Source organism: Aquarana catesbeiana, linkage group LG06 (genome assembly GCF_042186555.1).
Source record: "Aquarana catesbeiana isolate 2022-GZ linkage group LG06, ASM4218655v1, whole genome shotgun sequence".
NCBI classification, from domain to species: Eukaryota; Metazoa; Chordata; class Amphibia; order Anura; family Ranidae; genus Aquarana; species Aquarana catesbeiana.
In genome coordinates, this window is record NC_133329.1 from 37437088 (window position 1) to 37701651 (window position 264564).

Genomic DNA, 264564 nt, shown 5'->3' on the forward strand with positions numbered 1-264564 from the left:
ACGGTCACACAAAGTTGTCGGAAAATCCGATCATTCTGAACGCGGTGATGTAAAACACGTACATCGGGACTATAAACAGGGTAGTAGCCAATAGCTTTCATCTCTTTATTTATTCTGAGCATGGGTGGCACTTTGTCCGTCGGATTTGTGTACACACGATCGGAAATTCCGACAACGGATTTTGTTGTCGGAAAATTTTATATCCTGCTCTCAAACTTTGTGTGTCGGAAAATGTGTGATGGAGCCTACACACGGTCGGAATTTCCGACAACAAGGTCCTATCACACATTTTCCGAAAATCCGACTGTGTGTACAGGGCATTAGAGATACAATAAAACAAATATAAAGGCAGCGCTACATAGCAAAAACAAAGTCCAATTAATCCAGGCGTGCTGTCATACATTAGTGCATGCATATATAAAGTCAAAAATAAGTTGCAATCATATGCTATATCAGCTCCACAATATTTGTGTAGACAAGTCTGAACGGTGTTTGATTCACACACTGAGATGAAATAGCTTTCATCAACACCTCCACACGTGAAAAAAATTGGGGATAAGCCAGACCCCCTTTGAATCAGACTCTTACCAGTTCTAACTGGATAACAAGCAAAAAGAGAAGAACTCTACTTGAACGCTCTCTCTGGAGGATTTTCTTTCCAGATCCTGTTGCAGCCTGAAGGGTGGACTACACACAAAGCAGGGAGTGGTTGCATAAAAGACTATGCAAGAAGAGCATTCAACTGGTTTCGTTTTGAGAAGGCACCTCACGTATATGCAGCAGCACTGTGCAGGTATTATTCTTTTGCTATTTTTGTATCTTTTAGAAGAATCTGAGTAGTGTAATGTACCTTTTACTAATTCTGTCTCTGATAGGCATATTACACTCGCAAAGGTGATTACAGATCATGCATTCTATACTGAGGGTGATTCAGTGATGTGTATGAAAAGCTTGACTCTCCAGGGTAATGGTGGTCCGTACATTAGGGGCGCCTGGGCGCCGCTCCCTCAATCCACCCCGCCCCCTCTACCCCTATCGCAGCCACACTCTATTTATGCGTCCGCCCCTTTTCAGGACCCCGTGTGGCTAAATTACAGTGGCGGGGGTGTTTTTTTTTTAAAGCAACTGATTAGAGCCATAGGCTCTAATAATCTTCAAAATAGGGTGGGCTCAGAGCGCAGAGAATTGCACCATGAGCCCACCCAGGTGTTACAACAGCAAATGAATAATCGCTGTTGTAATACTGATCCTCAATCAGTCCAATCAGAAGCAGGTCTGAGACCAGTTTCCCGATTGTCCGAAAAGAGAAGACTCCTGATTGGTCGCAGATGAGGAGGGAGGAAACTGAAGCCGCCGATGTATGTGGAGAGCAGAGGAAGAGAAAGCTGTCGCCACCACCACTGAGCAAGGGAAGCCGCCGGTGAGGCACTGCATAGATGGGGTAAGTGCACCAGACCCATGATGGGACTTGTAGTTCCACAACAGCTGGAGGGCCGCCAGTTTGAGACCCCTGCCCTAGATATCCCTTCAGCACTCTGACCCCTCTACACCCCAGATATCCCCCCAGAACTCTGACCCCTCTATATCCCAGATATCCTCCCAGCACTTTGACCCCTCTACACCCCAGATATCCCCCCAGCACACTGACCCCTCTAAACCCCAGATATCCCCCCGGCACTCTGACCCCTCTACACCCCAGATATCCCCCCAGAACTCTGACCCCTCTATATCCCAGATATTCTCCAAGCACTTTGACCCCTCTACACCCCAGATATCCCCCCAGCACACTGACTCCTCTACACCCCAGATATCCCCCCAGCACTCTGACCCCTCATCACCCCAGATATCCCCCCAGCACTCTGTCCCCTCTACACCCCAGATATCCCCCCAGCACTCTGACCCCTCTACATCCCAGATATCCCCCCAGCACTCTGACCCCTCATCACCCCAGATATCCCCCCAGCACTCTGTCCCCTCTACACTCCAGATATCCCCCCAGCACTCTGACCCCTCATCACACCAGATATCCCTCCAGCACTCTGACCCCTCATCACACCAGATATCCCTCCAGCACTCTGACCCCTCATCACCCCAGATATCCCCCCAGCACTCTGTCCCCTCTACACCCCAGATATCCCCCCAGCACTCTGACCCCTCTACACCCCAGATATCCCCCCAGCACTCTGACCCCTCTACATCCCAGATATCCCCCCAGCACTCTGACCCCTCTACACCCTAGATATTCCCCCCAGCACTGTTACCATATACCATAAGATACCCCTTGTATTGTGACCCCACTACATTCCTGATACCCCCTACACTGTGGCCTCTCTACAACCCTGATACCTCTAGCACTATAGCCACCCAAGCTACCCGAAGCACTGCTACCCCCTATACACCCCAGATCCCCCTCAGCATTGTTTTCCCCCATACACCCTTGATATCCTCCAGCACCATTATTCCATCCATGTAGTAAGTACCCCCTTTTTCAGTGGAGATACAGTGCATGTAAACTTTTGGCTCTGTGCCCACCTCCAGCACTGCACTCACCTCTATATCAATCAAGCATGCAGAAGGAACTGTGGAGTAGGGAGCATCCCTCTGGGCATTCCAAGCCTTTGTGTGCAAACAGTGCTGGACAGCTGGGCTCACTATGACACCATCCACAATGCTACTTCCTCAGGTGGGCTCTTAGTGCTGCCGACTCAGCAGCTCCCACTCCAGCTCCTACACCACAACCTTCGAGTCCCAAGCATTCTAGCTGCATGGGGTGGGGTCAGAGCATCACTGGTGCTCTGGCCCCGCCCCTCCCTGCTGGCTGTGAAATAATAGGTATTGTTCTGCATGGCGCACCGCTGCCAGCCTGCCTCCCCTGTGTATCCATCACTCTCAGTGCCATCATTCGGGGCAGCGTGGGCTCAAGGACCAGCTGCTTTGGGGAAAGTGCAGGGGCCCCACATGCAGCTGGGGCCCCTGGTCATTGCCCAGGTGTGCCCGCTTATTAAGACAGCCCTGGCCTTTAATATCACTTTAAACCCACTAAACGTGCTACTAGATGTACAAGTACTACTGGAAATTGTGTTTTCAGTGGTACACAGAGCATGTTTTTAAAGTGGTGTTCCACCCAAAAAAAAAAAACTACATGAAAAATCCTAAAATGAAATACAAAAAAACATATTTTTTTTTTTTTTACTCACCTCTAATTGCCTGTTGCTAGGGGGTCCCTCGTAGTCTGCCTCTTTCAGTGCCTGGGCTGGTGACATCACTTCCGCCAAATGGAGGAGGAGATGAGCGGGGCTTCCATCCCCCGCATCGCTGGACCCTGGGACAGGTAAGTGTCCAATTAAAAGTCAGCAGCTGCAGTATTTGTACTTTTTTTTTTTTTTTTTTGATGGGCCCTCCTCTTTAAGGCATTTTATCTACCAAATGTTATACAAATATTGTTCAAATGGTTTTCAAATATCATGAAAAGTAGGTAAATGGGTACATTCATAAATAACAATAAATGAATCTACATTGTGGCACCTCATAGATCTGAGGATGGTATGAAATAAATACATCTTAAGCCTCGTACACACGATGAGATTTTCCACAGACAAAGCGTCTGACTTTTGTCCGAAGGGCGTGGGCCAGGAACTTGTCTTGCATACAAACGGCACACAATTGTCGGCCAACAAACACAAACGTAGTGACGTACTACGTGGTTTTTCAGCTCTTTAGCACCACCCTTTGGGCACCTTCTGCTAATGTTGTGTTTGGTGAGCATTGCTTCCAAGCATGCGTGTTTGGACTTTTGTCTGACGAACCTGTGTACTCACGGTTGGAAAATCTGACAACAGACCGTTGTCCACAGAAAATTGTAAAGCCTGCCACCTAACATTTGTCCGCGGAAAATCCGACAACAATTGTCCAATGGAGCGTACAAACGGTCAGATTTTAGGCCAACAGTCTGTCAACACAGAATTCCCGTCGGAAAATCCGATCATGTGTACAAGGCTTTACTTAAAAGAGATAGTGTAACGATCACAAAGAATGGTGAAGGGAATTAGCACATTAGTGTAACCATTTTACAAATGTACATGTAATTTTGTATGGAAGAATAGCTATGCACATTTTTATGACTACTAGACCCATGTATCTTTATTTCTGTACCCTATATGAAGTATCATTATTGTCATTATTGTGAAAGGGATATATGTTGCACACGAGTTTATGATTTGTTTATTGATACATTTTTAAAATTTTGTTTGTACATTAAAACAAAGGATATACAGGCATACCCCACTTTTTAGTACACAATGGGACCAAAACATTAAAATGAAAAATTTAAAGTGAAGCAATACCTTTTTTCACTTCTCAATGCATGCATTGCATTGTACTTATCATTTACAGGCATAACTGATTTTATTTTATTTTATTAAAAAGCTAGTGGCGTGCAAACACACCTCAAAAACTTCCACCCGGTGCCAAAAAAAAGTGCCCACACATAGAGAGTGAAACAAAAAAACGTGCAACGGGTGTTCAGAGTCCTCCACTAGGGAAAGACCTTACTCTGATCCCCGGGGCGTTAGGCTCCAGACAGGGACTGAGGTACTCAGACAATGGGTCCATCTGGCCGAAACCAGGCAGACCCCCGTTTACTGGAAGGTCTGCCGAAACAAACCAACCCAAGTAAAGGTGGGGCTCCCCTGAAGGGAGACCCCCAAAGGAGATGGCAAACCAAGCCAAAAGGCCTATGTCCACCCCTTCCCAGACTTTTAGAGTAGGCCCGAGGACCCACACCCTACTCGCCACACAGTGACAAAACGTGTATACATTACAAACAAAAAAAATACAAAAAAGTGACAAACACAGGTAAATAAAATAGTGAGGGAGATAGTAAGATGGGAGAGTGAAAGTGACCATTGTGCAATACAATGGCCGGCCCTCCGGCCAGGCATAAAAATTTCCCCTGGTCCTAGCCAAAAGACTCGGCCCAAGAGGCAGGTGTGAAAAACGTGTGTAGTGGTGAAGTGACCATGGTGCCATAAAATCAAGTGCGTAAACACAGTGACTATACGGCACCCCTTAACTGCCACTTCAGGGGCACATTCACCACTGGCTTTTCAAAGCAACCCTGACCCACAGCCCAGACCACAGCAGCCCCCACCCCAACCAGGAAGGCCTTGAGTTCAGGAAACTTGGTGAGAGCCCTTTGCCATCAAGCTCCACCGTCGTTCCGTTCCTCCTGCCTAATTGTATTTGGGAGATACTGACCACTCCCCCCCCCGAAGGAGGAGTAAGCGTTCTCTCCCAGAAAAACTGGCTCGAGCTAGAGCTACCCCAATCTAGGCCAGAAGGCCAGGGGCCCGACCCTCCGGATCAGACCCCGTGGTTCTCCATCCCCATCAGAAGGCTTCCCTTTCGGCTACAAACCGCTCCAGGTCACCTTTACTCCAGCAGGCTTTGAATAGCAACCTCCATCCCTTCACTATTTTGCCATAGATCAGGGACGGAAGCAAGCGCCACCTCCTGGAAACTGCTAAGAACATATACTACACTTGATCTTAGCCAAAGGGCCGAGAAGCATAACTGATTACCTAGGCAAGCTGGACAACCCCAAAATTGGATATGTTGTAGTCCTGGGTTCTCTCTCAGTGCTCCCCGAGTTTCCTGTCCCTGTCACTTATGGTTTGGGAGCAGTGTCTCGTCAAGCTAAGCAAGATTTTCCATAGACGCCAAAGTTAAATGTTAAAAACCGGGAGCAGTGCTATGTCAAGCTGGCCAAGATTTCCTATTGACGTCAATGTGTCCGTACTCGCAAGTGTAAAGTGAGGGTACGTAAAGCGGGGTATGCCTGTATATGTTTTCTGGTATTAACAGTGCAACTAGTGATCATTTTTATGTGTCTAAATGCTTCCATTTATTTTCCCATGATTCGGGAATCAATCTGAAAAATGGAAAAAAAGGGAGAAGCACTCAGATTTCCACATCCGTAAACATGAGAAAAAAGGGGGATACAAAATAGTAACCAAAAAAATCGGACTTCATAGGCATGGAAACAATGGGGAAAGTAACACAACTAATATTGAATCAAAATATTTATAGAAAAAAGTACATCAATTCATAGATAGTGTTCAAAAGAAAAGATAAAAACATGAATGAAATGATACAATTTGTACATTGAGCCCTTATACGTTATGCGCCTACGCATTTCGCTGTGAGGCTTCTTCAGGACACAAAAGATTTGATTTTAATTGGAATATATCTCATTTGCATTCGCTATTGTCCCTTCTCTGGTACAATTTTGAACCTTGTTTGTGTCCTGAAGAAGCCTCACGGCGAAACGCGTAGACACATAACGTATAAGGGCTCAATGTACAAATTGTATAATTTGATTCATGTTTTTATCTTTTCTTTTGAACATCTATGAATTGATGTACTTTTTTCAATAAATACTTTGATTCAATATTAGTTATATTACTTTCCCCATTGTTTCCATTCCTATAAAGTCCGATTTTTTTGGTTACTATTTAGTATCCCCCTTTTTTCTCAGCCATCAATCTGTCTGAGTAATGGTATACTCCTGTGCAGGTCTATAATGCGGGGGGAGTAATGTAAAGTCATGTGTTTGACAAACAGCAGGACAGATCTCACAGTACTGCTACCAACATGTGACGCACATGGTGCCAAACCCACCATGCCGCCACCAATACATGATGATAGCGCTCTCAGCCTAGCCCTGCACAGAGATTTCCTGGCTCACAGGACCCCAATCTACCTGCCACCAGACTAATGGCGCGTACACACAGTTGGAATTTCCGTCAACAAATGTTCGATGGGAGCTTGCTATCGGAAATTCCGACCATGTGTAGGCTCCATCAGACATTTTCCGTCGGAATTTCCGACAAACAAAATTTGAGATCTCAAATTTTCCGACAACAAACTTTGTTGTTGGAAGTTCTGATCGGGTGTACAGAAGTCCGACGCACAAAGTTCCACGCATGCTCGGAATCATGCAGAAGAGCCTCACCGGCTATTGAAATTAATTTTTCTCGGCTCGTCGTACGTGTTGTACGTCACCGCGTTCTTGGTGTTCGGAATTTCCGACAAGATTTGTGTGACCGTGTGTATGCAAGACAAGTTTGAGCCAACATCCGTTGGAAAAAAAACATGGATTTTGTTGTCGGAATGTGCGATCGTGTGTACACGACATAAGGGTGATTGAGACTGGATTTGGTTAAAAGAGATGTAGGGCTTTTTTTTTTATTGCAGAATCATACTTACCTAGGTAGATGCAGCGTTGGTCTGATGCTGCATCTGTCCCCCGCTGGCTCTAACACTCAGGACCGAGCGATCAAACACTGCTGATCGCTTGGTTCTCAGGGCTCCCTGAGCAGAGAGCTGGTGACCGTCAGTCACTGTCGACTCCCTGCTCTGCCCCCCCACCCCCATGCTCACTGGTGTTCTGAGCTGTGGAGGGGGGCGGGAGCGACTGGCTCAGGTTCTCAGCGACATCTTGTCCGAGACTGGACCAGCTCTGTGATGTCAACCAACAGTGGGCTTCAGCCATCTATTAAATCTTCTGCCCTTGTTGTTTTAACTTTGGATAGTAAAACATTTTTTTTTCTGCCAGTAAATCCCTTATACAGCCCACTTCCTGTTTATTCTCTGGTCATTAGCCTAGGCTTATGACATCATGCACAACTCTCTCTCTAACTCTGGTGAGAGTTTTCCAGGACGGGAGGGGAGATGAGTCATAAGAGGGCCAATGAGAGCTGCAGGGCTGCAGAGCTGGAGGTGTGCCTCTGTAAATCCAGGAAGTGTACAAACAGCAGCTTCAGCTACCCACAGTTAAAATGGCCACAGCCAGACTCAGTGGAGGGAGATTTCTGCAGCATATTTGGCAAGTACAGAATCACAGTATGTAGAAAATAAAATGTAAAGTGGTTGGAGGGAAGCTTCAGAATGGCAATGATGTTTTTATTACAAATTATGTGAGCAGACTGCAGCTCCTCTTTAAGATAATAAACCTTCTGTGTGCAGCATTGTCACCCCAGCCCTCCAGTACTTACCTGAGCCCATCTAGATCCAGCGATGTTGCAGGAATGTCTCATCTGCCCGGGACTCCCTTCCACCATTGGCTCCCGCTGCTGTCAATCAAAGTCATTCAGTCAATAAGGAGAGAAAGGGGGCAGGCCTAGGCTCCTTGTCTGAATGGACACACAGAACAGCGGCTCAGCTCAGGTGCCCCCAAACAAGCTGCTTGCTGTGAGGGCACTCGTCAGGAGGGAGGGTCCAGGAGCCAAAGAGGGACGTGAGAAGCGGAGGATCTGGGCTGCTCTGTACAAATCCACTACACAGAGGAGGTAAGTATAACATGTTTAACTGGTTCACGCAGATATACTGCGGCAGAATGGCTCTCCTGGGTGAAATCCCGTACATACAGGGCTTTGTCCAGGAGAGCCACCAGAGGGCGCGCGAGCGCCGCCGAAGGCAAACGCGCATGCCCGCTGCACAGCAGGGGACCTGATGTGTGTGGCTGAGGGACGTGATCGGCGCCAGCCACGCGCGATCGCATGCACAAGAGGCAGCACTGGGATTTGTGTGTGTAAATACACAAATCCATGTGCTGTCAGAGGAGAGAAGACAGAGCGTGTGTTTCTACAAAGTAGAAATAGCAATCTGTTATCTCTCCTAGTTAGTCCCATCCCCCCACAGTTAGGACACACACATAGGGAACACAGATAACCCCTTGATCGCCCCCTAGTGTTAACCCCTTCCCTGCCAGTGCCATTTACATAGTAATCAGTGAATATTTATAGCACTGATCACTCTGCAAATGTCAATGGTCCAAAAAATGTGTCAAGAGTGTCCAACCTGTCCGCCGCAATGTCGCAACACCGCTAAAAAACCCAGATCACCCCGCCATTACTAGTAAAAAAATATATAAAAACACCATATAAATGCCATAAATCTTTCCCATAGTTTGTAGACGCTGTAACTTTTGCGCAAACCAATCAATATGCGCTTATTGCGATTTTTTTTTTTTTTTTTACCAAAAATATGTAGAAGAATACACATCGGCCTAAACTGAGGAAATTCTTTTTTTATTTTTTTTTTTATGGGATATTTGGGATTGGGTTATTTACTATAGCAAAAAGTAAAAGATATTGTGTTTTTATTTCAAAATTGTCGCTCTTCTTTTGTTTATAGTGCAAAAAATAAAAAACCGCAGAAGTGATCAAATACCACCAAAAGAAAACTCCATTTGTGGGAAAAAACTGACGTCAATTTTGTTTGAGTGCAGCGTCACACGACTGCGCAATTGTCAGTTAAAGCGACACAGTGCCGTATTACAAAAAATGGCCTGGTCATTGAGCAGCCAGATCTTCCGGGGCTGAAGTAGTTAAAGAGGAAGTAAACCCTCTCTTTAAAAAAAAAAAAGAAAAAAAAACACCCTGGGTAGCATACTAGCTCATTATGTATTACTTACCTGAGATCGAAGCCCCCGAAGCGACCCTCGTTCACCTCCTCCGTCGCTGACATGTTCACTCGGTGTGTCTTCCAGGTATTGCTGCTCCGGCGCTGTGACTGGCCGGAGCAGCGATCACGTCACTAACGCGCATGCGTGCTGGTGCCGCCACTAACGGAACGCTCAGTGCGCCTGTGCCCGATGTCTACGGCGCATGCGCCATAGACATCGGTGCCGATATTTTTGCAAATATCTCCTAAACCTTTTAGGTTTGGGAGATATTTCTTGCACCTACAGGTAAGCCTTAATCCAGGCTTACCTGTAGGTTAAAGTGGTTGTGGTTGTAATGGGTTTGATTGTGAATAGGCTTTAGCTCTGAATTCAGAGATATTCAGCTTAGAAATGTTGGTTCTGCATTCTGCTGCTTGTTAAAACACATACTATATGTTGAAAAACCTACTAATGAGTCTTGTTTGATTAAAAGATTTAATCACTTAGGCCTGGAAAATTGAATGCTTTACGATAATTATTAAAAGGAAATCTGTTCCTACATGTTATGCCCTAAAGTGATAATAAACCCACAGTTTTTAGCTACTTTCAGCAGTCAATTTAATCACTTCCCGAGAATGCAGCCTCTTTTATCTTTTAGCCCGGGTTCACACCTATGCGCATTAGATGTGCGTTTCCGCACATCTAATTTGCATAGCAGGAGAATGTGACTGGCTCCCTATGGAGCCGGTTCACATATCCCTGGGGCGGCTGCGGTGCACACTGCACAAAAACACCGTGCGTCTTTGGCTGAGTTTCAGGGACGAATTCAGGCATAGAATCAGCCCTGATTCGTCCCTGAAACGGAGAACAGGGACGCACAGCGCTCCTGTGCGGTCCGCAGCGATTTATAGTGTGAACCTGGGCTAAATGTTTGCCTATGTTCCAGCTTAAGCTGCTGCTACTTGTATGACCACTACCTCCACTTTTTTTTACCTTAGACCCCTTTCACACTGGGGCGGTTTGCAGGCGTTATTGCGCTAAAAATACCGCCTGCAAACCGCCCCTAAACAGCCTCCGCTGTTTGTTCAGTGTGAAAGCCCGAGGGCTTTCACACTGAAGCAGTGCGCTGGCAGGACGGTAAAAAAAGTCCTGCGAGCCGCATCTTTGGAGCGGTGAAGGAGCGGTGTATTCACCGCTCCTTCACCGCTCCTGCCCATTGAAATCAATGGGACAGCGCGGCTATACCGCGATAATACCGCGGCTATAGCCACGCTATACGAGGGGTTTTAGCCCTTTTTCGGCCGCCAGCGGGGGGTTAAAACCACACCGCTAGCGGCCGAATACCGCGGTAAAACAGCGCTAAAAATAGCGCTGTTTTACCGCCGACGCCCCCTACCACCCCAGTGTGAAAGGGGCCTTACTGTATTTATTGCAAATTGTTTCTATTTTGAATTTGAATTCATTTTTTAAATTTAAATTCAGATCATTTGTTTTTGTTAAAAATTTTTTGGGATTAATTGAAATTCGTTACTGTCGTGATTTCGAAATTCAGATACATCCAAATCTCTGAATAACAAAAATGTTGTTTGAATTTCAATTTACAAAACGAATCACACATCTCTAAATGTATCTAATAAAGCTTAGTCACGCCAACGTCTGTCTTCCTCAGGGCTTTTTTTCTCAGAGAATAGGTGCAGGACCTCCCCTCTTCTGAGCCCCCCCCTTGTCTCCGCCCCCTACCCACCTCCAAGCACCATCCCTTGATTCCACCCCCTACCCACCTCCCTGTACTGCCCCAAGTATCATTTGCTAAATAATTTGTATGGAATTTGTTCTTGTCTAATAACAAGAAAAGCAGTAAAAATAGATGCACTGGAGCCAGCAACAATAGACCCCAACCCAGTAATAATAGATCCTCCCAAGCAACAATAGATTCCCCTCCCACCAATAATAGACCCCACCCCAACAACAATAGGTCCTCCCAAGCAACAAAAATCCCCCTCCCAGCAACAACAGACCAACAATAGTCTCCCCTAGCAACAATGGTCCCCATCCTAGTAACAATAGTTCCCCCCAGCAACAATAGACCCCACCCCAGCAACAATAGTTCTTCACACAACAATAGACCCCCCCACACAGAAACAATGGACCATCCACAACAAAATACCACCCTCAGCAACAAAAGTTCCACCCCAGCACCATAAGACACCCCCCCCCCAACAACAACATATCCCACAGCAATAATAGACCCTCACACAAAAACAGATCCCCACCAGTAACCATAAATCCCCCAGCAGACAGCATTAATAGACCCTCCAGCACATCCCTTGCTATTACATATGTTTGGTGCTGGAGGTGCCGGAACTTCGTTCCCCCCCACTAAAAAAAAGCCCTGGTCTTTCTTAATCCTCTCCTTAACCTCTCCAGTGTGTACCAAAAAAGAAAAGTTCATATACCGTAGTACAGTACCTTCCAGATTCTAATACACTCTCAACTATTGTGCTCACCAGTGATCTGTGACTTCTTCTTCTCCCCTTATGTCTAATTCCTTTCCAAATAATACATTTAATCACACCCATTAATCCAACTTCTTTCTTCCTCCAGTAAACCACCAACTGTATTTAAATCCTTTTCCTCTTAACCACTTAAGAACCGATCCTCTTTCTGAGATTTTGTGTTTACACGTTCAAAACTGTTTTTTTTTTCCTAGAAAATTATGTACAGTTATATATTTTTTTTCTAACACCCTAGAGAATAAAATGGCGGTCGTCGCAATACTATGTCTGCTCCATTATTGGATCAGGTTAGTCCACATATGTTTCTATACAAATAACTGTACAACTTTTGTCCACTCTGCTTTTTTAGTAAAGCTTGACACATATACTTATGCTAGAGTATACATGCTCTCATACAAAAATATTATTACATTGATGTTCATCTTACTAATTTTGGCAAATCATTGAGACATATACATCAATGTTTACAGCTGATATCTATCAAGCTACATACTGAGACAATAGGACCATTCACCTTCACTTATGCCATGTCTGCCGCCTGGCATCCCCCTTGGGGGTACCTGTGTCCATCTTCTCCCCCTCAGCTCCCGTGCCATACTCTGGCTGCTGCCGTCCATTTGGGGGTTCAGCGATGGACACTCTGGTTTCGTTCATTGGTAAGTATTGGGCCGTTTTGCTCTGGCCCATTCTGCCATTGTTCTTTCATTTACCACTGTGACACATCTTTTTGTCTATTTAGATACATCTCAACCGCATCCACCCCTGATGAGCGAGCAATGATCTCGCGAAACACGCGTGTCGGGTTTTCTGATGCGTGCATTTGTAAATACTGCATTGTATAACGTTTGTATCAACTTTATTTATTCCTTTTATTATGTGCAAATCCATTGGCTGAGCTAATATGCTATATTATCCATGTATGTACATGAATTTTAATAAATATTTATACTGCTATTACTCTTGTTACTCAGTGGCTAACTGTGACCACCTCATTTAAAGTCCCAGGGCGACTCTCTCTTTTTTTGCTAATGTATATAGGGATGGAGGTGTATCACTGGTGACTGCAGACCTTTTATTTTTTGTTGCAATACTTTTTGTCACACCGTATTTGCGCAGCGGTCTTACAAGCGCACTTTTGTTGGGAAAAAAATAACTTTTTTTAAATTTAAAAAATAGGAAACCAGTAAAGTTAGCCCAATTCTTTTTAATATATTGTGAAAAATGATGTTACGCCGATTAAATTGATACCCAACATTCAACGCTTCAAAGTTGCGTCCGCTCTTAGAATGGCGACAAACTTTTACCCTTAAAAATCTCCATAGGCGACGTTTAAAACATGCTACAGGTTGCATGTTTTGAGTTACAGAGGAGGTCCAGGGCTAGAATTATTGCTCTCGCTCTAACTATCGCGGTGATACCTCATATGTGTGGTTTGAACACCATTTTCATATGCGGGAGCTACTCACCTATGTGTTCGCTTCTGCACGCGAGCTCGGCGGGACGGGGCGAATTTAAAACTTTTTTTTTTTCTTATTTATTTTACCTTTTACAGTCCTGTATGTTAGAGAACTAAACAGGTGCTCCTGGATCAGAGGATAACCCTATGAGGATATTCTAACAGGTAAAGTGACTTCAGTGATTTCCATCAGAGATCTCAAGAGACAGTAAGGTAAGTTTGAGTCAGTAGATCTGTATGTACTGTACAGAGTTATCTGAGGGAGCCCACCTGTGTGGGAGGATAGGCAGAAAAAGGGATTCGCTCCCGGGGGATAGACGCCGGATGACCCAGGGAACCCTCACACACCCCCCCAGTGGGATCTTCCTGTAGGTGTGTTTAGGCTCTACCCCGAATCAGCCGACCCCCCAGGAGCATTATGAACTGGTTGGAGGGGCTATCAAAGCGGAGCCCTCCATTTCCAGTTCGTCACTGCGGTAACTAGTGAACCTTTAGTGAGGGGAAGAAGGGGTCCCTCGGATACTCCCACTAACATTCTCTTAAGAAATCCCCTCAGGGTGCGTATATGTCATGTTGTACCTGAGAAGTAGCAGGATCTGAGCAATCCCGTAAAGAGAAGATAGGAAACGTGTGAAAAGGGGTGGGAAAGGAGGGGGAAGGAAGGGTGAGGTTCAGGTAATAACATAAACTAAACTTGCGTCAGGTTCAATACCTGGTATAAGAGATATGTTGCAGAACGTGGCCCAAGGTTCCCAGACAGTATTAAATTTCTCAATTTTGTCATTTAGCTTCGCTACTATTTGTTCCTGGGACATAATCCAGGACACCTTTCTCCTGCAAACCTGAAAGGAAACCGTGGGTCTCTTCCATGCTTTTGCTATGGTGATTTTTGCACCCAATAAAATTAAGTAGGATAGTACCTGTAGATTCTTAGGTGTATTGGGTATATCGTGGTTGAATAAGGCAATATGTGGATTGGGGGCTACCGAGACCTTTATTATTTTACCAATTGTATGGAAGGTTATCTTCCAGAAGGTTCTGATGTGGAGACAAGTCCACCATATATGTAGCATTGTACCCTCTAGACCGCAACCCCTAAAGCAGAGAGGTGAGGTCCCAGGGTATTTCAATGCCAATCTGGATGGAACATAATACCACCTGGTCAGGACCTTTAGACTGGCCTCTATAAGGGAGATGTTACAAATACCTCTATAGGAGCATGTCCAGGATTTGAACCAAGCTGTCGTCGGCCACACTTTGCCCGTGTCCTCCTCCCAGGTCTCTGCGTAGGACGGCTTATCCAGATTTGACTGTAGTGCAGTGTAAATCAAGGAGATTCCTCCCTTTTGTTCCGAAAGGTTTGAGCACCAATGTTCATAAGGGGTTATTGAGGGAGGTTCCGGTTTGTTGATCCAAATAGAGTGTAAGAAGTGGGAGATTTGTGTAAATCTGAACTGTTCCGTGTCAGGCATTTCTAGTTTACGCTTACAATAAGACACGGTAAGAGGGCCAGCTGGGGAAAGGAAATGTCCTATCCGGTAAAGGCCTTCATCAGTCCACCATCGGAATGCTTGGATGTTTACTCCCGATGGAAATTTAGTGTTGTGAAATATGTGGGATAAAGGTTTGAGCTGTGAAATAAGGGAGGGGTGTTTAAATAATTTAGTGCATGTTGCAATAATGTAGCTGAATATTAGGTAGTATATCGGTGAATGACAGTTGGACAAAGAACTCTGGTATGGGAGATTTATTCCATCTTTCTGACCAGAAAAGAATGGACACTCCTGACCCGACTAATGTCTACATGTCAAGAGTTCCAGATACAGTGAATACAGCGTAGATATAATTTTCAGCATATTACGTCACAAGCGAACAGGCGGTACACTTCTTTATACCAGACATTCTAACCTTTTAAAAATCAACCTATGCATCCTAACCCAGACAAGTTCTGCAAAATATATATATTTTTAGCTTTTTTACTAAGCTTTCGTTTCTCTGCGGTATGCTTTTGCAGTTCCTTCATCTGTCTTAAATGATGTCAGCAAGCAAGCTTTTTGCACAGAAAGAGGAATGTAGCAAATTCCTGTAATGGGGAAGTCACAAACAGCTTCAACATGAAATACAAGAAATATGATTCTTAGCCAAAATTCTAAATCAGTTTTACTACACACATAACTATGGCCATATAAACTGACCCCCGTTCCCACTTCATTCCCCCCTTTGATCATAATCATAGCGATTAATATGAGCGAGATTAAGCATCACTAAATAGCATACAGTTCTTCTTTCTAAAGGATCAGAGCCTAATGTGACTGAGATTTTTATTTAGTCCTGGGGGGTTAATGGCTGGTATTTCCACATAGCCATAATATGGGTCGCAGCCTTTCTTTCTACGGTGGCTTCAATGAAACTCTGGATCATTCTAGTCCTAAGGGGAATCAGACAGGGCAGCAGCAGACATGCTACAAGTATTACTACAACGATCCCCAATATAGCCTTTACCCCATATACACTGGGGAAACCCCAATCTCCAAACCAACTACCAGCATTGAGACCATCTCATGTCTGGACTGGCACATGAGCTAACTTTTTCATTCTACCAGTGATTTCTTCAACTACTTTTCCTGTGTTGTCCACTTCTAAGCAACAATTACTCAGATTAAATTTTCCACAGACACCACCCTCAGTAGCTAACAGATAGTCTAAGGCAAGTCTATTCTGATAAACGTGAGCACGTAAATTAGTTCCTTGTTTAGCAAGCAAATTTAAGGCGGCAGCAGTTTCGTTCGTAATTATTTCTAATGCAGCCTGTAACCTTATAATTCGATTAAGCATATAAATTGGTGTTCTATAACCGTAGCTTCCATCTTCGGCCCATGTAGCTGGATCATAATACTGGACGATACGTTCTGGGGGCCACTCATTATCTTTCCAGTTTCCTATCTTCAGACTAGATGACCTCCGCTTCCTCTTTGAACCTATGTACACAGGGACTCCCAGCTCTTCTCTATTCCCCAGTGGAAGGAGGAAAAATTTGGGTTTTAATGTGCCTAAGACACAGGCTCCTGACCAATCTTGGGGGAGCTCTGAATAGGCTTTATTCCCACAAATCCAGTACAAGTTTTCTGGGGCCTTCCAGTTAGATTCTTTGGTGAGATTTTCCCATAGCCCTTTTAGATGAGTAAAATTGGTAAAAGCGTGTGGGTCAGGCACGGGTACGTTTGTATCACTCCACCAGGATGTATTTTTAGAAGTGTTGTTATAAAACTGTTGTCCTAAACAGGCCATTTCTCCTACATGTGTTCTATACTGGGGACCCGACCTGGCTATACAATATTTCCCAATTATTGATGTTTTCAGGTGCCATTCTTACCTTATTCGCTCAGGGGGCTGCTCAGAGGTGGCACTGAATGGCACATCATAATCTTTTTCCCTAGCTTCCTAAGGCCATTGGTCTCCCATGTTAGTTCCTCCACACACATAGCAATCTGTTACTTGTAAATTGTCAGCCACACTTTCTGCCAGTTCAATGAACAGGTTTTTTGTGCTAGGGGGTATTTCCATACCAGTGGCTAGCTCTTCATATAGGGAATGAAATAGCTGATGATTAGCACTCCTTGTATGTTCAGTCTCCAGTGAGACATACACAACTGTACCGGGGTCTGATCCTTTACCATAAATATCAACTCCAAATTTATTTCCCCATTGTGTTAAAAACCGGGCAGGGTTATGTATGGTGAAATTCACAGGGGTGCAACTCCCCACTGTGCAGCTGGATGAACCAGCTAAAGATTGTAGAATGGCATCCTGATTTTTCATTCCCCATGTTCCCCAAGCAGCACACCTCCAATAGGGGCAGTAGTTCCATTCCTCATTTGCACAGCTAGGTCCTAGTTTTCCTAAACAGATGTACCTATCATTTTTCAAATACTCTCTTTCCCATCCCAATCCTCCACACCCTCCCCTTGGGAAGTGGCTGAGGTTGATGGCAGAACACACATCAAAAATCAGGCTTGCTGCAGTGCTGGGGTTAGTGATCAGTGTACGGTTTATCAGCTTACCGGTGGAACTAAAGCTCCGAACGGTTAGCCAGGTTTTATAGGGTGCATAAGTGGGATCATAACAGGTTATCTGATTTTCAACGGAGCACATTGAATAGGTAGTCCCATTATGTATGCAAGTACCAGTTTCTGTGCCCTTGCATTGATAATGGGAGTACCACAGTAACATCTTGGTGGTTATGGATCCTATTCTGGTGGTCTTTATACAAGGGTCACATGAGTTACTCTCCCCCTCTTTTAGCCCAGTCAGTATCACTATTATGACTATCAACAGTCTCATTATAAAGATTTAATAAACATTACACTGATGAATATCCTCAGGCTTCAGCTTGTGCGTAGACCAACCAGCGTCCGGGGTGTGGTTGGAGCAGAGCTTAGTAGATATCCTTTATCTTCCGCCGTGCCTTGAGCCAGCAGCTTCCAGGAGTGTGTTGGCTGCAGAGCTGCAGTCTGTCTATCTTCTGTCGTGCGTAAATTCAGCAGCATCCAGGGGTGTGCTGAACACAGGGCTTGAGTTCTTCCTTCTGATTTCTCTGGTCAATCTCAGTCTCAAAGGATCTTGGGGATCTACTGTACTGTGCCAGGAGTCTGTGAGGTCAGCAGCTCGTTTTACCCCCGAGTGGTGTATCCAGGATGTCACCTCAGCTACCTTAATGGCTGTTGGGGTAGATAGCAGAACAGTGTAAGGACCTCTCCATTTTGGCCCTAGTGGGGTTAAGTTCCACTCCTTTACCCACACTGTGTCTCCTGGTTTAAAGGGGTGTACTGGGTTCGACAAGCTTACGGGAAGTTTCTCTTGAACCCATTTCCCTATGTCTTGCTTACTCTCCCCAAGTCTCTGTATCAGTTCACGGTTAACAACCCCTCCTATCTGATGCAAGTCTCCTCTTATCCCTCTAATGATGGGTGGGGGCCTACCATACAGTACCTCAAAAGGGGACAGATTTGTCCTCTTTGTTGGGGTACTCCGAATTCTTAGTAAAGCAATGGGCAATATCAAGGTCCACTTCATTTGGGTTTCCTGACAGAGCTTGGCCATTTGTGACTTGAGCGTGTGGTTCATTCGTTCAACTTTTCCAGAGCTTTGGGGCCTATATGCAGTGTGTAGTTTCCAAGTAATCTTAAGTGCTGTTGCTAATTCCTGGAGGCACTTGTGGACAAAGGCAGGGCCATTGTCTGAGCCTATATCTGGGGATAAACATCTTTTACAAAACTGCTTCCGTCAGTAAAGTACTCAAAGTTTGGATTTTCCAAGGGGCTGTCTTTCAAGTCTGGTCGGCTTGCATATCCATTACCTGGAGACTGTCATGAGTTAGGGGTTCCTGTGATGTGGGGAGCAGAGTGGCTGGGTTTAAAGTGTTTACAGTCTCTAAGTGGATACGAGGATTTTCACACAGCATAGCTTGATATTTAACCATTCGACTGTTAGTAAACCAGTGATTTCCCTTGTAATCCATTAATGCCTGTACTTGGTGTGGGACTCAGACATAAGTCTCCTGACCTAATGACAACTTGTCAGCTTCGGCCACAAGGAGGGCTGTTGCTGTGATGGCCCGCAGGCAGAATAGCCATCCCTGAGCTACAGTGTCCAGTTGATTTGAGAGGTATGCTACAGGGCGCTGCCAAGACCCAGAGTATTGTGGCAGGACTCCTACTGCTATTCCTTGTTTTTCACTGACATATAAATAGAGGACTTTTTGGCTATCTGGCAAGCCTAGCGCAGGAGCCTGCATTAGGGAGACCTTAATGTCTTAATGCTGTTTTGTTGTCCCCATTGAAAGGGTTCCTTTTCTCCCCCCTTTGTGCATTCATAGAGGGGTCTGGCTTTTGTGGAAAAGTCCGGCATCCAGATTCAGCAGAATCCTGCCACCCCCAGGAATTCCCATACTTGCCGTCTGGTAGTCGGGGTGGAAATCTGACAAACAGCTTTTTTCCTGCTTTCTCGCAATTGTCTCTGTCCTTGTGATACTCTGAATCCCAGGTACTTTACAGTCTCTTGTCAAAATTGCACCTTTCTCCGGGACACCTTATAACCTGCCTCCCACAGTAATTGTAACAGTTCATTAGTGACCGCTGGGTGCATGGTCATTACAGCCTGATTGACCGCTCTGAGGTCTTGAACAGGACGACAGTGAGCTGTTTCGGGTTTCTGTACTGGGAGTAGAGGTGTATTCCAGGGAGACTGACAGGGTTTTAGAATGCCATAGTGTAGGAATTTGTTTAAGTACTTTTGTATTCCTATTAGGGCTTTTAGAGGGACTGAGTACTGTTTCAGGCTGACTGGAGTGGCTCCTGATTTTAATTCAATAAGGATTGGGGAAATGTGTCTGGCTAATCCTTGTGGGTTGTCTTCTGCCCATAGTCCCGGGATGTCTTGCAGTATGCAGGCTTCAAAAGGATGGGGCAATTTTAGGATAGCCTGTCCGTCAGATTGGAAGTATATGTATGCTCTGAGTTTAGCAAGTAAGTCTCTGCCCAGCAAGGAAATAGGGGAATCTGGCATGTACAGGAACTAATGTTGGACTTGATGCCCCCCCCAAAACTACAAAGTCTTTCTAATAGGAAGGGTCTTTTACCTTTATACTTCTGCATTGCTTGGTTAATTCTGTGTCTCTCCTCAGTATTAAAAAGGGTCAATAAAAGTTGCTGGCAGTCCGACCAAGTGGGGTTATGGGTCTGAGTTATTGACCGGAGCAAATCTGTGATGGCTTGGGGCTTCTCAGAGTAGGTAGGGATATGAATCTTCCAGTTCAGTAAATCTGTTGTGGTAAAAAGCAGTATAAACTAGAGTCCGATGTTCCTCCACTGGCTGTTTTCCTAGGGGCATTTGCAGAGGTATGTTGAAAGACGGAGTGGAAGTGGACACTTGATTGGGGAGCCCATTGACTACTACTGAGTTCCCTATTTCTGTCCTGCCTATACCCAGAGTGTTACGGTTCGGAGTATATTTACTGAGATTTGGCATTGACAAACTTGCTGAATCTGATGTAGGTGGACAACAACTTAAGTCCTCGGGTCTACTGGGTGGGGCATTCGGACATGGTTCTGACCTGTCACTATCTGAGGTCCGTTCCTCTACATATGGGGGAGGTTGATCTGTCTCTTCGGGTTGAGAATATATGTGTTTTGTTTGTTTTGTCAGTGGCACTACTCTTGTCATAACCATAATTCTGCACTGTTCCTCTTTTTGTGGCTTCTATCCACTGCAGGTCTTTATCTCCCATTTGTCCAAAGGATGCACAATCATCCAGACGGACGTTTTCTCCTAGCTCACTGACTGACTGACTGAGGATTTGTCCGAAAGATGCACAATCATCTGGACGGATATTCCTCCTGACTGGCTGGCTGAGGATTTATCCGAGAGATGCACAATCATCTGGATGGATATTCCTCCTGACTGGCTGGCTGAGGATTTATCCGAGAGATGCACAATCATCTGGACGGAAATTCCTCCTGACTGGCTGAGGATTTATTCGAGGGATGCACAATCATCTGAACAAACAGTCCTCCTGACTGGCTGAGGATTTATTCGAGGGATGCACAATCATCTGAACGAACAGTCCTCCTGGAAGGTGCGTCTTGGTCATGTTTCTGTGAGTCTGACATAATATTCTCAAATAATCGGTCAATGGTCTCTAAGTCAAAGGTTCCCTGTGGGGGCCACCGCGTTCCATAGCGGGGCCAATCTTTCTCACACAATGTTATCAATTTCTCAGGGCTAAGTTTTAAATTGCAGTTCTTAGCAAATCCCTTCCTAAAGTTGGAGATCATGGTTTGTAGGGGAGATTCAACACTATGTTTCCCACCCATTCTTATAACCTAAAAGACACCAAGACAGACACAGAGGGTAGGGTAGATGATGAGAATTCAGTAAGGGGTCTGAATCCTCGACACAAATAGGAACAATAGACAACGCTTCCCTCAGTCAGTGGCCTGGGCGCGGTCTCCCGGCCAGGAAACGCACTTAGAAGAGGACCACGGTCACTTCACCACAAAGTGATGTCTCATACACACATCAATCATACCAGACACTCCCACCCAAAAATTACTGACTGACTGAGGATTCGTCCGAAAGATGCACAATCATCTGAACGGATGTCTCTCTCGGAAGGTGATCAGGCTTCCCTTCTCTCGATCCGTCGAGAGGCTGGCTGTCTGACTGTTATCCAAAAACAGAAGTAAAAAGACTCTCACCTGTTCCCGTTGGAGCTCCAGCTATATATTTCTCAGATTCCCAGGTCCTTTTGAGGCTACCAAGGTTGTCCACAGTAGGCCACCAAATGGGACACAGCGCAGTCTCCTAGATAACAGTTCTAGAAGGCGCCTTTTGAGACTACGATATAGCCCGCAGGGCAGGCCTCTCGGACCACTCCTTGTAGGTCTGGTGGAAAACAGTGCCACCTGCCTCAACAGGTCACACCGATATTCCCCCCTCACGGCCAAATGCACCAAATAATGTAGCTGAATATTAGGTAGTATATCGGTGAATGACAGTTGGACAAAGAACTCTGGTATGGGAGATTTATTCCATCTTTCTGGCCAGAAAAGAATGGACGCTCCTGACCCGACTAATGTCTACATGTCAAGAGTTCCAGATACAGTGAATACAGCATAGATATAATTTTCAGCATATTACGTCACAAGCGAACAGGTGGTACACTTCTTTATACCAGACATTCTAACCTTTTAAAAATCAACCTATGCATCCTAACCCAGACAAGTTCCGCAAAATATATATATATTTAGCTTTTTTATTAAGCTTTTGTTTCTCTGCAGTATGCTTTTGCGGTTCCTTCATCTGTCTTAAATGATGTCAGCAAGCAAGCTTTTTGCACAGAAAGAGGAATGTAGCAAATTCCTGTAATGGGGAAGTCACAAACAGCTTCAACGTGAAATACAAGAAATATGATTCTTAGCTAAAATTCTAAATCAGTCTTACTACACACATAACTATGGCCATATAAACTGACCCCCGTTCCCACTTCATTCCCCCCTTTGATCATAATCATAGCGATTAATATGAGCAAGATTAAGCATCACTAAATAGCATACAGTTCTTCTTTCTAATGGATCAGAGCCTAATGTGACTGAGATTTTTATTTAGTCCTGGGGGGTTAATGGCTGGTATTTATACATAGCCATAATATGGGTCGCAGCCTTTCTTTCTACGGTGGCTTCACTGAAACTCTGGATCATTCTAGTCCCAAGGGGAATCAGACAGGGCAGCAGCAGACATGCTACGAGTATTACTACAACGATCCCCAATATAGCCTTTACCTCATATACACTGGGGAAACCCCAATCTCCAAACCAACTACCAGCATTGAGACCATTCCATGTCTGGACTGGCACATGAGCTAACTTTTTCATTCTACCAGTGATTTCTTCAACTACTTTTCCTGTGTTGTCCACTTCTAAGCAACAATTACTCAAATTAAATTTTCCACAGACACCACCCTCAGTAGCTAACAGATAGTCTAAGGCAAGTCTATTCTGATAAACGTGAGCACGTAAATTAGTTCTTTGTTTAGCAAGCAAATTTAAGGCAGCAGCAGTTTCCTTCGTAATTATTTCTAATACAGCCTGTAACCTTATAATTCGATTAAGCATATAAATTGGTGTTCTATAACCGTAGCTACCATCTGTTCCATCTGACCCCCGTTCCCACTTCAGCAATAGAGTGAGAAAGTGTGGGGGCCATTATGGCAGGTCTTTGTTTAGAGTCACACCACAGGAGGAAATCAATGGTGTTGAGGGGAGTAGCTCACCTTTCCATTGAAAGCTTCGGGCCCTTAGAGAAAATGATAGAAATTTGCGATAATTGCGCGGCCTGAAAATAGCTCCAGAGGCCCGGAAGGCCTAAGCCTCCCTGTGACTTAAGGCGATAAAGTATTTTGGATGGGCATCTATAACCCTTATTACCCCAGACAAAGCGAGTAATCTCTGATTGAAATTTGTGAATAAAGCTCCTCGGAAGCGGGATTGGCAGAGAACGGAACAGATATAAGAGACGGGGAAGGAGAGTCATCTTTACAGCGTGTATTTTTCCCAGCCAGGACAGACCACATCTCGACCACTGTTGGAGATCCCCCCTGCATCTGTTGATCATGGGGGGTAGTTAGCTTTAAAGAGGTTATTTATTTCTGGGGTTAAATTAATCCCCAGATAAGGGATAGTCATGGGGGCCCAGGAGAACTCAAAATTGTTAGTTAGTTGCGTAACTATGTCGGGAGCAAAGCTATGGATTTAGACATGTTGACCTTTAAGCCAGAGATTTTGCTAAATTAGTTCAGAACCTCGTAAATATTCAGAGTGGTTATTAGAGGTGAGGTTATATATAGCAAGAGATCATCCGCGTAAAGTGCGCATTTGTGCTCCTGCTCACCGCATGCCACACCCTTGATATCGGGGAATTGCTATGGCCAAAGTTTCTATGGCCATCGCAAAGAGAAGGGGCGAGAGGCGAGAGGGGACAGCCCTGCCTTGTGCCCCTCCCAATTTGAAAGGAGGTTGAATATCTTCCCATTAACCGCACTTGGGCAGATGGATTAGAGTACATAGAGTTGATTAAATTTAGGAAATGGGGGCCAAAGTTCCATCTTCTAAGGGTCTCGGAAAGGTAGTTCCATTCAATTGAATCGAATGTCTTGTGTAGGTCGATAGAAAGAATAAAACCCAATTGGGGGGAGCCTCTGTCCCAACTAGATTTAAGGAGGGAGATAACATCTATTGTCCTTCTAATCTGGTCTGGGCCTTGCCTCCCCAGTATGAACCCTACCTGGTCTCTATGTATATATGAGGGGATAAAACTTGCTAATCTATTGGGTAGAATCTTGGTCATAATCTTGATGTCGTTGTTAATTAAGGAGATAGGCCTTCGCTTGGGTGTTTCCCTGGTTTGGGAATCACCGAAATATATGCTGCATTTAGGTCAGCCCCCAAAGGAGATCCTTCCCTAAGAAAATTGAAAAACTTTGCGAGATGTAGGGCCAATGTTTCCCCAAATTTTTTATAATACCCGGTGGAAAACCCATCAGGTCCAGGAGAGGAGCTGACTTTCAAGGAAGTAATAGTATCCAGAACCTCCGTGACCAAAAAGGGGATTTCAAGTAGGTCCCTATGTTCTGAGGATAAGGAAGGTAAAGGCAAGGATTCAAGGAAGCCTCCTTGTGATTGACCTGAATGGTGGTGTTACGATCTGTAAAGTTCCGAATAGAACTGTCGGAATGCTTCCATAATTTTGGTAGGATTCTGGGTCAGGTTACCTGAGTTTAACTTAATTTTGGGGAATGCCAGTTGGCAAGGTTTGGGACTAAGTTTTACCACCAATTTCGATCCTATCCTATCCCTCTGGGAATAGAAACGCGCCCCTGTCCACCTGAGGTGCTTTTCAGCCGCTGTCGTTAGGTTCAGATTGAGGAAGGCCCGAGCCTTATCCAGGTGAGTCAGAGAATCCGAAGTGGGATTTAGTTTGTGGGCTTTTGCGAGAGATCGAAAGTTTGCAGTTAATTTGATCGTATCGCTTTTGTGTTCCGCTTTTAGTGTAGCTGATAATTGTATTAATTTCCCCCTGATCACCGCTTTATGAGCAGCCCAAACTGTTGACGGAGAGATGTCCGTCGTGGTATTTAGGCTAAAGTATTCCTTAATAAATTTTTCTATGATAGTGGCCTGTATGGGGTTGTTAAGGATGGATTCCTGCAGGCGCCAACGGTTGTACTCCCTATGTCCTGATGTTCTGTGGATGGTTAGAGTAACCATTGAGTGGTCCGATAGAGGAGAGTCTGTAATCCGTGACCGTATGATCAAAGGGATCATAGTGGCATGTGTAAAGATGTGGTCTATCCTGGCATATGAGTTATGGGGTGCTGAGAAATGTGTATAATCCTTAGAGTGAGGGTTAGTTTCCCTCCAAGCGTCTACCAATCCCGCCTCATGTAATAGCTTAGCTACTTTAACGCTCTGTCTAGTAGGGCATTTGGGTTTCATTATCCCATCTCCAGACTTGTCCAAGGAGAAGTCAAAGGCTAAATTGGTGTCCCCACCGATAATAGTTGTGCCCTTAAGGTGAGGGCGGAGTTTGTGTAGTATGGATTCAAAAAATGCCCTTTGACCTCTATTAGGAGAGTAATAGTTCCCCGATACTAGTATAAAGCGTCCCAGAGGGTCTATAATCGTGTGAGGTTGAGAGAGATTGATATGTTTGGCAAAACATATAGCCACCCCTTTTGTTTTGTTGGGTGCGGATGATATGAAGAATTGGGGAAAGTTGCGATGGAGAAATGTGGGTTGGTATGATATGGGGAAATGGGTCTCTTGCAAAAAGAGAATGTCCTTGTGCATGGAATGATAGAGTTGAAACAGTTTCCTCCTTTTGACAGGGGAGTTCATTCCCTGAGTTTTATGTGATAACATTTTTAGTGTGGGAGGGACTTTAGGGAGATCAGTCATAAATTGAGTGTTGTAAGGTCTTGCTTATGAGAAAGGTCTTAGCTGTACGTGTGGATGAAAGTGTCTCAAGGATCACTCGGAGTATGCTTGCCGGGAACGAAAGACCTGGCAGGAGAGGCCATAAGCGAGTGCAGAACCTGGGAGCGCTCAAGTGATAAGAAGGAGAGAAAGAAAGGAGAGGGGTGAGAGATAGTATTAGAGAGAGTAGACAAGTTACTAAAATCTGATCCATAAAACTGTCATACATGTAACAAGAACAGAAAGTAATAATGCAGGGGTCCCCAGACCCCTCCCTTACCCCCGGGTAGGATGGACTGGCCATGCCTTACCCTTTTAACCTGAGAGGGCCGGTGTCCAATCAGAGGGACTACCGGACAAGAAACCAAATGCATGATCAGTGCCTCTGGTTTCAACTGGAGGTGCACTAGGTCCACCACGGCCCCGCCACCTATAAAACCATATAACTAGCAAGCTTAAAACATTATAACATTGCTTCAAATAAAATAAAATAAAAATAAAACAGAGCAACCCTAGCATCTAATGATTGTGTGTGAAATAGGATTGCACTGCACCAACCGGGCCAAAAGGCTCCAGTAGCAGAGCAGTGGAATCTAATCAGGAGGGTCAGCAGACCCATTCGGTCCCTAGAAAGTGATCAAGGATATTGAAAAAAAAAAAAAAAAAAACTAGAGTAAGTACCACTTCAGGATCCACCAGTGGGAGGGGGGACCAACAAGTAATAGAACCTGGAAATACCTATCTTTTCTAAGTACTGTCCAGCTTAAGATATATATAAAATAAGAGACCCCTCCCGTCCCTTTCCCATCCCTGTAATTTCACAGGGTCGGCTGTTGCTAAGCCTGTGATATCCGAGATGGGAATAATGGAAACTGCTGCAAAGGAATAAGGCCCGACTGTCATATGGCATCTTTGCAGAGGGCGTAAAAGAAATCCCGGAGGGGTCACCGTTGAACCGAAAATGTCCATGGGGGAGTTCTGTATCAGGTCCCTGATCCAAATGGAGGACAGCACATCACGGAGGAATATTTTCCTTAGAGCGTTTGAAGCTCTGTTTAAGCCAGGTGGGTTGCAGCGGGCTTGCTGGTGGAGGTCTTTTTGTGGATGAGGAGGAGCTCCTGCTGGTCTGTGATGAAGAAGTGTCCTGGGATATCAAACCCAGTTGAAGGAGCAGCCGTTCCCCCTCGGCGAATGAAGAAAAGCCATCATTTTTGTTCCTGTAAGAAAAGTTTAACAAAGGGGGAAGGACCAACGATATGTGATCTCTTTTTCAAGCAGTAGTTGAAGTAGCGGTTTGAGAGAGCGCCTTTTTTGCACAGTGTATGGCGACAAGTCTGCAAAAATCTGGATCCTATGTCCCATCAATTTGAGATTTTCTGAGCCCCTAGATCTTCTCATCACCTCCTCCTTTATGGAGAAGAAACGGGGTTTCACAATGATGTCTCTGGGGAGGCCATCTGATCGGGGGGGTTGAAGGGCTCTGTGAGCTCTGTCCAGCACCTGTTGTTGCTCAGTGATGTCTGGTATGAGGTTCCGCAAAAGGGTCTTCACTGCAGCATGAACTTTTTTTTCTGATTCAGGGAGTCCTTGAACGCGAAAGTTATAGCGTCTCGATCTATTTTTGAGGTCATCGATTTTGGCAAATGCTGTTTCCAGCTGGTCTTGCAAGTCTTGAATCCTTGCTGAATTTTGATTAATGCGAGATACAGCTTGGTAAGCTTTCTTTTCTATTATGTCCATCCTCATCCCTATTTGCTGCAGGTCAGCATGGATGGATGAGGTAATTTGTGCTGCATTTTGGGCCAGGCTCTTGGAGAGGAGCTGGGAGAAGGCCTCCATCATCGAGGGGAAATCGGATGGCACAGGAATGTCAGAGTGGGCTTCTGATACTTACAATAACAGTCCTGTATGAGGGTCTATCATAGGTGTGGAGGGAAGACCCAATCCCATCCTGCCCAAGAGGGACTCCGTGGATGAGGGAGAAGCAGCCAGGGGCAGGGGTGGAAAGTCTGTACCTGGGAACTGTGGTGGCTGTGGAAGCTGTGTGTCCTGGACCGCCATCGAGTGCTCCATCTCCTCCGTGTTGCGCGGGCCTCTTGGAGCCACCGCCATCTTGGCATTGCTGAGCTGAGTGCCTGCCGCGGTCATCTGGCTCGCCAGATTCCTACGGACGTTTGCCGTTTTCAATGCAGTGTTCCTGGGGATTTCCTCCATTCGTGTGGCCCGGTAAGGTGCTCGGTGGGTTGCTCCGATTGCTCCGGTGGCTGTCCCAGGGCCGTGGTGGAGCGGAGCTCTAACAGCCTGTGGCCATCTTAGGAGCTGCCGCGCATGCGCCTTTGTTTTATTTTTTAAACAAACTCAATAAAAAGAATAAAAAAAAAAAAAAAAAATGAGATCTGGGGTCAAAAAGACCTCAAATCTCATATTTACACTAAAATGCAATAAGAGCCCTTTAAGAACTATGGGCGGAAGTGACGTTTTGACGTCGCTTCCACGCTGTAATAATATGGAGACGGGTGGGGGCCATCTTCCCCTCCGCCGCTTACCAGAACAGTCGGCAGCGACGGAGGTGGAGAGCGGCGGGAAGGTGGGGGCCCTCTCCCGCCACCGATAAAAGTTATCTTGCGGTGAATCTGCCGCAGAGACCATTTTTATCTTGAAGCAAACTGCCCGCTGAAGTCGAGGATACCGGGGTTATGGTAGCTAGCTGCTGCCATAATCAACGGTATTCCTCTTCAAAGTAGCGACATGAAATGGCAGCGGGCGGTCCAGAAGTGGTTAAAATCTCTCATAAAAGAAAAAATTCTACTATGTGTGCAATATGTACATAGTGTTAGGTCGTGTCAGGGAATGCCCGAACAATTAATTATTTTGAGTTCACTTTTAGCCAATGCAAAACTCTTTAAAATAACACAAGAGATCGATGTGAATATGGACAGGAAATTATGGTGGTGGGCACTAACATTTGGAAGGCACCCCACATTGGACCTGGACACTCAGAGGAGACATCCACTTTGGGACCGTTTGGATATTGATCCACCTGTCATGCAGCCTCTATTACACAGGCTCTAATGACCGACTGTCCCAATTAGATTTGCTCAATACATTCTGATATTGGAAACATAATATACATTTAGCTTCTCCATTATCTGGGTCTGGCGTCCATGAAATATTTTATTTGACCTTGGGGCTCTAAGTGCTGCCTGAGCATAGAGTCATTCCACTTGAACTTATACATTTGTAAAATATTTGCAAATCTCAAACCCCTGATGAAGGTATCAGAATACTGGAAACGCTTCAGGGATCGGGGTACATCACCCCATAGGGGGGTACATCTAACATTATCATTTTCATCTGTATACCTCTAGTTCTGATTCTGTATAGAATGCATTTTTGTATTTTTGTATGTTATAGACGTCTTTAAGTCTTTTTATAGTATACCATTAAAAATGTATATTTTTTTTATCATAAGAGTTGGTGGTCCATTAAAGTCCCACTAAGGGGGGCTTTCTTCTTTGGCCTTGCACGTGAGGGATGGGACCACCACACTCTACATTTGACATGATGGAAGCCTCTTTCTTTCTTCTTTGTTATATTAAATGTGGTAATATAGTATGATGCCAGAAAAAATTGTGTCTATATATATATATATATATATATATATATATACATATATTTATATATATATATATATATATATATATATATATATATATATATATATATATATATATATATATATTTATATATATATATATATATTTATATATATATATTTATATATATATATATATATATATATATATATATATATATATATATATACAAAAAACAATAAAGTACAAAAAATCAAACAAGAAACAAAAAAATCAAAAAACAAATCGCACCAGTTGCACCGAAAAACAAAATTGCATCAGTTGCAAAAACCCAAACGTGCAACCTTCCCAAAGTGAATAATTGTTCGTGCTTAAACAGATATTTGCAGGTGACTTTAGTGTTCACAAATCTTGGCAGGTGACTTTCATGCTCCCCCTCCTGGGTCCCCACTCACCAGCTCCTGGAACCCCCACAGGGGTAATGCGGATATAGAACCACAGTTTAGGACAAAATTCCCAGGTCCCCACAGCTGCAGTCTCTCAGGCGTCCCTTGGATCTCCAGGCATAGCAGGTGCAGGCCTGTACTGGCCATCGGGGCTACAGGGAGTTTCCCGGTGGGCCGATGGCTCAGTGGGCTGGTTTCAGTGACAGCCTGTCAAAGTAATGGCTTTTTTGGTTCCCCTTCAATTTCACACAGCGATGTGAGAAAGATGAGAAAAAAACAGGAGAATAAGTGAAATATTAAAAGAGGTTAGTGAGGACTCCTTATGTTATGCTACTTATGTTTTTTTGCACAATTGCATATAGTTTATATACTATTTTTGTGCTTGTTTGCACAATTAAAGTGGGCCGGTCTGGATGAAGTCCAGGGCCAAATTTTTATCCCAGTCCAGCCCTGAGCAGGTGTGTGCAATGAAATACCTCATAAAAAGAAGAGATTGGCTCCCATAGCGTAGTATCCAAACAAGTCAGTTTATTAAAAAATGTTAAAAACACTCAAAAATGTAAATAAAAATAAATAAAACCAAAATCCATACAGCGCAAGATTAACTTGCACAGAAGCAGCTTGGCTTGTAACCAGCAGGGGTAAACAGAGCTGTGGGTTCGCAGCGTGTGCTCCAACTGCGTTCCACCCACTAGCTCTGGTAATCGGAAGTGACGTAGTAAGCTTGGCGACGCTTGTTAGGGGGAGCACGAAAGTCACCTGTCTAGATTTGTGAACACCAAAGTTACCTGTCTAGATTTGTGAACACCAAAGTCACCTGTCTAGATTTGTGAACACCAAAGTCACCTGTCTAGATTTGTGAACACCAAAGTCACCTGCAAATACCTGATTAAGCACGAACAATTATTCACACTTTGGGAAGGTTGCACGTCTGGGTTTTTGCTTTTTTGATTTTTTTTTGCACACACACATACATATATATATATATATATACAGTATATACACACAAATTTTATATATATATATATACACATATTTTATTTATATATATATATATATATATATATATATATATATATATACACACAAATTTTTCTGGCATCATACTATATTACCACATTTAATATAACAGTTTGGAGTACTGTACAGTTGACAATATTTTGCAGTGTTTGGACAATTTGTAGCACTATAGTCACTGGATGTATATATGTCAGAGTTATGGTATATAGAAAATCCGCCCCCTCCTTTAAAACTTTATTACGCTATGTGAGTTTTGTTTGCTCCTTGCATGGCATATGAAACTACACGTTTGGCTTATGCTGGATTACCTATGGGAGAGGAAGCCGTGCGGACCCCCCTCTTTTTCTTTCCACCATCTGTTGATGACATCTGACAAGACGCATTTCCCAGAACCAGTGGTTATTATGCTTTTTTGACTTGTCTGGCGTACGCCATTTCAGGTCAATTTTCTCCGGTAAGCCTCCTCTACTCCTGGTGTTGGCCCTGGCACTGATGTACAATCTATGCACACTTGTGGTTTCCCTTTTGCCCACTCACCAGTTTTGGTGTGACTTTGGTGCGACTTCTGCCCACTCGCCAGATTTGGTGCGACTAAAATTCTGTGAATACCGTCTAGCCATGCATCACCCCCTTTGAACTCTGTTGATGTTTTCTTCACTATTTTTCTACACATTTTTTATGGACTTTTAAAGTTTTATGTTTTTGATGTTTGGTGTCTGGCTCATGGAACCAGCACGGGTTTCTACTAATCACTGGCACATCTGATGATTAAGCATTATTGTGTATTTACTTTATATGTGATCAACACTGATTAATTATTTGACACTATTCATTTTATGATCATACATTTTTTGGTAGTATTCACTATTTTTATATGTCTTTATTGTAATACACACGGCTGTGGATGTAATATATAGCGCCATACTTTTGTTTCTTTAATTTGCATGGTATTGTCCTAAAAAGGGTTTGGGGACCCGGGTCCTGCCCCAGGGGACATATATCAATGCAAAAAAAGTTTTAAAAACGGACGTTTTTTCAGGAGCAGTGATTTTAATGATGCTTAAAGTGAAAAAAAGTGAAATATTCCTTTAACTATCGTACCTGGGGGGTGTCTATAGTATGCTTATAAAGTGGCGCGTGTTTCCCGTGCTTAGAACAGTCCCTGCACAAAATGACATTTTTAAAGGAATAAAAGTCATTTAAAACTGCTTGCGGCTTTAATGTAATGTCGGGTCCTGGCAATATGGATGAAAATCAGTGAGACAAATGGCATGGGTACCCCCCAGTCCATTACCAGGCCCTTTGGGTCTTGTATGGATATTAAGATGAACCCCGCACCCAAATTAAAAAAAGGAAAGGCGTGGGGCCCCCAGGCCCTATATACTCTGAACAGCAGTATACAGGTGGTGCAAACAAGACAGGGATTGTAGGTTTGTTGTTAAGTGGAATCTGTTTGTAATTTGAACTGGTACATTTTTAAAGTGTAGCTCCAGCCAAAAAATCTATTTTTAAGCTTTTTGGAAAACATAGGGAAGGGTTATCACCCCTGTAACATTTGTTTTGCTGTCTGTGCACCTCTTCAGAAGATTTCACCTCACTTTCTGTCCCAGTGACAAATATTTTTGAAAATTTGGGGGTTTTAGTGAAACAAGGATTGGTGATAAAGCATCAGTGAAGAGGAGACATATTTTTCCCATATTAACTCTTACAGGAGAGAATTTCCCTTCCTAGGGGTAGATTTCATTTCACTTCCTGTTGTCTCCCTCCGTTTGCAAGTAGGAGTCATTTGTAAGTTGGATGTTTGAAAGTAGGGGCCTGCCCTATATACTCTGCAGAAATTGGGGCCTTAGGTGTTGGTGTTGCCACAACAACACTGTACTCTTGGTGGGCGCAGGAACGGGCCCTGCTGTAAAATATTAGATCAAGAATTGTAATTACATGCCATTGTTGAACGGTGGTAGAAAAATTGGGCCTTTGGTGGTGGTGGTGCCACAACACTGTAAGCCCTCACAGTTACTCTTGGTGGGCGCTGGAACAGGCCCTGCTGTGAAATATTATATCAAGAATTGTAATTACATGAACCTGTTGAACAGGGGCAGAAAAATTGGGCCTTTGGTGGTGGTGGTGGTGTTGCCACAACACTGTAAGCCCTCACAGTTACTCTTGATGGGCGCAGGAATGGGCCCTGCTGTGAAATATTAGATCAAGAATTGTAATTACATGTCTCTGTCGAACAGGGACAGAAAAATTGGGCCTTAGGCACTGGTGCTGGTGCCACAACACTGCAACCCCTCACAGATACTCTAGTTGGAGCACAGGCACGAGCCCTGCTGCAAAGAATTGCATCAAAAATTGTAATTACACACCCCTGTTAAACAGGGGCTGAAAAATTGGGCCTTAGCCACTGGTGGCGGCGCCCAGAAACAAAAATATTCTTACAAGCTATCAGCATGATCATTGAGGAGGAAGATAGTCACTCAGCATAACAGGATAGTCACTCAGCATTAGCATAGGCAGTCTTGAAGGGATCTGACATTTCAAAAAAATATATTCGGTTATATCAGCATCAGGTGCTTGGTATCTGGTGGTGATCCAAGACTGATTCATTTTTATGAAGGTCAGTCGATCGACCAAGTCGGTGGACAGGCGCACCCTGTGATCGGTTACAAAGCCTCCAGCAGCACTGAATGTGCGTTCCGAAAGAACGCTGGATGCAGGACAGACCAGTAGCTCAATTGCATACTGTGGAAGCTCTGGCCAGTGATCCATCCTCAAGACCAAGTAACCCAGAAGATTTTCGGTGGGAAAGGTGTCCAAGTCAGATCTTGCCCCTAGGTATTCCTGCACTATGTAAAACAGACGCTGGCGATGGTTGCTGGAACCGATCATACCTTGGGGCTGCGGACTAAAAAATTGTCTGAACGCATCGCTCAGATGGCCACCTTCTCCACCGCTCCATCTTTGACTGACCGAAGCCTCGGTAACACGTTGTCCAGGAACAGGAGATTGTAACCTTCCAGTATCTGGGAACGCGTTGCACAGACCTTTCTGCAAGGCCTCCCGAAGATGTTTCATCCTCTGCTCCCTCTGCGACGGCAAGATAAGGTCTGCAACCTTACTCTTGTAACGTGGATCAAGGAGGGTCGCAAGCCAGTAACGATCCCTCTCCTTGATACCACATATATGAGGATCCTTCCGCAGGCTTTGCAGGATCAGGGAGGCCATGCAGCGTAGGTTTGCTGAGGCATTCGGTCCAGATTCGGTCCCCAAGCACACCAGCTCAAGCACCGCATGGCATCTTTTGGCCTGCGTACTTGTGTAGCCCCTTGAACGCCAACAGAGCACCGCTGGTTCCGAGGACAAAGCACAGGAAGTGGCCAAGGAGGAAGAAGAAGAGGAGGGGGTTCAGGAGAGAGGTGTGTCAGAATCACCAGTAGTGGCATTTTGGTGCGGCATCCAGATTCTCCTCTCTAAAACCAGTGGCATTTTGGAGGCGTGGTGGCGGAACAACCTCCAATACTACTGCACCTTGTCCTGCATCTTTCCCAGCTGCCAGCATAGTCACCCAACGCGCTGTGAAACTTAGGTAACGTCCCTGTCCATGCCTGCTTGATCATGAGTCAGCAGTAATATGCACCTTACCGCTGACTGCCCTGTCCAGCAAGGCCAAGACATTGCCTTCCACATGCCGGTAGAGAGCTGGAATCGCCTACCGTGAGAAAAAGTGGCGTTTGGGAACCTGCCACTGAGGAACCGCACATTCCACAAACTCACGGAAGGGGGCAGAGTCTACAAACTGAAAAGGTAGCAGTTGAAGTGCTAGCAATTTAGCCAAGCTAGCATTCAAATGCTGGGCATGTGGATGGATGGGAGCGAACTTATTTCTGCGGTGCAGCAGCTGGGGCAGGGAAATTTGCCTGGTACAATCTGACGTCGGTGTACCGATAGCAGATTGCCCGCAATTACTTGGCTGTGACACACCTAATTCTACACCTTCATTCCTCTCAGTGCAGGTCTCAGAGAGGACTGAAGGTATAGTGGGGTTGGAGATCCCAGCTTATGAGGAGCAAGGAGACGTCTTTATTCTTTGGTGTGGGTCTTTTAGGTACGCTTGCCAATGAACTGCATGGCAGGTCAACATATGTCTGGTCAAGCATGTGGTGCCCAAGCGGGAGATATTTTGGCCACGCGAGATACGCTTGAGACATATGTTGCAAATAGCAGCAGTGCGATCTGATGCACTAGTCTCAAAAAAGGCCCACACCAAAGAACTTTTGGAATAGCACGCAGAGACAGCAGCGCCCTGCACATGCTGAGCTCTGTGGTGTGATGCATTCAGTGTGCAGCCCTTAAGCTGGCCCCTGGAGGGCATCCTGCCTCGTTGGTGATGTGCCTCCTCCTCCTCCTCCTCTCTCCTATCAGGCACCCACGTGGAGTCAGTGACCTCATCATCCCCTCCCTCCTCATCCCTGGAGCAAACCTGGCAGTATGCTGCAGCAGGGGAAACATGACTGCCAGATTGCTGTCCTTCTTGGGCAACCCCTCTGTCTGGGCTCACGTTACTGCCTTCCTCTAGCTGAGTACCATCATCGGAACCTTCAAAACGCTGGGCATCCTCCTGGAGCATGTACCCAACACTGTGGTCAAACAGTTTGAGGAACTCCTCAGGAGGACATGGTGGGGCTAGGGAAGGAGTTATGCCATTGAGCCGAGGTAAGAGGCCGCGTTGGCAGCTGCTTTGCCAGACAAAGTACCCTGAGCCTGGGTGAGAGAGGATGAGGAGGATGAGGACGGCTTGGTCATTCACTCAACCAAGTCTTCCGCATGTTGCGTCTCAACACGGCCAGCTGCCGAAAAAAAGGCCAAGCGTGTCCCACGGCCACGTGCTGATGAGGATGCACCGTGTCCACGACCAGCACTGTTTCCTCTAGACACAGAGTCTGCTTGCCCTCTTTTATTGGCTTGTGACTGTCTACCTCTCCTTGCTGGCCTTCCAGACATAGTATTGGCCTGCAGTGAGATGTAGCTGCACAAAACTGGGATGTATATATATATAATGATTATACTGCAGCTAACAGAATCAACTGCCTGCCTGTAGTATTATTAGTATGAGAACACCTGCACTTGTCTTCAGGTAGCTATACTGTAGGTGCAACTGTGCAGGGTACACAGTATAGTAACTGGAATTACTGTAAAACACCTGCCTGTCAGTATATTAGGAAGAGAAGAACAGAATCTAGCTAAACTGAATACAGTGTGTATATATATATATATATATATATATATATATATATATATATATATATATATATATATATACATATATATACACAACATGTGGGATGCATATATATACACAATACACTGTAAGTGCAGCTAACTGACTCAACCTGCCTACTCTATCTAACTTAAATCAGATGACACTGTCTCTCTCTCTCTCTCTGTCTATCTCTCTCTCAAGCCGGAACACAGTACACAGGGCCGATGTGCAGGCGGCCTTATATAGTGTGGGGCGTGTACGAAACCCCCTGAGCCATAATTGGCCAAAGCCTCCTTGGCTTTGGCCAATTATGGCTCTCTGTACACACAGCACTGTGATTGGCCAAGCATGCGGGTCATAGTGCATGCTTGGCCAATCATCAGCCAGCAATGCACTGCGATGCTGCAGTGAATTATGGGCCATGACACGCCACTCGAATTTGGCGCGAACGGCCCATATCGTTCGTAATTCGGCGAACGACCGAACACACGATGTTCGAGTCGAAAACAAGGCTCATCCCTAGTGCTAACGTGTTCATAAATGTGACAAATATGTGATAATTAGGGATGAGCCGAACACCCCCCGGTTCGGTTCGCACCAGAACCCGCGAACGGACCGAAAGTTCGCACGAACGTTAGAACCCCATTGACGTCTATGGGACTCGAACGTTCGAAATCAAAAGTGCTCATTTTAAAGGCTAATTTGCATGGTATTGTCCTAAAAAGGGTTTGGGGACCCGGGTCCTACCCCAGGGGACATGTATCAATGCAAAAAAAACTTTTAAAAATGGCCGTTTTTTCGGGAGCAGTGATTTTAATGATGCTTAAAGTAAAAAAAAAAAGTGAAATATTCCTTTAAATATCGTACCTGGGGGGTGTCTATAGTATGCCTGTAAAGTGACGCGTGTTTCCCATGTTTAGAACAGTCCCTGCACCAAATGTCATTTTTAAAGGAAAAAATCTCATTTAAAACTGCTTGCGGGTTTAATGTCATGTCGGGTCATGGCAATATGGATGAAAATCAGTGAGACAAACGGCATGGGTACCCCCCAGTCCATTACCAGGCCCTTTGGGTCTTGTATGGATATTAAGGGGAACCCCGCACCCAAATTAAAATAAGGAAAGGTGTGGGGCCACCAGGCCCTATATACTCTGAACAGCAGTGCAAACAAGACAGGGACTGTAGGTTTGTTGTTAAGTAGAATCTGTTTGTAATTTTGAACATTTTTAACGTGTTTAGCTCCAGCCAAAAAATCTTTTCTAAGCTTTTTGGAAAACATAGGGAAGGGTTATCACCCCTGTGACATTTGTTTTGCTGTCTTTCCTCCTCTTCAGAAGATTTCACCTCACTTTTTTGTCCCAATGAAAAATGTTTTTTGAAAATGTGGGTTTTTTTGTGGAACAAGGATTGGAAAGCATCAGTGGAAAGGAGAAATTGTTTACCCATATTAACTCTTACAGGAGAGAATTTCCCTTCCTAGGGGTAGATTTCATCTCACTTCCTGTTGTCTCCTTCCGTTTGCAAGTAGGAGTCATTTGTAAGTTAGATGTTTGAAAGTAGGGTCCTGCCCTATATACTCAGCAGAAATTTGGGCCTTAGGTATTGCTGTGGCCACAACACTGTAAGCCCTCACAGGGCCCTGCTGTGAAATATTAGATCAAGAATTGTAATTACATGCCCCTGTTGAACAGGAGCTGAAAAATTAGGCCTTAGGCACTGGTGCTGGTGCCACAACACTGCAACCCCTCACAGACACTCTAGTTGGAACGCAGGAATGAGCCCTGCTGCAAAGTATTGCTTCAAAAATTGTAATTACACGCCCCTGTTAGACAGGGGCAGAAAAATTGGGCCTTAGGCACTGGTGCTGGTGCCACAACACTGCAACCCCTCACAGACACTCTAGTTGGAACGCAGGAACGAGCCCTGCTGCAAAGTATTGCTTCAAAAATTGTAATTACACGCCCCTGTTAGACAGGGGCAGAAAAATTGGGCCTTAGGCACTGGTGCTGGTGCCACAACACTGCAACCCCTCACAGACACTCTAGTTGGAACGCAGGAACGAGCCCTGCTGCAAAGTATTGCATCAAAAATTGTAATTACACGCCCCTGTTAGACAGGGGCAGAAAAATTGGGCCTTAGGCACTGGTGCTGGTGCCACAACACTGCAACCCCTCACAGACACTCTAGTTGGAATGCAGGAACGAGCCCTGCTGCAAAGTATTACATCAAAAATTGTAATTACACGCCCCTGTTAAACAGGGGCTGAAAAATTGGGCCTTAGGCACTGGTGGTGGCGCCCAGAACCAAAAATGTTCTTACAAGCTATCAGCGTGATGATTGAGGAGGAAGAGGATAATTACTCAGGGATAGTCACTCAGCATCAGCATAGGCAGTCTTTGAAGGGATCTGAGATTTCAAAAAAAATTATTCGGTTACATCAGCATCAGGTGCTTGGTAGCTGGTGGTGATCCAAGACTCATTCATTTTTATGAAGGTCAGCCGATCGACCGAGTCGGTGGACAGACGCACCCTGTGATCGGTTACCACGCCTCCAGCAGCACTGAATGTGCGTTCCGAAAGAACGCTGGATGCAGGACAGGCCAGTAGCTCAATTGCATACTGTGCAAGCTCTGGCCAGTGATCCATCCTCAAGACCCAGTAACCCAGAGGATTTTCGGTGGGAAAGGTGTCCAAGTCTGATCTTGCCCCTAGGTATTCCTGCACCATATAAAACAGACGCTGGCGATGGTTGCTGGAACCGATCATACCTTGGGGCTGCGGACCAAAAAATTGTCTGAACGCATCGGTCAGACGGCCACCTTCTCCACCGCTCCTTCTTTGACTGACCGAAGCCTCAGCAACACGTTGTCCAGAAACAGGAGTTTGTAACCTCCCAGTCTCTGGGAACGCGTTGCACAGACCTTTCTGCAAGGCCTCCCGAAGATGTTTCATCCTCTGCTCCCTCTGCGATGGCAAGATAAGGTCCGCAACCTTACCCTTGTAACGTGGATCAAGGAGGGTTGCCAGCCAGTGTTGGTCCTTCTCCTTGATACCACGAATACGAGGATCCTTACGCAGGCTTTGCAGGATCAGGGAGGCCATGCAGCGTAGGTTTGCTGAGGCATTCGGTCCGGAGTCCTCTGGGTCACTAAGAACGACATGGTCCGCAGCCACCTCCTCCCAGCCACGTACAAGTCCATGTGTTTCTTGGGACTGATCCCTTAAAGACTGCTGCTGATGCTGAGTGCCAGGCTCCACCTCCATACTGACACAATCTTCCTCCTCCTCCTCTTCCTCCTCGTCCTCTTCCTGTGTGATCGGCGGGCACGCAGGAACACTGTCTGGATAAAGGGGGCCTTGAGAGCTAAGGAAGTCCTCCTCTTCCTGCCTCTGTTCTGCCTCAAGTGCCCTGTCCATTATTCCACGCAGCGTGTGCTCCAACAGGTGGACAAGGGGGACAGTGTCACTGATGCATGCACTGTCACTGCTCACCATCCTCGTGGCCTCCTCGAATGGTGACAGGACAGTGCATGCATCCCTGATCATGGTCCACTGGCGTGGGGAAAAAAAACCAAGCTCCCCTGACCCTGTCCTGGTGCCATAGTCGCACAGGTACTCATTGATGGCCCTCTGCTGCGTGTGCAGCCGCTGCAGCATGGCCAACGTTGAGTTCCACCTGGTGGGCATGTCACAGATTAGGCGGTTCTTGGGCAGGTTAAACTCCTTTTGGAGGTCCGTCAGCCGAGCACTGGCATTATATGACCGGCGGAAATGCACACAGACTTTCCTGGCCTGCCTCAGGACATCCTGTAAGCCCGGGTACCTGCCCAAGAACCGCTGCACCACCAAGTTAAGGACGTGAGCCAAACAGGGCACATGGGTCATTTGTCCCTGTCGGAGGGCAGAGAGGAGGTTGGTGCCATTGTCGCAAACCACCATTCCTGCCTTAAGTTGGCGTGGCGTCAACCACCTCTGAACCTGCCCCTGCAGAGCTGACAAAACCTCTGCCCCAGTGTGGCTCCTGTCCCCCAAGCACACCAGCTCAAGCACCGCATGGCATCTTTTGGCCTGCGTACTTGCGTAGCCCCTTGAACGCCTACGGAGCACCGCTGGTTCCGAGGAAGAGGCCATAGAGGAAGAAGAAGAGGAGGGGGTGGAGGAGAGAGGTGTGTCACAATCAGCATTTTGGAGGCGTGGTGGCGGAACAACCTCCAACACTACTGCACCTTGTCCTGCATCCTTCCCAGCTGCCAGCAGAGTCACCCAATGCGCCGTGAAACTTAGGTAACGTCCCTGTCCATGCCTGCTGGACCATGAGTCAGCGGTAATATGCACCTTACCGCTGACCGCCCTGTCCAGCGAGGCATGGACATTGCCTTCCACATGCCGGTAGAGAGCCGGAATCGACTTCCGTGAGAAAAAGTGGCGTTTGGGTACCTGCCACTGAGGAACCGCACATTCCACAAACTCACGGAAGGGGGCAGAGTCTACCAACTGAAAAGGCAGCAGTTGAAGTGCTAGCAATTTTGCCAAGCTAGCATTCAACCGCTGGGCATGTGGATGGCTGGGAGCAAACTTCTTTCGGCGGTGCAGCAGCTGGGGCAGGGAAATTTGCCTGGTACAATCTGACGTCGGTGTACCAAAAGCAGATTGCCCACAAGTACTTGGCTGTGACACACCTAATTCTACACCTTCATTCCTCTCACTGCAGGTCTCAGAGAGGACTGAAGGTCTAGTGGGGTTGGAAATCTCAGCTGATGAGGAGCAAGGAGAGATCCTCTTTGTTCTTTGGTGTGGGTCTTTTAGATACGCTTGCCAACGAACTGCATGGCAGGTCAACATATGTCTGGTCAAGCATGTGGTACCCAAGCGGGAGATGTTTTGGCCACGCGAGATACGCTTGAGACATATGTTGCAAATAGCAGCGGTGCGATCTGATGCACTCGTCTCAAAAAAGGCCCACACCAAAGAACTTTTTGAATAACGCGCAGAGACTGCAGCGCCCTGCACATGTGGAGCTTTGGGGTGTGATGCAGTCAATGTGCTGCCCTTAGGCTGGCCCCTGGAGGGCATCCTGCCTCGTTGGTGATGTGCCGCCGCCTCCTCCTCCTCCTCCTCCTCCTCCTCCTCTCTCCTATCAGGCACCCACGTTGAGTCAGTGACCTCATCATCCCCTCCCTCCTCATCACTGGAGCAAACCTGGCAGTATGCTGCAGCAGGGGGAGCATGACTGCCAGATTGCTGTCCTTCTTGGGCACCCCCTCTGTCCGTGCTCATGTTACTGCCTTCATCGAGCTCAGTATCGTCATCAGAGCCTTCCAAACGCTGGGCATCCTCCTGGAGCATGTACCCAACACTGTGGTCAAACAGTTCGAGGGAATCCTCATGAGGACATGGTGGAGCTAGGGAAGGAGTCACTGATGACATTGAGCTGAGGGAAGAGGCCGCTGCTTTGCCAGACAAAGCACCCTGGGCATGGGTGAGAGAGGATGAGGAGGATGAGGACGGCTTGGTCATCCACTCGACCAAGTCTTCCGCATGTTGCGGCTCAACACGGCCAGCTGCCGAAAAAAAGGCCAAGCGTGTCCCATGGCCACGTGCTGATGAGGATGCACCGTCTCCACGACCAGCACTAGACACAGAGCCTGCTTGCCCTCTCTTATTGGCTTGTGACTGTCTGCCTCTCCTTCTTGGCCTTCCAGACATACTAATGGCCTGTAGCTGCACTAAGCTGGGATAGAACACCTGTAATTTTCTTCAAGTAGCTTTATATACTGTAACCAGACAAGCCTGCCTGTCAGTAGGAAGATAACAGGAACGGATCTAGCTGAACACTGTGAGCAGGACGCACTGTACTAAATGTAAATAGTCTAGCTGCCTGACCGTGGTACTAATAGGATCAAATAGAACACCTGTAATTTTCTTCAGGTAGCTTTATATACTGTAACCAGACAAGCCTGCCTGTCAGTAGGAAGATAACAGGAACGGATCTAGCTGTACACTGTGAGCAGGACGCACTGTACTAAATGTAAATAGTCTAGCTGCCTGACCGTGGTACTAATAGGATCAAATAGAACACCTGTAATTTTCTTCAGGTAGCTTTATATACTGTAACCAGACAAGCCTGCCTGTCAGTAGGAAGATAACAGGAACGGATCTAGCTGAACACTGTGAGCAGGACGCACTGTACTAAATGTAAATAGTCTAGCTGCCTGACCGTGGTACTAATAGGATCAAATAGAACACCTGTAATTTTCTTCAGGTAGCTTTATATACTGTAACCAGACAAGCCTGCCTGTCAGTAGGAAGATAACAGGAACGGATCTAGCTGAACACTGTGAGCAGGACGCACTGCACTAAATGTAAATAGCAGGAACGGATCTAGCTGAACACTGTGAGCAGGACGCACTGCACTAAATGTAAATAGCAGGAACGGATCTAGCTGAACACTGTGAGCAGGACGCACTGCACTAAATGTAAATAGCAGGAACGGATCTAGCTGAACACTGTGAGCAGGACGCACTGCACTAAATGTAAATAACAGGAACGGATCTAGCTGAACACTGTGAGCAGGACGCACTGCACTAAATGTAAATAGCAGGAACGGATCTAGCTGAACACTGTGAGCAGGACGCACTGCACTAAATGTAAATAGCAGGAACGGATCTAGCTGAACACTGTGAGCAGGACGCACTGCACTAAATGTAAATTGCAGGAACGGATCTAGCTGAACACTGTGAGCAGGACGCACTGCACTAAATGTAAATAGTCTAGAAGATAACAGGAATGGATCTAGCTGAACACTGTGAGCAGGACGCACTGCACTAAATGTAAATAGCAGGAACGGATCTAGCTGAACACTGTGAGCAGGACGCACTGCACTAAATGTAAATAGCAGGAACGGATCTAGCTGAACACTGTGAGCAGGACGCACTGCACTAAATGTAAATAGCAGGAACGGATCTAGCTGAACACTGTGAGCAGGACGCACTGCACTAAATGTAAATTGCAGGAACGGATCTAGCTGAACACTGTGAGCAGGACGCACTGCACTAAATGTAAATAGTCTAGAAGATAACAGGAACGGATCTAGCTGAACACTGTGAGCAGGACGCACTGCACTAAATGTAAATAGCAGGAACGGATCTAGCTGAACACTGTGAGCAGGACGCACTGCACTAAATGTAAATAGCAGGAACGGATCTAGCTGAACACTGTGAGCAGGACGCACTGCACTAAATGTAAATAGCAGGAACGGATCTAGCTGAACACTGTGAGCAGGACGCACTGCACTAAATGTAAATAACAGGAACGGATCTAGCTGAACACTGTGAGCAGGACGCACTGCACTAAATGTAAATAGCAGGAACGGATCTAGCTGAACACTGTGAGCAGGACGCACTGCACTAAATGTAAATAGCAGGAACGGATCTAGCTGAACACTGTGAGCAGGACGCACTGCACTAAATGTAAATTGCAGGAACGGATCTAGCTGAACACTGTGAGCAGGACGCACTGCACTAAATGTAAATAGTCTAGAAGATAACAGGAACGGATCTAGCTGAACACTGTGAGCAGGACGCACTGCACTAAATGTAAATAGCAGGAACGGATCTAGCTGAACACTGTGAGCAGGACGCACTGCATTAAATGTAAATAGTCTAGATAGAAGATAACAGGAACGGATCTAGCTAAACTGAATACAGTGTATATATATATATGCAACACCTGGGATGCATATATATACACAATACACTGTAAGTGCAGCTAACTGACTGACTGTTCTGCCTAATCTATCTAACTCAAATCAAATGACACTGTCTCTCTCTCTCTCTATCTCTCAGCACACCGGAACACACACTACACAGGGCCGCCGTGCAGGCGGCCTTATATAGTGTGGGGTGTGTACTAAATCCCCTGAGCCATAATTGGCCAAAGCCACCCTGGCTTTGGCCAATTACAGCTCTCTCTACTGACGGCGCTGTGATTGGCCAAGCATGCGGGTCATAGTGCATGCTTGGCCAATCATCAGCCAGCAATGCACTGCGATGCCGCAGTGAATTATGGGCCGTGACGCGCCACACGAATTTAGCGCGAACGGCCCATAACGTTCGCAATTCGGCGAACGATCGAACAGCCGATGTTCGAGTCGAACATGGGTTCGACTCGAACACGAAGCTCATCCCTAGTGATAATACTCCCACCATCCACAGTGCTCCATGCCCCATGCAAAGGTACTGTACTATATGATCTTTTCTTTTTTGGGTACACACTGGAGAGGTTAAGAAGAGGATTAAGGGAGATATGGAGGTGGTGGATTGAATAATTTTATTGGACCGATTTAATAATGTGTGGGTCGACAAATCCAGTGTCTTGGAGATTGGATTTACTGCATATACTTACCTGCTGATAAATTAAAGAGACTGTTGCATGTATTTAAGTGCTGGATTTTTTTTTATTTTATCAGTAGGAAAAAAAAAATGTTTGCTTTATTAAGGGAACAGAGCTGTTTGATATATGTTTTTCTCTATCCTGGAGCTCAGTTTTAATTTGCTTTTGTTATTTCTTTTTTTTTTTTTTTATCAAGAAGTAACAGTGAAACTTCTGCCTGTTCGATGCCATGGCTGGAGAAATTAAAAGTATTTTGGACAGAGCGCTACAAAATATTGAAGAAAAATCATTAAAATCCTTCAAGAGAAAGCTTAATGAGACTGAGTTGGAAGGATTTATCAAAATTCCTCTGATTAATATAACAGACAAAAATGCAGAAGAATTGGTGGATGGTATATGTCGCCATTACACTTTTCAGCATGCTCCTGGGTTAATTGTGAATCTCCTGCACGAAATAAATGAATGCCAAGCTAGTCTGGACCTTAAAGAAGAACTTAAGAGAGGTAAGGAATAGTATTATTACTTTAAAAAAAAGTGGAAAATACCTCTTCACAATTAGCCAGTTTTTTTTTTTTTTTTTACTAAATTGTCCACGGATGGGTTCTCCTAATCTTTAAATACTCATGTCTAAGGTTAAAGAGTATCTAAACCCAAAAACAAAAATGTAATATATTGCAGCTTACCAATTTGGTGGCTGCATTATTTTCTTTTTTATCCTTTATTCTCATTTGTTGATTCTTTTAGCAAAATACTTCCTGTCTTAGTGTGACAATGGTAAGTCACTTTACTCCATCTATCGAGGAGCAACATTGTAACCGTAGGCTTCTCTCCTAATTTGGACTTGGAAGAAAGATAAGATTGTTTGCGCTTTCAGTTCAACCCACATGAGGTTACAAGAGTACCACGTTTCTGGCAGAATCAAGAGGTATTTTCTGCTTGCTGAAAATGTTCTTAGTATATAAAAAGAAAACAAATGCAGCTATAACATCTAAGAACTGGAGAATTGCAAATATATTTTTGTTCTTGGGTTTAGATATCCTTTAACCTCCCTGGCCATATGATTATTTCAGATTTTTGATGCTAAAAGCGGTACAATTATTTTGCATGGAAATTTGGCGTTTTATAATGTAGACCTGTAATTCTTAGGAATAACTCAAATAAATCTGTCCAAACAAGAGTCCAGTAGACATCCCGGGTATGATAAAGTTTGAAAAACAAAATCATAAATTATAATATAATAAATAACTATAAGTAATTATACCAAATAATAATATAACAATAAAAATTATTCAATAATGTAATCAAATCAAAAACACTGAAATTTGCTCAGTTGCAGAATAGTCGCTGTCATTACTTTCAGTGTTTGATGACGGATTTCCCCATAAATTGTTATTGCTCAATTCTGTGAGTGATTCTAATTTATTATCGCTGTTTTCTAGCTGGTCTAAAACCACTTTTGATATAGAGGGACGGTTTTGGTTGCTATGGACAATCTCCAGTTTCCAGGCAGAAAGAACAGTATTTATAATATAAAACTGCATGCAGGGCACTGGAGAAACCACTAGGGACAAAAGGAAGGTGAAATAATTTCATACAGTAATGTAATCTGTACGATTACAGTATACTGTATGTATTGTATGTGTTTCAGTTTTTGAATTTGGTGCCGTTCTCCGTACCCATGCGTCGCAGCACTCGCAGGGAATGGAGCCCGGCTCCATGATGAATCGAGCGGAAGACAAGCCGCTCACACTGCGGGGAGACATCGCAGGATCCTGGGGACAGGGTAAGTAAGCCCTTCCTGGATCCTGCGATGAGATCCCGAGTCTGGCTCGGGGTTACCGCTTTTGGTTCTGAAATTCCACCCCGAGCCAGACTCGGGAATACCGCCAGGGAGGTTAAGAGCCTCTGAATAAAAATCTGACATTGAGATTTGCTTTGGTGATGAAAATGGAATTTTGGTAGATTCACTCCTGTTTCTATGCTGTATATTTTTTGTCGTTGCATTCATTGAACAGAACTAATATAGCTCTTGATAAGGGACCCCTGTGAGGATAAAAATGTTTGAGGAACCCCAAAGTTGAGTAATGCTGTGTACACATGACCGGACTTTCGACTGAATCACGTCAGACTTTTCAACGGACTTTCGACAGGCTTTTCGACGGACTTCCGTAGAATCAGACTTGTCTACACACAATCACACCAAAGTCCGACGGATTCAACCATGATGACATACGACCGGACTAGAATAAGGAAGTTCATAGCCAGTAGCCAATAGCTGCCCTAGCGTCGTAGCACCCTACTGATGCTAACAATAAACCTGTGGTAGTAATTAACTCTCTAATAGTTGACAAGCCCCTACCATTATCTGTGACATTATCACTTAGCCTTTTTCATTCTGTCTCCCCAATGTAGGCACGCACGCTGCAGTACCATACGAGCATTGAACTTATTCTCTCTGGAGAAGAGACGCTTGAGAGGGGATATGAATTCAATTTACAAATGCCATACTGGTGACCCCACAATAGGGATAAAACATTTCCACAGAAGGAGTTTATTAACACACGTGGCCATTTATTAAAATCAGAAGAAAAGAGGTTTAACCTTAAACTACATAGAGAGTTCTTTACTGTAAGAACGGCAAGGATGTGGTATTCCCTTCCACAGGCGGTGGTTTTAGTGGGGAGCATCAATAGTTTCAAGAAACTATTAGATAAGCACCTGAATGACCACAACATACAGGGATATACACAGGGCCGTCTTAATAGCATCATGGGCCCCTGGGCAAAGTAATGCTCTGGGGCCCCTACAATGGAGACAGCGAAGGTAAACAGACATCAAGTAGGTAGGAGCCAGCACTCTGACCCCTCTACATCCCAGATATCCCCCCAGCACTCTGACCCCTCTACATCCCAGATATCCCCCCAGGACCCTGACCCCTCTACACCCTAGATATCCCCCCAGCACTCTGACCCCTCTACATCCCAGATATCTCCCCAGCACTCTGACCTCTCTACATCCTAGATATCCCCCCAGCACTCTGACCCCTCTACACCCCAGATATCCCCCTAGCACTCTGTCCCCTTTACACCCCAGATACCCCCCCCCCAGCACTATGTCCCCTCTACACCCTACATTTCCCCCCAGCACTATGAACCCTTTTCCCCCAAGGTATCCCCCTAGCACTCTGACCCCTCTACACCTTATATATTCTCCCCAGCACTCTGACCCCTCTACACCCCAGATATCCTCCCAGCACTCTGACCCCTCTACACCCCAGATATCCCCCCAGCACTATGACCCCTCTACACCCTAGGTATCCCCCCAGCACTCTGACCCTTCTACACCCTAGATATCCCCCAGCATTGTAACCATATACCATAAGATACCCCTTGTATTGTGACCTCACTACATCCCTGATACCCCCTACACTGTGCCCTCTCTGTTTCCCTGATACCTCTAGCATTCGAGCAACCCAAGCTACCCCAAGCATTGCTACCCCCTATACACCCCAGATCATTGTTTTCCCCCATACACCCTTGATATTCCCCAGCATCATTATTCCAGCCATGTGGTACCCCCTTTTCCAGTGGAGATACATTGCATGTAAACTTTTGGCTCTGTACCCACCTCCAGCACTGGACTCACCTATACCAATCAAAATCAAGCAGGCAGAAGGAGGGGTGGAGGAGAGAGCATTCCTCTGGGCATTCCAAGCCTTTTGGTGCAAACAGTGCTGGACAGCTGGGCTCACCATGACACCATCCACAATGTCACTTCCTCAGGTGGGCTCTCAGTGCTGCCGACTCAGCAGCTCAGCATTACTGGCACTCTGGCCCTGCCCCTCCTTGCTGGCTGTGAAATAATAGGTATTGTTCTGCACGGCGCACCGCTGCCAGCCTGCCTCCCCTGTGTATCCATCACTCTCAGTGCCATCATGGGACCCCCAATTTGGGGGCAGTGTGGGCTCAAGGACCAGCTGCTTTGGGGAAAGTGCAGGGGCAGTGCCCAGGTGTGCCCCCTCATTAAGACAGCCCTGGATATACAATGTAATACTGACATAAAATCACACACATAGGTTGGACTTGATGGATTGTGTCTTTTTTTCAACCTCACCTACTATGTAACCATACATTACATCTCCCTTTCTCTGCTTGGCTTGCATCAAACTACATATCCCATCATTCTTTGGGATGTTAGTTCCTTATTGGCCATTACATAGGTGGTGACTGGGTGGACCTGTGGGCAGAGTCTTGGCATGTCTGTACGTACTGTCTCTGGGGACTAATTCTGCACTCTGTCATCTCCCACAATACCTACATGACATGATCTTTGGCACCCAGCACAATCCACAAGGAAGAGATGATGTCATACGTGCCCTGGCACTAGAAGGGGGTGATGAGAGGACCAGTCACCCTGACATGAGAGAGGAGCATCTACTGTCTGATCCCTTGGACAGGCAATTAGTGACCCTGAGCAGTGACTTTCAACCTTGATCTTACAAGAAGGATTCTTCTATAAATAAATCAAATATGTACAAATGTGCCTACCACAATTGAGAAGTTAGATGTTGACCGGTATGGTCCTTTAAGTCTCCTAACAGTGCCATTAGGACTTTTGTTGTTGTTGTTGCTCAGTCGTTTAGTCGTGTCTGACTCTTCCTGACCTCATGGACCATAGCGTGCCATGCTTTTCTGTCCTCCACTGCCTCCCGGAGCTTGCTTAACTTCATGTTCAATGTTTTTATGATGCTATCTATCCATCTTGTTTTCTGTCATCCTCTTCTCCTTTTTCCTTCCATGTTTCCCAGCATCAGGGTCTTTTTCAATGAGTCCTCTCTTTGCAATAGGTGGCCAAAGTATTTGAGTTTCAGCTTCAGGATCTGTCCTTCCAGTGAATATTCAGGGTTGATTTTCTTCAGGATTGACTTGTTTGATCTTCTTGCCATCCAAGGGATTTTCAAGAGTCTTCTCCAACAACATAGTTCAAAAGCATACATTCTTTGGCGTTCAGCCTTCCTTACGGTCCAACTTTCTATAACCATAGGTTACTACCGGGAATACCATAGCTTTGCCTATACGGCACTATGTCGGTAGGGTATCTGCTTTTTATAATGTTGCTAAGGTTTGCCATTGCTTTCCTCCCAAGAAGCAAGCATCTCTTAATTTCATGGCTACAGTCACCGTCTGCCATGATCTTGGAGTCTAGGAAGATAAAATCTGTCACTGTTTCCATTTCTTCTCTTTCTATTTGCCAAGGAGTGATGGGACCAGTTGCCATGACCTTAGTTTTCTTAAAGTGTTTGTTAATCTAATTTTTTTTAATAGATCCTGGTCCCTTAAAGCAGATTACACAGCACAATGATTGTGCTGTGTAATCTGCCTGTCTCTAAACTGTAAAAAAAACCTGCCTGAACATGCCACTTCCTGTATCCCCCTCTCTGTACTGACCACAATAACCAGGGCTGATGAGCCCTGACCACCGTGGTCAGTTTGCATCTCTCCTTCATCCACAGCCCTGCTCTCTCCCCCTTACCCCCTCCTTCGTGCCTGTCAGCTCCGTGTCTATGTCTCTGTCTCCGCCCCTCCACCCCGCCGCTATTAGTACAAATAAAAGTTTATAAAATGTCGCTGTCAGCCCCTCTAATATAGTTAGGCATAGCACACTGTATAAGTATTTTATAAAAAGAGTGTTGTAAATACAGTTTTATCGCAATCTTCATGCCGGTCACCTGACTCTCAGTCGGTTTCCAGGGCTACTGCAGGAGGGGCTGAGCGGCCATGTGATCTCCCTGGCTGATGTCAGAGGAAGATCTCAGCCCCTCATGCAGAAGCCATATATCGAATGTATACAGCGGCCTGAAGATCGTCCTAAATAGATATTTACAATGCTTGTTTTTATAAAAGACAGTGGGGCTGGCAGTGATTTGGTTAACAAACCCTTTAATGTTCAATTTAATTCTTTGGCGCTGGCTCTGCACCCGTCCCAGACTGCACACTCCCAGTCCTCTAAGGCTTGCCTCCCCAGTCCTCCTGACTGTGCATGTCACTCACCAGCCCTCCCTTCTTTGGTATCGGAATATAAACGGACCACTTCCAGTCCTGTGGCCAATGTTGAGTTTTCCAAATTCGTTGGCATATTGAGTGCAGCACTTTAACAGCATCATTTTATTTTTAATAACTCAGCTGTGGCATCACTTCTGCTAGCTTTGTGTAGCGGTACCCCCATAGAGGCTGCTAAGTGTTGTTGCACACCTGTCACCCTGCCCAACCCAGCATTCAATTCCAAGTCACTTTTGAGGCAATGAACAGTCCATATGTTTGTTTTCTTTTTATTGAGGGGATAAGCTTGGATGGGTAAAGGAATATATGGGATGCCCAGTGGAACAAACAATTGGGACAACTATGTACACTCCTTGTACATGACACTTCTCCAGACTCCTCCTGCACAACTCTTGCTTGCAGACTATCACTCTCTCGCTCTCTCCTGCACAACTTTTTGCTCCAGGAGCAGCTAGCACATGGTTAGGCCTGACAGTGGCTCAGCTAGGCCTCAGCAACCGCCCTTTGCAGGCAGGGACCGTGGGCCCCTATAGTGTAGCAAAATAATAGAAAAGTCTCTTGTTGTAATGTCCTTATCCCTCCACTGGAGGCTCTGACATCTCTCCTGTAATGTCTTTATCCCTGCACTGGAGGCTCCAACATTTCTCCTGCAATATTCTTATCTTTCCATTGGGAGCTCTGATATCCCCACAAACTCCGTCGCAGATTGATGACGTCACAACAACATTACCCGGCTCCTCCTCTTGTCCCTATTTAAACAGCAGACGCCATTTGCTTGACGTCCGTGCTAAGAACCTGATGCCAGATAAAGATCTCCAACAAAAGACTGCTGTCATCTCTCTCTAATGTGCAGGTCAGAGTCCCGACTATCATCTCTCTTTTGGTGCCAGACAGAGCCCCACCTACCATCTATCTTTTGGGCTGGTCAGAGCCCCAACTATCATCTCACTTTTGGGCCGGATAGAGCCCCGTCTTCCACCTCACTTTTGGGCCGGACAGAGCCCCTCCAACTTTCACTTGTTGGGCCGGACAGACCTCCTTCCTCTCTAGTAGTCAGAGACTCTCCTCTGCCCTATCCATAGTCTACTTACTTTGCCCGAAGAAAACCTTACCTGTTCCTTTCCAAATAAGAGACCAGTACATCTCTCAAGAAGCCACTGGGTGACCCCATCTCCAGGTATCCACTCACTGCAAGTATCTTTACGTTTCCTATAAACTTTATTCCTGTGTAGTGCTACTAAGCTTAAGTTGCCTCTGAAGCTCCCCGTCGTGGCTGTGTATTACCACTCTAAATAAAACCAATTGTATTTCCAAACTTATCTGAGTCTTCCTACCTGATAGCTGTTAAGGTTAAAGTTAACCGTTAATAATATAGTATTCATAGACTTCCGAAGCTGTAATCCACACAATCCAACATAGTTCACTGCCTGAAGCATTACACTTGTGCTACCTGTCCCACAGATTACTTCTCCCAGTCAGCCCTCTTCAGGCCCTGTCAGCCCTCCTGACTGCAGCTGCCCAACTCCACTGCCTGTGACATCACAGTCCTTACTGTTGGCTCTGCACCCGTCCCAAACTGCACAATCCCAGTCCTCTCAGGCGTGCCTCCCCAGTCCTCCTGACTGTGCATGTCACTCACCAGCCCTCTCCTGGTTGCAACCAGTGGTGCCCTCCTGAAGACTTGCCCGGCAGTACTAGCTCCTGCTGTCAACTCTTGCTCCTCCTGTCCAGAACCTTCACGCTTTCCTGAGGGGCTCCATTCTTCACCTGAGCCCCAGGCCCAAGGTCACCTCCCCCCTCAGATTGGGGAGCTCCCTCAAAGGCCCCGACAGCCTAGTACTCCATCTTCATTTTTTCCACCCGACAAACTCCTTCCCAGCTAGGTATTTAAAGAGGCCTGCCCCCTGCCAATCCAGGTTGAGGATTGGTCAGGGCTCCTAAGAACACCCCAGGCAGCTCCACCTCTCCTCTCCTTCTAGAATCCTCTAGAAGAAAAAGGGAGGTCTCAGTGAAACTGCCTGTGAGTCACCAGCTACTTCTCTGAGCCACTCCCATCCCACACAAATCAAAACAAACAGGCCTAGCTTCCAGCCAGGCCTGTTTAAATTTGCCTACATTCACAAAAATCCTAAACTAGCACATAGCACATACCTATGTAGAGAGTGCTAAATTTGTTATTAGCTATGCTTTCTAAGGCTCGCTTGACTTCACTCTCCAGGATATCCTGTTCAAGGTCAGTGATTGCATCATTGTGGTTAATTGGGACATTCAGATCATTATTGTAAAGTTCTTCTGTGTATCCTTGCCATCTCTTCTTTATCTCTTCTGCTTTGGCAGGTCCTTGCCATGTTTGTCTATTGCCGTGCCCATCTTTGCACAAAACTTTCCCTTGATATCTCCAATTTTCTTGAAAAACTCTCTAGTCTTTCCTATTCTGTTGTTTTCCTCCAATTCTTTGCATTGATTGTTTAAGAAGGTCTTTTTGTCGCTTCTTGCTATCTTCTGGAAGTCTGCATTCAGTTGGGTATATTTTCCCTTTTTTTGCATTGCTTTTTGCCATCCTTCTTTGTTCAGCTATTAGTATGGCCTCATCAGATAGCCACTTTGCTTTCTTGCATTTCTTCTTCTTTGGGATAGTTTTCATTTCTGTGTCTCGTACCATGTTACACTCTTGCTTCCATAGTTCTTCAGGCACTCTGTCAATCAGATTTAATCCTCTAAATCTGTTTGTCACCTCCACTGAGCATTCACAAGGGATCCAATTTAGATCATATCTGATTTTATCTGATCTGGTGTTTCCCACTTTCTTTAATTTAAGCCTGAATTTAGCCATAAGAAGCTCATGGTCTGAGCCACAGTCAGCTCCAGGTCATTTTTTGACTGAGCTTCTCCATCTTTGGTTGCAGACAATATAACCACTTCACCCCCCGGAAGGTTTTACCCCCTTCCTGACCAGAGCACTTTTTACAATTCGGCACTGCGTCACTTTAACTGCTAATTGCGCGGTCATGCAATGCTGTACCCAAACGAAATTTGCGTCCTTTTCTTCCCACAAATAGAGCTTTCTTTTGATGGTATTTGATCACCTCTGCCATTTTTATTTTTTGCGCTATACACGGAAAAAGACCGAAAATTTTGAAAAAAAATGATATTTTCTACTTTTTTGTTCTAAAAAAATCCAATAAACTCAATTTTAGTCATACATTTAGGCCAAAATGTATTCGGCCACATGTCTTTGGTAGAAAAAATGTCAATAAGTGTATATTTATTGGTTTGCGCAAAAGTTATAGCGCCTACAAACTAGGGTACATTTTCTGGAATTTACACAGCCTTTAATTTATGACTGCCTATGTCGTTTCTTGAGGTGCTAAAATGGCAGGGCAGTACAAAACCCCCACAAATGACCCCATTTTGGAAAGTAGACACCCCAAGGAATTTGCTGAGAGGCATGTTGAGCCCATTGAATATTCATTTTTTTTGTCCCAAGTGATTGAATAATGACAAAAAAAAAAAAAAAATTACAAAAAGTTGTCACTAAATGATATATTGCTCACACAGGCCATGGGCATATGTGGAATTGCACCCCAAAATACATTTAGCTGCTTCTCCTGAGTACGGGGATACCACATGTGTGGGACTTTTTGGGAGCCTAGCCGCGTACGGGGCCCCGAAAACCAATCACTGCCTTCAGGATTTCTAAGGGCGTACATTTTTGATTTTACTCCTCACTACCTATCACAGTTTTGAAGGCCATAAAATGCCCAGATGGCATAAAACCCCCCCAAATGACCCCATTTTGGAAAGTAGACACCCCAAGCTATTTGCTTTGAGGCATGTTGAGTCCATGGAATGTTTTATATTTTGACACAAGTTGCGGGAAAGTGACAAATTTTTTTTTTTTTTTGCACAAAGTTGTCACTAAATGATATATTGCTCACACAGGCCATGGGCATATGTGGAATTGCACCCCAAAATACATTTAGCTGCTTCTCCTGAGTATGGGGATACCACATGTGTGGGACTTTTTTGGAGCCTAGCCGCGTACGGGGCCCCGAAAACCAATCACTGCCTTCAGGATTTCTAAGGGCGTACATTTTTGATTTTACTCCTCACTACCTATCACAGTTTCGGAGGCCATGGAATGCCCAGGTGGCACAAACCCCCCCCAAATGACCCCATTTTGGAAAGTAGACACCCCAAGCTATTTGCTGAGAGGCATGGTGAGTATTTTGCAGCTCTCATTTGTTTTTGAAAATAAAGAAAGACGAGAAAAAAAATTTTTTTTTTCTTTTTTCAATTTTCAAAACTTTGTGACAAAAAGTGAGGTCTGCAAAATACTCACTATACCTCTCATCAAATAGCTTGGGGTGTCTACTTTCCAAAATGGGGTCATTTGGGGGGTTTTTTTGCCACCTGGGCATTCCATGGCCTCCGAGACTGTGATAGGCAGTGAAGAGTGAAATCAAAAATTTACGGCCTTAGAAAGCCTGAAGGCGGTGCTTGGTTTTCGGGGTCCCGTACGCGGCTAGGCTCCCAAAAAGTCTCACACATGTGGTATCCCCATACTCAGGAGAAGCAACAGAATGTATTTTGGGGTGTAATTTCACATATTCCCATGGCATGTTTGAGCAATATATCATATATATCATTTTTTTTTTTTTTTTTTGCGCAAAAAAAAATTAAAAAAATAAAAAATTGTCTCTTTCCCGCAACTTGTGTCACAATATAGAATATTCCATGGACTCCACATGCCTCTCAGCAAATAGCTTGGGGTGTCTACTTTCCAAAATGGGGTCATTTGGGGGGGATTTGAACTGTCCTGGCATTTTATGCACAACATCTAGAAGCTTATGTCACACATCACCCACTCTTCTAACCACTTGAAGACAAAGCCCTTTCTGACACTTTTTGATTACATAAAAAAATAATTTTTTTTTGCAAGAAAATTACTTTGAACCCCCAAACATTATATATTTTTTTAAAGCAAATGCCCTACAGATTAAAATGGTGGGTGCTTCATTTTTTTTTTTCACACAGTATTTGCGCAGCGATTTTTCAAACGCATTTTTTGGGGAAAAAACACACCTTTTTAAATTTTAATGCACTAAAACACACTATATTGCCCAAATGTTTGATGAAATAAAAAAGATGATCTTAGGCCGAGTGCATGGATACCAAACATGACATGCTTTAAAATTGCGCACAAACGTGCAGTGGCGACAAACTAAATACATTTTTAAAAGCCTTTAAAAGCCTTTACAGGTTACCACTTTAGATTTACAGAGGAGGTCTACTGCTAAAATTACTGCCCTCGATCTGACGTTCGCGGTGATACCTCACATGCATGGTGCAATTGCTGTTTACATTTGACGCCAGACCGACGCTTGCGTTCGCCTTAGCGCGAGAGCAGGGGGGACAGGGGTGCTTTTTTTTTTTTTTTTTTTTTTTTATTTATTATTATTATTTTTTTATCTTATTTTTAAACTGTTCCTTTCATTTTTTTTTTTTTTAATCATTTTTATTGTTATCTCAGGGAATGTAAATATCCCCTATCATAGCAATAGGTAGTGACAGGTACTCTTTTTTGCAAAAATTGGGGTCTATTAGACCCTAGATTTCTCCTCTGCCCTCAAAGCATCTGACCACACCAAGATCGGTGTGATAAAATGCTTTCCCAATTTCCCAATGGCGCTGTTTACATCCGGCGAAATCTAAGTCATAAAATGCTCGTAGCTTCAGGTTTCTTAGGCCATAGAGATGTTTGGAGCCACTCTGGTCTCTGATCAGCTCTATGGTCAGCTGGCTGAATCACCGGCTGCATTCTCAGGTTCCCTGTTGAGACAGGAGAGCCAGAGAAAAACATGGAAGACGTTGGGGGGGGGGAATTCCCTCCCACTGCTTGTAAAAGCAGTCTAGAGGCTAATTAGCTGCTAGGATTGCTTTTACATGAAAGCCAATCGCTGGCTGAAAAGAATGATACCAAGATGATACCTAAACCTGCAGGCATCATTCTGGTATAACCACTCAAAGTCGTGAATGGCGTACCTGAAGACAAAAAAATGGTTAACAATAAAGCACAGTAAACGGTAAGGTATAAAAAATTGCATATCTGAAAAGCAAACATGATAAAACATAACAACAATAAAACATTGCAGAATAGAATACAGTAAAAAAGAGCAGAACAATAGAGAGAGAATAGAGAGAGAGAACAATAAAACGACAACTATTTTTTTTTTATTTTATATTTTTGTTTGTGTTTTTTTTTTTTTTTTACACTTTTTTTGTAACTAACTTTTATAACTGTAACCGGTTCCAGGTTCGGGTCTCTCAAAATGCGATGGCATCTTGGGAGACCCTGTGAAAGTGTGCCTAGTCTGTGCAATGCTGTACCCTACGCTAATACTCAACTAGTGAATGGTAGCGTTCAAAACATTCACCAATGCAAAGACCAGGATTGTCAGGACAGGAGGGACAATAATAGCGGGTGTCACGCCTATATTCGCGCTTGCTGCAGACACAACATCTTTTTTGGGGGGGTTCGCTGGGTAGGGGTACTCGGGAGGACATAAAGAAAATGCCTCTCATGCAGCCGACTGCATTTGGTTGGGGATGTGAATGGGGGAAGTACGGGCGCTGCAGAAGCGGTGGGTTCCCAATTAGGATTGGCGAATGCAGCAGGAAGGGCACTATGGGCACGATGGGCCTGTGTTTGTCTTCTTGGTGGCAGCGGGACACTACTTGTGCTTGCCACCTCACCAGCTTGAACTGCACTTATGGGACTCGCCACGTCACCAAGTGTTACTGCAGTGCTGGTTTGACTACGACCGGGGTGTACTAGGCCACTGGTGCTTGCCAGTTCACCAAAACGCTACCAAAAAAACTTTTAGCGATCGCAGGGATCAGGCCTGACTCTTCGAACGCTGCAGTTATGCGTTTAGTGTTTTGTAAGTGTCAGTGATCGATCGATACTGCACTTGGGTGGGCTGGGCTGGGCCGGGCGGAGGGGCAAAACGCAGGTGCTAGCAGGTATCTGGGCTGATCCCGCTAACACTGCGTTTGTGGGAACCCTAAACTGCTGGGGACGCTAGTATAGATCTGATCAGATCAGATATTGATCCGATCAGATACTATACCACTAAGGGAGGTGTACGGTGCGTGCGTGGGTGTTAGCGGTACTGGCGCTAACCTGACGCTGCCTGGGGCTGGTGCTTGCCAGTTCACCAAAACGCTACCAAGAAAACTGTTAGCGATCGCAGGGATCAGGCCTGACTCTGTGAACGCTGCAGTTATGCGTTTAGTGTTTTGTAAGTGACAGTGATCGATCGATACTGCACTTGGGTGGGCCGGGCGGAGGGACAAAACGCAGGTGCTAGCGGGTATCTGGGTTGATCCCGCTAACACTGCGTTTTTGGGAACCCTAAACTGCTGGGGACACTAGTATAGATCTGATCGGATCAGATATTGATCCGTACAGATACTATACCACTAAGGGAGGCGTATGCTGCGTGCGTGGGTGTTAGCGGTACTGGCGCTAATCTGACGCTGCCTGGGGCGACGCATATCACCGCCGGGCGATCAGGGGGCTAAACCTTTATTAGGTAATAAACGGCGGGTCCCCTGACACTATAAAAAATAAACGAACTAACCAGCGTCACCCGTAACGGTTATACGGTGATCAGTGGTGAAAGGGTTAACTAGGGGGCAATCAAGGGGTTAAAACATTTATTAGATAGTATATGGGGGTCCCTGTCACTATAAAACGCTGACGGCGAACCTAAATATTTACGTTCCTAACTAGCGTCACCAGCGACACTAATACAGCGATCAGAAAAATGATCGCTTAGTGACACTGGTGACAGGGGGTGATCAAGGGGTTAAAATTTTATTAGGGGGGGTTAGGGGGGTATCCTAGACCTAAAGGGGGGTAATATTCACTGCCCTAACACTGTAACTGTCACAAACTGACACCAATGCAGTATTCAGAAAAAAAAAAAAAAAAAACTGCTTGCTGTCAGTTTGTGACGGGGGGGGGGGGTGATTGGGGGGGGATCGGGGGGCGATCGGGGGGGGGATCGGGGGTGTAATGTATGCCTGGCATGTTCTACTGTGTGTGTGTTTGTGTTGTGCACTTACATGTCTTCTCTCCTCGGTGCCGGAACGGAAACTGGCAAGCCGAGGAGAGATGACATCACATCCTCTGCCTGTGTGAAACTACACACAGGCAGGGGAGGATTCCTATTGGCTGGGAGCGATCGCGAGGGGGGGGGACACGATCGGATGGTCTCCCCCTCGCCTCCCGACGCTCCCAGCCAAATGCCGACCGCCGCTGGCACCGGGGGGGGTCCGATCGGACCCCCCGCCCGCGGGAGGCAGATCACGTATATATACGTGATTCTGCCTGCCCGTGCCATTCTGCCGACGTATATCTACGTTAGGCGGTCGGCAAGTGGATAATCAATATGATTTCTGTATTGATCATCCTGTGATGTCCATGTATAGAGTTACCTCTTTGGTTGTTGGAAAAGAGTGTTTATTATTATCATTGTGTTCTCTTGACAAAACTCTATAAGCCTTTGTCCTGCTTCATTTTGTACTCCAAGGCCATATTTACCATATTTGACTTCCTACTTTAGCATTCATTCATTTTTTGGAGTTAATTCTAAAAGGTGTTGTAGATTTTCATAAAAGCAGCTTCTTCAGCATCAGAGATTGGTGTATAAACTTGGATTATTGTGATGTTAAGTTGTTTGCCTTTGGATACGGACTGAGATCATCCTGTCGTTTTTGGGATTGTACCCCAGTACTGCTTTCCTCACTCTTTTGTTGACTATGAGGGCTACACCATTTCTTCTGAGAGATTCTTGTCCACAGTAGTAAATATAGTAGTCATCCGAGTTGAAATTACCCATTCCCAAGTTATCGATGTTCAATCTTGCCATCTCCTGTTTGACCACATCCAGCTTTCCCTGATTCATTGATCTTACATTCCAGGTTCTTATACAGTATTCTTCTTTACAGCATCAGACTTTCCTTTCACTCCTGTGTATCCCACCGAGATACTAATGTGAAATAAATAAATTAACAAACTCAAATATATGCCGTGGCTAATAAGTGATCAGGCTTAATCCATATATAGCATAATGAACAAAGTGAAAAAATATATATGAAGTTACATTCAATGCTTAAGTACCAAATTCACTGTGCTGCCTTAATCGCATGAAGCAGCACAGCCCAAAATCGCATAAAAAGTCCGTCTATGTAGGCAGACCTGCTGCCTACAAAGGAGGAATATCAGATCGCACACACACATCCACAGAGTTTTTTATGCTTCATACAGAGCGGTGCACTGGCACACCTTTATCATGTGCCTTTTTAGGCAATTTTGGGCTGTGCTGCTTCATGCGATTAAGGCAGCACAGTGGATTTGGTACTTAAGCATTGAATGTCACTTCATATATATTTTTTTCACTTTGTTCATTATGCTATATATGGATTAAGCCTGATTACTTATTAGCCACGGCATATATTTAAGTTTGTTAATTTAATTATTTCACATTAGTATCTCGGTGGGATACACAGGTAGTTAGCCCAGCACATATTATATATTTTTTTTTAATATCCCCCGGCTGTATGAGTATGCGATTAGTGTCAGCAGCTGCTCTTACAATTGTTATTAATTAGTTATTAGCACTAGTAGGTAGCTCGCAAGGCCTTGTATACTGTTTCCTTTCACTCCTACCATCCACAGTTGAGAGTCCTTGTGGCTTTGGCCCAGCCATTTCATTAGTTCTGGAGATACTTGAAATTGCCCTCTGCTCTTTCCCAGTAGCACATTGGACACTTTACGGTCCAGGGGACTCATCTTCCGGTGTCATATCTGTTAACCTTTTGTTTCTGTTCATGAGGTTTTCTTGGCAAGGATACTGGAGTGGGTTGCCATTTCCTTCTCAAGTGGATCACATTTTGTCAGAATTCTCCACTGTGACATGTCCGTCTTGGCTGGGCCTACACGGCATAGCTCATAGCTGCACTGAATTACACAAGCCCCTTCACCACGGCAAGGCAGTGATCCATAAAGGGGCTTGTCTTATGCATAAATTTGGACTTTTAGCTCTAGCAGGGCTGGTGCAAGGATTTTTGACACCCCAGGCGAAACCTCATTTTGCCACCCTCCCTCCTGGCTCCACCCCTAACTCCACCCTTTGCCCTGCCCATGTATAGCCCACCTTTTTAATGAAGCGCCCATCAAATGCAGCCTCACCAGGAACCATCAAATGCAGCCTCACCAGCGCCCATCAAATGCAGCCTCACCAGGGCCCATCAAATGCAGCCTCACCAGGGCCCATCAAATGCAGCCTCACCAGGGCCCATCAAATGCAGCCTCACCAGCACCCATCAAATGCAGCCTAACCAGCGCCTATCAAATGCAGCCTCACCCACCCCCCATTGAATGCAGCCTCACCAGCGCCCATCAATAAATGCTTGCTTGCTTCCATTGATTCGGGAGTCGGGACACAGACACAGTCCTCCGTCGCCGCTGCGCCTCTGACACTATGTGCGAACAGAGCGGCGGCTGCCTGCTGATGCTGAGACTTAGCTGCTTAGTTGCTGGAGAGAGAAGAGAGTAGGAACACCAGTGGCCGGGCGCCCTAGGCAGCAGTGCACCATAGGCGGCTGCCTAGTTTGCCTAGTGGTAGCACCGGCCCTGAGCTCTAGCCTATATGAGATTTATCACCACTAACCAGAATCCACAGACTTGTCAATATAGAACTTTAAATGGCTAATTGGGGTTGTTACATCCATTGGGAATCTGGCTGACTGAATTACTGATAAGCAATCTTTAATAATCTGGTGGTGAGAGATTAATGGCATGTGATAACAACAATTACGGAATGATGGGAAAACAGTTGATTTATATATGGCTATAATAAACATTATCCACTGGTACTCTGGCACTCCCTAACCCGGATATGGCCTTGCCATACACACAGCTCTCAAATTTTACATATAATTCAAAACTCCAGACATGAGGGAGCTACATAACAAAAATATTTTCAAATGTATCAGAACATAATAGTCATGCAGGTACCCGGTACCTCTAGATTACAAAGAGCAAGAAGCTGATGGGGAACATTAACCCTTCTAAAGAAGATATACATAAGAGATACCTCATGGTTAGTCTCTATTAAATGGAGACTTTATTCTGTGTAATAATTTATTGAATGCTTAACCATAAACCCCAGTGCCCTTTGGCTTCACCAATGCCCACAGCACTCTTCAAAGGTAAATCTTCTTGCATTAGTGCTAACTGGCAGGTGGCTCACGCCGAAACCTTTTGAGACTCTCAAAGAAAAATTGAAGCTGCTTCCATTCTGGCATTTACTGACTACTGCAAACCCTTCTCTGTATACACTGATGGTAACCTGAAAGTCTTTTTTTTTTTTTTTTTTTGCTTTTTTTGTTTTTTTTCTTTTTTTGTTTTGCTTTTTAAGGGGTGTACTTGCTCAGGAGCAAGATGGGAGTGAAAGAGTAATTGCTTATGCCTGCCAGAGTCTACACCCTGCTGAATGTGATCCAGCTAACTATAGTTTCTTCACACTTGGATTGATAGCTGTAGTCTTACAAACACAAGAAAAAAAGACCTCTCCTGCGCTCAGGTGTCCATGAACTGGATATGTGGTGCAGCCACCTATAGAAGTAATGCCTAGCGTCTTGCAGCCCTCATTTGAACAATGGGTATTCAAGCTAAAAAAAACAGAAAAGAAAGAGGGCGCACCAACCTAGTGCATTACCACTGATAAACTTTAATGCAGCATAAAAACAGTAAAAATTGCAATGCCCGCTTAGGCTCTGAAGAAAGGGGTGCTCCCCCGAAACGCGTAAGCCATCAGCCATTTGCGCTGGTCTGATCCTCTCGGCAACAGGTCCTGGAGTGTCGATCCACACAAACAGCGCTTTTGCGCCCTTTTGAAAGCTATCTTTACTAGCTCGTTTGTGAGTATAATTTTTACTGTTTTTATGCTGCATTAAAGTTTATCAGTGGTAATGCACTAGGTTGGTGCGCCCTCTTTCTTTTCTGTTTTTTGTAGCTGTAGTCTTGCCATTGTTTTGTCAGATTCAGACGGGTCGCCATATCTAACGAAACACCATCACCAAAAGTTTGCAGAGTACCTACTGGACAGGCATGTGGATATCTACATAGACAATAATCTACTTACCTATTTATTAACTGCCAAACTTGGGGCCTTATAACAACGCTGGGTATCCTGGCCAGCGCTATTCAATTATACAATTCACTACAAACATGGACATTCATACAGTAATGGTGATACACTTTCCTGGTCTCTCCATGACCAACCACAGGGGGGCATTGATCAGCTTTTGGAAGAACTCAAGGTTGCCCTCTCCAGGTCAATCATTAGGAATCACACACTTCATCAGCCCCACAAGGTAGCCAGTGGCAGCAATCTGGTTTTGAGTGTGAGCTTGTAACAGTGAGAACCCCTGATGAGTGGATGCAAGAACATTGGTATCACTTGATTCAAGCGAAGCAACTGGTGTTGGAGCAGCATCACAACCTGGCTGAGAAGGGTGGAATCAAGCTTCTTCTGTTGAGATCTGGAAATAGGGTCTTAGAGCACAACCCCGAACACTGCAGAGGTATGAAAATGAAGCCCAAGTCCTGCCTATGTTGGGCTGAGCAGCAACCTTTTCCTGGAAGAGCAATGTATGACATTCTTTCCAAGGAACCAGATGGACCTCACAAATGGCTACAACCTAACCTGCTTCACTCATGTGTTCAGTACAGATCCCTTCTCAGCCACACCTGTGTTTTCCTTTCCACCTTCTGCCAAGATAGACAGTGATGCAGCTGTTTATAAATGTCCTTGCTGCGGTTTATTTTGCTTAATCTATAGCTCAGCTGGTGGTACACCGTTTTTTGCCTTTCTAGACCCTTGATCACAGTTGAAAGGTCAGGCAGGATGGATTCTTTAAAATTTGATATGGTCAATCCCTGTATAAATTCACTAGTTTTGTGAACCTCAAACTCCCTACCCCAAGTTTGCTGTGAACTCACTGTGTGGCAAACCCAAACCTTATACCTAATTAGCATTAAATAGAGCTGATATATGCGGCCCTGCCATGTGAGGAAAGTGTAATGCTATCTTACCCACACAGAAAGTTCTCTATAGGAACTATTTTTATTCCCCATCCTAATCCTTTTTTCTCTCCTGCTATTATATCTGCCACTTGTTTCTTGTTTTATTAACTACAGTAGCTTATCAAAGAAGACAGGAGAGGGGGCGTGGCCTGCAGCGGAGCCGGATGGTCGCATAATCCCGCAGCTCCGTCTACCCAGGGACACAGCGGCACCAAGCAACCTGATCCCAGCATCATTTCACCCCGTTTTCACGGCGGTTCAGACCGGGATACATCCGGGACAATGCCTAATAAACGGCGAAACGATAGCCGACCCCAGCGCTTGACAGACTTTTATTCCATCACAGAAGCTGGAGGTAAGCAAGATGGCGCCGAGGCCTATACACCGCGGTCGGCCTCAAACACTAAAAGCACATCAAAACAGGGCAATCGCCACTCCAAAGCAGCATCCCCTAATAATCCACACTCCTGTCCCTCTACCCCATCATCAAATAGCCCAGCTAAGTCCAAGCCCAGACTGGATGGCACTAGATGGGGTTCGCCGGTGAGCCCTGCAACAGAATCAGGGGAGGACACGAGGGAGATGCCTGACTCCATTGAAACCTTCCCCACACAGAATCTACCAGTGATGGACACAGTACTAAAAGACATGCTAATGTCCCTGAGAAGCACTATCCAGACGGATATGGCTTAATGTATGAGCAGATTCAACAAGGATATCCAAGCAATAGGGGACAGAGTAGATCATGTGGAGGTTAAAATGGGAGAGTATGCTCACACCATAAACAATCTGGTTGATGCATATGAAGTTAAAGAAGGGGAAAATGAATGGATTAAAGCAAAATTGGCCGATTTGGAGGACAGGTCGAGAAGGAATAACTTGAAAATCAGAGGAATACCAGAGTCAGTACTTCCTTCCGACCTGCGTTCATATGCTGCGACTTTATTCAGGCCTTACTGAATTACATGTCACAATAGACAGAATTCATCGTTTACCCAAACCATCCCACCTATCTGAGCATATACCGAGGGATGTGTTATTACGTTTACACTTCTTTCATGTTAAAGAAAATTTAATGCAACATATGAGAAAGCAGGAGCAATTACCACCAACCTACCAGAATCTGCAATTTTTTGCTGATCTATCACAGCACACGCTTCTGAAAAGGAAAAATCTGAACACAGTAACCAAAGTTCTGAGGAACCATAAAATTCCTTACAGATGGGGATACCCAACCAAAATTACTGTGACCAGAGAAAACCGCACTCATGTTATAATGTCCTTAGATAAGGGCCTTGCCTTATTGAGAGAATGGGGCATTCTCCTGGACTCAGATGAAACTTCCCCAACCACCAGCACACCACACCAAATTGAAGGCGAATGGAAAGAAGTTACTGCTAAAAATGCGAAATCCCATGCTTAAACATCAGCGGAAACCTTTTTCAGCTCCCTATTCCCTGGGGGGGCGAAACACGGGATTTATAGGCTGAACTAAAACCCCTAATACCAATTAGCAGCAACAGCTGCCTAAGTGTGCATTGCACTAGTTATCTACGTTGCACCATGTTAAGTGCACTACAGTTTTCTTATCCGTTTCACTTTCTTCTTTGTTTTCTTTTTATATTTTTCTTATTTGTTTTTTGGGATATCGATGACGTCAACCCAAAAGAAGGAACACTACAACAACCCTCAACCTCAACTGTGTTCTCTCATACGAAAACATCTCTTCAACAGCCACACACAGGTATGGTTAATTTCTATTTTGCACATTACAACTACACCACAAAGATGACACGTGATACCAGCAAGGAAAAGAATTGGTTTAAGATCCCTCCAAGATCCTGAAGCGCTTTAAAACCCACCAAAATGTCAATTAATTTTTTATCTATTAACGCAAAGGGACTCAATCACCCGGCAAAACGCAAATCCCTATGGACTGAGGCACTTCTACATGACAGTGATATAGTCTGTGTACAAGAGACCCACTTCAGCGCAACAGCGCCACCTAAATGCACACACAAGAAATATCCTTTCATCTCCACTGCCAACGCGAATTCCAAAACTAAAGGAGTGATGATAGCTATCAGAGACTCAATAGCATTTAAAATACATGAAGAAATTAAAGATCCGAACGGCAGATTCTTAATTCTTACGTGCGATCTAAATTCAACTACTTATACGATAGTCACAGTGTACTCACCTAACAAGCGACAAGTCCATTTCTTCAACAAATTAATGAAAAAAATTATTACCCATCTTCGAGGCCTGCTTATAATTTGTGGTGACTTCAATACTATCTCTGATCCAGAAATAGACTCAACATCTCACCCAAAACGCAAAGTCCCAAAGCTACTCCCAGCAATCCACAACCACAATCTTTATGATGCCTGGAGATGCTTCCACGCTAGTGAAAGGGACTTTACCTACTTCTCTCCACCACATCATACTTATACAAGGATCGACATGTTCCTAATAGACCAACGGGTCCTATTCCAAACCACATCCACTACTATCAACACAATATCATGGTCCGATCACGCCTCTATTGTCCTTTCTATAACCGACCAGATATCCTCCAAGCAGAAACCAATGTGGCGGCTGAACCCCTTTTTACTACAACAGGAGGAATACAAGATGACTATCCAAACCAGTTTAAAAGAATTTTTCACCACTAACGACGGATCAGTCCAGAACCCTTTTATATTATGGAACGCCCATAAGGCGTATATGAGGGGTATATTGATACAGTTGGGGGCTAGGGCAAAGAGGCAGAGACAAAAACGGCTAACAGAAATAACTGAAAACATATCAATTCTAGAGACCCAAAATAAAAATACAATCACCCCAGCACTAACCAAACAAATATCGCAACTTAGACAGGATCTTAGACTATTATTACTAGACAATTTTGAAAAATGCTCCCGTAGATTAAAAATGAAATACTATGTTCAAGGAAACAAAGCAGGGAAACTACTAGCACAAAACTTAAAAGGACTTAGATATAGAACTAAAATACCCTCCATAATACACCCAGAAACTAAACAAAAAGTATTTCATCCTCAGGAAATAGCTGATGCCTTTAGTTTCTACTATGGAACACTATATAATTTAAAAGATGACCCCAACACAATACAACCCAAAACTGAAGATATTAAAGACTTTCTTTCCAAAATAAAAATACCAAAATTGACCGAAACACAAACTCAATCCTTAAATCAACCATTTACACTGCAGGAACTACATAATACGATAAGTTCCCTCCCATCAAACAAATCTCCAGGCCCTGATGGTTTTAGTGGAGAATATTATAGAGAATTCATAAACTACCTATCCCCATTTTTACTCCGAGTTTGTGACTCTGCCGCTGTCTCTGCCTCTTACTCCCTCCCTAAATGTTAGAAGCTCTTGTTGTCACGTTGCCGAAGCCGGGGAAGGATCCTAATTCACCGACAAACTTTAGACCGATTTCACTTTTAAACATCGATTTAAAGATATATGCTAAGCTTATAGCAATGCGTCTAATAGCCATATTGCCTAAACTCATTCATCCTGACCAAACAGGTTTTACTCAAAACAGACAAACCTCCGATGCTACCCGTAGATTGGTGAATATCATTCACATGGCAGAACTACAGAAAAGGCCTTCTCTGCTTCTTACCCTGGATGCAGAGAAGGCCTTCGATCGCATACATTGGCAATATCTGGCCGAAGTTTTAAGATCATTTGGGTTCGATGGAAGGATATTCACGGCTATATTGGCCTTATATTCTAAACCATCAGCTAGAGTTTATATGACTGGTGTCCTGTCTACCCCCTTCACCATATCAAACGGCACCAGGCAGGGGTGCCCACTGTCCCCTCTAATCTTTAACCTTTTGATGGAACCCCTGGCCTTATACATTAGAAGCCACCCTCATATTAAAGGCTTCCCAACTAATGGAGGAGACCATACTATCAGCTTATTTGCTGACGATATAATTTTGATATTAACTGAAGCGGGTCCTTCGCTGGCAGCGGCATATGAAACCTTGACTATGTTTAATAGAATATCTTATTATAAGATTAACGAAAGCAAATCCCATATACTGGGTCTAGGAATAGACAAACACACAGAAAACAGTCTTAAGGCTCAATATCCATTTTCTTGGAATGCAGAAGGTATACAGTATCTTGGCATCACCTTGACGGCAAGGACTAAACAATTGTTTGAAGCAAACTACACCTCTTTTTTAAACCAACTCCCCACCAAGTTAGAAGCCATCTCCAAAACCGAATTGACTTGGTCGGGAAGGTTGGCAGCATTCAAAATGAATATACTACCACAATTTCTTTATTTATTCCGCACCCTCCCCATCCCGGCCCCAAACTCTTTTTTTCTGCAGGGCACAATCACTAGTCAATAAATATCTATGGCAAGGGAAAAGAGCCAGATGTGCCTTTCAGAAATTGATCAAAGCCAGAAATGTGGGAGGAGTGGGACATGTCCTTATAAAAGATTATCACCAAGCAGCTATTCTAGCACAGATTCGCCAATGGTTCTCACAAATCCACATACCCAGATGGTATGAATTAGAAAACCAACAAAGTCCAAACAGTAAAATATCAGACCTACTCATGGCAAGCTCCTTTATGACACAAACAATCAGAGACACCTCACCCACCATCATAGCAGCTCTAGGTGCCTGGAAATCTCTTTTAAATACCCCAATATATGATACCCCTCATAAAACATTACCTTTACCCATATCATCCCTTCAACTTTTAATACCCAACTTAAAGGTTAAACACTGGAAATCTAAAGGTATTATTTACGTCACAGATCTCCAGGTAGGCCCATCTGTCAAAACTTTTAGATCACTCCAAATAGAGTATAACTTAAATGATAAAGATCGATATACATACCTCCAAATTTCACACTTATTAGCAAAAATACCTACGCCATCAATTAAGCTACCTTGGAAAATAGCTTTATACCTATTGAACCCCACCACTGCCATCAAAGGCATCTCATTATTTTACAACACTTTGAATCACAAAACAATCTTTGTTAAATCTACTTCCATGAAAACATGGGAGATGGACATGTCAACCATATACTCGACTGAACAGTGGAACAAGGCGTTGACATCCACCTATAAGTCTACCAAGAGTGCTAACTTATGGGAACTTTATCAAAAAATATTACTGAGATGGTACTTAACACCCTCGAGAATAGCAAGGTTCGACCCACAAACGTCACCATTATGCTGGAGACAATGTGGTCACAGAGGTTCACTGATCCACATATTCTGGAAATGCCCAATAATACAGCCCACTTGGTCAGCCATTTTTAACATAATAGACCAAATTACAGAGACCAAAACCAATAGGAAACCAGAATTAGCAATTTTATCTCTAGGAATTGAAATGATCTCCCCCCCATTGAGAAATATAGTAACACACATATTATTAGCTATGAGATTAGAAATCACTAGACACTGGAAACAAATAGCTATACCAACTTATACTGAAATAATAAGAACCATTAATTTACACATCTCATATGAAATAATGTTTGCCACGTCCCAAAATAATACTAAGTCTTTGCACTCACTCTGGAAGCCATGGTTAGACTGGTATAAACTAAATAAAGTCTAAAACACAACACCCAATACCTACCTAATTGGTAACCTATGTTCCTCTATGTTAAATATATCCCAATGTTGACTCACAAACCATGTTGACTACTAGCTCAAAGTTATGTGAATGAGACACTAAAATCTCTTTAGACAGCAGTTACTGAATATAAACCACAATACCCGAAATGGAGAGGAGGGGGGCACCGGCCTCGTGGGCGTGCAGGACGTTTGTCTGTCCTTCTCTATCACCGCAGTTTGTCCCCAGTTGGGGCGGTGGGGGAGAGGGGGAGATGGGGCACGTGCCGCGGGGTATGGAGCACCACAATGGTATTAGTGGAACCATGGCCGCGTTCCAGGTTGCGGTTAGGGGCCCACACTTAGTTATACAACGTTGTATTTTTTACCCTTCTCTTCGTAGAAGAATGGCATACATATTACAAGTATGGTTATTTCGAAAGATTGTATTGAATCTACATAAGATCTGTCTATTCGAGATGCATAACTATATTTATTTTCCTATCTCTTATTTATTTTCTTTTATGCTTTGTATTGTTCAAGAAAATATTAATAAAAACCTATTGAAATGAAAGAAGACAGGAGAACACAGAATGAGACTAGAAGGAGCCCAAATGTATTGTGCATTGATGGTCTCTGTCCCTTATGCAGTTATAGGAGCATAATGACATACAAGAAGGGAGGTGTGGAATCCCAGGGTTTGCTAATATACCTGCACATCAACTAAGAAACCTTCTGAAAAAGCCTCCAGACATATAATTTTGCAACTGTACATGCACATGTAGCTACTCTTCCTTAAGCAGGAGTGTCTGTTTAAATTTAGAGTTGCTTGGCTGTAGTCAGCCCAAGCTGGATTGATAGTTTAGCTTTCAGCTTATCTCGCTAGGCTCTGGGTGTTGTTTGCTTCTGCCTGCTGTTGTGAAGTGGCTTTGGCAACAGTGTGGTAGGCTACAATGACCTAAGATACTGTATGAATATTTATAGCTCCACTGACTAATCACTAGGAGATGTATTGCCAGTGGTGCAGACTGGGGGAGGGTATAAATATTCAGGGGTGACCTTGGGAAACCAGTATTCCCCCAGGCAGGAAGGACATAGACCATTTCTTTATAGGGAGGTTTGGTACTCAGGCCTAGAGTGTTGAGTAAGGGGATCAAAGCACCATGGAGGAACTTCAGCTGAATTGGGGTACTAGAAAAGCTGTGTAGTAGCTTAGCTCTCATCTGGAGTCTGCTAACCTCTCCCTAAGGAGCCAGTAGCTAGACCGGTAAGTAGCTTAGAGCCAGAAGTTGGATTTGCAGAATGCCAGGTCAGCTTCAAGGTTCTCTTCTTATGAAGGTTGTAAGTATTTTTTGCTCCTTTTTTCTGGAGTTTCACTATGTTCTATAGGTTCCCTGTGCCCTAACCCTCTCCCCCAGAGGTCCGTTCATTAAAGTGACTAGCACCCATCTGTTCACGTTACTCCGTTGCTGCCAAGAAGCTGACCCTAGGGTGAAATGTCAAGGGTGCTATACCCTATATTTCAATTTCAAGGTGTTTAGTTGAAAAATATTATATACTGTATACTGTGTATGTATGTATGAGCCTGATGTAATTTTTGTTATATTTTTGCAGTGAATGAAAGAGTCAACAAAGAGAAGCTGCATTCAGGTAAGAACCACTTATTGGACAGATGACTGAGGGGTACTAAAGTGTTACATAAACAATACATTTGTTGGTGTAGGTCAGGACAAATTAAAAAATATTATGCAGTACATTCCTGCAATAAATGCTCATTTCCCTATGTTTTATCACTTTAATGGTAATGGGGAATCAGCAAGAGCTGCTCCTGATCATGCGATCAATGTGACAGCCAACCACAGAGGTTGGCCAGGTTTTCTTGCCCTTTCTCCCTGGACATAATAGTCCAGTTAAAGGGAGGGAAGGTGGGCAGTAAGGGGTAAGTACAGAACATGACATAAACCAAAGAACGTATGTTGCCATCATACTAAAACTCAACAAAACTTTTGTTAAAACTGGAACTGTACCTGGAAGATTAAAAATGACTGTGTTTATAATTAAATGATTAGAAAAACAAAGAGAAATGAATCAAATGCACAAATCATTTTATTTTTTTTGTCTTTGAAAGTAAGGCCATTAGGAAAGAGAACAAACTATGTATTGCCTATGACTTCTAGCTGTCAAGTTGACCAGATACAAGGAAATGGATATGAACATCAACCAATTTCTAGCACTAATTCGTCTCAGAGTTCAACAACAGAAGAACAGCCAATAAAGCAATTAGAGATAACAGCAAGAAAATCTCTCAAAAGGGGGAGACATGCAACAGAAAGAGGAAGTCCTCTGCCTGACATACCAATGAATCCTCTGACAGTGGCAGATATTACCCACATGAAGGAGGACCACCAAGTCAAGCCACACCTATATGCCCGTCTTTTATTCATGCATTTTGTGCCATTTGAGAGATGTAAAGAATGGGTGGCAGAAAAGGTAAATTTTGATGGGTATGGAGGAAAAAGAGCTATTCCAAAAAACTTGCTTGACGCTATAATGAAAGAAGTCAGAAATGAATTTGGAACCTTGAAACCAGAGGAGAAAAAAGAAATAAAAAATAAAATAAATTGCATCCTGAAAAATCTTCCTAAGACTGGATGGCCACGACAATTTTGATATTTTTAGATGTCAGTGCATATTTTTACTATATCATAGTATCATAGTATCATAGTAGGTAAGGTCGAATAAAGACAATAGTCCATCCAGTTCAACCTGTGTAGGTGTACATGTGTCAGTGTCTTTAATTATTTCCCATATCCCTGGTTGTTGTGTTCCTTAAGATGCACATCTAAGAATCTCTTAAAACTATCAATACTCCCCGCACTCACCACCAATTGTGGAAGAGAGTTCCACATCCTTATTGCCCTGATAGTGAAAAACCCCCTGAGCAGTTTAAGGTTAAACCTCTTCTCCTCCAATCTCAATGTGTGGCCCCTTGTACTCTTGAAACTGAATATTTTTTTTTCCTATGCTGGGATCACCTTTGGGGTATTTGTAAATCACTATCATATCTCCTCTCAAGTGTCTTTTCTCCAGCGAGAATACATTTAGTGTTTACAGTCTTTCCTTGTAATTGAGGTCCTCCAGTTCCCTTATTAGTTTTGTTGCCCTTCTTTGGACTCTCTCCAGTTCCAGCCCATCCCTTCTGAGGACTGGTGACCAGAACTGGACAGAATACTCCAGATGTGGTCTAACCAATGTTCTTTAAAGTGGTAGGATTATAGTTTTATCTCTGAGTATATCCCTTATTTTACGCATGCTAATATTCTGCCAGCTTTGGTAGCTGCAGCTTGACATTGCATGCTATTGCTCAGTCTGTCATCTACTAGGACCCCCAGATCCTTCTCCATCCTTGATTCCCCCACCGGTTCTCCCCTTAGTGAGTAGTTTGCATTTATGTTTTTTGCCCCCAAGTGCATTACCTTACATTTTCCACATTAAACCTCATTTGCCATGTAGTTGCCCACTCCATTATTTTGTTCAGGTCTTGCTGTAAAATTTCTATATCTTTATGTGAAGTTATTGCCCTGCTTAATTTTGTGTTGTCTGAAAAAACTGACATTGAGCTATTTATCCCATCCTTTAATATAATTTATGAATACATTTAATAGAATTGGTCCCAAGACAGAACCCTGGGGCACCCCACTTACCACTCCAGACCATTCTGAGTACACGTTATTTATCACTACACTTTGAACACGCCCCTGTAACCAGTTTTTAACCCAAGAGCAAATCATATGGTCCACACCTGCAGAACTCAGCTTGTAGATTAAGCGCTTATGGGGTACTGTATCGAATGCCTTCGCAAAATCCAGGTAGACTAAATCCATGGGCCTTCCCCTGTCTAGATGGCAGCTCACTTTCTTGTAGAATATTAACAGATTGGTCTAGCAAGAACAACCTTCTGTAAACCCATGCTGATGACTACTTATGATTTTTTTTTTCCTCATTAAATTCTTGGATATAGTCCCTTATCATCACCTCCAATAATTTACAAACGATCGATGTTAGGCTGACTGGCCTGTAGTTCCCAGGGATTTGTCTCTGTCCTTTTTTGAATATTGGTACCACATTGGCTTTTCTCCAATCAGCTGGTACAATTCCTGTCAGTATGCTGTCAACAAAGATCAGGAACAATGGTCTGGCTATAACCTGACTGAGTTCTCTGAGGACTCCCGGGTGTAAGCCATCTGGTCCTGGTGATTTATTTGTATTAAGTTTATCTAGTCTTTCCTTCACTCCGGCCTCTCTTAGCCAAAGGGGTGTGCCCTGTGATGTGTCACTAACAATACTGTCGCGGTCGGTATACCCCTCCCTTTCCTGCGTAAACACTGAGGAGAAGAAGGCAATTAGTACAGTTGCCTTCTCTGTGTCATCTTTAACCATCCTCCCTTCCTCATCTTTTATGTGGGCAATGTGCTTTGATTTTGCCTTTTTTACTGTTTATTTACCAAAAAAAATTATTTGGATTTTTTTTACTCTCCTCCGCTATGTGTCTCTTGTAATCTTTTTTGGCGGCCCTGATTGCATTCTTACACTTCTTATTGCATTCCTTGTAGTGTTTGATTGCTGACTGAGACCCATCCCCTTTATATTGTTTAAAGGCCATTTTTTCTCTTTAATGAGGCTTTTTACATTACGGTTTAGCCACACAGGTTTAACCCTTGCTCTTCTATATTTATTGCCCATTGGAATGCACTGTGTGATACCTTTGTTTAATATGATCCTAAAGCATTCCCATTTTTATTCCATGTTCAATGTTTTAAAGATTTGGTCCCAATTCATGTCATGTAGTAATGATCGCAATTCAGAAAAATTAGCTTGTCTGAAAATTAATGTTCTTGTACTACCCTCGTGCCTCCCTTTTCTATGTTTTATGTTAAATGTGATCATCCTATGATCGCTAGATCCCAAGTTGTCCCGTATTTCCACATCTGAGACTTGGGTCATTCGTAATTAATAAATCTAGCAGGGCATTCTTCCTAGTTGGAGAATCTACCAATTGGGACATTAAGTTGTCCTGTAAGACATTCATGAAACTACGGGCCTTTAATGAGTGAACTGTCCCCTCTGCCCAGTCAATATCGGGATAAATGAAGTCCCACATTATGATGACATTTCCATGTGTCGCTGCCATTTCCAACTGTGATATTAGGCGCAGCTCTTCCTCCTCCTTTAGGTTAGGGGGCCTATAACATACCCCACTATTCATTTACCACTTCTTCTCTGTGAAGTTCTACCCCTATTGATTCCACCCCCCCTCATCCCATTCACAATGTCGCTCCTCTCTGCCACTCTTACATCATTTTTTACATATAGACACATCCCTCCCCCTTTTCTACCTTCCCTGTCTTTCCGATACAAGGAATACCCCTGAATATTTGCCAGCCAATTGTGTGAGCTGTCAAACCAAGTTTCAGTTATTCCCACAAAGTCTAAATCATCCTCATGTAATAGCAGCTCCAGTTCTTCCATTTTGCTAGCTAGGTTCCTAGCATTTGTGTATACTCCTCTCACTGTTGTATGGGTGCATATTAAAGGATCACTAAAGTTTTTTTTTTTTTTTTTTAAATAACAAACTTGTTATACTTACCTCCATTGTGCAGCTCGTTTTGCACAGAGTGGCCCTGAACCTGGTCTTCTGGGGTCCCTCGGCGGCTGTCTCGGCTCCCCCCGCAAGGACTCAACACTTTCATGCGAGCTCCCTACCCTGTTTCCCCGAAAATAAGACCTAGCGTGATTGTCGGTGATGGCTGCAATATAACCCCTACCCCCCAAATAAGCCCTACCCTGTTTCCCCGAAAATAAGCCCTACCCTGAAAATAAGACCTACAAGGACTTTAACTAGGGCTTATTTGGGGGGTAGGGCTTATATTGCAGCCATCACCGACAATCATGCTAGGTCTTATTTTCGGGGAAACAGGGTAGCATGGTGTTGAGTGCTTGCGGGCGCGCTCCCGTGATACAGTTAGCGGTCATAGCCACTCACTGTATCACTCGGCCCCGCCCCCCAGAACGCCGCCTCATTGGATGTGATTGACAGCAGCGCGAGCCAGTGGCTGCACTGCTTTCAATCCATCCACTGTAACCAATCAACGGCCATGCTGAGCGGCAAAGAGGATGTCGGGGGCAAGCACGGGACTTTTGAGGGGTCAGGTAAGTAAAATGGGGGGCTGTGGCGGGCGGTATTGTCAGATGTTTTTTTCACCTTAATGCATAGAATAGCATTAAGGTGAAAAAACTTTTACCTTTACAACCCCTTTAACTTCCCCTTAGTGTTCCTCAGGCTTTGTTTTCAAATTGCCCTTGCATTTACCCCAGGATTAGAAGTTACAGCTGTATTATCCCTGCTAACTCCATTATTGCCCTCAGTCCTACGCCCACTGCCAGCTCTTGCTTCCTCTGCCCCACCCCCTCAATACCTAGTTTAAAAGCCCCTCCAACTTTGTGACCATATATCTTTCCAATAGGGCTGTACCATCCCCATTAGGGTGCAGCCCGTCCTTACTAAAGAGCTAGTAGCCGACTGAGAAGTCAGCCCAGTTCTCCAGGAACGCAAATCCTCCTTTCCTACACAAATTCCTCGGCCACTTGTTAGTTCCCTAAGCTCCTTCTGCCTCTCTGTTGTGGCTCAAGGCACATGTAGTATTTCAAAGAAAACTACCTTGGAGGTCCTTTTTCCTGGAAGAGTCCTATTCTCTAAGTCCCTGATATCATTTTTCAGGACTCCCCACCTTCTTCTCACTTTGTCATTGGTGCCAACATGTATCATTACTGTTAGCCCCGCCAAGCAATCTGTCCACCCAATCCGCGATGTGCCAAACCTGAGCGCCCGGTAAGCAACATACTGTTCGGTGACCACAGTCTTTCTGACAAATTGCCCTCTTTGTCCTCCTAATAATTGAGTCCCCTAGTACCAGCACTTGTCTAACCTTTCCTGTATCTCTGCCCCCTACCTTACTGGAGCCGTCACTCCCCTGGCAGCTAGGGGAGGGCGCCTGCTCCAGCACTGCCACCCTGAGCTTATATCCCCAGCATCATGCAACTTGGCAGATTTGTTGGGGTGTACCAGCTCAGGACTAGCCTCCCTAGTGCTCTTCCCCCTACCCCTCCTTCTAGTTGTCACCCAGCTGCCTACCTCTGGCTCCTGTGCCTCCATGTTTCCAACCTCCTCTTCACTGGCCCCCAGTCAGCACCTGCTGGGTAATGTCCAAGCTCCTTTCCAGGTTGCTGATGCTTCTCAGTGTTGCCAATTAATTATCCAGATCCAGGACCTTGGCTTCCAGAGAAGCAACTCGATCACATCATGCACAGCAGTATTCGCCCTCGATTGGCTCATCAAGGAACGCATACATGGAGAAAGATGTGCACTGAGTGGCATCACAATCCTGTTGGACATTTTTCCCTCTATTCTAGTGGGGATAATAAGCCGACTTGCTATTGATATCATACACTACTCCCAGCTCTCCCTGCAACACACTCTCAGTACTAACGGCACCCCCAGTTTTTCCCAGGTGATAAAGGGGCTCCCAGGTAATACGGTTACGATCAGCACTAAGGGTACTACCAGGTACTAATGATACTACCTGGCACAAAAGGCACCCCCAGTGACTCCCAGGTACTAAAAGGTACTCCCAGGTATTTAATGTACCCCCAGGTATCTAAGGTTACTCCCAGGTATTTAAGGTTACTCCCCAGTACTAAAGGTACTAAAGTTATTCCCAGGTACTAAAGGTACTTCCAGGTATTAAAGGTACTCCCAGGTACTAGTTACTCCCAGGTACTAGTTACTCCCAGGTATTTAAGGTACTCACAGATATTTAAAGTACCCCTGGGTATTTAAGGTTACTCACGCGTATTAAAGGTTATTCCCCGGTACTAAAGTATTTCCCAGGTACTAAAGGTACTCCCAGGTATTAAAGCTACTCCCAGGTACTTAAGGTACCCCTACATATTTAAGGTTATGCCCAGATATTAAGGGTATTCCCTGGTACACCCAGGTACTAAAGGTACTCCCAGGTATTATTGGGAGTTCCTCTTTTTTTCTTTTCCTAAAACCCAGTAAGAGATTGCTATTGTTGGTTTACTTAAAGGAGTTTCCTTTAAGAAGTCTCGTGGTTTTTCACTTTAATCCATTCTTTTATAGGAAAAGGTGGACTTGGTCAGTCCTCAGGCAGGGCACGTTTGTCTTTGTTTAGTGATGTTGCCCGTGCTATCCAGTCACAGCATGCAGAGGAGGTGGTGAACTGGCTTACTAAACCATCCTCATCCTCATCCTCTATGACCCAAGCTAACACTAGTGCGCAGTCCAGAGCGGCTTATTCTGCCTCCTTGTCCACAGATACTCTTGCCATAGCCCCACCATCATGCATCGAGGAATCAGCTGAATTATTTGAACACAGCATTAGCCACTTGCTTCTTGAGGATACACAGACATTACTTGGTTCTGATGTTGGTTCTGAGGTAGAGGAAGGAAGTAACATGAGCCTACAGCAGTGTTTCCCAACAATTTTTTAGCCTAGGTACCCTTTAAAATTATGGACAGACTTGAGGCGTCCCATTCTAAAATGTAAAAAAACTATTTACATAATGCAACAACATCCACACAGGTAGGAAACCCAACATTAGAGGTGATTTATTCTTCCAAAGCAAACATACTTTTGCACACTGGTATTCACTAGTATTCCAATGTTTCTCTTCTCCCTCAGTTTCTCTCCATCAGTCAGCTAATGCTACCCAAGTGCTGAGGGAAAGGGGTACGGGAGGGTCAAACAAGGATACTTTGGAGGCAACAGACATCCTGCTTATTAATCACTTCAGCCCCGGACCATTTGGCTGCCCAAAGACCAGATCACTTTTTGCGATTCTGCACTGCATCATTTTAACTGACAATCGCACGGTCGTGCGACATTGCAAACAAAATTGACGTTGGGTTTTTTCCCACAAATAGAGTGTTCTTTTGGTGGTATTTGATCGCCTCTGCGGTTTTTATTTTTTGTGCTATAAACAAAAAAAGAGCAACAATTTTGAAAAAAAAGCAATATTTTTTACGTTATGCTATGATAAATATCCCCCAAAAATATATTAAAAAAATTTTTTTTTCCTCAGTTTAGGCCGATACGTATTCTTCTACATATTTTTGATTAAAAAAATGGCAATAAGCTTATTTTGATTGGTTTGCGCAAAAGTCATCTACAAAATAGGGGATATTTTTTATGGCATTTTTATTATTTTTTTTTTTAACCAGTAATGGCGGCGATCTGCAATTTTTATCGGAACTGCGACATTATGGCGGACACTTTGGACAATTTTGACACATTTTTGGGACCACTGTCATTTTTACAGTGATCAGTGCTATAAAATTGCATTGATTACTGTAAAAATGTCACTGGCAGTAAAGGGGTTAACCACTAGGGGGCAGTGAAGGAGTTAAGTGTGACCTATTGTGTGTTCTAACTGAAGGGGGAGGGGACTGTGCAGGGGAGATGACAGATCGTCGGTTCATACTCTGTATGAACCGACGATCTGTCTTTTCTCCCCTCAGAGAACCGGAAACTGTGTGTTTACACACACAGATCCCGGTTCTCTGTGTACCCAGAGCGATCGCGGGGGTCCGGCGGGGGTCCGGCAGTGATCACAACTGCCGGGCACTCGCATCAGTTTCGTGGGCACGCCCCCTAGTGGCCGTCTATGGTACCGACGTACCATGACGGTGATTCATGCAGCTGAGCCATACTGCCGCAGTATAACTGTGGCGGATAGTTGGCATGCGGTTAACTGACGACGTCATTGGTTGTTAGGATGCCAGTGTCTAGAAAGTCGTAATGGTGCACAATGAAAACCTGTGGCTTTGTGTAACTAAAAGGCAGACTTGATCCATCTGCTGGCTTGTGTATGATTTTTGATACATTTTTAGGCATTTTGCCAATGCACCCCTGAAGAAACCTCAAGGCACCCTGGGGTGCTTGGGCACCCTGGTTGAAAAAAGGCTGGTCTATAGACTGTTTACTGATATGGAAAGCTCCAAAAATTGTTTCTCCTTTGCTAATTTTGTATGCACCGCATAATAAATTGCAGATCTACAGTATGTACGAGGTCTGACAATTTATTTCCCAGGATGCCCGTGATGTAACACTATGGTGGTGAGTGACACAGCCATTCGCACTTGAGCATGTTCTGATGTGTTCTAACTTGCACTCATCTGGTTTACTGACCAGTTGAGTCTTTACAGAGTGGTAAAAGAAATATCATGTTTGTGTGTTGCACTGTTGGTGGAAAATGAGCAACTAGAATCTGGAGCAATTGACAAATATCAAATTCTGCGTGAAAATTGGTAAAAGTGCGAGTGAAACCATTCTGTTACAACTGGCTTATGGTGAAGGTTCCATCAAGAAACATGTGCAATTCGTTTAGTTCCAAATTAGTTTTTTAACAAATGTGTTAAATCTCAAATATTTCTGAATTTCCGAAAATTCGAATCTCCAAAATTTCTGAATTTCCGAAATTTCGAATTTCCAAAATTAGTAAATCAGAAAATTCGGAAATTCGAAAATCCGAAAATAAGAATGAAAATCTGAAAATTCAAAAGAACGAAAACGTTCGGAAATCAGAAATAATAACTAACTAATAATAGCTTAACTATTACTAACTATTAAATTATAGGTATTGAAATTTCCTTTCAAATCTGGTTGTTAGTGAATGTAACGAATACAAATTTATCCGAAGTTAAGAATTATCCGAAATAACGAATGCTGTATCTAAATGAATGGAACATAACGAATTAATAATAATAAATAACAATAATAATAATAACAATAAAAACTAGTTATTATTATTATTTATTATTAATTTGTTACATTCCATTTGTTTAGATGCAGCATTCGTTATTTCGGACAATTTGTATCTTCAGATAAATTTGTATTTTTTACATTTACTAACAGCCAAATTTGAAAGGAAATTCCAATACCTATAATTTAATAGTTATTATTAGTTAGCTAGGTATTATTTCGAATTTTCGTTCTTTTGAATTTTACGTATTTTCTTTCTTATTTTCGGATTTTCGAATTTCCGAATTTTCAGATTTTCGAATTTTCTATTTCGCCAAAATTCGGAGATTCGAAATTCAAAAATTCGAAATTTGAAAATCCAAACATCCGGAATTTGAAAATCCAGAAATTTGAAAATTCGTAAATTTGAAAATTCAAAATTTTGAAATTTGGGAAATTTGGAAGTTTCGAAAATTCAAAAAATCGAAAAGCCAAAAATTCAAAATTTCAGAACTTTTGAATTTCTGAATTCTAAATTTTAGAATTTAAGTTATTTCGAATTTCCGAAAAAAAAGCGAAAAACAAATTAAACGAAAACAAAAACTAACACATTTTTCGGCAGTGCACATGTCTAAAATCAAGTGTTTTTGAATGGCATAGGTGGTTTAAGGAGGGGCGGAAAGATGTCCACGATGACGCAAGAAGTGGGCAGCAAAAAACGCAAAGGATGGATGCAAATGTTAGACTAATCTGTGTGGAGGAAAAGACCAGAACTCTGGCCTGACAAGTAGATTCTCCACCACGACAATGCTCCTGCACATGATGCTTTAAGTGTTCCAGAGTTCCTGGCCCCAAAATTTATTTAGTAACTAGACCAACCAACTTATTACTCTGACTTTGCACCCTGCGACTTTGGTGACAGATTTGGTGACATTCTGGACATCCAGTGCGCCATGTCAAAGATAGTGCACAGTGTTCTGGAAAAGGAATTCCACAAATGTTTCCGTCAGTGGTACCGTCATCTACAGTGGAGACAGAAAGTATTCAGGCCCCCTTACATTTTTCACTCTTTGTTATATTGCAGCCATTTGCTAAAATCATTTAAGTTCATTTTTTTCCTCATTAATGTACACACATCACCCCATATTGACAGAAAAACACAGAATTGTTTAAATTTTTCCAGATTTATTAAAAAAGAAAAACTGAAATATCACATGGTCCTAAGTATTCAGACCCTTTGCTCAGTATTTAGTAGAAGCACCCTTTTGATCTAATACAGCCATGAGTCTTTTTGGGAAAGATGCAACAAGTTTTTCACACCTGGATTTGGGGATCCTCTGCCATTCCTCCTTGCAGATCCTCTCCAGTTCTGTCAGGTTGGATGGTAAGCGTTGGTAGACAGCCATTTTTAGGTCTCTCCAGAGATGATCAATTGGGTTTAAGTCAGGGCTCTGTCTAGGCTATTCAAGAACAGTCAGGGAGTTGTTGTAAAGCCACTCCTTTGTTATTTTAGCTGTGTGCTTAGGGTCATTGTCTTGTTGGAAGGTAAACATTCGGCCCAGTCTGAGGTCCTGAGCACTCTGGAGGAGGTTTTCATCCAGGATAACCCTGTACTTGGCCGCATTCATCGTTCCCTCGATTGCAACCAGTCGTCCTGTCCCTGCAGCTGAAAAACACCCCCACAGCATGATGCTTCCACCACCATGCTTCACTGTTGGGACTGTATTAGACAGGTGATGAGCAGTGCCTGGTTTTCTCCACACATACTGCTTAGAATTAAGGCCAAAAAGTTCTATCTTGGTCTCATCAGACCAAAGAATCTTATTTCTCACCATCTTGGAGTCCTTCAGGTGTTTTTTAGCAAACTCCATGCAGGCTTTCATGTGTCTTGCATTGAGGAGAGGCTTCTGTCGGGCCACTCTGCCATAAAGCCCCGACTGGTGGAGGGCTGCAGTGATGGTTGACTTTCTACAACTTTCTCCCATCTCCCGACTGCATCTCTTGAGCTCAGCCACAGTGATCTTTGGGTTCTTCTTTACCTCTCTCACGGCCAGCTCTAGGAAGGGTTCTGGTCATCCCAAACGTCTTCCATTTAAGGATTATGGAGGCCACTGTGCTCTTAGAAACCTTAAGTGCAGCAGAATTTTTTTTGTAACCTTGGCCAGATCTGTGCCTTGCCACAATTCTGTCTCTGAGCTCTTCAGGCAGCTCCTTTGACCTCATGATTGTCATTTGCTCTGACATGCACTGCGAGCTGTAAGGTCTTATATAGACAGGTGTGTGGCTTTCCTAATCAAGTCAAATCAGTATAATCAAACACAACTGAACTCAAATGAAGGTGTAAAACAATCTCAAGGATGATCAAAAGAAATGGACAGCACCTGAGTTAAATATATGAGTGTCACAGCAAAGGGTCTGAATACTTAGGATCATGTGATATTTCAGTTTTTCTTTTCTAATAAATCTGCAAAAATGTCAACAATTCTGTGTTTTTCTGTCAATATGGGGTGCTGTGTGTACATTAATGAGGAAAAAATGAACTTAAATGATTTTAGCAAATGGCTGCAATATAACAAAGAGTGAAAAATTTAAGGGGATCTGAATATTTTCCGTCCCCACTGTAGAAAAGTGTGTTGCTTCACAAGGAGGCTGCTTTGAAGGTGACAGCAGATGCTAGCGTATAGGTAAGCAAACATTTTTTTTTTTTTTACAGTCTTTTCCGGGAATGAATATGTCCTCGTATATGCACACATCTCTCAATAAAAACAATTGTGAAATAAATTAAACTATAGCAACACAGTATTACTTTTCTCATGAAAAGGATTTTTGATGTGGCTTGAGCGATGAGCAGTCCTCATGCAGCAAAACTAAGCAGGAAGAATATGTCATGTAAAATAAAACTTGCCATCATAGGCGTGCGCAGAGGGTGTGTCGGGTGTGCCCGGGCACAACCTAATCACCCTGTGCACCAGGCCCAATGATAAGGCAGTACAGACTGCCCTCCTGTACCAGGCCCGTGTTCTATTGATTCAAAGGGGGGCCCGGGCACCTGCTGAGCAGGAGGAACGGCTCTACTGCCTTATTGTAGATACCCATCCTCTTGTTCCTCCCCCTGCAGCACTGCCAGCTTATCCTCCTCACCCTCCATCCTTCTGCATTGCAGGGGGATCAGTTCTAGCATCTGTGCCTCCATCCTGTCCTCAGTCTCTTTCTCAGTTCTTAAATGTAGGCAGGGCCGTCTTTAATATTGATTGGACCCTGGGCAAAACTCCCCCATGCAGTTTCGCTCTCCACCTGCTTTGAGACATTCAATAAATAGCAGCTAGACTCAAAATCAGTTTACTGAATTAGATCAGGAAGCTATTGTGATTGGTTGCCAGAAGTTACAGTGTATCATTACCTCTCACTGACTGGTTGCTAGAGGTTACAGCACACATTACAGCTCACTGATTAGTTTCTAGAGGTTACAGCACATGATTTCTGCTTGTTGATTGGTTGCTAGAGATTACTGTGGATATGATCTGAGGGGGGCATGAAATACATATCAATGCCGCCAGCCGACGCTATTTACATATGAATGCCGGTAATTTATATGTAAACATAGGGTCTACAGGTGAGTCATCTGTACACAACAATAGGGCAGAGCTGGGCAGCATTAGCAGCACTTCACACTGAGATATCGGGACACAGCAAGGGACTAAAGCTTCAAGGGAATTTAAACTGGGATAGTATGAGGCAGCTGCTTTAGGCTCCACAACAATGACAGGGCCCAGGGCAGCTTCCCCTTTTGCCCTGCCTTAAAGACGGCCCTGAATGTAGGACATTAGGGGTCTGTCTAGAACCTTGATATTTCACCAAATCCCCCCAAAAAGGAAGTTAAAAAAATGTAGAGAAAAAAAATGTAAAAAAATAATAATAATAATTTAAAAAAATTAAAGACTTGTGGTAATTTCTGCCATGGTTGCAAAGCATAGCATCACGGCTGAGAAATTTGCACACCCCTAGCCACTGCCTCTTTTGCTCTGTGTTTGAGCTTTGTGGTGCACACCTATGCTTGCCACCTTGTCCTAAACTCATATATTTGGAAAAAAGGTATTTAAACAATGACTCACATTTCAAGGATTTTTACTTTTGAGGGGGTCATTGGGGGTTAGAGCCTCCACCAAGTTTTTATTGTCATCTGTGTTCCTGTTGGTAAGTTTACACCTTGTAGAGTCAGGAAGTGATGGAAATGCCACTAATTAGGACACAGAAAAAAGACAAAAACACTTTTTTTTGTATACTGCTGGATGGTTCTATATTTTTATTTCTCTCTGTGACTTTCTACCCCGGTGACACCTCCACCTCTTATTTCTTGTATTTGTGTCTCCAAGGCAGGAAGTCAATGAAAATTTCCCCGTTGGGGGTCACAGACTGAGATAAAAACTTCACAGAACTTTTAACTATTCCTACAACTACTCCCCCCACCCACCTTCCAAAATGAAAACAAAGAAAAAATATTGTCAGGAGTAGGACTTGAAGCTGTTCCCCTTAACATGTATTGTTAGAAGCGAAATATTTTTGTTGCCCATTTTACGAGATCTGATATCCAGTCAAAGGGAGAGTTGTTCTTTTCTTGTAACCTTCTCTCTAAGTTGGCAATCTGTTCTTTGAACATCTTGGCTTGTGCTTCTTGGGCCTGCTTCATGTATAAGTCATATTCCTGTGAATACATTGACAATCAAGACACACACATATACCATCAGGCATTATATTGTACACTACAGAAGAAGTCTTCAATGGTCAAATCTTTCAATCAGTATCTCTATAGGAACATATACAGTAGTCTGCAAAATTGAAATGTGTCTACCAGTGGCGGCCCTCTCATTAGGGGCGCAGGGGCGCCGCCCCCCAATCCATTCACCCGGCCCCTAATCTTCATGCAGGGTGCCGGACACATGGATTTCGATGTTTTTATTTTTTTTTTCAGAAGCACGTGATTAGGACTGGGGACTCTAATTGTTTTCAAAAAGGGTGGGCTTGGGGTGCCCCCCGATCCCACCCACTTGTGTGACATTAGCGAATCACTATTCGTTAATGTCTTCCTGCTTTTCCTCCTGGCCAATCAAGGAACAGGTTCTGAGTAGGGTTGAGCCGAACACCCCCCTGTTCGGTTCGCACCAGAACATGCGAACAGGAAAAAAGTTTGCTCGAACACGCGAACACCATTAAAGTCTATGGGACACGAACATGAATAATCAAAAGTGCTAATTTTAAAGGCTTATATGCAAGTTATTGTCATAAAAAGTGTTTGGGGACCCGGGTCCTGCCCCAGGGGACATGGATCAATGCAAAAAAAAGTTTTAAAAACAGACGTTTTTTCAGGAGCAGTGATTTTAATAATGCTTAAAGTCAAACAATAAAAGTGTAATATCCCTTTAAATTTCGTACCTGGGGGGTGTCTATAGTATGCCTGTAAAGGGGCGCATGTTTCCCGTGTTTAGAACAGTCTGACAGTAAAATGACATTTCGAGGGAAAAATTCAAGTAAAAACTACCCGCGGCTATTGCATTGCCGACAATACACATAGAAGTTCATTGATAAAAACGGCATGGAAATTAAACACAGGGAAACCCCGAACCAAAATTAAAAAAAAAAAAATGAAGGGGGAGTCCCCCTAAATTCCATACCAGGCCCTTCAGGTCTGGTATGGATATTAAGGGGAACCCCAGCCAAAATTTAAAAAAAAATGACGCAGGGTTCCCCCTAAATTCCATACCAGACCCTTCAGGTCTGGTATGGATTTTAAGGGGAACCCCGCACCAAAAAAAAAAAAAAAACGGCGTGGGGTCCCCCCAAAAATCCATACCAGACCCTTATCCGAGCACGCAACCTGGCAGGCCACAGGAAAAGAGAGGGGGAGGAGAGTGTCACCCCCCCTCCTGAACTGTACCAGGCCACATGCCCTCAACGTTGGGAGGGTGCTTTGGGGTAGCCCCCCAAAACACCTTGTCCCCATGTTGATGAGGACAAGGGCCTCATCCCCACAACCCTGGCCGGTGGTTGTGGGGGTCTGCGGGCGGGGGGCTTATTGGAATCTGGAAGCCCCCTTTAACAAGGGGACCCCCAGATCCCGGCCCCCCCCTGTGTGAAATGGTAAGGGGGTACTTACCCCTACCATTTCACTAAAAAACTGTCAAAAATGTTAAAAATGACAAGAGACAGTTTTTGACAATTCCTTTATTTAAATGCTTCTTCTTTCTTCTATCTTCCTTCATCTTCTTCTTCTTCTGGTTCTTCTGGCTCTTCTGGTTCTTCCTCCGGCGTTCTCGTCCAGCATCTCCTCCGCGGCGTCTTCTATCTTCTTCTCCTCGGGCCGCTCCGCACCCATGGCATGGGGGGAGGCTCCTGCTCTTCTCTTCATCTTCTTCTTCATCCTCTTCTCTTCTTCCTTCTTCTCTTCTCTTCTTCATTTTCTGGACGAGAACGCCGGAGGAAGAACCAGAAGAGCCAGAAGAACCAGAAAAAGATGAAGGAAGATAGAAGAAAGAAGAAGCATTTAAATAAAGGAATTGTCAAAAACTGTCTCTTGTCATTTTTAACATTTTTGACAGTTTTTTAGTGAAATGGTAGGGGTAAGTACCCCCTTACCATTTCACATGGGGGGGCGGGATCTGGGGGTTCCCTTGTTAAAGGGGGCTTCCAGATTCCGATTCCCCCGCCCGCAGACCCCCACAACCACCGGCCAAGGTTGTGGGGATGAGGCCCTTGTCCTCATCAACATGGGGACAAGGTGTTTTGGGGGGCTACGGTTCAGGAGGGGGGGTGCACTGTCGTCCCCCCCTCTTTTCCTGCGGCCTGCCAGGTTGCGTGCTCAGATAAGGGTCTGGTATGGATATTTGGGGGGACCCAACGCCGTTTTTTTTTTTTTTTGGCGCGGGGTTCCCCTTAAAATCCATACCAGACCTGAAGGGTCTGGCATGGAATTTAGGGGGAACCCCACGTCATTTTTTTTTGGCGCGGGGTTCCCCTTAAAATCCATACCAGACCTGAAGGGCCTGGTATGGAATTTAGGGGGACTCCCACGTCATTTTTTTTTTTTTAATTTTGGTTCGGGGTTTCCCTGTGTTGAATTCCCATGCCGTTTTTACCAATGAACTTCAATGTGTATTGTCGGCAATGCAATAGCCGCGGGTAGTTTTAAATGGAATTTTTCCTTCGAAATGTAATTTTGCTGTCAGACTGTTCTAAACATGGGAAACATGTGCCCCTTTACAGGCATACTATAGACACCCCCCAGGTACAAAATTTAAAGGGATATTACACTTTAATTGTTTGACTTTAAGCATTGTTAAAATCACTGCTCCTGAAAAAACGGCCATTGTTAAAACTTTTTTTTGCATTGATCCATGTCCCCTGGGGCAGGACCCGGGTCCCCAAACACTTTTTATGACAATAACTTGCATATAAGCCTTTAAAATTAGCACTTTTGATTTCTCCCATAGACTTTTAAAGGGTGTTCTGCGGCATTCGAATTTGCCGCAAACACCCCAAATTGTTCGCTGTTCATAGAACTTGCGAACAGCCAATGTTCGAGTCGAACATGAGTTCGACTCGAACTCGAAGCTCATCCCTAGTTCTGAGACCCGATTGGCCAGGAAGTCTTAAGGCTCCCGGCCAATCGGGTCTCAGGACTCATTTCCTGTTTGGCGGGGAGGAGAAGCAATGGCCCCAGCTCGGCTCTTCTTCCCTCCACAACCTCCTCCCTGTACCTCCCCGCATAAGGTAAAGCCATAGATCACCGCCTTCCCAATCACTCGATTGAGCACCGGGGGGGGGTTAGTGCAATCGAAGCCAAGCCCCAGAATTTTGAGCACCAGCCACCACTGGTGTCTACTATGAAGACATGGTAGGTAGTCTTTCATATCTCAGTACACATTCGGCTTTGGAAAACATATCAAATGTTACATAGTAGGTGAGGTTGAAAAAAGACACAAGTCCATCAAGTACAACCCATGTGTGTGATTATATGTCAGTATTACATTGTATATCCCTGTATGTTGTGGTCATTCGGGTGCTTATCTAATAGTTTTTTGAAACTATCGATGCCCCCTACTGAGACCACCGCCTGTGGAAGGGAATTACACATCCTTGCCGCTCTTACAGTAAAGAACCCTCTATGTCAGGGGTCTCAAACTGGTGGCCCTCCAGCTGTTGCGAAACTACAAGTCCCATCATGCCTCTGCCTGTGGGAGTCATGCTTGTAACTGTCAGCCTTGCAATGCCTCATGGGAATTGTAGTTTTGCAACAGCTGGAAGGTCGCCAGTTTGAGACCCCTGCTCTACATAGTTTGAAATTAGAAGAATAGAGGTTTAACCTTAAACTACGTAGACTCTACATAGTTTAAGGTTAAACCTCTTTTCTTCTAATTTTAATGAGTGGCCACGAGTCTTGTTAAACTCCCTTCCGCATTTTTCTACAATGAACCTCATTTGACATGTAGTTGCCCACCCCATTCATTTGTTCAGATCTTCTTGCAAGGTTTCCACATCCTGCAGAGAAGTTATTGCCCCGGTTAGCTTAGTATTGTCCGCAAATACAGAGATTGTTTACCCCATCCACTAGGTCGTTTGTTGTTCTTCCTTTGAAGGATGGATAAAGAATATTAGGGATGATTTAAAAATCATTAGTTACATTAACAATAACATATTAGGCTATGTTATTAAAAATCAGGGTGAAGCTGCCTTCTACATTAACCGGTTCAATACAGGGCAATTTCACCCCCTTCCTTCCCAGGCCAAATTTTAGTTTTCAGCGCTGTCGCACTTTGAACGTCAATTGCGCGGTCGTGCGACGTTGTACCCAAAAAAAATTGACGTCCTTTTTTCACCACAAATAGAGCTTTCTTTTGGTGGTATTTGATCGCCTCTGCGGTTTTTATTTTTTGCGCTATAAACAAAAGAAGAGCGACAATTTTGAAAAAAACACAATATTTTTTACTTTTTGCTATAATAAATATCCCAATTTTTTTTTAAAAAAAAACAAATTTTTTCCTCAGTTTCGGCCGATACGTATTCTTCTACATATTTTTGGTAAAAAAAAATCGCAATAAGAGTATAGTGATTGGTTTGCGCAAAAGTTATAGCGTCTACAAAATAGGGGATAGATTTATGGCATTTTTAAAAAAAAAAATTTTATTTATTTTTTTAGCGGCGATCGCGATTTTTTTTCGTGACTGCGACATTATGGCGGACACATCGGACACTTTTGACACATTTTTGGCACCGTTCACATTTATACAGCGATCAATGCTATACAATTGCATTGATTACTGTGTAAATGTGACAGGCAGTGAAGGGGTTAACCACTAGGGGGCGGGGAGGGGTTAATATGTTTCCTAGGGAGTGATTACTAACTGAAGGGGGAGGGGACGCTCAAGGGGAGGAGACTGATCAGTGTTCCTCCGTTCTGGGAACACAGATCGCTCTCCTCAGAGCTGACAGGCTGTGGATCTGTGTGTTTACACACACAGATCCACATGCCGACCCGGTTAACGGGCAATCGCGGGTGCCCGGCGGACATCGCGGCCGCCGGGCACACGCACCGGGTCCCGAGGAATGCGGCGGGCGCGCGCGCGTGCTCCCGGCGGCGCGCGCGTGCCCCCTAGGCGGCCGGGAATCCCAGGACGTCATATGACGTCCACCCAGGATGGGAGATCCCATCCCAGGACGTCATATGACTATGGGCGGGTAGGGAAGTGGTTAAAGTGGATGTAAACCCAATGTCATCCTTCCTAAACTACTGCCATAGGGGTTATCTATAAGGATATACATGCCTCCTGCATGTATCTTTACCTGTCAAATGTCTCCCCTCTGTCTGTTATGAGACCCGAAAAACTGAAGATTCTGTGGGTGGGTCTGTTGTCTGGAGCTCGGTGGGTGGAGTCGTGATGTCAGTAGACTCCCCGCCCACCTCTACACTCCCCTTGTCAATATGCATTTTCTCCTGTGTATTTCTAACACTGAACTTCTGCTGAACTTCTGCTATGATCTCTAACATCCAGTGAAAAGACAGGAAAGTAACCACATGACTTCAGAATGCCAAATAATGGTGAGGTGTGGAACAGCCAATCCTTGCAGAGCTGCTGAAGAAAGGAGTGGGGAAGGGAATTAAAAAATACTGCATGTCTTAGGCTAATGCACGAGATGTAAATCACCTGTCACTCACAGCAAGGGGGAGTATTTGACAAAGTGTTTCTCAGTTTGTCAAGAATTGTCTCACTGAACAATAAAAGAGGATTGCTCAGAGATGGATTAACTCTGTGCGGCAAGACTGGGCTCAAATGATAGCAAATCTTATACTCTACAGTATGATAAAGAATGTGGGTTTACATCCACTTTAAGTGCTGCTGTTTTTTTTTTTTTTTTTTTTTTTTTTTGGGGGGGGGGGGGAGTTGTTATTTACAATAAAAGCTGAGTTAGTGAGTCTCAAAAAAAATAATTAAAGTGGTTCTAAAGGCTCAAGGTTTTCTACCTTATTGCATTGTATGCATTAAAAGAGAGTTTTTGTTTTTTTTGCAGATTCATACTTCCCGAGGTAGATGCAGCATTAATACGATGCTGCATCTGTCCCCCACCTGCTCTAACACTGAAAACCAAACACCGGTTGGTTCTCAGGGTTTCCTGAGCAGAGAGCTGTCAGTCACCAGCTCTCTGCTCTGCCCCCCCGCACTCACCGGAGTGCTGGGCTGTGGAGGGGGCGGGAGCAGCTGCCTCAGCCTCTCAGCTGGTCCAAGCATGTGGGAGGATCCCAACTATATGGTCGTGGTCTTACCCGAGCCTGGACTGGCTCTGTGACATCAGCCGACAGCAGGTTTCAGCCCACTATCTGCTGAAAATGGGTCACAGAACAAGCTTTGGCTGTACTTCTCCTTTAACCACTTGCTGACCGCCCTACATACATATATTGTGGGGTGGCAGCTCCTACTGACAAATTTACGTACCTGTACAGGATTGCCTCTTCCCGGGGTTGCAGCATGCACGCGCGCCATCGGGGACCAGATCCCACTGTCATTGGACACAGCGAGAGCCAACCATCGGGGACGCAATTTCCACCAGGACCCGCAGATTGTTCCAGACAGAGGCAGAGCGGCGGTCTGCCTATGTAAACAAGGCAGATCGCCATTCTGTGACAAGGGAATACAGAGATCCTGTGTTTCTGCTAAGCAGGAATACGGATCTCGGTATTCCCACAATACAAGCCCCACCCCCACACAGTTAGAAAGCACTCCCTAGGGACACATTTAACGCTTTGATCGCCCCTGATGTTAACCTCTTCCCAGCCAGTGTTATTAGTACAGTGACAGTGCATCTTTTTTAGCACTGATCACTGTATTGGTGTAACTGGTCCCCAAAAAGTGTCACTTAGTGTCCGATTTGTCTGCCGCAATTTGAAAAAAGACACAAGTCCATCAAGTCCAACCTATGTGTGTGATTATATGTCAGTATTACATTGTATATCCCTGTATGTTGAGGTTCATTCAGGTGCTTATCTAATAGTTTTTTTACTACTATCGATGCACCCCGCTGAGACCACCACCTGTGGAAGGGAATTCCACATCCTTGCCACTCTTACAGTAAAGAACCCTCTACGTAGTTTAAGGTTAAACCTTTTTTCTTCTAATTTTAATAATTGGCCATGAGTCTTTTTAAACTCTCTTCCACAAAAAAGTTTTATCCCTATTGTGGGGTCACCAGTACGGTATTTGTATATTGAAATCATATCCCCTCTCAACCGTCTCTTCTCCAGAGAGAATAAGTTCAGTGCTCGTAACCTTTCCTCATAACTAGGGATGAGCTTCGAGTTTAACCCATGCTCGACGCGAGCATCGCCTGTTCGAACATTCGTTGAATTGCGAACGTTATGGGCCGTTTGCACCAAATTCGAGTGGCGCATCATAATTCACTGCGGCATTGCAGTGCATTGCTGGCTGATGATTGGCCAAGCATGCACTATGTCCCGCATGCTTGGCCAATCACAGCCTCGTCTGTACAGAGAGCCATAATTGGCCACAGCCAGGGTGGCTTTGGCCAATTATGGCTCAGGGGGTTTAGTACACGCCCCACACTATATAAGGCCGCCTGCGTGGCGGCCTTGTGTACTGTGTTGCGGCAGAGAGAGATAGACAGAGAGACAGTGTAATTTGATTAAGTTAGATAGAGTAGGCAGGCGAGTGAGTTAGCTGCACTTACAGTGTATTGTGTATATATATGCATCCTAGGTGTTGTGTGTCTATATATATATATATATATATATATATATATATATATATATATATACACACTGTATTCAGTTTAGCTAGATCCGTTCCTGTTATTCTCTTCCTACTGACAGGCAGGCAGTTAGTGTACTGTGTCCTTTGCACAGTGTGCACCTATGCACCTAAAGCTACCTGAACAAAATTGCTGGTGTTCTTCTGATCCTATTAGTACCACAGGCAGGCAGTTACAGTATTTACATTTAGTGTACTGTGTCCTCTGCACAGTGTGCACCTAAAGCTACCTGATGAAAATTGGTGGTGTTCTTCTGATCCCATTAATACCACAGGCAGGCAGCTGCAGTATTTACAGTTAGTGTACTGTGTCCTCTGCACGGTGTGCACTTAAAGCTACCTGAAGAAAATTGCTGGTGTTCTTCAGATCCTATTAGTACCACAGGCAGGCAGCTACAGTATTTATAGTTATTGTACTGTGTCCTCTGCACAGTGTGCACCTAAAGCTACCTGAAGAAAATTGGTGGTGTTCTTCTGATCCTATTAGTACCACAGGCAGGCAGCTGCAGTATTTACAGTTAGTGTACTGTGTCCTCTGCACAGTGTGCACCTAAAGCTACCTGAAGACAATTGCTGTTGTTCGGATCCTAATACCACAGGCAGGCAGCTGCAGTATTTACAGTTAGTGTATTGTGTCCTCTGCACAGTGTGCACCTAAAGCTACCTGAAGACAATTGCTGGTGTTCTCATACTAATAATACAACAGGCAGGCAGTTGATTCTCTCTAGCTGCAGTATAATTATATATAAACATCCCAGCTTTGTGCAGCTACATCTCACTGCAGGCCATTAGTATGTCTGGAAGGCCAACAAGGAGAGGCAGACAATCACAAGCCAATAAAAGAGGGCAAGCAGGGTCTGTGTCTAGAGGCAACAGTGCTGGTCGTGGAAATAGTGCATCCTCATCAGCATGTGGCCGTAAGACATGCTTGTCCTTTTTTTCGGCAGCTGGCCGTGTTGAGCCGCAACATGCGGAAGACTTGGTAGAGTGGATGACCAAGCCGTCCTCATCCTCCCCATCCTCTCTCACCCAGGCTCTGGGTACTTTGTCTGTCAAAGCAGCTGCCAACGAGGCCTCTTCCCTCGGCTCAATGGCATCAGTCACTCCTTCCCTAGCCCCACCATGTCCTCCTTAGGAGTTCCCCGAACTGTTTGACCACAGTGTTGGGTACATGCTCCAGGAGGATGCCCAGCGTTATGAAGGCTCCGATGATGGTACCCAGCTAGAGGAAGGCAATAACATGAGCCCAGAGAGAGGGTGTGCCCAAGAAGGACAGCAATCTGGCAGTTATGTTCCACCAGCTGCAGCATACTGCCAGCTTTGCTCCAGTGATGAGGAGGGAGGGGATGATGAGGTCACTGACTCCACGTGGGTGGCTGATAGGAGAGAGGAGGAGGAGGAGGCACATCTCCAATGAGGCAGGATGCCCTCCAGGGGCCAGCTTAAGGGCAGCACACAGACTTCATCACACCGCAGAGCTCCGCATGTGCAGGGCGCTGCTGTCTCTGCGCGTTATTCCAAAAGTTCTTTGGTGTGGGCCTTTTTGAGACGAGTGCATCAGATCCCACCGCTGCTATTTGCAACATATGTCTCAAGCGTATCTTGCGTGTCCAAAACATCGCCCACTTGGGCACCACATGCTTGACCAAACATATGTCGACCTGGCATGCAGTTTGTTGGCAAGCATACCTAAAAGACCCACACCAAAGAACAAAGCGGACTTCTCCTTGCTCCTCATCAGCTGGGATCTCCAACCCCACTATACTTTCACTCACTGAAACCTGCACTGAGAGGAATGAAGGTGTAGAATTAGGTGTGTCACAGCCAAGTACTTGCGAGCAATCTGCTATCGGTACACCGACATCAGATTGTACCAGGCAAATTTCCCTGCCCCAGCTGCTGCACTGCCAAAAGAAGTTTGCTCCTAGCCATCCACATGCCCAGCGGTTGAATGCTAGCTTGGCTAAATTGCTAGCACTTCAACTGCTGCCTATTCAGTTGGTAGACCCTGCCCCCTTCCGTGAGTTTGTGGAATGTGCGGTTCCTCAGTGGCAGGTTCCCAAATGCCACTTTTTCTCATGGAAGGCAATTCCAGCTCTCTACCGGCATGTGGAAGGTAATGTCTTGGCCTCGCTGGACAGGGCGGTCAATGGTAAGGTGCATATTACTGCTGACTCAGCTCTGCAGGGGCAGGTTCAGAGGTGGTTGACGCCACGCCTGCTTAAGCCAGGTTTGGTGGTTTGTGACAATGGCACCAACCTCCTCTCCGCCCTCCGACAGGGACAACTGACCCATGTGCCCTGTTTGGGTCACGTTCTTAACTTAGTGGTGCAGCGGTTCTTGGGCAGGTACCCGGGCTTACATTATATCCTAAGGCAGGCCAGGAAAATCTGTGTGCATTTCCGCAGCAGTCTTCAAGGGATCATTTACAGTCCGAAGAAACCCATGAACTTGTACGTGGCTGGGAGGAGGTGACTGTGGATCATGTTGTCCTTAGTGACCCAGAGGACTCTGGACCGAATGCCTCAGCAAACCTACGCTGCATGGCCTCCCTGAACCTGCAAATCCTGCAAATCCAAAGAAGGATCCTCGTATTTGTGGTTTTAAGGGGAGGGATGATTACTGGCTGGCAACCCTCCTTGATCCACAATACAAGAGTAAGGTTGCGGACCTTATCTTGCCGTCACAGAGGGAGCAGAGGATGAAATATCTTCGGGAGGCCTTGCAGAAAGGTTTGTGCAACGCGTTTCCAGAACCTGGGAGGTTACAATTTCCTGGCCCTCCTGGATAGGGATGAGCTTCGTGTTCGAGTCGAACCCATGTTCGACTCGAACATCGGCTGTTCGGTCGTTCGCTGAATTGCGAACGATATGGGCCGTTCGCGCCAAATTCGTGTGGCGCGTCACGGCCCATTATTCACTGCGGCATCGCAGTGCATTGCTGGCTAATGATTGGCCAAGCATGCACTATGACCCGCATGCTTGGCCAATCACAGCGCCGCCTGAACCGAGAGCCGTAATTGGCCAAAGCCAAGGAGGCTTTGGCCAATTATGGCTCAGGGGATTTAGTACACGCCCCACACTATATAAGGCCGCCTGCACGGCAGCCCTGTGCAGTGTGTTCCGGTGTGCTGAGAGATAGAGAGAGAGAGAGACAGTGTCATTTCATTTGAGTTAGCTAGATTAGGCAGGACAGTCAGTCAGTTAGCTGCACTTACAGTGTATTGTGTATATATATGCATCCCAGGTGTTGCATATATATATATATACACTGTATTCAGTTTAGCTAGATCCGTTACTGTTATCTTCCTACTGACAGGCAGGCTTGTCTTGTTACAGTATTTACAGCTACCTGAAGAAAATTACTGGTGTTCTTTTGATCCTATTAGTACCACAGTCAGGCAGCTAGACTATTTACAGTTAGTGCAGTGCGTCCTGCTCACAGTGTTCAGCTAGATCCGTTACTGTTATCTTCTTACTGACAGGCAGGCTTGTCTTGTTACAGTATATAAAGCTACCTGAAGAAAATTGCTGGTGTTCTTTTGAACCTATTAGTACCACAGTCAGGCAGCTAGACTATTTAGAGTTAGTGCAGTGCGTCCTGCTCAAAGTGTTCAGCTAGATCCGTTCCTGTTATCTTCATACTGACAGGCAGGCTTGTCTTGTTACAGTATATAAAGCTACCTGAAGAAAATTGCTGGTGTTCTTTTGATCCTGTTAGTACCACAGTCAGGCAGCTAGACTATTTAGAGTTAGTGCAGTGCGTCCTGCTCAAAGTGTTCAGCTAGATCCGTTCCTGTTATCTTCGTACTGACAGGCAGGCTTGTCTTGTTACAGTATTTACAGCTACCTGAAGAAAATTACTGGTGTTCTTTTGATCCTACTAGTACCACAGTCAAGCAGCTAGACTATTTAGAGTTAGTGCAGTGCGTCCTGCTCACAGTGTTCAGCTAGATCCGTTCCTGTTATCTTCGTACTGACAGGCAGGCTTGTCTTGTTACAGTATATAAAGCTACCTGAAGAAAATTGCTGGCGTTCTTTTGATCCTATTAGTACCACAGTCAGGCAGCTAGACTATTTACAGTTAGTGCAGTGCGCCCTGCTCACAGTGTTCAGCTAGATCCGTTCCTGTTATCTTCTTACTGACAGGCAGGCTTGTCTTGTTACAGTATATAAAGCTACCTGAAGAAGATTACTGGTGTTCTTTTGATTCTATTAGTACCACAGTCAGGCAGCTAGACTATTTACAGTTAGTGCAGTGTGTCCTGCTCACAGTGTTCTGCTAAACCTACAAGTTAGTGGGGTGCGTCCTGCTCACAGTGTTCAGCTAAACCTACAAGTTAGTAGGGTGCGTCCACCTCACAGTGTTCAGCTAAACCTACAAGCTAGTGGGGTGCGTCCTGCTCACAGTGTTCAGCTAGATCCGTTCCTGTTATCTTCTTACTGACAGGCAGGCTTGTCTTGTTACAGTAAATACAGCTACCTGAAGAAAATTGCTGGTGTTCTTTTGATCCTATTGGTACCACAGTCAGGCAGCTAGACTATTTACAGTTAGTGCAGTGCGTCCTGCTCACAGTGTTCAGCTAAACCTACAAGTTAGTGGGGTACGTCCACCTCACAATGTTCAGCTAAAGCTACCTGTAGAAGGTTGGTGGTGTTCTCATACTACAGGCAGGCAGTTGATTTTGCTAGCTGCAGTATCAGTACATATATATATATATATATATATATATATATATATATATATATATATCCCAGCTTAGTGCAGCTACAGGCCATTAGTATGTCTGGAAGGCCAAGAAGGAGAGGCAGACAGTCACAAGCCAATAAGAGAGGGCAAGCAGGCTCTGTGTCTAGTGCTGGTCATGGAGACGGTGCATCCACATCAGCACGTGGCCGTGGGACACGCTTGGCCTTTTTTTCGGCAGCTGGCCGTGTTGATCCACAACATGCGGAAGACTTGGTCAAGTGGATGACCAAGCCGTCCTCATCCTCCTCATCCTCTCTCACCCATGCCCAGGGTACTTTGTCTGGCAAAGCAGCGGCCTCTTCCCTCGGCTCAATGTCATCAGTGACTCCTTCCCTAGCCCCACCATGTCCTCCTGAGGAGTCCCTCGAACTGTTTGACCACAGTGTTGGGTACATGCTCCAGGAGGATGCCCAGTGTTTGGAAGGCTCTGATGATGATACTGAGCTTGATGAAGGCAGTAACATGAGCACGGACAGAGGGGGTGCCCAAGAAGGACAGCAATCTGGCAGTCATGCTCCCCCTGCTGCAGCATACTGCCAGGTTTGCTCCAGTGATGAGGAGGGAGGGGATGATGAGGTCACTGACTCAACGTGGGTGCCTGATAGGAGAGAGGAGGAGGAGGAGGAGGCGGCACATCACCAACGAGGCAGGATGCCCTCCAGGGGCCAGCCTAAGGGCAGCACATTGACTGCATCACACCCCAAAATTCCACATGTGCAGGGCGCTGCAGTCTCTGCGCGTTATTCAAAAAGTTCTTTGGTGTGGGCCTTTTTTGAGACTAGTGCATCAGATCGCACCGCTGCTATTTGCAACATATGTCTCAAACGTATCTCGCGTGGCCAAAACATCTCCCGCTTGGGTACCACATGCTTGACCAGACATATGTTGACCTGCCATGCAGTTCGTTGGCAAGCGTATCTAAAAGACCCACACCAAAGAACAAAGAGGACCTCTCCTTGCTCCTCATCAGCTGAGATTTCCAACCCCACTAGACCTTCAGTCCTCTCTGAGACCTGCACTGAGAGGAATGAAGGTGTAGAATTAGGTGTGTCACAGCCAAGTACTTGTGGGCAATCTGCTTTTGGTACACCGACGTCAGATTGTACCAGGCAAATTTCCCTGCCCCAGCTGCTGCACCGCCGAAAGTTTGCTCCCAGCCATCCACATGCTCAGCGGTTGAATGCTAGCTTGGCAAAATTGCTAGAATTCAACTGCTGACTTTTCAGTTGGTAGACTCTGCCCCCTTCCGTGAGTTTGTGGAATGTGCGGTTCCTCAGTGGCAGGTACCCAAATGCCACTTTTTCTCACGGAAGGCGATTCCGGCTCTCTACCGGCATGTGGAAGGCAATGTCCATGCCTCGCTGGACAGGGCGGTCAGCGGTAAGGTGCATATTACCGCTGACTCATGGTCCAGCAGGCATGGACAGGGACGTTACCTAAGTTTCACGGCGCATTGGGTGACTCTGCTGGCAGCTGGGAAGGATGCAGGACAAGGTGCAGTAGTGTTGGAGGTTGTTCCACCACCACGCCTCCAAAATGCTAATGATTGTGACACACCTCTCTCCTCCACCCCCTCCTCTTCTTCTTCCTCCATGGCCTCTTCCTGTGCTTTGTCCACGGAACCAGCGGTGCTCCGTAGCCGTTCAAGGGGCTACACAAGTACGCAGGCCAAAAGATGCCATGCGGTGCTTGAGCTGGTGTGCTTGGGGGACAGGAGCCACACTGGGGCAGAGGTTCTGTCAGCTCTGCAGGGGCAGGTTCAGAGGTGGTTGACGCCACGCCAACTTAAGGCAGGAATGGTGGTTTGTGACAATGTCACCAACCTCCTCTCTGCCCTCCAACAGGGACAAATGACCCATGTGCCCTGTTTGGCTCACGTCCTTAACTTGGTGGTGCAGCGGTTCTTGGGCAGGTACCCGGGCTTACAGGATGTCCTGAGGCAGGCCAGGAAAGTCTGTGTGCATTTCCGCCGGTCATATAATGCCAGTGCTCGGCTGACGGACCTCCAAAAGGAGTTTAACCTGCCCAAGAACCGCTTAATCTGTGACATGCCCACCAGGTGGAACTCAATGTTGGCCATGCTGCAGCGGCTGCACACGCAGCAGAGGGCCATCAATGAGTACCTGTGCGACTATGGCACCAGGACAGGGTCAGGGGAGCTTGTTTTTTTTTCCCCACGCCAGTGGGCCATGATCAGGGATGCATGCACTGTCCTGTCACCATTTGAGGAGGCCACGAGGATGGTGAGCAGTGACAGTGCATGCATCAGTGACACTGTCCCCCTTGTCCACCTGTTGGAGCACACACTGCGTGGAATAATGGACAGGGCACTTGAGGCAGAACAGAGGCAGGAAGAGGAGGACTTCCTTAGCTCTCAAGGCCCCCTTTATCCAGACAGTGTTCCTGCGTGCCCGCCGATCACACAGGAAGAGGACGAGGAGGAGGAGGAGGAAGATTGTGTCAGTATGGAGGTGGAGCCTGGCACTCAGCATCAGCAGCAGTCTTTAAGGGATCAGTCCCAAGAAACACATAAACTTGTACGTGGCTGGGAGGAGGTGGCTGCAGACCATGTCGTCCTTAGTGACCCAGAGGACTCCGGACCGAATGCCTCAGCAAACCTACGCTGCATGGCCTCCCTGATCCTGCAAAGCCTGCGTAAGGATCCTCGTATTCGTGGTATCAAGGAGAAGGACCAATACTGGCTGGCAACCCTCCTTGATCCACGTTACAAGGGTAAGGTTGCGGACCTTATCTTGCCATCGCAGAGGGAGCAGAGGATGAAACATCTTCGGGAGGCCTTGCAGAAAGGTCTGTGCAATGCGTTCCCAGAGACTGGGAGGTTACAAACTCCTGTTTCTGGACAACGAGTTGCTGAGGCTTCGGTCAGTCAAAGAAGGAGCGGTGGAGAAGGTGGCCGTCTGACCGATGCGTTCAGACAGTCTTTTGGTCCGCAGCCCCAAGGTATGATCGGTTCCAGCAACCATCGCCAGCGTCTGTTTTACATGGTGCAGGAATACCTAGGGGCAAGATCTGACTTGGACACCTTTCCCACCGAAAATCCTCTGGGTTACTGGGTCTTGAGGATGGATCACTGGCCAGAGCTTGCACAGTATGCAATTGAGCTACTGGCCTGTCCTGCATCCAGCGTTCTTTCGGAACGCACATTCAGTGCTGCTGTAGGCGTGGTAACCGATCACAGGGTGAGTCTGTCCACCGACTCGGTCGATCGACTGACCTTCATAAAAATGAATCAGTCTTGGATCACCACCAGCTACCAAGTACCTGATGCTGATGTAACCGAATAATTTTTTTAAAAATCTCAGATCCCTTCAAAGACTGCCTATGCTGATGCTGAGTGACTATCCCTGAGTAATTATCCTCTTCCTCCTCAATCATCACGCTGATAGCTTGTAAGAACATTTTTGGTTCTGGGCGCCACCACCAGTGCCTAAGGCACAATTTTTCAGCCCCTGTTTAATAGGGGCGTGTAATTACAATTTTTGATGCAATACTTTGCAACAGGGCTCGTTCCTGCGTTCCAACTAGAGTGTCTGTGAGGGGTTGCAGTGTTGTGGCACCAGCACCAGTGCCTAAGGCCCAATTTTTCTGCCCCTGTTTAACAGGGGCGTGTAATTACAATTTTTGATGCAATACTTTGCAGCAGGGCTCGTTCCTGCGTTCCAACTAGAGTGTCTGTGAGGGGTTGCAGTGTTGTGGCACCAGCACCAGTGCCTAAGGCCCGATTTTTCTGTCCCTGTTTAACAGGGGCGTGTAATTACAATTTTTGATGCAATACTTTGCAGCAGGGCTCGTTCCTGTGTTCCAACTAGAGTGTCTGTGAGGGGTTGCAGTGTTTTGGCACCAGCACCAGTGCCTAAGGCCCGATTTTTCTGCCCCTGTTTAACAGGGGCGTGTAATTACAATTTTTGATGCAATACTTTGCAGCAGGGCTCGTTCCTGCGTTCCAACTAGAGTGTCTGTGAGGGGTTGCAGTGTTGTGGCACCAGCCCCAGTGCCTAAGGCCCAATTTTTCTGCCCCTGTTTAACAGGGGCGTGTAATTACAATTTTTGATGCAATACTTTGCAGCAGGGCTCGTTCCTGCATTCCAACTAGAGTGTCTGTGAGGGGTTGCAGTGTTGTGGCACCAGCACCACCACCACCAAAGGCCCAATTTTTCTGCCCCTGTTCAACAGCAGCATGTAATTACAATTCTTGATCTAATATTTCACAGCAGGGCCCATTTCTGCACCCACCAAGAGCGAGTGAGGACTTACAGTGTTGTGGCACCAGCACCACCACCACCAAAGGCACAGTTTTTCTGCCCCTGTTCAACAGGGGCATGTAATTGCAATTCTTGATCTAATATTTCACAGCAGGGCCCTGTGAGGGCTTACAGTGTTGTGGCCACAACAACACCTAAGGCCCAAATTTCTGCTGAGTATATAGGGCAGGCCCCTACTTTCAAACATCTAACTTACAAACGACTCCTACTTGCAAATGGAAGGAGACAACAGGAAGTGAGATGAAATCTACCCCTAGGAAGGGAAATTCTCTCCTGTAAGAGTTAATATGGAAAAAAACATTTCTCCTTTCCACTGATGCTTTCCAATCCTTGTTCCACAAAAAAACCCCAAATTCTCAAAAAGCATTTGTCATTGGGACAAAAAGTGAGGTGAAATCTTCTAAAGAGGAGGAAAGACAGCAAAACAAATGTCACAGGGGTGATAACCCTTCCCTATGTTTTCCAAAAAGCTTAAAAAAGATTTTGTGGATGGAGCTAAACACGTTAAAAATGAACCCATTCAAAATGACAAACAGATTCTACTTAACAACAAACCTACAGTCCCTGTCTTGTTTGCACCGCCTGTATACTGCTGTTCAGAGTATATAGGGCCTGGTGGCCCCACACCTTTCCTTATTTTAATTTGCGTGCGGGGTTCCCCTTAGTATCCATACAAGACCCAAAAGGCCTGGTAATGGACTGGGGGGTACCCATGGTGTTTGTCTCACTGATTTTCATCCATATTGCCAGGACCGGACATTACATTAAACCCGCAAGCAGTTTTAAATGAGATTTTTTCCTTAAAAAAATGACATTTGGTGCAGGGACTGTTCTAAACACGGGAAACACGCGTCACTTTACAGGCATACTATAGACACCCCCCAGGTACGATATTTAAAGGAATATTTCACTTTTTTTTTTTTTTACTTTAAGCATCATTAAAATCACTGCTCCCGAAAAAACGGCCGTTTTTAAAAGTTTTTTTTGCATTGATACATGTCCCCTGGGGTAGGACCCGGGTCCCCAAACCCTTTTTATGACAATACCATGCAAATTAGCCTTTAAAATGATCACTTTTGATTTTGAACGTTCAAGTCCCATAGACGTCAATGGGGTTCTAACGTTCGTGCGAACTTTCGGTCCGTTCGCAGGCTTCGGTCATTCACAGAAGGAGCGGTGGAGAATTTGGCCGCCTGACCGATGTATTCAGACAATTTTTTAGTCTGCAGCCCCAAGGTCTGATCGGTTCCAGCAACCATCGTCAGCGTCTGATTCACATGGTGCAGGATTACCTAGGGGCAAGATCAATCTTGGACACCTTTCCCACTGAAAATCCTCTGGGTTACTGGGTCTTGAGGATGTATCACTGGCCAGAGCTTGCACAGTATGCAATTGAGCTACTGGCCTGTCCTGCATCCAGCGTTCTTTCGGAAAGCACATTCAGTGCTGCTGGAGGCTTTGGAACCGATCACAGGGTGCGCCTGTCCACCGAACTGGTCGATCGGCTGACCTTCATAAAAATGAATCAGTCTTGGATCATCAGCTACCAAGCACCTGATGATGATGTAACCGATTGATTTTTTTTTTTACGTGAGATCCCTTCAAGACTGCCTATACTGATGCTGAGTGACTATCCTGTTATGCTGAGTGACAATCCTCTTCCTCCTCAATTTTCATGCTGATAGCTTGTAAGAACATTTTTGGTTCTGGGCACCGCCACCAGTGGCCAAGGCCCAATTTTTCTGCCCCTATTTAAACAGGGGCATATAATTACAATTTTTGCTGCAAAGGGCTCATTCTTGCGCTCCAACTATAGCATCTGTGAGGGGTTGCAGTGTTGTGGCAGCAGTGGCTAAAGCCCAATTTTTCTGCCCCTTTTTAACAGGGGTGTGTAATTACAATTTTTGATGCAATACTTTGCAGCAGGGATCATTCCTGCACTCCAACTAGAGTATCTGTGAGGGGTTGCAGTGTTGTGGCACCAGCACCAGTGCCCAAGGCTCACATTTTCAGCCCCTGCTTAACAGGGGTGTATAATTACAATTTTGAGGGGTTGCAGTCAGGGGCGTAACTAGAAATAGCAGGGCCCCATAGCAAAATGTTGTAAGGGGCCCCCCTGCAAACAGCCCCCCCCCACAGCTGCCCTAGTGTCAATGCAGCGTGACCTGTGCCACATACAGCGTGACCTGTGCCCAATACAGCGTGGCCTGTGCCCAATACAGCGTGACCTGTGCCCCATACAGCATGACCTGTGCCCAATACAGCCTGGTCTGCCTGTGCCCCATACAGCCCCACCTATGCAGAGGAAGAGGCAAGCCACCCGGATCAGCAGAGAGTGGGATTGCCCGCTGTAATATCTTTCATTTGAATTTCCTGTCTTCCCGGGGCTCATCGTCACATAGCCCCACCTCTTGGCCTGAAGCCTTTGATGACGTCACATGTCCCGCATTGGATCAGTGTTCTGTCTATCAAAGGCACCGGGCCAAAAGGTGGAGCTATGTGACGTGAGCCCCGGGAACACTGGAAGTTCTAATGAAATCTCTTACATTGGGCAATTCAGATCTCTGCTGATACAGACAGCTCGCATCTTCCTTTCCTCTCTCTTCTCCTGGCTGTGAGACTGTGCTGGCGGTGCTCTTATCCTCACTGGGCCCCACTCGGCTGCGGGCCCCATATCACCAGCATGGGTCGCTATGGTGGTAGTTACGCCCCTGGTTGCAGTGTTGTTGCAGCAGTGGCTAAGGCCCAATTTTTCTGCCCCTGTTTAACAGGGGTGTGTAATTACAATTTTTGATGCAATACTTTGCAGCAGGGATCATTCCTGCACTCCAACTAGAGTATCTGTGAGGGGTTGCAGTGTTGTGGCACCAGTGCCCAAGGCCCAAATTTTCAGACCCTGCTTAACAGGGACATGTAATTTCAATTCTTGATCTAATACTTCACAGCAGGGCCCATTCCTGCGCCCACCAAGAGTAACTGTGAGGGCTTACAGTGCTGTGGCAACACCAACACCTAAGGCCCCAATTTCTTCAGAGTATAGAGGGCAGGCCCCTACTTTCAAACATCCAACTTACAAACGACTCCTACTTGCAAATGAAAGGAGACAACAGGAAGTGAGATGAAATCTACCCTTAGGAAGGCAAATTCTCTCCTGTAAGAGTTAATATGGGGAATGCAGCACCCACCATTGCCAGGAATGCAGCACCCAAATTTGCCAGAAATGCAGCACCCAGCATTGCCATGAATGCAGCACCCAGCATTGCCATGAAAGCAGCACCCACCATTGCCAGGAATGCAGCACCCAGTATTGCCAGGAATACAGCACCCACCATTGCCAGGAATGCTGCACCCACCATTGCCAGGAATGCAGCACTCCCCATTGCCAAGAATGCAGCACTCACCATTGCCAGGAATGCAGCACCCACCATTGCCATGAATGCAGCACCCACCATTGCCAGGAATGCAGCACCCAGCATTGCCATGAAAGCAGCACCCACCAATGGCAGGAATGCAGCACCCACCATTGCCATGAATGCAGCACCCACCATTGCCAGGAATGCAGCACCCACCATTACAGGAATGCAGCACCCACCATTGCCAGGAATGCAGCACCCACCTTTGCTATGAATGCAGCACCCATCATTGCTATGAATGCAGCACCCACCATTGCCAGGAAGGCAGCACCCACCATTGCCAGGAATGCAGCACCCACCATTGCCATGAATGCAGCACCCACCAATGCTATGAATGCAGCACCCACCATTGCCATGAATGCAGCACCCACCATTGCCATGAATGCAGCACCCATCATTGCCAGGAATGCAGCACCCACTATTGCTATGAATGCAGCACTCACCATTGCCAGGAATGCAGCACCAACCATTGCCAGGAATGCAGCACCCAGCATTGCCATGAATGCAGCACCCAGTATTGCCAGGAATGCAGCACCCACCATTGCCAGGAATGCAGCACCCACTATTGCCAGGAATGCAGCACTCACCATTGCCAGGAATGCAGCACCCACCATTGCCATGAATGCAGCACCCACCAATGCCAGGAATGCAGCACCCACCATTGCCAGGAATGCAGCACCCACCAATGCCAGGAATGCAGCACCCACCATTGCCAGGAATGCAGACTCACCTTTGCCAGGAATGCAGACTCTCCATTGCCATCAGTGCAGCCTGAAGTTTTGCCCATCCATCTGCAGCCTTGGAGGGGATAGGGAGGGGGCGAGACGAGCATCAAAAGATTTCATACAGGAGAATCTCCTGTTTTCTCAGCGGCCTCTTTAATAGAAAGTCCCACCTTCTTTGATGGACAGAACAGTCGTCTAATGGCAGTGCCGCAGACGGGACTTCCTATTACAGAGGCTGCCATGTAAACAGGAAATACTCCTGTGTGCACGGCTCTTGTCCCGCCTCCTCCCTATCCCCTCCAAAGCAGCCGGTATATATATATCTTTTGTGGCGCCAGTGCTGGGAGATTGTTGGGGGCCACAAAAGTTATATATGTCCAGATAACCAGGCAGGACGTTCAAAACCAGAACACGGGCCGTGATTGGCCTGCAGGCCGGATTTTGGACATGCCTGAGGGATACTGTATTGTGGGAAATATTGGCAAAACCCAAGGCATACTGCAAGTGGGTATAACTAGATAACTGAATAGAGGGAAATTGCCACAGGGATTATTTAATATTGTAATTACCCGGTACCATCATCCTAGATTAATAGATTGAGAGGGAAGGGAGGGGAGGGGAGAAGAGAGCAAGAGCCACTCCAATTAGGCCTTGTCTCCCCATAGGGGGGGTTGGATGGACTATAGCAGTACCTGATTAAACCAACAGAGTATAAAATAATTCAAAATTTATTGAAACACAATAATAAAATGTGTAAACACAGTAAACAACAAGTCGATTGGGAGTTGTTGCAACAAAAAATTGTACAGAACAAACATAGTAAATACAGCCCACATGTGTATTGAAGGCACAATGATGTATTAGCGGACGTTTGTCTCAACAGTTTCTGATATATATATATGTTTCTGATATATATATATATGTTTCTGATATATTATATATATATATATATATATATATATATATATATATATATATATATATATATATATATATATATATATATATATATATATATATACATATATATACAGTGGGAACGGAAAGTATTCAGACCCCCTTAAATTTTTCACTCTTTGTTATATTGCAGCCATTTGCTAAAATCATTTAAGTTATTTTTCCTCATTAATTTACACACAGCACCCCATATTGACAGAAAAACAAACAATTGTTGACATTTTTGCAGATTTATTAAAAAAGAAAAACTGAAATATCACATGGTCCTAAGTATGCAGACCCTTTGCTGTGACACTCATATATTTAACTCAGGTGCTGTCCATTTCTTCTGATCATCCTTGAGATGGTTCTACACCTTAATTTGAGTCCAGCTGTGTTTGATTACACTGATTGGACTTGATTAGGAAAGCTGCACACCTGTCTATATAAGACCTTACAGCTCACAGTGCATGTCAGAGCAAATGAGAATCATGAGGTCAAAGGAGCTGCCTGAAGAGCTCAGAGACAGAATCGTGGCAAGGCACAGATCTGGCCAAGGTTACAAAAAAATTTCTGCTGCACTTAAGGTTCCTAAGAGCACAGTGGCCTCCATAATCCTTAAATGGAAGATGTTTGGGACAACCAGAACCCTTCCTAGAGCTGGCCGTCCGACCAAACTGAGCTATTGGGGGAGAAGAGCCTTGGTGAGAGAGGTAAAGAAGAACCCAAAGATCACTGTGGCTGAGCTCCAGAGATGCAGTCGGGAGATGGGAGAAAGTTGTAGAAAGTCAACCATCACTGTAGCCCTCCACCAGTCGGGGCTTTATGGCAAAGTGGCCCGACGGAAGCCTCTCCTCAGTGCAAGACACATGAAAGCCCGCATGGAGTTTGCTAAAAAAACACCTGAAGGACTTCAAGATGGTGAGAAATAAGATTCTTTGGTCCGATGAGACCAAGATAGAACTTTTTGGCCTTAATTCTAAGCGGTATGTGTGGAGAAAACCAGGCACTGCTCATCACCTGTCCAATACAGTCCCAACAGTGAAGCATGGTGGTGGAAGCATTATGCTGTCGGGGTGTTCTTCAGCTGCAGGGACAGGACGACTGGTTGCAATCGAGGGAAAGATGAATGCGGCAATGTACAGGGTTATCCTGGACGAAAACCTTCCCCAGAGTGCTCAGGACCTCAGACTGGGCCAAAGGTTTACCTTCCAACAAGACAATGACCCTAAGCACACAGCTAAAATAAGGAAGGAGTGGCTTCACAACAACTCCCTGACTGTTCTTGAATAGCCCAGCCAGAGCCCTGACTTAAACCCAATTGATCATCTCTGGAGAGACCTAAAAATGGCTGTCCACCAATGCTTACCATCCAACCTGACAGAACTGGAGAGGATCTGCAAGGAGGAATGGCAGAGGATCCCCAAATCCAGGTGTGAAAAACTTGTTGCATCTTTCCCAAAAAGACTCATGGCTGTATTAGATCAAAAGGGTGCTTCAACTAAATACTGAGCAAAGGGTCTGAATACATAGGACCATGTGATATTTCAGTTTTTCTTTTTTAATAAATATGTCAATAAATGTTAACAATTGTGTGTTTTTCTGTCAATATGGGGTGCTGTGTATACATTAATAAGGAAAAAAAATGAACTTAAATGATTTTGGGCAATGGCTGCAATATAACAAAGAGTGAAAAATGTAAGGGGGTCTGAATACTTTTCGTCCCCACTGTATGTATGTATATATATATATATATTACATTTAAAGTAAAAGTTTACCAGTATTGTGCATTATATTTAAAATGATCATATCCATGAAAAAAAAATTATCAGCTTTTAGTACTACTTTAATATAAAAGGTTTATATTTCCCCCTCCACCCTTCATATAGCTTCATGTCCGACTCCTAGTTATAATACCCATATATCCTACTTCTGGGTGTATTTATTATTATAAATATGAAATAAGTTACAACAAAATTGTAGCTGGTCTTGCCTAGGATGCAAAATAGTCTAGCACCGACCCTGCTCCAGATCTCCTGTGTAACTCTAAACTTGTAATTTGTAAAGGCTTTTAAAATTCATCTTTTATATTTTACCAAAAAAATGTGTTTTGTATATTATTAAAGTGTATTTTTTCCCCAAAAAATTGGATTTGAAAAGCCGCTGTGCAAATAGCATCTGACATAAAAAATATGCAACACCTGCCATTTTATTCTCTATGGCCTCTATTGGGAGTTCTAAGTAGTTTTCTAGTAAAAGAAAAACTGATATTTTACATGTAGAAGGGGGTGTCAGAATTGGCCCAGCCCGGAAGTGGTTAACGCCCTTATCATCAGCTCTATCTAGTGGCCACAATGCGGTATAGTTTTCTCATTGAAGTAATTGAGAAACTAAACTGCAATTTGGCCACTAGAAGGAGTTGAAAATACAGGCATTCATCTCTTACAAAAATGACAGTGACATTTTGTTTAGCTTGCAGGAATGCTTCTGACATTCGTGTAATAAATGCTTATTAAATAGACTCCTAATGCCGCGTACACACGGTCGAAAGCCCGACGGCATCTTTTCATTGGATATTCCAATCGTGTGTGGGCCTCATCGGACTTTTGTTTTTGAAAACTCTGACGGACCTAGAAATAGAACATGTTTTAAATCTTTCCGATGGAATCAATCCCTATCGAGAAAACCGCTCGTCTCTATGCTGTTCCGACGGACCAAAAAGGACGCATGCTCTGAAGCAAGTGCAAGACGTAAGCTAATGGTTACTCGCTATTGAACTTCCTTTTTCTAGTCCCGTCGTACGTGTTGTATGTCACTGCGTTCTATATGGTCGGACTTTGGTGTGATCATGTGTAGGTAAGACAGTTTCAGTGGAACACCGTCGGAACTCCGTCGGAACTCCGTCGGAAAAACCTTCGGAGTTTATTCCGACGAGAAAAACGATCGTGTGTATGCGGCATAAGTGTCTTTTGTCAAACGTCTGCTACTGCAAGTGCACTGCAACGTCATGCTTGGCACATTACAGACATCTGCAAGATGCTAAAAATCAAAAGCTGAGTGCTGAAGCAATGTATGCAGAGGAGTTACACCACTGGTGGCTGCCGAATGGCCAAAGGAAGAAAATGATGGGCCCGGAAGAGGACCAGGAGAAGACAGAAGGGCCAGTGACCAGATTCCAAATGAAGTGCTGCTGTTATTTTTGGGTTGTCTTTTATATTAAAAGCCGTATCACTAGACGCGTCAACAGTGGAAATTGGCAAGCTTTAGTTCTGCTTCATACTTTAGCCAATAACTTTTTGCCTAGTTATCATAGGATAACAGATAACCAAAAATGTATTTTCTACAGAAGCTGCTCTTATGGGATGCCATGGTCCATCTGAACTGTGGTGCTTCCCTTTAGCACAGTGGTTCTCAACCTCAGTCCTCAAGTACCCCCAACGGGCCATGTTTTGAGAACTTCCCTTGAATAAAATAGCTCTTATCAATAGCATGTCATTGATATTGATTTAAAGCAGCTGTGCGAAGTAAGGAAAAACTTAAAATATGGCCTGTTGGGGTACTTGAGGACTGAGGTTGAGGACCACTGCTTTAGTAAAGATCACATGATCACAAGACCAAATGCCTATGCTTTTGGTCATTTGATTGCTCTTGCAGAATCTCAGAGCAGATATAAGTGTTGTGAGGCCTTGTCAGTAAAGTGAGTAAAATGAGCAGTGTATTTTCCTGTGGCTAAAAGGGCAACATTGAAAATAGTAAAATCCTTCAAATACATTCTTAGGGGATGCCTTAAATCTGTACATGCTTTCACAGACACCATATTGTTGCACCACATAAATAACATATGTAATAATATAGTTTAATTTTGGTTTATTCTTTGATTTACATACCGCTACACCCCAACAGGGTTGATTTCCAAAAGAAAGTATCTCTATAATGTAGGTTTTTTTACAAGACAGAAAATAGTGTGGTACAGAAAAGAACATGACAAGCAATGATATTTTACTTGTTTTGACACTGTTTGACAATATGTAAACAGTTGATAGTGATATGGTCTATCACTGCTACACCAAACAATCATTGGGGTTGATTTACTAAAACTAGAGAGTGCAATAATCTGGTGCAGCTGTGCATGGTACCCAATCAGCTTCTAACTTCAGCTTCTTCAATTAGGCTATGACAAAAATCCTGGAAGCTCATTCTATACAGAGCTGCACCAGATTGTGCAGATTGTGCACAGTTTTAGTAAATCAACCCCAATGATTGGAGTAGCAGTGATAAACCATATTGACTGTATATGTATTGTCAAACAATTTCAAGTCACGTATCATTGCTTTTCTGTGCCACACTGTACCACACTATATTGTGTAAAAAAGATTAACAAAATGTCAATCCAGAGCGCACCAAAACACACTCAAACTTCAGACATGAGGCAGTTGTTAAGGCGACCAGAAAAAGTTACAGTGTCATGTTTCAGAGACAACAGCAACCCCATATGGCACAGTGGCTGGAGAATATGTAAGCAGTTTGATTGGGGCCCAGGCCAGCAATATAAGAGGGAGAGATAAGTGTTTTAACTAGGCCATAATGGAAGATGGAGAGACTGGGCTTTTGGTATATGCAACTAAATTAGAGCTAAATTTTACTGAGCCTCAAGCAAGAAAAAACAAACTGATTTGTTGGGCAGTACTCCTTTTTAGCAAAGATCCTATGTGAGAAGGATAGAGCATGCAGATATCATCTTAAAAGAAAAGTATGGGAATCTAAAAAAAAAAAAATCATACTCATCTATGTGAATGCAGCAGTTGTCCCCCACTACTTCTAAGACTGATAAGTCACAGACTTTCTGCTCTCCCCCTCCAGCATTCTAGGGAGTGCCAGGCTGTGGAGGGGATGAGAAAGGCTAGCTCAGGCTCTCAGCACCTCATTGATAGGTTGAGTCAGCTGCTGATCATGCATTTGGGTGGATCCTGACATTAAAGTCAGGATCTTTCCAGAGCCTAGACTAACTCTGGACTTTAGCCCACTGTCGGCTGAAAACGGGTCACAGGAGGGCAGAATGAAGTACACTCCTAAGACTCACAGGAGAAGAAGGGCCAAAGAGCTTTGTACCCTATTTCTCCTTTAATTAAACAAATAAATGTGTAATCTTTTTATGCTGAAAAACAAAAACAAAAAAACTCTACATATTTGCAGTAGATTGCTTATGCTCTTTTGATTGTCTGCAATTTAAAAAGAAAGAGCAGGTATATTTCATGTCTAAATTAATTTTTTTTTTAAATGTCTATTTTCTAGTAGTGAAGACTGTACTGATTTTTAGCACATCTTTTAAAGTATATTTCCACTGTTGGAATTAACATAGCATAAAAAAAAAAAAAAAAGATCACTGGTTACCTATCACGCAATTACTGACTTGCTTAAAAATCCTAATTGGTGTCCTCTGCTTTTGTAAGGTTTAGAGGGAGGTTACTGAGCAATATTTTACAGAAATAACACGGCCTTCCCTGTGCTAGCAGCTCTGCATTATCAGTTGTAAACTAGATTTGAAAACTGTCTGCCCTAACAAAGGGGTTAAACATTTAGAAACTGGCCTCTTGCATTGTACGTTAAGAAGGATAGCTCAGTGAGTCCCCAGTCTGTGTGGAGACAGGGACACCTTGAGACTGTCCAGAAATGATTGCAACATAAACCGCCGCATACCAAAAGTGCTAAATTTGGTCTGGTCACATATGTTTTAATTACATTGGGACTTGTAAAACCACGTACACACGGGCGGACTTTTCGACCGGACTGGTCCGACGGACTTTCAGCGGACTTTCGACAGACTTCCAACAGACTTTTTAACGAACGGACTTGCCTACACACGATCACAACAAAAGTCAGATGGATTTGTATGTGATGACGTACACCGGACTAAAATAAGGAAGTTGATAGCCAGTAGCCAATAGCTGCCCTAGCGTCGGTTTTTGTCCGTCGGACTAGCATACAGACGAGCGGATTTCTGGGTCCGGCAGAGACATAAAGATTTGAAGCATGTTTCAAATCTATAAATGGTATGGTGGTTAATTGCGCTGATATTATCCTCATATACCCATTGTGATTAGTGACGAGTTATAAAAAAATATACAATACTTTCTAAAACACCATCAAGTGCTCTTAATAATCTAAAAACTTCTTGCAATGTTTAAAGTAAAATATAAATCAAACTTATCCCTCTGTTATAAACGTGGTGTGCTCATAAAAATGCGTGTGTGATAAAACTTAATATAATATGCACGTGCTCACAAACATATCTGCTGCTTCTAAAAATTATAAATACATATATATAAGTGTATAACATACCACTTGAAATTTACCAAATATAAATAAATACAAATGTATAAAGATGAATTCCTTTTCCTAAAAAATCCTTCATGTAAAGTGCTCACGGTTCATCAGGTGTTTATAACATGACTAATCAGTGCCAGTTATAATGTGACAAAGTTGAGATAAAATAGTGTCAAAAAAGTTTTTACTTTCATTTCTTTCACTTCTTCTTTAATTTAAATTATGCTCCGCTCCTCCACTCAAATCCCGAACATGCAAAGAAAAATTATATATCCATTGCGCATAGATTAAACAACCATTGGATGCTATGCATCAGATAAAAGACATTTCCCTCACATCCTCTCCTAGGTAAAATCGCGTTTGTATAGATCAGCTGCAACAGAGCTCAGCGGTGAGGCGCTTCATTCACCACCACTAACTCACACACTGCAGATGCTGGGAACGTCACAGGCTCCTCCCAGGAGGAGCCTGTGACGTCCCCAGCATCTGCAGTGTGTGAGTTATAACTCTGTTGCAGCTGATCTATACAAACGCGACTGGAAAAGTCCGCTGAAGGTCCGATGAAGCCCACACACGATCGGATTGTCCACCGGACTCGGTCCGTCAGACCAGTCCAGTCGAAAAGTCCGACCGTGTGTACGCTGCTTAAGGGTTAGACCTGCAGTGTTTACAGTTAAAGGGGAACTTTACTCAAATGAATTCAATGAAAATAGTGTTTAAGGAACATACATTAATAATTATGCTAGTGTGTGTTGTAAATTGCCTCCAACGTGTTTCTTCATGCAAGAGGTTGCCATTTTTCTGAAGCCCAGAGCCCCTGAGCAGCAGTAGATCTTTAGTCCATCAGCAGATTGGCCTCTACATTTTCAGCACAATGACAAACAATATAGAGAAACTGAGCTTGTGCAGAGCAAAGTGAGACAGTGTATTACTGTATTTTAAAGAGTATAGGCACTTGTTTTTAATGTTTTAAATAGCTATACCTGCAAAAGGGGCCAGCATGAAGTGATTTAGCAGGACTTAATAATTCTCTGACTAAATTTCCACTTTAAATAGCTGTTGCAGTAGGAGTTTATGCACTGTGCATATATATTACAGATTATATAGACTAAATTGGCGATTTACACTAGAACAGCCGTTCTCAAGATTTTTATCCCATATGAACCCTTGAAATAATTTTTAGGTCTCACATCTGCTAAAACCAATTTATTGGGGGTAATTTGGGAAATAAATGCCCCTTACACAGCCAAAATGATCATTGATGTCCTGCAGCTTGCTCTGCCCAATGGCACTGGCCCTATAGCATCAAGAAAAGGTCAATCAGCCACAGCTAAAGGGACCCCTAGCAACCTGTGGAGGAACCCTAGCTAAGAATGGTTGTTCTAGAAAAAGAAACTGTGATGTAGACAATCACTTTTCAGGATGCAGGTGGTCTGATAATAATGGCACTCATGGGCAAAAGGATTGCAAGAAATTTGGACATGTGCAGAATTCTCATCACTGAAAAAAAAAAACTGGTGGAAAGTCTTAAAACCAGGAGGATACAGTGGGGACGGAAAGTATTCAGTATTTTCACTCTTTGTTATATTGCAGCCATTTGCTAAAATCATTTAAGTTCATTTTTTTACCTCATTATTGTTCACACCGCACCCCATATTGACAGAAAAACACAGAATTGTTGACATTTTTGCAGATTTATTAAAAAAGAAAAACTGAAATATCACATGGTCCTAAGTATTCAGACCCTTTGCTCAGTATTTAGTAGAAGCACCCTTTTGATCTAATACAGCCATGAGTCTTTTTGGGAAAGATGCAAAAAGTTTTTCACACCTGGATTTGGGGATCCTCTGCTATTCCTGATTGCAGATCCTCTCCAGTTCTGTCAGGTTGGATGGTAAACGTTGGTGGACAGCCATTTTAAGGTCTCTCCAGAGATGCTCAATTGGGTTTAAGTCAGGGCTCTGGCTGGGCCATTCAAGAACAGTCACAGAGTTGTTGTGAAGCCACTCCTTCATTATTATAGCTGTGTGCTTAGGGTCATTGTCTTGTTGGAAGGTAAACCTTTGGCCCAGTCTGAGGTCCTGAGCACTCTGGAGAAGGTTTTTGTCCAGGATATCCCTGTACTTGGCCGCATTCATCTTTCCCTCAGTTGCAACCAGTTGTCCTGTCCCTGCAGCTGAAGAACACCCCCACAGCATGATGCTGCCACCACCATGCTTCACTGTTGGAACTGTATTGGACAGGTGATGAGCAGTGCCTGGTTTTCTCCACACATTCGCATAGAATTAAGGCCAAAAAGTTCTATCTTTTGGTCTCATCAGACCAAAGAATCTTATTTCTCACCATCTTGGAGTCCTTCAGATGTTTTTTTTAGCAAACTCCATGTGAGCTTTCATGTGCCTTGCACTGAGGAGAGGCTTCCATCGGGCCACTCTGCCATAAAGCCATGACTGGTGGAGGGTTACAGTGATGGTTGACTTTCTACAACTTTCTCCCATCTCCCGACTGCATCTCTGGAGCTCAGCCACAGTGATCTTTGGGTTCTTCTTTACCTCTCTCACCAAGGCTCTTCTCCCCCGATAGCTCAGTTTGGCTGGACGGCCAGCTCTAGGAAGGGTTCTGGTCGTCCCAAACGTTTTCCATTTAAGGATTTTGGAGGCCACTGTGCTCTTAGGAACCTTAAGTGCAGAATTTTTTTGTAACCTTGGCTAGATCTGTGCCTTGCCACAATTCTGTCTCTGAGCTCTTCAGGCAGTTCCTTTGACCTCATGATTCTCATTTGCTCTGACATGCACTGTGAGCTGTAAGGTCTTATATAGACAGGTGTGTGGCTTTCCTAATCAAGTCCAATCAGTATAATAAAACACAGCTGGACTCATATGAAGGTGTAGAACCATCTCAAGGATGATCAGAAAAAATGGACAGCACCTGAGGTAAATATATGAGTGTCACAGCAAAGGGTCTGAATACCTAGGACCGTGTGATATTTCAGTTTTTCTTTTTTAATAAATCTGCAAAAATGTCAACAATTCTGTGTTTTTCTGTCAATATGGGGTGCTGTGTGTACATTAATGAGGAAAAAATGAACTTAAATGATTTTAGCAAATGGCTGCAATATAACAAAGAGTGAAAAATTTAAGGGGGTCTGAATACTTTCCGTCCCCATTGTAGATTCAGAGTGCATCTAATATTGAAATGGGGTGAGAAAATAAATGGAGGTAGGGGTCAGGTAGTGTTAAATACCACTGAAGTGTATGTGGTCCATGGGATGCACAGCAGAAGACTGTGAAGGTCACACCGTTGATCAGTAGTTATTGTATAATTGTGTTTTTTTTTTGTTTGTTTGTTTTTTTAATAACTAACTCTTATGTTGCAATTCAACTTTAAGGACTCATGCAGACTGGACTTTATAATAACGTTATAAAAACGGCAGTAGTTTTGCAGTGAGCTTTTCAATGTTTTTGCAATAGCGTTTTTTTAATGTTTTATTTTTTTTTCCAATTGATCAAAAACGTTAAACGCTGGTGAGCCTCATTTTTGAGTGTTTAACTGCGTTTTTAGGCATTGTTTGATGTTACAGCATTTTTACAGCTGAAAACTCCTCTCAGAACCCACTCGTTTTTGGAGGGTTTTTTTTCAGCCAAAAAACGCCCCAAAAACAGTTGATAACAGTCTATGTGTGCATGGACACATAGGATAACATGCTGGAGAGTTTATTGACTGTAGAAAAAAAAAAAAAAAACAGCCGCTGTAAAAACATCCAAAAACATCCAGTGTGCATGAGGCCTAATCAGGACGAGCTACCCAAAGTTATTCATTTTACCTTTGATTTATCCTCAATGGCTTGTTTAATTTTTTCGTTCATAATTTTTTTCTCTTCATTAAATTTGTCCATCAATTGTCTAGCAGTCTCCTTGATATTGGCTATCTCTTCCTCAGCCTTCTGTGCTCTACGAGCTTCTTCCACTTGTTGCATTTTCTCTTCCATTTCCTTTATTTCTTTTCTAGATCTTTCCTCTGGCAATGAGCATAAAAAAAAAAAACAACAACAACAACAATAAAGTAAAAAAGGTACTATTGCCTACTAGATTTTAAAATTGTAATAAAAATGTCTGTTTCTTTTGCTATTGTGTTCATGACTTCAGCCCTGGAAGGTTTCTCCCCCTTAATGACCAGGCCATTTTTTGCGAAACGGCACTGCGTTTTTTTAACTGACAATTGCGCAGTTGTGCGATGCTGTACCCAAATAATTTTTATGTCCTTTTTGTCCCACAAATAGAGCTTTATTTTGGTGGTATTTGATCACCTCTACGGTTTTTATTTTTGAGCTATAATCAAAAAAAGCGCAACAACTTTGAAAAAAAAAAACACATTTTTTACTTTCTTCTATAAAACATATCCAATAAAAAAAATTTTTAAAAATATTTATTTTCTTTACTAGTAATAGCAGCGATAAGAGATTTTTAGCGGCACTGCAACATTGCGGGAGACAAATCAGGCACCTAACTGACACTTTTGGCACTTTTTTGGGAACCAGTAACCTTATTACAGTGATCAGTGCTAAAAAATATGCACTGTCACTGTACCAATGACAATAGCAGGGAAGGGGTTAACATCAGGGGCAAGCAAAGGGTTAACTGTGTGCCTAGCTGGTGCTTGCTAACTGTGTGGGGGGGGATACTCTGACTGGGTGAAGACAGAGATCGTTGTTCCCGCTTAGCAGGAACACAAGATCTCGATCTTCTCCCCTGTCAGAACGGCAATCTGGCTTGTTTACATAGGCAGATCGCCGTTCTGCCTCTTCTGGGAACATCGGGTCCGCCGGACCTGCTGATGCCCTGTGCCCAATTGGGCACAGGGCTGCATGCCCTGTGCCCAATCAACGCGTGATCACGCCTCCGGGCAGCGCGCACTCTCCCCCCCAAGTGTCTATTGCACTAAATGACATACCTACTTAAGGACCAGCCTCGTTTTGGAATTTAGGTGTTTACATGTTTAAAACAGTTTTTTTTGCTAGAAAATTACTTAGAACCCCCAACATTATATATTGTTTTTTTTCTAATACCCTAGAGAATAAAATGCCAGTCATTGCAATACTTTTTTTCACACCGTATTTGCGCAGTGGTCTTTCAAGCGCGCTTTTTTTTGAAAAAATTCACTTTTTGGATTAAAAAAATAAGACAACAGTAAAGTTAGCCCAATTATTTTTTATATTGTGAAAGATAATGTTACGCCAAGTAAATTGATACCCAACATGTCACGCTTCAAAATTGCGCCCACTTGTGGAATGGCGTCAAACTTTAACCCTCAAAAATCTACATAGGCAACGTTTAAAAAAATTCTACAGGTTGCATGTTTTGTGTTACAGAGGAGGTCTAGGGCTAGAATTATTGCTCTCGCTCTAACAATCGCAGTGATACCTCACATGTGTGGTTTGACCACTGTTTTCATATGCGGGCGCTACTCACGTATACGTTCGCTTCTGCGCACGAGCTTGTCGGGACGGGCTTTAAAAAAAAAATTATTTTTCTTATTTATTTTACATGATTTTATTTATTTTTACACTGTTTAAAAATAAAAAATTGTGTCACTTTTATTCCTATTACAAGGAATGTAAACATCCCTTGTAATAGAAAAAAGCATGACAGGTCCTCTTAAATATGAGATCTGGGGTCAAAAAGACCTCAGATCTCATATTTACACTAAAATGCAATAAGAAAAAAAAAAAAAGTCATTGAAAAAAATGACATTGAAAAAAATATGTCTTTAAGACGTATGGGCAGAAGTGAGGTTTTGACGTCGCTTCCGCCCTACAGGGTCATAGAGATGAGTGGGTGCCATCTTCCCCTCACTCGTCTCCAGGCACAGCTAGGGGATAGACGTGATCACCTCTGCCACCGATAAAAGTGATCTCGCGTATGAACACGGGAACAAGTGCGGTAAATTACTGGCCAGAGCGCTACAGGCCTCTAGACCATCTAACACAGTTCACCACATACGGACCCAACAGGGCACTTTGCTATCTAGAAATGAAGACATAGCTCACGCTTTTGAACAATACTACAAGAACCTATACAACCTAGACTCCCCCAATCAGAACCCGGACCAAGCGTTACGCAGAATGGAAGCTATACAAAGCTTCCTAACCCAACATGGCCCACAACCACTCTCACAGACACAGGCAGAAGAACTAGAACAGCCCCTTTCCACAGCTGAATTGCAAGCTGCCATGAAACAGATGAAAACGGGGAAAAGCCAGGCCCAGACGGGTTCACTCTGCAATATTACAAGTGTTTCTCCCAGATCTTAGCTCCAAAAATGTTAACTACCTTCAACTTGTTAACTGACCCTACAACGAACATGGGGCGTATGTTGGAGGCACACGTCACAGTAATCCCCAAGGAGGGAAAGGATATCACACAAGTACAAAATTACAGACCAATTTCACTACTAAATGTGGACATCAAGATCTACGCAAAAATTTTAGCCAATAGAATGTCCACTCACCTGCCAAGACTTATTTCGTTAGATCAGGTTGGGTTTGTCCCTGGTTGTGAGGCCAGGGACAACACCATCAGAGCACTAAATCTACATCATTGGCTCACGTCCACAAAAACGCAAGGTTTTTTTCTGTCATTAGATGCTGAGAAAGCATTCGACAGAGTGGCCTGGGACTATATAGGTGAGGTCCTGAAGAAGATTGGCCTCTACCCGCGTATGCTGTCCCACATCTCAGCGCTGTACTCTAACCCGAGTGCAGCTGTAAGAGTAAATGGACACCTGTCGAATGCCTTCCTGATAAGTAACGGTACGCATCAAGGCTGCCCCCTTTCACCTTTAGTATTTGTACTCTCTTTAGAACCCCTCCTTAGCAGATTAAGGGACAACTCTGACATTACAGGTCTTACAATTCAAGGAAAGGAATACAAGATCTCTGCTTTTGCGGATGACATCTTGCTTTCCTTGACCTCCCCAACCACCTCCATACCTAATTTGCTCAAAGATATTGAACACTTTGGGACCTTATCACATCTTAAGATGAACTACGCGAAATCCCAAGCCCTAAACGTCACCCTTACAACACAGGAGATTGAACGCTGCCAATCTTCCTTCCCTTTCCAGTGGAGTCAACGGGCTATAACCTACTTAAGCGTTCAAATCACTACTAAACTGGAAGACCTATATAGGGTTAATTTCCTTAGGGTCCTAAAGAAAGCTCAACTCGACTTAAAAGAATGGGGGAATCTTAACATCTCTTGGTTTGCTCCGCCCTCCTAAAAATGATAACCCTACCTCGATTCCTTTATTTTATCCAATGTCTACCTATCAATCTTCCAGCCTCCTTTTTTGCTGCATATAGGAAGATGTGCACTCTGTTTCTGTGGAAAGGCTCCCCTCCGCGCATTAAATTCACCCGGCTCACGCGGCCAAGGCTCAAAGGAGGCATTGGGCTTCCAGACCTCCACAAATATTTCCTAGCGAGTCATCTTACCCGGCTTGTGGACTGGAATATCCATGAACCGGATAAGATTTGGGTCACCTTAGAGAAATCATTATCTCAACTCCCACTGGAGTCTCTCCCCTGGATCCTGCCGGGACAAGTACCACAGGAGACATTAGCACATCCTTTCATCTCAGCATCGCTGAGTTCTTTCAGACGAGCAATCAGAACCCCGTCAATATCCTCCATACCGGGCCCGTTAACCCCTTTGAGTGGGAACCCTGCTTTTACACCAGGGCTCTCACCATCTTTCCTCAACCAAATATGGCCACATGACAAAATGTCAGCCTATCAGTTCTATGAGGGCAAAACCCCTAGATCTTACGAGAACCTAGTAGACTTGTCCCTGTTCAAATCCTTCCCCTTTTGGACATATAGACAGATTTGACATTTCCTTTCCACTCAGGGCACGACATTGACTTGGACTAGACAATTAACTCCCTTTGAGGAATTATGCACCCGTACCTCCCCACAGAGACACCTAATCTCATACATTTATAATGCACTCATAGATGAGACCACGTACATCCCTGACTCAGCACACACAGCATGGGAAGCGGACCTCGAGACGACCTTTACGGAGGAGGACTGGACTCGTATCAATGAATATATACACAAGGGCTCCCCTAATGTAGCTATTCAGGAAAATGGATATAAAATTCAAACACGCTGGTATAGGACCCCGTCACTTTTACATAAATTCTCCCCAACCATCCCAGATACATGCTGGAGATGTGGAAAAGCTAAAGGCACCATGCTACATATATGGTGGGATTGTGATTCCATACAGCCATTCTGGAAGGAAGTTCACGACCTCATTTCACATATTACAACATACTCCTTAGCCTTTTCTCCTGCCCAATACCTCCTACACCACACCCACCTAACTAAAAATGAGTACTATAAATCACTGGCTATGCACTTGCTGAACGCGGCTAGGCTATGCATCCCAACACATTGGAGATCCCCTCCGCCCCTACCATTGGGGAGTGGTTCCGGAGGATCTCCAAGATAGAGGAGATGGAGGAGCTGATACATATTTCTCAAGAACGAATCCAAAAATTTACAATCACATGGGCATGTTGGACACATTTCAAATCATCCCAACGTTACAGTATATATAGCTCTTGAACAACCACGATTGGCCCCTCAAGGGGCTAAATTTAAATACAAATATAGCTTAAGTCACGTCGGGGTGACAGTCCCACACAGAGGAAACTGGGTAGACCATACTTTTCGTTGCTACCCCCTCCCTCCACCTCCCCCCCCAAACCCCACTATCTCTCCCCTTCTCAACCCGCCATCCTTCTCCTCGTCCCCACACTCCCACGTTCCTAACGTCTACTTCTCTGATACTTTTTTCTCCTTCTCCAACATTCACTCCTCTTCTTCCCTTTCTTCTATTTTCTAATCTCGATCTCACTCTTTGGTACCGTCTTTGCTTTCTTTTCCTGTTCTTTATCCTGACTTCTAAACACATTCCCTACCTTTTTAAACGGGGCTATTTGAACCCCTCTGAGTACTTTATAAGGGGCTACGTCCAGTACCATACGAACTATTCACACAATAATTGAAAACTTGACTTGACATTTGCATGTTTATGTTTATGTAATATATTTGTAACTTAGAATAGTGTGACAAAAAATAATATATAATACCCTTGTTATTGTACAAGATGTTTCTTTAAACGCTTTTATTAATAAAAAATTATTATGGAAAAAAAAAAAAGTGATCTCGCGGTGAATCCGCCGCAGAGACCACTTTTATCTTGTAGCCGACCGCCGCCCGAAAATGGGGATACCGGGGTTATAGCAGCTAGCTGTTGCCATAACAACGATATCCGCCGCCAAACTTAGGACGTATATGTACATGCGGTGGTCGGCAAGTGGTTTAAAGGTACATTGTTTCGTGCAATAGAGCCGACAGTATAAGTGCGGTAGGCAGTCGGCAATTTGAAAATTCAGCTCCATCCCAATAGCTGTGCACACCTATGGTGCTAACCCATATACCTTTTATCCGCTCCTGACTGAACAATTGAAAAGTATCGCTCCCACTCCCATTTCAGTATAGGTTTTATGCAAGCAGAGGATGAGGTGGCACAGAATGATGTTGGCACTGGCAGATATGATCCTGTTTAACCGCTTCAGCCCTGGAAGACTTTACCCCCCTTCCTGACCAGAGTACTTTTTACAATTTGGCACTGCGTCGCTTTAACTGACAATTGCGCGGTCGTTTAACGCTGTACCCAAACTAAATTTGCGTCCTTTTTTTCCCCCAGAAATGGAGTGGTGGTATTTGATCACCTCTGCAGGTTTTTAATTTTTGCGCTATGAACAAAAAAAGAGCGACAATTTTGAAAAAAAAAACAATATTTTTTACTTTTTGCTATAATAAATACTCCCCCAAATTAAAAAAAAATAATACTCATCAGTTTAGGCCAATATATATTCTTCTACATATTTTTGGTAAAAGAAATCACAATAAGCATATATTGATTGCTTTGCGCAAAAGTTATAGCATCTACAAACTATGGGAAAGATTTATTGCATTTTTATGGCATTTTTATTATGGGGCTGGGGCTGGTGGATCCGGGAAGCCATTGGGAAAACCAACAGCACGGAAATCATCCCGAATGCCCTACACGATTGGTGTGGAGAGGAGACCGTGATTGAGATACCCTACGCTGGTTGCCCCTTCTGGGGCTGTTGGATTCGGTGAGTGGGGACCCATAAGGGGGAGCACAAAAGTCACAGGAACTATCTGAGAGCACTCAAGTCACGAAATTGCTTGGAACACTGGGTCTGAACAGTTTTTTCACTTTAAGGACTATAATCACTAAAAAAACTTTTAATTGATTTTTTCTGCACTAACTAGCTTGAGATGAAATTATTTGATCACTGGACTTTGATTATGATATGTATTTCTTGGTAATACATTTATATATATACATTTATTTCGCACTGTTAAGGCAGAGTTTATTATATGCTTTGGATTATTTTCACTAGTAGAGCACATATATGTTTTACATTTATATGTTATAGCCATTTCACTCTGTGGTGGTATATAGTGCAGACCTATCACAGCTGTAGGGGTCTCAGCACACATCCCTTACTTATAGGGTTTGGTCGAACTACCATTGAAGACGGCTCCTTGTCTAAATAATTATTTATTTCTGCTGGTATATATATATGTATATATATAATTATAGACATATATATTTCTGGTAACTAATTTTTCCTGCTGGTATTAGGTACCTCCACTAGGATCATATTGGGGGAAATCACCTGGGGATATAACAATTCTAAACCCCCCCCATACACTAACCCATTTAACCCCATAGGGAGCGCCATACCCCTTTTCAATTTAGTTCTTTGCACTGACAGTTCACATACTTTGATTTTTTACTACTTTATATATTTTTTACTCCCTGTGGTCAGACTGGGTCTGTGTGACTCATTGTCGGTGGGTGGGCAGATGTCCTGTTTCCCGGGAGCTGCGATGCATGCTGGTGTCCGCCCTCCTACCTCCCCTCCACAGGGTTGGGGGTGAGTGGCTGGGCGGATCTTTCCACCTTGCATCGGCGCCACTCCCCCGGCACTGTGCATGTGACCTCCTTGGTTGGGCGTCGCACACACAGACGTCCGGTATATCAGCTGGGCTGACATGTGGTGAGCTTCTCTGGCGTTCGCCGAGGTTTTGCTCCACTGTGTCATGCCTGCGTGATGCTGAGGGGGAGCTGGCGTTCCATACTGGGGCTGCATCTCACTCCCTGCTTCATGGTATTCAGAGACGGTACTGATACAACCTATGCACACCCTGATCCTCTCCCATCTATGTGGCTTCAAACATCACATGTATCTTTCAAGGTAATCTTCCAGGTGCTTTTTTCAATCACCTTGGTGATATCTGCAGCTTATATCATCTCGTTTTTTGTTACTTGTATCATCATAGATACATTTTATATATTCCCTACATTATAGAAGTCCCCTCCACTGCAGGGTGTTGGTGTGCGCAGTCCAGTGTTCCTCGTTGAGGTCCCCCTCTCAGCTCCCGGGCCAGGCTCCATGGCTCACCCCTGGCTTTGTTTTGTCGCACGGTCCCAGTTTTGGCTATCATGTGAGTAACCTTTTTGGCACGGCCCATTATGCCCAAATTTCCCCCTTTTCTGCTGATCTTGTTAGACCCCGAAACTATATTGCTTTTCATACATTTTTTTATAGAATTTAGATGCATCTGGCTCCTGAAGAGTGGATTGAAGTCCATGAAACGCAGCGTCGGGCCTACCTTTGATGCATCAAACACACATTGACCAATTTTCACATGGTTTTTTACTTCACATGACTTTTATCTTGCTTGGGGGATTAAGATGCATAATTGTACCTACCCATGTGCTATGATTGTATATATATAGATTTATTGTCTATATGTGATTTTTTTATGTTTAATGTATGCAATGCGTTTTTATGCCATGTTGATCATTGGTCCTTAATAAACATACATATGTTTGCACCTCTGTGAGTGTGATTGGGTTGCATCATGAGCACCTCATTCAAAGTCCCAACCTTCCCCCCTCTTTTTCATGATATTAAGGATGGGGGCGCAAACTTTCCTTTGCGTCCCATTTAAAGTCCTAAGTTTGCTTTTCCCCCCCATTGCTTGATTACTGTATAAATGTCACTGGCAGGGAAGGGGTTAACACTAGGGGGCGATCAAGGGGTTAAATGTGTGTTCCCTAGGTGTGTTCTAACTGTGGGGGAATGGAAGTGACTAGGAGAGGAGACATATCATTTTTCCTACTTAGTACAAACAATATGTTTCCTCTTCTCTGACAGCACAGGGATTTGTGTGTTTACACACACAAATCTCTGTGCTGGCGCTCGTGCACGCCATGCGCATCGGGTCCCCCGCCATGCAGCAGGCATTCGCGCGCACGTCCTCTGGTGGTCGAAAAGCAGAAGGACGTACACGTACGGGGTTTCGCCCAGGGGAGCCATTCCGCCACAGTATATCTGCATAAGCCAGCTGGGAACCGGTTAACCACTTCAATACCTGACGCTTTCACTCCCTTATCACCCAGGACAATTTTTAGCTTTCAGCGCTGTCACACTTTGAATGACCATTACTCAGTAATGCAACACTGTTTTTTTTTTTGAGACAGATAAAGCTTTCTCGGAGTATTCAATCACCACTGGGTTTGTTACTTTTTGCTATACTGTATAAATGAAAAAATACCAACAATTTTGAAAAACAAAAATGTATGTCTTTGTTTCTATTATAAAATTTTGCAAATAAATAATGTTTCTTCGAAAGTTTAGGCCAAAATGTATTTTACTACATTTCTTTGGTAAAAATAACCCAAGTCACTGTATATTATTTAATCTGTAGAAAAGTTATAGAGTCTACAAACTGTAGCAAGGTCCCCAGCCTCCTTTGATCTAATGAGAATCCTTCCGTATGTAGGGGGTTGTGAGGCATGGTGGGTGCAAAGTAGTTGAAGTTATTGGGTGCCAGACACTTCTTGAATGCAAAAGAAAGCTTATTCATCTTAACAATCTTTTTGGTTGAGAGAGGGTTAGGGCCAGGACACCCTTAAGTAGTTGCAAGATTAATTGACAGACTCTGAGGGGTTGATTTACTAAAGGCAAATAGACTGTGCACTTTGCAAAGTGCAGTTGCCCTTTGCAAGTGCAGTTGCTCCAGAGCTTAGTAAATGAGGTAAGGTTTCACTTTGCAAAGAGTACCCAATTACATGCAAGGAAAATAAAAAAAAACTGCATTTTTGCTTGCACATGTTTTGGATGATGGACGTCAGCAGAGCTTCTGCTCATTTACTAAGCTGTGGAGCAAGTGCTCTTGCAGAGTGCAACTGCACTTTGCAAAGTGCACAGTCTTTTTGCTTTTAGTAAATGAACCCCTGAGACTTCAATAGGAGGACACCCATGCAGGGAAAGGCATCCAGCACGACGCCACAGCTACATGTGCAGGAATGCTGTCTCCTATGGCAACAGTCTTTAACAGTTCCTAACACAAATGTAACAGTTCCTTTTTCTTGTAGTTCTTCCATACACTGAGCTCCCGGTCTCTCACTAGACCATCTGATTCACTGCCACCGAATCCCCTGAGCTCCTCCAATCTTCACGGTGGTATCTTCCTCAAGCATCACCCCCGCTTCCCTGCTGGGTCCCAAGCTTGGCACTCTAGATACCTCTCAAGTTTCACCCCCGCTGGCCTGATCGGTCCCTGGCTTGACACACAAGGCTTCTCTGCAAGTGTCACCTCCGCTGGCTGGGTCCATGACTTGATACCCACTGAAGTTTCTTCCTTACCACCCCAGGTTGGTGAGAATTCTGCTCCGCTACTTGCTTCAGTTACTCACTGTGGTCCTTGGTTATAAGGCGGATGGTCCCTTACTGGCAACAGCTTCCCCTCTACCTCCGACACAACATTTTCCCCATTTTTGGAATTTATGGGAGAGCAAAGGGAGGCTGGTAGATAAAGCTCCCCCTGCTGGGGAAGCATGGGAACTCTCACCAGACCCCTTTTGCCAAAGGGAAGGGGATGCTGTTGGTGGGATCGAGGAAGCCGGAGAGCCTCTTCCTTTCCCTGTCATGGCTGGGGAGCCGGAGGACCCAGAAGCTACAGTAGCTCTCACCCTGAGGGTAACAAACAGGAGACCCCCTCTGACCCTGACATTGAAAGTAGCCAAAATGTCATACCCGACTTAGAGGTCAGGAGAGAGGATTTCTGTACCGAGCAACTGCGAGAGAACACCCTCATGAGAGCCAGGGAAAACGTTAAGATGTTGGACGGGGAACCACTGGATCCTGATTGGGTGGTGTCTTTGCCCTACATGACTGTTAAAAACTATTTATTGTATCGAGTGGTAAAACATGGAGAGGATGAGGTAGAACAGCTACTGGTTCCCAAACCCTTCCATAGGGTGGTGCTAGACTTGGCCCATGGTCATGTAATGGGGGGCATCTCGGGATCTAAAAAACCAGGGAGAGAATTGCCCAGAGGTTTTTCTGGCCCGGGTTGCATGCAGACATTAAGGAGTACTGCAAATTGTGCCCTGAGTGTCAAATGTCAGCACCGTCACCCCATTTTCGCAGCCCTCTTGTCCCTCATACCAATAATCAAGGTCTCCTTTGAGAGGATTGGCATGGACCTGGTGGGGCCGGTTGTGAAATCTGCCTGGGGTCACCAGCATATTCTGGTGATCCTAGACTATGCAACGCGCTATCCTGAGGCCATACCCTTGCGCAACACCTCCACTAAGGCTATCGCCAAGGAATTGGTTCAGGTGTTTAGTCGAGTGGGGATCCCAAAAGAAGCCTTAACCGATCAGGGCACCCCATTTATGTCTAGGGTTACCAAGAACTGTGTAGACTATATAAAATCTCCCATCTCCGTACCTCTGTCTACCACCCCCGATGGATGGTCTGGTTGAAAGATTTAATAAAACTTTGAAAACTTTGAAAAGTATGCTGAAAAAGGTGGTCGACAAAGAGAAACTGGGATTCTTTGCTGCCATATCTCATGTTTGCCACAGGTTCCTCAGGCATCCACAGGCTATTCCCCCTTTGAGCTTTTGTATGGTAGACATCCCAGGGGGCTGCTAGATGTCACCAAAGAAACGTGGGAAGGGGAGGCCACCCCATATAGAAGCATCATAGAGCATGTCTCCTTGATGCAGGATCGAATCACAGCTGTCCTGCCCCTGGTGCGAGAAAATATGGAGCGAAACCCAGGAGGCCTAGAGGAGGGTCTATAACCAGGGTGCCAAGGTCTGTACTTTCAGCCCCAGGGACAGAGTGTTAGTACTGGTTCCCACGGTGGAAATTAAGTTTCTAGCCAAGTGAAAGGGTCCCTTTGAGGTTGTTAAAAGGGTGGGGGAGGTAAACTACAAAGTCTACCAGCCAGGGAAAAGGAAACCACACCAAATTTCAAAATGTGAATCTCTTAAAGTCCTGGAAGGACAGAGAAACTTTACTGGCCACGTCCTCGCCTCCAACTGACTGGGTACAGGTGACACTTGACACCCCATAACAGATACCCTGTCCGTGGCACAACAAAGTGATGTTAGGGCGTTTGTGCATAAAAATAGAGACTTTTTCTCCCCCTTACCTAGTCTGACCAACATGATCAAACATGACATAGTGATGGAACCAGGGGTTCGCGTAAATGTAAAACCTTATAGAATCCCAGAGGCCAGACAAGAGGCAGTCGCGAAGGAAATAAAAAGTATGTTAGAGTTGGACGTGATAGAAGAGTCCCACAGTGAGTGGTCAAGACCCATTGTGCTGGTACCAAAACCTGATGGTACTATCAGGTTTTGTAACGACTTCAGGAAACTCGACAGTGTTTCCAAGTTTGATGCGTACCCGATGCCCCGGGTCGACAAACTCATGGACAGGTTAGGACAGGCTTGCTACATAACAACCCTAGACCTGATGAAAGGCTATTGGCAAATACCACTAACTGAATCGGCCAAGGAGAAGACTGCCTTTTACACTCCTGAGGGCTAGTTTCAGTATAAGAGGATGCCTTTTGGTCTGCATGGAGCCCCTGCTTCATTCCAGCGAATGAAGGACAAAGCCTTGAGACCACATCGCCCGTATAGAGATGCATATTTGGACGAGGTGGTCATCCACAGCCCAGATTGGGAATCGCACCTGCTCGGTGTACAAGCGGTGATAGATTCCCTTAGGGAAGCAGGTCTTCCAGCTAACCCAAAAAAATGTGCCATAGGCCTGGAGGAGGCCAAATACCTTGGGTACATTATTGGCTGGGGAGTGGTCAAGCCGCAGATCAATAAGGTTGAGGCAATTCAAAAATGGCCCCAACCGATCAATAAAAAACAAGTGGGGGCCTTCCTGGGCATTATGGGGTTTTACAGACGGTTCATACCCAACTATGCCACCATGGCCGCCCCTCTGACTGACCTGACGAAGGGTAGAGGGTCGGTCATGGTCAAGTGGAATCCCGAAGCCGAGGAGGCCTTAAAGAATTTAAAGCAGACCCTTTGTGGGTTACCAGTACTAGTGGCCCCGGACTTCAGCAAGGAGTTTGTCGTACAGACGGATACTTCTGAGGTGGGGCTAGGGGCTGTACTGTCACAGAACAGGGATGGTGAGGAGCACCCAGTTGTATACCTGAGCCGGAAGCTGAACAAGCACGCAAAGAACTATGCCATCGTAGAAAAGGAGTGTCTCGCCGTTGAATGTGCCTTAGACTCCTTAAGGTATTACATACTGGGGAGGTCATTTAAACTGGTCACCGACCATGCTCCCCTAAAGTGGATGTGTGACAACAGGGAGAAAAATGGCCGTGTGACAAGGTGGTTCCTGGCTTTACAACCTTTTCGGTTTACGTTGGAGCACAGGCTGGGAAAAATCCAAAATAACGCAGATGCCCTCTCTCGCGTGCACTCTATGGTTGGGTCAAGTGCTCAGCCACAGGGGCTTGAGCAGAGGGGGGTGATATGCGAGGTGAGATACACGATAATAGGTACATTTCACCTCGCATTCGTTCCATTGTAAGGGACTGAACTGGAATCCGGCCAGGTTTTTCCAGCCTCTATGGCAGGCTGGGTTCTGGTCTGGATGTTCGGGTCCAATGAAGTCCACAGTCAGCTGGACTTTAAATATCCAGGAAGAGAGCACAGCAGGTCACTCTGGTTTTGAGACTCAGGAAGGAACCTGAGTGAGAGGAGCTCTGGGTGGACTAAAAGGTTTGCTTTTCCGCATGTTTTTTTGGGTGACGGGGACCAGCCTCGCACTGTATAGAGAGGAGACTATTTGTTTAGTTAGCGCCAGACAGCAAGGATTTAATTTACTGTTTGTTTTTATTTTGCAAACCTCCTGCAAATAAACCTGGCATATGCCAGATTTTTAAGAAAGTGCCTGTTTGCTGACTGTCATTCAGAAAAGGTGATCTCCAATAGCTATAAAGACTATAATAGCTATAATAGCTATAAGACTATAAAGACATGGATGAGCGAGTTTGGGGTGGAGGAACTTGACTGGCCTGCACAGTCCTGACCTCAAACCGATAGAACACCTTTGGGATGAATTAGAGCGGAGACTGCAAGCCAGGACTTTTCGTCCAACATCAGTGCCTGACCTCACAAATGCGTTTCTGGAAGAATGGTCAAACTTTCCCATAGACACACTCCTAAACCTTGTGGACAGCCTTCCCAGAAGCGTTGAAGCTGTTATAGCTGCAAAGGGTGGGCCAACTCAATGCTGAAGCCTTCCCAATAAGACTGGGATGCCATTAAAGTTCATATGCGTGTAAAGGCAGGTATCCCAATACTTTTGCCAGTATAGTGTATTTGACCTCTGTCCATGACCTTCAGGAATACGAAAAGGCCTTTTCCCATGGTGGTCTCCACTGGACTCAATCCCCCAGACCAAGTGGAAGAAAGGGAGGAGGAATTGGAATCTTTATATCCCTTCTGTCCTGCTCCTCTTTTGAGGCCCCCGGTTTTTTCTATTTTCACCACTTTCTCTGAGGATTGCTGTGATTTTTTGACCTCCTGGACCTTGCTTGTTGACCTCTCTGCCTGCCTACCCTACTTTCACTGAAATACCCATAATCATTCTTGGCAATTTCAACATTCCTGTTAATATAACCATTCCATCTGATTCCCAATTCCTCAGTTCAGCATCCTATTTTGGTCTAACACAATAGACACAAACTCCTACTAACTCTAATGGTAACTCTCTTGACCTTGTCTTCTCCCATCCTTGCACCCCTTAAAACCTCACCAACATTCCTTTTCCTCTCTGTGATCACAACCTTATCAGTTTCATGCTCTCCCTGTCTTAACCTCCTGTCTTTATAACTGGCAAACATTTACCTCTAGAAACCTTTGCAACTTTACTTCTTCCCTTTTCTTTTCTGCAACAAACTATCTCTAAGACAAAATCTTACCCCTGTCCTGCCTTGCCCTGACCTGGCCACTTCTATCTACAACAGATACAGTCACTCCCCACGCTACACACAGAATCGGGCCACAACTGTTGCAACCCTGGCAAACGGGCTGCACCAGAAGTCTCAAAAGACATAGCTGTACTCTTGAGCCACTGTGATGTAAAACTAAATCCTGACAAGACTTCATTTTGTATGAACCTACCCTCCAAAAATACAATTCCAGAGAAGCAAAAGACGCAGGAATAGGCACAGGGCTGGCATGACAGGGTAGCAGGGCCAGCTTGCCAGTTAGGGGTTAACTGGATGTTTTGAGTTGGTCAGAGTAGAGGGGGTGGCCAGAATAGTATGAAGCATAGTTAGGGAGAGGCCAGTGTATGGTGCTAAGTTGGAGGTCACCGGACAAAGAAACAGCTACCACCCTCCTGCCCTGTTGTCTGTATTATATTTGGAATGTTTGGGATTTATTGTTGTAAGTTATGGCAGTTGGGATCTTTGGAGGCCTTCTAAAAATAAGACCGGTGTGGCATAGTGGGGAACCATCTTGGTATGGAATCCTCGGGAAGATGCCAGTTAACCGAGGTTTAACTGGGCATTTGGATATGGGTATCAGACTTGGAAGTTGAAGAGTTGTCCCTGAGTCGGTGTGCTGCGACTGGAGACCTGGTGTGTCCCGCTGATACAATATAAATTTGGGGTCTTTTCAGTGCCTTCAAAGATCTACAATATGGTTACGATTGATCTGAAAAAGTATTGTTTGTAAATAATAGGTTAATGGTTTATTGTTAATAAAATGGCCGGTTTGGCCAAGTTTACTCCAAAGGGGATTCCTCTGGTTATTAAGAGATGGTAAACATAATAGTAGGGTATGTGCAAAGGTATTAGGCCAGCTTGCATCTGTCTTACCATAGTCATGCCAAACAGACTCTTTTTTTTTATCACTCTATTTAACACCTACTCATCTAGTCTTCACCAACCTTTCTCTGCCTTTAACTCTCAATTAACTTCCTCCACACACTAACCCGCTAGCTCACTCACTGCCCAGGAGATTGCAATTATTTCAAACATAAGAATAAAACAATTTGATCTTTACTGCCCAGCTATTTCTCCCACCTAACCATGCCTACTATCATATCAATAGTTTCCTCTGTATGGTAACTCTGTAACCATAGAGTAGGTTGCTAAACCTTTCTCCAATTCCCACCTAATCACCTTTCCGCCTTTTTTGAGTTCGGAGGCACTATATCATTTTGCATCCTCCATAAAATCCCCCATAAAATTAATTAACAAAAGGTGATTTCAGAAATAGTGTGCACATAGTTGGGGAAAAAATTGTGTAAATATCTGAAAAAGACTCTGACAGTAACTCAATCATTCACCTTCCTCTTCCTTCTCCCTCTGGCTCAGGGCGTTGTCCTGTTGTAAAATTATGGCTGAATTACCTTCTTTGGACTTTAAGTATTCCTGCAGCACCTCTTCTGCCTGTAAAAGGTGAATAATGGTGTAAATGTACAGCAGGAAATAGATGATCTATAAATTGGAATATCTGGTCTGCAGTCCTGTCCCTAAAACATCAACTGACTGACCATAGACAGACCTTTGGTCACTGAGCTTGCCACAGGTAGTAGATGACATCTCTGTGTACCTTTTTGGGGTCAGCCCACCAAAAAAAAACTTTGTTTCTGAATAATGCAGATTACCTACATTTATAGCTATGAGTACCAGTCTAATGAACATTTTCAAATTAATAATATTAACGATCAGGTGGAAACCCTAAATAGATTTCTGTTGGGGTTCAGAGAGGTCAGTTGAGACCAGTATCCCCACATTGTGTGAATGGCTTTATTGTTGAATATATACTGTTGTATTTTCAAAACTGTACATCTGCATAGTAGACCTCACATGTATTTACCTTAGTGCTAACAATTTTACTTTACTGCATGGCATTCAAAGTAGAACTGTAGAGAGTCTGAGGGTAGGCAGCTGTTGACATAATGTGCAACATATTGACACATTATGAGTGACTAAACTCTTTTTTCCTTCCTCTAGGACTGACAGCTCTGGGTTGTAGAGCTGGGACACATAACATATGCATTTCTGCTGCCACCAAAAAAGGCTTGGTTAAAATATCTTAAAAGTACTTCCTCATAACAATGCAATTTTAGCTTCCCATAGGATGTCCAACCAGTAGTGATTAGTGTTGCTGTTTTTGATATGATTTATGTTTGGGTAAAGATTTCTATGGGTCTGGCATCCTAACAGTGTCCTCTGCCTGCTCATCCCACCCACAATTAATGGATGAGGTTCACAATGAATGTTGCTTATGTAGCTTCCTTTACTGTTTCCTCTTCTCCTGTACCAATACACTTCTCCTCCTTCCCCTCTTGCCCCATCCATGTAACAGAGACAAAGTCTGTGCTAGTTGCTTCTCCATTTCTCAGCCAATGCCCCTCCCCCTCTGGTGTCTGGCACCACCCAACTAGCCTCTTCTTCCTCCTTCTGATCTCCCTGACCCTGTGGCTCAACCACCTATCCCTGAACCCAAGAATCCTTTGTTCCAGCAGGAAGACAATAGGGATGGCATGATTAATGACTGCTTAATCACGACTGACCATTTTTTGCTCCCTCAAAGAGGGCTAAAATGACACACACATCCTAGATTTCTAGTCACTCTTGAGGGGTGAAATGTGCAGGTTCACAGAGCAACTGCAGCTCACTTAGTCAATCAGGTACTCCATGACAGCTCTTTTTTGCTGTGAGAGTGCCCATATAAAGTTAAATTCCAATGTATAGGGATCAGGTGGTTTGGAGGTAGATTGTATTGACGTTGTACTTCTGCTAAGAGAGTGACAGCTGGGTAGACTATCCAAAATAAGAGCATGGTTTCTTGGCCTTACCCAGCAGTCACTCTAAGCCTGAAGAGTTGCTTAGGAAGCATTGCACTACCAGGTTTAAAACGTCGGCCAGGCAAGGAAAGTGTATGAGTTTTTCCAGGTGAAGGGCTGCCAGCAATTTAGACCCATTATGAAAACACTATCTTAGCTTGGGTTTATGCAAGATCAGCCATCAAAGCTGCCGAGTCGCCGGCAGCTTTGTGCCTCTGTGGCAGCAGTTTCCTAGGCAGATAGGTTAATGCTTAACTTGGGACTGTGCAGTTCTGTACATTCTGTGGCACAGGTAGTGATGGCTATGGACCCGCTAAACCCCCTGGACAAATTTGTCTTCCTCTGAGTAGAGACAGCAGAGGCATTTAAAAGGAGTGAAATAGAGGACTAAGATGAAGTTATAGTGGTGGAAGAAGGAACATTGTGGGCCAGCTGCTCTGTCCTCTGGGTCAAGTGGGCCCTCCACTGAGCTAGGTGGCCCAGCCACCAGCCACAGTTGTCTTTGTATACCTCTTTTAACAGATGAGGATGATCTGATACAGCTTCTGAGTGATGGCCACTGCTTTGTAACCCTGTTGTTTTTCAGCACCCTCTCACAGGATGTTGCTGCTGTTCAGCTTCCTCCTCATTACCACCCCCTTCCCATCTCTCTCCTGGTCCATGCCTTCAACCTATGTTAGTTTAAACATCTTTTCATCTACCACTTCCTTTTCCTCTTGACAAGACTCAAGTTTACAATAATCTCCAGAAGGTAGCACCTTTTTTCTGTATGCCTGTGGTTCTCCTCTTCATATATAGCCTGTGGGGGGCTAATCATAGACAATAACCCACACAGTTCTTCCTCCCTTTACTGTTCTTCTTCTCTTCCACTTCAGAGTAAAGTAAGAGTTGGACATTAGTGCAGGTTATTTCTTTGTCCTCTTTCTCTGTCAGAGCACTGAAATTCAATGCTAAAACAGTTCTAAATACTACTCATTGTCAACTGTCTTGAGTTTCTGTGGGATTTGGCAAAATAGACCCTAAAGTTGGTTAATTGCTCCCTGCAAACTGGCTGTTGTGTGCCTGGCAGGAAGAAGAGGAAAAGATGGTTTGAGGTGACCCATGCTGAGTCATCTACTTTACTACATCTTCTTCATTACAACATTGTGTGTAAGAAATTATAGCTTGGTTGTGCTGGAGCTGATCTAGGAGTTAATTTCCTCCATTCCTTACCATACTATGCCTACCCCTGCTGCCCTTTACTTTTGTACTTTTTAATACTAACTTGTGATAAATCAGGCACATAATACTGTATGTATGAATGGTGTTCTGTCACTGTGGAAAGATGAAGGTTAAGCATGGGCCATCACGCAAAGATTCCCTGTGCAGGTGGAAGTCTGATTGCCAGGTGGGTGTTTTCCCCACAAAAAGGAAATCAGTCTGGGCTTCCTTCTCCCCAGGAATCTATTGAAGCTGAAAGAGAGAAGCTACAGGTTATGTGGACACTGTAATGCCCCGTACACACGGTCGGACATTGATCGGACATTCCGACAACAAAATCCTAGGATTTTTTCCGACGGATGTTGGCTCAAACTTGTCTTGCATACACACGGTCACACAAAGTTGTCGGAAAATCCGATCGTTCTGAACGCGGTGACGTAAAACACGTACGTCGGGACTATAAACGGGGCAGTGGCCAATAGCTTTCATTTCTTTATTTATTCTGAGCATGCGTGGCACTTTGTCCGTCGGATTTGTGTACACACGATCGGAATTTCCAACAACGGATTTTGTTGTCGGAAAATTTTATAGCCTGCTCTCAAACTTTGTGTGTCGGAAAATCCGATGGAAAATGTCCGATGGAGCCCACACACGGTCGGAATTTCCGACAACACGCTCCGATCGGACATTTTCCATCGGAAAATCCGACCGTGTGTACGGGGCATAAGAGTGTCTGTTGTGGCCCACTCGGTGATGATCCGATCAAGCTACCACCTGAGAGTATTAGCTGTTGTACTGATGTAAATAAACGCTGTGCAGAGACTATGGATCTGAATGGACCAAAATTATCCAGGAGGCTAACATTTTTTTGTTGTGCTTTGTTTCTGCTGAACCCCTACAAGGGTAAACCTGATGTAAAAGACAATTATTTGATGAAGATTGTGAGGTGGACTGCATTCTTTAAGTTCTACTCTTGATGCTAAGTCTTCATACTATATCTATCTATCTATCTATCTATCTATCTATCTATCTATCTATCTATCTATCTATCTATCTATCTATCTATCTATCTATCTATCTATCTATCTATCTATCTAGATAGATAGATACAATATATAGCATAAAGTTATGTCATGGTTTGATGACCGCCTTCAAGGTGCTTCCTGATTTTTTTTTATTGAACAAAAAAAGAGACAAAAAAACAGTACAAAAAGTAATGATTTTATCAGCTGATTGTTAGCTTTCCAACATCAATATAAAACTGCTGGAAAAGTAGATTTTCTCAAATTTGTTTAACACTACTGTATTAATAAATATTCATCACATTAAAAATAAATGTTGGCTTCTGATTTGGACGCAACCCAAAAGTTTCTATTACTGCTTTATGATCACAGAGGAGCTTGAAAAATATGTCCATTTCATTCTCATTACAAAAGCTAGAATAACAGGAATACAGTTTAATATCAGACAACCAGTTTGGGAATGTTATGTTCCTACGTTGAAAAACAGAGCACTAGGTTCTGTTTCATCAGCACATAACCTATCTGGAACACAGCTGACTCTGGAGTAGGGATGAGCTTCGTGTTCGAGTCGAACCCATGTTCGACTCGAACATCGTCTGTCCGCCCGTTCGCCGAATTGCGAACGATATGGGCCGTTCGCGCCAAATTCGTGTGGCGCGTCATGGCCCATAATTCACTGCGGCATCGCAGTGCATTGCTGGCTGATGATTGGCCAAGCATGCACTATGACCCGCATGCTTGGCCAATCACAGCGCCGCCTGAACAGAGAGCCGTAATTGGCCAAAGCCAAGGAGGCTTTGGCCAATTATGGCTCAGGGGATTTAGTACACGTCCCACACTATATAAGGCCGCCTGCACGGTGGCCCTGTGTAGTGTGTGTTCCGGCGTTGAAAGAGATAAACAGAGAGACAGTGTCATTTGATTTGAGTTACATAGATTAGGCAGAACAGTCAGTCAGTTAGCTGCACTTACAGTGTATTGTGTATATATATATATATATATATGCATCCCAGGTGTTGCATATATATATATATATATATAAACTGTATTCAGTTTAGCTAGATCCGTTCCTGTTATCTTCTTACTGACAGGCAGGCTTGTCTTGTTACAGTATTTACAGCTACCTGAAGAAAATTACTGGTGTTCTTTTGATCATATTAGTATCACAGTCAGGCAGCTAGACTATTTACAGTTAATGCAGTGCGTCCTGCTCACAGTGTTCAGCTAAAACTACAAGTTAGTGGGGTGCGTCCTGCTCACAGTGTTCAGCTAAACCTACAAGTTAGTGGGGTGCGTCCTGCTCACAGTGTTCAGCTAAACCTACAAGTTTGTGGGGTGCGTCCTGCTCACAGTGTTCAGCTAAACCTACAAGTTAGTGTGGTGCGTCCACCTCACAGTGTTCATCTAAAGCTACAAGTTAGTGCAGTGCGTCCTGCTCACAGTGTTCAGCTAGATCCGTTCCTATTATCTTCTTACTGACAGGCAGGCTTGTCTTGTTACAGTATTTACAGCTACCTGAAGAAAATTGCTGGTGTTCTTTTGATCCTATTAGTACCACAGTTAGGCAGCTAGACTATTTACAGTTAGTGCAGTGCATCCTGCTCACAGTGTTCAGCTAAACCTACAAGTTAGTGGGGTGCGTCCTGCTCACAGTGTTCAGCTAAAACTACAAGTTAGTGTGGTGCGTCCACCTCACAGTGTTCGGCTAAACCTACAAGTTGGTGTAGTGAGACCTCTGCACAGTGTTCATCTAAAGCTACAAGTTAGTGCAGTGCGTCCTGCTCACAGTGTTCAGCTAAAACTACAAGTTAGTGTGGTGCGTCCACCTCACAGTGTTCAGCTAAACCTACAAGTTATTTTTTTGCGAGCTCTGCACAGTGTTCACCTAAAGCTACCTGTAAAAGGTTGGTGGTGTTTTCCTGATCCTATCACTACCGCAGGCAGCTAAAAAAGCTACAAGTTAGTTTTTTGCAAGCTCTGCACAGTGTTCAGCTAAAGCTACCTGTAGAAGGTTGGGGGTGTTCTCATACTACAGGCAGGCAGTTGATTTTGCTAGCTGCAGTATCAGTACATATATATATATATATATATATATCCCAGCTTAGTGCAGCTACAGGCCATTAGTATGTCTTTAAGGCCAAGAAGGAGAGGCAGACAGTCACAAGCCAATAAGAGAGGGCAAGCAGGCTCTGTGTCTAGTGCTGGTCATGGAGACGGTGCATCCTCATCAGCACGTGGCCGTGGGACACGCTTGGCCTTTTTTTCGGCAGCTGTCCGTGTTGAGCCGCAACATGTGGAAGACTTGGTCGAGTGGATGACCAAGCCGTCCTCATCCTCCTCATCCTCTCTCACCCATGCCCAGGGTACTTTGTCTGGCAAAGCAGCGGCCTCTTCCCTCGGCTCAATGTCATCAGTGACTCCTTCCCTAGACCCACCATGTCCTCCTGAGGAGTCCCTCGAACTGTTTGACCACAGTGTTGGGTACATGCTCCAGGAGGATGCCCAGCGTTTGGAAGGATCTGATGATGATACTGAGCTCGATGAAGGCAGTAACATGAGCACGCACAGAGGGGGTGCCCAAGAAGGACAGCAATCTGGCAGTCATGCTCCCCCTGCTGCAGCATACTGGCAGGTTTGCTCCAGTGATGAGGAGGGAGGGGATGATGAGGTCACTGACTCAACGTGGGTGCCTGATAGGAGAGAGAAGGAGGAGGTGGCACATCACCAACGAGGAAGGATACCCTCCAGGGGCCAGCCTAAGGGCAACACATTGACTGCATCACACCCCAAAGCTCCACATGTGCAGGGCGCTGCTGTCTCTGCGCGTTATTCAAAAAGTTCTTTGGTGTGGGCATTTTTTGAGACGAGTGCATCAGATCGCACCGCTGCTATTTGCAACATATGTCTCAAGCGTATCTCGCATGGCCAAAACATCTCCCGCTTGGGTACCACATGCTTGACCAGACATATGTTGACCTGCCATGCAGTTCGTTGGCAAGCGTATCTAAAAGACCCACACCAAAGAACAAAGAGGACCTCTCCTTGCTCCTCATCAGCTGAGATCTCCAACCCCACTATACCTTCAGTCCTGCACTGAGAGGAATGAAGGTGTAGAATTAGGTGTGTCACAGCCAAGTACTTGTGGGCAATCTGCTTTTGGTACACCAACGTCAGATTGTACCAGGCAAATTTCCCTGCCCCAGCTGCTGCACCGCCGAAAGAAGTTTGCTCCCAGCCATCCACATGTCCAGCGGTTGAATGCTAGCTTGGCAAAATTGCTAGCACTTCAACTGCTGCCTTTTCAGTTGGTAGACTCTGCCCCCTTCCGTGAGTTTGTGGAATGTGCGGTTCCTCAGTGGCAGGTACCAAAACGCCACTTTTTCTCACAGAAGGTGATTCCGGCTCTCTACCGGCATGTGGAAGGCAATGTCCATGCCTCGCTGGACAGGGTGGTCTTTGGTAAGGTGCATATTACCGCTGACTCATGGTCCAGCAGGCATGGACAGGGACGTTACCTAAGTTTCACGGCGCATTGGGTGACTCTGCTGGCAGCTGGGAAGGATGCAGGACAAGGTGCAGTAGTGTTGGAGGTTGTTCCGCCACCACGCCTCCAAAATGCTAATGATTGTGACACACCTCTCTCGTCCACCCACTCCTCTTCTTCTTCCTTCATGGCCTCTTCCTGTGCTTTGTCCTCGGAACCAGCGGTGCTCCGTAGCCATTCAAGGGGCTACGCAAGTACGCAGGCCAAAAGATGTCATGCGGTGCTTGAGCTGGTGTGCTTGGGGGACAGGAGTCACACTAGGGCAGAGGTTCTGTCAGCTCTGCAGGGGCAGGTTCAGAGGTGGTTGACGCCACGCCAACTTAAGGCAGGAATGGTGGTTTGCGACAATGGCACCAACCTCCTCTCTGCCCTCCGACAGGGACAAATGACCCATGTGCCCTGTTTGTTGGTGGTGCAGTGCCAGGAAAGTCTGTGTGCATTTCCGCCGGTCATATAATTCCAGTGCTTGGCTGACGGACCTCCAAAAGGAGTTTAATCTGCCCAAGAACTGCCTAATCTGTGACATGCCCACCAGGTGGAACTCAAAGTTGGCCATGCTGCAGCGGCTGCACACGCAGCAGAGGCCATCAATGAGTACCTGTGCGACTATGGCACCAGGACAGGGTCAGGGGAGCTTGTTTTTTTTTCCCCATGCCAGTGGGCCATGATCAGGGATGCATGCACTGTCCTGTCACCATTTGAAGAGGCCACGAGGATGGTGAGCAGTGACAGTGCATGCATCAGTGACACCGTCCCCCTTGTCCACCTGTTGGAGCACACGCTGTGTGGAATAATGGACAGGGCACTTGAGGCAGAACAGAGGCAGGAAGAGGAGGACTTCCTTAGCTCTCAAGGCCCCCTTTATCCAGACAGTGTTCCTGCGTGCCCGCTGATCACACAGGAAGAGGACGAGGAGGAGGAGGAGGAGGAAGATTGTGTCAGTATGGAGGTGGAGCCTGGCACTCAGCATCAGCAGCAGTCTTTAAGGGATCAGTCCCAAGAAACACATGGACTTGTACGTGGCTGGGAGGAGGTGGCTGCGGATCATGTCGTCCTTAGTGACCCAGAGGACTCCGGACCGAATGCCTCAGCAAACCTACGCTGCATGGCCTCCCTGATCCTGCAAAGCCTGCGTAAGGATCCTCGTATTCCTTGTATCAAGGAGAAGGACCAATACTGGCTGGCAACCCTCCTTGATCCACGTTACAAGGGTAAGGTTGCAGACCTTATCTTGCCATCGCAGAGGGAGCAGAGGATAAAACATCTTCAGGAGGCCTTGCAGAAAGGTCTGTGCAACGCGTTCCCAGAGACTGGGAGGTTACAAACTCCTGTTTCTGGACAACGTGTTGCTGAGGCTTCGGTCAGTCAAAGAAGGAGCGGTGGAGAAGGTGGCTGTCTGACCGATGCGTTCAGACAATTTTTTGGTCCGCAGCCCCAAGGTATGATCGTTTCCAGCAACCATCGCCAGCGTCTGGTTTACATGGTGCAGGAATACCTAGGGGCAAGATCTGACTTGGACACCTTTCCCACCGAAAATCCTCTGGGTTACTGGGTCTTGAGGATGGATCACTGGCCAGAGCTTGCACAGTATGCAATTGAGCTACTGGCCTGTCCTGCATCCAGCGTTCTTTCGGAACGCACATTCAGTGCTGCTGGAGGTGTGGTAACCGATCACAGGGTGCGTCTGTCCACCGACTCGGTCGATCAACTGACCTTCATAAAAATGAATCAGTCTTGGATCACCACCAGCTACCAAGCACCTGATGCTGATGTAACCGAATATTTTTTTTTTGAAATCTCAGATCCCTTCAAAGACTGCCTATGCTGATGCTGAGTGACTATCCCTGAGTAATTATCCTCTTCCTCCTCAATGATCACGCTGATAGCTTGTAAGAACATTTTTGGTTCTGGGCGCCACCACCAGTGCCTAAGGCATAATTTTTTAGCCCCTGTTAAACAGGGGCGTGTAATTACAATTTTTGATGCAATACTTTGCAGCAGGGCTCATTTCAGCATTCCAACTAGAGTATCTGTGAGGGGTTGCAGTGTTGTGGCACCAGCACCAGTGCCTAAGGCCCATTTTTTCTGCCCCTGTTTAACAGGGGCGTGTAATTACAATTTTTGATGCAATACTTTGCAGCAGGGCTCGTTCCTGTGTTCCAACTAGAGTGTCTGTGAGGGGTTGCAGTGTTGTGGCACCAGCACCAGTGCCTAAGGCCCAATTTTTCAGCCCTTGTTTAACAGGGGCATGTAATTACAATTTTTGATGAAATACTTTGCAGCAGGGCTCGTTCCTGCGTTCCAACTAGAGTGTCTGTGAGGGGTTGCAGTGTTGTGGCACCAGCACCAGTGCCTAAGGCCTAATTTTTCAGCCCCTGTTCAACAGGGGCATATAATTACAATTCTTGATCTAATATTTCACAGCAGGGCCCATTTCTGCACCCACCAAGAGCGAGTGAGGACTTACAGTGTTGTGGCACCAGCACCACCACCACCACCACCAATGGCCCAATTTTTCTGCCCTTGTTCAACAAGGGCATGTAATTACAATTCTTGATCTAATATTTCACAGCAGGGCCCATTTCTGCACCCACCAAGAGCGAGTGAGGACTTACAGTGTTGTGGCACCAGCACCACCACCACCACCAAAGGCCCAGTTTTTCTGCCCCTGTTCAACAGGGGCATGTAATTACAATTCTTGATCTAATATTTCACAGCAGGGCCCTGTGAGGGCTTACAGTGTTGTGGTCACAACAACACCTAAGGCCCAAATTTCTGCTGAGTATATAGGGCAGGCCCCTACTTTCAAACATCTAACTTACAAATGACTTCTACTTGCAAACGGAAGGAGACAACAGGAAGTGAGCTGAAATCTACCCCTAGGAAGGGAAATTCTCTCCTGTAAGAGTTAATATGGGAAAAACATTTCTCCTTTCCACTGATGCTTTCCAATCCTTGTTCCACAAAAAAACCCAAATTTTCAAAAAACATTTGTCATTGGGACAAAAAGTGAGGTGAAATCTTCTGAAGAGGAGGAAAGACAGCAAAACAAATGTCACAGGGGTGATAACCCTTCCCTATGTTTTCCAAAAATCTTAAAAAAGATTTTTTGGCTGGAGCTAAATACGTTAAAAATGTACCCGTTCAAAATTACAAACAGATTCTACTTAACAACAAACCTACAGTCCCTGTCTTGTTTGCACCGCCTGTATACTGCTGTTCAGAGTATATAGGGCCTGGTGGCCCCACACCTTTCCTTATTTTAATTTGGGTGCGGGGTTCCCCTTAATATCCATACAAGACCCAAAGGGCCTGGTAATGGACTGGGGGGTACCCATGCCGTTTGTCTCACTGATTTTCATCCATATTGCCAGGACCCGACATTACATTAAACTGTTTTAAATAAGATTTTTTCCTTTTAAAATGTCCATTTAAAAATGACATTTGGTGCAGGGACTGTTCTAAACATGGGAAACATGCGCCACTTTACAGGCATACTATAGACACCCCCAGGTACGATATTTAAAGGAATATTTCACTTTTTTTTTTACTTTAAGCATCATTAAAATCACTGCTCCTGAAAAAACGGCCGTTTTTAAAAGTTTTTTTTGCATTGATACATGTCCCCTGGGGTAGGACCCAGGTCCCCAAACCCTTTTTAGGACAATACCATGCAAATTAGCCTTTAAAATGAGCACTTTTGATTTCGAACATTCGAGTCCCATAGACGTCAATTGGGTTCTAACTTTCGTGCAAATTTTCGGTCCGTTCGCAGGTTCTGGTGCGAACCGAACCGGGTGGGTGTTCGGCTCATCCCTACTCTGGAGTGATTGCAGTTGAGGACAATAAGATACAGATGAGAGAAGTATCACCTCTATCACTATCTACAGTATATGATCCTCAATACTAATCAATACTAGTCATGTAGAGTATTTTGTTTCATCAGCAGTGGGATTGACACAATGACCTCCCACCGACCCAAGTTTATGCGAGATGTCATCTTACAGAAATCCTACAGTGTAGGGTTGAAATCTCGGATTTAGAATTCTTTTGTAGTGCATTTCTTATTGTCAACTTACCTTTAAACCTTTTCCAGTTTCATTATTGTATTTTACTTCTATGGCCTTCAAATCTTGCTTGAACTTTCCATGTCCTCGAGGCTTATTGTATGCTCCCTCAGACAAAGCTTTCTCAAGGTCCACAGACAAATTCCTAATGAGAGCGCCACATATCTCCTGAGATTTTGTCTCATTCTTGAAACTAAACTCTTTTTTCTTTTTATTTGTAGTTTGCTGAAGAAAATAAACATACTTTAGTTGTGTTAGTTCCTTCCTTCAATTACTAGAGAACCTAATCAAATCAATCAATCAACCATTTGGAATTTAAAATTAGAGCTGATCCCAATATTTGGATAGCAAATGAAAGGAATTTCATGAATTGTGTTGGCCAGAGCTGAATCTAAGTTTTAGTGTGATTTTGGATAGTTTGGATTACTCAAAGGACAAATGGACCAAAAGCTGCTCTAAAGGATTCCCCTGCCTTACATCTGCTGTTGCCTGACTACCCTTGACTGCTTGTGCCTACAGGTTCCACCCTACCATCTTAGTATCCTTGGTAAAGAAAATTTAAAAGGAAGTGGCTCCAGTTGTTTTGTTGTTATGCCATCTAGTAAGGCAAGGCTGCCAAATGATGAGTTTCAGAGGTTTACAAAGTTTAGCCAAACTACAACTGGAAAAAGTTTTCATACGTTTGCTTATCAATATTTAAATATACCAAGAGGTGTCTCAATTTTGCCTTTAAAGAAAGACTACCAAGATGCAATGCAGCCTCTTCACTATGTATTTGCTGATGTATACTGCTGACATGATAAGCAGATAATTGGGTAATGCTACTGAGTGCTACTGAGTAATGTACAGACATACTACGGTTACTGATAAAGCTGTCCAAAGTCCTTTCTGCATATGTGTTCTGATTGGGTGAAGGTATTCAAGAAAGAGAACCTTGATCAGAGCCTGTGAATAGAGATGTACACGCCAAAAAAAATCATTTAGTTTCAGATCATTTGTTAAATTAATCATTTAATTTCATCATTTTCATTATGTTAGAATGATTAATTTTCGGAATTTGTTTCATATATTTGGATTCATTTCGTATATATTCGTTGTTGGAACCAATTCATATTTTCAAAAGTTATTTCAGAAGATTTGGATTCATTCGTAATGTTATGATTTGGAGATTCTGATGTATCCACCTCTATCCAACCCAAACACAATAAGTAGGAATCAGCTTATTTAATTTATACCTTACTGTTTACTATTTATTACAATATGTTTCCATTTCATATGTATTATGTGGTGAATTTTTTATACTTCACGCTACGCTCACTAGAATGAAAACAAATGGATCAATTTGGATCATTCGGTAAGTTGTTACGTTATTCCGGATGCTTCAAACATAACCAAAAGGCCCAAACTTTTGGATGCTTTAAACATTACAAAAAGGCTCAAACTTTTGGATGCTTCAAACATTACCAAAAGGCTCAAACTTTTTGGATTCTTCAAACATTACCAAAAGGCCCAAACTTTTGGACACTTCAAACATTAATAAAAGGCTCAAACTTTTGAATGCTTCAAACATTACCAAAAGGCCCAAACCTTTGCATCCTTGTCATCTGAATGAAGCAAATTAATATGAATTAATTTGTTATTTTCATTATAATTTGTTTTAGATCTGTTAAAATTCACTACTATTAGATTCAGAGATTTGGATACATCTGTATCTCAGAATAATGAAAATTGTGTCTGAATTTCAATTCATTACGAAATGAATCACACATGTCTACCTGTGGAAGCCTCTTAGTTTTATTATTTCCTGATGCAATGGAAGAGTATAGTTCTGTGGGTGGAGGGTGGTCAGGGACGGAGGAAAGTTTCAACTAAAAGAAGAGGAATCAGCACAGCAGACACGTCCTAAGTTCCCATGTGCAGATTTTTGCATTTATAATTTTAGCTGCACTTAAGCTTTTATTTTTTATTCTTTAGTGTATTTTTTATCATGTTAAAATAAAATTAGAACTAAAGCTCTCTAGGTGCAGTGTTAATGTGCTCATCAATTGTTTTCAGCCAGATAGGATGGTATCAGAAGAGTGTGCAGCACGTTCCCTGCTCCTCTAAGTAGGGTAAGAAGGGAATGTTACTCTCATTCTTTGCCTGTGGAGACCATTGTCTTTATACTGAGTCAGTAGCGTAATCTCCCCCTGTGTATGTTCAGCACAGCAGCAGTAGTATAAGCAAAGTGACAAACCATTTTGGGGAGCTATGTGCCTTGCTCTTTATTGTTTTATTATTTCATTGTACTCTATGTGAAATGATTCAGTATGACTTTTGAGATGGGATCAGTCATGTTATACTTTTGAACATTACGCTTATATTCCGACAACATTTCTCACCAGAAATTCTTTAAGGTACCGCTGATCATCATCCTGGAGGCACCTTGTCAGGAATATTTTTCGTGCTTGGTCCTCATATTGTCTGCTTATATCCAGGAACTGACTGAGTGTTTCAGTAGGGAACACAACTTTGTTCATCTTGTCCTCATAGTGCTGCGTAGCGTCCTGGACAGACATTTTGTTCTCTCCTTCAGCCAGAGAAATCACCGCCTCCTCCATGCAAGCAACTTTAGAAGAGTTTATAGTTTCCGTGTAAATTTTTGCCAGTTCACCCAATCCTGGGGAAATTAGAAAATAAATCTTCAAATTTTTTTTATGCCCAACTTCTGCCAAAATTTTGAGTATGGAAGGGAAAGAAACTGCTTTAACTCTTTAATACTACTAGCAGATTTCTCTTTACTTCCTTTCTCTTTTGTCCAAAAAGAAAGTGAGTGAAAATCTCCCCCCACTTCCTGTCCATTTGATGAGTGTCAGAACAGGAAATGCGTGAAAATCTCCCCACTTCCTGTCCCTTCGATGAGCATCAGAACAGGAAAGGAGTTAAAATCTCCCCACTTCTCATGTAGGGCAGGGTTACAACTTCTGGCAGGGTTGTATTTCTGTCTGTGTTTGCACACAGACCAGACAAGAAGAGAGTTCCAATCTTTGGAAGACTAAAAACAAAGATTTGGCTTAGAATGGGCTTTAAATGACAAATAAATCCACCAATCAAACTGTTTCCCAAAACAGTTATGCCGCGTACACACGGTCGGACTTTTCGTCTACAAAAGTCCGACAGCCTGTCCGACATACTTCCGACGTACCTTCGGCGGACTTGCGGCAGACTTTCTTACGAACGGACTTGCCTACACACGACCACACAAAAGTCCGACGGATTCGTACGTGATGACGTACACCGGACTAAAATAAGGAAGTTCATAGCCAGTAGCCAATAGCTGCCCTAGCATGGGTTTTTGTCCGTCGGACTAGCACACAGACGAGCGGATTTCGGGGTCCGTCGTACTTACGACGTAAAGATTTGAAGCATGTTTCAAATCTAAAGTCCGTCGGATTTGAGGCTAAAAAAGTCAGTTGAAAGTCCGGAGAAGCCCACACACGATCGGATTAAAAGCCAGCTTTAGTCCGTCAGCGTCCGTTGGACTTTTGTAGACGAAAAGTCCGACCGTGTGTATGCGGCATTACAGTCCATGCAGTCCTCAGTGGACAGCAGGGTTTAGTTGCACTTTAACCACTTCAGCTCTAGTACCTGTATACCTATTATGGACCAGAGCAATTTTTAAAATTCCAGTATGGGCCTGTTTATATATCTATAGCCTTGTCATTACTTACAGTCGAAATCATGTCTAACGCTAACTTTTGTTAAATGGTACTTTTTCCTCCTTGCCTTTTCTTTAGTCTGGTCTGGTCTTGTGATACCGCAGCTCTGGATCCCTTGTGTCAGCGAGTGGCAGCTGCAGGGGAGAGGAGGGAGCATGGACAATGGATGAGCCATGAGAGGGTGACGTCACAGCTCCTGGAATTCCCAGCTGTTGTTGATCTCTCTCTTACATAAGGGAGCCAGGGCTGCAGTATCATGTGACCGGACCAAACTAAAAGAAGTAAATATACAGATCTTTTTTTACACATGGTAGGCAGGATTGGTAGGAGAAGAGGGTAGGAACATTTTTAAGAATTGTGTTATGCCGCGTACACACCGCGATTTTTCCATCAGAATAAACTCTGACGGTCTTTCCGACGGAGTCCCGCTGAAACGGACTTGCCTACATAGGATCACACCAAAGTCCGTTCATTTAGAACGTGGTGACGTACAACACATACGACGGGACTAGAAAAAGGACGTTCAATAGCCAGTAGCCAATAGCTGCCCTTGCGTCATTTTTGGTCCGTCGGAATAGCATACAGACGAAAGGTTTTCCCGATAGGAATTGATTCCATCGGAAAGATTTAAAACATGTCCTATTTCTAGGTCCGTCAGAATTTTTGAAAAAAAAAAGTCAGATGAAGCCCACACATGATCGGATTATCCGACAGAATGATTCCGTCGGACCTTTTCTGCCGGAAAGTCCGGTCGTGTGTACACGGCATAAGGCTCACTACTCCCTTAATGGGCCAGCACTAAAGACATTTTTGGCCAGGAGAACACCAGTGAACTTGTGAAGTTTTTAAAACAGTGTGGCCCCATGATGGAGACATTTCTTTTTCCATTTCTATTTAAGTAGTTAATTTTGATAAATAAAAGTTTTGTCTCAAAATCTAGAACACCCGGTTTTATCCTTTTTGGGATGATATGAAATTTTAAGGTATATGAGATAGATTTTTTTATTTTTATAAACAGATGTTTTTATTTTGTTAAGTTTAAGGAATGTTATTTTTGTCATTAGTTTAAATCATAATTTAAAGGGAAATGCCACAGTTATGCCCCGTACACACGGTCGGATTTTCCGATGGAAAATGTCCGATCGGAGCGTGTTGTCGGAAATTCCGACCGTGTGTGGGCTCCATCGGACATTTTCCATCAGATTTTCCGACACACAAAGTTGGAGAGCAGGAGATAAAATTTGCCGACAACAAAATCCGTTGTCGGAAATTCCGATCGTGTGTACACAAATCCGACGGACAAAGTGCCACGCTTGTTCAGAATAAATAAAGAGATGAAAGCTATTGGCCACTGCCCCGTTTATAGTCCCGACGTACGTGTTTTACGTCACCGCGTTCAAAACGATCGGATTTTCCGACAACTTTGTGTGACCGTGTGTATGCAAGACAAGTTTGAGCCAACATCCGTCGGAAAAAATCCATGGATTTTGTTGTCGGAATGTCCGAACAAAGTCCGACCGTGTGTACGCCCTATAAGAGTATATAAAATATTTCATAAATTGTCTATACCCACATTTTCTTTTCTGGACCATATATGATTCACCTATTTGTTTCTGAATATTTCAAAACATTTTTCTTTTTTGTAATATTTAAAAATGTAATAAACTGAGATGTAACCAGAAGTGATGTTCCCTTTTGTTGAATTGTGTTAACTTTGCAAGTAACTAAGTAACAGGTTTTCAAGTTGATTCAATTTGGTAGAGGGATATCCTATTTTTGTCATTGTTTTTGTTGGTGTTTGAAAAAAAAAGTTGTTTTTTTCCCCTAAAAGTAAACTTGTCCTCTAAAGTGGATTGATTGATGTGCATCAAGGAAACAGTTGTTAAAGTAGGCAACACTTTAGAAAATATATATAATGCAGTATTCAGAGTTAATTCAAAGAGCCTACTTAGATTGCATCTACCTCACCGAATTTGTACAATTATATGTTTCTCCTTCCAACCAAAAAAATGGTGTGGGGCCCCCCAAAATCCATTTCAGATTATCCGAGCATGCGGCTTGGCAGGCCAGGAAATGGGGGGATGAGCGAGCGCTCCCCTCCTGAACCATACCAAGCCACATGCCCTTAACATGGAGGGGTGCTTTGGGGGCATTACCGGACCCGAAAAAATAAAGCTCTGCCCTCGATGAAGGCTAACCACCAACTGCCTGCTCCGCTGTTTGACAATTCTATAACAGGTAAGAGGCGGCACCACCTGGCGATAACACCTGGTGGCACTGCCCCCATGTGACATCACCGACCCAGTATGCACTGATTGGTGACATCACATGGGGGCTGTGCCACCAGGTAATGTCACCAGGTGGCTCCGCCCCTTACCTATTTAACTACTTGCCGACCAGCCGCTGTGTATTTACTGTGGCAATGTGGCGCTATTGCTATTGCTATTGCTATTTTTTTTTTTTTTTTTTTGCTGTTTAAAACACTCACTCGCATCATTTTCATGCACATTCCTTTTTTCACATATATTTTACATGTCATTATTTACTGTGCACATCCCTCACTTCTTTTCCTATCACTGCCATTGTCAGCATTTAAAGACAAGGTCATCCCTGACATATTTTATATTAGTTATACCAATATAGTCACTTTACTCATTTTATTATCCTTCATATGATCAATTCAAGCTGTAATAGATTATTACAACACTTTCTGACCGCCCAACAGTTAAATCTAACCACTAACCTATAGGGGTATATTCGTGAGCTAACGCTCTGACAGTTTTCGTAGGTTCCGGCCCCACCCCCCAGTGGCGTGTTGGTGGGGGGGCAATTATATACGTGTGACTCCTTGCAAGCCATATCAAGTGGATTCCTGTTCCCCCTTCTTCCGGGGTGCTGCTGCGTGCGGGCACACTGGATGGTTGGGCTGCTATGTGGGGAGGCTCTGATCGAGGGGTACATCCAAACTCAGTGGTAATTATGTGCAAAGTGTTACTAAACATGTTGCTAAACAAACTTGCCTATGCTGTAATTCTTTTAAATAAGCTGGACATACTGTTATAAATTTTTCTTTTTTCTGTAGCAAACTCATCCTCTGAAGAGACCCCAAAATTCATGGGTCGAAACGCGTCAGTATTGTTATGCAATAGCCTTATCATATGCTGTGTATAACCTATGTTTGCTATTATATGTATTTGGTATGGGTATTTTCCCACTGGAGCTCCCAATTTATATTTATATGTTGTTACATTTATTCATTACCCTTCAATAAAGCATTTTAATATTTTATTTACTGCCTTGCTCACGTCTGTAGCTAGCTGCCTAAAAACCCCGCTCGGGGGACCATTTCCCATTTTTCTTGTCCATATTGGGGTGAGCAGCATTGACTCCTTAATGTGTCTTCCCTCTTTGCTATACAAATTTGGGTGGTTAAAAACCCCTTCCCCCATTTGACACATGGGAGTTAGACATGAGCTGTGCACTGTCTGTTCTCCTGTATATATCCCTCTGTGTTAATCCTAGATACCACATTAGATTATATCCATATATTTTCCAAAAATGTGTCAAATCGCATGTTAAATCGCATATTAGGATTTTAAGTAGACTCCTAATAAGAGGACTAAATCGGAATTATATTTCTTCCCTTGAGCTCACTAAATCAGTTACGCTCTTGTATTGTGAGTCTGTATTATTATTATACTTAATCGAGTCTATAATCCATAGCCTTGTTCGTGGTTGCGAATAGAGTAAAATCGCATCGCAACCGTGAGCAATGAGGGATCCACTGGATCCGATGCAAATTTCTTTATTTGGGTTGCTATACATTTACTATTTTGTGTATCTGGGAGTTATTTCTGTGTATTTGAGAGTTATTTCCTTTCAAACAAATCTATTTAAACGTTGAAATTATGTTGGCATTTCTGGGTTGTTGTGGTTCTTTACATATTTTTTAGGAATATTGTTAGAATTGTCAGTGCGCAGTTTCCAATGTTTACTTTGTATTATCAATAAGCAATTATGTAGAAAACTTTTGTTATTTGTTGTTTTTCACAAATCGCATATGTGAGCTCGTTTGTGTGCCTCTCGATCGGCGCCTCCCCGCTTGCAGCTTGCGCCATCGGGGCCCCTGTGATGCCTGCATTGTCGCGTGCTCCCTGGGTCGGGGATCATGTTCCCTGATGTGTCTTCCCGGCAGGGTGGGGAGCTCAGTTACCTGCGCTCCCCTTGTCTCTCCCCTTGGATGGCCGGATTCCTGGATCGGCCGCCCATGGGCGTGATTACCCTGCCGGCGGCATCCCCCATTACCTTTGGACGTTGCGTGCAGTGTGCGCACACGTGCGGGTCGCGTGTGCGTGCGGCCTCATGATGTCACGTATTTTACGGCAAAGGTGACGACAGATGTCGGGGCTTCGCCTTGATGGACACCGAGGGAGCCACACGAGGCCTGCCAATGGCGGCCACAGCCTCCCTCTACACTCCGGGGTTAAGGGGCGGAAGAAACGATACCTGTTGTCAATTTTAGTACTAATTAAGGACACTATTTAATGAGGGTGGATTTGGGTGTGATCCCTCCACTTCCTCCTTGGACGGCCAGACTCTTTTTCCTCAACAGTAGGAGTGAGTAAGAACTTATGATACATCGGATTATCAATGCTTTGTCAGACCCCATAGAATAATATTTTACTTATATTTACTTTTGATTTATGTGCACACCAGCTCTGGATGCCGTAGACTTAGATACTTGGCAATATCATGCACTTTTTCCTCAAATTCATACATCACACATACACTCATTTGTTTTGTGTTGGTTTTTATTTATTTATTTATTAATTTATTTATTTATTTATTTTTTATTTTTTTTTGTTTCTCTGCTGTTTAAACACTCACTCGCATCATTTTCATGCACATTCCTTTTTTCACATAGACTTAGATACTTGGCAATATCATGCACTTTTTCCTCAAATTCACACATCACACACACACTCATTTGTTTTTTTTTTTGTTTTTTTTTTTTTGCTGTTTAAAACACTCACTCGCATCATTTTCATGCACATTCCTTTTTTCACATATATTTTACATGTCATTATTTACTGTGCACATCCCTCACTTCTCTTCCTATCACTGCCATTGTCAGCATTTAAAGACAAGGTCATCCCTGACATATTTTATATTAGTTATACCAATATAGTCACTTTACTCATTTTATTATCCTTCATATGATCAATTCAAGCTGTAATAGATTATTACAACACTTTCTGACCGCCCAACAGTTAAATCTAACCACTAACCTATAGGGGTATATTCATGAGCTAACGCTCTGACAATTTTCGTAGGTTCCGGCCCCACCCCCCAGTGGCGTGTTGGTGGGGGGGCAATTATATACGTGTGACTCCTTGCAAGCCATATCAAGTGGATTCCTGTTCCCCCTTCTACCCGGGTGCTGCTGCGTGCGGGCACACTGGATGGTTGGGCTGCTATGTGGGGAGGCACTGATCGAGGGGTACATCCAAACTCAGTGGTAATTATGTGCAAAGTGTTACTAAACATGTTGCTAAACAAACTTGCCTATGCTGTAATTCTTTTAAATAAGCTGGACATACTGTTATAAATTTTTCTTTTTTCTGTAGCAAACTCATCCTCTGAAGAGACCCCAAAATTCATGGGTCGAAACGCGTCAGGATTGTTATACAATAGCCTTATCATATGCTGTGTATAACCTATGTTTGCTATTATATGTATTTGGTATGGGTATTTTCCCACTGGAGCTCCCAATTTATATTTATGTTGTTACATTTATTCATTACCCTTCAATAAAGCATTTTAATATTTTATTTACTGCCTTGCTCACGTCTGTAGCTAGCTGCCTAAAAACCCCGCTCGGGGGACCATTTCCCATTTTTCATGTTTCTCCTTCCAACCAAAAAAATGGTGTGGGGCCCCCCAAAATCCATTTCAGATTATCCGAGCATGCGGCTTGGCAGGCCAGGAAATGGGGGGATGAGCGAGCGCTCCCCTCCTGAACCATACCAAGCCACATGCCCTTAACATGGAGGGGTGCTTTGGGGGCATTACCGGACCCGAAAAAATAAAGCTCTGCCCTTGATGAAGGCTAACCACCAACTGCCTGCTCCGCTGTTTGACAATTCTATAACAGGTAAGAGGCGGCACCACCTGGCGATAACACCTGGTGGCACTGCCCCCATGTGACATCACCGACCCAGTATGCACTGATTGGTGACATCACATGGGGGCTGTGCCACCAGGTAATGTCACCAGGTGGCTCCGCCCCTTACCTATTTAACTACTTGCCGACCAGCCGCTGTGTATTTACTGTGGCAATGTGGCGCTATTGCGTGAAACGTAATACCTATACGTTGTTTTGTTCAATAGCCACTAGATGGCGCCATCACACCGTGATTGGGTAGCGGAGATGTCAATCAACAGGTCCGGTGGATCCGATGTTCACTGGCCACCCACGATCATCCCCGGGAGAGGCAAAACGGCAACGTGTAAACAAGGCAGATCACCGTTCTGCAAGGGGACTAGATGGAGATCTTGTGTTCCTGTATTCCCCCAATCAATGCACCCCCCACAGTCAGCATGCACCCCATAGGGACACACTTAACCCTTTTATCGCCCCTGATGTTAACCACTTTCCTGCCAGTATCATTAGTGCAGTGACAATGCTTTTTTTTAGCACCGATCACTGTATTAGTATCACTGGTCCCCAAAAAGTGTCAGATATCTGATTTGTCCTTCGCAATATCGCAGTTCCGCTAAAAATTGCTGATCACCACCATTACCAATTAAAAAGAATTCCATTAAAATATTGCATCGATTGTAGATGCTATAACTTTTGCGCAAACCAATCAATATGCACTTATTTGGATTTTCTTTTACTCATTCACATGAGGGGGCTGAGATCTGGGGGCCCCTTGTTAAAGGAGGCTTCCAGATTCCGATAAGCCCCCTGCCCATAGACCCCCACAACTACAGTCCAGGATGTGGTGGGGAGTCAAATTGCTTGGTATGGATTGGGGGGACCCCCACGCCTTTTTTAAAAAAATTTTCTTTATATATGTCAGTTTTGCTGCAGCAGGTTCTATACACGGTACATATGCATCACTTTGGAGGCAGACTAAGGAAACCCCCAGGTAATATATTTAATATTTTATTTTTTTTTATTTTCACTTGAATCACCTTTAAAATTACTGCTAATTTAAAAACGATCTTTTTTAAAAAAAAAAACATTTTTGCATTGATACATGTTCCCCAGAGCCCCATACCCTTTTTATGGCCAATAACTTGCATATAAGCATTCCAAATGGTGACTTGTGATTTTTTAAGTTTGGGTCCCATAGACATTAATTGAGTTTGTGGCTTGGGTCCGAACTTTTTCCAACTAGTCCTTAGATGTGTCAGCTGTTTTCTTTTTAAAATTTTTTATTTTCACCTGGTGATCCTGACAGTGACACACTTCCTGTCCTGGGGAGAAAACGTCCATATTATATCTATTGTGAAGTAGCCTTGTCACCCTAGGCTGCTCTCCTGATTTGGATTACACATGTGTCCTGCTCTCTTGATCTCAGTTACATGAGCTAGGGATTTGTAGTTTACAGAAGATAGTTGTGAAGGTTGATAGTATTGTTTGATATATCATTTCAGAGCAGAGAAATTTGAGAAGGGAAAAATATATGCTGGAAGTGGGACTGGGATTTAGAAGAGTTACTGTATGCTAGAAGGTGGGAGAGGATTTGTGTTTGGATGGGGAATTGGGGGGTGGAAGATGATTGGTGCTGGGAGAGAGGGAAGTTTGTACTGGGAGAGGGGGAAGTGCATTTGTTCTGGGAAAGGGGGATTTGTGCTGGGAGAGAGGGAAGTGGGTTTGTGCTGGGAGAGAGGGAAGTGGGTTTGTGCTGGGAGAGAGGGAAGTGGGTTTGTGCTGGGAGAGAGGGAAGTGGGTTTGTGCTGGGAGAGAGGGAAGTGGGTTTGTGCTGGGAGAGAGGGAAGTGGGTTTGTGCTGGGAGAGAGGGAAGTGGGTTTGTGCTGGGAGAGAGGGAAGTGGGTTTGTGCTGGGAGAGAGGGAAGTGGGTTTGTGCTGGGAGAGAGGGAAGTGGGTTTGTGCTGGGAGAGAGGGATGTGGGTTTGTGCTGGGAGAGAGGGAAGTGGGTTTGTGCTGGGAGAGAGGGAAGTGGGTTTGTGCTGGGAGAAAGGAGGGTGGCTTTGTGCTGGGAGAGAGGGATGTGGGTTTGTGCTGGGAGAGAGGGAAGTGGGTTTGTGCTGGGAGAGAGGGAAGTGGGTTTGTGCTGGGAGAAAGTGAAGTGGGTTTGTGCTGGGAGAGAGGGATGTGGGTTTGTGCTGGGAGAGAGGGAAGTGGGTTTGTGCTGGGAGAGAGGGATGTGGGTTTGTGTTGGGAGAGAGGGAAATGGGTTTGTGCTGGGAGAGAGGAAAGTGGGTTTGTGCTGGGAGAGAGGAAAGTGGGGTTGTGCTGGGAGAGAGGGAAGTGGGTTTGTGCTGGGAGAGAGGAAAGTGGGTTTGTGCTGGGAGAGAGGAAAGTGGGGTTGTGCTGGGAGAGAGGGAAGTGGGTTTGTGCTGGGAGAGAGGGAAGTGGGTTTGGGCTGGGAGAGAGGGAAGTGGGTTTGTGCAGGGAGAAAGGGAAGTGGGTTTGTGCTGGGAGAGAGGGAAGTGGGTTTGTGCTGGGAGAGAGGGAAGTGGGTTTGTGCTGGGAGAGAGGGAAGTGGGTTTGTGCTGGGAGAGAGGGAAGTGGGTTTGTGCTGGGAGGGGGGATTTGGGGAGTCATAAGAATTTTGCTGAAGTGGGAACGGGGGGAAAGGATTTGTGCTGGAAGGGGAGATGTGGTGGTGGATGAGAATTTGTCCTGGGAAGAGGATTTTTGCTGAGAAGGAGGAATTTGGGGCGGGGTGGAAGATGTATTGTGCTAGGAGAGGGGGGACTGGATTTGTGCTGGGAGTTGGGGATTTGGGGAGTCGTAGAAGATTTTTTCTGGAAGAGGGGATATGAATGCACTCAGAAGAGGGGAAGATTTGTGCTGGGAAGGACGGAATTGCGGGGGGAATGATTTGTGCTGGGAGTGGGGGATTTGGAGAGTGGGATTTTTGCTGGAAGGAGGAAGGATTTGTTCTGGGAAAGTATAGATTTGGGGGGAACATAAAATATGTGTTCAAGCAGAATTCTGTTATATTCAGCTTAAAATTATATGCCAATAATAAACTTACGTGGTCCTGTGACTGGAAATGTTTCTTTCATTCTCTTAACATCGGCTTCCCTGAAAATGTAATCGCAGAACTTCTGGCTCTGGGTCACAAAGTCTGCATTGAGGTCATCATCAGGTATGTGCTCCAGTCTCTTAAGATGCTCTTCATTGGCAGTTGGTAAATCAAACACAAAGCATTTCCTTTTTCCAAAATACATACGAAGCTGTTGCCTCACTCTGTTATAGTCCTGGTCTCTTATCGTCTTTTCAGCTTTTGTAAATAAAGTAAGAAACAGAGTTAGTCCAGTTTTAGTATAACAGTTAAAGGAAAACTGTACAGTTTATATATATTAAAATATATATATATATATATATATATATATATATATATATATATATATATATATATATATATATATATATATATATATATAAAAATATATATATATATATACACACACAGGGCATCCATAAAGTATTCACAGTGCTTCAAGTTTTCCACATGTTGTTATGTTACGGCCTTATTCCAAAATGGATTAAATTCATTATTTTCCTCAAAATTCTACGAACAATAACCTATAATGACAACATGAAAGAGGTTTGTTTGAAATCTGCAAGTTTAATAAAAATAAAAAACAAAAAAAATCCCATGTGCATACGTATTCACAGCCTTTGCCATGACACACAAAATTAAGCTGCGGTGCTTCCTGTTTCCACTGATCATCCTTGAGATGTTTCTACAACTTGATTGGAGTCCACCTGGTATAAATTCAGTTGATTGGACATGATTTGGAAAGGCACACACCTGTCTATATAAGGTCCCACAGTTAACAGTGTACATCAGAGCACAAAAACAAAGCCATGAAGTCCAAGGAATTGTCTGTAGACCTCCGAGACCAGATTGTATTAAGGCACAGATCTTGGGAAGGGTACAGAAAATGTCTGCAGAATTGAACGTCCCAATGAGCACAGTGGTCTCCATTATCCATAAATGGAAGAAGTTTGGAACTACCAGGACTCTTCCTAAAGCAGGCCGCCCGGCCAAACTGAGCGATTGGGGAGAAGGGCCTTAGTCAGAGAGGTGACCAAGAACCTAATAGTCACTCTGACAGAGCTCCAGAGTTTCTCTGTGGAGAGAGGAGTACTTTTCAGAAGAACAACCATCTCTGCAGTACTCCACCAATCAGACCTATATGGTAGAGTGACCAGACGGAAGCCACTTCTTAGTAAAAGGCACATGAAAGCCCACCTGGACTTTGCCAAAAGACATCTGAAGGAATCTCAGGCTACAAGAAACAAAATTCTCTGGTCTGATGAAACAAAGATTGAACTTTTTGGCTTGAATGGCAGGCTTCATGTCTAGAGGAAACAAGGCACCGCTCATCACCTGGCCAATACCATCCCTACAGTGAAAGGGCAGGACTGGGAGACTAGTCAGGATCGCTGTATAGAGACATCCTTGATGAAAACCTGCTCCAGAGCACTCTGGACCTAAGACTGGGGTGAAGGTTCATCTTCCAAAAGGACAACGATCCTAAGCACACAGCCAAGATAACACAGGAGTGGCTATAGGACAACTCTGTGAATGTCCTTGAGTGGCTCAGCCAGAGCCCAAACTTGAACCCGATTGAACATCTCTGGTGAGATCTAAAAATGGCTGTACACCGACCCTCCCCAGCCAACCTGATGGAGCTTGAGAGGTCCTGCAAAGAAGAATGGGAGAAACTGCCAAAAAATAGGTGTGCCAAGCTTGTAGCATCATACTCGAAAAGACTTGAGGCTGTAATTGGTGCCAAAAGGTGCTTCAACAATGTATTGAGCAAAGGTTGTGATACTTATGTACTTATGTACTTAATACATTTCCAAAGATTTCAAACATCTTTCATGCTGACATTACATGGTATTGTTTGTAGAATTGTGATGAAAATAATACATTGAATCCATTTTGGAATAAGGCTGTAACATAACAAAATGTGGAAAAAGAAAAGCGCTGTGAATACTTTCCGGCTGCACTGTGCTTGTGTGTGTGTGTGTGTATATATATATATATATATATATATATATATATATATATATATATATATATATTCGCAGCTGAGGGTGCACTTACCTTTTTACAGTAGACAGTTACATCTAAAGATATTTGTGTTGAATTGAAAACACAAAATGTTTTCAATTCAACACAATATATACATACACACACTTTTTAAACATGTTTGAACAGGCAAACATTAGCTCTTTGAAAAGATTACATGTTAAAACAATTGCCACTGATAAAGATAATGTACTTGGAAAGGACAGGAACACAAGAACATTTTGTGTTTTCAATTCAACACAAATATCTTTAGATGTAACTGTCTACTGTAAAAAGGTAAGTGCACCCTCAGCTGCGAAAGCTGGTATTGCCCCATGTAGCATACATTCCTTTTTGTAGGTGTTTTGTACAAATGTCCTCCAGTCTCTGACATCGACACAGGGACATTTATGACCCTCTATTTATTCAATCTAAGCCATTCCCTGATAAATTTGCTTGTATACTTCCGATACTATGTTAAAAGACTCATTTCTGGTTCAATATTTGGGCAGGTGACCTTACAATCTCATCAAGCACACTTTGATACAATGCAGAATGTGTAGTTGACTTGATGATTAATAGCTGCCCAGGCCCTAAAGCAGCAAGGCAACCCCAAACCATAACAATTCCACCACCCGACCATGCCTCAAACTTATTATGAGGTTCTGCTGCTGAAATTCAAACATGTCTACTGTGACTGTGACCAAACGGCTCTATCTTTGATTGATCAGTCTAGTCTTCTAGTCTTTATAGCTTGACTATGACTAAGTACTCTGTGTAGTGCGAAACGCGTAAGCTTTGTTCCACTCTGCTGTGACCTGTATTTTGGATGACACTTTATTGAATAAAGGCAAATATTTTTGGAGTGCGGCTGTCCAGGATTTCTTTGATGTCTAACTATAACAATGCTCTAATGTTCTTTTTGGACAGCAAAGGTTTTTCTGAACACACCTCTAATGCGGGTCAAATAGGTACAATCTCTTTCTGATTGTAGATTCCTGCACTTTGACCCTAGCTGTTTCAAGAAATACCTAAACACCCTGCAATGAAATTTGGGGGTTCTTAGAGATTTCTATTAGTGTTAAGGTAAAGGTCTGTGCAAACTACAATAATATTTATAGGGTTATCCGGCTATCAATACTAAAATGTGTGATAACACATTTTAGTATTGATTTATTGTGGATGTGGGAACACACTTGGTGATTGCAGCAGCTGTACCCTGTAATTCTTAATATGTATCATTAGGTGGCAGTACGTTACTACCATGGTTCTATACAGCAGTGGTTCTCAACTCCTGTCCTCAGAACCCACTAACAGGTTTGCAAGATAACTGAAATGCATCACAGGTGATATCATTTGCTGCTCAGTGATTGCAGTATTCTAGTCTGCATCTCCGCAAGGTAATTCTTAAAACCTGGCCTGTTAGTGGGTCCTGAGGACAGGAGTTGAGAATCACTGATATACAGGGTTATCAGGCTGCCACCACTGTTACCAGATGAATTAAGGGGATAGGACCTGCGATTTCAGTGCCTTTCTTGTGAACTTTAAAGATTTCTCCACAATGCCTTTAGCTACAGAGGTCAGTAAGGGCTTGTGTTAACAGGCTGCTATATAGATAGACTAAATATAAATGCATATATCTAGAGAAACAAGAGATAGCATATGCAATCACACAGAACTTACCAGACATAATGCTGGGATCCCTGGCTCCTATTGGATCGTCAGCATCTTCTCTAAGACTGGCCATAGAGTATGCAATTCTTTTTCCTGGCTTGAAGGAAAGAAAACTACTTGATTCCCCTATCAACACAATCAGTGTTAGTAGAGGAATTGCTCACTATTGTCTTCTGGCGGCAAGAGGTTTCCCCACTGGCAGAATACAATGATCACTGCTGCCAGCTATAGCCATCAACAGTAATTGTATGAAAAAAACTTGACAGACTGGTTGTACTGAAGTCGATCGATAGATAGATCACCTTCAGTACAACCAGCTTGCCCATAAATGGTTTGAAATTCAATTTCAGTCCTTCTTTGGCCAGCTTTAGCTGCACTGCTACCTCTTACCCTGACATAACCAATGCCAATTTTGATGCCCAAAATCAACTGCCATTATATGTATGTTACCTCAAAGTTTTCTATTTTTTTTACAATCGCTGGTCAGCTTAGGTCTCAGTCTCTGATTTAAATCTTACAGTACGATGTTTCTGAATATTGTGTTCAGATTATGGATATATCATAACACATACGCTTTTTAAGCTTTAGGGCATTCTCCAGGTACTCGTCTTCTGTGACCGCTTTTCCATCGATCATCAAACCCAGATGAAAATCTCTCACTGCCCAGATAAACATGGGAAAATGGCTTGAAAATTCTGCCTCTTCATCATCATTTCCCTGTGATTTCACTTTTATCATACTGCTGAGTTCACCTACAAATCTGTTAAATGATAGTAAGGAAATACATCCATTACTTCCTCCCTATTTCTATATTTTGCCATTTAGGCATTTCTCTATGTTCTGTAAAAGGTGACTTGTGTCAGGAATTTCCAATACAAAAATGTGCACAGATGTAAGATGTGCTCACTACGCACTTCAGCAATCATTTTGTTCACTACTAACCCAAAATACATCATCCCATTAACTCACAAATGAGATTTCCTTGGGGGCGGGGGGGACTGGCAACATTCCTCAAGTAGGGTGTTCATAACATGGACAGAGTAGAAACCAAAAAGGATATGCTATACCTCTTCATCCACACGCTATGTAGACTCAGCCTTAGTGAATATCTTTTTTTCAAAGGATACCTGAACAGCAGGGGCGTGCAGTCAGGGGAGGCAGGTGAGACAAAGTCATGAACATAAAAAAAAAAAAAAAAAATGTTATTAAGCTTTAAGGGTCACAGAGACCCCACATTTGGTATGTAGTTAAAGTCCCACCCCACCACTGGTCAAAATTTAGGGCCCCTGCGACCTATAGTTTCGGAGATACGGGGCTCCTTGCATAGCCTGTCAGAAGCTACATACAGAGCGGCCAGTTTAAATACAAGCTGGCACACTATGCAGCAGACTGAGAGGATGAGCTCACAATGCCTCACCTCACTTCCTGTCAGAGGCACAGAGCTCAATGAACAGCTTGGAGTCTTGGACCAATGGTAAAGTACTATTGGCCCAAGCTGTTCGATAAAAATGCTGCAGTGGAGGCACGCCTCTCACTGCAGTGTCATAGAAGGGGGCGTGTGTCTGTCTAAAAGACAAATACTCCCTTCCAGCCCAGCCCTCTTAAGTACAATGAAAAAAAAATGGGCTTATGTGTATAAGATTTATCCATAATCCCATGTTTTTCTCACACAGTTAAGAGGGAGGATCTGCTGCTGTTGAAAATGTACTGTTTTAATCAAGCTAAATCATATATTTATATGCTATATGTTATAACATAATAATTTATTATTTATCAATTTACTATGAAATTACGGGTTGGAAGTTATAACTTCAAACTTCAGTAATTTTTCCATTAAGCCACCTGCTTGCGTACAGTTTTTGAGAATTTAGTAAATTACCTTAAAAAGAATATATAATAATTATTTGTACTTACTTATGGTAATTAACCCCTTGCCACCCAGGCCAATTCTGACACTTCTCTCCTACGTGTAAAAATCATCATTTTTTTGCTAGAAAATTACTCAGAACCCCCAAACAATATATATATATATATATTTTTAGCAGACACCCTAGGGAATAAAATGGTGGTTGTTGCAAGCAATTTTTCAAATGTGTTTTATTTGGAAAGAAATTTGGAAAAAAAAACACTAAAATGAGCCCGATTTCATATTGGAAACAATTGGTAAATAATAACCACTTAAGGACCAGCCTCGTTTTGGATTTTAGGTGTTTACATGTTTAAAACAGGTTTTTCTGCTAGAAAATTACTTAGAACCCCCAAACATTATATATGGTTTTTCTTCTAACACCCTAGAGAATACAATGGCGGTCATTGCAATACTTTTTTTTGCACCGTATTTGCGCAGCGGTCTTATAAGCGCACTTTTTTTGGAAAAAATTCAGTTTTTTGAATAAAAAAATAAAACAACAGTAAAGTTATCCCAATTTTTTGTAATATTGTGAAATATAATGTTATGCCAAGTAAATTGATACCCAACATGTCATGCTTGAAAATTGCGCCCGCTCGTGGAATGGCGTCAAACTTTTACCCTCAAAAATCTCCATAGGCGACGTTTAAAAAATTCTACAGGTTGCATATTTTGCACTACAGAGGAGGTCTAGGGCTAGAATTATTGCTCTCGCTCTACCGGTCGCTGTGATACCTCACATGTGTGGTTTAACCACCGTTTTCATATGCAGGCGCTACTCGCGTATGCGTTCGCTTCTGCGCGCGAGCTCGTCGGGACAGGGGGGTTTTAAAATTATTTTTTTTTATTTTTATTATTTATTTTAAAATATTTTATTTATTTTTACACTGTTTAAAAAAAAAAAAAATTGTGTCACTTTTATTCCTATTACAAGGAATGTAAACATCCCTTGTAATAGAAAAAAGCATGGCAGGACCTCTTAAATATGAGATCTGGGGTCAAAAAGACCTCAGATCTCATATTTACACTAAAATGCAATAAAAAAAAAAAAAAAAGTCATTTAGAAAAATGACATTTGAAAAAATATGCCTTTAAGAGGCGTGGACGGAAGTGACGTTTTGACGTCGCTTCCGCCCAGAAGTATCTTGGAGACGAGTGAGTGCCATCTTGGCCTCACTTGTCTCCTGATACACAACAGAAGAGGACGCGATCGCCTCCGCCGCTACCGACGGCTCCGGTAAGCGGCGGAGGGCACCGGATCGCGGCGGGAGGGGGGGGGGCCCTCTCCCGCCACCGATAAAAGTGATCTCGCGGCGAATCCGCCGCAGGGACCACTTTTATCTGAAAGCCGGCCGCCGCACGAAAACGGGGATACCGGGGTTATGGCAGCTAGCTGCTGCCATAACAACGATATCCCCGTTCAAACTTAGGACGTATATAGTCGTGCGGCGGTCGGGAAGTGGATAATCTTCCATTGTATAGAAACACTTACATGAATAGGGGTTGTCCTAGTAAGTATGATAAAGTGTGGGCAAAGTGGTTGGACAAACCATAAACAGCATTGAATGCCCATCGAGGTCATGGTTTATAATATGTCTGCTCCCATATGAGAAATGTTTGGGGTCATCGGAGAAAGAAGGAAGTAATGTTTACCCCCCCCCCTTTTTATTTTCTTTTTTTTATCCTTTCCCCTTTAGATTAATAATCGTTATATTAAATTTTGAAACCGTATTATTATATTTTTGGCTCAATGTGTATGATGTTTTTTTCTGTTTAGTTTTGTTTGTTTGTCAAGAAACGTAATAAAAAGATTTGTTAAAGTTAGCCCAATTTTTTGTATAATGTGAAAGATGATGTTACGCCGAGTAAATTGCGCATACTTGTGGAATGGCGCCAAATTTCAGTACTTAAAAATCTCCATAGGCAACGCTGCAAAAATTTTTACAGGTTACATGTTTAGAGTTACAGAGGTCTAGTGCTAGAATTATTGCTCTCACTCTAACGTTTGGGGCGATACCTCACATGTGTGGTTTGAACGCAGTTTACATATCCTTAAACAAGTCCTTATGCTGGTCAAATTAATACGTAACTTGTGAATATGTAACCTGTGTGTATCTGGGTGGCTGGTGAGGCACTGGCACTAGCCAGTGCCTCACCAGCCACTCACCTCACTGCACGTCCCTGTTGTACAGTAATTTGCAACTGTTGACCTTCTCAAGAAAATGCCATATGCTTGGTTATCATCCTAATCCAATGGCCTCAACACCTTGTTGGTCACTGACCCAGCACAAATAGGCAGATGAAGAGTTTGGAGGAATCTAATATAAATTGTACTGCCATGATAATCCTAGCCTTTTCAATAGAAGGCAGCCAAATTGCCTTCTTGGGGCTTCATGAAGATGTCCAAAAGGTACAAGACGCACCTTTAGCCTTATAAACAGCTTCACTGGTATTGCTAGGAAAACCTGTTTTGGATGGAGGGGAAGGGTTTACAGGAAGGCTTAGGGAAAGGCTCTAGTTGATCATTGTTAGAGAAAATCGAAAATTTTAGAGTTTCTTCACAGAACAAGAAATGATGAAAAAATGTCCAGCGTTCTTGTTATAGGGACCTGTTCCTGCTCCGTTTAAGATATGACACTCTAAAGAAAAGGGTCTTACTCTGATTACATCAAAAAGTCTGATAGGTTTATTGATAGATACCACATATTGTGTCCTTTGCCCTAGGTCCACCCCTCTAACATATTTCACCCATCCGAGTTTGATTATGGAGGGCAATTACTCAGGGTGGAGTAATCTATGAGTAAGCTTCGGATGAATGAAATTAATTAGTGGGGTTGCCCTATGGTGGAAGGAATGCGTTATGTGCTTTCTTTCAATAAACCTGTTGGACTTTTCGACTTCATAGACTGGCAAAACATGACCATAGTATTGGAAACATTTGGTTTTGGTCCTCAGTTTAGGCAGTGGATCAGTATTCTCTACCAGAATCCGACTGCGGCCATCAAACTTAATGGTCTGTTGTCGGACTTCTTTCCAGTGGGCAGGGGCACTAGACAAGGTTACCCTATGTCTCCTGGTCTATTCTCCTTATTGATTGAACCTCTGGCTGTAGCACTGAGAGCTTCTACTGAAGTATAGGGGATACAGGTGGGCAGCCTGACAGAAAAGGCGGCGCTCTATGCTGACGACATGGTGTTGTTTTTACATGACTCTGACTCATCTCTACAGGCAGCTCTAGCTTCTTTAAACGCCTTTGCTTTATTCTCTGGCCTGAAGGTTAATTGGGGTAAATCTCAAATCTTTCCTCTTAGGACCTCATCTCCAATGTGTAGGGTCCATATGGACTTCTGCTTACAACGGGTTAATGGGGTCAAATATCTGGGTCTCCATATTTCCAACTCTGTATCTGAAATCATTACATTAAATGTCACCCCATTGCTGTTGCAGTCACGTCATAAGCTACAAGCCTGACAGAATCTTCCTCTTACGCTCAGAGATAAAGTCAATTTATTGAAAATGAAATTTTTGCCTCTCTTTCTGTATATATTTCGTAATTCGCCCGTAAAGATTCTGAGATATATATTTAAGAGCATAGAATGGTTGGATAGCACCTTCCTGTGGCAGGGACGTAATCACAGGATAAAACTTCAGGTATTGCAACAGCCATGGAAACAGGGGGGATTAGCGATCCCTAATTTTTATCGGCAGGTCAGTTGGTCTTCACTCATAGGAGGCTCACTGTACCGGAAGATGATGCAGCCATTGCTTTAGAGGTGGCCATTGTTGGCTTCTATAAGGCACTGATGCATTTAGTGTTACAAGGAAGCAGGGCTTCGTATCCTATTTCTAATACTATGCGTGCAACTATCAGGGCATGGGCGGTGACCAGTAGGGCTGAAGCGGGAGACTGTCCCGAAAGTTCTCCACATACACCACTGTGGAAAAATCCTCAGTTGCCACAATTTTTTGCATACCAAGACCCAGTGATCAAGACCAAATTTGCCATCAAGAAGGTAGGAGATATTGTGTCTAATGGAAAGCTCCTCCAGTTTGGTGTTTTGAAAGCTAAATTAAATTTGCAGAGTATTCATTTATTCCACAATTATTAAAAAATTATTCTGTAATTTTCACATCTCACCTGAACAAAACTGTCATTAAAAAAAAAAAAAATATTCCTAAATACCAATCTTTTACAAATTAAGTAGATCCATGACTTCTAAAAAAACCAAAAATAGTCTGAGTTTTGTTGTACAGGGATAGCAAAAGGATGGATACCCAGTCAAATTCAGATAGTTACACTCTTGCAATTAAAGAAATTAATGTAAGGATGTATTACTAACCGGTTTCAGTGTAATATTTATTTTTAGCCTATTAGAAAAGGATACTTTAATTTGTCAATGGCGTCCTGGTCGATGGTGCCCATGCTGTTATACACCAACACACTGCTTAGAAGAACAGCGAGGCTAAAAATATAGATGTCATTTTTGTTATTTCCCTAAAAAGAAACATAAACAAATTCATAAAAGCAGAAAGCAAATCATTTATTGACACTGGTTGCACTTTTGCATTTCATAATTCAGCATCACCTGTTCATTAGTCTAAAAAAGTAGCATGTCTTATAAAACTTTTCACATACAGTTTAAGCTTTTTATTTTGTTCCAATAGCAACATGATGTGATCCATAGCTAAAAGACTCCTGAAACTTGCATCCTTTAAAATAAAAAAATAAAATATGCAACAAGGCCATTGCCACTCTACCTAGGTTGAAAATATCCTGCAATCAACTACATGTTGTGAAATACAATAGATTAATGTCGTGATTTACTAAAATTAAGATAATGTGTGACTTTAAATGTACCTCCTTGGGTATAATATTAGCACAGACAAACTGATTATATATAAAAACATTGAAAATATCACAAATGTTAAAAGGAAATTTAAAAACAAATCCACAGGTTAGCCATCCAAGACTGTTTCTTTCCTGGCCTTAGGACCCGTTTATAGGGCCAAAGCATTTTGCGGGCAGTCCCGCTTCATCAGGGCCTCGGATCTTACTTAAAGACCAGACCTCTTTTTCAGACTCGGTGTTTACAAGTTAAAAACAATTTTTTTTTGCTAGAAAATTACTTAGAACCCCCAAACATTATATATTTTTTTGTAACACCCTGGAAAATAAAATGGCAGTCATTGCAATACTTTCTGTCACACCGTATTTGTGCAGCGGTCTTACAAATGAATAAAAAAATAGGACAACAGTAAAGTTAGCCAAAGATAATGTCATGCTGAGTAAATTGATACCCAACATGTCACGCTTCAAAATTGCGCCCACTTGTGGAATGGCGTCAAATGGCGTCAAAATTACCCTAAAAAATCTCCATAGGCGATGTTTAAAAAATTATACAGGTTGCAAGTTTTGAGTTACAGAGGAGGTCTAGGGCTAGAATTATTGCTCTCGCTACGATTGCGGTGATACCTCACATGTGTGATTTGACCACCGTTTTCATATGCAGGCGCTGCTCATGTAAGCGTTTGCTTCTGCGCACGAGCTCATCGGGACGGGGCGATTTTAAAAATTATTTTTTTCTTATTTTTTATTTGATTTTATTTATTTTTTCACTTTTTTTTTTTTTTTAATTGGGTCACTTTTATTCCTATTACAAGGAATGTAAACAACCCTTGTGATAGAAAAAAAGCATGAAAGGTCCTCTTAAATATGAGATCTGGTGTCAAAAAGTCCTCAGATCTCATATTTGGACTTAAATGCAATAAAAAAAATGGTGTCAACTGAAAAAATGACAACAGAAAAATGGCCCTTTAAGACGTATGGGCGGAATTGACGTTTTTATGTACGGAGACGTATGGAGATGGGTGGGGGCCATCTTCCCCTCACTGGTCTCCATACCCAGCCATGGACAGGTCCCGATCCCGATCAGGTCCCGTCTGCTGCCGACGGCTCCGGTAAGCAGCGGAGGGCTCGGGATTGCGGCAGGAGGGGGGGAGGCCCCGCCATCGATAACGGTGATCTTGCGGTGAACCCACTGCAGAGACCACCATTATCATAAACAGGACCACCAGCTCAAAAGATGGATACCTTGGTTGTGGCAGCAGAGGCTGCCATTACCGAGATATCCATCTTTAAACTGCCAACGCATATGTACAGGATGCGGTCGGCAAGTGGTTGTAACAATATACATAAATACATATAAGCCAATAGTTATTAAATGGCACATTACATCATTGTGACATATATTATCATTAACTAAACAATCAACATAAATACATGTCATATCCACCATGCAAAGAAGGATGGATAAAAATCCATATTATATAACCAAATATTGATGTTTGTCAAAGATAGGACAACAATATAAAGGTTGAGACATAGGGGTTAATTTACTAAACCTGGAGAGTGCAAAATCTGGTGCAGCTCTGCATAGAAACCAATCAGCTTCCAGGTTTTATTGCCAAAGCTTAATTGAACAATCTGAATTTGAAAGCTGATTGGCTACCATGCACAGCTGCATCATATTCTGAATGCTCCAGTTTTAGTAAATCAACCCCACAGTCTTTATCACAGATATAACAGTGATATAAAGATTAAAACATAATCACCTGTAAGCAATAAACATAACAAGTTGTTGGTGATCGAAAGCCTGCCAGGCCTGTGGGGAACCAACCACACCCTCAAAGGAATACTCCACATCCAAAAATTGGGAATGATATTAATCTAAATGATAGAATTCAAGATTTAAATATACATTCAATGGGGAAGGGAGATAGGGAAAAAAGGGGGGTAGGGGGAAATGAGAAGGAGATAAGAGAGGAGGGATGGGTACTGGGGTATCCTTACTCAAACCTCCTAGGGGGGAAATATGTGTTCTCTTATGTCCCAAGGACAAAGAATAAAATCAGATAAAGAAGAGTATAAGATTATCAGATGTAGGTCCATAAAATATAAAATGATTGAATAGTGTTGAGCGTTTGGAAAGGGATATTAAAGGACATTTAGAAAGAAATTTCCCCCATCAAGCCTGGCATATGCTCAAGATGGTGGACCATAGTTTATACCATCATCACGGCACAGTATATACACCTCAAATAATGGATAATTGGGGGAGGGAGGTGTTCCCTGAGACTACCCCCAGCCCTCAAGTGAAAAGCTATATTTGGTTATTAGGGATGGGCCGAACACCCCCCTGTTTTGTTCACATCCAGAACATGCTAACAGGCAAAAAATTAGTTCGAACACGCGAACATCGTTAAAGTCTATGGGACACGAACATGAAAAATCAAAAGTGCTAATTAAAAAAAGTGCTAATTAAAATCACTGCTCCCTGAAAAAAAACAGCTGTTTTTAAAACTTTTTTTGCATTGATACATGTCCCCTGGGGCAGGACCCGGGTCCCCAAACACTTTTTATGACAATAACTTGCATATTAACCTTTAAAATTAGCACTTTAGATTTCTCCCATAGAATTTTAAAGGGTGTTCCGCGGCTGTTTGAATTTGCCGCAAACACCCCAAATTGTTTGCTGTTCGGCGAATGGGTGAACAGCCAATGTTCAAGTCAAACTCATGTTCGACTCGAACAGATAGCCCATCCCTATTGGTTATATAATATGGCTTTTATCCATCCTTCTTTGCATTCATGGTGGATATGACATGCACTGATTTTGATTGTTTGGTAATGATAATATATGTCACAATGATGTAATGTGTCATTTAATAACTACTGTCTTATATGTGTTTATGTATATTGTTACAGTACTTTTTAATAAGATCCGAGGCCTTGATGAAGTGGGACTGCCCGTGAAATGCGTTGGCCCAAGTAACGGATCCTAAGGCCAGGAAAGAATCTATCTTGGATGGCTAACATGTGGATTTTTTTTTAAACTTCCTTTTAATATTTGTGATATTTTCAATAAAAATGCTATGTTTTTATATATAATCAGTTTGTCTTTGCTTATATTATACCCAAGGAGGTACATTTAAAGTCCCACACAATTTCTGCATTTTTGTATGTATTACGTAGGGGATAGTACCTCCGAAGGACAGGAATTATATAACTCTGAACTCCCACATACAAAATTCTGTTTAAAGTTATGATCAGGCTATCCTCAAAGATGAGCAGTGATTTGCCTTTTCTGCAAGCAAAATTATGGAAAGTTCCTCTAAAAACCTTTATGCACACATATACATTTGCGAAGGTCATTATGGTTGGATTTATGCTAGCCATACATAGTTTGAATTTTGGCCAATTCCTGATGAATTGGATGAAATTTGAGCCATGGGTAGCCCTAATGGTACCACCCAACTCACTTTGTTTGAGAAACCAAAGGAGAAGGGTGGAAAATTATCATTTGTTCAGGTATTCTGACATCTGTGGAAGCTGTTGCTGTCAGAATACAATAGCCAGCAGGGGAGATTCCTCCTTCCATGTTGATTTCTCTTTCATCACAAAATTTGCACGAATAGGAGGGTGTCGAAATCCAAGAAAGACTAGCTAATGTGCAAATCACTCAAGAATACACACATTTATAAAGAACAAATGAATGAGACCTAAAATATTCACACTATAAAAAATCAGGGTAAGACTGGTTTCACACGGACGTTCCAATATTTTGTTCAGTTCAGTCACGTTTTTTCTTTGCAAAAACAAACAGGTCAAAAATAGATACGGATGTCAATTTTAACATCTGTTTTCATATCTGCTGACATCCGTTTTTGACAAAAAAAAAATTGACTGAACTGAACTTCAAACACTATATACTGTATAGCTGGTTGCTAAGGAGGGGGCTGGGAAGCTGGCCGCCACATCCTTAACAACCGATGAGTCGTCAGCTGTCATCAGCTGTCAGCGGGATTTTCCACTGACAGCTAAATGTAAAAAAAAAAATTGCCCCCCCAGGTCCATACCAGGCTCTTCAGGTCTAGTATGGATTCAGAGGGGACCCCACCCATACCAAATTTCTTTAAAAAATGGCGTGGGCCCCTCCCAAAATCCATACCAGACCCTTATCCAACTTGCAGCCCGGCAGTTCAGGAAAGGAAGAGTATGAGCGAGTGCTCCCCCTTCTGAACCATACCAGGCCACATGCCCTCCCACCCCAAAGCACCTTGCCCCCATGTTTATGGTGACACATTCCTCTTCCCGACAACCCTGGCCGGTGGTTGTCAGGGTTGTGGGCAGGGGGCTTATCAGGGGCCTGTAAAAAGGAGCCCCCAGATCCTGGGCCCCCACCCCTATGTGAATGGCTATCAGGTACATACTACCCCTACCCATTCACCAAAAAGGCAGTGAAATGTAAAAAAAAAACAAGAGCCAGTTTTTGAAGAGAGCACAATAATCTGACAAACAGGAAGTGCAAAGGTTTGGCTTCAATCAGGAATTTCATTGGAGGAGCAAAGAGTTCAAGGTTTTACAAGAACCAAGGTGCAGGCAAGATTGTCTAAGGGTTTAGATAGGGAGCTGTCCAGCGTCTCAGGTGGCCCAGCAAGAAGAGCTACTGCCAGAGACTGCAGATCCAGGCCCTGACAGGTAGTAAATTATGGAGACTCTGAATCTCTGGAGGCTGACCGGCTTAAACAGCCTTCAGCCACTTTGACACTACTGCTCTTCAAAGTATCCACATTGCACACATTACCGCAACATATGATACATGCCTTGCAGTGGCATTTATGTTGTAAAGCACTGTGTAAACTGTTAGCGCTATATAAATCTTGTATAGTAATATAATAATTTATTATAAAAGGCAATGCCCAAATGGTTCATTCACACTGGCAGCCACTGTGATTGTAAAACCAGGTGGCTGAGCTGTAGTTTTAAAGTTAAAAATGGAAGTTAAAGCCCCCATTTTCTAGTGTACCGGGAAATACATTTTTAGCCTCCATCGCTCTCACTTATTTATGTGAACCCAAAAAAGTGTCCAGAAACAGATTTTAGTGTCATCACCATTATAGAACTCAAGGACAAGTTGAGCGATATGAGATCTAAGACTCCCTGATCTTACATGTGATCCAACAAACATACTTTCCACGTTCATTTGGTTATACCTACATAGAAACAACTCACAAAAAATTATATACTATAATACCTACTGTACTGCAATATGTGAAATGTTTAGCCCATACTCAGAGGTGCTTAAGTTATATAGTTACTACAAATGACTAGTCTCTACATGACTTAAGAACTGCTTTAGATATCAAAAAATGAATAATTACCAAAGCATCTTGTGATGGAAAAATGTGAGGGAATAAATACCCCTGCCCAAAAAGGAGTTAACCAATGTAAACATTATTTTAACATAGTACTCTTTAGAGTCAGATCAATTTTAATAGTCGTCGGCATTTATTTCCAATATTTATATATATTGAAGATATTGTAACACCATAGTCAAGAGTAAAAATGTTAATTAAGAAAGAAACCTAACAAACATAAAATTAAATAAAAAAAAAAAAATAACATTGTTTTAACGTGCACTGCAAAAAAATGTAGCCAGTGACTAAGAGCTTTGCAGCCGATTCAATTTGAATTAGCTATCGAAGGCAGCATGCTGCAATGAGCCTCAATACACAAAAATGTGCTACTATCAGAAAAATCAGTGTTGGGAAAAAAAGAATCTCCTGCAGCTCACAATGGTTTCTCCTTCTGACCTCCATATCACTACAGAACATAATAGTAAAGTGGAGGTCGAAGGCCAGAATCAAAGACGCTCCATGAGTGTCAGTTACTCAGCAGACTTCAGAGGAGGAATTTGCTTCAAACGTTAAAGGAAAGGTAAGTAATCCATCTTTTCATTGGCAGGATATTATTTTTGCCAGAATTTATTTTCCTGATGGGTTGCTTAAAGCTGGGTGTTAGGCTGGCCTTACTATCTATATTTTTATGCGTTATTTGTTTATCTAGTGTGTAAAAAGAGATCCATGAAAATCAGAAGACGACAAAACATATATAGAAAGAAAAAGTGGAGAAAAGATTAATATAACAGTCGGTCAATTGTCTAAATAGGTAGAGATGAGAAAGCACCCACAGCCTGAGTAGAAGCCTACCCTCTGACAGAATGTTGGAGAGTAACCTTTTTTCTGTGTGTGGAATCCCTCTGGAGATGTTTGACACACTCCCTGCTAAATCAGAGCTAGACCTCTCCAATCTCAAAAGATTGTGTTTCCTGCTGAATGAAGAAGAGTGACCAATCCTGGAGTTAAGAATTCTAAATACATTTAAAAGTACTATTCAAGGACCATGCCTTTCTAAAAGCCCCACCAAGTCTTGGCAATGTTCCCTTACCACTCCTGCATGTCTGGCAGCTAGCAACTATACCTAACAGAGCCAAATACAGTTGAATCTCGGATTGCGAGCAATGAGGTTTAACGAGCGTTTTGCAATACAAGCTTTTTTTTTTTTCAAAATCCTGACTCGGTTTGTGAGTGTTGTCTAGCAAAATGAGCAGGATTCAAGCCTTCATGGTGTGCAATATCGCATTTGGCCAGAGGTGGGGGGGTGCCGGTGACACTTGGAGCCGTTCAGAAATACTCGGAAATACTCCGTTCCCAAGTGTTTCTGAGCCTTTCAGAGGGTTTCCAACTGCATCCGAATGGTCTCCGAGTATTTCCGAATCTCTCCATCACCCCCCCACCTCTGGCCACATGCGGTATTGCATGCAATAGAAGTCAATGTGGAACAAATTATCTTTGTTTCCATTGACTTCTATGGGGAAACTCACTTTGATATGCAAGTGCTTTGGATTACAAGCATTCTCCTGGAATGGATTATGTTTGTAATCCAAGGTTCCACTGTATGGGTGAGCATGTGATCTCATAAATTCAAGCACATGGCAGAGGTAATGACCTCACCCCTCCCTGACAGCAATTTGTACTGGGGACTTTAATGCCAGTTGCAATGGAGGCAGGAGTCAAGGGAGAGTGCTGACAAGGTATCGGGGGTTTTAGGGAGGAGGGCTTTACAAACATACTGTCACTTTGCCCCCAAAAGGCAAGATGACAGTGCTCTTTAAATGTATTCTTTTTTAAAGAAAGTAGTGTATGCACTTGTACTTGAGCTGGTATCAGCTTCTTGCAATGCCAGTACCATAGAGCTCAGAGTGGGAGAGGGAGAAGCAGCACAAGGAACCTATCAATTTTGCTGCAGTACTTGCATGTTTACAAGCAGCGTGCTAATAGGAGGAAAGAACAAGGTAACAGAGATAAGCTCATCAGTCCACTGCTTTTTCTTTTACCTCTATTCAGAGACTGAGGGAAGGACAAGACTTGTAAGCGCCATTAAACTAAAACAGAAAAATCAGGTCTACTGCCATGCCAGACTGGCCTGCTCTTTGTGGCCGATCTATGTAAATATAAGGACTGGATGTACAAATCCTTTGGCAGGTAAAACAACTCCCATATATACGGTATGTATATCATCTATTTATTTAGCTGTTTGCCTAAAGTCCTGCTATAATATAAAAACACAAAATTTATTTAAAAATAACTTTTTTTTACAGTATCTAGTTCCCGATGGAGCAAAGTAGCCTCACCTTCTTCTACATTCCCCTTGCTGATGCTTGCCCCAAGCAAGCAAGGCCGAAGACAGGTGCTCACTAGCAAAGCAGCAGGTTCCTTGCTAGATGCTGTGTCACAGCAAGAGGGGGCACCCTGTCTGACACCACAGCTAGCATTACAGGGCACCTAGGAAGATAAGACAAACTACTTCATGTACTTTGTCCCATTAGGAACTGAAACCTGTATAAAAAGTGCTACCTATTCTTTAATACAAAGATGTAGCTGTCACAAATATATTTTCAGTTAGCCAATGAAAAGTATCTCCCATATTTTCAAATTCTTGCCACTAGTGTTAGGCGAATGGTTCGGCCCGAGCATGAGTTCGGCAAACACCAGAATTTCGGTAGCGTTCAATCGTTTTTGGCCCACCGAACGCCCCACAATGCACTGCGCGCCACACAGTGCGTTGGATGCCCTGATTGGCTGAAGCAATGAAGGCTTTGTCCAATCAGGGCACAGTCATGATGACTCTCTCCAATCATGGCTCTTTGCTCATAGTCTCACCCCACACTATAATAGGTTTCTTTCCAGAGATTAGCCATTTGAAGTGTGATATTGGAGTGGCAATAGAAAGAACAGGGCTCTGTTCAATGTTATTAGTGGGTTAATGTGCTATAGTGTGCTATTGTAATTCTATTATTAGTGCAAAGTATCAGTGTGGTGTGAATATAGTGATAGTGCAGCGTGAAGTGTTAGTTTAGTGTGTGAGGGCAGGTATACTGCAGTATAGTAGTGTGTCAGGGCACTTTTACTGCAGTATATTGAAGTGAAGCGCATTAGTGCACTTTTACTGCAGTATATTGAAGTGCGTTAGTGAACGTTTACTGCAGTATATTAATGTATATTCAGGGTCATTTTATGGCAGTATATTGAAGTGCGTCAGTTCAGTTTTACTACAGTATACTGTAGTGTGTCAGTGGAGTGTGTCTGTGTAGTGAGTACTCAAGTTAAAGTGCACCAAACACCATTTTCATCAACATACACATTACCACATCTTTATTACATTTGGGTTTAGTGATGTTGCTTGTACTATCCAGCCACAGCATGCAGAGGAGGTGGTGGACTGGCTTACTAAACCATCCTCATCCACCTCATCCTCTATCACCCAAGCAAAGACTAGTGCACAGTCCACCACAGCTGTCAGAGTGGCTTATTCTGCCTCCTTGTCCATGGCTAATCCTGCCATTGCCCCAGCATCATGTATGGAGTAGTCAGCTGAGTTATTTGAACACAGCATATGCCACTTGCACCTTGATGATCCACAGGCATTACTTGATTCTAATGTTGGTTCTGAAGTTGAGGAAGGTAGGAACATGAGCCTGCAGAGAGGGGAGAACACTGGTAAACAATAAATTGGCAGTCATGTTCCCTCAGCCGCAGCGTATTGCCAAGTTGGCTCCAGTAATGATGGAGGATGGAGGGGATGATGATGATGAGGTACAACCCCAATGAGGCAGCCATCATGGAAGAGTAGAGAGCAGCCACCCTATTCCATCACCTTGTGGAGCTGTTATCTCCCAGCTCACTTCCCACAGCTCAGCTGTCTGGGCAGCCGACCACACTGTTGCAATTTGAAAAAACTTTGCCTCAACCGATCAAGCATGGCAAAAACACCAGCCATTTGGGTACCACATGCTTGACAAGGCTTTCAACCTCCCACCACTCAGCCTGTTGGCAAGAGCACCTGAAAGCCACACAAAAGGGACGCAATTTTGCTCCTCCTCACTCCTCACATACCAGGTTTACCCTACTATATCTCATGACTAGGGATGAGCTTCAAGTTCAACTCGAACATGATTTCGACTCGAATATCGGCTGTTCGATCGTACGACGAAAATCGAACATTATGGGCCCTCATGCTTTGGCCAATTACAGCGTCGTAAGCAAACAGAGCCATAATTGGCCAAAAGTAGGGTGCCTTTGGCCAATTATGGCTCAGGGGATTAAATATACACGCCCCACAGTATATAAGGCCGTCTGCATGTTGGCCATGTGTAGTGTGTTCCGGCGTTGAGAGAGAGAGAGAGTGTCATTTAATTTAATTTAGATTGAGCAGACAGTTGATTCAGTTAGCTCCAGTATATTTAGTATATATATATATATATATATATATATATATATATACATTCCAGGCTTTGTATATATATATATATATATATATATATATATATATATATATATATATATATATATATATATATATATATATATATATACTGTATACAGATTAGCAAGATCTCACTGCAGAGGGTTGCTGGTGAAATGTTCCTAATATACTACAGGCAGGCAGTTCCTTCAGTTCGCTGCAGTGTATTCAGTACTTTATCCTGTGCAGCTAGATCTCGCTGCAGACCGTTCCTGTTGTTCTGTTCCTAATATACTACAGGCAGGCAGTTCAATCCGTTAGCTGCAGTATATTCAGTATACTGTATCCAGTTTAGCTAGATCTCGCTGCAGACTGTTCCTGTTGCTCTGTTCCTAATATACTACAGGCAGGCAGTTCAATCCGTTAGCTGCAGTATATTCAGTATACTGTATCCAGTTTAGGTAGATCTCACTGCAGACTGTTCCTGTTGTTCTGTTCCTAATATACTACAGGCAGGCAGTTCATTCAGTTAGCTGCAGTATATTCAGTATACTGTATCCAGTTTAGCTAGATCTCGCTGCAGACCGTTGCTGTTGTTCTGTTCCTAATATACTACAGGCAGGCAGTTGTTTAGTTAGCTGCAGTATATTCAGTACTGTATCCAATTTAGCTAGATCTTCTGCAGACCGTTCCTGTTCTATTCCTAATATACTACAGGCAGGCAGTTCATTCAGTTAGCTGCAGTATATTCAGTATACTGTATTCAGTTTAGCTAGATCTCGCTGCAGACCGTTGCTGTTGTTCTGTTCCTAATATATTACAGGCAGACAGTTGATTTAGTTAGCTGCAGTGTATATTGAGTACTGTATCCTGTGCAGCTAGATCTCACTGCAGACCATTCCTGTTGTTCTGTTCCTAATATACTACAGGCAAGCAGTTGATTCAGTTAGCTGCAGTATATTGAGTACTGTATTCTGTGCAGCTAGATCTCACTGCAGACCGTTACTGTTGTTCTATTCCTAATATACTACAGGCAGGCAGTTGATTCAGTTAGCTGCAGTATATTCAGTACTGTATCCTGTGCAGCTAGATCTCGCTGCAGACCATTCCTGTTCTGTTCCTAATATACTACAGGCAGGCAGTTGATTCAGTAAGCTGCAGTATATTTAGTACTGTATCCAGTTTGGCTAGATCTCACTGCAGACCATTCCTGTTGTTCTGTTCCTAATATACTACAGGTAGGCAGTTCATTCAGTTAGCTGCAGTGTATATTGAGTACTGTATCCTGTGCAGCTAGAGCTCACTGCAGACCGTTCCTGTTGTTTTGTTCCTAATATACTACAGGCAGGCAGTTCATTCAGTTAGCTGCAGTATATTCAGTACTGTATCCTGTGCAGCTTGCTGGAGACTGTTCCTGTTGCTCAGTTCCTGATATACAACAGGCAGGCAGTTCATTCAGTTAGTTACAGTATATTCAGTATACTGTATCCAGTTTAGCTAGATCTCACTGCAGACCATTCCTGTTGTTCTGTTCCTAATATACTACAGGCAGGCAGTTGATTCAGTTAGCTTCTGTATATTCAGTACTGTATCCTATGCAGCTAGATCTCACTGCAGACCGTTCCTGTTGTTCTCTTCCTAAAATACTACAGGCAGGCAGTTGATTCAGTTAGCTTCAGTATATTCAGTACTGTATCCTGTGCAGCTACATCTCGCTACAGACCGTTCCTGTTGTTCTGTTCCTAATATACTACAGGCAGGCAGTTGATTCAGTTTGCTGCAGTATATTCAGTACTGTATCCTGTGCAGCTAGATCTCACTGCAGACCGTTCCTGTTGTTCTCTTCCTAAAATACTACAGGCAGGCAGTTGATTCAGTTAGCTTCAGTATATTCAGTACTGTATCCTGTGCAGCTACATCTCGCTACAGACCGTTCCTGTTGTTCTGTTCCTAATATACTACAGGCAGGCAGTTGATTCAGTTTGCTGCAGTATATTGAGTACTGTATCCTCTGCAGCTATATCTCACTGCAGACCATTCCTGTTCTCTTCCTAATATACAACAGGCAGGCAGTTGATTAAGTTAGCTGCAGTATATTCAGTATATATATATATATATAGATATATATATCTATATATATATATATAGATATATATATCTATATATATATACACATCCCATCTTTGTGCAGGTACATCTCACTGCACGCAATTCCTGGTGTACCTATTCAAATACATTACAAATACATCAAATACAGTATGTCTGGAAGGCCAACAAGGAGAGGCAGATGCTCACAGGCCACTAAAGAGAGTAAGCAGGCTCTGTGTCTACAGCCAACATTCCTGGTCATGGACACAGTGCATCCTCAGTACGTGGCCGTGGAGCACACTTGTCCTTTTTTTCGGCAGCTGGCTGTGTTGAGCCACAACATGCAGAAGAGTTGGTAGAGTGGGTGACCAAGCAGTCCTCATCCAACTCATCCTCTGTCACCCAGGCTCAGAGTACTCTGGCCGCCAATGCAGCTGCCAAAGCGGCCTCTTCCATCGGCTCAATGTCATCAGTCACCCCTTCCCTAGCCCCACCATCATGCCCTGTGGAGTCCCCCGAACTGTTGGACCACAGTGTTGGGTACATGCTGCAGGAGGATGTGCAGCGTTTTGAAGGCTCCGATGATGGTACCCAGATTGAGGAAGGCAGTAACGTGAGCCCAGAGAGAGGGGGTGCCCAAGAAGGACAACAAACTGACAGTCATATTCCCCCAGCTGCAGCATACTGCCAGGTTTGCTCCAGTGACGAGGAGGGAGGGGATGGTGAGGTCACTAACTCTATGTGGGTGCCTGATAGGAGAGAGGAGGAGGCACATCTCCAAGGAGGCAGGATGCCCTCCAGGGGCCAGCTTAAGGGAAGCCAACTGACTGCATCACACCGCAGAGCTCCGCATGTGCAGGGCGCTGCTGACTCCGTGCGTTATTCTTTGATGTGGGCCTTTTTTGAGACATGTGCAGCAGATCGCACCGTTGCTGTTTGCAACATATGTCTGAAGCGTATTAAGCGTGGCCAACACAGCAGACGCTTGGGCACCACATACTTGACCAGACATATGTCGAACTCCTATGCAGTCCATTGGCAAGTGTACTTAAAAGACCCACACCAAAGAACAAGGCGGACCTCTCCTTGCTCTCATTTCTCTCAGAAACCCACACTGAGAGGAATGAAGGTGTAGAATTAGGTGTGCCAAGTACTTGCTGGCAATCTGCTATCGCTACGCCAACATCCGATTGTAGCAGGCAAATTTCCCTACCCCAGTTGCTAAACTGGTGAAAGAAATATCGGTCCCAGCCATCCACATGCCCAGCGGCTGAATGCTAGCTTGGCTAAATTGCTAGCACTCCAACTGCTGCCTTTTCAGCTGGTAGACTCTGCCCCCTTTTGTGAATGTGCAGTATCTCAGTGGCAGGTTCCCAAACGCCACTTTTTTTCACGGAAGGCGATTCCGGCTCTCTACCAGCATGTGGAAAGCAATGTCTTGGCCTCGCTGGACAGGGCAGTCAGTGGTAAGGTGCATATTACCGGTGACTCATGGTCCAGCAGGCAGAGGGACGTTACTTATCTTTCACGGTGACCCTGCTGGCAGCTGGGAAGGATGCAGGACAGGGTGCAGTATTGTTGGAGCTGGTTCTGCCACCACGCCTCCAAAATGCTACTAGTGGTGATTCTGACACACCTCTCTCCTCCACCCCCTCCTCTTCTTCTTCCTCCATGGCCTCTTCCTCTATAGATTTGTCCTTGGAACAAGCAATGCTCCGTAGGCGTTCAAGGGGCTACGCAAGCACTCAGGCAAAAAGATGCCATGGGGTGCTTGAGCTGGTGTGCTTAGGGGACTGGAGCCACACTGAGGTGGAGAGTCAGCTCTTAAGGGGCAGGCTCAGAGGTGGTTGATGCCACGCCAGCTTCAGGCAGGAATGGTGGTTTGCGACAATGGCACCAACCTCCTCTCTGCCCTCCGACAGGGACACTTCACCCATGTTCCCTGTTTGGGCTCACGTCCTTAATTGGTGGTGCAGCGGTTCTTGTGCAGGTACCTGGGCTTACAGGATCTCTTGAGGCAGGCCAGGAAAGTCTGTGGGCATTTCTGCCGGTCATATAATGCCAGTGCTCGGCTGGCTGACCTCCAAAAGGAATACAACCTGCCCAAGAACTGCCTAATCTGTGACATGCCCACCAGATGAAACTCAACGTTGGCCATGCTGCAGTGGCTGCACACACAGCAGAGGGCCATCAATGAGTACCTGTGCGACTATGGCACCAGGACAGGGTCAGGGGAGCTTGGCTTTTTTTTCGCCACACCAGTGGCTCATGATCAAGGATGCATGCACTGTCTTGTCACCATTTGAGGGGGCCACAAGGATGGTGAGTAGGGATGCGCTGAACACCCCCCTGTTCGGTTCGCACCAGAACATGCGAACAGGAAAAAAGTTTGTTCGAACACGCAAACACCGTTAAAGTCTATGGGACACGAACATGAATAATCAAAAGTGCTAATTTTAAAGGCTTATATGCAAGTTATTGTCATAAAAAGTGTTTGGGGACCTGGGTCCTGCCCTGGGGGACATGGATCAATGCAAAAAAAAGTTTTAAAAAAGGCAGTTTTTTCAGGAGCAGTGATTTTAATAATGCTTAAAGTCAAACAATAAAAGTGTAATATCCCTTTAAATTTTATAGCTGGGGGGTGTCTATAGTATGCCTGTAAAGGGGCGCATGTTTCCCGTGTTTAGAACAGTCTGACAGCAAAATGACATTTCAAAGAAAAAAAGTAATTTAAAACTACTCGCGGCTATTGCATTGCCGGTCCGACAATACACATAAAAGTTCATTGATAAAAACGGCATGGGAATTCCCCACAGGGGAACCCTGAACCAAAATTAAAAAAAAAAAATGACGTGGGGGTCCCCCTAAATTCCATACCAGGCCCTTCAGGTTTGGTATGGATATTAAGGGGAACCCCGGCCAAAATTTAAAAAAAAATGATGTGGGGGTCCCCCTAAATTCCATACCAGACCCTTTAGGTATGATATGGATTTTAAGGGGAACCCCGTGCCAAAATAAAAAAAAAATGGCATGGGTCCCCCCAAAAATCCATACCAGATCCTTATGCGAGCGTGCAACCTGGCAGGCCGCAGGAAAAGAGGGGGGGACAAGAGAGCGCCCCCCTCCTGAACTGTACCAGGCCACATGCCCTCAACATTGGGAGGGTGCTTTGGGGTAGCCCCCCAAAACACCTTGTCCCCATGTTGATGAGGACAAGGGCCTCATCCCCACAACCCTGGCCGGTGGTTGTAGGGGTCTGCGGGCGGGGGGCTTAACGGAATCTGGAAGCCCCCTTTAACAAGGGGACCCCCAGATCCCGGCCCTCCCCCTGTGTGAAATGGTAAGGGGTACAAAAGTACCCCTACCATTTCACTAAAAAACTGTCAACAATGTTAAAAATGACAAGAGACAGTTTTTGACAATTCCTTTATTTAAATGCTTCTTCTTTCTTCTATCTTCCTTCATCATCTTCTTCTTCTGGCTCTTCTGGTTCTTCCTCCAGTGTTCTCGTCCAGCATCTCCTCCACGGCATTTTCTATCTTCTTCTCCTCGGGCCGCTCCGCACCCATGGCATGGTGGAGACTCCCGTTCTTCTCTTCATCTTCTTCTCTTCTTCAACTTCTTCTTCATCTTCTTCTCTTCTTCTCTTCTTCATCTTCTTCTCTGGGCCACTCCGTACCCATGCTGGCATGGAGGGAGGCTCCCAGTGTGTGACGCGTCTCCTATTCTGACGGTTCTTAAATAACGGGGGGGTGGGGCCACCCGGTGACCCAGCCCCCCTCTGACGCACGGTGACTTGACGGGACTTCCCTGTGACATCACGGGGAATGCCACAGGGAAGTCCCATCATGTCCCGTGCATCAGAGGGGGGCGGGGTCACCGGGTGGCCCCGCCCCGTTATTTAAGAAACCGTCAGAAGAGGATACGCATCACACAGCGGGAGCCTCCCTCCATGCCAGCATGGGGGTGGAGCGGCCCGGAGAAGAAGATGAAGAAGAGAAGAAGATGAAGAAGAAGATGAAGAAGAGAAGAAGATGAAGAGAAGAGCGGGAGCCTCCCTCCATGCCATGGGTGCGGAGCGGCCCGAGGAGAAGAAGATAGAAGACGCCGCGGAGGAGATGCTGGATGAGAACACTGGAGGAAGAACCAGAAGAGCCAGAAGAAGAAGATGAAGGAAGAAAGAAGAAAGAAGCATTTAAATAAAGGAATTGTCAAAAACTGTCTCTTGTCATTTTTAGCATTTTTGACAGTATTTAGTGAAATGGTAGGGTACCTCCTTACCATTTCACACGGGGGGGCCGGGATCTGGGGGTCCCCTTGTTAAAGGGGGCTTCCAGATTCCAATAAGCCCCTCGCCTGCAGACCCCCCACAACCACCGGCCAGGGTTGTGGGCATGAGGCCCTTGTCCTCATCAACATGGGGACAAGGTGTTTTGAGGGGATACCCCAAAGCACCCTCCCAATGTTGAGGGCATGTGGCCTGGTACAGTTCAGGAGGGGGGGCGCTCTCTCGTCCCCCCTCTTTTCCTGTGGCCTGCCAGGTTGCGTGCTCGGATAAGGGTCTGGTATGGATTTTTGGGGGGGGCCACGCCATTTTTTTTTTTTTTAATTTTGGCATGGGGTTCCACTTAAAATCCATACCAGACCCTTCAGGTCTGGTATGGAATTTAGGGGGACCCCCACGTCATTTTAAAAAAAAAATTTTGGCCAGGGTTCCCCTTAATATCCATACCAGACCTGAAGGGCCTGGTATGGAATTTAGGGGGACCCCCACGTCATTTCCCTGTGGGGAATTCCCATGCCATTTTTATCAATGAACTTTTATGTGTATTGTCGGACCGGCAATGCAATAGCCACGAGTAGTTTTAAATGACTTTTTTTCCTTTGAAATGTCATTTTGCTGTCAGACTGTTCTAAACACGGGAAACATGCGCCCCTTTACAGGCATACTATAGACACCCTCAGCTACGAAATTTAAAGGGATATTACACTTTTATTGTTTGACTTTAAGCATTATTAAAATCACTGCTCCTGAAAAAACGGCCGTTTTTAAAACTTTTTTTTGCATTGATCCATGTCCCCTGGGGCAGGACCCAGGTCCGCAAACACTTTTTATGACAATAACTTGCATATAAGCCTTTAAAATTAGCACTTTTGATTTCTCCCATAGACTTTTAAAGGGTGTTCCGCGGCATTCGAATTTGCCGCGAACACCCCAAATTTTTCGCTGTTTGGCGAACTTGCGAATAGCCAATGTTTGAGTCGAACGTGAGTTCGACTCTAACTTGAAGCTCATCCCTAATGGTGAGCAGTGACAGTGCATGCATCAGTGATACTGTCCCTCTTGTCTACCTGTTGAAGCACACTCTGCATGGAATAATGGACAGGGCACTTGAGACAGAACAGAGGGAGGAACAGGTGGACTTCCTTACCTCTCAAGACCCCCTTTATCCAGACAGTGTTCCTGCGGGCCCACCGATCACACAGGAAGAGGAGGAGGATTGCGTCAGCAAGGGATCGTTTACAGTCCCCAGAAACCCATGGACTTGTACGTGGCTGGGAGGAGGTGGCTGTGGATCAGGTCCTCTTTAGTGACCCAGAGGACTCTGGAATGAATGCCTCAGCAAACCTACGCTGCATGGCCTCCCTGATCCTGCAAAGCCTGCGAAAGGACCCTCGGATACGTGGTATCAAGGAGAGGGATCATTACTGGCTGGCAACCCTCCTTGATCCACGTTACAAGGGTAAGGTTGCGGAACTTATCCAGCCATTGCAGAGGGAGCAGAGGATGAAATATCTTCGGGAGGCCTTGCAGAAAGGTTTGTGCAACGCATTTCCAGAGCCTGGGAGGTTACAAACTCCTGGTCCTGGAAAACATGTTGCTGAGGCTTCGGTCAGTCACAGAAGGAGTGGTGGAGAAGGTGGCCGTCTGACAGATACGTTCAGACAATTTTTTAGTCTGCAGCCCCAAGGTCTGATCAGTTCCAGCAACCATCGCCAGTGTCTTATTTACATGGTGCAGGAATACCTAGGGGCAGGATCAGACTTGGAGACCTTTCCAACCAAAAAATCCTCTGGGTTACTGGGTCATGAGGATGGATTACTGGCCAGAGCTTGCACAGTATGCAATTGAGCTGCTGGCCTGTCCTGCATTCAGCGTTCTTTCGGAACGCACATTCAGTGCTGCTGGAGGCTTTGTAACCATATACAGAGTGCACCTGTCCACCGACTCAGGTTGATCGGCTCACCTTCATAAAAATAAATCAGTCTTGGATCACCAGCTACCAAGCACCTGATGCTGATGTAACCAAATAATTTTTTTATGAATGTGAGCTCCCTTGAAGTGACTATCCTGTTATGCTGAGTGACTATCCTTTTCCTCCTCAATGTTCACGTTGATAGCTTGTAAGAACATTTTTGTTTCTGGGCACCACCACCAGTGGCTAAGGCCCAACTTTTCTGCCCCTTTTGAACAGGGGCATGTAATTACAATTTTTGCTGTAATATTTTGCAGCAGGGCTTGTTCCTGCACTCAACTAGAGTATCTGTGAGGTGTTGTGGCACCAGCACCAGTGCCTAAAGCCCAATTTTTCTGCCCCTGTTCAACAGGGGCGTGTAATTACAATTTTTGATATAATATTTCACAGCAGGGACTGTTCCTGAGCCCACCAAGAGTAACTGTGAGGGCTTTCAGTGTTGTGGCAACACCACCACACCACCACCAAAGGCCCAATTTTTCTGACCCTGGTCAACAGGAGCATGTAATTACAATTCTTGATATAATATTTCACAGCAAGGCCCATTCCAGCGCCCACCAAGAGTAACTGTGAGGGATTACAGTGTTCTGGTACCACCAACACCTAAGGCTCAATTTTTCTGCAGAGTATATAGGACAGGCCCCTACTTTCAAACATCTGACTTACAAATGACTCCTACTTACAAACGGAGGGAGACAAGACAAAGTGAGAGGAAATCAACCCCTAGGAAGGGAAATTCTCTGCTGTAAGAGTTAATATGGGAAAAAGGTGTCTCCTCCACTGATGCTTTATCACCAATCCTTGTTTCCCTAAAAACCCCAAATTTTCAAAATCCAATTGTCATTGGGACAGAAAGTTAGATGAAATCTTCTGAATAGGGGCACAGACAGCAAAACAAATGTTACAGGGGTGATAACCCTTCCCTATGTTTTCCAAAAAGCTTAAAAATAGAATAGATGTCATTTTGTGCATGGACGGTTCTAAACATAGGAAACACGTGCCACTTTACAGGCATACTATAGACAACCCCCACTTTAAGCATCATTAAAATCACTGCTCCCGAAAAAACAGCCATTTTTAAAACTTTTTTTTGCATTGATACGTGTGCCCTGGGGCAGGACCTGGGTCCCCAAATCCTTTTTTAGGACAATAACTTGCATATTAGTCTTTAAAATTTGCACTTTTGATCTCTCATGTTCTAGTCCCATAGACTTTAACGGTGTTCAAAGGTTTGCATGAAATTTCGGTCCATTCACATGTTCTGGATGCAAACCAAACTGCGGGGTGTTCGACTCATCCCTACTCATGACCTTTCAGCAGCCTCCATTGACAGGTGTTATAGCAAAGGGTGTCACAGGTCCTTGCAGCACATCTGCCAGCAGCACACCACCAGCTGTAGACTATAGCAGGCACATTTCTCTGCCCAAGCTGCTGCAGTGAACAAAAAAATATAGTCACTGCCACCCACATGCCCAGCATGTGGGTATATTTGCTCACAGCACACTGGGTAACTGCTTGCAACTCAGAAGGATGCAGGACAGGGCTCAGTGCTGCAGCTTGTTTTTCTTCCATGTCTCCATACAGCTGGACAATGCATGCATCAGTGACACAATCCCTCTTGTGTTCCTGCTGGAGCATACTCCGTGTGGCATTATGGACAGGGAACTCAAGGCAGAGCGGCAGGAGGAAGAGGGGGACTTCCTTTCCTCTCAAGGCCCGCTTTATGCAGACACCATTCTTGCAACGCCACAGAACACACAAGAAGAGAGGGAGGAATCTGGCAGTTTTGGAGTCATAGAAGTAGAGGAAGACATATGGCAAACTTTAAGAGCTAGTTTTCAGTCCCCAGAAACCTTGGGAGTAGCACAAGGCTGGGAGGAGGCAGTTCCAGATACTGTAATTCTCAGTGACCTCAAGGACTCTGCTTCTCGTGCCTTTGCAAACTTGCGGTGCATGGACTCCCTTATTCTTCAAAGCCTGCAAAAGGACCCGAGAATTTGTGGCATCAAGGAGAAGGATTATTATTGGTTGGCAACCCTCCTTGACCACCGTTACAAGGGGAAAGTTGCGGAATTCATCCTGCTCTTGCAGATGGAGCAGAGGATGAACTATCTTGAGGAGTCCTTAACCACTTAAGGACCGCCTCACGCCGATGTACGTCGGCAAGGCGGTACGGGCATGCAAAATCACGTACATACACGTGATTTGCCTCCCGCGGGTGGGGGGTCCGATCGGACCCCCCCCGGTGACCGAGGCGGTCCTCTTTTGTTCCCCGGCGATCGGAGGTGAGGGGGAGGCCATCCGTTCGTGGCCCGCTCCTCGCGATCGCCGCCAGCCAATGGGAACATTCCTTTGCTGCTGTATGCTAAACAGCAGCAAAGGAAATGATGTCATCTTTCCTCGGCTCGGTATTTTCCATTCTGGCGCCGAGGAGAGAAGACTTCACTGTGAGTGCACAACACACACACACACAGTAGAACATGCCAGGCACACAAAACACCCCGACCCCCCCCGATCGCCCCCCGATCACCCCCCAATCACCCCCCCCGTCACAAACTGATTACTGCATGGTGTCAGTTTGTGACAGTTACAGTGTTAGGGCAGTGAGTGTTAGCCCCTTTAGGTCTAGGGTACCCCCCTAACCCCCCCTAATAAAGTTTTAACCCCTTGATCACCCCCCCGTCACCAGTGTCACTAAGCGATCATTTTTCTGATCGCTGTATTAGTGTCGCTGGTGACGCTAGTTAGGGAGGTAAATATTTAGGTTCGCCGTCAGCGTTTTATAGCGTCAGGGACCCCCATATACTACCTAATAAAGGTTTTAACCCCTTGATTGCCCCCTAGTTAACCCTTTCACCACTGATCACCGTATAAGTGTTACGGGTGACGCTGGTTAGTTCGTTTATTTTTTATAGTGTCAGGGCACCCGCCGTTTATTACCGAATAAAGGTTTAGCCCCCTAATCGCCCGGCGGTGATATGCGTCGCCCCAGGCAGCGTCAGATTAGCGCCAGTACCGCTAACACCCACGCACGCAGCATACGCCTCCCTTAGTGGTATAGTATCTGAACGGATCAATATCTGATCCGATCAGATCTATACTGGCGTCCCCAGCAGTTTAGGGTTCCCAAAAAGGCAGTGTTAGTGGGATCAGCCCAGATACCTGCTAGCACCTGCGTTTTGCCCCTCCGCCCAGCCCACCCAAGTGCAGTATCGATCGATCACTGTCACTTACAAAACACTAAACGCATAACTGCAGCGTTCGCAGAGTCAGGCCTGATCCCTGCGATCGCTAACAGTTTTTTTGGTATCATTTTGGTGAACTGGCAAGCACCAGCCCCAGGCAGCGTCAGGTTAGTGCCAGTACCGCTAACACCCACGCACGCACCGTACACCTCCCTTAGTGGTATAGTATCTGAACGGATTAATATCTGATCCGATCAGATCTATACTAGCATCCCCAGCAGTTTAGGGTTCCCAAAAACGCAGTGTTAGCGGGATCAGCCTAGATACCTGCTAGCACCTGCGTTTTGCCCCTCCGCCCGGCCCAGCCCAGCCCACCCAAGTGCAGTATCGATCGATCACTGTCACTTACAAAACACTAAACGCATAACTGCAGCATTCGCAGAGTCAGGCCTGATCCCTGCGATCGCTAACAGTTTTTTTGGTAGCTTTTTATTGAACTGGCAAGCACCAGTGGCCTAGTTCACCCCGGTCGTAGTCAAACCCGCACTGCAGTAACACTTGGTGACGTGGCGAGTCCCATAAGTGCAGTTCAAGCTGGTGAGGTGGCAAGCACAAGTAGTGTCCTGCTGCCACCAAAAAGACAAACACAGGCCCGTCGTGCCCATAGTGCCCTTCCTGCTGCATTCGCCAATCCTAATTGGGAACCCACCACTTCTGCAGCGCCCGTACTTCCCCCATTCACATCCCCAACCAAATGCAGTCAGCTGCATGAGAGGCATTTTCTTTATGTCCTCCTGAGTACCCCTACTCAACGAACCCCCCAAAAAAGATGTCGTGCCTGCAGCAAGCTCGGATATAGGCGTGACACCCACTATTATTGTCCCTCCTGTCCTGACAATCCTGGTCTTTGCATTGGTGAATGTTTTGAACGCTACCATACACTAGTTGAGTATTAGCGTAGGGTACAGCATTGCACAGACTAGGACACACTTTCACAGGGTCTCCCAAGATGCCATCGCATTTTGAGAGACCCGAACCTGGAACCGGTTACAGTTATAAAAGTTAGTTACAAAAAAAGTGTAAAAAAAAAAAAATATATAAAATAAAAAAAAATAGTTGTCGTTTTATTGTTCTCGCTCTCTCTCTATTCTCTCTCTCTATTGTTCTGCTCTTTTTTACTGTATTCTATTCTGCAATGTTTTATTGTTATTATGTTTTATCATGTTTGTTTTTCAGGTATGCAATTTTTTATACTTTACCGTTTACTGTGCTTTATTGTTAACCATTTTTTTGTCTTCAGGTACGCCATTCACGACTTTGAGTGGTTATACCAGAATGATGCCTGCAGGTTTAGGTATCATCTTGGTATAATTCTTTTCAGCCAGTGGTCGGCTTTCATGTAAAAGCAATCCTAGCAGCTAATTAGCCTCTAGACTGCTTTTACAAGCTGTGGGAGGGAATGCAGGGAATGCCCCCCCCACCGTCTTCCGTGTTTTTCTCTGGCTCTCCTGTCTCAACAGGGAACCTGAGAATGCAGCCGGTGATTCAGCCAGCTGACCATAGAGCTGATCAGAGACCAGAGTGGCTCCAAACATCTCTATGGTCTAAGAAACCGGAAGCTACGAGCATTTTATGACTTAGATTTCGCCGGATGTAAATAGTGCCATTGGGAAATTGGGGAAGCATTTTATCACACCGATCTTGGTGTGGTCAGATGCTTTGAGGGCAGAGGAGAGATCTAGGGTCTAATAGACCCCAATTTTTTCAAAAAAGAGTACCTGTCACTACCTATTGCTATCATAGGGGATATTTACATTCCCCGAGATAACAATAAAAATGATTAAAAAAAAAAAAATGAAAGGAACAGTTTAAAAATAAGATAAAAAAGCAAAAAAATAATAAAGAAAAAAAAAAAAAGCACCCCTGTCGCCCCCTGCTTTTGCGCTAAGGCGAACGCAAGCGGCGGTCTGTCGTCAAATGTAAACAGCAATTGCACCATGCATGTGAGGTATCACCGCGAAGGTCAGATCGAGGGCAGTAATTTTAGTAGTAGACCTCCTCTGTAAATCTAAAGTGGTAACGTGTAAAGGCTTTTAAAGGCTTTTAAAAATGTATTTATTTTGTTGCCACTGCACTTTTGTGCGCAATTGTAAAGCATGTCATGTTTGGTATCCATGTACTCAGCCTAAGATCCTCTTTTTTATTTCATCAAACATTTGGGCAATATAGTGTGTTTTAGTGCATTAAAATTTAAAAAAGTGTGTTTTTTCCCCAACAAATGCGTTTGAAAAATCGCTGCGCAAATACTGTGTGAAAAAAAAATGAAACACCCACCATTTTATTCTGTAGGGCATTTGCTTTAAAAAAATATATAATGTTTGGGGGTTCAAAGTAATTTTCTTGCCAAAAAAAAAACCTTTTTCATGTAAACAAAATGTGTCAGAAAGGGCTTTGTCTTTCAAGTGGTTAGAAGAGTGGGTGATGTGTGACATAAGCTTCTAAATGTTGTGCATAAAATGCCAGGACAATTCAAAACCCCCCCAAATGACCCCATTTTGGAAAGTAGACACCCCAAGCTATTTGCTGAGAGGCATGTCGAGTCCATGGAATATTTTATATTGCGACACAAGTTGCGGGAACGAGACATTTTTTTTTTTTTTTTTTGCACAAAGTTGTCACTAAATGATATATTGCTCAAACATGCCATGGGAATATGTGAAATTACACCCCAACATACATTCTGCTGCTTCTCCTGAGTACGGGGATACCACATGTGTGAGACTTCTTGGGAGCCTAGCCGCGTACGGGACCCCGAAAACCAAGCACCGCCTTCAGGCTTTCTAAGGGCGTGAATTTTTGATTTCACTCTTCACTGCCTATCACAGTTTCGGAGGCCATGGAATGCCCAGGTGGCACAAAACCCCCCAAATGACCCCATTTTGGAAAGTAGACACCCAAAGCTATTTGCTGAGAGGTATAGTGAGTATTTTGCAGATCTCACTTTTTGTCACAAAGTTTTAAAAATTGAAAAAAGAAAAAAAAAAAAGTTTTTTCTTGTCTTTCTTCATTTTCAAAAACAAATGAGAGCTGCAAAATACTCACCATGCCTCTCAGCAAATAGCTTGGGGTGTCTACTTTCCAAAATGGGGTAATTTGGGGGGGTTTTGTGCCACCTGGGCATTCCATGGCCTCCGAAACTGTGATAGACAGTGAAGAGTGAAATCAAAAATTTACACCCTTAGAAATCCTGAAGGCGGTGATTGGTTTTCGGGGCCCCGTACGCGGCTAGGCTCCCAAAAAGTCCCACACATGTGGTATCCCCATACTCAGGAGAAGCAGCTAAATGTATTTTGGGGTGCAATTCCACATATGCCCATGGCCTGTGTGAGCAATATATCATTTAGTGACAACTTTGTGCAAAAAAAACAAAAAAATGTGTCACTTTCCTGCAACTTGTGTCAAAATATAAAATATTCCATGGACTCAATATGCCTCTCAGCAAATAGCTTGGGGTATCTACTTTCCAAAATGGGGTCATTTGGGGGGGTTTTGTGCCACCTGGGCATTCCATGGCCTCCGAAACTGTGATAGGCAGTGAAGAGTGAAATCAAAAATTTACACCCTTAGAAATCCTGAAGGCGGTGATTGGTTTTCGGGGCCCCGTACGCGGCTAGGCTCCCAAAAAGTCCCACACATGTGGTATCCCCATACTCAGGAGAAGCAGCTGAATGTATTTTGGGGTGCAATTCCACATAGGCCCATGGCCTGTGTGAGCAATATATCATTTAGTGACAACTTTTTGTAATTTTTTTTTTTTTTTTTATTATTATTCAATCACTTGGGACAAAAAAAATAAATATTCAATGGGTTCAACATGCCTCTCAGCAATTTCCTTGCGGTGTCTACTTTCCAAAATGGGGTCATTTGGGGGGTTTTGTACTGTCCTGCCATTTTAGCACCTCAAGAAATGACATAGGCAGTCATAAACTAAAAGCTGTGTAAATTCCAGAAAATGTACCCTAGTTTGTAGACGCTATAACTTTTGCGCAAACCAATAAATATACGCTTATTGACATTTTTTTTACCAAAGACATGTGGCTGAATACATTTTGGCCTAAATGTATGACTAAAATTGAGTTTATTGGATTTTTTTTATAACAAAAAGTAGAAAATATCTTTTTTTTTCAAAATTTTCGGTCTTTTTCTGTTTATAGCGCAAAAAATATAAATCACAGAGGTGATCAAATACCATCAAAAGAAAGCTCTATTTGTGGGAAGAAAAGGACGCAAATTTTGTTTGGGTACAGCATTGCATGACCGCGCAATTAGCAGTTAAAGTGACGCAGTGCCAAATTGGAAAAAGATCTCTGGTCCTTAAGCAGCATAATGGTCCGGGGCTCAAGTGGTTAAAGAGGAGTTTATGTAACGCCTTTCCAGACTCTGGTCAGTTACAGTCTCATGGAAAAGCTAGTTTTGAGGCTTCTGTTGGTCAAAGGAGAAACAGTGGAGAAGGGGGCCACCTTTGTGATGCATTTCAAAAAATGTTTAGTCTTCAGCACCCAGGGCTGTCAGCTTCAAGATCCCATCGGCAGCATCTGCATCATATGTGGGGAGATTATCTAGGGGTGAAAACAAACATGGAGAACTTTCCAGTAGACAATCCACTAGGTTTCTGGGTCATGAGAATGGACCACTGACCAGAAGTTGCCCAGTATGCAATTGAGCTGCTGGGCTGCCCTGCATCCAGCGTGCTTTCTGAATGGGCATTCAGTGCTGCTGGAGGTTTTATGACAGATAAAAGAACCACCAAAACCCAAAGACCAATTTTTCCCGTAACTGTGTGACATCCGACAAGGGCATCAAATTTAAATTTTTACAGCAAGGCCAATTGCTTTCATCAAGAGTACCTCTAGAAGGTTACAGGGTGAAGGCACCACCAACATCCAAAGACCAATTATTCTGCAATTGTTTGACCAGGGCATCAAATTTCAATTTTTTACAGCAAGGCCAATTCTTGCTTTGATCAAGAGTACCTCTATAGAGTTATGGTGTGAAGGCACCACCAACACCCAAAGCCAAATTTTTCCACACCTGTTACTTCTATTCAAAGTCCGTGCAAGATACACCAGACTTTATCTATAAAAAATTTTAATCTTGGCCTAAGTGTACTATAATTTGGCTTCTTCACATAAGGCTTGCTCACTGTGGTGCAAAAATTTGTTATTTCCATCCAATGTCTGCCACTTATTTCAAATGCACTAAATTGTGGCTTCATCGTACAGACTGGCTCCCGAAGCCATTGTTTTCAAAAGAAAGAAAGTTTGCAGGAAAGATCAATTTAAATGTTTTTTTTTTCAAATGTCAGTTTTGCTGCAGCAGGTTCTATACATGGTACAGCTGTACTACTTTACAGACAGACTAAGGGGACCCCCAGGCACTATATTCAAAGAAAATTTTCATTTTTATTATTTTACTTTAAGCATTATTAAAATCACTGCTCCTCTAAAAACAATATTTTTTTAATAAAAATTTTGCATCGGTACATGTCCCCCTGGGCAGTAACCGGGCCCCATATCCTTTTTATGGCCAATAACTTGCATATAAGCCTTTAAAATGTGCTAGTGCTAGTGAAATAAAGAGTTTGAAAAGGCTTCAAAATGCTTGTCAGCTGGATCTTTAATCACTGCTGCATCTTTAGCCACTGGATCCACAATGGGAACTGCTCACTTCCTAGTTATAGTCTCTTCAAATGGGTAAAATGTTCTGTAAAACTTCTGGGAGGAGAAAATAGTTTAACAGGAATTTTAAATCACCATATAAAACAGGTTTAAGTAAAGAATGTACCGGAAAAGACTGAATAGTCTAAAGCAGGCGTCTCCAAACTTTCTAAACAAAGGGCCAGTTTACTGTCCTTCAAGCTTTTGGGGGGGCTGGACTGTGGCCAATGGAAGTAAAAATGTCCTGGCGTCAAAGGGGGGGTGAAGGACCATGATTGGTATTAGGGGAGTAATAGTGCCCCATCATTATTATCAGCGGGAGGAATAGTGCTCCATCATTGGTGTCAGTGGGAGGAATAACGCCCCATTGTCAGTGTCAGTGGCAGGAACTATGCCCCACTGTTGCTGAGAGTTGGGGGAATAATGCTCCAAGGGCTGGATAAAAGCAAAGGGCTGCATCTGACCCAAGGGCCGCAGTTTGAAGACCAATGTTTTCAAAGACTCTCAGGGATTCCAGCACTAAAAGAAGTAACAAGCTGCTTAATTTTCAAGACAGTTCACACCACATGAATTAGCGTTACTCCCTGAGGAGCCTCTGGATATAACAGGTTCTTCTGCCTACCGGAGGAGTGACACACTTTGGTTGCTTGACACTCACTGGCACACCTTTGTGTTGTTTGCAACTTTAATGGGCTGTATGGCCCAGCAGATAATTCAAACAATAATGTGGATAAAATAAACAATTGCAAAATGGATAAAGCTTGATACAGCAAATCACAGTTAACACAAATACAATGATTAGCTAAACTACAACTCCAGGCATATTTGAGTCTAAGTACTGTGAGATGGTACACACCTGGACAGTCTCTGCTTTGGACTCCTAACTTTGACAGTGTCTAATTGTCCAGTTGAATAAGTATATTGCTGGCTGGCATTTGAGGCCTGTGTATTCTTGTTATAGTGCTCACTGACTGGTATAAACTATACTGGTGGCCACATGTCCTCTCATCATTCTGGGCAAGCTGAGCCTGGTAGCACCTCTCCTCTGCTGGGAGTCAGTAGGATGGTCATCAAGAGCAGTAGGGCTCAATCAGACAAGTTTCAGAAATGCCGCAAGGAAAAGAGTTGGTAGTTGTAGTTAGTAATATACACAACAGCTGCTAGCCTTGCACCTCTGATCCCCTCTGCCTTTCCATGTGTGTCCCTTGCAAGTCTCCCCACTATCTATTTCTTCTTTCTGGCTAATCTCATTTAATCCCCATCTCTTCAGGCAAGATGTCCACTCCCAGGCCCAACTCAATGGGACTGCTCCCCTTGTGCATGGGTTCTGACAATTTACACCACTTAACTGGAACAACTAAATAGAGACACCAGTTAGGAACCTTTGGCACTCACAAACCAGCTGCTTAAAGCAGGAAAATGGCTGGAGGTGACTTGGTCACTTCAGGAGGCAGCAAGGACTATCTGAAATAAAAATGCATGTCTCTTGCTAATGGGAGCAACGAAAGGAAGAGGATATCTCATGCCAAAAAAGGCAGGAACAGAAAGTGGAGTGTGCCTGTCCCACTGTAGCTAGTTATACAGCACATTCCCCCTTAATTCTATGGAAACCAACAGAAGAAGTAAAATGATGGTGTTCCCTAGTACTAATAAATGCAGCAGCTCTCAAAACTCATTAAGCGTTTTCAAAAACTGGGTCATGCCATAGGTTTTGCTATGCTCTGGACCTAAAAAGTGCTTTGTGGCTAACACAGTACACAAAGGCATAGAAAAGTGCCACAAGCAAAGCCCAGTGACCAAAGATGACATTCTGGACAGGTCCCCAAAATCTTTGATTCAACAGAGTCTGGGTATAGCCTCCTCAACTAAAGCTGATCCAAATAGCTGCATAAAGAGCCAGACTCTGAAGCATTTAGATGAAGTCTTGATTTAAACAAAAAAACTATAAACAAATAAATAAACTAAAATGGTTGGAAAAAATGGTACATCTCAATAGAAAAATGAAATCCATCGTCTTAGGGACACTAGCAAAAAATGAAGCTTGCTGAGAGTGGGAGGGCTTACACCTGGCTGGACAACTACTTTTTAATTTGCCAGTGTCAAAATCCTCCTGTAGGTATCAGTATAACATTTTCTCAGAATTTTCTTTGAATCCCATGTCCCTTAAAGAGCGAGAAAGAAATATCTTTATAATAACCACAAAGCTGAAATGGAACATAGTATGGATGAATAGACAGAATGCAGAAACAAGGAAAGGAAATCCCAACAAAAATAGTCATTTCAACATCCATAAGACTTACCTTTTCTACATCCCCTAGACCTTCTGTATCCAAGAGAACCAATGTGTAGTTTGCCTCAAAGGGGTGAGGGATACACCATATCCAAATTCCTTTGGTCTTGGATTGAACAGTAGAGCCCAAACTAAAACCTGTAGATTAAAAATACAGTATATAGAAGATGAATAATGACACAAGAAGCAATCACTTAATGTCATCCTGTGGGCCACTTACCCCTTTTAGCTCCGGCCAACTTGTTCATCAGGTAGGACTTTCCAGACCGATACATCCCAACAATAGACACCACCACCATTGGCTGCTCAAAGTTGGAAAGGATGTTTATGGCCTTAGGATTCACCACAAGTTGGCCATTACCTACGTTTTCAATTAGGCAAATTGGTTGCTCCATTCTGAACACTAATTCAATGACAAATGATGCAGTTCCGTCTGAAAGAAGGAAAGATATACTGAATTGGGGTCTTAGAATGTAGTTCAGTTTTCAACATTTTATAATAATAAAAAAAATTGATGAAAAATATTTTATTGATATCATTCTAATCTTTGTGCAAAATCTATTTTAGAAGAGAGAATATGTGTTAGCTGGGGAAGTCCACCCTCTCCACTTGTCCTAGGGACTATTGTGTTAATAGGAAATCCAAAATTCTGCGGTTATCGCCAGAACAGGAGGTGAAAGAGATCTTATGCTGGGGACACCTATTGTGGTTAGAATGATGTAGCACCCTCCTAGGTAGGTGCTAGAAAAGAGTATAGGTTTTGATCTTTCTGCTTACCAGGAAGATGGTCAGGTAAAACTTAGAATGTTCTCTGCCTACCAGGGAGCAGGATCTATTGGTTAGGTCTGCTCATTGTATTCAGGTGAATCTCAGCTTGTTCTGACTGTCACCCACTGGCCCAATAGGGATTCATATTGGACAGTGGAAGCGGACCTGACAAATGAGTGCACAGGTTTTGTTACAGTCTCAGTCATTGGCAGAGGGAAAGTGCTGCAATGCCTAATGGGATACTGGATTTAAAGCCCGGGTACATGTTCTCAGGGTTAGATAAGCCGGGAAACAAAGTCCAGGAGAGAGAGGGGCAGTTGCCCTCTCCTCCATGGAGGAAGCCATGCAGGAAAGAGGGGTGGTTGCCCTCTCCTCCGTGGAGGAGGCCGTGAGTGGTCGACCCAGGGGCCTAGAGAAGCTCAATGCAGAGGTCCTGCAGAGCTGACTGAAAGAGAGACACCAGGAAGGATCTGATTCAGCCTACTGTGAGTACAGATCTGTGTCTTTAGGGCCTGTCGAGTGAGGGTGGCCCCCTTCAGCTAAGGAGTCAGTGAACGGGTGTCAGTAAAAAGGATGCTAGAGAGTGTCCTGAAGATAATGTAGTTCATCAATTCCACTGCTAGCAAGAGCAAGAAGACTTAACTCTTCCATACATGTGGCTGTATGGTTAAAGCAGTGTGACTGCTTACTCAAGTAATTTGGTGAGGTCAAGTGAGGGTTGTCCTTATCCCTCATGAATAGTTCTAGTTGGATTATCCCACTCATCTCTTCTCCCATCCAAGTTCAAAATGAAATACTTAACTAGACTGGTCATTCAGTAATGAACAAGTGGGAGTAGGGGTGGAAATTCCTAGCAACCCAGTAGGAGCCCTTAGCAACACTGTGAGGAACTCCTAACAACTAAGCTGGAACTTCTAGCAACTGGGCGGGATCCCTTAGCAACCAAGCGGGAACCCTTGGCAACCAAGTGGGAAGTCCTCGAAGTGGGAACCCTCAGCAACCCAGTGGGTACCTATAGCAACTGAGTGTGCACCCTCAGCAACTAAGTGAGAACTATTGTCAACCAGCTGCAGGTAACCAGAGGGAGGCCTATGAAGTCAACACTCAGCAAGCCCTAAGGAGACAGTGCTACAATTAAGGAAAGGGAGTAGGGACACTTCTCTCTGGTGGACCTGTCCTGTATGGATGTAGTGGGGTCACACAGCTGGAGACAGCACTATGGTGGCTCTTCACAAGAGTTGAAGCAATTCTAGCAAGAAAGGAGTAGAACAAGGAATGCTCCTCTAAGTGCAGAATGCCAGCAGTTTATTTAAAAAAAAAATTTAAATCACTTACAAGAAGTGGACGTTTAGTAGGCCCTTTAGGAGGCTCAAACAAATAAAAACAACTCAGGGAGCACTGATCCAAAGAGTTGGACACCCATACTCTCATTGATTCATGAGCCCTTGACCCCTGATTGGTGGTCTGGTTCCATACCCATCACAGTTAGTCTTCATTATTTATGATTCTTTGTCCATGCTTTTGGTGTCCTAGTGTCCCTGGGTGCTAGTGTTCTTGGGTGTGGCTGGTTCCTTTACCTATTCACCATTAGTTCCCACTGTCTGAGCTATTGATTATGTTTTGCGTCTGGTATTCAGGTGTTGTTGGTTTTTAGTGTCCTTGTCTGTGGTTGGTCTTTTGATACATCCACCATTTTTATCTTCATTTTCATATACTTTCATTTTTTTAAATTTTTTTTAATTTTAATTTTATTTATTATTATTCTTCTATTTTATTTTCTATTTTTGTTTTATTTTTAATTTTTGATTATTATTTTTAATTATTTTTCATTCTTGTTTTATCCTAGTATTTTTATAATTCAACTTTTAATGATTATGGGTCATTGGAGGTGGATGTATGGCTGCCCCGTCCCCCACATTTTATCATTTACTATTTATTATCCCGTTTCCTGCCGGTTCCTGAACATGTGACCTGAAGAAAGGGTTAATCCCCGAAACATGTAGTCCCACATCGTTCAAGCCCCGGAAACATTTGGAAGTCTTCTCCGTGTTCCTCTTTCTCCTCCTTCTCCTTACATGACTCATCGCCAGTTGGTTGGAGACCACCGTGTCTGTAGCACTGGACATGGCTAGTCAGGAGCAATGTGGGGCCTGTCAGTTTGACCCAGCTTTACTGGTTTGATCACCAGCATCTTGCCATTGCTCAGATCATCTGCTAAGAGAGCTGACATTGTCCTCCTTCCCGCTGGGCTCCCTTGATCCAGAGACCTCGAGCTCATGAATAGGAACGAGCTTTGAGTTCGAGTCGAACATCACATGTTCAACCGTTCGTCGATTTGCAATTTTTATGGGCCGTTCGCGCAACTCAAATTCGAATTCGAGTAGCACGTCACGGCCCATAATTCACTGTGGCATCGTAGTGCATTGCTGGCTGATGATTGGCCAAGCATGCACTATGACCCGCATGCTTGGCCAATCACAGCACCGTCTGTACAGAGAGCCGTAATTGGCCAAAGCCAGGGTGACTTTGGCCAATTATGGCTCAGGGGTTTAGTACATGCCCCACACTCTATAAGGCCGCCTGCACGTCGGCCCTGTGTAGTGTGTTCCGGCGTTGAGAGAGAGATAGAGAGAGAGAAAGTGTCATTTGATTTAAGTTAGATAGAGTAGGCAGGCGAGTCAGTTAGCTGCACTTACAGTGTATCGTGTATATATATGCATCCTAGGTGTTGTATATATGTATATATATATATATATATATATATATATATATATATATATATATATTGTATTCAGTTTAGCTAGATCCGTTCCTGTTATTCTCTTCCTACTGACAGGCAGGCAGGTGTTTTTACAGTATTTACAGCTACCTGAAGAAAATTGCTGGTGTTCTTCTGATCCTATTAGTCCTATTAGCTACAGTATTTGCAGATAGTGTAGTGCGTCTTTTGCACAGTGTGCACCTAAAGCTACCTGAAGAAAATTGGTGGTCTTCTTCTGATCCTATTGTGAAGACATGAAATATATGAACCATATCTTTCTATGTATCCAGAGTTCCTCTTCAACATGAATTTGTATTTCTGATATTTATTTCTTATTATTCTTGTTTTTCTCTAAGATGTTTCTGAATTCTTTTGGTATTGCAACACAAGTGGCTGACCAGTTGACAATTAAATGTTCTGCCAATGACCTGACACAATTCTCAGAAAGGATGTGATATGGAAAAATGTTGACATAAAAACTCCCATTCTAAAAGTCAAATTAACCTTTCCCAAATAATTATTCTTCCTTTTCTGTCAAAATAATTTGTTAATTAAAAATTAAAAATAGTCAGGTCAAGATGACCCAGAAAGATGGCCAAAAGCTGTGTTGAAATACTTAGTAAAATGCGTACATGAGACGTGTAACTTTGGGCTTTTGCCCGCCATAGAATGTAATGCTAGGAGTTTCTATAAAAGTCTGAACCACTCTGTAATCTGTATCACATTCCCTTGAAAAAGATGTGATCCACTGTATGTACAGTGCATATTCTGAAGTAAACATACATGAGACGAATACAGCTCTATTGGTGTTGATGTCCTTTATTTCAAGGTTTAACTTCACAGTTTGGTGACCCGATGTGATTTCTTGTCTGCATCTCCACCACCGGCTCAACACCCTCCCCAGGACGGACAGCAGCAAAGAGGCCTCAGGTGAGAAAACCTTTATTTTCTCATTATAAATACTGTTTTTTCTGTGAGGTGTTGAGGGGCGGGTTGGGGAAATGCAGCCACAGAAGGTAAACACGTTTCCTATTTGATTTTGCCTGCATTTTGTCTCTGTATGATTACTGAGAATGTTGAAGTTACCTATTACAATTTAAAGCATGCTAAAGAATGATCATTTTAAGCGCTTGCCTTTTCTCCTTGTCTCCAGAAATGACAATGTATATATATATTTTGTGAAGGGATGTATAAGTGCAGGTACCACAATTTCTAAAGAGTGAATAGAAGTTGGTGGTGGTGTTGAATTTTTTGTTTGTATGTTTTTTTTTGAACATTTGTGGTCCTAAGGCAGATAGGTATTGCCTTCAGCGGATAGCCACAAATGGGTGAATGACCTGCTGTATGTTCTCTGGAATAGGGAGTCTAGATAGGGACTAGCCTATTGCCACTCAGAAAGGAGATGTCCTCTGAGAGTAGAACGAGCGAGATATCTCAACCTTTGTACTGGGCTGCTGGTACACAGCCATAAAGATAAACGGTGGAGCTCTCAGTCCCGGAGTTCCAAATTATTGTCATTTCTGAAGAGATTAATGAGAAATTGTGATAAATATGGGAAATTTGCTTGAAAAAAATGTTTTGCTTGTCATGAATACATTTGGGTTAACAAAAGATAGGACAAAAAAGTTATTGAAAATAGCAAAAGCAACAGGGCTAAGTATTACAACCAAGTACTCCTATCATCAGAATGATGGTGAGCGGAGACCCAGATGCCCTGAAACATCATGTAAAATGGTGTAAACTAACAAAAAAAGAGTATAAGAAGGACCCATCTATTAAGGGTCCCTTAATACACCTACAATTGATGCATTGTTTAATCTGCTTTTTAAAGTTTCTGATTGTGGGAGGATTGAATGTTTAGCAGCCTGGGAAGAAGTATCCAGGAAGGATATAACCCCCCCCCTACTATAAAATGTGCTCAGAGAAAGCTGCTTTACATGTAGAAGATGAGGATGAAATGCCCAATGCATGGGCTTCCCCTTATGACTCAATAAGAAGGGAATTGTCAGGAGTATCTGCACCTATGGTACAGCAAGTGGAAACTACAGGAGGGGAGTCAGCTAGTGATGATATAGGAGAGGCATCTGGTTATCAGCAGGCCACTCCAAGAATTATGACAGAAACTCCACAGCGTAGACACATAGGTAAACTTGTTAATAAGCAATATTCCCCACATTATCGTAGAGAGGAACCATTCTATGATGTAGATGGTACAATGACATTTGAAAAAGATGGGGAACTGTGGCAGTACACTCCACAGCAAGAGCAGATGCCTTAGCAAGATTTAATAAATTAAGTAAATCTGATACTAGTACTCCTCCAGCAAGGGGATCTAGAGATCATGCTTCACCTGTGTTAACTAGGCAACAAGTAAAACGGTTGGGATTACTACCCCAGCATACCCCAGAAGATAGACAAAGCACAAAAAAGTATTTTAAATCCCAATTAGAACCATTTGGACAAATGCCCTTGAGAGAGGTAGCTTTACCGGGGGAAGAAGATGGCCAGGGTAATTATACCGCAAGAATAGGAAAAGTTTATATCCCCTGGAAACCCAATGAAATTAGGGCAATTATTGCTGATCTGCCCAACTTAGAGAAATGTCAAAAGAAATGGTATAAATGGTATAAAAAGTTATGTGATGTGGATAGAGAAAACGCAACAAGATACATATATTGATATGTGGATGTTGATTGATTGTGTTGTGCCAGAAAAGTATGTGGATGTATGGAATGTATTTGCAAGATATGCGAACATTGATGGATGTTGTGCAGAAGAAAGTTGAAGGATGTATTAGATTACTGGAATAGATTCAAGGATGCTATTCAGAAGCATACTGATTGTATTCCAGATGATGAAAGTGATATGAAGCGACCAGAGTTGGTGAATGTATTGGTGGGTGGAATGTTGCCTGAGATTAGGGAAGAGCTTTGTACAATGGGATGGAGAAAGAAAGCTGCCCCTGAGTTAGTTGAGATTGCTCAAATAGCTTACAAATTGTTACAGAAAAGGAAAGACAAGGTAGAAAAGAAGAAGAAAACAAAAATGATGAATATACAAGTACCAGAGGTTAAGGAAAAAGTCCCAGAGCCCAAGGGGGTACCAGTATCTACAGTACAGGTAACACCTCAGGGTGTACCAGTAGCGGCCCCCCCTTACCCACCTTCGGGAGTGGTATATATCTCTAATTATGGGGTGCCACGGCAAAAGCGTGGCAATTGGAGACAAAATGAGGGACAACGCATAAACCCTAGAATTCAGTCCCGATACCAACAAATCATCCCAAATAGAGTAAGACCCCCAACCCTGCAACCTCGTGCCTCCCACACTTGCTTCAAGTGCGGATTGAGTGGACATATAGCACGGGACTGTAGGGGGCGCTAGGATAAGGTGGGATGTGGTGACAATATAGATGACCCATTTTATCAAGCTTTAGCTGTAATTGAAGTTGATTCTGTTGATGAGCCAATGGTTGAAATAAATGTAAACGGTATTGATTTGTGTGGTCTCATAGACACAGGGCCTTCACGGTCCCTTTTGAATGTCTTTGACCCCAACTTACCACTCTCCAATGAAAGGGTTTCTTTGATTGGAGTAAGTAATAATATAATCTCGGCAAGGGTTATGCAATCGGTACCGGTGACATTGGGAGAGCATTCAACAGAACACTCATTTGTATTGCCTCCACATTCCCCCTGTAATTTATTAGGACGAGATTTACTTTCAAAAATGGGGGTAACCATTCCTTTATCACCGGGTAAAACTGTCATTGACATACCGCATAGGTTAAAAGAGGAAGCAACTGATCTGTTGTTTATGCTTTTATTAGTAGCTGATATGGAGGGAGGAATTCCAGAGGAGGCCAAACAAAAAATTGACCCCTTCATATGGGTAACAGGAGCAAACACTCATGGCCTTATGAAAGTTGCTCCTTGCGGTTAAATAGAGACCCTACACTACCAATACCTAGCCTAAATCAATACCCCTTATCTCCTGAATCAGTTGAGGGTATTGAGCCAGTAATAGAGGAGTTACAACAGGAGGGTGGTCTTACTCCTTGACTCCTTGTAGGAGTTCTGCTAACACTCCTATCTATCCAGTTCCCAAACCTATAAAAGCAGGAGAAAGAAGCTATCGCTAAAACTAATGAATATTGCATTTTACAGAATCTGAGAGATTAATAAAGACAAAGATAAAAATAAACAATGATGAATGTATAACAAGTTCCTGTACCGGGGAAAGCAGCACTGCATATGGAAAGTATTAAGGTGCAGGTCTTAGCTGTTCAAATTAGAAGGGAAAGATGAGTCTAGTAGAACTAAGATGTATGTTAGAAATGCCCCAATGAGTGGGGGCTCGGGTTCAGCAGATAGTGGAGTGTGGTGATTTGATTAATGAAAATTTAATTCCTTCCCTGAACTTGCTGTCTTGAATTTGGGACAAAATACAGTACCAATGATTGATGTGTCAGTTAATGGTTTATCTATCCTGTGTTTAATAGATAAAGGCGATTCAAAGAGTTTGTTAAATATATATGATGCCAATTTTTCCACTTCGAATCAGCAGGTAATTTTGGTCAGGGTAAGTAATGATGTAATTACGGCCAAAGTTACTGAGCCTCTATAGGTAAGAATGGGAGGTCAGTGTCATAAATGTTTTTTTTGTTTTATCGCCATACTCCCCTTGCAGTCTGCTAGACAGAGGTATACTAATATATATATAGGAGTAACTATAGTTTTAACTGCTGAAGGAATGGGAGTAATACATACTTGAAGTAAAGGGAGACTTTAGATTTGCTACTTATGCCAGCAATTTATTAACCCCAAGCAGTAGGTGCTATTGTAAATATCTATAGTGACTCAGCTTATACTGTAGGCATAGTGCATAGTTTTGCACAACTCTAGCAAGAAAGGGTTTATTTAACAGCAGCAGGAACCCCTATACAGCATAAAGAGTTAATTGCCAGATTATTGGCAGCGGTCCAGCTGCCTCTTAAAGTTGCAGTAATTAAATGTTAAGCACATACCAGAGCAGATGATAGTATATCACTTGGGAATGCTTTGGCTGATAGGTAGGCTAAAGATGCTATACATTCTTATGACCCAACTGAGCCAACTACAACATTTCTGCTCACAGATCTTCAAGTGGATCTGGACATCCTATCAGCCCTGCAGGCAAGCTCGCCTCATACATCCTCTTGGACCACAAAGGGAGCTGTTTGTGGGGCAGATGGTCTATGGAGATTAAAAAACAGACTGGTTGCTCCTCCGACATTGTTTCCTTCTTTGTTTGCTTTGAGCCATGGGCCTTGCCATGTCTCAACAGGAGGGATGTGTCGGGTGGTAGCCAGAGATTGGTGGGCTCCAGGTTTTTCTGCATATGCTGCTAAACAGGTTACTGAATGTTCTATATGTCGAATGCATAATATTGGAAAGTCAGTGCCCACTCCCATGAAGCATATTCCACATACTGAGGAGCCATTTCAAATTGTGCAAATTGACTTCTAAGATATGCCCCCTTGTGGTCGATTTAAGTTTCTTTTGGTTTGCATTGATCAATTTTTGAACTGGCCAGAGGCTTGGCCCACGTCCAAAAATGATGCCAGAACTGTGGTAAAATGTCTGACGAGGGAATTGATCCCAAGGTTTGGTATAGGGTCAATAATTTCCTCAGATAAAGGGACACATTTTGAGAACAAACTTATGGCAGGAGTAGTGAATATTTTGGGTATGAAACAGCAATTGCATACTCCTTACAGACCTCAGGCTAGTGGGATGGTGGAACGCAGCAATCAATCCCTGAAGAGGTATTTAGCCAAAATAACTGCTAATGGACAAAGCACATGGGTAGAAGCGTTACCTATAGCCTTGGCGACCATTAGGACTACCCCTAAAGAGAAACATGGACTGTCACCTTTTGACATATTGTTTGGGCGACCGCCTAAAAGACTACATTCATCTCTTGTGCAGCCAGAGACAGTGACTTTAATAAATGGTCAAGATTCCATGACAGAATATGTTCGCAAATTGGCAAATGTGTTTTCTGATACTTTTTCCAGAGCCAAAGCAGGAAAACCTGTGGACACGAGTAAAGGAACTCATGGACTAAAGTCAGGAGATTGGGTAAATATCAAGACTCACACACCCCGGACTACTTTGTCCCCTAAGTGGAAAGGACCATTTCAGGTCATTCTTGTGTCTCCAACTGCAGTGAAGCTGAAAGACTATAAGTATTGGGTGCATGGTTCGCACTGTAAGAAGTCTGTGGTTCCAAAAGAGAATATAAGCCGGTCTGCTACTGACAAGAATTGTTCTGTACCTTTACCTTCCAGGTCTCCTCCACTGACTCGTGCACAAGCAAGAAAACTGCAGAATGAATCTCCTAGGGCCTAAGATGAATGTGAAGCTCTGGAGTGTTATCCTCTGCGGTGGAGTGGTGGTATGGATTACAGTCATGGCATATGAATGGACATACAAGAAAGAAAAGGGTAAGATACAAGACACTTTTCTTTTTAATGCTACTGTAATGGAAGAAATGTCACAACTTGAACCGGTTTGAGATACTGATCTAAGAGCACGGAGGGAAGCCACACATGAATATCATGCCAAACTAGCAGAGCCTTTCCATAACTCTTTTGTATCTATGCACCTGCAAGCTGCCAAGAAACTGAATATCACTAATTGCTGGATATGCACACATGCACCTATTTCTCATAAGACTATGCCTTTGTTAGGAATACCTAGCACTTTAGCTGAAATAGAGGACAGTGCACACTTTGGTGAAGTCAGTAGAACAATGATTGACAGATCTATTTCACTTCTACTGTTCACAAATGCTCCATTGAGAAAACCAGCAGTCTGCATTAACTTTACTCGAACTTATATACCTGAGTTGCTTTCCCAGGGTTACCAGAGTACTACCCGACCGATTGGGAACTCCAACTGCATGGATAATGCCGATATCAAGTACTGGTTTGATGGTAAGGATACTGTGTGGAAAACTGATAAATATCAGGAATTACATGACTACACACATCGTCAACATCTCCAGCAGAACAATATGAAGCTATTGATGTGCTTGCAAGGATATAATTTCAATAAAGCTTGTGCTGCCCTACCAGGTTATTATTTCATATGTGGAAATAAAGCATATTCTTGGGTTCCTTTGAATTCTAATGGGGTTTGTTACTTTGGTAGAGTCATACCTGCTACTTGGTATATGGAGGATAATTACTTTCAAGAAACACAGCTCCACAAAATACCTGAAAACTGAAGACTTTGTGCACCTTGTTAAAAGGGATCTCACTGATCAGTCAGCTTCAGGAGAAGATGAAACCTCAGGAGGACAAGAAGAAAAAGAAGACTCTGAAATTAATGTGAAAAATGACGATTCTCCTAATAGGCCTACATTTTATCCTAAGTCAGATGATAACTTCACAAATATTGAATCACATGACAGAGAGATTAAACCATTGTTTTCTATTCCTTGGGTAAATAGATGTTGTATTAAAAAGGCTTTCAGTTTCATCATTGATTTGGTAGACCTGATGGATAATATTACTGCCTTGTATGATAGAAACTTTATAGCCCTTGCTATAGAATTGAAGATGATCAAAAAAGAGGTTTTGCAGCACTGGCTGGTGCTGGATTATCTCATGGCCAGTCAAGGAGGAATATGCACCATAGTGGGAACTACTTGTTGTAACTACTTTGGAAATGATACTAAGACTGAAGATGCCATCATTTCACATGTAGAAAAGGTACAACAAATGAAGGTTAAATTTCGCAAAGAACATACCGAAAATGCTTGGGTTGAGGGTAGCTGGGAGAGCTGGCTTTCCTGGCTCAATCCTCTCAACTGGTTTTCTGGTATTGCAGGATGGTTTTCTGGAATTTTACGTGGTATTCTATATATTGTAGGAATTATAGTCCTCATAATCCTGATAGTTAAATGCGCACCTATGTTATGCAAGCGTTGTTTGAAGATAATCACACGTGCTGGTACTAATATTGGTTCTTCTGAGCCATTAAGGTCTCGAGTCAGAACTGCTCATGAGATGGTGGTCCATATACCTGGAGATCAACCTAAAGACACAGAAGAAGCTTAAAAGTAGGGATGAGCTTCGTGTTCGAGTCAAACCCATGTTCGACTCGAACATCGGCTGTTCGGTCGTTCGCCGAATTGCGAACGATATGGGCCGTTCGCGCCAAATTCGTGTGGCGCGTCACGGCCCATAATTCACTGCGGCATCGCAGTGCATTGCTTGCCGATGATTGGCCAAGCATGCACTATGACCCGCATGCTTGGCCAATCACAGCGCCGCCTTAACAGAGAGCCGTAATTGGCCAAAGCCAAGGAGGCTTTGGACAATTATCGCTCAGGGGATTTAGTACACGCCCCACACTATATAAGGCCGCCTGCACGGCGGCCCTGTGCAGTGTGTTCTGGTGTGCTGAGAAATAGAGAGAGAGAGAGAGACAGTGTCATTTCATTTGAGTTAGCTAGATTAGGCAGGACAGTCAGTCAGTTAGCTGCACTTATATTGTATTGTGTATATATATGCATCCCAGGTGTTGCATATATATATATATATACACTGTATTCAGTTTAGCTAGATCCGTTCCTGTTATCTTCTAGACTATTTACATTTAGTGCAGTGCATCCTGCTCACAGTGTTCAGCTAGATCCGTTCCTGTTATCTTCCTACTGACAGGCAGGCTTGTCTTGTTACAGTATTTTGAAGAAAATTACTGGTGTTCTTTTGATCCTATTAGTACCACAGTCAGGCAGCTAGACTATTTACATTTAGTGCAGTGCGTCCTGCTCACAGTGTTCAGCTAGATCCGTTCCTGTTATCTTCTTACTGACAGGCAGGCTTGTCTTGTTACAGTATTTTGAAGAAAATTACTGGTGTTCTTTTGATCCTATTAGTACCACAGTCAGGCAGCTAGACTATTTACATTTAGTGCAGTGCATCCTGCTCACAGTGTTCAGCTAGATCCGTTCCTGTTATCTTCCTACTGACAGGCAGGCTTGTCTTGTTACAATATATAAAGCTACCTGAAGAAAATTGCTGGTGTTCTTTTGATCCTATTAGTACCACAGTCAGGCAGCTAGACTATTTACAGTTAGTGCAGTGCGTCCTGCTCACAGTGTTCTGCTAAACCTACAAGTTAGTGGGGTGCGTCCTGCTCACAGTGTTCAGCTAGATCCGTTCCTGTTATCTTCTTACTGACAGGCAGGCTTGTCTTGTTACAGTATATAAAGCTACCTGAAGAAAATTGCTGGTGTTCTTTTGATCCTATTAGTACCACAGTCAGGCAGCTAGACTATTTACAGTTAGTGGGGTGCGTCCTGCTCACAGTGTTCTGCTAAACCTACAAGTTAGTGGGGTGCGTCCTGCTCACAGTGTTCAGCTAAACCTACAAGTTAGTGGGGTGCGTCCTGCTCACAGTGTTCAGCTAAACCTACAAGTTAGTGGGGTACGTCCACCTCACAGTGTTCAGCTAAACCTACAAGCTAGTGGCGTGCGTCCTGCTCACAGTGTTCAGCTAGATCCGTTTCTGTTATCTTCTTACTGACAGGCAGGCTTGTCTTGTTACAGTAAATACAGCTACCTGAAGAAAATTGCTGGTGTTCTTTTGATCCTATTAGTATCACAGTCAGGCAGCTAGACTATTTACAGTTAGTGCAGTGCATCCTGCTCACAGTGTTCAGCTAAACCTACAAGTTAGTGGGGTGCGTCCACCTCACAGTGTTCAGCTAAAGCTACCTGTAGAAGGTTCTCATACTACAGGCAGGCAGTTGATTTTGCTAGCTGCAGTATCAGTACATATATATATATATATATATATATATATATATATATATCCCAGCTTAGTGCAGCTACAGGCCATTAGTATGTCTGGAAGGCCAAGAATGAGAGGCAGACAGTCACAAGCCAATAAGAGAGGGCAAGCAGGCTCTGTGTCTAGTGCTGGTCGTGGAGACGGTGCATCCTCATCAGCACGTGGCCATGGGACACGCTTGGCCTTTTTTTCGGCAGCTGGCCATGTTGAGCCGCAACATGCGGAAGACTTGGTCGAGTGGATGACCAAGCCGTCCTCATCCTCCTCATCCTCTCTCACCCATGCCCAGGGTACTTAGTCTGGCAAAGCAGCGGCCTCTTCCCTCGGCTCAATGTCATCAGTGACTCCTTCCCTAGCCCCACCATGTCCTCCTGAGGAGTCCCTCGAACTGTTTGACCACAGTGTTGGGTACATGCTCCAGGAGGATGCCCAGCGTTTGGAAGGCTCTGATGATGATACTGAGCTCGATGAAGGCAGTAACATGAGCACGGACAGAGGGGGTGCCCAAGAAGGACAGCAATCTGGCAGTCATGCTCCCCCTGCTGCAGCATACTGCCAGGTTTGCTCCAGTGATGAGGAGGGAGGGGATGATGAGGTCACTGACTCAACGTGGGTGCCTGATAGGAGAGAGGAGGAGGAGAAGGAGGAGGCAGCACATCACCAACGAGGCAGGATGCCCTCCAGGGGCCAGCCTAAGGGCAGCACATTGACTGCATCACACCCCAAAGCTCCACATGTGCAGGGCGCTGCAGTCTCTGCGCGTTATTCAAAAAGTTCTTTGGTGTGGGCCTTTTTTGAGACGAGTGCATCAGATCGCACCGCTGCTATTTGCAACATATGTCTCAAGCGTATCTCACGTGGCCAAAACATCTCCCGCTTGGGTACCACATGCTTGACCAAACATATGTTGACCTGCCATGCAGTTCGTTGGCAAGCATATCTAAAAGACCCACACCAAAGAACAAAGAGGACCTCTCCTTGCTCCTCATCAGCTGAGATCTCCAACCCCACTAGACCTTCAGTCCTCTCTGAGACCTGCACTGAGAGGAATGAAGGTGTAGAATTAGGTGTGTCACAACCAAGTACTTGTGGGCAATCTGCTTTTGGTACACCGACGTCAGATTGTACCAGGCAAATTTCCCTGCCCCAGCTGCTGCACCGCCGAAAGAAGTTTGCTCCCAGCCATCCACATGCCCAGTGGTTGAATGCTAGCTTGGCAAAATTGCTAGCACTTAACTGCTGCCTTTTCAGTTGGTAGACTCTGCCCCCTTCCGTGAGTTTGTGGAATGTGCGGTTCCTCAGTGGCAGGTACCCAAACGCCACTTTTTCTCACGGAAGGCGATTCCGGCTCTCTACCGGCATGTGGAAAGCAATGTCCATGCCTCGCTGGACAGGGTGGTCAGCGGTAAGGTGCATATTACCGCTGACTCATGGTCCAGCAGGCATGGACAGGGACATTACCTATGTTTCACGGCGCATTGGGTGACTCTGCTGGCAGCTGGGAAGGATGCAGGACAAGGTGCAGTAGTGTTGGAGGTTGTTCCGCCACCACGCCTCCAAAATGCTAATGATTGTGACACACCTCTCTCCTCCACCCCCTCCTCTTCTTCTTCCTCCATGGCCTCTTCCTCGGAACCAGCTGTGCTCCGTAGTCGTTCAAGGGGCTACACAAGTACGCAGGCCAAAAGATGCCATGCGGTGCTTGAGCTGGTGTGCTTGGGGGACAGGAGCCACACTGGGGCAGAGGTTCTGTCAGCTCTGCAGGGGCAGGTTCAGAGGTGGTTGACGCCACGCCAACTTAAGGCAGGAATGGTGGTTTGCGACAATGGCACCAACCTCCTCTCTGCCCTCCGACAGGGACAAATGACCCATGTGCCCTGTTTGGCTCACGTCCTTAACTTGGTGGTGCAGCGGTTCTTGGGCAGGTACCCGGGCTTACAGGATGTCCTGAGGCAGGCCAGGAAAGTCTGTGTGCATTTCCGCTGGTCATATAATGCCAGTGCTCGGCTGACGGACCTCCAAAAGGAGTTTAACCTGCTCAAGAACCGCCTAATCTGTGACATGCCCACCAGGTGGAACTCAACGTTGGCCATGCTGCAGCAGCTGCACACGCAGCAGAGGGCCATCAATGAGTACCTGTGCGACTATGGCACCAGGACAGGGTCAGGGGAGCTTGGTTTTTTTTCCCCACGCCAGTGGGCCATGATCAGGGATGCATGCACTGTCCTGTCACCATTTGAGGAGGCCACGAGGATGGTGAGCAGTGACAGTGCATGCATCAGTGACACTGTCCCCCTTGTCCACCTGTTGGAGCACACGCTGCGTGGAATAATGGACAGGGCACTTGAGGCAGAACAGAGTCAGGAAGAGGAGGACTTCCTTAGCTCTCAAGGCCCCCTTTATCCAGACAGTGTTCCTGCGTGCCCGCCGATCACACAGGAAGAGGACGAGGAGGAGGAGGAGGAGGAGGAGGAAGATTGTGTCAGTATGGAGGTGGAGCCTGGCACTCAGCATCAGCAGCAGTCTTTAAGGGATCAGTCCCAAGAAACACATGGACTTGTACGTGGCTGGGAGGAGGTGGCTGCGGACCATGTCGTCCTTAGTGACCCAGAGGACTCCGGACCGAATGCCTCAGCAAACCTACGCTGCATGGCCTCCCTGATCCTGCAAAGCCTGCGTAAGGATCCTCGTATTCGTGGTATCAAGGAGAAGGACCAATACTGGTTGGCAACCCTCCTTGATCCACGTTACAAGGGTAAGGTTGCGGACCTTATCTTGCCATTGCAGAGGAAGCAGAGGATGAAACATCTTCGGGAGGCCTTGCAGAAAGGTCTGTGCAACGCGTTCCCAGAGACTGGGAGGTTACAAACTCCTGTTTCTGGACAACGTGTTGCTGAGGCTTCGGTCAGTCAAAGAAGGAGCGGTGGAGAAGGTGGCCGTCTGACCGATGCGTTCAGACAATTTTTTGGTCCGCAGCCCCAAGGTATGATCGGTTCCAGCAACCATCGCCAGCGTCTGTTTTACATGGTGCAGGAATACCTAGGGGCAAGATCAGACTTGGACACCTTTCCCACCGAAAATCCTCTGGGTTACTGGGTCTTGAGGATGGATCACTGGCCAGAGCTTGCACAGTATGCAATTGAGCTACTGGCCTGTCCTGCATCCAGCGTTCTTTCAGAACGCACATTCAGTGCTGCTGGAGGCGTGGTAACCGATCACAGGGTGCGTCTGTCCACTGACTCGGTCGATCGACTGACCTTCATAAAAATGAATCAGTCTTGGATCACCACCAGCTACCAAGCACCTGACGCTGATGTAACCGAATAATTTTTTTTGAAATCTCAGATCCCTTCAAAGACTGCCTATGCTGATGCTGAGTGACTATCCCTGAGTAATTATCCTCTTCCTCCTCAATCATCACGCTGATAGCTTGTAAGAACATTTTTGGTTCTGGGCGCCACCACCAGTGCCTAAGGCACAATTTTTCAGCCCCTGTTTAACAGGGGCGTGTAATTACAATTTTTGATGTAATACTTTGCATCAGGGCTCGTTCCTGCATTCCAACTAGAGTGTCTGTGAGGGATTGCAGTGTTGTGGCACCAGCACCAGTGCCTAAGGCCCATTTTTTCTGCCCCTGTTTAACAGGGGCGTGTAATTACAATTTTTGATGCAATACTTTGCAGCAGGGCTCGTTCCTGCGTTCCAACTAGAGTGTCTGTGAGGAGTTGCAGTGTTGTGGCACCAGCACCAGTGCCTAAGGCCCATTTTTTCTGCCCCTGTTTAACAGGGGCGTGTAATTACAATTTTTGATGCAATACTTTGCAGCAGGGCTCATTCCTGCGTTCCAACTAGAGTGTCTGTGAGGGGTTGCAGTGTTGTGGCACCAGCACCAGTGCCTAAGGCCCAATTTTTCAGCCCTTGTTTAACAGGGCGTGTAATTACAATTTTTGATGCAATACTTTGCAGCAGGGCTCGTTCCTGCATTCCAACTAGAGTGTCTGTGAGGGGTTGCAGTGTTGTGGCACCAGCACCAGTGCCTAAGGCCTAATTTTTCAGCTCCTGTTCAACAGGGGCATGTAATTACAATTCTTGATCTAATATTTCACAGCAGGGCCCTGTGAGGGCTTACAGTGTTGTGGCCACAGCAACACCTAAGGCCCAAATTTCTGCTGAGTATATAGGGCAGGACCCTACTTTCAAACATCTAACTTACAAACGACTCCTACTTGCAAACGGAAGGAAACAACAGGAAGTGAGATGAAATCTACCCCTAGGAAGGGAAATTCTCTCCTGTAAGAGTTAATATGGGAAAAACATTTCTCATTTCCACTGATGCTTTCCAATCCTTGTTCCACAAAAAAACCTAAATTTTCAAAAAACATTTTTCATTGGGACAAAAAGTGAGGTGAAATCTTCTGAAGAGGAGGAAAGACAGCAAAACAAATGTCACAGGGGTGATAACCCTTCCCTATGTTTTCCAAAAAGCTTAAAAAAGATTTTTTGGCTGGAGCTAAACACGTTAAAAATGTACCCGTTCAAAATTACAAAGAGATTCTACTTAACAACAAACCTACAGTCCCTGTCTTGTTTGCACCGCCTGTGTACTGCTGTTCAGAGTATATAGGGCCTGGTGGCCCCACACCTTTCCTTATTTTAATTTGGGTGCGGGGTTCCCCTTAATATCCATACAAGACCCAAAGGGCGTGGTAATGGACTGGAGGGTACCCATGCCGTTTGTCTCACTGATTTTCATCCATATTGCCAGGACCCGACATTAAACCCGCAAGCAGTTTTAAATGAGATTTTTTCCTTTAAAAATGACATTTGGTGCAGGGACTGTTCTAAACACGGGAAACACGCATCACTTTACAGGCATACTATAGACACCCCTCAGGTACGATATTTAAAGGAATATTTCCCTTTTTTTTTTTAACTTTAAGCATCATTAAAATCACTGCTCCCGAAAAAACGGCCGTTTTTAAAAGTTTTTTTTGCATTGATACATGTCCCCTGGGGTAGGACCCGGGTCCCCAAACCCTTTTTAGGACAATACCATGCAAATTAGCCTTTAAAATGAGCACTTTTGATTTTGAACATTCGAGTCCCATAGACGTCAATGGGGTTCTAACGTTCGTGCTAACTTTCGGTCCGTTCGCAGGTTCTGGTGCGAACCGAACCGGGGGTTGTTCGGCTCATCCCTAGTCCTTAGTCTGCTTGTCTTCAACAAACTGTTTGCAGGCTTTCTTGTGCATCATCTATAGAAGAGACTTCCTTCTGGGATGACAGCCATGCTGACCAATTTGACACAGTGTGCGGTGTATGGTCTGAGCACTGACAGGCTGACCCCCCAACCCTTCAACCTCTGCAGTAGGGATGAGCTTCGTGTTCGAGTCGAACCCATGTTCGACTCGAACATCGGCTGTTCGATCGTTCGCCGAATTGCGAACGTTATGGGCCGTTCGCGCTAAATTCGTGTGGCGCGTCACGGCCCATAATTCACTGCGGCATCGCAGTGCATTGCTGGCTGATGATTGGCCAAGCATGCACTATGACCCGCATGCTTGGCCAATCACAGCGCCGTCAGTAGAGAGAGCTGTAATTGGCCAAAGCCAGGGTGGCTTTGGCCAATTATGGCTCAGGGGATTTAGTACACACCCCACACTATATAAGGCCGCCTGCACGGCGGCCCTGTGTAGTGTGTGTTCCGGTGTGCTGAGAGATAGAGAGAGAGAGAGACAGTGTCATTTGATTTGAGTTAGATAGATTAGGCAGAACAGTCAGTCAGTTAGCTGCACTTACAGTGTATTGTGTATATATATGCATCCCAGGTGTTGCATATATATATATACACTGTATTCAGTTTAGCTAGATCCGTTCCTGTTATCTTCTATCTAGACTATTTACTTTTAATGCAGTGCGTCCTGCTCACAGTGTTCAGCTAGATCCGTTCCTGCTATTTACATTTAGTGCAGTGCGTCCTGCTCACAGTGTTCAGCTAGATTCGTTCCTGTTATCTTCTAGACTATTTACATTTAGTGCAGTGCGTCCTGCTCACAGTGTTCAGCTAGATCCGTTCCTGCAATTTACATTTAGTGCAGTGCGTCCTGCTCACAGTGTTCAGCTAGATCCGTTCCTGCTATTTACATTTAGTGCAGTGCGTCCTGCTCACAGTGTTCAGCTAGATCCGTTCCTGTTATTTACATTTAGTGCAGTGCGTCCTGCTCACAGTGTTCAGCTAGATCCGTTCCTGCTATTTACATTTAGTGCAGTGCGTCCTGCTCACAGTGTTCAGCTAGATCCGTTCCTGTTATCTTCTAGACTATTTACATTTAGTGCAGTGCGTCCTGCTCACAGTGTTCAGCTAGATCCGTTCCTGCAATTTACATTTAGTGCAGTGCGTCCTGCTCACAGTGTTCAGCTAGATCTGTTCCTGCTATTTACATTTAGTGCAGTGCGTCCTGCTCACAGTGTTCAGCTAGATCCGTTCCTGCTATTTACATTTAGTGCAGTGCGTCCTGCTCACAGTGTTCAGCTAGATCCGTTCCTGTTATCTTCTAGACTATTTACATTTAGTGCAGTGCGTCCTGCTCACAGTGTTCAGCTAGATCCGTTCCTGTTATCTTCTAGACTATTTACATTTAGTGCAGTGCGTCCTGCTCACAGTGTTCAGCTAGATCCGTTCCTGTTATCTTCTAGACTATTTACATTTAGTGCAGTGCGTCCTGCTCACAGCGTTCAGCTAGATCCGTTCCTGTTAAATTCCTACTGACAGGCAGGCTTGTCTGGTTACAGTATATAAAGCTACCTGAAGAAAATTACAGGTGTTCTATTTGGGGCATGTAATTACAATTCTTGATCTAATATTTCACAGCAGGGCCCTGTGAAGGCTTACAGTGTTGTGGCCACAGCAACACCTAAGGCCCAAATTTCTGCTGAGTATATAGGGCAGGACCCTACTTTCAAACATCTAACTTACAAACGACTCCTACTTGCAAACGGAAGGAGACAACAGGAAGTGAGATGAAATCTACCCCTAGGAAGGGAAATTATCTCCTGTAAGAGTTAATATGGGAAAACAATTTCTCCTTTCCACTGATGCTTTCCAATCCTTGTTCCACAAAAAAACCCAAATTTTCAAAAAACATTTTTCATTGGGACAAAAAAGTGAGGTGAAATCTTCTGAAGAGGAGGAAAGACAGCAAAACAAATGTCACAGGGGTGATAACCCTTCCCTATGTTTTCCAAAAAGCTTAGAAAAGATTTTTTGGCTGGAGCTAAACACGTTAAAAATGTTCAAAATTACAAAGAGATTCTACTTAACAACAAACCTACAGTCCCTGTCTTGTTTGCACCGCCTGTATACTGCTGTTCAGAGTATATAGGGCCTGGTGGCCCCACACCTTTCCTTATTTTAATTTGGGTGCGGGGTTCCCCTTAATATCCATACAAGACCCAAAGGGCCTGGTAATGGACTGGGGGGTACCCATGCCGTTTGTCTCACTGATTTTCATCCATATTGCCATGACCCGACATGACATTAAACCCGCAAGCAGTTTTAAATGAGATTTTTTCCTTTAAAAATGACATTTGGCGCAGGGACTGTTCTAAACATGGGAAACACGCGTCACTTTACAGGCATACTATAGACACCCCCCAGGTACGATATTTAAAGGAATATTTCACTTTTTTTTTTTACTTTAAGCATCATTAAAATCACTGCTCCCGAAAAAACGGCCGTTTTTAAAAGTTTTTTTTGCATTGATACATGTCCCCTGGGGTAGGACCCGGGTCCCCAAACCATTTTTAGGACAATACCATGCAAATTAGACTTTAAAATGAGCACTTTTGATTTCGAACGTTCGAGTCCCATAGACGTCAATGGGGTTCTAACGTTCGTGCGAACTTTCGGTCCGTTCGCGGGTTCTGGTGCGAACCGAACCGGGGGGTGTTCGGCTCATCCCTACTCTGCAGCAATGCTAACAGCACTCATATGTCTATTTCCCAAAGACAACCTGCACTCAACTTCTTTAGTCGACCATGTCAAGGCCTGTTCTGAGTGCTGTATGGTCTTGGCCACCATGCTGCAGCTCAGTTTCAGGGTCTTGGCAATCTTCTTATAGTCTAGGCCATCTTTAGAGCAACAATTCTTTTTTTCAGATTTTCAGGGAGTTCTTTGCCATGAGGAGACATGTTGAACTTCCAGTGACCAGTATGAGAGAGTGAGAGCGATAACACCAAATTTAACACACCTGCTCCCCATTCACACCTGATACCTTGTAACATGACACTGGGGAGGGAAAATGGCTAATTGGGCCCAATTTGGACAATTTCACTTAGGGGTGTACCCACTTTTGTTGCCAGCCGTTCAGACATTAATGGCTGTTTGTTGAATTATTTTGAGGGAACAGAAAATTTACACTGTTATACAAGCTGTACACTCATTACTTTACATTGTAGCAAAGTGTAATTTCTTCAGTGTTGTCATATGAAAAGACAGAATAAAATATTTACAAAAATGTGAGGGGTGTACTCACTTTTGTGAGATACTGTACATGGATCAAAATTTGGCTGGTTCAGCAGGTGTCGGCTGAATTTCAATCCATGTATGGGCACTGTGGTTGTACAGAAGTCAATTGGTAGATCGACTTCTGTGCAAGCACCCTGACGGATTTTCACCTTTCGATCGGCGCTGCTAGCTATAGCCTGCAGCACTGATCAGTGTATTCTGCACATGGGGAGGTCTCCCTGCTGTCAGAATACAATAGCTCAGAGGGAGGATTCCCACATCCATCAGTGTGTGGGTGGGGGAATCGAGTCAACCCACTGGCTGAACCAAAAAAAAACGTACTCATCTATGGGCTGCCTAAGAGGAGAATTCCCATTACCTTTGAGAGATTTCCTGCAGATAACATTCCATACTTAATCCAAAAGTGAAAAAAAAAAAGTTTTGGTTAAAAATAAACTTTGATGGGACAATCATAATACATTTAAAATGGATGTAAACCTAATTCATGACGTTTCAGCTGGGCACATATATCTGCAGTGTTTTCTTATCTCTCTTCAAAGCACTGTGTCCTGGAGCTTTCTCCTGTGCTTCTGTTATCAGCCTGATAACTCCTGACAAATTCTCCGTCACATATGACAAAAGCAGCCGGAGTTTTGTGTTGGAGAAAATGCTATAAATAGATTAGCAGAGCCCCGAATGATTCAACAAACAGAACTGAAAGTCTCTACCTATGAGGAGAGGGGGTGTGTGCCTTTCCTCCAATCAGCTGACTTGGTGTATGCCCAGGCTTCACTACAGTGCTAACCAGGAAGAGAAAATCTCCTAACACTATGTGCACTTTCTAAACAGTATATAAAGCTAAAGACAGCAGATCTACATGTAAAACTTATGTAGGGAGATTTGTTTCATCTCTGTGTATCATCTGAGGCTGTTCACTTCACTGGGTATATGTGAGGGTTTACATCCACTTTATAGGGTTGCCACTTTTTCTTCAAGCCAAACCCAAACACTTTTGCGGTGCACAGTAAGATTTTTTTGTTTTGTTTTCGTATACACTATAGGATTGTAACAGACCTGGGACACCTTTGGGCACTCCAAAGAGAATAGTAATGTGGCGAACATATTCCCCCCCACCCCCCATCAAGCCGCGTTCCGAGCCACATTTCTTTATGAATAATGTGTCCGGGTTTCAGGTGGACTGGAACGCGGACACATGATTCAAAACCCGGACTGTCCGGGTGAATCCCAGACAGGTGGCAACCCTACCACTTTAAAGCTGACATCAAGCTGACAGCTTCAACAGCAGTTTGCCATCTTCGCCCTGGGCACTGGACGATCTTGTCCAGCCACTGCACACTGATATCAGTATTTTTACTAAGATAGATTTGCTCTTCCCTACTGATAAAGTGATCTCCATTATCTGACAACCTACCACTGAACACATTTCATGTATACATGTGCTGAGATACAAGCATTGTAACAGAGATGCATGAGCAGGAAAACAAACAATATTTTTCTTACAGTCACCTATTTTTTTTTTTATCCCTCAAATACCTTATGTACCACCTAAATTAGTTATCTATTTCTATGGACTCTACAACAAGATTCCACAAACATGATACATTACACGAGCAGGGGATTGTAGATAGAAACATCTCACATCTGCTTTAAATAAAGTTCTGACCATTCATACAATCATAGCTGGAAAATCTCTAACTTTAACATTATAGACTATTCTTCATCATCATTATCATCATCACTATAATCATCATCATCACCATCGTCATTATAATCATCACCATCATCATTATAATCATCATCATTATCACCATCATCATTATAATCATCATCATTATCACCATCATCATTATAATCATCATCATCACCATCATCATTATAATCATCATCATTATCACCATCATCATTATAATCATCATCATCACCATCATCATTATAATCATCGTCATTATCAGGATCATCATTAAAATCATCGTCATTATCATCATCACCATTATCAACATCCTCATCAACATTATCATCATCTTTCAAAAAGCTTTTTATTTATCATTGTTTTAATCTAACATTCCCACATTGCTAAGTAGTAGACGTGACCTCCCTGATTCTCCCCCTAGAAATCCCTGGATGAGGGTTGTGTAGATCCAGTATAAGAAGAACTGGTTCCAGTTACCTGCACTGGGAGAAGAGGATGTGTGATCTCAGCGATCTCTCTGTAGACTGCGGTCCGTTGGTGACAGTTATATACACACACTGACTGGGGGAGGAGGGATTTTACGGGATATAGAAGCTTTGACAGAAATGAATTCTGCTTTCACTCTTTATGTCATCTCTAATGTCAGATCTCATACATGTACAGAGATTATATACAATGATCCCCACATTACTGAGAGATCAGATCTCATACATGTACAGAGATTATATACAATGATCTCCACATTACTGAGAGATCAGATCTCATACATGTACAGAGATTATATACAATGATCCCCACATTACTGAGAGATCAGATCTCATACATGTACAGAGATTATATACAATGATCCCCACATTACTGAGAGATCAGATCTCATACATGTACCGAGATTATATACAATGATCTCCACATTACTGAGAGATCAGATCTCATACATGTACAGAGATTATATACAATGATCCCCACATTACTGAGAGATCAGATCTCATACATGTACAGAGATTATATACAATGATCTCCACATTACTGAGAGATCAGATCTCATACATGTACAGAGATTATATACAATGATCCCAACATTACTGAGAGATCAGATCTCATACATGTACAGAGATTATATACAATGATCCCCACATTACTGAGAGATCAGATCTCATACATGTACAGAGATTATATACAATGATCCCCACATTACTGAGAGATCAGATCTCATACATGTACCGAGATTATATACAATGATCCCCACATTACTGAGAGATCAGATCTCATACATGTACAGAGATTATATACAATGATCTCCACATTACTGAGAGATCAGATCTCATACATGTACTGAGATTATATACAATGATCCCCACATTACTGAGAGATCAGATCTCATACATGTACCGAGATTATATACAATGATCTCCACATTACTGAGAGATCAGATCTCATACATGTACAGAGATTATATACAATGATCCCCACATTACTGAGAGATCAGATCTCATACATGTACAGAGATTATATACAATGATCTCCACATTACCGAGAGATCAGATCTCATACATGTACAGAGATTATATACAATGATCCCCACATTACCGAGAGATCAGATCTCTTACATGTACCGAGATTATATACAATGATCCCCACATTACCGAGAAATCAGATCTCTTACATGTACAGAGATTATCATACTTGCCAACTGTCCCGAATTTCCAGGGACATTTCTGGGATTTAGACCCTTTTCCCGATTTAATCGTTTCCCAGGAAATTCGTTTTTTCCCATGATTTTTGCTGCCGATGTTCGCGCCGCCGGCCACTAGAGGTCCGCGGCCGATGGAGACGACTATTTTCAAGAAGACCATAGAAGTAGGCTGGCCAGATGGCTACAATAGAAATTGGCGGGGGATGGGCGGCACCGCAGCTCAATCTCTATTGTAACAACGCGGCTCCGGTTGACCAACTTTGGGGCTGTATAGTCTGGATGTCACGGGGGGGGCATATAGTCTGGATGTCACAGGGGGGCCGTGTAGTCTGGATGTCACAGGGGGGGTCGTATAGTTTGGATGTCACAGGGGGGCCGTATAGCCTGGATGTCACAGGGGGGCCGTATAGTTTGGATGTCACAGGGGGGCGTATAGTCTGGATGTCACGGGGGGGGCCTTATAGTCTGGATGTCACAGGGGGGGCAATCTGTATGTCACGGGGGGGCCGTATAGTCTGGATATCAGAGGGGGGGCATAAATTCTGGATGTCAAAGGGGGGCATTTTGTCTGGATGTCACAGGGGGGCCGTATATTCTGGATGCCACAGGGGGGGCCGTATAGTCTTGATGTCACAGGGGGGCAGTCTGGATGTTACGGGGGGGCCGTATAGTCTGGATGCCACGGGGGGTCATATAGTCTGGATGTCACGGGGGGCCAGTCTGGATGTCACGGCAGGGCCGTATAGTCTGGATGTCATGGGGGCCATATAGTCTGGATGTCACGGGGGGGCAGTATAGTCTGGATGTCACAGGGGGGGCCGTATAGTCTGGATGTCATCGGGGGCCATATAGTCTGGATGTCACGAGGGGCCGTATAGTCTGGATGTCACAGGGGGGGCCGTATAGTCTGGATGTCAAGGGGGGCCGTATAGTCTGAGTGTCACGGGGGGCCGTATAGTATGTATGTCACAGGGGGCCGTATAGTCTGGATGTCACAGGGGGCATAAAGTCTGGATGTCAGGGGGGCCGTATAGTCTGGATGTCACAGGGGGGCCGTATAGTCTGGATGCCACACGGGGGCCGTATAGTCTGGATGTCACGGGGGGAAGTCTGGATGTCACAGGGGGAGCCTTATAGTCTGGATGCCCCAAGGGGGGCCGTATAGTCTGGATGTCATGGGGGGGCCGGCCCGGATGTCCTAGGGGGGCCAGTCTGGATGTCACAGGGGGGCCGTATAGTCTGGATGCCACAGGGGGGGCCGTATAGTCTGGATGTCATGGGGGAGAGTCTGGATGTCACAGGGGGGGCAGTCTGGATGTCACAGGGGGGCCGTATAGTCTGGATGCCACAGGGGGCTGTATAGTCTGGATGTCACGGGAGGCAGTCTGGATGTCACAGGTTGGTACCAGATGTAAGGAGGACTGATGGGGACACCATGACATGTAAGGAGGACTGATGGTGACACAGATGTAAGGAGGACTGATGGGGACACAGATGTAAGGTGGGGCTCCGCTGATGGGGCACCTGATGTAAGGACAGACTCTGCTGGGGACACCTCATGGCATCTGGTGGCAGGCAACATGACAAGTGACACACTCAGGGCTCCCAATGATTCTGCATTATGGTGAGTTGAATGATTTCTTTTTATATTACAATGTAATAATAGAAATAATGCACTTCAATCATCCTGACACCATAACAATCATGGTGCCGGGATGATTGAAGCGCTAACACCAGGTGTTTGGAGTATCTTTATCTGCTGATTGTTAAACTCTAGAATACACATGTTGCTATTGTGGTGTAGGATCTGGGCCTGCTGTCCCTCCATCCCTCTCCCCCCTTTTCCCCTTTTCCTCTCCATCCCTCATTTATCTCAGACTCTAACTACACCCCCTTTGAGCGATGCTCATTTAAGCCATGCCCACTTTTCCATGTAAGCCACGCCCATTTTCCAGTGCGGCACGCTTCAGCACTGCATTTTATATTTTCAACTATGTCATGCCTACAAATGTATGCCCCGCCCCCTTATTATAATTCAACTCCGCCGACAGCCAAAAAAGTGTCCCTAAAAACTATGATTTATATACAATGATCCCCACATTACTGAGAGATCAGATCTCATACATGTACAGAGATTATATACAATGATCCCAACATTACTGAGAGATCAGATCTCATACATGTACAGAGATTATATACAATGATCCCCACATTACTGAGAGATCAGATCTATCATTATACAATGTATTCACAATACACAACTCATCAGGGCTTTTTTTTTAGGGGGAACTTGGTGGAACTCAGTTCCACCACCTCTGGCTCAGACCCTTTGGTGCCTGCTCACCACAATCACTGTGACAGCTTTGCACTCTGTGTGTAAACCCCCATGAGCTCTGCACTCTGCATGTAATGCAATCCTGATATTCAATGCCCCTTTAAGACCCTTCTACTGTTTGTAAAATATGACCACACCCACTATTTGATGTGATTTGGAGGGTGTGTGTGGGGGGGTTTGGGGGGTCGTGGTTGAGTTCCAGCACCTATTGTTTGAGAAAAAAGCCCTGCAACTCATCCAATATTAATCCCAGACAATGGAAGGATCAGGATTAACCACCTCAATACAAAATATACAAAATATATATAAATCTGCGCTAGGTGATAATATCTGGTGAAAAAACGTAACCACTTGCTGCCCACCATATAGCAAAATGACTGCGGCAAAGTGGTTTTGATATCCTGACCAGACGTCATATGGCGTTGCCAGGCTATCAAGCCTCTGTACGCCCCCGGGGGCGTTCATCGCAGCAATCGTTGTTGCGGGGTGTCAGTCTGACACACCGCAACTCCGATCTAGGTAAAGAGTCTCTGACGGAGACTTTTTACCACGTGATCAGCCGTGTCCAATCACAGCTGATCACGATGTAAAAAGGAAGAGCCGTTGATCGGCTTTTCCTCACTCACATCTGACAGACGTGACTAGAGGAGAGCCAATCGGCTCCTCCTCTGACAGGGGGGTCTGTGCTTTTTGGTTATCAACGCAGCCCCCCTGAGTATGCCCACCCAGGACCACTGAGGATGCCACCAGGACCACCAGGGATGTCATCACCAGGTATTCCACCCTAGACCACCGAGGATGCCAATATGTGCCCACAATGGATGCCAATCAGTGCCCACAATGGGCATCACCGATTGGCAGGCATTATTGTTTGGCACTGATTGGCATCCATCAGTACCATCTATTGGTGTACATAAGTGCCACCTATCAGTGCCCATCCATGCCCATCTGTGCCACCTATCAGTGCCCATCCATTCCACCCATCAGTGCCCATCTGTGCCGCCTATCAGTGCCCTTCCGTGCCGCCTATCAGTGCCCTTCTGTGCCACCTATCAGTGCCCATCTGTGCCACCTTTCAGTGCCCATCAGTGCCACTTATGTGTACCCATTAGTGCTACATATCAATGCCACCCATCAGTGCCGCCTATCAGTGCCCCATCAGTGCAGCATATTAGTGCCCATCATCAGTGCCCATCAGTGCCACCTCATTGGTGCCACCTCATCAGTGCCCATCAGTGCCACCTTATCTGTGCCCCTCAGTGCAGCCCCATCAGTCCATCAGTGAAGGAGAAAACTTACTTATTTACAATGTTTTGTAACATAAACACAAAAAAAACATTTTTTTTTCAAATTTTTCAGTCTTTTTTTATTTGTTTAGCAGAAAATAAAAACAGCAGAGGTGATCAAATACCATCAAAAGAAATCTCTATTTGTGGGGAAAAAATGATAAAAATTTAGTTTGGGTACAGTGTTGTATGACCGCGCAATTGTCATTCAAAGTGCGACAGCGCTGAAAGCTGAAAATTAGTCTGGACAGGAAGGTGTATAAGTGCCCTGTATTATTGAAGGGGTTAAATTGTGTTCAGAAGCAGCACCTAGCGATTGAATACAAGACAAAAAGTTTACACACTGATCATCAACAACATAGTAACACACAGTGTAAAACACAATGTCCCCAAAACACATGTCCCCAAAACACATGTCCCCCACATATGTCCCAGTAAAATCACATGTCCCAATGATTATCTGCACACATATGTCCGTGATCACCTGCGCACATCTGTACATGATCATCTGCGTACATCTGTCCATGATCACATGAACCAATTATTATACACTTAACGGGATTTACCGTATTTTACCAAAGACATGTAGCAGAATACATTTTGGCCTAAATTTATGACAAAATTCGATTATATTGGATTTCTTTAAAAATAGAATAAAGAAAATATTGTTTTTTTTTCCAAATTTCCACTCTTTTTTGCGCTTATATCGCAAAAAATAAAAAACCGGAGTTGTGAATAAATACCACCAAAAGAAAGCTCTATTTGTGCGAACAAAATGATAACAATTTCATTTGGGTACAGCGTAGTATGACCGCGCAACTGTCATTGAAAATGCGAGACCGCTGAAAGCTGAAAATTGGCCTGGGAAGGAAGGGGGCGAAAGTACCCAGTATTGAGGTGGTTAGGACACACAGAACCTGTCCCCTTCCCTCGTCACTGGCTTTGATTGACAGCAACAGGAGCCAAATGGTTGCTGTATCTGAGCCAATGAGGAGCAAGAGAGCCAGAGAGCTGAGAGAGCCTCGGCCCTCATGTACACCGCTGGATCTAGATCGGGTTCAGGTATGTATTTAGTGAGGGCTGTGTGTCTTGCCGAGAAAGTTCCCCTGGCGCATAAGGACCCCCCTGTATTGCGCAGTACGAATGACTAGGAGCCGCCGATAATAGCCGAAGCTGAAAAACTTCAATCAGCTGTACACGGCGCCTGCGCCCTGGGTCCAGGTTCAAGCCCCACCATCCAAGTGGACCTAGAGGGAGAATAAAAAAGTGGCGAGCGCAGCGAGGCCGTGCCCGAAGCATGGCAAGCGAAGCGAGCCCGCGAGGGGCCCTCTTACAGGCGCCGTGAACAGCTGATTTCTATTCTATTTGGCTTCGGCTATTTCCACCAGCTCCTACTGCGCAAGCGCTGCGCCTGCGCAGTAGAGGGGGGTCCTTATCCACCGAGGGGAACATTCTCGGCAGAACACTGTGGGGGAGAGCTGCAGTCAGAATGTTTTCTTAAATTTACTTTAAATTTAATTATATGTGTATCAGCAAAAGTGCAGTAAAGAATTAAATTGTGTCAAAACTCAATACATAATCTTCAAATAAATTAATTACATTAAAAATAGAGAAACTACAGTCATGTGTATAATATTCAACAACATCCAAACCACAGCTGGTTAAAATAATATACAGGTAATTGCATAACTCCACAATGAAGAAAAAAGTCCATCCAGAGTGGAAAGCGCTGATGGAATATCGCACACGGTCACTCCTGTACTCCAACACCAAACACAGACTCTTACCAGAGATATCAGACCTTTGAATGAAGGTCATAAATGCATAAGAACTATCCAAGGCAATTTTTAGACGAACCTCCCCAAGGCATCACATCTACTCAAAGCGTCATGTATGAGCCATAGAAAGAGGAAGAGGACAGACTCATAGTGTAAAACTGTTATATGAGTTTTATTGTAAAGAACTTTAATGGATACTCACATTGAGAAGACAAAATACAGCATATATCAGCCAAACACCATCCACCAGTATGCGTGATGACGTCAACCACTCAGGCTCCACCCACCATTTTTTGTCCCACGAAGATGTCCTCAGGTAATGCAAGTGTAAAGTAGGTCTAACTTATACTCTTACTACCCCACTCCCTCCCTACTTGCTCTTTTCTTATCCTTAAGGACACTTTTACAAGTGGGGCCTTTGAAGAGTGATTCACATTGGATCGCTTTTCAAAGGGCATCTGACAAGCACTGAGGCAATATGTTGCCGCCACACTATCTGATCTAGCACCTTATGCCACACAACCACAGCCCCATAGACCTGCATTAGCCATGCCTCCCAACTATGAAAATGATGGACACTTAAGCCCCATACACACTATCAGATTTTCTGCTGATTTTTGTCTTCAGATTTACCAAAACCATGTAGTGCAAGGGCCTGCCTGACTGCATACAAATTGAAACTCCTAAGGATTGACCTCATATTATATGGTTCTGGTTCCACAATTTAACCACACCCACTCTTTACCACGGCACACCACGCACACCTGAAGAGTCTCTTTTTTTTTGCTGATTGTGCTGAGGTTTATGAGTGTCTTTGAGGCTCTTGCTTGTAACACAACACTCAAAGTTAATTTTTTAGGTACTAGTAAACCTGTTTTTTTTTAATATGCCCATTAAGCCCTTCCCACTGTCGACAGTTTTGCCACACCCACAATTTAACCACACTTACTTTTTACCATGGCACACTACGCACACCAGAGATAACTTACCCTTTCAGCCCCATACACACTATCAGATTTTCTGCTGCCACACCTCCTGGCCCCGCATTGGGCCACTGTTCTGTCTATCATATGAGCAGGGCCAGGAGGCGTGGCTGTGAGTGATGGGGCACCGGGTACATAGGAGATCGCGGCTCTGTGTAATTCAGCTGCGCTCGCTCCTCCTCTTCTCTCGGGGACAACAGGGATAATCCAACACTGGCGAGGCTGCAATGAGGGGAAAGATGGGGCTGCAGATCGGCACTGAACAGGCTGCATTGTTGGTCAGTTTAATGGCTGCAGATATGCACTGAGCAGGGTGCATTGATGAGCTGTGACCCTAATTTTGCTTCAAAGTTCTTAAGTCCTTAAAATTCCCTCATAAAATTGGGGTGCGTTTTATACACCTGTGTGTGTTACACGCTGATAAATACAATATATATCTATATCTATAGATATAGATATATATCTACATATATAGATATCTATATATAGATATAGATATCTATAGATATATGTATCTATGTATATCTATAGATAGATATATATATATCTATCTATATCTATAGATAGATATATATATATCTATCTATAGATATATATATATATATATATATATATATATATATATATATATATATATATATATATATATATATATATATATATATATATATATATATATATATATATATATATATATATATAATGTTCTCAGAGTTGTGAGGCAGTTGCAGCATGGCCCCTTTCACTTTAATGAGAGATGCTTTCAGTGGGTTGTAATGTCCACCAAACATAGAGAGGGGATTATTTTTATGAGCTGAAAAGAAAATACGAAACCTAATCTTTCTTATGTAAACTATTATTTCCATCAATCCACCATGCAGCGGAGATGAACAAAGGCATACATGTGTGAATTCCAGTTTGTATGAAAACAATGGCTTTCTAAAGATACCGTGTGGATTTGCATGGCGGCACGATGTGACTCTGTCAGCTTTTCTGTTTGCTGTGTCTTTATATGCCACTGTCATGCATTAAGCTCATATACTGTCCTGATGTCACATAGTCAGAATGTGAGGGGAAGCAAACAAAATGTTTGCAAAGACAGCAAAAATCTGATTGCAGATAAAGCATGGCCTCCACGTGAAAATGATAAACAACAAATTTGTAAGGATTACGCTCCCGAACTTCTTCCCCAAACCAATTCTGTATTTTTCTCAATCCCATGATTCATACTGTTTTTCTGTAGTTGTGTACCGCGCAAGTACTGTGAGCCCAGGCAGTGTGAAAAGGGTGAACTCAGAAATGTTCAATAGGGGTGAATCTAGGTTTGGACCCAACTCTGGCTGTTTGGGTGAACACCCAAAGTTTTGTTTGTTCAGCCCCTATCACATCATATATAGTGGTATTTCTACAACTTTTATTTATAACAGCTTCCTGATTTTATTGGTTGCTAAGGAACCATCAGGTGATTGCACCGTTTTGTCCTTAGGAACTGTTGACATCATCCCAGACTCCCTACCACATAACCAAAGGGATGGGGACAGTGGTGACTTTGCTGCTCAAATATAGCTACTAGCCACGTTTAGGCAATGACACTGACCAAATATGGCCATGGCCATATTTGGTCAATGATGTCACTTCCCTTATACAGCTAAGCTTGGGGAGATATCATTCGGTTGCAGTACCGCTGGGATCAGCAAGTTGGTGGATGGCAGGCATTGTGATTAATATGAATGAACAATGAGGGGCTTTTTGAGATTTTTATTTTTTTTCAAATGTTTGGTTGGCTTTATTTCTAAGTGACTTTTTTTGAATGAGTAAGGGTACTATGTACCCTTTATTCATTCACATAGGTGGGGTGGTATCTGGGAACCCCCTTATTGCTAAAGGGGGCTCCCAGATTCTGATAAGCTCCTCCACCACAGACTCCCACAACCTCTGGTCAAGATTGTCGGTTAGAGTCCCTTGTCCCTATTAACATAGGGATGAGGTATTTTGCCAAGGGATTCCTCCTGATAAGGTACCACCCCCCCATATTGAAGGCACGTGGCCTTGTATGGTTCAAAGGGGGCACTTGGTTGCTCCGTCCCTTTCCTGGCTAAACTGGCTGCATGCTCAGATTAAGGGTCTAGTATGGATTTCCTGTGGAACCTCATTTAATTTTTTTTTGCTTGATATAACCTCCTTACAATTTATACCAGACTGAAAGAGTCTGAAATGCATTTTTTGGGGGGGGGGGGGGTCTCTAGGCGAATGAGATAATCAAACAGTTTAGATGGTTAGATGGCCAACAAATGAAAATGCATTGTCAGCTTCCTTTATCAAAAATAAAAACAGCACACAAAGACCTCTCCTAAGGTTCTGCTATGTATTTTGGGGGACCTTTATGGTCTGTGTGCCATTTTCTTTTTAAATAAAATAAGCCAAGAAATGCAATTTGGGGGCAATTAAAGCACTGCTCCTGGCCAAATAGAAGTTAACATTTTTATTTGATGCATTAGTACATGTTCCAGGGCAGTGAGCACCCACAGGCTATTTTTGAGACCTACTTACCTAGTAGTCCACAAAATGGAAAATTTACATTTTAAATTTGACAGAATTGGCTCTCATTTAATACAATGGTTGACAAATGTGGCTTACATTGAATACAAGTGGGGTTCAGATTCAGCATTCAAACTTCTTTGATGTTCGCCAAACCCTGCTCAAACCAAGGGAAAACAGGACAAAAAATCTGACAAAAAAAACAAAACAGGTGGACATTACAGGCACAGCATGAGGCAGAGGCCATATAGAATAAAATCACAAAGTTTATTACAATCAATAAAATATGCACATAATAAAAACATTGCCCCTACAAAGGTGAACATTAATGCCCTGTACACACGGTCGGACATTGATTGGATATTCCGACAACAAAATCCATGGATTTTTTCCCCGCCGGATGTTGGCTCAAACTTGTCTTGTATACACATGGTCGCACAAAGTTGTCGGAAAATCCGATCGTTCTGAACGCGGTGACATAAAACACGTACATCGGGATTATAAACGGGGCAGTAGCCAATAGCTTTCGTCTCTTAATTTATTGTGAGCATGCATGGCACTTTGTGCGTCGGATTTGTGTACACATGATCGGAATTTAACTGATCAGATTTTGTTTTCGGAAAATTTTATAGCCTGCTCTCAAACTTTGTGTGTCGGAAATTCTGACGGAAAAAGTCCAATGGAGCCCACACACGATCGGAATTTCCGACAACACAATCCGATCGCACTTTTTCCGTCGGAAAGTATGACCGTGTGTACAGGGTATAAGGATCCATGCACACTGAGCTTAAAAAAAGTTTGTTTTCTCAGGAGTAAAAAACGCTCATACGGAGCATTTTTTGTACAAAATTTAGATGAGTTTTGGAGAGTTTTACATTTTTTCTGCCTCCAAGCTCCAATTAGAAACACGAACCAGGTGTTTTTTTTCTGCCTCTAAATGTTAAACTCAAAATATGCCTCCTAACATCCTAATGTGTACATAGGACACAAAGGATGACATTGAGCTGCTTTTACAGACAGAAGGTAGAAGCAAAGTTTTTTAAGCCAGTGTACATGGAGCCGTAAAGTGAGATAGAATACCCAACACTGGAATGGAGATGGGGCTTGCCTAGTATAACTAAAACTCAAACCGAACTCAAGGCAGTGATCCCACCAGGAAGCTTTCACTTTACTGGACCAATCATGATTGGCAGGGGTATTCCCTTGATTTGCAGCCGCACATATACACACCCCTGTATATGTTCAACAGTTTAGCTGGGAATGCCTTGAACACTTATGATGGGCCAAATACAGTGGCAATTTCTTGGAGGGATCACTCAACTAGGTTCAGACTAGGATCTGGAGCTCATTTCTATGATACATCCCTAGAATAGAAGTGCATACTCCTTGGGGACATTCTGTAGAGGACAGTAAAGTGCACATTTTGGACAGAGTGGACAACTGGTTCACATGAAGCATGAAAGAGGCCATCTACTTCAAACTGGAAAAATCATTCCTAAATAGCTTTCAACACTTTCTGTTAACCACATACAATACTATTTTCACTAATTTATCCTGGCAATTTGACAATTCACACCTTCCCACATGCAACTCAAATAATGTACACTTTTTCCAGATAGAATGGTCCCGTGGGATTGGAATAGGTAGTTACAAAAGGGTGTTTTCCACAAGTGTACTGCAGCAGCTACTGCTTTAAGGCAAGATGTCATATTTGACGAAACATGTCAGGCGGAGCTTCGTGCCGTGACATCATCACATTCTGGAAGTGTCCCCAGAAAGCCTTTTTAGCTGGTTCAGATTGTATTTTTGACAATGCCATGTCTTTTACTTGTGTGTGTATAATTTGTCTTTTTATTAAAAAATATCTATGGTTTTACATTATGAGGGGCGCTTGGTCTCCTTTCTCTTTTTGACATTTTACATTCATTTGAGTTTGCCGTTTGTTTGTATGAGTGCAAATTGGAGTCTGAGTCTCAAAGTAACATTTCCCCCATGGTGGCCAATTGGGTTGACAGGTGAGTGAAGTTTGGAGGAAGAGTGGGCAAAATTACACTGAGCATTATATGATTTTTCTGTAATATGAGGGTCATGGCTCTCAGATAAGCCTCCTGCCATGTCTGTTTGGTGGTGGAGACCCATCTGGGGAGGGAATCACAGCATTTCTCTTTGTGGGTGTTTGGACAGTTATTTCACAAGTATTTGATGTACTATTTTATAAGTGTCAAACTTTTGGACTATTATCATTATATTATATTTGGTTAGGTTTGATTTATTGCATTTTAGTTGGTCTATGTGTATAGGGCAACGCAATTTATGTATTAAAACTGGAAAGCTTGAAGCAACACTATCACTGAGACTAAAGGGTCTCCATCTGTCCCCATGAGTTTGAGTTAATGCACCAAGTGCAAAGCCATAATTTTCTTGACATTATACTGTGAACAGTTTACAAAAGTTTCTTACACCCAATGCAGGAGCTTTGGCACAAGCCTTCTTTTATCTGAGTGAATTCAGACAAAGACTCCTTACTTCAGTGGAACATATAGGCTAATCTTTGTGGGTCGTTGAGCGTTGATGAGCATTGATGTTTCTTCATTCATTGGAAATAAACTCTGAAATCTTTGACTTACTGGTAGGTCAACCCCTTTTTGGATAATATCTATATTTGTCGAGACCCGACAATTCATTATAGCCGCAAGCAGTTTTAAATGACTTTTTATCCTTTAGAAATGTAATTTTGCCGTGGTACTGTTCTAAACACAGGAAATCTGCGCCACTTTACAGGCATAATATAGACACCCCCCCAGGCATGATATTTAAAGGAATATTTCACTTTTATTGTTTCACTTTAAGCATTATTAAAATCACTGCTCCCGAAAAAGCTTCAGTTTTTAAAACTTTTTTTGCATTGATACATGTCCCCTGGGGCAGGACCCAGGTCCCCAAACAATTTTTATGACAATAACTTGCATATAAGCCTTTAAAATGAGCACTTTTGATTTTTCATGTTAGTGTCCCATAGACTTTAACGGTGTTCCATCCGAACAACCAAAGTTCGGCCTGAACTTATGCTCGGGCTGAGCTGTTCGTTCATCCCTAATTATCAGGTATGTATTCGTGTATGCCTTTTTGAAAATTTCTACTATGTGTTTTTTCTTTGTTTCTTCTATGTTATCTATATAATGGTGTATACTATTTCATGATTCTAATGATCTGTTTTTAATCTGTAATGACCATATACGCAGTACTTATCTCCTGAGGCTGCCATTGTATGGCGAAACATGTAGAGCAAGAAAATACTGCCGTCTTTCTCTTACATATGGTTATTGTATAATGATATCATGATAATTTTATTTAACTTTTTATAAATATTTTCTTTTTTTATGCATATATTGATTTCTGATTGGTTCTTGGCACCTTTAAATTCCCACTATCCTCTCTTTACAAAATCTTTTCCATTACGGATGTGGTGCCTTTTTGTTTATCCAACATCCAGCAATTTCCTAATTATAATGTGAACAGTTTGCAAAAGTTTCTTACACCCAATGCAGGAGCTTTGCTACAAGCCTTCTTTTATCTGAGTGAATTCTGACAAAGCCTCTTCAATTCTGTGGAACATATAGGCTGGTCTTTGTGGGTCATATTCTGCATTATGTTTAACAACTGAGAGAAAATAATCAATAGCCTACACTAGCCAGTACTTCCCAGAAAGGGTCTTAGTAGGTATTTTGTTTTCACAAATGGAGCTTATAATATGGCTTGTTTTCCCCCTGAGCTCAAATGTCTACTTCCATGGGAGGCTTTGTGACCTAAACAATAGGCTTTGTGTTTGCAAAACTGAAAATTTATGTCAAAAGTGCAGCTTCAGATGAGGGAGTATGAAGCTACACGTCCATATATTGTATTGATTCACCTGTGAAGGAAATATCACAGAGATTTTACTTTAAATATTGGTTAAAAGATATACTTCATCCAGTGCACAAAACAAATTACAATTTAATGTACAAAGTAGGAATTTGTTTAGTAGATTAACATACCTCCCAACATTTTGAGATGGGAATGAGGGACACCTACTAACAAACGTAAGTAGGCATAGGACACGCCCCCTTGCCACACCCCCTTAAATTCACAATGCTATTCCTTTATATTGGCTTTTGAAAGGTACAAATGCAGCAATTTAGAAATTGGATGAAAGGTTTAGCACTTGGAAACACTTTTTGAAAGATAAAAAGTGCATTTTATATACAATTATATGGATCAGACCAAAATGAGGGACAAATGAGAAGGAATGAGGGACAGAGGGACATTGCTCCAAATCAGGGACAGTCCCTCAGAATCAGGGACAGTTGGGAGCTATGAATTAATAGGAACGGAAGGAGAGATGAGGAGACTGTTCTTCGGTTAAAGGCCCAATAGAGACAGGTACAGGTTGGAATTCTTTTTGAAGTATTGAGGATCCTCCAACACCCACAGCTGAGATCACAGTCCTTGAAAAAAGATAATAGAGTATCCTTCTGAATGATTAAAGCGGATCTTCACTACGTCTGAGCACCACAAACCAAAAACACTATTTGATTCATTTTAAATATAATAAAAAAACTCCCCCATCCACCCATGTCTCCATTATTTATCACTTTATTTATCACTTTGAAAAATATCCCCCTAGCCTTTCTGGCTGTGGCCATCTTGAGTAAGGGCAAATGATTCATGTGGCATTTACTCATAGGAATACATCTGCTCTTAGCTCAAGCATGCATGCAGGAGAGTGTGCTTAGCTGAGAAAATCCCCTAGTAAAATCTCTCCTCCTCTCCTCCCCTCCTGAAGACTCCTGGGATGTATGATGTTATTTGCTTAGGCAAGAAATCAGGAAGTAACTGAATAATTGTAAATATATATATATATATGTATATATATATTTACTAATGCTAGCAGCATGAGGATTAAGAATAATCAATTTTGATTGGGAGAGTGAAGTTCCGCTTTAACCACTTACGAACTGCCCGCCGTCATTATATTTTGAAGAGGAGTATCGTTGTTATGGCAGCAGCTAGCTGCCATAACCCTGGTATCCTCTTCTTCAGCCGGTGGTCCGCTTTCAGATAAAAATGGTCTCTGCGGTGGATTTGCCGCAAGATCACTTTTATCGGGGTTGGGAGAGGGCCCCCCACCGCGCTCTGGTCGTCTCTGCCACTCACCGGAGCCTCCGACGATCGGGTCCTCTTCCCTGCTTGACTGTCTTCCGAGTGAGGGAAAGATGGCCCCCACTTGGCTCCATAGCATTGACTGGCGGAAGCGACATCAAACGTCACTTCCGCCCAATGCTCTTAATAAGTAATATTTTTTTTAGATTTTTTTTCAAATGACTTTTTTTTCATTGCATTTTAGTGTAAATATAAGTCTTTTTGACCCCAGATCTCATATTAAAGAGGATCTGTCATGCTTGTTTTCTATTACAAGGGATGTTTACATCCCTTGTAATAGGCATAAAAGTGACCCCATTTTTTTTCTAAAAGGACAGCGTCAAATTAAAAAATAAAAAGTAAAATAAATAAGGAAAAAAAAATGTAAAGTGTCTCATCCCGCCAAGCTTGTGTGCAGAAGCGAAAGGCATACGTGAGTAGCGCCCGCATATGAAAACGGTGTTCAAACCACTCATGTGAGGTATCGCTGTGATCGTTTGAGCGAGAGCAATAATTCTAGCCATAGACCTCATCTGTAACTCAAAACTGGTAACTTGTAGACATTTTTAAACGTTGCCTATGGAGATTTTTAAGGGTAAAAGTTTGTCGCCATTCCATTAGCGGGCGCAGTTTTGAAGCGTAACATGTTGGGTATCAATTTAATTGGCGCAACATTATCTTTCACAATATAAAAAAAATGGGCTAACTTTTTTTTTCCCAAAAAAAGTGCGCTTGTAAGACCGCTGCACAAATACGGTGTGACAGAAATTTTTGCAACGACCGCCATTTTATTATCTAGGGTGTTAAAAAATATATATATGTATAATGTTTGGGGGTTCTAAGTAATTTTCTAGCAAAAAAAAATTATTTTAACTTAACTCAGTCCTTAACCGCTTGCCGACCTGCCGCTGTCATTATATTGCGGCAGGTCAGCATGTTCCAGCGAGTCGTTGTAGCTGTACGTCTGCTCCTTTAAGCGGGATAGCTGGCAAGCACACGCCGCTCACTGCACTGCGGGGGTGCCGATCCTCGTGGGTGATGACCGCCGGCCACAAGCGATTGCGGGCACGAGAGGCAGAACAGAGACATGTGCATGTAAACACACAAATCCCTGTTCTGTTCTGTGAGGAGAGAGATTGTGAGTTCCTAATAGCTAGGAACTATGATCTGTCATCCCCTCTAGTCAGTCCCCTCCCCCAACAGTTAGAACACACAGTCAGGGAACACAGTTAACCCCTTGATCGCCCCTAGTGTTAACCCCTTCCCTGCCGGTGACATTTACACAGGAATCAGTGCATTTTTTAGCACTGATCGCTGTATAATTGTCAATTGTCCCAAAAATGTGTCAAAAGTGTCCGATGTGTCCGCCATAATGTCGCAGTCATGATAAAAATCGCAGATCACCGCCATTACTAGTAAAAAATAATAATAATAATAAAAATGCTATAAATCTGTCCCCTATTTTATAGACGCTATAACTTTTGCGCAAACCAATCAATATACGGTTATTGCAATTTTTATTACCAAAAATATGTAGAAGAATATATATTGGCCTAAACTGAGAAAAAAATCTGCTTTTTTTTAAAAAAAATGGGGATATTTATTATAGCAAAAAGTACAAAATATTGTTTTTTTATTTCAAAATTGTCTCTTTTTTTTTGTTTATAGCGCAAAAAATAAAAACTGCAGAGACAATCAAATACCACTAAAAGAAAGCTCTATTTGAGGGAAAAAAAGGAGGTCAATTTTGTTTGGCTACAGTGTCACACGACCGCGCAATTGTCAGTTAAAACGACGCAGTGCCGTATCGCAAACAATGCTCTGGTCATTGAGCAGCCAAGTCTTCCGGGGCTGAAGTGGTTAAAGTGTAAGTAAACCCCCCCCCTACATCTTGTCCTAAATTGATGAAGACTTTTTTTGTTCAAATTTTTGAATTGGATATGTTTTATAGCAGAAAGTAAAAAAATATTGGGGTTTTCTTTAAAAATGCCAGTTTATAGCGCAAAAGACATAAATGTAGAGGTGATCAAATACCATCAAAAGAAAGCTCTATATGTGGGGAAAAAAGGACATAAATGTTATTTGGGTACAGCGTTGCATGATCGCACAATTGTCAGTTAAAGTAACGCAGTGCCGTAACGCAAAAATGGCCTGGTCAGGAGGTCAGGTGGTTAAATTTGAAGTCAAATTTTGATTTAGTTTTAGTCATAAATGTAATACTGATCAGCGCAACTTCCTATAATTTGATAACATACACTGAAATGATTACTGTGACAAATTCCATCAAAAAATGCACAAAAATGATAATGACAACGATCGGTCAATTGCTGGGAAAGAAAGTCCCTTTCAAACAATGTGCCAAAATTCCTGTGATCTACAAACTCTTGTGAAAAACAATTCTTGTAATCAACGATTGTTCTATATGTGATCTTCATGTGAACCTAATGCTCCCAGAGCTCTTACTTCAATGAGGAATATAAACTGCCCTAACGATCTTCCTGGGACAGATCAAATCTCCAGGGAGATTGTTAAGGCGGTTAATATTCCTCATTGAGGTATAATCATTTCAGTGTATGTTATCCAACTATAGGAAGTTGTGCTGATCACTATTACATTTATACCCATTTTTTTGTACACTAAAGGTCTAGCAGAAATTTTCACGTATATTCTGTTCACTTATATTTGATTTTATTTGTTTGAGCAATTTTCGCGTATATTCTATTCACTTATATTTGATTTTTTTTTGTTTGTTCACTTAGTGGCGCGAGGTATTACACTATATTCTACTTTTAGTCATAGCCTATTGACTAAAATGCTATTTTAGTTTTAGTCGTATTTTAGTCACCCGAATTGTTTTGGTTTTAGTCATATTTTAGTAGACTAAAATACTGGATTAGATTTTTTTAAATCTCCTACATTTTAGATAATTAAAATCTCCAGTACATTTTAGTCGACTAAAATCTAATGAGTTTAGTTAAATTGTAATGCATTATTTAAACATTTCTCTGTAATTCCCAAAATCGTAATATACTCCTGGAGTAAAAATCAAATAATATAACATTATTTATGGTATTAAGGGTTGAACATGCACTACAGACACAGATTTAGCCATTGTGATATATTACGACTTAATAAATAAAACCAAGTTTGATAAACAAACAAAAGTATTGCTTTTTCATGAACAGAAGTGCAACTTTAAAATATAAAACAAATATTTAAAAAAAAAAACTGTAAACACACATATTACCAGAATTTATTACCAACATTAAATTTGAAGGAAAAAAAATAAAAATAAACATGTGTTCATGTTCCTGTGTACCAATTACCTCTTACTTCCAGGTACAAGGGGCTGCGATGGGGACATGTTGTGCCCCATCGTATACCAGCCTGTACTTGGGGGATTTGGAATGTGAACTTTTTTCTGATGAGGCCTTATCTATGTACCTGTGCCACATTTTATCATGGCACAGGTACATAGATGACATACTAATGATCTGAACAGGTACGCCTCTTGAATTGTCAGAATTCAAGCAGGCTTTTGGACACAACCATTTAAATTTGAAGGTTACAAGCACATTTGAGGCTCAGAGAATTGCAAGAGAAAGAGAAGAGAAAGCAATGACACTCTTTAGAAAAGAAATGGCTGGTAACAAAATTCTAAGAGCAAATAGTAGTGCCCATCCTCAGGCCCTGGTCAAAATTATCCAATATAGTCAGTATTTAAGGCTATAATTTAACTGCACAAGGCATTCAGATTTAAAAAAAAGTGTCTAATTCAAGCCTAAAGCCAGCCACACATGGATCAAAACTTGGTGGGTTCAGCAGGGAACTGTCACATTTTTATCAATGTATGGGTATCCTGGTTTTACACAAGTTGATCCATTGATCGACTTATGTACTACCAGCCTGTCTGTTTTTTCACGAATTAGTGCTGCTGGCTATAAGCTGGCAACACTAATCATTGTGTACTTCCAGCAAGGAAAGCTCCCTGCACTCCCCATTGGTAGAACACAATAACGCTATGGGAGGGATTCCCCAATCAAATAAATATGTTGATGGGGAAACAAGCAATTTTCTTTCCTTTCACCCACAGTGGAAGGAAAGAAGCTCACATAATGTATGGCCTGCTTTAGGCAGCCTATACATTAGTACATTATGACCTGATTCCCCCCTCCACACATTCCAGGTGGATGGGGGAATCACTCCCGCTGTGTTATTGTGTCTGATAGCTGGGAAACTTCCCCGCCATCAGAACACAGTCATCAGTGCTGCTGGCTATAGTTGGCAGCACTGTTCGATCAGGAAAAACCCAACAGGGTGGTTGTACAAAAGTCGATTAGGTAGATTCACTTCTGTACAACCAGCTTGTCCTAGCTAGCATTCCCCTTTATATCACAGTCCGCAGCATTCCCCTTTACATCAGAGCTCTCCCTTACATCAGGGTCTGTAGCATTCCCCTTTATGTCAGAGTTTCCCTTTACATCAGGATCTACAGAGTTCCCCTTTACATCAGATTCCATAATTCCCCTTTACATCACAGTCCACAAAGTTCTCCCTTCCATCAGGTTCCCCCTTACAGTGTACCCTGATGAAGAGCTCTGTGGATCCTGATGTAAAGGGAAATGTGGCGGACCATGATGTAAAGGGGAACGCTGTAAGCGGGGCTCTGGTGACAATGGTCCCCCTTACATCATGGTCCGCAGCATTCCCCTTTACATCAGAAATCCCCTTTACACCGGAGTCCACAGGGTTCCCCTTTACAGTGTAAGGTAGAACTCTGCAGGCCCTGATGTAAAGGGGAACTCTGATGTAAAGGGGAATGCTGCGGACCATGATGTAAGGGGGAATGCTGCAAACTCAAGTGTAAAGGGAAACTCTGATATAAGGTGTCCGCTCCCGTTACATCAGAGTCTACAGCGTTCCCCTTTGCATCATGGTCTGCAGCATTCCCCTTTACATCAGGGTCCACATAGTTCTTCCTTGCACTTGGGGGAATCCTTCAGACTTTGATGTAAAGGGTATGATGTGGAGGGGGGACTCTGGTGACCACAGTGACCCCCCCATAGACTCTATGTGGCCTGGCTGGAGCTGTCAAACTGACCTCACCTCCTCCATTGCTCGGGTACAGGACAGGCTCAGGCAGACCTTGACTTTGATCTTCTTCTCTTCTCCTCCCGGCTCTCCCTCTCCCCCTCTTCATATTACCCGCCCATTCAGTGTAGTTTATCTCATTCACAAATAACATTTGTCCCATAGTTGTGAGTTGTGGGCGCCATTTTGTTGAAGACCAACTCAACTCTGTGTATATGGGCAAACTTCAACAAAATGGCGCCAGCAATGGAGACATTAGCTTGGTAGGGGGGCGGGCTCCAGCTGATGGAGCACTGAGGGGGGAAGTTCCCATCCAGGCCAGCTGGAGTGTGACTCTGCAGACGTTCTGCAGGATTGGTGTGTGCTGACCTATCCTCCGCCTCCTTGAAACATCACCAAGCGGCCGTCCCGCCCCCCGAGTCTATCCAAACCCGAGCACTATTTGGCCATCCTGGGGCACCCCCCCACAGTGGCGGAACGGCAGGGCCCAGTCGCGGGGACGACTGTTGCGACCCTGATAGCTCCGCCACTGCATCAAAACAAGAGTATTTTTCCAAATAAAAAGCAGCGCTTTTGTACAAAACAGTAGCCCACTGTCACAAATAGGTGTAAAAAAGTGAAGAATATATACATAAACATACATATATATATATATATATATATATACATAAACCGTGAATGAATTCCCCTTCCAGACACGCAACATGTAGGGGCAGAGTCTAAGAATGTGATCTCATCATGCCCAATAGTAGAGCCGCTGGACATCTGGATTGCTAGCAGCGGCCTTTCTAATCTTTCAATCCGCTGCACTGTTCCCGATCCCTAAGGAAGCAGAGATGTTACTATTTGTTTTGCCGACATTTATCTTGTCCTATGTGAGTATATTGGGTTACTTTATTTGATTCATAAAATTATTTATACGGAGAATATTAAAATAGATATAGTCTTATTGTCTTGAAATGGAAGTAAACTCTCCCTCCAAATGTTCCTTATTTGAAACATTAATAGACACTGTACAAGTCGCTGTGTGCAGATGTCTCCTAACTTGCTCGGTTTGCTTGTAATCTGTTCAGTTTTTTTTGTGACAGGGGGCATAATTCCCCCTGAATCACGGCCCGCTCATAGTGCCTTGAATCCTTTCATCGCTATGCAGTGGCTTCGTCAGACCCTCTGTGCCGACTGCACAGAGATCCTTTGAAATTTGTGGGATTTGCAGCATCACATAGCACGGCACACAGGAGCGGAGATCAGCTGTATCACACAGCGGACTGCGCATGCGTGAGATTACAGCCAGGACACACGGACAGGACAGAAGTATAGGGCACTGCAGACCTGGAAGACATTACTAAGCATGGTGCCGGCTTCTCCCGGTAAGCAAGAATTTATATACAGCTGGAAAATAATTAGGAAACATCCGAAGGGGTTATTAACAATGCAGAATGAGTTGGGACACTGAAAGTTGATTTAGCCTTTTGGAGGACAACGAATTGGTGTTTTTGATGGTGAGCTGCAGAGCTGGAAATATAGATCATTATTCCCATCAATGTTACAATGGTACATTTTACCTGAATAGACCTCTTACCATTTTGGAGGTCACTACAAAGGAAAGCAGATTGAAAGACACAAGTGGTATGGTGGTGTTGAAATGTGGTGTTCACTATTTTATCAGAAGAAGATTTAAATGAAAAGGAGCTTGCTGGATTGTACTTGGTCACAGATTTTATTTTTTTTTATTTAAAGACAAATTAACTTTATTGCATTTTTTATATTTATGTATTGATTTTTAAGGATACACAATTTTTACACATGAAAATTATTTGAGATCACTATATAAACTATACTATGAAAAAGTATTCACACCCTTTGAAATTTTACACATTTTGTCATGTTACAACCAAAAACGTAAACCTAGTTTATTGGGATTTTATGTGATAGACCAAGACGAAGTGACAAATAATTGTGTCATATATATATATTGGTGAAGAAAGAACATTGATAGAAATCATTTAAAGGTTATAAAGATAAAATGAATATCTCAGACAAATGTACCCTCTTAGACCCCTTTCACACGATCGGACCGTTCAGGTGCGCCTTTCAGTGTTGATGGCGGACCTGAACAGGCACTCCATGTTAGTCTATGGAGCGTTGGATGTCAGCAGAGATATGTCCGCTGACATCCGACCCGGTCCGATCCGCTGAAAAGCAGACAGATGGCTCTACGTCCAGGTCCGTCGCTGGCGGATCGGATTGGGTGAGATCTGATGAAAACGGATACGCTGTCTGTTTTCATCCGATCCCTCCATAGGCGGCAGTGGCGCCTGACAAGCCCCTCCCCGCTCAGTAAGCAGAGAGGGACCTGTCATCCGCCGGCTCAGCGGAGATCAACGGACTGATCTCCCGCTGAGCTGGCGGACCGAGGCGGACTCCATGGAAACCGGGTCCGCCTCGTGTGAAAGGGGCCTTACCTGTCAATTAAGGCCTGAGAGGACAGAAACTATCACCCACTGTATCCCAACAATGACCAAACTGTAGAAGGTACAAGATGGAGCCCACAAGCAAACTAAACTCGAGCCTTTCCCCTGTAGTGGCAGAAATGCACATTCTCTTGTTTGAGAACTGCACTTTTCGAATATATTTTTGTGTAAAAATTTTGGAAAAGCATTTTCCTTTCACTTCACAATTATGTGTCGCTTCGTCTTGGTCTATCACATAAAATCCCAATAAAATACGTTTACGTTTTTGGTTGTAACATGACAAAATGTGTAAAATTTCAAGGGGTATGAATACTTTTTCAAGGCACTGTAATTAAGGTCTTCCTGATATATCGTTTGAATACCATGTAATGGATAAATTATTATGTTTTCATTCTAAAAGAACAAAAATTCTTTTTTTTTTCTTCTTTTTTTTTCCCTAAAAAAACTAAAAATGGCTTTAAAAGAACTGAAAAATACAGTTTATTCAAAATGTTTCTTTTTTTTCAGGTCTTCCCATCTCATATATGCTTCATGTGCAGAATAAGAACAGATACTGAGAATTACACCCAGCATACAATCCATCACATACAGTTGTGTATTGTGGGTACATTGTATAATGGTAGATCTGATCTCCCAGTAATGTGGAGATCATTGTATATAATCTCTGTACATGTATGAGATCTGATCTCTCAGTAATGTGGAGATCATTGTATATAATCTCTGTACATATATGAGATCTGATCTCTCAGTAATGTTGGGATCATTGTATATAATCTCTGTACATGTATGAGATCTGATCTCTCGGTAATGTGGAGATCATTGTATATAATCTCTGTACATGTATGAGATCTGATCTCAGTAATGTGGGAATCATTGTATATAATCTCTGTACATGTATGAGATCTGATCTCTCAGTAATGTGGAGATCATTGTATATAATCTTGGTACATGTATGAGATCTGATCTCTCAGTAATGTGGAGATCATTGTATATAATCTCTGTACATGTATGAGATCTGACATTAGAGATGACATAAAGAGTAAAAGCAGAATTCATTTCTGTCAAAGCTTCTATATCCCGTAAAATCCCCCCTCCCCCAGTCAGTGTGTGTATATAACTGTCACCAACGGACCGCAGTCTACAGAGAGATCGCTGAGATCACACATCCTCTTCTCCCAGTGCAGGTAACTGGAACCAGTTCTTCTTATACTGGATCTACACAACCCTCATCCAGGGATTTCTAGGGGGAGAATCAGGGAGGTCACGTCTACTACTTAGCAATGTGGGAATCTTGTGTGATGGATGTGGGAATCTTAGGTTAAAACATTGATGAATAGACGCCCTATTAGATGTGACGATTGAGGATGATGATGATGATTGATCACAGCTGATGATGATAATGATGAAGAGTTTATATAGAAAGTGAAAATAGGGGAGTTAGATTCGGTTAAGGTTTGTTTAAAGAGTTTTGTTTGACACACGAGCGTCGTTTTTGTCTGAAATGTTTGCTGTTTTTGGATGTAGCTTGTTGGGAATTCAGGTATAAAAGAGAAAAGGTGTGAAAATCGTACGTGTCCTGGAAAAGTGCACTGTATTGTAGTGATTTTTTTTTTTTGATGATCACGCATGCCATGTAAACAAGAAATCAAATGAAAATAAAAACACAAAAGTAAATACCCCCCAAAAAGTAAACAGTGAAAAGATTTTCACATCTTTTATCTTTGATTTTTTTTTTCATATTTTTGGTGCATTTCATTGCTTTTTGAGAGTTTGCTAGACTAAAAAGTAGTAAAAATAGTAAAAAAAAAGAGTGAAAATGGTAACTTCTACAATTGTAACGCTGTGTTACTGTCTGTTCAAAATTTTGATTTTGAATTTTAGATTGTAAAAGGAAAGGGTGTGGCATTTTTATTTTTAAATCGATGTGCTTTCACTATGCCTGGCGCTTAACTCTTTATATGGATCTGCTGCAATGAATTTTGGTTTTTATTTCTTCTTTTACTTTAACCCCTTCGCTACCAGATTTATCTATTTTATTTTTTTTTTGTCATGTTGTACACACGTGTTAAAGTACACAATATTTACATGAAAACCCAATACAATTGCAATTTTTTTATATCAACAATTATTGTGCTACTGTTTATTAACTCTAAAGTCTCAGTAAAAATACACTCAAATTAATTTTAGTGCAAACAAACACAGTAAAAAACACAAAAAAAGTAACAATTTTTGCTAAAGTATAACAAATAAGATTGCGTTGAGTAAATCAATACCAAATGTGTCAACCTCCAAAGTTGGGTGCGCCTGTGAAATGGCAAAAGAACAAAAAGTACCTAAGACCCCATTCACACAGGGGCAACACGACTTGCAGGTCGCCTCAGCGAGGCGACCTGCAAACGACTGCCCGGGCGACTTGCAAAACGACTTCTGTATAGAAGTCTATGCAAGTCGCCCCAAGTCGCCCCCGAAGTCGTACAGGAACCTTTTTCTAAGTCGGAGCGACTTGCGTCGCTCCCCTTAGAACGGCTCCATTGTACAGAAGGGGAGGCGACTTGTCAGGCGACTAGGTCGCCTGACAAGTCGTCCCTGTGTGAATGGGGTCTAAAACTGTCCATAGGTTATGCTTTAAAAGCCTTTACAGTTCAAGAAATTACACGTACCTGTTCTCTGCAGCAATATTGCACAGAGTGGCCCCCTTGCCTCCTCTTTGGTGGTGCTCTGCTGGTGTTGTCTGCTCCTTCCTTTCTGTGCCCCCTTGGTGAGCCATGTGCTATGGGGGCACCCATGTGGGCTCTCTCCCAATCTGGGCTGTGTAAGTCCATAGACACACGGTGTCATTAAGTCAAACCCCCTTCTCACAGGTGTTTGACTGACAGGAGGTTCCTCTTGTGAGACGAGGAAGAGCGGTGTGCGGTGGCTGGGACAGTACCAAATCGGAGAGAGGAAGCAGGTAAGTGTTTAGGCATGGGGGGGAATAGGTACTGGGGTGGTTTTTACTCTAATGCAGGGAATGCATTAACCACTTCAGCCCCGGGAGATTTGGCTGCTCAATGACCCGGCCCTTTTTGTGCGTTTTGGCACTGTGTCACTTTAACTGACAATTGCACGACGTTGTACCCAAACAAAATTGATGTCCTTTTTTTTCCACAAATAGAGCTTTCTTTTGGTGGTATTTGATCACCTCTGTTTTTATTTTTTGCGCTATAAACAAAAAAGAGCAACAATTTTGAAAAAAAAACACAATATTTTGCACTTTTTGCTATAATAAATATCCCACTTTTCTTTTTTTTTGGTAAAAAAAAAAAAATTGCAATAAGCGTATACTGGTTGCTTTGCGCAAAAGTTATAGCGTCTACAAAATAGTGGATAGAGTTATGGCATTTTTATTTATTTTTGTCTTTTTACTAGTAATGGCAGTGATCAGCAATTTTTACAGCGACTGCGATATTGTGGGGGGATGGGACTGACTAGGAGAGAGAGAGGGAGAGAGAGAGGGAGAGAGAGAGGGAGAGAGAGAGAGAGAGAGAGAGAGAGAGAGAGAGAGAGAGAGAGAGAGAGAGAGATTAGTATGAACACACAATCAGCCTCCTCTCCCCTGGCTTACACCCACAGATCCCGGTTCTCGCTCTGTCATGAGCGATGGCGGGTGCCCGGTGGTCACTGCGCCCTCCGGGCACTCGCATCGACTCCAGGTACATGCCTAGTGACAAAAGGGCCATGCCATTCTGCCGCAGTAAAACTGCGGAGGCTGGTCAGCAAGTGGTTAAGTTAAAAGAAAACTGATTTTAGGACGCCTTTACAGCGATATTAAAGCCTTGCTTTTGTTTTTTTTTTTACTAACAAATATGTTATACTTACCTGCTGTGAGAAGTGGTTTTGCACAGAGCAGACCACACCGGCACACCTGGCTCCACCCTCCTGCTGGGGGGCCCCACAGCAAGCAGCTTGCTCTGTGAGCACCTGAGCCAAGCCGCTGCTCTGCATGTCTCGGCCCCAACTCCCTCCGTCTCCTGATTGGCTCACTGGCTGTGATTGACAGCCAATGGCTCCCGCTGCTGTCAAAAGCCAATCAGGAGTGCCAGTCCCCGGAGAGGCAAGACTCTTATGGACATCACTGGATCAAGAGAGGGCTAAGATAAGCATAGAATGCATGAGGGTAAACAAAACCTTGTGTCTTTATGACCACTTCAACTGTATTGCTAATAAAAGGGGCTGATAAATGTAGGTGCCAATTTTTTTTAACCGCTTCCGGACTGCCCCCTATATATACTGCGGCAGGGTGGCCCAGCTGCGCGAAACAACGTACCCGTACATTGTTTCCTCTTCCTGGGTCTGGGGCACACGCACGTGCACCACCAGAGACCCGCTTCCCCTGTGATTGGATGCAGCGGGAGCCAATCAGTGGATCCGGCTGCCACGATGGCCGCTGGCCACCCGCGATCATTCGTAGGAGAGGCAGAACAGTGTTCTGTTACAGAGAAAGAGAGACATCCGTGTTCCTGCTAATGAGCAACACAGATGTCTCTCTTCCTCCAGTCAGTCTACCCCCCTACAGTTAGAAAGCACTCCCTAGAAACACACTTAACCCCTTGATCGCCCCTGATGTTAACCCCTTCCCTGCCAGTGCCATTTATACAGTAACAGTGCATTTTTTTTTAGCACTGATCACTGTACTGGTGTCACTGGTCCCCAAAAAGTGTCACTTATTGTCCGATCTGTCCGCTGCAATGTCACAGGCCCGCTAAAAATTTCTGATCACTGCCATTACTAGTAAAAAATAAAAATGCCATAAAAATATCTCATAGTTTCTAGACACGATAACTTTTGCGCTAACCAATCAATATACACTTATTGGGTTTTTAATTTACCAAAAATATGTACAGAATACATTGTATGGAAAAAAGGACATACATTTTGTTTGGGTACAGTATCGCATGGCCGCAACATTGTCAGTTAAAATAACACAGTGCCGTATCGCAAAAAAAATGGCCAGGTCATTAACCTATTCCCGACCAGCGCACGCCGATATATGTCGGCAGAATGGCACTGGTTGGCAAAAGGGGGTACAGGTACATCCCCTTTAAGAAGCGGTGCGCGTGCAGCCGCCGCATTCTCCGTTAACTTGACCACAGGTCCCGCCTTTGTAAACAAGGTATTTTCCCTGTTCTCCCTTGTGACATAACAGAGATCACTGCTACCTGTCATCGGGAGCAGTGATCACTGTCATGTGTGTTGACGTCCCCCCTACAGTTAGAATCACTCCCTAGGACACACTTAACCCCTTGATCGCCCCCTAGTGGTTAACCCCTTCCCTGCGAGTGTAATTTACACAGTAATCAGTGCATTTTTGTAGCACTGATCGCTGTATAAATGGCAATGGTCCCAAAATAGTGTCAAAAGTGTCCGATGTGTCCGCCATAATGTTGCAGTCCCGATAAAAATTGCAGATCGCCGCCCATTACTAATAAAAAAAAGAATGATAAAAATGCAATAAACTATCCCCCTATCTTGAAGACGCTATAACTTTTGCGAAAACTAATCAATATACGCTTATTGCGATTTTTTTTTTTTTTTACTAAAAAATATGTAGAAGAATAAATATCGGCCTAAACTGAGGAAAAAAAATGTTTTTTTATATATTTTTGAGGGATATTTATTATAGCAAAAAGTAAAAAATATTGCTAGCACAAATCTTCATCTCCCTCCCCCCTTCAAATCCATCCTCCTAGCACCACTACCCCTCCAAGCACAAATCCCCCCCCATCTTCTAGCACAGATGCTCCTCCCTAAATTCCCTTTCTGGAATGAATCCTCCCCCTCCAATCCCCCTTCCTTGCACAAGGTTCTCCCATAAATCCCCCCTCCTAGCACATATTATCCCCTCCAAATCTCTCCTTCTAGCACAAATCCTCCCTCCAAATCTCCCCTCTAAGCACAAATCCCCCTTCTAAATCCCTCCTCCTTGCACAAATTCTCCCCTTTCCTAAAAACCCTCATTCTAGCATAAATCCTCCCCCTCCAAATCCTCCCTCCTACCACAAATCCTCTACCCCAAACCCCATTCCTAGCATAAATCCTCTTCCCCCGCCTCCTCCAAATCCCCCTGCTAGCACAAATCTCCCCAATCCCCCCTGCGAGCACGAATCCTCATCTCCCGCTCCCCCCAAATCCTTCCTCATATCACAATTATCCCTCCCAAACCCCTTCCCCAGTACAAATCTTTTTCACCCCAATCCTATCACAAATCCTCCCCCCTCCCAGCACAAATCCTTTACCCCTAATCCCCTCTCCTACTCTGCCTAAATTCCTCTTCTAGCACTAATCCTCACCCCACCTGCCACTCTCCACTGGTCACCTCTGCTCAACCCTCTTCTTTCAACCACAGATGACTTCCAATGTGCTCCCTTCCTTCCCTCCACTGGTCACCTCTTTACCCACCTCCTTTCATCCACTGGTAAGCCCTGCACCCACCTCCATCCCCTTGTCACCTCTGCACCCACCTCCATCCCCTTGTCACCTCTGCACCCACCTCCATCCCCTTGTCACCTCTGCACCCACCTCCATCCCCTTGTCACCTCTGCATCCACCTCCATCCCCTTGTCACCTCTGCACCCACCTCCATCCCCTTGTCACCTCTGCACCCACCTCCATCCCCTTGTCACCTCTGCACCCACCTCCATCCCCTTGTCACCTCTGCACCCACCTCCATCCTCTTGTCACCTCTGCACCCACCTCCATCGCCTTGTCACCTCTGCACAACCTCCATCCCCTTGTCACCTCTGCACCCACCTCCATCATCTTGTCACCTCTGCACCCACCTCCATCCCCTTTGTCACCTCTGCACCCACCTCCATCCCCTTGTCACCTCTGCACCACCTCCATCCACTTGTCACCTCTGCACCCACGTCCATCCCCTTGTCACGACTGTACCACCTCCATCCCCTTATTACCTCTGCACCACCTCCACCCCTTGTCACCTTTGCACCCATTTCAACCCCCTTGTCACCTTTGCACCCACCTCCATCCCTTGTCACCTCTGCACCCACCTCTATTTCCTTGTCACCTCTGCACCACCTCCATCCCCTTGTCACCTCTGCACCACCTCCATCCCCTTGTCACATCTGCACCACCTCCATCCCCTTGTCACCTCTGCACCACCTCCATCCCCTTGCCACCTCTGCACCCACCTCCATCCCCTTGTCACCTCTGCACCAAATCCATCCCCTGTCACCTCTGCACTACCTCCATCCCCTTGTCACCTCTGCACCAAATCCATCCCCTTGTCAGCTCTGCACCACCTCCATCCCCTTGTCACCTCTGCACCACCTCCATCCCCTTGTCACCTCTGCACCCACCTCCATCCTCTTGTCACCTCTGCACCCACCTCCATCCCCTTGTCACCTCTGTACAACCTCCATACCCTTGTCACCTCTGCACCCACCTCCATCCTCTTTTTACCTCTGCACCACCTCCATTCCCTTGTCACCTTTGCACCCACTTCCATCCCCTGGTCACCTCTGCACCCACTTCCATCCCCTTGTCACCTTTGCACCCACCTCTATCCCTTTGTCACCTCTGCACCACCTCCATCCCCTTGTTACCTCTTCACCCACCTCAATCCCCTTGTCACCTCTGCACCCACCTCAATCCCCTTGTCACATCTGCACCCACTTCCATCCCCTCGTTACCTCTGCACCCACCTCAATCCCCTTGTCACCTCTGCACCACCTCCATCCACTGGTTAACTTTGAGCTCCCTTCCTTCCCCCACACAGATGACTTCACACCATCACTCCACTGGCCACCTCTGCTTGCCCCCCTCCTTCCATTTGTAGGATGTATCTGAATTTCTGAATTACAATAGTAACTAATTTAACCCATTGAAGCCAGCACCTGCCTGCCCCTTAAGGGATTTAGAATGCCAAGAGGCGCAGGGCGCGCTCTCAGCACAGCTCTATTTATATTAATGCACGCAAATACTTGGCCGCTCAGTGCCAAGGCCCGCCCGCCGAGAGGCGGCATATTTGGGTGTGGATGATGCCATGAAATTAGATGAATCTGAAATAACAAAACAAAATTCAGCTGAAATTCGAATTAGAAAATTAATTTGAATTTTAAATTGAATCAGAAAACAAGAAAATAATTACATTGAATAGAAAATAAAGGAATAGAAAAGAATAAAATAGAGTAAAACAAAACAGAAAAAAAAAGAAAATAGAATAAAATATCATAGAAAATAAAGGAATAGAATATGAAAGAATATAATAGAATATAGTATTTGGGAAAAGAAAAGAATATAATAGATAAAAAAAATAAAACAATAGAACAGAACAGAAAATAAAAGAATATAGTAATAACGAAGAAAATAGAATAGAAAATAAATAAATAGAATAAAATAGAGTAGAAAATAAATAAATAGAATACGAATTGAATAGAAATAAAGGAATAGAATATAAAAGAATACAAAATATCAAATAAAGGAGTAGTATTCAATAGAACAGTAATAAAAAAGAATAGAATAGACTAGAAAATAAAATAAATAGAATAAAATAGAATAGAAATTAAAATAAAAGTTAATAGAAATTAAAGGAACTTGATATAAAAGAATGGAGTAGAATAGAATAAAATAGAATAGAATAGAAAAAAACTATAAATATAAATATAACTGTCTTTTTGAATTTTGAATAGAATGAATTTGAATTGAATAGTTTAGAATAGAATTGAAAGAATAGAGGGGATGAGAATGGGAAGATTGGGCAATTGCTGAGGCTGAACATAAATCTAATCCCAAAACTGAAGAAATTGTGATGGACTATCTTGGTACTAATAACAAACAAATGAATAATATATAAAAAAAAAAAAAAAAAAACTATTATTTACATAAAAAAACAACATACAGAGTATATTAAAACAACAATTAGCAAAAATTGATTTTCAAAGAGCAAATACTCAGGGTACTCCTAGAAAGTATCTGCTATTGAAACAATTCTCGAAATTGATTGGTTTCTCGCGGATGACCGCTTCTTCAGGGGAACTATTCTGTAAGATAAATAGTGAAATAAGGCATAGATCGAATACATGATATTCAAAATTGCACACAGTAAAGTTCAGCAGATTATACAAAGATAATGAAAAGAATTATTATTGAATTGCTCACCAGACTGCAGAGATGGCCTATGTGTAAAACCACTAGCCCGAACTGCAGGCTCCCCCCACGGCAAACAAGGGGGGTGTATGTGGGTATGAGCCTAAATGAAGAGGTAATATATGATGATAATACACAAAAATGGTGTAAAAATCCATGAAGGGAGAAGGGGGGCAAGGGGGGCAAAGGAGGGAAGGAGGGAAATGGAGGAAGAGAGAAAGGAGGGAAAGGACGGAAACAGGAAGGGGAGGGGGGGAAGGGGGAGGGGTTGGAGGGGTGATGGGAGATGGTGGTGTTAGAGGGGAAAGGGTGGGAAAAGGGGAAGGGAGGGAGATGATAAAAGTGGGAAGAGAAAGGGAGAAATGGGGGGAAAAAGAGGGGGGGAGGGGGGAGGGGGATGAAGGAGAGGAGAGAGTGGGGGAAGGGGGAGAAGGAGGAAGGAGAGGGGGGATGGGGGAAAGAAAGGAAGGTGAGAAAAGAGAAAGGGGGGAAAGGGGGGGGAGGGGGAGGAAGGAGGGGAGGGAAAAAGAAGGGGGGAGGGGAGGGGAAGGGGGAAAAAAAGAGGGTGAAAACAAACAACCAGGATAGAAGTGAGAGGTAAACATGGGGGAAAAATGGATAGCGAAGATTGAACAGCTCACCTATAAGCGATTATAACGTATATAGTAATTCTTATATCAAACCTCCAGGGGACATAACAGAACCATTAGGTATTGGCAAAGGTGATTGAGCAGACAAGGACATTAAGCAGACTGATTCAGAGCTGAACAAGCTCAATAAATGCTGAGAACTTGTGGATAAACGTTGGTGTTCAATGAAATCCTGGTGTTTGTGCCCCTGGACATTGTTCCAGATTTAAATCAGCATTGGAAAGGGAAGGTCTGCAAAATGGAGGAACACATAAGTGTAAATAGCCAACCAGAAAACATTGGTACAAGTCTAATGCCATAAGAGTCAAGGCAATAAGCAGGAAAAAATGGAGGGCACAAAGTCTGCACACAAAGTTGCCAAGTTTATTACACAGATGAAATGGTTCATACACATGTCCCCTGGTGAGGAATCCGCCGTGCTCATTCATGGGCCGAGGCCCATAAATGAGCTCCCCGGCCTGGAGAAGCACCGCACACCGCCGAGGGGTGGCATCTGACGTCACCGGGTCAGACTTTGCACACTACGTATGTTCGTCAATACACACCACTGCGCCCGGTCCAGGCCAGTGGGCGGGGAGCCCAGAGCTTGGATGGAACAGGGGAGGGGTGGACTCAAAAGAGTATACCCCGACCTAGGGAAATCACATGTCCGCCAGTGGGAAAAGAACAACATCCGGGTCATGCGGAAACACGGAGGACGGACAGCCGGAGGAGCAATTCTGTACAAAACAAAATATTAATGCAAAAACAAAAACATTAGACAAGTGAAAAAATGGTCATATCAGTTGAAATAAGATATATAAACAATGCTAATATCTTTATTCATTTGTCCAATGGGTCAGACTCAAAAATAACAGACAGACAAAACGACAGATTAACACTATACCGATTAAACTGATGATCAATTAGATTCGATGCCTAAACATTGAAATAACAGCTGGTAGGATTCAAAAGGATAGGGAAGGAAGGAAAGGGAGAAAAATAAAGACAAGGAAGGGGGGAGGGGAAGGGGGGATTAGAGGATAGGGGGGAAGGGAACAGGGAAGGAGAACATGTGACCCACAAAAATACTATATTACAAAAAAAGTTTGTAAGATATCATCTCATTCAATCCAGGGAAGGTGGTGGCGTTCAGACGCTCGATCCAAAAGCTTTCCCTCTGGAGGAGCGCCCTATCCCAATCGCCTCCCCTGGAATCTGGTTGAACCATCTCAAGAACAAATTAACGAATTACTGTGGTGTCATAACGATGGTAAAGGCCAATGTGTCTACCCACAGTGGTCAATTTTCCGTTAACAGAATGGTAAAGGTGGTCCCCAATGCATTGTCTTAGTTCATGTCTCAGGGCTTGATACTCCGCGAGTAAATGCCAGTGATTTGAGAGAATTCTTTGTTGATTGTGATGAGCAGAATAAGTAGTAATGAATCAAACTGTATTTGTGGGTGTGGGTTTTGGTCTACCATATAATAAAGAGCTTCTGGAATGGGCAAGTGCCCTATTAAAGGCTTGCCTCAGGTTAGTATGTGAATAGCCTCGGAGTAACAAGCGATCCCGTAGAGCATTAGCTTAAGTCCTGAAGTCAGACTCCAGCGTTACAGTTTCTCCGTAAGTGCAAATACTGCGTGTATGGAATGCTCCTCACCAAAGGGCTCGGGTGAGCGCTGGAGGCATGGAGAAGAGTAATGCCAGCAGTTGGCTTACGATACAAATTGGTATTTAATTTACCATCAGGTTGTTTGAAAATGTACAGATCCAAGAAAGGGATCTGCACATTGTCAAACATGAAGGTAAATTTAAGATTAAAGTTGTTACAATTTAATTGTTGAATAAGCTCTAAAAGTCTATTTCTCTAAACTCTAAACTCTAAAAGTCTATTTCTAGTGTCCATCATAGTTACACATATTTGAGAAATTCTGTATATTGATCATATCATCTCAAATGATCATTATACAGAATTTCTTGAATATGTGTTACTATGGTATAGGAATATTGATGACCTATTTATTGTCTGGACGGGCACTAGAAATCAACTTCGAAGAATTCTCTCAAACCACTGGCATTTAATCGTGGAGCATCAAGTCCTAAGCAGACATGTTAGATCTGCTTCGGAACTGGTATTCCGTCGAGCACCTTCATTAAATGACCATCTTACTAGTAGTCACTATTCCTCCTCTACACCAAGGATATGCAATTAGCGGACCTCCAGCTGTTGCAAAACTACAAGTCCCATCATTCCTCTGCCTCTGGGTGTCATGCTTGTGGCTATCTGAGTCTTGCTATGCCTCATGGGACTTGTAGTTCTGCAACAGCTGGAGGTCCGCTAATTGCATATCCCTGCTCTACACCAAGACCTAGGCTGGGTCCTAATGGTACCCTCCAGTGTGGGGATTGCCCACGTTGCCCCTGGATCTGTGAGGGTAAGACATTTTTATTACCTAATGGGGAGAATTTCTCCCCACAAAATTTCTCTAATTGTGGTACTCGAGGTGTAATATACCTTATGGTATGCAAATGCCAAGCATTTTACGTGGGTAAAAGCATCAGAGAACTAAGACAGAGCATTGGGGACCACCTTTACCATTCTGGTAACGGCAAATTGACCACTGTGGGTAGACACATTGGCCTTTACCATTGTTATGACACCACAGTAATTTGTTTCTTTGTTTTGAGATGGTTCAACCAGATTCCAGGTGAGGCGATTGGGATAGGGCGATCCTCCAAAGGGAGACCTTCTGGATCGAGCGTCTGAACGCCACCACCTTCCCTGGATTGAATGAGATGATATCTTCCAACCTTTTTTTGTAATATAGTATTTTTGTGGGTCACATGTTCTCCTTCCCTGTTCTCTTCTCTTGATATCCTTCAAACCCCCCTACCCCTACTCCCTTTTCTTTATTTTCCCCCCTTTCCTTCCTTCCCTATCCTTTTGAATCCTGCCAGCTGTTATTAACATTTCAATGTTTAGGCATCAAATGTAATTGATCATCGATTTAATCGGAATAGTGTTAATTTGTCATTTTGTCTGTCTGTTATTTTTGAGTCTGGCCCATTGGACAAATGAATAAAGATATTTGCATTGTTTATATATCTTATTTCAACTGCTATGACCATTTTTTCATTTGTCTAATGTTTTTGTTTTTGCATTAATATTTTGTTTTGTACAGAAATGCTGCTCTGGCTGTCCCTCCTCCGTGTTTCTGCATGACCCGGATGTTGTTTTTTTCCCACTGGCAGACATGCGACTTCCCTAGCTCGGGTATACTCTTTTGAGTCCACCCCTCCCCTGTTCCATCCAAGCTCTGGACTCCCCGCCCACTGGCCTGGACGGGGCGCACTTGCGCAGTGGCGTCTATTGACGCACATGCACAGTGTGGAAAGTCTGACCCGGTGACGTCAGACGCCGCCCCTCGGCAGCATGCGGTGCCTCTCCGGGCCGGGGAGCTCATTTAACGGGCCTCAGCCCATGAATGAGCACGGCGGATTCCTCACCAGGGGACATGTGTATGAACTATTTCATCTGGGTAAGCTTCTTGGCGACTTTGTGTGCAGACTTTGTGCTCTCCATTTTTTCCTGCTTCTTGCCTTGACTCTTATGGCATTAGACTTGTACCGATGTTTTCTGGTTGGCTATTTACACTTATGTGTTCCTCCATTTTGCAGACCTTCCCTTTCCAATTCTGAATTAAAACTGGAACAATGTCCAGGGGCATAAACACCAGGATTTCATTGAACACCAACGTTTATCCACAAGTTCTCAGCATTTATTGAGCTTGTTCAGCTCTGAATCAGTCTGCTTAATGTCCTTGTCTGCTCAATCACCTTTGCTAATACATAATGATTCTGTTATGTCCCCTGAAGGTTTGATATAAGAATTACTATATACGGTTATAATCGTTTATAGGTGAGCTGGTCAATCCTCGCTCCCTTGTTAATTTACGCCACATATCCATTTATCCCCCATGTTTACCTCTCACTTCTATTCTGGTTGTTTGTTTTCACCCTCTTTTTTCCCCCCTTCCCCTCCCCCCCCCCTCCTTCCCCCCTCCTGCCGCCCCTCCTTCCTCCCCCCCTTCCTCCCCCCTTTCCACCCCCCTTCCTCCCTTTCTTTTCTCTCCTTCCTTTCTCCCCCCCCTCCTTCCTCCTCCTCCCCCTCCCCCCCCTCCTCTCCTTCATCCCCCTTTCCCCTCCTCCCTTCCCCCTCCTTCTTCCCCCCTTCCTTCCCCCCTATTTCTCCCTTTCCCTTCCCTCCCCTTTCCTCCTCTCTTTCCCTTCCCACTTTTTTACTCTCCCTCCCATCCTTCCCCTTTTCCCCCTTTCCCCACTAACCCCACCATCTCCCATCACCTCTCCAATCCCTCCCCCTTCCCGTTTCCCCCCTTTCCCTCCTTTCCCTCTTTCTCCCTTTCCCTCCCTCCCTCCTTTGCCCTCCTTTCCCCCTTCTTTAACGTTTGTATTAAAAATATTCTACATGAGGCTATACACTCAATTTAGAATAGAAAGAATAGAGCAGAACAGAAAAGAATAGAATAGAAAATAAAAGAATATAAATGAATAGAATAGAATAAAATAGAATATAACTGTATTAAAAAATGTGAACGTCTAATAAAATGAATTTGAATAGAATAGATTGGATTAGTATAGAAAAGAATAGAATAGAAAAAATAGAAAATAATTGAATAAAAAAAAAAATAGAATAAAAAAAAAATAGAAAGAATATAATCAAATTCCAAAAATTCTAATTTTAAATAGAATAAATGGTAGTTTGAATTTCAATCAAAATAGAATCAAATTTAAAAAACGAATAGACGAAACAAATTTCTAAAATGAATTTAATAAACTTATCTAATGTAATGTAACCAAATTATTTAAATAACGAATTGAAATGAAACAAAAGAAATGTGTTTCATTCTGCACGTCTTGTGTATTATTGCAATAACCAACATATGTACAAATATACGTTATGATTTTCTTTTATATGGATATTCTTTATATGATATTCTATTTTTGTTGATGTAGAAATAAAATAATTGTTTTAATATCAAAAGTTTATATGGTCTATGTGGTGCCTTAAAAGTCTGAATATCTTTTCCCTGTGAGTTCTTTTCACATGTAGATGTGGCACCTCCCACCACCATACACAAACTTAAGGTAATATTCATGGCCGGTTCACATAGGTGCGATGCGGATTCTCGCATCGCACCCGACTTGCCCTGCAGTTTACACTGCCACATGTGAAATGCTGGGAGTGTCAATACATTGTTAATGACAGCCCTTATTTCAGCTTGCATATCACACTGTGAAATGACAGTTCGGGCATGAATCGTATCGCATGGGTGTGAATACCAATGCAATCCGATTCTGGTGCGGACCAAAAAAAGGGTCCTGTGCGAATTGGTCCGAATGCATTGCAAATTCAGCCATACCATCGCATTGCATGGACATTGCATGTGATTTGCAGTGCTTTGCGAATCACATGCGATCTCGCAGAGCGCACCTATGTGAACCTGGATTTAGTGCACCTATTCAATAATATAAGAGAAGTTTGTTGTGTGTTGCGTGTATGGGAGCCAATCACCTTCTAACTTCAGCTTGTTCAATTAATCTGGAAGCTAAATGGTTTCTCTCCAGTTTTAGTAAATCAACCCCATTGCATACGTTTACCTTACTGGCCACTGCAGAGTTGCCCTCATTGTTATTTTGTACATTTCTAAAATATTGCCTGCTTGTACAAAGAGATAAATAATGAATGTTTTTTTTTTTGTGAATTGATCTATTTTTATTTTATTTTCTGCCGTATTTATCTCACATCTTTTAATGAATTTGCAATATTTACCTTAAATTAAATATTTTACTTTAATGAATTTACTCTTTTTATAGCATGTGATATTTAAAAAAAAAATTGTATTACATTTTTTTTCTTCTTTTTTTTAAAACATTTTTTTTACATACTGTGACCAGAGAAATACAGTGTTACCATAGTAAGCTACTCTGGGGAAGTGATCATGATTTTTTCTTTTTTTTTTTTACACATTACACATTATAATTGCTTACTCCAGTGGATTTCACTGTTGCTGTATACCATGTTTACTGAATGAAATTAATTCATTCAGTGTGTATTGTTGTGATTAGCTGTGATTGGCTACAGCTAATCACATGGTACACATGGGCTGTGATTGGCCCTGTCTGTATCATGCAATCACTGTGACCAATCACAGCTAGCAACACAATTGTATGGAAGCAATTCATTGTTTGCAATTGTCATGCGATCTGCTGTGATGGGTCAGCAAAAGCCCGGTACAGTGATCTGTCATTGACTGTGTCCCGTGGACACAGCCTATCACAGATTGTGCCACAGCGGGGCCTATGGGGCATAAGCGAGGCGCATTTTGGGAGGACATCATATGACGTCCACCAGGAACGATGAATGCCCTGCCCGGCCATCATTTGTCTATAGGCCTGGTAGGAACTGGTTAAAGGCTAAATGTAGCCAAAAAATATATAAAAATCAGCACAAGGGACATTGGTTGGGTTTAAATCCAGAAATGCAATCAAAGCAAACAAGGCTCCACCACTCAGGTAGGTCTGGATCAACAGGTGGAAAAAATTTGGTGTGAATCCTTCAGAGGTAAAGAGTCCCCGGTGCTGGCTGAATGCAAGGTAGAGCAGAAGTGAATGAAGAGATCTGGAAGCCTCACACCGGACAAGATAACAAGTGCCTTTATTGTATAAAACGGGATCACAGAGTGTACAGGACACTACAGCAGGAATGTACAAGGCTCAGCTGACGCGTTTCGCACTCATGACAAGTGCTTACTCATAGCTGACAAACATGGGAATGACAAACATATATAAAGCTTGTATAAAGTGCCATGTGACCACATAATTAAGTATATGATCGATAACAGCTGGACGTTGGTCCTATGAGGTCTCGGCACCTGCTGTCAAATGAACATGCTTTACAATGAAAACTCCCATTTTCATATGTGTGTGTATGAGATATATATCTGAAATATAAAAATAAAAGTAAAAATGAAAGTGAAAATAAAGGTGATGATAATATGATGTATTGAACATGTGTAAAAACGTATTAGGAGATATATTCGTCATGGGTGCAAACAAATAATTAATTGAAAAAGATTCATAGTCCAAATGGACATGAAATGGAAGTGAAGTGAAAAATGAGAAAAATCAAGTAAAAAGAAATGGGATGTGTTGCAATAAATAAACAACCTATATATAGATATAGATATATTGCCAATCAGAACATATACATATATATAAAGTGTAAAAAATGAAAAAGCGAAAATGTAAATAAAATGTGTATGATTAAAGCTGTGCAAAAGGAGAAGTCATCTATATGAATAATATAAAGTGTATATATAGATAAATAACAAATGTAAAAGGATGAAGTATAAACAAAAAATACATTTATATGCCGTCAAATGTCTGTAAATGTGAAAAAATATGAACATGTGATGTGGAGAACCACAGAAATGTTAAAGAAAAATAGTATGAGCTATAAATAGAAGTGACTACACTGGTGAAGTAATGTTGTTGCACATGTGTTGGATGACTAAGATAATTAAGTGTGGGCCGAGATCGGTCTGTATATGTGTGTTCGTGAACGATATGAATTAAAACCCTGAGGTATGATGTAAATGATATGATTCCAATAATAAAATGGCATCAAGCAGGGTATATATAAAACTTATCGATAGTAAAATGAATAAATATATCTCTGCCGATAAAATTCAAAATGGTACATGCTGAAATTGGCCTGTGTGTGTGTAAGTATCATTATTGTATAAGTGGGGCTCCAAGTTGAAAATCAAATACTATGGAAACTTGATATCAGTCCGCTTTTCTGGGGGGTCACTAATGTGGGCTGAAAATCCATATGCCCCGATGACTAGGGGATAATAAATTGTATTAATTTTAGCTATAAATAAACCTTCCAGAATACCAAATATAGAAAGTATAAAAAACATAAATGCATGTAAATGTCAGTAAGTGCCTGAACCCCAGAAAAAGAAACAACGTCCATCTCTTATTTTTGCAAGGCATAAAGGGTGATATACAAACACTTCTATTATGCCCCGTACACACGGTCGGATTTTCCGATGGAAAATGTCCGATCGGAGCGTGTTGTCAGAAATTCTGACCGTGTGTGGGCTCCATCGGACATTTTCCATCGGATTTTCCGACACACAAAGTTGGAGAGTAGGAGATAAAATTTTCCGACAACAAAATCCGTTGTCGGAAATTCCGATCATGTGTACACAAATCCGACGGACAAAGTGCCACGCATGCTCAGAATAAATAGAGATGAAAGCTATTGGCCACTGCTCCGTTTATAGTCCCGACGTACGTGTTTTACGTCACCGCGTTTAGAACGATTCGATTTTCCAACAACTTTGTGCGACCGTGTGTAGACAAAACAAGTTTGAGCCAACATTAGTCTGAAAAAATCCTAGGATTTTGTTGTCGGAATGTCCGAACAAAGTCCGACCGTGTGTATGCCCTATTAGTCAAATGGCAATATGACCCATAATACAAGAGATGAAACAATTTTATACATAGACATGGACAGGGATTTGGACGATGTGGATCCAGTCTATAAAAATAAAAAAAAAAACTATTATAATGATAATAACAATGAAACAAAAAGATATATTAAGACTAGATAGAAAAATTAGTGGTAAGAACATGATTACAACAACGTTTAAAAGTATGTTATGCACAGCAGTATAGATTGCGCTTATCAGGACAGTGAATAAATAACCAGTATAGATATGTGTTTCCTATGTAAGTATGTCAAAATAATTGTATAAAGGAATATAATAACGATGGAAACATGCTGGAAATATCTGTCCTGACCTAAAAATGTTTTTTTAGGAAGTCCAAAATAATGAAAAAGTGTTACAAAAAAATATGTTACGTTTAGACAAAATGGATTCCATAGAACAGTCTCAATGGGTTGATCATTATGTATAAAGAACTAATAGAAGATTATATATAAAGAATAGGGATGAGCTTCGAGTTCGAGTCGAACATGGGCTGTTCGCAAGTTCGCCGAACAGCGAACAATTTGTGGTGTTCGCGGCAAATTCGAATGCCGCGGAACACCCTTTAAAAGTCTATGGGAGAAATCAAAAGTGCTAATTTTAAAGGATATATGCAAGTTATTATCATAAAAAGTGTTTTGGGACCTGGGTCCTGCCCCAGGGGACATGGATCAATGCAAAAAAAAGTTTTAAAAATGGCCGTTTTTTCAGGAGCAGTGATTTTAATAATGCTTAAAGTCAAACAATAAAAGTGTAATATCCCTTTAAATTTCGTAGCTGGGGGGTGTCTATAGTATGCCTGTAAAGGGGCGCATGTTTCCCATGTTTAGAACAGTCTGACAGCAAAATGACATTTCAAAGGAAAAACATTCATTTAAAACTACTCGCGGCTATTGCATTGCCAGTCCGACAATACACATAAAAGTTCATTGATAAAAATGGCATGGGAATGACGTGGGGGTCCCTTTAAATTCCATACCAGGCCCTTCAGGTCTGGTATGGATTTTAAGGGGAACCCCGCGCCAAAATTTAAAAAAAATGGCGTGGGGTCCCCCCAAAAATCCATACCAGACCCTTATCCAAGCATGCAACCTGGTAGGCCCCAGGAAAAGAGGGGGGGACGAGAGAGCGCCCCCCACTCCTGAACCGTACCAGGCCACATGCCCTCAACATTGGGAGGGTGCTTTGGGGTAGCCCCCCAAAACACCTTGTCCCCATGTTGATGAGGACAAGGGCCTCATCCCCACAACCATGGGAGGTGGTTGTGGGGGGTCTGCGGGCGGGGGCTTATCGAAATCTGGAAGCCCCCTTTAACAAGGGTACCCCCAGATCCCGGCCCCCCGTGTGAAATGGTAAGGGGGTACTTTTACCCCTACCATTTCACTAAAAAACTGTCAAAAATGTTAAAAATGATAAGAGACAGTTTTTGACAATTCCTTTATTTAAATGCTTCTTCTTTCTTCTATCTTCCTTCATCTTCTTCTTCTTCTTCTGGTTTTTCTGGCTCTTCTGGTTCTTCCTCCGGTGTTCTCGTCCAGCATCTCCTCCGTGGTGTCTTCTATCTTCTTCTCCTCGGGCCGCTCCGCACCCATGGCATGGGGGGAGGCTCCCGCTCTTCTCTTCATCTTCTACTCTTCTTCATCTTGTTCTCTTCTTCATCTTGTTCTCTTCTTCATCTTCTTCTCCGGGCCGCTCTGCATCCATGCTGGCATGGTGGGAGGCTCCCGCTGTGTGACACTTCTCCTCTTCTGACGGTTCTTAAATAATGGGGGGTGGGGCCACCCGGTGACCCCTGCCCCCCTCTGACGCACAGGACATGATGGGACTTCCCTGTGGCATTCCCTGTGACCTCACAGGGAAGTCCCGTCAAGTCACCGTGCTTCAGAGGGGGCGGGGTCACCGGGTGGCCCTGCCCCCCATTATTTAAGAACCGTCAGAAGAGGAGACGCATCACACAGCAGGAGCCTCCCTCCATGCCAGCATGGGTGCGGAGCAGCCCGGAGAAGAAAATGAAGAAGATGAAGAAGAAGATGAAGAAGAGATTGTTGCTGGCATTGGTTCATTGAATGAACGCTTGGGCAAGTGGGTGGACTCTCAATTGCAGCCTCTGGCAACCAGCCTGCCTGGCTACTTGAGAGACACTAAACAGCTTCTGAACAAACTTCATGATTTTCAATGGGAATGTAACTACAGGTGGATCAGCTGTGATGTCACCAGCCTTTATTCTAGCATCCCAGGCGGTTTCCTGGGCTCTTAAGAAATCGGGTAGATTTTCA

The 264564-nt window shown here is 43.7% G+C and overlaps 2 protein-coding genes and 1 pseudogene across 5 annotated transcripts; 1 reads left to right on the top strand and 2 right to left on the bottom strand.

Moving 5' to 3' along the window:
* Positions 1-580: 580 nt before the first annotated feature.
* Positions 581-72279, top strand: LOC141148313 (uncharacterized). Of its 4 annotated transcripts, none has more exons than XM_073635632.1 (5): positions 581-793; positions 3218-3331; positions 44857-45163; positions 71129-71164; positions 71643-72279. In XM_073635632.1, the coding sequence occupies exons 3-5, from the start codon at positions 44890-44892 to the stop codon at positions 72182-72184; spliced, it is 852 nt and encodes a 283-aa protein (XP_073491733.1). In that variant the 5' UTR covers positions 581-793; positions 3218-3331; positions 44857-44889; the 3' UTR covers positions 72185-72279. The 4 variants fall into 4 exon arrangements, with proteins under 4 accessions (XP_073491733.1, XP_073491734.1, XP_073491732.1 ...); XM_073635633.1 differs by lacking the exon at positions 3218-3331 and adding an exon at positions 12197-12248; XM_073635631.1 differs by lacking the exon at positions 3218-3331 and having other exon boundaries at positions 590-793.
* Positions 5445-5570, bottom strand: LOC141101883 (U2 spliceosomal RNA; annotated as a pseudogene).
* Positions 72280-84626: 12347 nt separating the features above from the next.
* Positions 84627-221135, bottom strand: LOC141148315 (guanylate-binding protein 1-like). Its single transcript, XM_073635635.1, has 11 exons — positions 221051-221135; positions 197200-197412; positions 196990-197117; positions 167184-167293; positions 161462-161649; positions 157164-157412; positions 146611-146888; positions 144242-144454; positions 132891-132993; positions 116899-117092; positions 84627-85036 (listed from the first exon to the last, which is right to left on the bottom strand). Exons 2-11 carry the CDS (start codon positions 197372-197374, stop codon positions 84878-84880), a joined length of 1797 nt encoding a protein of 598 aa, XP_073491736.1. The 5' UTR covers positions 197375-197412; positions 221051-221135; the 3' UTR covers positions 84627-84877.
* Between the last annotated feature and the right edge of the window lie 43429 nt (positions 221136-264564).

Bases quoted from the DNA above. Each gene is read 5' to 3' on its own strand.
- LOC141148315 (XM_073635635.1), bottom strand. From the start codon at position 197,374: ATGGAGCAACCAATTTGCCTAATTGAAAACGTAGGTAATGGCCAACTT. The intron at 167,294-196,989 runs GTAAGTCTTATG...GTTTCTTTTTAG, and splicing joins GTCTAGGGGATGTAGAAAAG to GGAAATAACAAAAATGACAT. The intron at 157,413-161,461 runs GTATGTGTTATG...TATTTACAAAAG, and splicing joins TGCCCTAAAGCTTAAAAAGC to CTGAAAAGACGATAAGAGAC.
- LOC141148313 (XM_073635632.1), top strand. From the start codon at position 44,890: ATGGCTGGAGAAATTAAAAGTATTTTGGACAGAGCGCTACAAAATATT. The intron at 45,164-71,128 runs GTAAGGAATAGT...ATATTTTTGCAG, and splicing joins TAAAGAAGAACTTAAGAGAG to TGAATGAAAGAGTCAACAAA. The intron at 71,165-71,642 runs GTAAGAACCACT...TGTCTTTGAAAG, and splicing joins CAAAGAGAAGCTGCATTCAG to TAAGGCCATTAGGAAAGAGA.